General features: G+C 49.4%; 1 protein-coding gene across 2 annotated transcripts; it reads right to left on the bottom strand.

The window, feature by feature from the left end:
• Positions 1-67,877: 67,877 nt before the first annotated feature.
• Positions 67,878-281,483, bottom strand: KDM4C (lysine demethylase 4C). Of its 2 annotated transcripts, none has more exons than XM_075559906.1 (22): positions 281,294-281,483; positions 246,708-246,868; positions 245,941-246,116; positions 245,081-245,195; positions 236,173-236,366; positions 224,923-224,972; positions 217,742-217,845; positions 212,661-212,798; positions 173,770-173,963; positions 172,488-172,783; positions 170,831-171,150; positions 168,180-168,297; positions 157,400-157,581; positions 155,264-155,477; positions 152,993-153,069; positions 127,690-127,745; positions 125,471-125,579; positions 92,410-92,595; positions 82,989-83,159; positions 76,727-76,846; positions 72,890-72,982; positions 67,878-68,088 (listed from the first exon to the last, which is right to left on the bottom strand). In XM_075559906.1, exons 2-22 carry the CDS (start codon positions 246,849-246,851, stop codon positions 67,915-67,917), a joined length of 3,231 nt encoding a protein of 1,076 aa, XP_075416021.1. In that variant the 5' UTR covers positions 246,852-246,868; positions 281,294-281,483; the 3' UTR covers positions 67,878-67,914. The 2 variants fall into 2 exon arrangements, with proteins under 2 accessions (XP_075416021.1, XP_075416020.1); XM_075559905.1 differs by lacking the exon at positions 281,294-281,483 and adding an exon at positions 258,908-259,172.
• Between the last annotated feature and the right edge of the window lie 6,875 nt (positions 281,484-288,358).

The raw sequence follows: 288,358 nt of genomic DNA, 5'->3' as shown, positions 1-288,358 counted from the left end.
CAATGGGTGGGGACCCACCATAATCACTATAGTTAATGGTATCCTATTAATAACTAGTAATGACTAATTCCATTAATAATTCTATCCTCCGTAGTAATGGAGAAAAGGTGCTTTCATTTTTTCTCTTCAATGCTGTTTGGCTTTTGCCATATGGTTAGCATAAGCGTGTCTTTCACAAAAGACCCCAAGTTCACTTCAAGCTGACCTGTCCTCCTTTTCAGTCACTCAGACCAATAGATCCAAGAGGTATGAAATCTGGAGTGTTATTTGGTTTTAGGGTGTTTTGTTTTTCATGGAGAAAGTTTTTTTATTAACATTTTATTAGGGACTCATACAACTCTTATCACAATCCATACATATACATACATCAATTGTATAAAGCACATCTGTGCATTCTTTGCCCTAATCATTTTCAAAGCATTTGCTCTCCAATTAAGCCCTTTGCATCAAGTCCTCTTTTTCCCCTCCCTCCCCATTCCCCCTCCCTCATGAGCCCTTGATAATTTATAAATTATCATTTTGTCATATCTTGCCCCATCCGGCGTCTCCCTTCACCCACTTCTCTGTTGTCCGTCCCCCAGGGAGGTCACATGTAGGTCCCTGTAATCGGTTCCCCCTTTCCAACCCACTCACCCTCTACCCTCCCAGTATCGCCCCTCACACCCCTGGTCCTGAAGGTATCATCCACCCTGGATTCCCTGTGCCTCTAGCTCCCATATGCACCAGTGTATGCCCTATCCAGACTTGCAAGGTAGAATTCAGATCATGACAGTAGGGTGGGGGGGAGGATGTATTTAGGAACTGGAGGAAAGCTGTACTCTTCATCCGTGCTACGTTGCACCCTGACTGACGCATCTCCTCCTCTAGACCCCTCTGTGAGGGGATCCATGGAGAAATTTTTATTGTTTTATTTCATTTTTCTGGTTAAGCTCTGTATTTTGGGGGGCCCTGCATCCCTCATCTTTCCTTGTTCCCACTCTCATCCTTCATATCATCATCCTTAATATACTATAATCCAACTGATTTCTGTATGTTGATCTTACAGCCTGCTACACGGCCAAATATTTCAATTAGTTCAAGCAATTGTTGAATTGAATCTTTGGGGTTTTCTATATATAAGATTATGTCATCTGCAAATAAAGAGATTTTTATTTCTTCTGTGCCTATGTGGATACCTTTCATTTCGCTTTGTTGTCTTATGGCTCTAGCTAAAACTCCCAGAACGACATTAAATAAAGGTGGTGATAATGGGCAGCCTTGCCTAGCTCTCATTCTGTGGAAATGATTTCAAGTGCTCACCATGCAGTGAGATGCAGGCTATTGGCCTTACATATATGGCTTTTATTGTGTTGAGAAATTTCCTTTCTATACTTATTTTGTTGGGTGATGTTTTTATCAGGAATGGGTGCTAAATTTTCTCAAATGTCTTTTCTGCATCTGTCGTGGTGGCCCTCGCTGGTGCAATCAGACAAGAAAACAAAAGGCGTAAGCACGGAAAAGAAGATGTAAAACTGCCTCTGGCCACAGGTGGCATCAGTGTTTACTTATAAAATCCTAAGAAATCTACAAACTAAAAATTGGGACTGCTGAGGAAATTTGTCAAGGACAGCATAAATATATATATATATATATATATATATATATATATATATATATATATATATATATATATATAATTGACAGGTCTTCTATATAAGATTTTTACATCAATTGATGTATATTTATCAGTTGATATATAAGATCAACACTGATATATATATATATATGTCAATTACTATATATGGTGTGTATACATACACACACACACACAAAACCAAGCTCACTGCCATCAAGTAGATTCCAACTCATAGCAAGGCTATAGACAAATCTGCTGCATGGGACTTCTTTAAAGTACTGAAGAACAGGATGCCATTTTAAGGATTAAGTTGTGCCAGACCCAAGCCATGATCTTTTTAATCACCTCGCACACATGTGAAAGATGGACAACAAATCAAAAAGACCGAAGAAGAATTAATGCACTTGAATTATTGTGAGGGTGAATATTGAAAGTACTGTGGATTTCCTGAAGAATAAATAAATCCGTCTCAGGAGGAATGGAACTAGAATGGCCCTTAGAACAAGGATTGCTCATTGCATGTGCTTCAGAGACCAGTCGCTGAAAAAAGACAGCACGTTTGGTAAAGGGGAAGGTGGGCAAAAAAAGAGGAAGACCCGCCATGAAATGGATTGACGTGGTGGCTGCAGCAATGGGTGCAGACATCGGAGAGAAGAGTTAAACATAAGCACTAAAAGATTAAGAAACATACTAGGAGCCACCAAGCAAATAACTTGAGACAAGTATTAGAGTCAGTAGTCTGAATCCAGGGTTCAGATTCTTAACCATTATACACAGTAGTCTGAATCCAGGGTTCAGATTCTTAACCACTATACCTCATAGCTTGAGCGCCAAAGTGCTCAATGTGAGACTCCTTTTGAGTGACTCAGACTAGAGGGACAGCCCCACGAGGGATCCGTAGGCAAAAACTTAGGACTCGCTCGCTCACCGCCGATACACGATCCGGATCTGCTGGTGTCACACTCAGCCCATCCAGTGCTAGAGGGCATGGTTGTTGGTCCCAGCTGCACTGGGAGTGGGTGGGCAGTTATTTCAGACACTGGGGATAGAGACGGGCTGCTCCTCCTCGTGACCTTGGAAAGCCCTGGGGCTTTCACCCAAGAGTTCTAGGATCTCCAAACGAGGGGCCCCTGGTGGCCTGTGATGGTCAGCCTCTTTCCTGGTAGTCAGGGGGCTTACGAGACAAAAACAAGGCATGTGACACTAACACCATGAGACATGAACCTGTCCCCGTTTTATTCTCTAGAGACCTGTAGAGACAAACAGACAGCAGAAACAGCATTCCACTCTAAAATTCTCCAGAAGTCCCACTACACCTGCAGCAGACTTTTTGTGACCTTGTGTTCTTAAAAGAGGGGAGGTGAGAATTACAGGTAAGAGCAGGCAACAGTTTATTGTGTGTCCAGCTGCCAGCCAGGTTGCTTGTTTTCCATACAGCCCTCTGACGAACCAGAGCCTCCAAAAGCCCCTTCCACAGAGCAAAGTATATTTATGCCCAACGAACAGTTGAAATGAAACTCAAAACACCAGTGGAAGAAAGAGACTGACCTTCTTCTGGACATTTGTCTGACTCTATGACCCCTTGACCATTGACTCCTGTTCCCATCCAGGAGTTGCTGTCAATGACATATACTGTTGGTCACCCATTCAATAATATCAACCCCTTCCTATCGTGCCACCAGTTATGGATTGAATTGTGGTCTGAAAAAAATGTGTCATTGTTCTCAGTATTATGTAATTATTTTTCATTTTGTGATCCGATGTCATTACCTTATCACTATAACTCCTTACCTCTAGGATGGTAATGAGGCGGGAAACAATTTACAGAGATAGGTTGTATCTTGTGTCGTTCTCTTTTAAGATGTAAAAGATTTAAATGAGCGAGCAGAGATCAAGGAATCTGACAACCTCCAAGAAAGAAAAGATGGATCCTTTGGCTCCAGGCTCCCTGCACTACAAATCTCCTAGACTCAGGGAAAGACCGATGTCAAGACAAGTGTGCTAGTCCGGGTGGACTGGAGAAACAAATCCAGAGACACTCATCTGTGTATAAGAGAGAGAACTTTATATCAAAGAGCAATTGTATATTGAGAAAACATCCCAGCCCAGTCCAGATCAAGTCCATAGTCTGATATTAGTCCATATGTCCGATACTAGTCTATAAATTCTTTTTCAGACTCATGCAACACATGCAATGATGCTGAATGCAGGAAGATCACAGGCATGTGGGTGACAGGTCTTGAAGATCCAGTGGTGGTAGAAGTATCTCAGTGTTGGCAGGGACCTCCATGTGGCTCCTCTAGCTCTAGGTACCTTGTCAGCAGGAGGATGAAGCAGAGTGTGTGTCCCACCCCCAGGGAGGAAGACAGGAGTTCCCAGAATCCTCGGGAGAAGGCCATGCCTCATTGGCTATGTCCTGATTGACAGACTGGAGTCCACTCCTTCTCTCAAGTGGACAAGAGATTATGTAACTGCCACAACAAGGTACTGTGGGATGATCCACATTGAAAAGAGATAAGGACCTTCCTTTCAAATTGTGACCTGACGGCGAGGAAAGCCTTTAATGATAATAATATTGAATTTTTAATTGCTTTAAATTAAAATAATTTTTTATTTAATATTTTTTTAGTTTTAAAAAATATAACCAGATTTTTTAAAGAAAGAAAGAGAAAACCTTTCCCCAGAACTAGCACCTTGAATTTGGCCTTCTAGCCCCCCTGCTCTGTGAGTTGAAGCATTTGGATTACGGTGTTAGCAAGCAACATTGAAAGTGCCCTGGCTCGGCAGAAGAACAAACAAACCCATCTAAGAAGGAGGACAGTCAGAGTGCTCCTTAGAAGCGAGGGTGCGGGCACTGTCTCGTGCTCTTTGGACACTACCTGGAGAGACTAGTCCCTGGAAAAGTGCATCATGCTTGGAAAAGTGCAGGGTTGGTGACAGAGAGGAAGAGCCTGCGCAGTGGGGACTGGTACAGTGGCTGCAGCAATGGGATCAAAGATGGCAGCAGTGGTGAGGACGGCACAGGCCGGCAGTGCTGACTCTCTTGTTCCTACTAGAGTCACTATGTGCAGTAGTTACATAATCTGCTGTCAATTTGAGACTTACGAGTGAAGGGGTGGAGTTTAACCTGTCAATCAAATCGTAGCTTGATGACCTCATTTGGGGGGCACTAAGGAGATAAATAGCTCACTGGAGGCCAGATGCAGACTCCCTCCATGGGAGACATTGCAGCTGACAAGGAGACAGGCTGATGGCAGCCAGAGCCTCAGAGATGGAGAAGCCATGTAGAGACTCATGCCAGTGCTGAGATGCTTATACCACCACTGGATCCACAAGACTTCCCACCCACTGGCCTGTGATCTTCCTGCATTCAGCATCGTTGCATGTGCTTCGGGAGTCTGAAGAGGAATGTATAGATTGGTATCGGACATATGGGCTAATATCAGACTTATGGACTTGATCTGGACTGGGCTGGGATGTTTTCTCAATATTCAATTGCCTTTGTATATATATGTGTGTATAGTATGTCCTATACACATGAGTGTCTATGAATTTGTTTCTCTAGTCTGCCCAGAGTAACACACTATGAGTTAGAATCAAGTGGATTATTTGTGAGAAAATAAAGTTCTATTTCTTAAAGCCAACCACATATCGTATTTCTGTGATTGTAGCACTAGAGGCTATGGCAGCTCCCTCCTACCTAGCAGAACACCTGCATTATTGTGGGCGGTCATGTGGCCATTGTTACTTGGGGTCAAGCCAACTCCAACCCATAGCAACCTGACCAAGAACAGAACAAAATGCTGCGTGATCCTGATCCATCTTCGTGATTGCAGCATATGTGTGTATTCATTGCATGAACTCACCTCGTTGAAGGTTTCCTGCCTTCTCACTGGCTGTCTACCAACCATCGTGGCCTTTTCTAGAGCTTGGTCTTTCCTAATAGAATGGAAGCAAACCCGAGTCTCCTCCTTCTAAGGAACATTCCAGCGACCTTCCTCGCACAAGGATTTGCTCATCATTTGGAAAATTCAGGATACAGTTCACAATTGGAAAGCATCAATTCTTCTGTCTTCCTTGGCATTAAGCCATGTCTACTATCGTGGGAATAGTGAGAGATGCCTGGGAGGGGTCTGCAGCTCTGGGACCAAGTTGCTTCGTCCTGTGTTAGCTCAGTGCTGCTGGGCACATGGGGTGACCTCCCTGAACTGGAACCCCGGCCCGCACGGCTACAGAAAGTGTAAAGAATGAACACGTAGGAGGGAAACTCCTGAAGTCAGACCCCAGGGTTGAGAGTTTACTTGATTTTGTTCCTTGGACAAGCCCCTAAGTGCTTTATTTTTTAGTAAGTTTTCAGGATTCCCGAATTTAAATAACAGGAGAGCCAGAAATGTTACACTCAACCTGCAGGCTGGGGAAGAGATGAGTAGCTTCATATTTCACACTCAAAAAATAAATAAATACAAACAGATAGTTTACAGGTGGCTGGGTCCTAGATTCAGAAGGTGGGGAGTGGTCTCACACTAAGTCTTTGAACGAGCAATAACATCCACTGATCTTCCCGCTGAAGGCTGGAGAGATTGGGGTTTACTCACTGTTCATAAAAATGGAGAGAAGGCTGGCATCTTGTCCTTTCTCCACCATTCTACGAACTCTCCAGCAGGAGGGGAACACGGGTCCTCAAATTCTCCTTGCTGTGGGAGAAGAAACTATATCCATCTCCCAAGTTTGTTTGCTATACAAGTACCCATGGAAAGACAGCCCATGTCTTCGGCTGAATTTTCTACAGACATTTATATGTATACAGAGAGAGAGAAATATATCTTAAGGAAGCATCTGTGGAGGCTGGCAAGTCCCAAGTCTGTGAATCAGATGTCAGGCTATAGGCTTGGGCCCAAGATTGGCAGGTCAGACAGCAGACTATTGATTTATAGGCTGTGGCAACTAATAAAGCCAAGATCAGCAGGTAAGATGTCAAGCTACTGGCTCACAGATTACAGAGGCTAACAAATCCCAAAGTCATCAGGCACTACATCGGGCCATGGGCTCAGGCCCCAACAACTGCAGGTCAGATGGTGAGAGCCAGATGCAAGATGCAGAGTGAACAAAAAACTAGAGAGTTTTGTTTGGATATACATAAGTCTTTGGTGCAAGCCATGCCCCCAAGGAACCTCCCTTTATATCAGATCAGGACTGTGACCAGAGGATGGGTTTGGATCCCATCCTGACCCCCTTACATCCCATGATGGGGGATGATTACATCATGGTCAATCCAGAGAAAAGGCCAATCCAGTCCAAGGCCCAGCCAAGTTGACCTTAACCATCACAGTCTAGAACAAAAGCTTTATAAGATATGTAGAAACATGAAGGGTCCATGGGGAGCTCTCTTCCAGTGCTCCTTTGTCACCTTCTCTCCTGGAACCATATGACTTCCTGGTGCTCACTCCAGTTTAAGGTAAATATAGGGTGTTGCAGGCTGAACTAATCTGATTAATGTCCGTCTCACCAGAAAACTAAGTTCGTGAAAGCTGTAATGCTTCTCTGGGCATCCAGCTCCTAGTGAAGTCTCTGCTGCATTGGACAGGCTCCAAAAAATCCCGCATGTGCCCTGGACCCATAAAATAGGGATCTGGAAAAACACAAAGTGGTCACTTTGGCGTGTGCCCACAATGTAAAACTGGCGGGGTTTTGGAGTGGGAATATGAGATCTGCATCATTGCTTGGCAGAGCCTGCAGAGCCCTGCCTTCCTCCCTTGCTTTCCTGGTGTTCTTTCCATGAGTCTCAAAACATAAAATGCTCTTTTTGGGGTTTTTTGAGAGTTCCGCAGGAAAATGATTCATCTCTAATTTGAGCAAACTGTCCCCTAATTAAGCAATTTAGATTGAATATGCTAATACAGAAACCCTTTCTTTAAAAGAGAGAGAATAATTACAAAGGGACTTCAAGAGGATAATTACAAATGGGAAACACTGGGTCTGAATGAGATTCCGATTTTCGGTCAATACTGAAGGCCCTTCCGTACATGGGGCTGGGACCCTCTGTAGTTAAGTTCCATATAGCCCCAGGGTCTGTCTCTCTAGACACCTGGGAGCTTGGTTGCACTATCGGTCAGACACTGGGCCCTTCCTTCTCCAGGTGTGCCCAGCCAGGCCTTGCTGCCCCACAAGGAGCCACTCAAATGAGCCCCACCTGGGCCTGCAGACAACTTCAGCTAGCATGACCTTGCTTTTGTCAGCTGAGCAAATCCCCCTGGGCATTGGATGAATGAAAACTTCTCCAGTCTTGAGGGAACTCACTGAGGAGTCCTGGTGGTCTAGTGATTAAGAGTTGGGCTCCAATCCAAAAGGCCAGCAGTTGGAAGCCATCTGTCCCTCTGAGGGAAAAAGATGAGGCTCTCTACTCCCATAAAGAGTTACCGCCTGGGAAACCCACAGGAGCAATTTTACCCTGTCCTATAAGGTGGCTAGGAGATAGAATTGACTTGCTGGCAGTGAGGTTTTTTGGAAGGGAGCTCCCCAGAAGAGGTCCAGAGGCAATTACCTGTCCATCAACCCTGTAGTTCTGTCCTAGAAATCAGAGTTTCTCAAAGTGTCGTCTGGGCAGGTTAAGGCTTCTGGATGACTCAAACCCTAGTTTTCCTGCACTGATCATTGGGTCCACAGGCTTACCTGCATGGATCAGCAGGTTCGTGGACCTACCCACAGAGAGCAGTGGGTACACAGCTCAACCTGCACATATCCCTGAATACGCAGGCTTCCCTAGACCAATCAGCGGGGGCACAGGCGTACCTGCATAGATCACTGGGTGTGCTAGTTCACACATATCAATGGGTGCTCTCCCTTAGATTCCACTGAGCTGGAGTGGGAGATAAAATTATCTCAAATCCTGACCATCCTTAAACAGCGGGGCATCCTAGGGTATGTTTTTTAAATTTGTGTCTTTATGTGTAAAAAAAAAAAAACTGCCATGATCAATTCTGACTTATAACAACCCTAAAGGTCAGGGTGGGTTTCCAAAACTATTAACTGTAGTTTCAAAGCACTGACCTTGCAGCTAACGACCGTAGGCATCACCAGCGCTCACTGGGAGGTGAGTAAATGTTCATGAAACAATACAAATACAAAGATCCTTCAGTAATTGTGTTCCTCTTCCCTTCCATGTCCCTGTCCGTGCAGAGTGAGAGAGCACCTCGCTCGGGGCAGGTTCCACTGCTTCTCCGGTGCTCTCCCTACCAGGGAACCCGCTTCTTCCCGTGGTGCAGCATGGGGTCTCCCCTCCCCGGGAGATAGCCTGGGGCTCTGTCCCTCAGTGACTCTCCCAGCTAGGCAGAGAGAGAGCAGGGTTTGTCAGCTCGGTCAGGCAGCAGGATCGGGTCATTTTTGTGGTTGTTAGTTGTCATGGAGCTACTTCCGGCTCCCGGAGAGGAGGTCCCATGGATGCGAAGTAGAACTGCCCAACCAGGTGGTGGAGACTGAGCTGGGACCTTTGGGAAGCAGTTTTCCTGTCCTGGCCTCCAAAGTGGGTCTGGCTGGTTTTGAACCGCTGACCTTTCACCATTAGGGGAGCCCATAACCCTCTCCTGTACCCAGGGCCTGAGAACGGAGGTATGGCTGAATCGGGTCACTGCTCCCAACTGGCCACACCAGCTGCCCTTCTGATGCAAACAGTTCTAGTAGACTCTCAAAAGATGGGTTTGTTCCCAAAGTAGGGATTACTCACACATGTGACTCCCCCAAGACGGCCACCAACAAAGGTCCCATGGGTGATCGCTGCCCCAGCAGCCTTTTTCTCCGGACCGTAGATGTAGATTGACTCTCTTGCCCCTTCAGCCAGGTGCAAGGACGTCCTCTCCTTCACCAATGCGGCGGGGACCCTGGAGACACCCAGCTCCCAGAGAACACTGCACAGACGAAAGGCTGGATGCCACTGCCAACTGCCACCACCCTCTCTAGCCGGGTGACTTTGGCAGGTCCCAGAACTGCCGTGTGCCTCCATGGCCTCCTCTACAAAGCGGAAGTTATACGTAGACCAACCTGATGGGATTACTGTCAGAACGGGAGCCCTCTTAGAACCGTGCCTGCCATGGTGATGTGGCTGCTGTTAGGTGCAGAAGTGCCCCCAAACACCGGGCTGCGCATAGCACTGATGAGAAGATGCTGTCCGGCTGGGCAGCGTTCTGAGCCAGAGCCCCGCCCACAGCCCACGTAACCACATCCCTGCCTTTACAGCACGCGGTACCCACGCACCCGCGTGGCACACTCTTTGGCAGGTTCAAACCCGACCAGAGGCATCGCAGAAGCAGGCGCCGTGGTCTGCTGCTGAAAGGGGACAGCCCCCAAAACTCTGTGGAGCAGCTCCACTCGGCACCCTGGCACTTACCAGGACGCAGAACCAGCCAACTAGGAATGTGCCATCCAGGAGAAGGGCCAATGGAGACCAGACCAGGGACTGCATGGGCCTCCGTGGCCTGACCCTGTTCTTCATGTTGCTGCAGATGCTGGCTCAGGTTCATCTTGTTCCAGTGCAGGTGCTCCGGAGGTGCTGAGGAAATAACACCTTCTCCCCACCCACCTGCGCCACACTGGCCAAAACCAAAGGCAAGTGCCTGCAGCTTGAGCCCTGGTTCAGCCTTAGCATGAAAACAATCTTAACACCAGTCTTGAACACTGCCCCCTACCAGCCCCCTCCCCAACCCCTGCCAACACCACCTCCCCCCCTCCCCAACACACACACAAACTTCTGACCAGGGACCTGCCAAGGTGAAGTCCCAAGGACACTGGGAAAGCTGTAGCCCCAGCAGGCTCGCTGATAATCCAGGGAAACAGGAAGGGGGAATTGGCCAATGAGAAAGACCTGCCCACAGAGAATAAGAAAGATGGGCTTCAAATTCAAGCTCACTGCCTTCAAGTTTATTCCAACTCACAGGAACCCTACAGGACCAAGTAGGACTGCCCTGTGAGTTTCTGAGATTAAATCCTCCCCGGAGGAAAATGCCTCATCTTTCTCCCAAGAAGTGACTGGTGGTTTCAAACTATTGACCTTGTGGTTAGCCGCAGTCCAGCACAGATGCCACTACACCAGGAGAGTACAAACTGAGACCTGTAAATACCTATGAAAGCTGATTCTTTGTCCTCCCTCATTACAGCCTGTTGAATTAATGACAAGGACAAAACACTCCCTGTCTGCAACATCAGTTTATGACAAAGAGCTTCAGAAAAGTTATTGTGAATGCTTTTCTTGTTTATTCAAAGAATCACACCACCACTGACTGTGTATGTACATCGTTTATCTTGTATTGTATATACATTGTTTATCTTGTATATATATTGTTTATCTTGTGTTGTATATACATTGTTTTTCTTGTATTGCTCTTTGGACTTAGCAAGGCAGCACAGCTTTCATGGTGCATAATCCATCTCCTACTCCCATTTCTCACATGCAGAATAAAATTTTGTTTTCCTCATGATCATAATCATGTAAAGCGGTTCTCAACCTGTGGGTCACGACCCCTTTGGGGGTCAAATGATCCTTTCACAGGGGTTGCCCAATTCATAACAGTAGCAAAATGACAGTGATGAAGTAGCAAAAAAATAATTTTATGGTTGGGGAGTCACCACAGCATGAGAAACTGTATTAAAAGGTCACAGCATTAGGAAGGTTGAGAACCACTGCCCTAGGACATACCTGATCCAAGGATTCTGTTTTCAGGAAACGGAGTTTGGAGCAGGATCTTTTCTGCAGAGGCAACAAACCATTATCTCCATCATGCTTCCAAGTGAGTCCAAGATTCAAAGGGAGTCCCCATGGGGTCCCTATTGGCACAGTGGTTATGTGTTGTGCTGCTAACCACAAGGTCAGCATTTCGAAACCATCAGCCTGCTCCTCAGGAATTACAGTGTCAGAAACTCACAGGGGGCAGTTCAACCTTGTACTATATGGTTGCTATGAGTCAAGATTGACTCAATGGAAGTGAGGTTTTTTGGTGTTGTTTTGGTTTGTTTTTTTCTGTTTGTTTGGATTGTGGACCTTATGGTTTTCCTGGAGATGAGGACTCTAGAGAAGGATGTCACGCTTGGTAGAGTAGTGAGGCAGCAGAAAAAGAAGATGATTTTCAACAAGATGTATTGACACAGTGGCTGCATCGATGGGCTCAAAGGTATGAACCATCATTAGGAGGATACAGGTCCGGGCAGTGTTTCTTTCTGTTGTACACAGGGTCGCTGAGAGTCAGAACCGACTTGATAGTACCTGTGTTAATCCAGGTAGACTTGAGAAACAAATTCATAGACACTCATATGGGTATAAGAAAGAGCTTTATATAAAAGATTAATTGTACATTAAGAAAACATCCAAGCCCAGTTCAGATGAAGTCCATAAATCCAATTTAAGCCATATGTTGATACCAATCTATAAAGTCCTCTTCAGTCTCACAAAATACATACAATGATGCCAAATGCAGGAAGATCACAGACCAGTGGGTGGGAAGACTTGTGGATCCAGTGGTGGTGGAAGCATCTCAGCACTGGCAGGGGTTTCCATGTGGCTCCTCCAGCTCAGGGCACTAGCGTAGCTCCATGTGTCTTGTCAGCTGAAAAGTGTCCAGGGAGTGAGCCTGTGTCCCACCTCCTTAGTGCCTCCAAATGAGGTCATCAAGCTCCCACCTGATTGACAGGCTAAACTGCACCCCTTCGCTCCAAAGTCTCAAATTGACAACAGATTGTGGAACTAGCACAGCGCCTAACAACAACAACGGGCAATGGCGGACTCGTGCCCATTAGTGGCAACCCACTCTGTTTTATACCACCTTCTCTGGGTTTGCAGCATGCCTCCATAATGGACACATTGGTTGTTTGGTGATAGATTTCTACCCTTCGATGCAGGAGACTCAAACAGCTGCCCCCATGCAACTCACAGATGCGTGCATGTGCCTATCTTGTTCAACATCTTTTAGCAGAGCTTCCAGACCAAGACAGACTAAGAAGACAGACTTGATGAACTAAGCCAATGAAAACACTGTGGATCAAAAGGACCAGTCTGCGACTGACCGTGGGCACAAGGCAGGACCAGGTGACATGGCATTCCATTGGGCATGAGGTCGCTATGAGTCAGGAGCCAATGTGACAGCAGCCAACAAGCCAACCTAATGGTCAAGAGTGCAGATCTAGGGTCAGTTTTCCAGGACGAAGTGTTGATTGTGCTACCTCTCCATGTCTCAGCCCCCCTCTCTGTAAATGTGTGTAACCAACTGTGCCTACCCCATAGAAAGTGCCCACATCAGCAGAAGACTCAACAGGATGGACTAACCCAGTGGCTCCAAGGAGGGTCCCAAGCTTAGCAGGGAAGGTCAGGATGGCACAGGACATTTCATTCTGTTGAACGTAGAGTCACTGCGAATGCAGTGAACAGTCCTAAGACCCTCCTCATCATCCTAGGGTTGTTGGGAGCTCTGCATGAGCTATAATGCTCGCGCTTGGCACTCCCTCGAATGCTCCACACACGTGGAGTCCCTGCATCCTGTTCTTTCCCTGTCCTCACTCCCCACCTCAGCCCGCTGCCCCTCCTCCAGTACTGTAGCACCGGGCTCCTTGGCTTGGGTGCCAGCAGTAGGCCCACACTCCGCTCAGCACGTGCACAGGCACTTCCAGCCCAGGCGCCCACGTGGAGGTGAGATGGTAGATGTTGAGGAGCAGGGCCAGAACTCCTCATTCTTCCTTCTGAGAGAGTGTTTGGAGCTGCTGTTTCTGGGTATGGGGCGGCTGCTGCTTGCTTACTGCATGGGCTCTCCTGACAGTCTATAGCTCATGTCCCCTTCGCAGGAGTCCACAGTACGCTGTGCCTTTGATCAGCTGTTGTTTTCCAATTGCTTCTACGCCCACCTGCTGTCTACGCTAATGTAAAAGCCTCCACCATGCTGGGGAGCCGATGTTTGCAGGAGTGGAGGGGGGAGGCTGAACAGCTCAAGTGAGGAACGTTAGCATTAATACAGCCACACATCCAGGCGTTCAAGGAAATAAGCACATAGATGACAAGTCTTGGTGGCTCTTCCACTAACCACCAATTAGCAAACACATCCCTCTGGGGGAAATCGCCAGGCTCCACTGTCAAGTGGTCCAGGGCTTCAGGGAGGGCACACACAATCTGGGTTCCTGTGGCTGGGGCTCTGGCTGCCTGCTTAAGAAACGGGGGTGGGAGTGTGTGCGTGTGTATGCGCGCGCACGTGTGCGCGGGATTTGCACGTGCTCAGCAGGTTGGGGGAGGCTTCAGTCACGGAAAGAGGAGTGAGAACTCATCACACAAACTTGTGTAGCAAGGCTTTCTCCCTTTGAAGTCACCCTCTCTCCTCCACCAATAGGACCCCTTTCTATCGCCCCTTTCCCCGCCTCCACCCCCCGGAGCTGTTTATCCTGTGACCAATCAGGAACCGACCTTTTGGGACATCTCAGGGTCTACCTGAGAAGGGCTAGAAGACACTCATCCCCTTACATGTCTGGGTTGCTAACATGGGATTTTACAGACAGGCTCTTCACTTCAAGCTTAACCCTAAGAAAAATACCCGCCCACCCCCGTCCCCCACCCTGAGCTCACTGTCCTCAGCTAAGTCTACCAGTTCATCCGATGTGGTTGCTCTTTTTCACATTACTGCTGACAGCAACGTGATAAACGTGACTCTGACCGAGCCTCCAAGCCTCCACTGCGCACCTGCTCCAGTCTTTCCGTCCTCCCCCCGCCCCCAGCCCCAAACCCACGTCGCCCGAGTGCTGTGGGACAGGGGTTTGTTATACCGATTTGTCATTGTTGTTGGCTGTTGTCCTGACTTCCAGGAAACACCCCTATCCCATCCCCACCCCCGCACACTGGGGTGGAACCACTATGAACCGTGGAATTTGGTTTGTATTCCTACTGACTCATCTGTAGAAGCATGTTGCTAGGGCTCTTTTCCTCATCCGTCTGTTGGGAGGCTCCCCTGAAACCTGCTTGGCATCCCAGAAACACACAGGTTTCACAGTGAAGCACGAGGGGGCATTGACAGGCTCCCCCCCTCCACAGAAGTGGAGAAATCTTCCACTGAACCACCGCCCCCCTTCAGCAGGGTGAAGCCAGTGAAGTAAAAGTCTAAAAGGGGATGGATGGATGGATGGATGGATGGATGGATGGATGGATGGATGGATGGATGGATGGATGGATAGATGGATGGATGTTCCAAGAAAAGCTACCCATATAAGCCACAAAGGCCAGCAGGTGAGGAAGCCCACATACATCTGTGGGTGCTCAGTCTGGTCATACCAGAAGGCAGGCTAGTCGTACCTGAAGGTCAGCCAACTCGGGAGTTGGGGAAAAGGAGCTGGACCTGGAGTAGAGGGAAGAGAAGGACACACTGGCACCTACACCTCTCTCTCTTGACAAGACTGCTTCCTACAAAGCTGCCCATCGCCCGGAGAGTCCTCAGGTGGGGGAAGGCCTGCAGAATCAGCAGGGACCAACAGAGGGCGCAGCAGATGGATGAGGAGCGGCAGGAACCACAGCAGAGTCCAGCATCCAACCCTACCTTCCAGGCTGGGCGCCTGCCGCTTCCTGCCTCTTCCCTCCAGCCGTGTCCAGATCACAGGAGACTTCTCCTGAGGACGTCTCTAACCAGAGCCATCCGAGGAAGGGGACATGGTTCCAACTGAGCTGTCAGCACCCTATAAAACCATCACAAGGACCCTTAGCTCAGGGTTGCTGTCTTAAAGAAAACAGCGGATGTGTGTTCAATATTTATTTGTATTCCCACCACCTCGCTCAGGGCTTAACACAAAGCAGGTGCCCTAGCGATGTTTGTTCAACAGAAACTCGGTTTACATGCCAGATGGATTGCTGCTCCCCAAAACATTCCCCCACACAAAGTATGTCTTCTTTTTTATAAAAATAAAATAAATAAAAAGACCTTCTGTACCAATCCAATATTTGATTAATTGTAGGGCAATTTATGGCTTGGAACTCCCGCAGTCTAGAGACTGCTTCCCCGCAGAAAACAGCGGCATGTAAATCTAGTTCAGCTCAGTGAGATGGGATACTCTTACGGCATCACCTTCCCATGGAGCTGAGCGAGGAGCAGTCCCATGCCTGGACACTGGGTCCTCGTCCTCATCAGCACTTCCGTTCCAGCATCCAGCGCCTGGCCCCCACCTCGCTGACCCCACTCAGAAGAGGGGAGTAATTAAATCTGGGTCCAGCTGGTTCAAAGGAGGACCACATGGATGAGGCTGGACCTGGGTAGTTTCAGGTACCTCACTGAGAGGAGCCTGCAGCCAAGAACTTGAGGAAGAGTCTAGATAAAGGTGTGCTCACCTGAACTCTCTGGATCAACTCAGATTCTTCTTAGGACAAGGCTTTTAGAAGCCCCTTGGACTTGGAACTGCAAAGTCAGCTGTTCTAAACCACCAGCCACTCCATCGGAGGAAGATGAGGCTCTCTACTCCTGTAAAGATTCAGTCTCAGAAACCCAAAGGGTAGTTCGACCCCATCATCTAGGGTCGCTCTGAGTCGGCATGGATTTGGTGGCAGCGACCTTGGTTTGGGTTTGAGCATGACTCTCTGCTGCTCACCATTGACTACCTTGTTAAGAAGCACGAAAAGAGGAAGGAGGAAAGGGAATCTGAGAGGGTGGGTTCTTCCCCATCTCTAGAAGACTGAGACGTAGGGCAGATTTCTTAGGGCAGAGAAAATGCATGAGCAATGGCCAGAGTTTCAAAAAAGCAACAACAAATCAAACGGAAAAGCGAGCCTTGCGGTGTGGCCGCACTGTGAGAGAATATTGGGAAATAAGGGGGACAAGTAGAGCCAGTGTGTGGACAGCCCTGGAGGCCAGAGTCGCGGGTCTTGAACATTTCCCATGGACAACAGGAAGTCATTAAGGGGCGTTCTAAAGAGTTACAGTCTTGGAAACTCATAAGGGCCTTTCTACCCTGTCCTATGGGGTCACCATGAGTTGGCATCATAGTGGTGGCGGTGAGTTAGGTTTTTTTGAACAGGGTGATGGGGCCATCAGGGCAGTGGAAGAGCCAAGAGGACAATTGGTTGTCCACAAAGGGGTGACTTTCTCAACTCCAGAAACGATAGGATGAGGTGGTACATGGGGAAGATGTATAAAAGACAGTAAGGCCAAGAGTCGTCTGAGGAAACACAGATGACCACACAGGTGGCATGTCCCCAGTGACCTCACTACTAGGAAAGCTAGCGATGTGCAGTTCTAGCGCTTGGCACACTCTACCTTATAGATGCAGAAACTTGGATCTTTGGGTTGGTTGGGTTTTATTTTGTTTTTTTCTTTTCTTTTTATGTTGGCAAAGGTTTACAGAGCAGAATGCCAGTTTTATGGTCAACATTTCATACACATTTAGTTTCAGCTCACCCCTTTCAATCCTTTCCGTGACCCATCACGTGTCCCACTTCCTCTCAGTGTCTCCTTTCTTCGTTCCTCCTGATTTTCTAACCTTCGTCCTCGGGTAAACTCTGCCCTTTTGACCTGAAATGATTGCTCTAACATGAGTGTGAGTTCAGGTCTAGACCTAAGGGATGACGAAGAGCCATGCTCTGGAGGGTCCCACTAGTCTCTGTCCAACCGATATTCCTGCTCCCTTTTATGATTTTGAGTTTAGTTTCACATTTTCTCCCACATTACCCAGCATCTAACGTGATCCCATTGAAAGCAGTTGGTAATTGTTGCTGGGCACCATCTAGTTATTCTGGTTTCAGGATTATGTAGACTGTTGTCTGCTCGGTCCATTGGCCCAATGAACTCAGTGTTTCCATGTAGCTTTAGGTTGATGCTGTTGTTGTCATGTGCCTTTGAGCCAATTCCCGCTGACAGCAACCCTGTGCACCGCAGAACGACACACCACACAGTCGTTCTCATGACTGAGCCCGCTGTTGCAGCCACTGTGTCGGTCAATCCATCTCATTGAAGGTCTCCCTGTTTTTCGACTTTACCACACATGTTGTCCTTCTCCAGGGACTGGTCTCTCCTAACAATATGTCCAAAGTATGTAAGCCCAGGTCTTGCCATCCTTGCCCCCAAAGAGCCCTCTAGACAAAGTGCCTCCAAGACAGTTGGGTTTGCCCTGTTGGCAGTTCGTGGTCCTTTCAATCTCTAGTACCACAACTCAAATGCATTGATTCTCCTTGGGTCTTACTTATTCAGTGTCCAACTTACACATGGGAAAGCTAGATTTTCATTACTCTTCAGAAATTTGGATCTTATCAGTGGACCGGAATCAGGAAAGCCAGAGGCCATTGATTAATTTACAATAAAAAACAGAAATGTCTACACACATAGGTTAGACTTGGCTGAAAGCAGTAGAACTAGTCTCACAAGCTTAAGGGAAAAGAAAAGGAAATTATTAAAGACACTATGAAATTTGGTGAATTTCCAGAAACTGAAAGCCAGTGAATCAGTCTCAGAGACCCTACAATCAACAAGAAACCCCAAATTTTAATGGTGATGGAACAACTTCGAGTGGGTGACACTAATAGTTGTACATCATGAAGGTGAAGTATACGTGTAGAAATTGTTGAACTGAAAAATGTTTTGTTGTGTATATTTTTGCCAAAATCGAAACAAAATTACACAAATAACAGTGAGTTTGGGAAAAAGAAATATGTTCTCAAGTTGATAGTGGTAAAGATTGAGCCACTCTGCTTCCGATGGTCGAACTACTGAATTGTATGATATGTGGATGAAGTCTCAATACAACTGTTTATAAAACACCACCCCAATCCCCACTACAGGACCACTCACAGATCAGTCTACCAAGGGTTTGTACCCAGCACTGCAGCTCGCTTAATGGACACCGAGCATGAGGGACAGCCACTAGGAGCTCTGCGGCAGCAACCCCCAAACACCAATCACCTCTGCGCCCCTCTCTGGGAGTCAATTTTGAATGTCCCCTTATTCCTCACAGAGCCCGTCTCCACGGAAGAAACTGGCTCACAATGCTGGCCTCAGCATCAGGGGTGGCCAGGCCTCTGCTGTTGGGAGGTGCAAATCTCAATAGGAAAACTCACCCAAAGGAAAAGTGAGAGTTCAAACGGCATTGAGTCACCGTGGCAATGACAAATGTCCACGTGATCAAGATGGGCTCCTCTTGTCTGACCTTTAAAGGTTCTGGTTGAGCAGGAAGTTAGAAAAGGGGAAGCTACACGTTTGACCTAATGCATTAGGCTCTGATGCTGTTGAACTCAGTGCCGCAAGTCATTCATTTAAGTAAGTTTATGGAAAATTCATTAGACACAAAATGTTGTGTTTCATGATGGATCTGGCAACTAAAATGAGTAAATCCACATTAAAATGGGTCCTGCCCTCAGAAGTAAAAAGGAAATAGAGGAAAGAACCAGGAGGCAAAGGACATTTATAGAGGCCTAAATACAGGCATGTATATGTGTAAATAAAGTATATATAGATGCATATATATATATAATGAGAGGGGAATAGAATTATGTACTCATATCTATATGCTAAGAATTAAAATTGCAAATGGAGATTGGACCTCAATTCAAGTACTCCCTTAACACAAGAACACTTTGTTCTAACAATCCGGCATTCTGTGATACTCACGTTCCCGACATGATCGCTAAAGACAAAATGGGTGCATAAGCAAATGTGGTAAAGAAATCAGATGGTGCCTGGCTATCAAAAGATATAGCATCTGGGGTCTTAAAGGCTTGAAGATAAACAAGCGGACATCTAGCTCAAAAGCAACAAAGCCCACATGGAAGAAGCTCACCAGCCTGTGTGATCACGAGGTGTCAATGGGATTAGGTACCAGGCATCTAAAACCCAGAATAAAACCATACCCATGGTAAATGGGGGTGGGGTGGAGTGGAGTGGAGACCCAATGCCCATCTGTAGACAATTGGACATCCCCTCACAGAGAGGGTCATAGGGAAAAGATGAGCCAGTCAGGGTGCAGTATATTACCTATGAAACACACAACTTTCCTCTGGTTCTTTGGTGCTTCCTTCACCCCACTATCATGACCTCAATTCTACCTTACAAATCGGATTAGACCAGAGCATACACACTGCTACATATAAGAGCCTGCAACACAGGGAATCCAGGATAGATAAACCCCTCAGAGCCAACAAGGAGAGTAGAGATACCAGGAGGATTAGAAGAGGGTGGGGGCAGAAAGGGGAAATCAATCACAAGGATCAATCTAGAACCCCCTCCCAGGGGGACGAATAACGGGAAAGTAGGTGAGGGGTGACAGAGGATGATGTAAGATATGGAAAAAATAATCTATAACTTACCAAGGGTTTGTGAGGGAGGACAGGCCGAGGAGGGAGGGGGAAGAAATGGGGAGCTGATATCAGGGGCTCAAGTGTGAAGAAAATGCTTTGAAAATGATGATGACGACATATGTGCAAATGTGCTTGACACATCGGAGGAATGTAATGGCTTGTGATAAGAGATGTAAGAACCCCCAATAAAAGCATTTCTTTAAAAAAGGGGTCCTACCCTCAAGAATTTACAGCACAGTTGGACAACAGGGAATAAGGAAGTTTTCCGTGGTCCTAAGTCCGGGTTCCTCAATAGAGGACACAGTACAATGGCCACCACAATGGAATCTAATACGTCAGGGATCGTGAGGACAGTGAGCGATCAGGCAACGTTTCATTCTTTGGTCAATTGATTGCTATGCGGGGGAGCCAGCTAACAGGTTCTAGAATACCGCTATGTTGGGGTGACTAAAATGTCTTTGAGATTGAGAATGGGGGCAAAAACAGATGGTGATGGAAAAGGAACCAAGACCAAAAGGCAGAATGTGCTGAACAGGAAGGTGCTGGGCAGAGAGTGAGAGCCTAGGGTAGAGGCAGTGGGTGGCGTTGTTAAGAGAAGAGGAACTGTGGGGCACGGGAATGGAGAACAAGGAAAGCATGGACTCCTCTGGGGAGGACAGTGGCAGCAGGTTTGGAAAGAATGTCTGGTGATCGAGTGAGATGAAGAGACACAGGGACACACGTGGAAAAGAATTGATAAAGTTAATGGCCTCACCAGACGTGAGCTCTGCAGGGCCCTGGGAAGGGACTTCCCTTGGGTGTCACCGGCTTCCTGAACACCATTCTCTCTCCCTGGTTTCTTTCCCGCCCAAGTCTGCCTCCCAGGGCCATGTCTGTATTTTTATTTTCATTTTGCAATCCACAGAGCAAGTATAATCTTCTAGAGACGGCCCGAAGAGACGAAGAGCGTCTTTCCCATTAGCAAGTATGTCTCCTGGGCAAAGAACTTGAAGTCACCTTTGGCATGCTAGACACCTGCTCTCCCAAAGCACCAGTAATAATCCCAACTCCCTGTAAAAGCTATAACTTTAATAAAAAACACATCACACGTCAGACACCAGTACGGTCAGAACGTGCAAACGCACCTGGCTGGCTCTCATCAGTAACTCGTAAAAGAAAATGAAATGCTAACAATATTCTCTCACCAGCTTCTCTAACAAAGCCCTGGGGGACGAGGGAAGGCCGTGGCAAATGTCCCCAAGCCTCTAAAGGCAACGTGCAGTGCTTCTCAGTTGTCATGGTTATCATCCCCATCCGCTGAGAGTGATTGGAGGATGCAGGCCTACGTCACGACGGCAGTTCTGTAGAGGAACGTAACCTCTAACCGAGGTCAGGGTCTTAGAGACAGTACACATGCAGACCTGGGTTCCAGTCCTGGCTCTCTGTTTTGTTGTGTTTAAGCTCTGCAGCATTGGATGAGTTATCTATTGCAGCTCAACCTCTATAAAACAGGCGTGAGATGCCTACCTTACAAAGCTACTGTGAGCATTAGTAATGAAATGTATGTAAGGGAACCGCATTGACTTACTTAAGTCAGTGTCACAGGGTGAACGGACTCTATGGCACCTAATCATGACATGCCACAAGCCTAATACAGTAGCAGGTGGTAACCACTACCAACAGTGCTCTTTCTGTCACTTCTAACCCAATAAAAACAAATTCCCTGCCATCGAGCCAATTCTGGTTCATAGAAACCCTGTCGGAAAGGGTAGAAATGCCTTTGTGAGTTTCCAAGACTTTAACCCTATGGGAACAGAAAGCCTCATTTTTCTCCCATGAAATGGCTAGCGGTTTCAAACAGCTGACCTTGAAGTGAGCAGATCAATATTCAACCCACTACTCCACCAGGGCGCCTCATTGTTAGCTGCCATCATTCAGCCTCTACCTCACAGTAACTCCATGCACAGTGAACGAACACTACTGCTCCTGACGCACTGTGTGTCAGAGCCTTGTGGTCCACAAGGTCTTTAGTGGCTTTTTGGGAAAGGATTCCCACTTCTTTCTTCCTAGTCCATCTCATTCTGGAAACTCCACCAAAACCTGTCCAGCCTCATAGCGACACACAACCTCCTCTGAGAGACTGGCAGTAGTTCGGAGGCATCGCGACCATAAGTGGAACCCAGGACTCCAACGGGGAAGGTGAAAATTCTACCACTAAAGGGCCACCGTTCTCAAAGCATGGCTATTACTGGTGTTATTACCATGATCAACTTTATTAAGGAACCAGAGAGTCCACTTATCGCAGAGTTGAGGAACAGAAAGTCCCTCATGCCCATGCTGTGAGTCCATCTCTAATAGATAGAAAGGCCACCTCCTTGCTGCTTGGATAATGAAAGCATTGGGAATCTGTTAAACATAATGATTAGCCTGCACGTGGACAGCTGACACCTCTCGGAAAGAAAAGCTAGAGCTGTCTCTGTGTATGGCTTGACCCTTGCCAACCCCTTCCCTGCCTTCATCCTCTCTCTCCCTCTCTCCCTACTCAGACACTTGCTTCTCATCACAGGCAGTTTAGAGGGGGTCTCCCCGCCCTCCCTCACTCCCTCGCTCGCTGCAGAAAATGGTGACTGTACGATGCACTGCCCCTGTAGAAAGTGAAATTGCATGGCTGGGAGAATCCTATCATCATTCCACCCCCTAATGAGAGAGATTGTTTGCAGGCAGATGAAATTAAATTGTAAGCTCTATTGACTTCAGCAACAGGTGCCATGTGGGCAAACCCAAAAGGGTCTATTGAATTGTCTAAAAGATTTAACTCTTCCTGCCACTGAGGCATTGGATAGCGTGCTCTTCCGGTTCTACTATTCAGAAACATCACCACTGGAGAGCCATTCTCCTGGGTTCTTGTCTGGTGAGCCTTTAAAAACACCAATCCTCAGGAAGGAGAAACAGACCACTCAAGCATGCTAAAGTTCTGCTGTAGAACCTGGGTACCAATCCTGGCTGATTTCACTGACCAGGTGTCCAGGTGTGCAAACAGAGGAAGGCTGAGAATAATAGCTGCCTCCAAGAGCTATGAAGTCCCTGAGAGAGACAGAGTGAACTCATTTATTGGGCTGTTCACTGAGAAGTCAGAATCCACCCAAATGTACTTGGAGGAAAACCTCGGGCACAATTCTACTCTGACACACATGAGGTCTCCGTAGGTCTGAATCGATGCAACTTGTTTCTGTGGATTCAGGTGCCAATTCCTAGGTCTAGTGAGTAAGAGATCAGTTGGGAGGACCTGGGTGGTGGAAGAGAGGAACAAACAGGTCGACTAGAATAAAGGGATATTCTATGTGGTTGTTACATTATTTCATGTCAACTTGTTGCTTATAGGGGTGGAGTCTGACCTGACAATAAGATCACAACCAGTCATGCCTCTGAGGATTCTGGGAACTCCTATCTTTCATCCAGGACACACACTCTCCCTGAGAGATTTTCCTGTTGCCATGCCACATGGAGCTATACTGATGGAGCCAGAGTCCTGAAGCTGGAGGAGCCACGTGGAGACCCACACTAGCACTGAGATGCTGCCACCACCACTGGATCCACGAGAATTCCCACCCACTGGCCTGTAATCTTCCTGCATTCAGTGTCATTGCATGTGTTGCATGTGTCTGAAGAGGAATTTATAGACTGGTATCAGACAACAAATGGACTAATATTGTACTTATGGACTTGATCTGGACTAGGCTGGGATGTTTTTTTTTTTAAACAATTTATTAGGGGCTCATACAACTCCTATCACAGTCCATACATATACATATATCAATTGTATAAAGCACATTTGTACATTCTTTGCCCTAATCATTTTCTTTTTTTTTCTCCTCTTTTCTTTTTTTACATTTTATTAGGGACTCATACAACTCTTATCACAATCCATACATATACATAAATCAATTGTATAAAGCACATCCATACATTCCCTGCCCCAATCTTTCTCAAAGCATTTGCTCTCCACTTAAGCCCTTTGCATCAGGTCCTTTTTTTTCCACTCCCTCCCCGCTCCCCCCTCCCTCATGTACTCTTGGTAATTTATACATCATTATTTTGTCATATCTTGCCCCATCCGGAGTCTCCCTTCCCCTTCTCTGCCGTCCCTCTCCCAGGGAGGTCACATGTGGATCCTTGTAATCAGTTCCCCCTTTCCAACCCACTCACCCTCCACTCTCCCAGCATCACCCCTCACACTCTTGGTCCCGAAGGTATCATCCACCCTGGACTCCGTGTTAGGCTGGGATGTTTTATTTATTTTTTAACAATTTATTGGGGCTCATACAATTCTTATCACAGTTCATACATATACAGACATCAATTGTATAAAGCGCATCTGTACAGTCTTTGCCCTAATCATTTTTTTCTCCTCTTTTCTTTTTTTACATTTTATTAGGGGCTCACACAACTCCCATCACAATCCATACATATACACACATCAACTGTAGAAAGCACATCCATACATTCCCTGCCCCAATCATTCTCAAAGCACCTGCTCTCCACTTAAGCCCCTCGCATCAGGTCCTCTTTTTTTCCCCCTCCCTCCCCTCTCCCCCCTCCCTCATGTGCCCCCGGCAATCCATACATTGTTATTTTGTCCTATCTTGCCCTATCCGGAGTCTCCCTTCCCCCCCCCCTTCTCTGCTGTCCCTCTCCCAGGGAAGAGGTCACATGTGGATCCTTGTAATCAGTTCCCCCTTTCCAACCCACTCACCCTCCACTCTCCCAGCATCGCCCCTCACACTCTTGGTCCCGAAGGTATCATCCACCCTGGACTCCGTGTTAGGCTGGGATGTTGTATTGATGCATAATTACTTCTTGATATAAAGCTCTCTCTTACATATATATAAGTGTCCTGGATTTGTTTCTCTGTCAACCCAGACAAACACACTAGGAAAGGGCAGGAATGAGCTGATAAAGTTCTGAGAGCCACCCGTTGAAGGCTGTGCCGTTTGCCTCCTCTGAAAAGCGAGGGATGAAGAGAGCACCCGAGGTTAGCTGGTGAGAAACCCAAGCAACAAATAGCTACTCTCCTGGAGAAAGTGCTTTCAAAGAAATGCATTGTGCAAGTCCCAGATACCACCACGCCCTGAATCACAGTCGCAAGCCATTCGGTTCCTGTTCTATCCAGCAGGCCTATGAGCAGCAGGCATTTGCACTTCTGTGGCACCTTTCATGCCAGAGCCTCCAAGCCTTTTTCAAACACAAATCTGTGCGCTTCCCATCCTTTCAGAGACAGCTGAAAAATGGATAGGGAATCACTGGCTTCTCTCCCCAAAGGGCAGCTCTGGGGCAGTGAGAGGTAGGAGATAGGAGGCTCAGACCATTTGACTGTCATTTAACCAGGCATCGGGGTAGTCCAGAGGGTAAAGGGCCCACCTGAAAACCGATATTTCTGGGACACTTCAAGGAGGAGTCCTGGTGGTGTAGTGGTTATGTGTTGGTCTGCTAACTGCAACATCAGCAGTTTGAAACCATGGCCTCACTTTCTATTCTTTTTTGGGTTTTTTTTACATTTTATTAGGAACTCATCTTGTGAAGCATGACAGTCTCTGAAACACACAGGGGCAAATCTACCCCTGTCCTATGGGGTCAGCATGACTTGGAATTGACTCGATGGCAGTGAGTTTGGTTTGACGTTCATCAGAGAAATGAAATTACAGGAATACCTGGCTATCCCCCTAGGTCTATGGGCTCGAGCGTCTTTCTTGATAAGCCTGAGTAGTGTCTGCTGGTTTGGAAGACACTGAATTGCTCACCTAATCTTTTCCTTGCTTCTTTCTAGAAACAGAACCTTAACCTTTTCTGGGGCGAAAAAAAAATTTTTAAAGAGGAGAAAACCACGATTCCTTTAAATAATATAAACAACCCCCTTCCAAGCTTTCTTTGTCGCCATTGTTGTAAGCTGCCATCGAGTCAGCCCCAGGGCAGGCAGGCTTACATAGAACAGAGAAATGCCACCTGGCGCTCTGCCATCTTCAGGATCCTTGGGTATGTGTCTTAGACTGGGTTCACTAGAGAAATAACAACAGCAAACGGTGAGTGAAGTGTGGACAGTGATAGAGACAGCTTTATCTCAGAATGACTCACATGTTGTAGAGGCTGGAAAGTTCCAAAGTCCATGAATCGGCCATCAGGCTGGAGATGTCTCCCATCTTAGCTAGCTGAAGGGACTGATAAATCTTAGATTACCAACTTAGTTGACAGACTGCGGGTCTATGGGCTGCAGAGGCTGATAAATGCAAATTAGGGAGGAGCAAAGATAGGCTATTGGCTCACAGGCTGCAAAGGCTGGCAAAGTTCAAGAGCTACAAGTCCAATGATGAGCCAGGCACAGGATCAACTTTCACTGCACAAGCGGTGAATGGCGTGAGTTCAGGGCTTCAGGGTCGCAGCTGAAGCACGCCGTAAAAAACACCCTGAAAGTTGGAATCTGTGCCTTTAAAAAAGGGCTTTATTTATTATAGTAATAGTAGATACTGCCAAACACCGGACCCAGAATCTTATTTTAAGATGGTCTGAATCACAGTGTGAGTTGAATTCCCAACCTCAAGTGGTGTCTGACATTGATGTGAAGAAATAGGATCCCAAAGTTTAGACAAATACCCAGACAATCAGGGAGCAGAAGACACTGAGCCCCTAAATTTGGTTGAATTTCTCTTTCTAGCAGAATCAACCTTTGGCCACCATCACCACTATCGCCACCCAATCTGATGAAATTAACTCAGCTGTCCCTAAAAGGGCTTCCATCTGCGTCATCACCCAGGACAGTGGCTGGGCCGTTGCCTAGGGCATCACCTGAGCAGATGCTTGACAAGGAATTGCTGAAGACCCTCAGGTCCCAGGCCCACCACTCGGTTCTGCGTATAGACTTCAGTGTCAGCAACCTTCAAAAGGTGAAGTACAGAGGATGCCCCAGGAGAGGGGATGCTTCATTCAAAAAAAAACCCCAAAAACTGCTCGACTTCTAATGTGCACAAACAGAAACCTAGGAAATATGTGTGGGTATGATTGTTAAAGATGAGGGTTAAAGGTACAAGGAACACAAATTTGGGTCAGTGTGTGGCTCTTCCAAGCCACAATATGGCTCTTCCAAGCACAGATTCTTCTTTCAGTGTTTAAGTTTGAAGGGTTTAAAAAAAGGATTTGATATAGTTAAAGTTTATTATGCCAACCTGGCCAATAAACACATGTGGGGTTAATTGAAAAATGGAGAGATAAATGGTTCAGTGAGCCTTGCCTTTCTAGTTCTTGGGTCTCTTGCTTTGTGATGGTCGGACCAGGGTGCAGCTGCCTTGGCCAGTTCCCTGCTTCAACTTACAAGGCTCACTTCCTGCAAGACATCCCCAAGGAGAAGCCACATGGACCTACCCTGATGCAGCCCTGGGTGCTGGAGCAGACACATGGAGTCCCCTGCTAGCGCTGAGATGCCTACACACTCACTGATTCAGCTTTCCTCCTGCAGTTGACATCATAGTGTGTGTTTTGTGAGATGGAGGAAGACTTTATGGATTGATGTCGGGCATATGGGATAATGTTGGACTTGTAGGTTTAGGCAGCACTGGATTGGGATGTTTTTGTTTTTGTTTTGTTTGGTTTTGCTTTTTATGTGCACTTAACCTTTATATAAAACTCTCTCTTGTACATGAGTTTCTGTGGATTTGTTTCTCTAAAGTACCCAGACTAACACAGGATCTAATAATATGATTAGTTTCCTGAAGCCACAATTAAACAGTGGGCTCCCTTAAATCAAGTTGAGGTGCCAGACCTGCCTTGGTATATCCAAAAAGAAGATATCCAAAACTTGTGGAAGTTAGCATGTTAGAGAAGATTGATCAGGTTAGAGTCACAAATCCACATGTGGAGTGCCCAGAGGACACCCCTTTGACCACAATAGTATCATAAAACTTTGTAACGGGAACTTCAGGGTCCTTTAAGTCTGCTGTGATTGCTATTTTACATAAGTGAGATTTGACAGTGGGAAGTGCCCTAACTGAATTAAGGCCTCTAACTACAACAGAATTGATCGAACCAAATGGTTACGGGTGCCAAAAGGTAGCACTTAATCAGCAAAATCATAGTGGGCGTGGCTATCCTGATGGACAGCAGAGCCAAGAGTCATCAGAATTGTCTGCTTTGAACATATGGCATTGGCCACTCAGTCACGGGATCCCTAGGCGGGAAATGGATGGAAAATCTACTAAATATTTATCTGATCTGTAAAAGTGGAAGAATGATAGTTTAACTCAAATCGACCAAACAGAGTCAGGTTTATCAAATAATTCCCAGACTTGAGCCACAGTTGAGATCCACAGCCTATTGAATGAAGTGGAGACTAGGTTCCCTTGAGGAAGAGTCTTACCACACAGCCAAAAATGTATAATGTGAATCTTTCTCCCAACCTTCCCCAAAAGGATCATGGCATTTGAGGAGGGCGACCATTCATTGGGGAAAAGGAAATCATCAGACTTTGAGGGGATTACTGGATAGCGACTCTGAACTAGGACGCCCAAGAATTGCTATGGCCCACCAATAAGAATGGGGGCAGACAAAAGGTCAAGTGGGTCCTTAAATCCATCGTACAGTGATTTCCCCAATTCCAAAACGAATCAGCAACTGAGAGAGCCTCCTCTTCCCATTGGATCCCTGACATAGGAGTAAAGGCTATTATGACATAATTGAATAAGATGGAAGAGTGTGGGGAGAAGATACTACCTTGATGCACACCTTTCCTGACTTTAAAACCCTGGTTCTATTCAGACAGCTGCCTCTTAATCGGTGTATAAGCGTAACGGGAGCACCACGAGGTGTTCTGGAGTCCCTACTCTTCTCAAGGAACCCCATAGTTTGTTATGATGCACACAGTCACCTTAGGGATCACTGCCTTATATAGTAATGCTATCGGGTCATTATAAGTTGAAATTAATTTGACAGTAGTGGGATTTTGTTTTGGTTTGGTTTAGGTCCTACCTCAAAGTTACATCAACTGTCCAACCCTATGTCCTTGTTCAGGAATGCTCATATCACCAAGAAATCCTTAAGCTAGGAACAGAGTATGTCCTTTGTACCTGGGGTACCTCCTAGACCTGAGCGCCTCCTAGACCCAGGGAAAGATTGATACCAAGACACGTGGAGATATTCCAGGAACACTGGGTCCACAGGTGTTGAAAGAAGACCAAGACCTTTTCTGAGCACAACACAGAGAGAAACCCTTCATCGAGGACTGGCACCCAGAATTTTGACTTCTGTCCTCCTTCAACTGTGAAAAAATCAGTGTCTGTCTGTTAAAGCCGTCCATTTCCATTATTTTTATTATGGCAGCCCTAGATAACTCAGGGTATTTTTTTTTAAGATACTGTGTCAATCCATCCCTTTGAGAATTTCCCTCCTTTTTGTTGACCTTCTACTCTACCAACCTATGATGGGATTTGCCGCACAAAGCCAGGGAGGACACTGTGCAAAGAAAGGCCGGTGGTGTCTCAGGATGTGGCTTTCGCCATGAACGAGTTCTTGCTCCGGACTGAATCCATCCATTGCCACCACAAGTGAAGGATTTCGGCCTGGCGAGGGGCAGATTTGGTGGGGGGAGGAGGTTAGGGGGCTGGCGTGAGAGCCCCCTGCACGTGTTTGGTTTCTTGACCTACAGCGATGGCATGGCCTCCCCCAGTGCCTCCCCGGAAAGCCACCTTTGTCCCTTGCTACACCTGCGAGCTCTCTCATTTTCCCATCGATCCGCCGCATTCCATCTCCAACCTGGTGGTTCTGGAAGAATCATAAGAGCCTTAAACCCTCTTGCCCGGGTTTTCAATCCAGGCCCCAACCATGTGTCATGTTAGTACCTTCCAGAAAACAGCTGCCACCCCCAAAATGCCCAGTGTCAAGCCAGGGTGAGTGGGACTTTTTGGAGGATAAATGCACGTTCGTTCACAAAATGCCCTGTGGAAACTGAACTGGGTGGCTTCAAAATCACTGTTAGCACAGGGTCCCTGGAGAGAATTTAGTTTGGAAACACAGGTATCTCTGGGCAGTGGGTTTTCCCCACTCAGAGCACCTGAAGCTGTAAAGCTTGTCAGAAGCACATCATCTCATCTTTTCCTGGAGGGTTCGAACCACTGACCCAGTGCCTATCCTGCAGGGCCTCCAGGGGTCCTTCCTTCCCCTGAACCATAAGGAGCCACAAAGACAGAGATAAGAACACAGAGGGCCAAGGACCTGAGGGACACCAGGGCAAGGGCAACAGAGAGAGAGAGGACGCCTCCTGGAGTCAACAGAGAGAGACCTATCATTAGGGTCTAGGTTCTGAACACCCACCCCTACCCTTCTGCCGCTCTGGGCTGCTACCCACAAGGTCAGCACTTTGAACTCTGAGATCTGCTTAGCTGGAGTTGGACGAGGCTTTCTGCTTCCATGAAGATTTGTAGCCTCGGCAACCCAATGGAGCATCTCTACTCTGCCCTGCAGGGTCACTGTGAGTCAGAACCCACTCGATGGCAGTCAATGGTGGCACAGAGGTTAAGCACCCAGATGCTAACCGAGAGGAGGAAATTGTTCCCTGGGACAACATAAGGTGGGCAGCTCTGGACCCCTGTGGAGCAGTTCTGCTCTGTCCTACAGGGTCACGAAGACTTCATGGGAACTTGAAGACAGTGAGTCTGTTTTTCTGGTTGTATTTGTTTGTTTGCTTGCTTTGGTAAGCCATCAGAAACATATCTCTGTGTTCCTGACAGCTTCCCACTATGGTATTTGTGTTCTAGCAGCCATGAGCCTCATGGTGGGGTGAGGGGAAGGGAGAGGAGGAGTTGGAAGAAGAACTCAGGGATTGAACTATTCAATTGTATGATATGTGAATGATATGTCAATAAAACTGTTTTTGAAAAATAAAATTCGAGGGAAACACAGTAAAAATTCTCTTGTGACACCACCCAGTTGCTGGCCCGTGACCCTGCTGCCATCACGGATTCTCCTGCAGGGGTTTGGCTCTGCTGGGTGACAGGTGCCCGCGGAGAAGTCAAAGCACCTGCCTCACCAGCAGCTGTCAGGAGCCCCCAGAAGGACACAGATTGGCTGGAGCTCAGCCGACTTCCATCTCTCACCCACAGCCCAGATGCCCATACTATCCCACAGCGCTTCTTCAAGCTCATGGATCCTGCTCAGGACCCCGGGGCCACCGGTATTTCTAGAAATAATGAATCCCCAGCCATTGCAACAAACCAACTAACAAAGCCTGGAGCATGGGGGGTGACTGACTGTGGAGTCGAATAGAAGAAAGTGGACTGAGAAAGGCCTCAGCGAGAGCCTTGGCCACTCTCTCTGGTCAGGCCCCCTCCTTGCTGGCCCTGGATGTTTGCATTCTACCATGGACCACTGTCTGTGTGCTTAGACCGGAGACAGAGCAATGAGAAGGACAGACATGGCCCTGACTTCTTGGAACTGACATCTGGCACATGATCTAACCTTATGTAAGGCTTGTCGAAGCACAGCTTCTTAGGCCACAACCCCTGAGTGTCCTGGTGAGGGGGAACCCATGAAATTGGTATTCCAAATACAGTGCTCAAGGGCCAGATGGTGAGAATCAAGACCTTCTAGCATGGTTTAGCTCACCAAGATACTAGTAGAATGTGAAAATGGGTAGCCAGCCCAGAGTCAGATCAGGAGAGGCTTCCGAGACAAAGTGAGGCCTCTAAGCTGGAAGCTAACGCTAAGTGAGAGTCATCCACGGGCCACGGGAGGAGAGTAAAGCAGCCAAGAAGGAACGCTGCTGAGACCAGAGCCTCTGTTCTCAGAACTCACTGCCATTAAGTTGATTCTGACTCCTAGCAACCCAACCGGACAGGAAAGAGCTGCCCCTGTGAGCTTCCGAGACTGTAACTCTTTATGGGAGTAGAAAGCCTCATCTTTCTCCCACAGAGTGGCTGGTGCTTTCACACTGCTGACCTTGTGCTTAGCAGCTCAACCCATAGCCCACTATGCCACCAGGGCTCCTGGGTAACAGAAATAAGCTCAGCATAGCTGGAACTCAGCAACTGTCAAGGGCACGGGGAGGCTGCAGAGGTCACCGTGTATGGTTGCCCAGGTTGTGCCGTTCCAATAAAGTTTCACTGGAAGACAAGCACACTTATCAGAGTAGACGGCTGCTTCTGTACCACAGGGACGCAGTGCAACAGTTCCCACCGGGCCCTTGGTCTAAAGTTGTTAGGGGGTGTCAAGTTAGTGCCAACTCACAGCAAGCCTGGTACAACAGAACACAACTGCCCAGTCCTGCGCCATCCCCACAGTCCTGGCTCTGTTTGAGCCTACTGCTGCCACTGTTATCAGTCCGCCTCCACCCACCACCCTCTTTTCACTGACCTTCTACTTTGACAAGTATCACATTCATTTCCTGGGACCGGCCTCTTCTGCAAACATGTCCAGAGTAGGTGAGATGCAGTCCCACCATCCTTGCTTCTAAATAGCATTCTTGCTGTACGTCGTCCAGGACGAACATGTTCCTTCTTCTGGTAGTCAATATTTCCCAGCAAACCATAATCCCAAGCTATCAGCTCTTCTCCAATCTTCCTTATTCATCGGCAAGCTTGCGCACACCTATGAGAGGATTGAAAATACCATGGTTTGGGTGAGGCTCACCTGCGTCCTTAAGGAGACATCTTTCCCGTTGAACACTTTAAAGAGGTCTTGGCCACAAAGTAGCCCAATGCAACATGTCCTTGGGTTTCTTGACCGCTGCTTCTAGTTTAGCCTGCTGCCATCTAGAATTCTAAAGAAGAGCCGGAGAATTAAAAAGCGTGGAAAACATTGGTCCCCGAGGATAGTTACAGAAATACAGTCCCTTACCATCTAGCATAGACTGTAAAAGGACAAGGCAACCTGTCCTGGCAGACGTATGGACAGAGTGCTCTTTAGAGGCGAGGTTGGCAAGACTTCCTCTCACATACTTTGAACCTGCTGTCGGGAGAGCAGCCCCTGGCGAAGGACGTCATGCTCGGTAAAGTGGAGGGTCACTGAAAAGGAAGTCGCTCAACAAGATGATTGACCCAGTGGCTGCAACAATGGGCTTGGGCGTAGAACGATGGGAGGATGGTGCAGACCAGGCAGCATTTCCTTCTGTTGTGCATGGGGTCCCCGTGGTGGTTACATAATCTCATGTCACCCTGAAGATATATAAACTGTAGGGGTGGAGGTTAGCCTGGTGACTCCTTGTGGGCGTGGCCTTCCCGTGAGGAGGGCCCTGGGAACCTCCCGCCTCTCTCTGCTTTCACCGTCCTGCTGGCGAGCCTCTCTGGGACCCGCCAGAGCCACCGCCATTGGGTCCATATGACTTGGCCCCCACTGATCTTTGCACCCGCCCATTGTGCATCACTGCATGTGGCTGCGTGAGTCTGAAGATGGACTGATGGACTTGGGTTGGACTGGGCTGGGATGTTTTCTTGATATATAATTACCTCTGGATATAAAGGTCTTTCTTACACATATATGAGTGTCACTAGATTTGTTTCTCTAGTCCACCCTGATAACCACAGTCCCCGTGAGTTGGGACTGACTTGATGGCACCTAACAACAATAACAACAACAAGCAGTCATCAAGACTGAGTCTTGGTCCTCAGCTGTTGGTTAAGTCAATGGTTGCCCTTGCTTTGGGGCTGGATTTCCTTAGACGAAAGTATCTAAACTGGGTCTCTTGTCCCCTGCAGTCCCCTCCCCCACACAACCTATTTCTAATTAGCCACTACTGCTCATTTCCCCAGCACCTAAGGAATGAGTGGGCAATGAGAGACACTTACCGCGTTGAGAAGGCAATTTGTCAGCCTTCCTCTGTGTCCCGCTGGGAAATGCCAAAGGCCGAGATAAGGGCTGCTCACAGCCTAGTATCTGACTCTGGGAGGAACTTCACGGTCGACTGACTGCCAGGCGCATCCTTGATGGGTCTGCAGTTGCCTGATCCAGAATCACCTGGAGGGACCAGCTCCCCAGGTGGGCAGGATGCTGTGGTGAGCAACCCATTCCTCCCCTTGGGCCCACAGCCAGCTGTGCTCATGAAAGCCCACAGCTAAAGATGATCCTTTCTTTCAAGAGCAAAGCCAGCCATGCGCCTCAGCCAGCTCCCTGCCTCCAGTGTTCAGCATGGGCTCATGTCTTCAAGGATGAGTATTATACACAGGACCAAACATTCAGGAGCTATCTCAGTTCTTGAAAATAATATTCAATTGATTGACATTCATTGACTGCTGCTTCCTTGAGCTTTTAAATTCAGCTTTCAAACTCCATGACTTCGTGTGTATAATTCTAACAGATCAGACCATCATTTTTAGGATCTTATGGGTAAATAAAGGCTCACTGGTGTTACAGTGGGCAAGCATTCGACTGCTAAACAGAATGTGGTTGGTTCGAACCCACCAACTGCGGAAACCTTTCCAAGGTTACAGCCTCAGAAACACTGTTTCCCAACACAGGGAATGCTATTCGGTCCTCAGCTCACTGGGAGTCTGGCTTAACTTTGCCGCAATGGGTTATTTGGGACATGGGCTCAACTTGGTCCCATTTTACAAACTTTAAGCATTTTAAACTCTCTTTATAAATTTAATATATTCCATTTATTTTGTAGGCAAACCCTGGTGGCGTAGTGGTTGTGCGTTGGACTGCTAACCACAAAGTCAGCAGTTTGAAACCACCAGCCACTCCATACTCCATTGGAGAAAGATAGGGCTTTCTACTCCATAAAGAGTTACAGACTCAGAAACCCACAGCGACAGTTCTACCCCACCCTATAGGGTCACTGTGAGTCACAGGCAGTGAGTTTGGTTTGGGGTTATTTATTTTGTTAAAATAGAGATAAATATTTATTTATTTATTCTATGTAGCAACATGACGTGTGCACATAAAAGAAGTCAAAAGGGTACAATAATGCCCCTACCCCACTGTTCTCACAATCCCTTCTATGTTTCCAGAGCAATTACCACTTCAATTCTGGTACTGTTTGTTTATTTAAATTGGCCCTTCTGCATATTACGTGCAGGCTCCTTCCTGTGGTTGGCCAATCTGAACCACTGCTTCCTGATCTACAGCCACAGAGATGAGCATCTGAGGTTTCCATGCCACCTTCACCACCATAAGACAGGCCAAGATTCTTGATGACACCGTTCTCAAAGTCACACTATTGGTCTGTGCGGTGTTGGACTGCTTTTTGGTATTTTTGGCTTTTCTTGAGTTACAAATTGCTTTACATACATTTAAATCTATTCGGGGTGTTTGTCGAATGCAGTATTTCAAGTCAACAGTGGATCGTGTCGGTTGGGTTGACTGTTCTGTACTCTGCAGAAATGTCGCCGCTGTTGTTGTTGGGTGGAGTTGAGTCCACTCTGACTCAGAGTGACCCAGTGGACAGCAGGGTGAAACCAGGCCCGCTCCTCCACCAGGCTCACAGTTGTTCTCTTTGAGCCCAGTGTTGCCGCCACTGTGTTGACCCATCTGGTCAAGAATCTTCCTTTGTGCATTCCCCTTCTACTTCACCAGCATGATGTTCTTTTCCAGGGACTGGTCTCTCCTGACAACATGCTCAAAGTCCAGGAGACAAAGTTTCACCATCCTTGCTTCTAAGGAGCATTCTGGCTGTAAGTACCACTGCATGTTGGTGCACATAACACACCCGGTCTATGTTCCTATGCCAACCCTGCCCTCCTCCCCTCACCCGGTGTGGTATTATTATTATAAGTGCATGCGTTTTTTACATGTTAAAAATGGCATGTTGACATAAAAAATTGACATAATGTGCTTATGAAAATAGCTGGTTGGGGAAAGGGATTGGCAAATAGAGACAGAATATGCATTATATGTGTAAAAACTTGACAATACTTTCCAAGAGTCTCTCAGGAGACTACTCTGTAAATGCTCTCGTGCCAGGATCTAACAATGCCATTTTTCTCCAGGGAGAATTCCCTCCAGAAAAATTTCATTCTCCTCCTTCTGCGATGTACTGTTGCCCCTCCACTTGACTCTAGCAACCGCCTTTGTTTTCTCTGGAGTAGGACTGGCTATTTCTTGGGTCTAGGTTGTGTGTGTGTGTGTGTGTGTGTGTGTGTGTGTGAGATGGACCACATCCTCAGCCAGGTTATCCAGTTTAAAAGAGGATGCTCAATGGCCGATGACATGATAAGCATGATCCTCAGCCATTTACCCTCTGAGGACACAACCCATCCATCAGGACAGTGTCCCAGCTGCCTGGACTCAGCTATCTTCCTGGCATCTACCTTGGCCATCACCTGGAAATTCCCTCTTTCTCTCTCTTGAGCTAGATCTCCAATTGTCCTATCCCTCTATAGTTTATAGGAGCCCTGGTGGCACAGTGGATAAAGCACTTAACCGGAAGCCAAAAGACCTTGGCATCGCTCTGAGGCAATTCTAGCCTATCCTATAGGATCACCATAAGGGATCGACTTGAGGCAGTAGGTTTCTTTTGATTGCATCATTTAAATGATAGACCCTTTGGGAGTGGCCCCTGCCTTTGGAGATCCCAGTTATTCTCAAAAGTCCAACATTCTAACACAAAGTTGAGCAATCTAACCTAAACGCGAATTAAACTATAGGAGCGAGTGTAATCATTGTGTCCTGATAAGGGATTACTCTCATTTTGATGAAGTGCGTCCCTCTGTCACTTCCTGAGAACATGTCCACAGTAGTCCAACGCTTTGATATATCTGTGTTGCTAATATATTCTTTCTACCCTCACATTTAATGATGGATTAACTGGGTAGAAAATTCTAATTTGGGAATTCTTACCCTCCAGATTTTTAAATCATTGTTCAGCTCTCTCCTGGTTAATACCATAGCAGCTACAAGGTTTCATCCCATTTTGGTGATTAATTCTGGGACCCTTTTACATTTTCCCTCTCTTGCAGTTTATAGGACCCCACAATTCAGATATCTCATAATGTGATGCCTTAATTCAGATTATTTCCTTCCATGCGTTGAGTATTTCGTGTTGTTGTTGTTGTTGTTGTTGTTGTTGTTGTTAGGTGCCATCGAGTTGGTTCCAACTCATAGTGCCCCCGTGCACCGTGGAATGACACACCGCCCAATGCTGCTGGCTGCTCACAATGATTCTTGTGCGTGGACCCGTGGTTGCAGCCACTGTACAGATCCATCGTGTCGAGGGTCTTCCTCTTTCTGGCTGCCCTTCTACTTTACCAAGCCGAGTGGCCTTCTCTAGAAACTGCTCTCACCTGGCGGCGTGTCCAAGATACGTGAGACCAAGGTTCATCATCCTCACTTTAAAGAGCATTCTGGCTGCCCTTTATCCAAGACGGATTTGTTTGCTCTTTTGGCGGTCCCTGGTACTTTCCGGATTCTTTGCCAACAGCGTCATTCAAGTGCATCCACTCTTGTCCGATCTTCCTTATCCATGACCAGCCCTCACATGCCTATGAGGTCATGGAGAATACCATGGCATGGATCCGCAAAGCAGTATTCTTGCTCTTCTAGATTCTGAAGAGGTCTTTTGCAGCAGATTTACCCAATGCGATTTGGTTTTGATCTCCTGACTCCTGCTTCCATGAGCCTTGATTGTGAATCCAAGCAAGACAAAACCCTTTACAATGTCCATCTTCTCTCCATTTATCATAATGCTACCCTATTGGTCCAGTTGTGAGGATTTTGGTTTTTACATTGAATTGTAATCCTTACTGAAGGCTCCACCTTCATCAGCAAGTACTCCACGTCCTCCTTGCTTTCAGTGAGCAAAGTGATGTTATCTGCACATCACAGGTTGTTAATAAGCCTTCCTCCAAGTTTGGGGCTGCAGACGACAAGATCAGCAGTTCAAAACCACAAGCCCCTCCGTGGGAGAAAGATGAGGCTTTCTATTCCAGCAGCGGTTCTCAAACTGTGGTTCTCCACCCCTTTGGGGTTGAACGATCCTTTCACAGGGGTTGCCTGATTCATAACAGTAGCAAAATTAGAGTTAGGAAGTAGCAATGAAAATAATTTTATGGTTGGGGCAGGGCTGGGACTGGGGGTCACTACAACATGAGGAACTGTATTAAAGGGTTGTGGCATTAGGAAGGCGAAGAACCACATTGCTCCAAAGAGTTCCAGTCCCAGAAACCCACAGGGGCAGTTCTCTCCGGCCTAGAGGGTCATGATGAGTCAGAATGAATTTGATGGCAATGGGTATTTAATAGGCTCTTTTAAACCAGAAATTCCTGTGCTACAGATCTGGGAAAGATTCTGAATTTTTAATGAAAAATGCATTTTGTTTATTTTTCCATCTTTTGTTTTGTTTCTCTCTTCCTAGAACTTCCATTATTTGGATGTTGGCTGGTCAACTACTGTTTTTCTTTGACTTTCTATTTCCCATCTCTATTATGTTGCTTATTATCTGGAGGAAATTCTTCACCTTTATCTTCCAGCTCTTCTGTTTATTCCATTCATTTCTGTGCTATCTTATTTTTCATTTCCAAGAGCTCTCTTTTGTTCCCTGAATATTTTTTTTAATCTTACCATGTTTATGTTCTGTAAATGCACTATCTTCTCTGAGCGCTGATTCTTTTACGTAGTTATTTTCCTCCTACGTTTCCACCTACTATGTAGTCTCAGCAACCTCCAGTGTGCTTCTGTCGGTTTGTCTTGGTGTCTGTCTTCCACATTTGGCCTTTCTTCAGCTGCCTGGGAGCAAAAAACAGGAGTTTCAAAATGTTCGTGGAACAAATGGAATTAAAAGACGTGGAATTTGCCCATGAACTTTTTGAGATCCCCTCCTATTTAAAAGTAAGTAAAATGCTCATGGGAAGTCTGAAGTGTGTGTGGGGTTTACTGCCTTTCAATTGCCTGTGGGGTGGGCCACCTAATGGGGAGCCCCTGAAGCCCTGATTGCTATTCCTGAATGTGTGCACTTTCCTAAACCCCCTGCTGTGGGGTTAAGTCTTAACTGTTGGTGGAGCTTGGATCTGAATAGCAAAGGGACACTAGGAGCATCTTAGCAGGTCATTACCCTGAATACACTCACAGTGCTTACACAGTAACCTGTACCTTCCTGCCCTTCAGTCCAGAGAACTCTGTGGTACTCTGTACAGAGAAACCACACCCACATTTCCCCTTCAGCATTGGGGAGAGCGCTCTAAAGGGAGCCATGTCAAGGAGAGAGGTCCAATTGCTTTTATGCGCCCAACCACCTTTGGGACCACCCTGGTCAGCATTGAGAACCCACCGGCTGTTGATCTGTGAGCGCAAGATCAGGCAGTCCACTTGCATCCTTCCTATCTTGGAAACCTTCAAGGCAGGTCTACTCTGGCCTCCATGGTCACACTGAGTTGGAATCAACTCGGCAACAGTGAGTTTGGATTTCATTCCCCTCATCCTAAGGAGCCCTGGTGGCACAATGGCTAATCTCTCAGCTGCTAATCAACAGGTTGGCGGTTCAAACCCACCCAATGGCTCTGTGGAAGAGCGATTGCTGGGTGTATTTCCCTAAAGAGTAAAGTCACGAAATCCCTACAGGGCAGTTCTGCTCTGTCACACGGAGCTGCTGAGTCTGAGTTGACTCAAGGGCACTCAACAACAGCCCCCCAATTGCCATCAGGAGTCCTACTTTCTGGTCTCAGTCTTGCCAAGGCTCTGGAGTTTAGATCAGAATATTCTTGGCTTTCCCCAGTTCAGGCTTACAATTCAGGTTTCTTGTATCTGCTAAGTAATTTCACATTCATCCATCTGCTTTTCAGATTCCAAATTTATTGCCATTGTCTCCTGCCCATTCTCTCCATTCCTTTAAAAGGAAAGAAAGTTCCTTTGCTATAGAATTTGAGTTGGGTTTCAAGAGGGAGGGAAATTCTGTGTGTGTTAAAATCCACCATCGTTACAGTCTTATCGCCTTTTTAAGTAATTGTCTGATTTAGCATATAAGACTAAGCACTTAACCCTTATAAAGCTGTGGAATTAAACATATAAATCTTCATTTTTTTAAGTTGCAGTGCTATTTGAAAAAGTGATTTCAACTTAAAAATCACAATTCTCAATAAGTCACTGAATTACTCATTTGAAAATTGGAATTACAAAGCCAGCCTTTATTCCAATACCCCAAATGAGTTTATGTGTTGGAAGTGGTCACATATAGGAGGGTGGGGTAGAACTCAAATATCCTTTGATCTCACTTTTCCATGAACATTTTGAACTTCCCTGTGCTAAATATGCTTAGATTCTTAAGTACAAACATATCAGTGACTGGTGTTTGGTTTTCTCTGTTTTAGACACCTTCATTCTGAATCTAAGAGTAAGAGCTGCATACTACTAAGCAAACAATCATATGCTCTCCATTCATCTTGGGGTTGTCTTTCTAAACATGTCTGGCATGGTACCTAAAGGTTATGACCTACCATCTTTGTGGGGTGCTGTCTGAATTTTTGTCTCCATGCTGATGGGGGCTTGGACGTCCCTGTGTGTATGGCAGGAGTCAGGTCCATTTTTTGCCTCTTCAGGTCAATTAGGCACTGGTACCAACGAGCCGCCTTCTTTAAACCAAGCTCACTGCCATCAAGTCCATGCCAACTCAGAGCTGACCCCATGAGTGTCTGAGACCGTCACTGTTTGCAGGAGTAGAAAACCCCATCTTTCTCACTGAGAGTGGCTGGTGGTGGTTTTTAAAGCATTTAAGTTGTGTCTGTATCTGCTCCTAAAAGCCATGAAAATGGAGGGAGTCCTACAATCTTCCACCTCTTCGTGTGAAGCCTCTTGAAGTAATCAAATGGCCTCCAATTATCCTCTTGATCTCTCCCTTGGTTGCAACTTCCGGGGTGATTCTCTGGCCATGATTAGAGGCAAAAGCCTAGAGAAACTGGGGCAAGGAGCCAGGCATAGCATAAAGCCAGGCATCTGAGGGGCTTGACCTCTGTGGGAGCCTCTCACACACAAGCCCCTGGGCCTCTGGGAACACATGTAAAACAGGATTTGGGGGCGAGGGGATGTAAGTCAAGCAGGATGTTTCACCCTGGAGAAATGCAGGGCTCTGCAGGTTAAGGGATTTGCCTGTCTTTTTGTGGCTCCATTGAGACTACAGGGGCACATGGCACCAGAGAGAAAGGGGAGACGACTTCTGCGTCGTCTTCTAGGCGGCTCAAAGGAACTGAATGGAGATAGCTGAATGGATGGCCAAAGGTGTCAGAGATGAGGGGTAAAATGGGCAAGACTGACTTTGGAGGACCATAGATGTGCTAGTGATATTTGCTGGAAGATTGAGGCTGGGGTGGAGACGCGGGGGCCACTGACGTTCACTCTTCCTCCATGCGTCAGAACAAGGAGCTGGGAGATAGCTCCCACCTCTCTACTGTAAGTTGATTGACTGGGCTGCTCAGTGGTGTGCATCCAACACTTTTGCTGAGGACCTGCGGTCCCCAGTCACCACACTTGTTTCTCCCTGTGTACTCTCCTCTTCCAGAGACCTCCTCCCTGCTGCTTCCCCATCCTCAATACGTATGTCTTCTCCAAAACGTACTTTTGAGTTCTGCACTGGTTGAGTTGATCCAAACTTCAGCGAGGCAATGGCCCCTCTTGGATCTTGGGATTCCTCTTTTCAGCTTCAGGTAGACTCCACTTCAAATTCCCAAGAGTGCGTAACTTGCCCGACTCTTCTCTGGTGGAAGAAGGTTTCTGGGACCACATCACTTCATAGGCCACTGGTCAGTCAATACTTTCATTGCCCTTGAGGTCCACTCCAATCTGTTGTAGCTACATTGGGAGCCACTTACAGAGTGATCTGTAGCCGCGAATGTTTCTATCCATGTTTGCAACTTGGGGGTTCTTTTTGCAGTTATTTAGGACCTACAGGAGTAGAGTGGGTTCTAAACCTAATCACTTCTGAGAAGTACCTTAGAAGAGCAGACTGCACACAGAGCAGGGGAAAGAGGACAATGGCCATGAACGAATGTCAAAGAACCCCCAGTCTTCTTCCATAATGATTTCCAGCATTAGAGACCCCCACGGGGCATTCACACTCTGTTCTTTAGGGTCCCTAGGAGTCAGAACTGGCTGGACAGCAATGGGTTTATTTTGGGTTTTGCCAACAAGCAGACCGGTTCCCTAGAGCTGACATCGTGATTTAGACCCCCCAGCCTCCCAACCTGGGAGAAAATGAAGTATTTGTCTTGAGAACCTCCCACTGTGGTGCCCTGCCATGGCAGTCCTAGGGGGTGGAGACGGGGTGGGGTGGGTGGGAACAGTGCAGTTTCCTTTAGAAGAAGTTAAGGATGTGATCAGTATCTTAGTGGATATTTCTGGTATACCCCGCCTGGAGATGCAGAAAAGAGAGGTTCCCTCACTTGCCCTCCACTTTTTCCCCTGGAAGAGCCTTCAAAAGATGAAGCAGGGATCTTGGGAAGTAGCTCGGGGATCCCAAAATTCCACTGCTGGCCAAGTCATTCGGACATATAGCGGCCCAATGGCACTGTGACATAGGTCTCTGAGGTCGACATTTCACAGAAACAGATTGCGACCTCTTTCCCCTGAAGCGTAGCTGCTTGGTTCAAGGGGACCCTCAGGTGAGCGGCCAAGCACTTAGGCACTGGCCATCAGGGCTCTGACCTAGAGACAGGCTCCTTTATCTGCCGTCATTTATGCCCAGAAAGAGGCATTCCAGGCTCACGTTTGGGGAAGAAATACCTTTCACATTTGATGACAAGAACTCGTGGCCCCCAGTAGTCTTGGTCCTCCCCCATATTTGAGGGTCTGTAAAGTTTTCTGCTTGGGATATGCCGTCGCCTCTGGAAAGCCTATAGGAGAGAGGGTGAGCCCCAGAGCAGGGCAAAGAAGCTGCCAGCTCCAGGCAAGGGCGGCAGGGGTAGAGAGAGAGAAATAAAAGAAGGATGAGGAGGAAGAGGAGAGAGGGAGGGAGAAGGGGAGGGGAGGGAAGCAGAGGGGGAGGGGAAAGGAGGCAGAGAGGACCTGCAGATTTCACTCTAAATGAACATAACTAAATTCCCAGAGTGGGGAAGGGGAGCAGGATTTAAGTGATGAGCATCCGTCCACCATGACTGCCACAAAAGCATAGCAACGGATGTACGGATGGTGCAGGACCAGGCTGTGTTTCAGTCTGATGTACTTAGAGTCTCTGTGATTCAAGACGGACTCAATGGCACCTAGCAACCATTAACAGGGTTAAACACGGAGCCGGGTGGTTGAAACAGTCCCTGGTGGACTCTCTGGAAGCCAGTAAGCAATCTAAGAAGTGCAGGGGGCGTGATGGACTTGAGTTTACTGAGATCAAGCTAAATGTTGCCACGGAAGCACGGCTCACAAAGCTGCTCTGCCGGCAACCTGGAAGCACTGCACAGTGAGATCGGGGCCATGCTGTGTTCCGGGGCTCCCAAGTCTCTGGATAAGAGAAGAAAGCTCTCCTGCTCCAGAGCCAGGACATGGGTCTGCTACGCTCCCTAGCAGCCTTTCTTTGCTCCAGCAGATCCTGGGGACCCTGTTCTATTTATTCCCAGCGGCCTCGGTCCTTCCTGAAGTTGCCGCTATTCCCAGGCCCCACGAAGAGCAGAGCCAAGTGCCCTTCTCACCTCTGCTTACTCAGCCCCAAACCCACAAGTCAGCAGACAGGATGGAGAAGTCCTACCAGACTTGACATTCTGTTTGTTGTGGATCTTCACTGAGATGTGAGCAGCATTGGCCTGCTCTGCTTTGTGGTTGCTCCAGCCTAGCCCTTCTGTTCCACTATCTTGAAAAACATCAGCGACAAATCAGTACACCTCTCAAGGGCTGGGGGGCATGGTGAGTTTCTCAATAACCCCTCAAAATAACAAAAATTAAAAGGAAGTACAAAAAAACACAAACAAATCCTTTGCCGCCAAGTCGATCCTGGCGTCTAGTGCCCCTAGAGGACAGAGCGGAACTGTCTGTTGGGTTTCTAAGGCTGTAAATCTTCAGGGAAGAAGCCTCCCAACCTTTCCGTTAGCATTCTGAGTCCTTACTCCTTGCAAGAGCGAGTCCTACAGCCTGACTCACGGGTTTTGTACCAAGTTTGATATACGTATTTTATTTACTCTTCCCATAAGCCCAGTAATGTCGGCAGTATCTCCGTTTTAAAGAGCCGAAAAGATGATCATACGTCAGCCCAAGGTCATAGGACAACTGAACAGTCGAGCCAGACCGTCATCTCCGGTTTATCTGACTCCAAAACACATATTTGCAGATGTAATACATTCTTTTCATTAACATAGTCGCACCCTAAGGAAAGGATACAGAGAACAGTGAGACTCAGAGAATTCCTTTGCTCAGCTCTAACCACTATCCATCGTGGCTGTACTTCTGTGCAGACCTCTCCCGCTGCGCACCCACCGAGCCGCTCTCACACGTCAGCCATGCACTTGTTCATCCATCAACTCATTTGGGGAGGGCCTATGTCCCACGGATTGTTTCACAGACTGTAGTATCCAACATCCCCAGCCTTGAGAAATTTATAGTCCATCATTCGATGGAGAGGCAGGAAATAAACAAGTGAATAAATATATGGTTGTATAATGTTCGTATATGCTACATACGTATACAGCTACACAGGTTTGTGGTCTGCAGACCTCCTGGGGGAGGGATTGACTGCATGCAGTCAATGTGGATGGAATTCAGTGGAGTGGGGCAGTGCACAGCCCACACCGTTCATGACGGGGATTGACGAAGACTCAAAACAGAATTATAGCGCAGGGCATTGTTTGATGAAGGGAAATCAGATACTATCTCCCCTCCCCCACTGATTAGGAAATAATTGAGAGTGGTTGAAAGGAAAAGAGGGAGCATGGTATCCAGGGATCTGAGTGAAGAGGGAAACCAGCCAACACTGTCAACGACCAGAGCTCCTTAGCAAGAGGAAGAGCAAATGCAAACTATCCGGAGGCAGGAATGCTCTGGACCTGCTCATAGGAACAGCCAAGAAGGTGGTGTGTGTAGAGGGTCGTGAGTGAGAGGGAAATGGCGGGGTCAGAAAGGTAGGAGGGTCAGAGTACAGGTCTGTGCAGAAAGGCTTCAGTGATGAAGAATCATAACACAATCAAGCCCCAAACTCCAAACCCCCATGTGTGTCAGAGCCAGTCTGTGCGCCACAGGCTTTTAATGGGTGGTCTTTCAGAAGACGACCACCAGGCCATTTTTCCAGGGGAGTTCCACCTGGACTCCGACTCTGCACCTTCCCATGAGCAGCTGAGCACATTAGCCATTTGCACCACTTAGGACCCCTGGGGGTTGTGAGCAGGGGGGCATATCTTTCTTAAAAGGGTGAAGCAGGGTATTGTGTAGCAGAGGCAGTAGAAGAGACCAGGTAGGACCAGAAAGAGATATCGGGCACTTAGACTTTCCTGAGCGCTGTAGAGCATCATCACATCTGTGAGGACTCATCAGATCAGGAACATTCTAAGGTGTTGCCCACAGTTAGAGCAGATTACGGATCCCACCAGTGGGATTTGCCGATGCATTGGCCAGGGAATGAGAGGAAAAGGGAGGGGCCAAGATGCTGAGGAGGACAGAAGTGTCCTTCATGAGCTGTGGGACCTAGGGAAGCAGGGCAGGAGGAAAACCAAAAGTTCCATTTGGTGAAGATAAGTTTGAGGCACCTTTTAAGCATCTAAGTAGCAAGTGAAGTGGGGAGATTGGAGATGTCATTTGGACAATTTCAGTGTGTAGGTGGTGTTTCAAAGCATGGCCCTGGAGATCATCTATACAGAGTATAGATGCAAACCCAAACTGAACCCATTTCGGTTGAGTCTATTCTGATTCCTGGCGACCCCATGTGTTTTAAGTTGGCTTCTTAGCAGTAATATTTGCTGAAGCCAGTCAACAGGTCTTCGGGGGTTTGTTTGGTTTTGTGTGTGCCACTGAGTGGGCTCAAGCCATCACCCTGGTGGTTGGTAGTTCAGTTCAAACCATTTGCAGCAACCAGGGAGGAGGAGAGGTCCAGGGATGGAGTCCTGGAGTAGAACAACATTACAATACTAGAAAAATGAGATGGCTCCCACGGAATAAGCAGAGAGGCGAGAATAAGTAGAGAGGCTAACGTTTTGGAAGAGGTAAGAAGACAACCAGGAGAGGCTAACGTTTAGGAAGCCGAATCCAGCAGGGCAATGATCAGAGGTCAGGGCTGCTAAATGCTACTGAAAGGTCGGGTGAGGCGAAGACAAGACGTTGACCATTAGGTTGTCAGTGTTGGGCCAGATCTGGCATTGAAGACTTTTGCCGAGAACATCTTCAAGGCAGCACTGAGAACAGTCCTCTGACTGCAGTGAACTGAAGAGAGAGCAAGAGGAGAAGCAGCAGAGGGAATGTGAAGCCCGCATTCAAGAAGTCTCAGGGCAAAGGGAAGAGAGATAGATGAGACCGTAACTGGCAGCTGTGGAGGTGAGGAAGGTTTTACGTTGTATTTTAGATTTGTGGACGGTTCTTAATGTGATATGCGGTTTTTAGAAATCGGTGGCAGTAAGGCAGTGGGAAGGGACTGGTTGTACTGGGAAGAGGAGAGAACCCCTGTCCCCCCATCCTACAGGAGGCAGAGTGAATGGGATCATGAGAGATGAACCCGAGTAGAGTGGTGAGCCTTGGCCAGGATAATGGATTTCATGAGAGAGAAGGGAGCATAGGAATCCAGTGAGAACAGGGCCGAGGAGTGTGGGGAGGGATGGAGTTGCACCCTTGCTTATCTAGCGCTTACATGCTTCCTGCCTCTACTGGCGTGCAGCCTGGCCTCTTTCCTATTGTTTTAGTGGGAAGGCTCTGAATATTCCTTCTTTGAGGAAACATCTAGAGCCAGTCTTCAGCATGGGGCTGCCTCCCACCAGGGCTTTTAAGCCCTTTAGGACTGCATCCAACCTCAAGGCTTGTTAGAGTCAAGGCAAGGCCCTTTCAGATTTCCTTTCCCCCACCTCACCTTCCCAAGCTCTGTGAAGAACACAGGCTGCCTCCCAGACTTAAGAAGCCTGCCCTCTCCTGTCTTCTTTCCTTAATTAAAATGCTTACTAGGTCCAGGTGTCTGTCCTCTAGTTCCATGTGTTTGGGACCTCTTCTGCAAGATGCAGGTTGGATGCCACCTCCAAGAGGGCCCTTCTCAGCCTGTTATCTCTCCCTTTCTTAGGAGTCGTAATACCATCCAGTTTAAAGGACACTTTTACTTACTGTATATACCTGAATATAAGCTAACCCAAATATCAGCTGAGGCACCTAATTTTAACACAAAAACTGCATTAAAAATGTGCCAAAAAACACTCGGCTTATACACGAGTATATACGGTATCTCTTTCCTTCACCAGGCTATGTACTCCTTGAGGGAAGATGTCGGGTCTAAGGCACCAAAGTAGTCCCTCCAACACCATGGTATTATCGCTGGCACAATGCAGCGCTTGAAAAAAATGGATGAATGATGGATGGATGGATGGATGGATGGATGGATGGATGGATGGATGGATGGATGGATGGATGGGAAAATGAATGGATGACCTAACCCTGGCTTGAAAACTTATTAACTTTTCAATGAATCTATTTTGCTTTCCTTAAACTGTAAATTCCGTGCTTACTTGTCATGGTTAGCTAGATTTTCTCTTCATTCCCAACAGTCTCTAATCAGTGTCCCTCTTCCCCTCTGACTGCAGCAGGTGACACACCTCCTGTGTACCAGCCCCTCAAAGTCTTGCTCTAGGTTTCCCGCCATGATCACATTTGAATATCATTAGCTAAGAAGTTGGGGACAGGTACTTAAAAGTTTTCTTTACTGAGCATTTGCACTTTAACAAGGCATTCTGAAAGACACAAAGTATTTTCTGGCAATGAAATCTTAGACGTCGGAATAGGAGGGGGAGGAGAGAGTCGGCCTCATCACCTGCTCCCTCACTGGGAAGGTGGACCCTGTGGCCAGGCTTCCTACAGTGTGCAGACACACTCACGATGAGTCTGCATTACTACCTCCCACCCTACTCTGAAACAGGACTGAGAGCAACGAGTCAGCTGAGAGGTGTTACCAGCTTTGCCAGTGGCCTCAGCCTGCACCAACCAACCATTTAATCTCCTAGGAGAGCCAAGCAGTCATTCCCCAAAGCTAAAGGGCACTAGTGAGGTCCACCCTGCTCTACCTTGATGGCTGGAAACCGAGAACGAGGTTAGGAGCCGTCCCACACATCTACTGGGAGACGGGCAGCCACCCAACCAGCCCTTTGGGGTTCTCTCCTTCCCTTAGTTCTCCTAAGTCTGAGGAGAACTTCAAGGGGTCCCGGGGGGGTGGGGGAGTTCCTGAGCTAAAGGTGGTGGTGGGAGAGCAGGAAAAGCAGTTTGGGGGATATGAGTAGCTTCGATCTCTTAACAACTGAGCTCAGGCAGTGGACATTTTTTTTGGTCTGAGACAACCTGGTCTCCTAGCATCCTACTGCAGTGATGCTGTATTAAAAGGCAAACCATGGAGCCAAAATCTTTTGATCGCATCTCTGAACTAACCCCTGGGGTGAAGAAAACTATACAAGTAGGAATGTGTTCATGGATAAACGCATCGGGCTCCTGACCCAGGTCTGACCCTGCTACCACCACGACCATCTGTGTGCCCAGAGCAAAATGTCCAACTTTCATCCTCGAGATAAAATGTGCTAGGATATGATAGAAGGGCTCTGACTTCACCTCCCGGGGGATAAGACATGTAAGGAATGCAACACAGCACCGTGGTCCACTGTATGAATGCAAGGCGTGTTAACGGTTTCCAAGGGGATGACAGACTGGCTGGTGGACATTAGAAATGAGCGCGAGAGAGGAGTCGCATTCCTAACAGACACGACAACCACCAGCATCCTGCCTTGGTACCTGCCGTGCTTCTATTACGCACGAGAGCCAGCGCGGTCTCAAGACACTTCAGAGCACAATCTGCTCTTAGCCTTCACCTATCCTCCCTTCCTCTTAGCTACTGAACTCTGGCTACATCTGATTGCTCCCTCCTGTTAGCTTTCCTGTCCCTGGTTCCTTGCCTGACAGAGTGCCACCAGGGGCCCACCTGCCACTATCATTGAAGCTTAAATATAAAAGCCACCTGCTTCAGGAAGCCCCTCCAGGATCCAAACGGAGATAAGATTTACTTTCTTCTTCGCTTCCACGGCACGCTCAGCGTAAAGAAATCTGGAAGTCCCCCTACTATCTCATGCCCCCTTTGAAAGGCAAGCATACCACAAGCAAGCAAGGTTAGAATGTACTGAGTGTGAACAATGCATTAAGAGGGGGCACAGGGCACCATGAAGCCATTCCTGCTGTGGACACAGGACACCCAGGCCTCCTTGTCAAGTCAGCGGGCAAGAGACTTCAGTGGCTAATTCCAAGGCCCCTGTGGATTTCCTTGACCCTTCTCAGCTTCCTTCTGTGTGGATCTTTCTGGGAAGCCCCGAGACAGGCTAGTGATCCTGACACTCAGAACACCTCTCCCATCACTGCTTTGCTTTCCTGTCATTAAAACGGATTCCAGGGGCTCCTTCATTTTCCTGCTCACGCCAGTCTCCGTGCATCTCAGATTTTTTTATATATATTCTTCTTTCTTTAATGTTCAGTCAACCCCATAGCAGACATCCTTGGACACTTCTCTAATCAGGCCACACATCCAGGCCATGAGCTCTTAGGTCAGCCTGCAAGGCCCTCTGCCTTAGGCTTTGATCAAAGGACGCCACGGGAAACGCCGGCCCACACTTGCTGTACGGATACCATTGAGGCTTGTCACCTACATCACCCAAGTTCTCCTATGAAGAGCTGCACATGAGACGGTGCTTTGAGAATTTACTGCCAAGGAAAGCTCTTCTCCTTCCCTGAGGAACTTTCCATAATTCTCTTTGATCATGACAGTTATGTAAGCCTTCATGCTCCAGTCTGGTTTTGAGCTGCCAAGAACTTGGGAGCAGACTTGAGGTCCAGCTAAAGAAACTCGGCTTTCTGTTAATCCCAGTGCTCCTGCCTCCAGGGTACCTTTTGATGGCTGAGACGATTCATTGTGATTCAGCCTGTCCTGGTGGGTCCTTTGATTATTTCAGGTTTCATGCACCCATGGGGACAAATTCTATTGCTCATCTATGCCTCTGGTAGGTATGTTGTTGTTGTTGTTAGCTTCCTTCATGTCAACTTCATGGGGGCATCCATGCAATAGAACAAAGTGTAACAATCCAATACAATGCACTACATACAAACCAGTCTGACCCTCTATCTGTACCTCCTTGTTCCTGATTTCTTGTGTCTTGGGTTTTAGGGTAGCTTGGGGAGTGGAGGGAAGTTAGTAATATATAGTATTGGAGATGATAATAAGAAAGAATTAAAAAAGAATTGAAAAGCTTGTGACTTTTCTCCTTTTAAAAGAAAAGAAAGGGGGATTTATTTTTTATCAAATGCACACCCGTTAGTAGACTAAGTAAATAATAGCTCTACATGTCTTAAAAACAAAGCATCAACCAAAAATTCCCAGCAATTCTTCACCTGGTCATTCCCCTTTTCGCAAAGTTAATTGTGTTCGCACTACCATCCAGTTGTCTACGGTATTACTTTAAATCATTTGCTTCTAGTAGGATTTCTTTGGTTTCCCCTTGAGGAATTACCTACTGGCTTCCAACTGGGAAGGAGGAAGGTGAAATTCCCATCAACCACGACGAAAATCACCAGCTCCCAGCAACCAACTTCCTGTCTCCCTCTGTAAGTCATATGGTAATTTTGCATAGGCTAATATTCAATAATATTACGATGACTGTATAAATTGAGCCACGTAGCAGCCTATGGTAGGATTGTACTCTCTCTCAAGTACAATGGTGTTGCTTTACCAAAATTTAATATTTATATTGTTTGTTCTTTCATTTGCTTGCTTTTTATGCTCTCATTAGTTCAATGTTTCTTCTCTCCAGTTGTGTGTGTGTGTGTGTGTGTGTGTGTGTGTGTGTGTGTCTCTCTGTTCCATAATTTCAACTTCAGCAAGTGGCTTACCTGCTTGAAAAAACCTCTCATAGAGCCTTTTGTCCTGTGTGAGTTGATCTCCAGGTTTGCTAACTGAGGAAAGGCTAAGAGCTGTAACAAGGGAGTGGGGTCACCCAATGGGAGTCATGGTACCAGGAATCCTCACACTATGGCCTGTGGGCCACATGCGTCCCGCCAAGGACATTTATCCAGCCTGCCGGGTGTTTTTGCCCCGTTTGTTCTTTTACTTCAAAATAAGATATGTGCAGTGTGCATAGGAATTTGTTCATAGTTTTAAAAAAAAACTATAGTCTGGCCCTCCAACGGGTCTGAGGGACAGTGATCTGACCCCCTGTTTAAAAAGTTTGAGGACCCCTGATGTAGACTATATACCACAATCCCAGTTGCTTCCTGCTGGTTATTTGCCAGCATTGCCATTGGCCAAACCCAGGTGTAAATCAGTCAGCAAGAAAGCAAAGGTAATGTAGCCCATCAATATCAGTCTGCTGGGGCACTAAGAGGAATGTGGGATGGATCTGAAGGGGCAAACCAAGATAAATAGCAAACCATGATTTTCTGTTTTCCTGGTTTACTCTGTTGCTTTGGTAGAGTATATTCTCCATAAATTCCTGAGAAAGGGCACATGAGAAGGAAAATACTCAACTACAGATCTGAAGATATTATCTTCCCCTTTCAGGCAAAATGGATAATTTAGCTGGGTATTTCCATGCCATTCCAATACCTGATTCTTTTCAGAAAACCTGGGAGTTTGGGGGTGGTGGTTACAGAACATGACTTGTGTAACACTAAATTGTACATCAGAAATTGTTGAATTGACAGGTCTGGAATGTGGGCCAGGAATCTGTATTTTAAAATAACTCTCTGGCTGATACTGGCATGTAGCCTGATTTAAGAACTACCACACCAAAGGCCTGAAAATGGGCTGAGGGAGTCCACTCAGGTTGGCGGCTTGGATGACCAGATGGCAGTTCCCATAATGTAACCACTTGGCCATCCACATAGCCACCATCTCGGCAGCCAGTCCAAGCCAATAGCTTTACCCCTTCTGGTGCTTCTGGTGCTCCTCCTCGTACCTACCTTGTGTCCTTTTGACCTTGCTTTGCCCACTCACATGATGGAAACTCCCTTGCCATCTCCATCCACCGCTCCATTTCCGTTGATGCGACTTCAGAGATTCAACCTCCAGAAGAAATTAAATTGAAAAACTTCCTCGTTGATAACTTAGGACCTCTTGTGGAATTTAGCTCTCTGAGGAGCCAGAGGGAAAGAATAATAAAGAGCTCTGTTCTGCTTCCAATTAGAAGCTCCAGAAACTTCCTCTCCGCTGGCCTCCTAGCTAGCAAATATAAAATCCAAGGATCGTTATGGCGGGGGGGGGGGGGTGTAGGTGTTGGAGGCAGGTAGACTTGTATGAATGCACTGTTGCACACAATGGGGGAATTCCGTCCTGTCAGTCTAAAGGGGCCCCGGGTAAAGAAGGTCAGAGAGTGACAGGGAGAAACCACGAGAGCTGGATAGCAAGTTTCTGGGCTTTGTGTTGACCGCTGAGAGAGAAGACTGAGCCAATAGAGAAGACCAATGGGAGAGACCAGGAATATGGATAACTCACACACAAAATAATAAACCTGTCTTAGAAGATACACAACACGATGCCACTTGGAAGTGAGGATGGTGAGACATCTGCTTCTCTACTTTGGCCATATCATCAGGAAAGACTACTCACTAGCAAAGAACTTCCTGATGGGTAGAGAACCAGCAAAAATACTAGGGAAAGATGGACATGGGTTGACACAATAGCCACACCATTGAGCTCACGCATACTGACTGTCACAGTGAATCGCTTAATTTGCCTCTCTAGCCATAGTTCTTTGTGATTCTCACACCATGTTTGAGCGAGACGATGCAACCATGTCGCTCAACACCCACCAAGGAAATTGGATAGCTTTCTGATAACAAGAATAAGCTGTGTGGAACCTGTGATGGCTGTTTCTGTATCGACTTGGCTGGGCCATCATTTTCATCGGAGAGGAACAATTGTGAGTATGGCATGACGTCCTCACCTGTGGACCAGACAGGCCCCAGGGCAACTACCACTTCCAGAGCCCTCTTCTAAGGGGTTCCTTCTGCATCCATCCTTTTGCTAGCAGCAAAAGACTCCCAACTCTCTAGCCCAGCAGTGGCCTGCTGTGGGAGTCTGGCCTAAGGGTCGTCAAGGACCCCCAACATTCAACCCGACTGTGGCCTAATTCTTCACAAAAGAAGCAAAACACAAGAGGGTGGCAGGTATAAAAGAGTCTCCTTGGAGGGTAAGAGCATGACGTTATACTACCCTGGAGTAAGCAGTCAGGCACAAGAATAAGACACACAGGGGTGAGATGACAATTCTTGTCAGAGAAGCGGAGCTGTCACAAGGTAACTTCAGGCTGCATCAGCCTCAACCAGGACCACAATGGCGCCAACCACACTGGTTTATGGGCACAATGTGGGCTAGTGTCATCGTTATCAATTGCACAAAGAAGACAGGCTCTGTTTCTTAGCTAGAAGGTAGAGACAGCCAAAGAAGTTGAACATCCAGAAGTTACATTGGAGAAGAAACAAAGAGAAATGGCAGTAACTCTACGGAAACCCAAAGGACTTATTTATGAGCCTATCTGAGATGCCCCTTGGGAACGCTCAGAAGTAATTGGGAGCATTTAATAGGAAATTGGCCATATTACAGTGTCATCTTGTAGTCAGAATGAAAGCAATACTGCTTTTTTATCTGTAAGTGAAAACCCATTTGAACTTCGGACTGATGTAACCATGATTGTCCTTTGGCTCACTTCATTCAATGCTGTGCTGACTGAGGAAGGCTACATTGATTGAGTCTGTGCCCAATAATGTGTTCAGTCCTCATTTTCACCTCTGCTGTGGCTTAGGAAGCCACATTCCAGAGGACTGAGTCAACAAGACAACAGGGAGCACCCAGCAGGAAACTTCAGCAATTCTGCTGTAAGGCAGAGGCTGTCTTGGCAGGGTTAACTCCTTGGAACGTGGTCCATTAGGCACGGGAGTCAGACAGCAGTCATAGCATCCTAAGCACTTTAGGGCTGGAAAGTCCAGAGGGATAGCTTCTCCAATTGTCTCACGTCACAGATGAAGGAGCTGATGAGGATTTTATGTGGCCCTCTGCAGGAGTGTTACACAGCCAAGCCCTTCTCTCCTCCCCATCCCCCACACCCAACTGACTTTCCTACTCCATCCCTTCCTCCAGGTGAGTACTTAGGGCACCACTTGTGATGGTGTATGTTGACCAGAAACAACCCTTAAATTGCATGAGCTGTATGGCCTTCAACATGTCTAGAGCCCAAGAAGTCATAAGATTGATGATGATGATTGATGGTGATGATGATGATGATGATTAGTATTGTGGATCAAATTGTCTGCCCCCTCAAAAAGTGTTGGAATGGAGAGACAGGGTAAAACAAGACACTGAGGACAACAGATGTCTCTCTTGCTCCCTCCTTTTGCCTTCTTGCTTGCCAGGATTCTGCATCTGGCTTCAGTGCCCATGTGGCCTGCCATCCTGGGGAGCTGTTGGTGCCCTGCCATGTTCCTGCAGATCTCAGATCCACAAGTCTCTGCACTCACCATCCTGTGATCTCCCAGCTTCCAGCTTTGCCTTCCTGCTTAGCTTTGTCTTCCTGCTTTCCCTGCAAGAAGCTGCATGAATCTGGAGAGCCTCTGACTAGCATCTGACCCATGGACATGAGTTGGACTTGGCTGGGCCATTTTCTTAATATAAAACTCTTTCTTGATAGAAAGTTATTTCTTGTATGAGTGTCACAAGTTTTTTGTTTTGTTTTGAAAGTCAGCCTATCACAGAACCCTTATAAGGTAGTTATGAGTCTGAAACTCAATGACAGCGGATCTGGGTATCCCTGTGGATGTAATATCATTTAAAAAATAGGATTCTTTGTTGTGTTGATGAGCACACATCAATGTAGAGTGTGTCATAACAATCACGTTTGAGATCCAAAAGCCATGGGTCAGGAACACAGACCAGCAAGCAAAAGCAGGAGAAAGACAGAGACCAAGTGGAAATCTCCCAGGAGCCAAGGAACACTGGCCCCAGAGAAGCTAAGACAAGTACTTTCCCCCAGAATGAAAAGACAGCGAGTCCTTCACTAAGGCCAGTGACCTGATTTCAGACTCCAAGTCTCCTAGATTGTAAGAAAATAAATGTCTGTTCAATAAAGCCACCCACTTGTGGCATTTCTATTACAGCTTCACAGAGAAACGCAGACAAACAGCAACAACATGAATATGAACAGCATCTATGGCAGTTACATAATCTCCTGTCACCTTGCGAAGGGGTGGAGTATAGCCTGTCAATCAGGTCATAGCCAATGAGGCCTCTGTGTGGGCATGGTCTTCTTTTGAGGATTCTAGGAACTCCTGTCTTCTCCCCTGAAGACAGGAGACATTCTCTGCTTCATCTTCCTGCTGACAAGCCACATGGAGCTACACTGGAGCTAGAGGAGCCATGTGGAGACCCAAGCCAGCACTGAGATGCTTCCACTGCTACTGGATCCACAAGACTTTACACTCACTGTCCTGGAATAGTCCTGCATCATTGCATGGCTATGTGTATCTAAAGCAGAATTTATGGAGCAATAGCGACATATGAGCTAATCTTGGACTTATGGACTTGATTCGGACTGGGATGGCTTGTTTTATTAATGTACAATTGCTTATCATCTTAAGAAGTAGATGTTATTATTCCCATCATACTGATGAGGAAATTGAGGTTCCAATATCAAGAAAACTAAAACCACTGCCATCAAGTTGATTCTGACTCATGGTGACCAGATAGAACAGAGTGGAACTGTTCCATTGGGTTTCTAAGAAGCCCTGGTGGTGTAGTTGGTGGTGGTGTACAGGTGGGGCTGCAATCCACATGGTCAGTAGTTTGAAACCACCAGAAGATCTGAGGGAGAAAGACTGAGCTTTTTACTCCAGTAAACAATTATAGTCTCAGAAGCCCACAGGGGTTACTGTGAGTCAGCATTGACTCGATGGCAGTGAGAGGGAGAGACCTTTATGGAAGCAAACGGCCATATCTGTTGCCTATGGAGTGGTTGGTGGGTTTGAAGGTTAACCGTTGGGTTAGCAGCTGTGGCAGCTACAAAATTTCATGTCAACTTGAAGATATCTAAAGGTGTAGGGGCGGTACGGTGTTCAACCTGTCAGTTGGGTCACAGCAGGATGGTGCCTCCTTGTGGGCATGGCCTTCTCATAGGGAGGGCCCTGGGAACGTGCTCCTCTCTCTGTGCCTTCGCCTTCCTGCTGGCCAGCCCCTCTGAAACCTGCCCTGGAGATGTTGTCACCGCCATGGGATCCGCATGACTTTCACCCACTGACCTGTGATATTCCTTCTTTGGTCATCATTACCGATGACTGCATGAGTCTGAAGAGGGACTAGTGGACTACTATCAGACTTATGAACTTGAGTTGGACTTGGCTAGGTTGTCTTTGTGATATAGAATTACTTATTGATATAAAGCTCTCCCTTACACATATCTGAGTGTCCCTGGATTTGTTTTAGTCCACCTGCCCTAACACAGCAGCAGAATGCCGAGCCACTGTGGGAGCTACTGACTGCCCAGTTTCTCCTCTTAGAAGGGGCAGAGAGGCCAGCCTCTGTGAACTGAAGAGTATTTCGGCTAAATTCTCTGAGACGGGTTCCCACTGGCCAGTTCCCATCGCTCCCCACTGCCTTGGAGGTTTCAGGCATCAAGACGAGGCTAGGGGACAGCGGGGTGGGTGAGCAAGATAGGCTCCTCAATTCTGAGCAAAATATTAGTCTCTGAGAGAGCGAGGAGAGAAAATCTAGGTTCACAGTCTAGAGAGTGAGGCTTGAGAAAAACCAAGTCGGCCACATTTACCATCCTATTCATTTCCTAACCCATTTAAATGTGATTCTGATTGCATAAAACAACTAATTTTGTTCATTAGGGTTCAATTAAATTCACCTGGAACTCAGGATAATGGCCTTGTAGTTGAACAACCATATTAAGAGATGAAACATAATCTCTCTTGACTCCATTTCTTCTGACAAAATAAAGTCCCATTACTAATGAGCTCACAACACAAAGCTTCTTTTGTAAATGGCCTCAAAGGGTGCACGTTTATGAACAGCCGGAGTCTTTATCAACAGCCATTTCCTTTATGGCCCAAACACACAGAGGTTAGGAAGAGATCCTTTTTCCTCATTCCTGCCTTTGATTTTGGTGCCGTGGCGAGTTTGTCGTTGTTGTTGTAAGGTGCAATGGAGTCTATTGCAATTCAGAGACCCGACAGACAACAGCACAAAACACCACTGGGCCTGCGTCATCCTCACAATCAGAGCTAGGTTTGAGCCCACTGTTGCAGCCCTGTGTCCGGCCATCGCACTGAGGGTCTCTCTCTTTAGCACTGACGCCATTTACAAACACGGTGTCCGCCCCTCCTGACAACACACCCAAAGTACCCAAGACCAAGTCTCGCCATCCCGTTTCCAAGGCGCATTCTGGCTGGGCTTCTTCCAAGGCAGATTTGTTTGATCTTCTGGCTCGTTTTCATTAGATGTGCTCTGAGTCACAGGAAGCCTTGTCACGGCAGAATGAAGCATGGCGCCGTGCTGACAAGTGTACCACTGAGCCCATTGTCACGGCGACTCTCGGTTCACTTTGTGGAGAGACGGCTCCTCTTTTTGCTGACCCTCTACTTTACCAAACACGATGTCCTTTCCTAGGAAATGGTCTCTCCTGATGACATATCCAAAGCAGGTGAGACGGTCTCGTCATCCTTGCTTCTAAGGAGCATGCTGGTTGTACTTCTTCCAAGACAGATTTGGTTGTCCTCTAGAAGTTCCTGGTACTTTCAATCTTCTTCATCAACACCATCATTCAAAGGCATTGGTTTCCCTTATTCACTGTCTAGCTTTCACATGTACAGCAGGAGACTGGAGAGGCCGTGTCTTGAGTTGGTGCACCTTAGACCTTCTAGAGACTACGGGGATGGGGAGGGACGAAGCAAATAGCTCCGTAACCATATCAGTGTGATGGTTAGGTTGATTGTGCCAACCCGGCCAATAGGCACCTGTGGGATTACTCAGGTCACAGTTTGATGGGAGGGCAAAAAGATAAATGGCTTTGCAAGGCCTGCTCCCTCTCTCTTGTTCCCTGGTGATTGGACCAGTGTGCTGCTGCTTTAGCTAGTTATCTGCCTCAACCCGTGTGTTACATCACCTGTGGGCCGAGCCAACCCATGGATCATGTCACTAGAACTTGAGGGTCCTTTGAGACCTGCTTCGCCATGCTGCTGATGCATATATCGCTTGAACTTGAGGCTGGTGGATCCTGTCAACTTGCATTGCTTGAGTATGATACCCCATCTGGACCTGCTTTGCTAAGCTCCTGAGCTAATGATTCTTGCTGACCCAACCTGCAGTCTGCTGCCTGTGGGCAGAGTCTGCCCGCCTGGCCTGAGGGAAAGCTCAGCTGTCTGCTTCCTTGACCTTGGACCCGGCAGCCCACGTGAGTTGAAGGGACTTCTGGTATATTAACTGTTCCATGAAAATGAGTTGAACTGAGCCCTCTGTACTGCTGTGTAAACTAATTATGTTATATTCCTTCTTGCTGTATAAACCTATCCTCTTATGTATATATAATCACAAATGTCCTGGGTTTTTTTCTCTACAGAACCCTGCCTAGCACACACAGGCAATCACACATCAAAAGCCCATGGTGTATGACCTCACAATTTTCTGCAGGGCATCATCATTTTAAGTAGAAATTTCCATTTCCAGACTTATTAGGCAACAGATCCTGCCCTGGAGCCCAATGTCTCCGTTTCCTGCCCAGATGACTCACACCTGTGCCTTTCTGTAGCCTCAAGTAAGAAGCAGTTTACTCTCTAGAAGGTCAGGGAAGTCAAGAGCAGCTTGTCCAGGCAGCATGAGTCGGCCATGGAGAACATGGGAGTACTCCCATCCTTTGGCGACACCTGGCTCTGTCGGTGGGCAAGCACTGCAATGCCTCAATGTTCCATGCCCCCCATTTCCCTCTTCAGAGTCCTGCTTGCATTCACAATTAACTACAGCAGGTAGTGTCCCTGCCTCTGGTCAGTTGTACACCCCTCTTAAGTCTGGTGGTGCTAATTTTGTGCCCAGTTAAGTTGCCTCAGTCCCCAGCAAAGGCAGAGCCTAAGCCTATGTGAGCAGCATTTAACCGAGTGCTGGCCTTCAACCAGCACATGGAGGGTTTGCAATACGCAGGGGTTCTGAAGGCAGTTCAGAAGTGGCCAGAAACACCAAGGCCACTGCTACCAAGCTGGTTTTCTTGGCTGTAATCGTCCCCCTGTGGCACTGCTGTGTGAGTCCAAGCCACCAGCCTGTAGGTTAATAGTCAAGGCAAGCCAAGCGTACCGCCCCAGCCAAGGGTAGTGGGTGTAAAGTAAGCATACACAAGCCTGAGTTCAGGGTCAGAGGGAAGAACCACCTCAAAAGGAAGATGACAACAGCTGCATGATTTGATGACTAGCATTTATGCCACTGAGTGGTACGTGTAGAACTGGTCGGACTGCTGTGCACATTGTCAGCAACAGCCACAACACAAAGATCTAAAAACAGAACGCAGGTAGGTCCTCATCTGTTATCTGAAACCTTTGAGGCTGCAGCTGTATGTGAACCCACGAGATTTAGAATTACGTTGTAGTAATTTCATACAGACTGTCAAAAGAGTGGCAACTGAGTCTTAGAAGAAATGCCAGGAGACCTAGGAGTGAGGATGAACTCTGTCCTGTTTATCAGGACAGACCAAACACTACAAGAAGACATCACGTTTGGTCAATGAAAATTAAGAAAATCACGAGGGAGGGGGAAGCGAGGAGGGAGGGGGGAAAATGAGGAGCTTATGCCAAGGGCTTAAGAGGAGAGCAAATGTTTGGAGAATGATGAGGGCAACGAATGTACAAATGTGCTTGACACAATTGATGAATTTGTGGATTGCGATAAGAGTTGTATAAGCCCCCAATAATATGATTTTAAAAAATAAGAAAATTTTAAAAACCCTGCCTTGGGATGAATAAGACACCCGCACCACAACAGACTCCAAACATGGGATGGTCCAAGCCTGGATGCCCATAATTTCTTTCTGATACAGATACAACCATTCACCTGACCTGGCACCCTACATCCTCATTTGTTTGCTGTACTGTGGGGGCTCAGGTGTTGCTGGGATATTGTAAGCTATGCATTTCAAATACCAGCAGGGTCATCCGTGGTCAAAAGGTTCCAGCAGGTCTTCTGGACTAAGAACTGGAAACTTGATGAAGCGCAGAACTCTGTCTGATTCTGCTCGAAGATGAGTCCCTCAGATCAGAAGGCACTTAACCCGGCTGGGGAAGAGCTGCCTCTTCCAAGTAGACTCAGCCTTACTGGCGTGGATGGAACAAAGCCCCCGGAGCTTCATGTGCTGATGGGGCATAATTTGGAATGAGAAGAACCCGCTGAAAACATCCATTAATATTAGGCATGTGGAATGTCCCAATATGAACCTAGGAAAATTGAAAATCACCAAAAATGAAATGGAATCTGTATCCTAGGCATTTGCAAGAAGAAGTGAACTGGTATTGGCTATTTTCCATCAGACAGGCACATGGCTTACTTTGCCAAGAATGACAAACAGAAGAGGAATGATGCCAGAATCACCATCAAAAAGAGCATCTCAAGATGAATCTTGAAGTGCAATGCTATCTGTGATAACATCTATATGCCTGCAAGGAAGACCCATTAATACAACAACGATTCATATCATACACCAACCACTAAGGCCAACGATAATGAAAAGATCAAGGTGTATGTCAGCAGGGATTTTCAAACTCCCAAGCTGCTCTGAAAGAGGAAGATGAGCCAAGGTTGGCAAAGATTATATTTTACTTGGATCCGCAATCAACGCTTAAAGGACAGCAGTCAAGAAATCAAATGATGCATTGCATTGGCAAATATGCTACACAAGACCTTTCTTTTTTCAGGGATGTAGTTTTTGTGTATTCTTCTGAACTTCAGACTCATCTACCCAATGTCGTTGTTCTCAATGAAGATCCCCCATTTCTTGATGTCGTTGCTCTCAATGAAGATCCCCCATTTCTTGATGTCGTTGTTCTCACTGAAGATCCCCCATTTCTTGATGTGATGAGAAAGTCATGTCACCTGAAGCACGCTCCAGGAACGCTCTAAGCTTGCGCGGCTCTGTTCATTACCTAAACCAAACCAAACCAAACTAACTGACAAAAAAGCCAAAGCCCAGTGTCCTCAGCTCAAACTGACTGCCATCGAGCCGATGCTGACTCAGCAACTCTATGGGACAGGATGGAACTGCCCCGGTGAATTTCCAAGACTGTCCCTCTTTCCGGGAGTAGAAAGCCTGGTCTTTCTCTTGAGGAGGGACTGGTGGTTTCCAACGGCTAATCTTTCGGATCGTAGCACAATGCTTATGTAACAAAAGTCACACCAAGTCACACGCCTTTAATGAATAGAAATCTACTATCTCCACTTGGAGGCCAGATGTCCAAATGGCGGCATTCGCTCTCAGAGAGGGTCCCTCCTTCTTGGTAGCTCTGAGTGTTCCTGGACTTGTCCAGGGTTCCTCACATGCCACCTTGTCCCTGTGTTTCTGCCTATTCTGCTCTTACCTTGAGAAGGAATGAGGTTTAGGATGCACCCTATTCCAGAATGACCCATTGTGGTAGTTACATCATCTGCAGTCAACTTGCGAAGGGGTGGAATCTAGCCTGTCAATTAAATCTTCCTCCTGACAAAACACATGGAGCTACACTAGAGTCCTGGAGATGGAGGAGCCACGTGGAGACCCCTGCCAGCGTTGAGATGCTTCCACCACCACTGGATCCATAAGACTTTGCACCCACTGGCCTGTGATCTTCCTGCACTCAACATCATTGCATGTGTTACACGAGTCTGAAGAGGAATTTATAGATTGGTATCAGACATATGGACTAATATTGGACTTAGGGACTTGATCTGGAATGGGCTGGGATGTTTTCTCAATATACAATTGCCCTTGTATAGAAAACTCTTTCTTCTGAGTATCTATGAATTTGTTTCTCTAGTCAACCCTGACTAACACACCGTTAACCCAACAAAAGAAACCTATGTTCAAACAGAGTCATGTTTCCAAGTACAGTAGTGTCAATTTTGTGGGGGAGGGGACACAATTTAATCCATAACACAGTTGCCCTCCATAGGAAGGGAAAATAAGACTTACTTTGTCACCAAATTAAACTAAAAAAAAAAACCCTCACTGCCATCTAGTCAATGCTGATTCATGGAGACCCTATAGGACAGGGTCCAACTGTCCCTGTGAGTGTCCAAGACTCCATCCATGGTTACCACCACCCATACTAGACACCCTTGAGGAAGGTCCGTTTCCTCAAGGTGACAGAACGTTTGGAAGACAGAGTTTTGGGTTTCCAATTGCCTCCCACTTTCTGGAAAGTTCCAGCCTTCCCAGGTCTGAAAGGGTGGCCATCATGGGTCAGGGTTACGCAACTCCTTGGCAAGCTACATGAGAAAATGGGTAATGCTCCCAGTGACGGACAATGGGATTCTCAGAAGAGTTCGTGGCACCACTGAGCCTCACAACGAACCAATTACTCCTTGTAATGAGAATGCCGTTGGATTTCTGGTTAACTTCAAGTTTATGGGCCTGATTTATCTCCGAAACGAAGACTGCTCCATTTCAGATCTCCTTTACTTACAGGCAGAAATAAAGCACAATGTTATCTTGCAGCAGAGATTCTTCCCAATGACTATTCATAAGCCCTCAGGGCAGTTGCAAGAACATGTGCATCAGTGCCTTGTTCCACAGCTGATGGGGACAGGGACAGGCAGCAGAGCCATTCATTTCTATTAAAAAGTCAGTGGCATCAGACTGACACTGAGTCATGGCGGCCCTACGTGTGTCAGAGTTGAGCAGTGCTGTGTTGGGTTCTCACTGACTGATTTTTCAGGCCTATTTTCCAAAATGTCTCTGGGTTGACTTGAACTTCCAACCTTGAGAATGTCTCCCAACCACTTGCACCACAGAAGGACTCTGAAGAAATGGCATAGGCGCCAAGTCTGAGCCCCCGTGGGTAACACAGAGGAGGAGAATCCAACTCCACGTCTGCCCAAGGATTGACAGAGGTCAGACATGCCACGCCTCCACCCTCCACCCTATTCTAAAACCAACCATTCCTCCCATGACACGCTACTTCTCCGCCTATACTGTTTCCATGGCCACACAGAACTTAGTCAACATTCAAGATTGCGGGTGTTTATTAGGAAAGTTACACGTAACTACAGGTCAGGCTCCGAAACCATTAAGGATGCAGTTCTTTAGCCCCCAGCATCTTTCCAGCCATTCTAGCAGGCACATATCTCTGTGGTCCTCAGCCTCTCACCACATGGTCCACTGATCTCTAAGCTGCTCATGGGTTCTGAAACTCTTTTATGGTAGACCAATGCCTACAAAGTCACCTTCCTCTGCTAGCCAGCCTCCTGCCTGGCGGCTTTCACCTTGACTCTTTCCTTGGGCCAAGAAGCCCACGCTTTTATCTTATGGTTTTAGTGCAGCTGCTCTGCACTGTCTCCTGGTCTCAGTCGGAGCTTTAGCCTTGAGTCCTTTGCCACCACCACGACTTCATCCAGAGACCATGCATGTGCTCTGTTGGTGGCTTTTCACTGGTGGCAGGGGTACATTTCTGTGGTAGTCACCTAATCTGGTGTCAATTTAAGGATTAAGAGTATAGGCGTGGAGTCTGGGCTATCAATCTGGAGAAAGCCAATGAGACTTCTGTGTGGGCATGGCTTTCTCCTGAGAATTCTGGGAATCTGGTACTTCCTTCTTGGAGGCTGGTGACAGTCTCTCTCTCTGCCAATCCTAGAAGACATTGCAACTGATGAGGCTGACTTCATTCAAGACATCCCTGAAGAGATGCCACATGGACCTACCCTGATGCAGCCCTTGAACCTGGAGTGGCCACATGGAGACCCCTACCAGTGCTAAGATGCTTACAACGCCGCCACTGGACCCACGGACTTCCCACCCACTGACCTATGATCTTCTGCTTTCATCATCATTGCATGTGTTTCGTGAGCCTGAAGAGGACTTTATAGATTGGTGTCAAACATATGGGCTAATATCAGACTTATGGACTTGACCTGGACTGGGCTCGGATGTTTTCTCAGTGCTAAGTTATTCTTGTATCTAAATCTCTTTCTTATACACCTAAGCGTGTTTATGAATTTATTTCTCTAGTCTACCCAGACAAACACAATTTCCCTCCGTTTCTGCTTCTCAAATGGCTCCATCCATACCCGGCAGACTGGTGAAACCAACCAATCCGCACATTCGTCTCACACCTTTTTTTGCATGGCCCCAGCCAACCCTTTGAAGGGAGCTTCTGACACTAACATAGAAGAGTCATTACAAATTATTTCACTTCTCATAGACTCCATTTGTTCCTCCCCATTTCTAGATTTTCATAGTCCATAACCCGGGAGCAGTATTTAAAATGATTTGAAAGACTATGTGATATTTTGGTGAGTGCTGCTGCTTCCTAATTCCTACCAAGTTGAACAAAAACATGAAGAAGCCGCCCCCAACAAAACAAACTGGCCGGGACCACACACCCTCCTCGCACATCAAAGAATGAAAATGGGTGAAATGTGTGGGGCCGTTCTCCAGCCTTTGGAGACAGGGTTTGCCATTAGAATTACATTAGAATTGCCACAGCGAGGCAATTTTTCCCCCCTCCTTTGAAATACCAAGAGGGACTTGGGCTGATTTTGTGGGATGCATGCACACTAAAACGGCAGTTAGCATAATGCAGAGAAATTAAAAAGACAACTGAGGTGTCATGGAGTAAGTAAAAAGGCCTTCCTGGTGTGCATGGTGAAGCCAACAACCCTCTATGAGGAACACTGAGTGACAGCGACGTGCTTTGTCCACTGAGAGTGCAGCGGTGGCCAGCTCTTGTTGGCGAAGGCCACTGACGGCTGTCCTGGGTTATCGGCATGACAGTGAAGGGAGACCATAAAAAAAACACACCCACAGCTGTATTGAGAGGACAGAGGCGACTGCATATTTTCTTCCCCGGAAGCCAATCAGAAATCTCACTGACAAGTCAACTTGTACAGGACGAGTGGGCCTATTTCGATTGAGTCCTCTTAATGCCTTATGCAAGCCTACTTTGCTGGCATTTCACTGAGCCCACAGGTCATTTCCAGCCAAACTCGAGACGATTTAAGCTCAGCCCCTTACTAAGACAGATGACCGTACTAGGGGAGAATGTGCAATGCTTGTTCGTTCTCAGTCCACTCCTGCCCGGCTGCGTTCAGCCATGAGGCATTCTGGCCAAGGAGTCTTCAGTCAGCCGCCTAGGGCATGGAGTTCGACTGCGGCTCTCTCTGCCAGTCCCCTGTGAGTCTTTTCCTCCCTCCCTCGGCCTTGGCTCTAGAGTTTGCTATGGCACTTTCTTTGAACCATAAGATGTTGCCAAGGGTGGGCATGTGCCTGGAAGACTGGGCTTGCTCACTTTGGCCTCTGCCACAGCCAGGAACAGGCACCTGGGCTAGTGGCTTAGTGGTAATGAAGTGGGCTGTGATTGACAACGTCAGCAGTTCAGAACCACTAACCGCTCTGTAGGAGAAAGACAAGGATCTGCACTCCCATAGAGAGAACCATCTCAAACACTCTCAGGGGCAGTTCTACCCTGCCTTCTAGTATAGGCTCGCTTGGAGTCAACACCGACTCTCGATGGCAGTGAGTTTTTTGGTGAGTCACTGGGCTTACCCAAAAGGGTAGGAAGCACGTGGGACAGTTTTGAGAGCTAGTCCAAACAGTGGTCCACACAGCCACCCACCAATCATGAGCAAAACAAGGAGTCCTTGGGGTAAGCCACCCTGGGCTTGTTATGTTCTAGGACTTTCCATCCACTCACCAGACCAGTCACGCAGGAGTGTAGGACCTTGGGTGATCCCTAACTCCACCTGTCCTTCAGAGCAGAGGGGTTGGGGGGCTCTCAGTGATCTGTTTGAGTGAAACTGAGCCCCAGAAAAGCCATCATGGTTGGTAAAATGGTAGGCCAGCAAAAATGGGGCAAAGCCCCCTGGCGCTGGATTGAAGCAAAAGCTTACCAGGGGCTCCCACGCCCGAATGCGCAAGATGGGGCGGCATCTTGCGGTGCTGAACATTCAGGGCAGGAGTTGGCTTCACATATGTTGCACATGTTGTTGGGAGGGACTAGTCCCTGGAGAAGGGCATTGTGCTTAGTAAAAACAGGGTCAGCAGGAAAGAGGAAGTGTCTTAAAGAGATGGACTGACACAGTGGCTGCAACAACTGGCTCAAACCGACCAACGATCAGGAGGACAGAGTGGGACCGGGCAGCGTTCCATCCTGTTCGACGTGAGCTCACTGAGAACTGAGACCAATTCAATGGCACCTAACCACGACCACCATGGGTCCAAGCATACTAATCGTGACTGACCGCTACCAAGTGCTGAGGGGTGCTCAGAACCCAGATCCCCGGGTTTATTCCAGGAGGTGCTGATGGCCTGTGTCCGTGAGTGGCAGGAGCGGGGGAGCCTAGTCTGTCTTAAAGGTGACCTGGGGACACAATGAAGAGCCACTCGGCTGTGATCCGAAAGGCTGGCGTTCAGACACACTCAATGACGCCAAGGGGGAAAGGCTTGGCACTCGGCATCCACACAGGTTATAAACCAGACCAAGGAGAAAGCCCCCTGCCACGGAGCAGGCTCCCCAATGGGAGCCTTCGAGATGGTTTCTGAAGTGGCGAGCCCTCACCGGAGCAGCCAACCGATCTTTCTCCTGTGGAGCAACTGGTGGGTGTAAACCACCTACCCCATGGTAGCAGCCCCACGCTCCCCCGCTCCCCCACTCCCCCCAGCAGAGCCACCAGGAAGTCCCTCCTCTGCCTTGATAACAACTCCCCCACCCCCAAACTGGTTTGCTGGAAGACAAAGGACCAAATCTGCAGGCAGGTCTGGAGAAAATGCAGGTCTTTATTTTTAAACACTAGTACATCTCTAGGCTGGTTTTATAAGAGAAAAATAAATCCTATTACAGTAGCTCTAAAACTACCCATCAAAGCGTATTATTTATTTGTTTATTTTTGTGAATTCCAATTTTTCTTTCTTTTCAAGCACATCATGAAAGAAACATATCATTTTATAAATATCTACTCGGAATATGCGCTGTAGGAAAAAAAGCATTTAAAAATAAGCCGTGAGCCCCCACCCACCTATCTCCCTCTGTAAATATATAAAATCCCCATACAATTCATAAGAATTATTTGCCGGGAGCCATTCATTTCACAATGGCCCCACACTTGGTTCTCATCAGACACAATCAACAGGGCAGGGAGGTATACAAAAGTGTAAAAATCCTGTACAAGGAATGCCGGGGCACGCGGGGCCATGCCATGCCGGTCCTGACATTTGTGTGGCTTAAAAATGCTTGATAAAAAATGCCTTTTATTATTATTATTATTACTATTAATTATTATTATTATGAAAACAAGTACGTGAGAGTCCATCCCTGACTGTGGAAAATAAATGACCATCCTCCCACCTGGGTAAGTGGCTCCAGTTGGCTGGTGGTGGGGGAGTTGAATCGCCATGTAGCTTCTGCCTGGGTGTCCCCCTGAGCTACATGGGGGACCTGGCCCAAGCCTGGCTGTGGTTTTTGTTTTCCGGTGAGTGATTTCCTGTGACTTCCCCGCATTTAGGAAAACTCTTTGGGATCACAGAAGGCAGTTTCGCTGAGTGAGAGCTTACCTGAAGGGTGGCCTGGGATGGCAGAATCCAGTGGGTACTACCTGCGGTCGCTGACTTGGGTAACTAAAATCGCTCAGGTCTACACCCCACCCCACCCCCATGCCCACATACCATGCAGCCCCCTGGCTGTCTCCCCCCACCCCACCCCCACCCCCACCTCCTCTTCCAGGGGCTTCGTGGACGGCAGCAGGGGCTGGAAACTACTGTCTCTTCTGGGACTTCAGGAAAGAGCTCGTCAGGAACGTGCGGTACCCGGGGTCGTCCACGAACTCGTTCTTAAACCTGGAGTTCAGCACCCTTTGTCTCTTCTGCTGCCCTTGCATGGCGTCGGCTGTGCAAAAGGTGTCCTCGAATCGCATGTCAGAGGCTGTGGACTAAAAAGAGCTGGTGGTTACGTTTCCAAAGCAAGGTACAGACCAAGGTGGGCCTTGGATGGAGGTGTGGTCCAGACGACTGGGGCGGATGCAGAGGCCAGGGTCCTGGGCTCCCCCTGGAGGCTCTCCTGCCCTCCATTCCCATGGACTCGTGCCCCCCACTTCCCTCACCCTTTATCTGAGATCCTCACCCTCTGGAGTCACACAAACACGCACACACACCACACAACAAAACCAGATTGAAAGAGAAGCTGATACCAAGAGCTCAAGTACAAAGAAATTGTTTTTAGAAATGTTGATGACAACAGATGTACAAGTGTGCTCAATACCACTGAATGATGGATTGTTATAAGATTTATAAGAGCCCCCCAATAAAATGATTTTTTTTAAGTCTCCTGACCCTTCTCCCTGCAACCCTGCCCAGCCATGGTTCTGAGCCACCTGGCAGCAGCCATCTCGAAGGCAGCCCAAGCCCTCTCCACCTGGGCCTGGCTTCCACCACTTCCAGCAAAGTGGTCTCATCAGGGCCTCAGTGCCAAGTCCCATGATCCTTTATTCAGACCTCAGACCTGACTTCTGATCTACCCCCCACCTGCTGCAGACGCTCCCCAAAGATTTCTCTGTGCCCTCCCCACTGATGTGCTCACTTCTGCTCTGTCATGGGGTTACCTTCTAACCTACCACTCCCGCAGACATCGCCGGGGTTCTGCATTTGGCCCTTGCCTTTTCCTCTGGATGTTTATGCCAACACTCCTGGCCTCGACAGCTCCTACAGCCCGGTCCACGATCCCTTGGACCCATGATCCCTTGTGTCCACGATCCCTTGTGTCCACGATCCCTTGTGTCCATGATCCCTTGTACCTACACTGATGTCCAGCAAGCATCTTGGCCTGATTGTTCTCACAAATAAGAGGGGGTATACCCCCAAAATGGAAATTTTTTAACAAAACAACCCTATCACCTTCAAAGTACTCTCCATTACACTTAATACATTTGTCAAATCTGCAATCCCATTCTTGGAAACATTTTTCAAACTCATCTGTATGACAGATGCTGCTGACAGCACCTCCATTGTATTTTTCTTCACCTTTTCTACATCCTCAAATCGCTGTCCCTCTTCATTTGGGGAAACAAAAAGAAGTCGTTCGGAACAAGATCAGGTGAGCTAGGTACATGGGGCAAGAGAGACTTGCTGTTTTGTTTGCCAAAAACTGGCGCACTGAGATACCTGCATGAGCAGGTGCATTGTCAAGGTGGCAAAATCAGTCCCCCATCTGCCACAAAGCAGGCCTTTTGGGGTGCACACTGTTGTGCAATCTTTTCTGAACCTCTAAATAGAAAGCTTGATGAACCGTCTGACCTGGGGAATGAACTCCAAATGCACTATCCCCTTCACATATCACATCTGATCCAATTTTGGGGGCCTCCCCCGCACTTCACCGATACCAAGCTGCATAGGAGCCTGTCCTCCTTGTATCCTCTGCTGGCACCCCAATGACACCCGGTCCTATTAGTAGCACACGTCAGAAACCTAGGCAGCCCTGGGACCCCTCCTGCCTAGCTTCCCTCCCCTTTGTGCCTTGGAGCCCAGCCTTTCCTCCTCAGCCCTCCTGGCGCCAGGGTGCAGCCTGCTCCCTTCTTCTCTGAAAGCCCTACAACAGTTGCTGTGCCCCAACCTGTATTCCCCAGAGCCACCCTCACTAATGTTCTTTCAGTGCCCTAGTCTTAGAATATTGGAAATACCATGGACAATCAAAGGACAAACAAATCTGCCTTGGAAGAAGTACAGCCAGGATGTTCCTTGGAAGCAAGGGCGGTGAGACTCTGTCTCATGTACTTTGGACATGTTTTCAGGGGAGGGTTGCTCAGGGATCCAAGCTGCCCTCAAGCCTCCCGACACCATGTGGCCTGACCAGGGGAGAAAACAAGGTCAACATCTGTCTGGTCACTCTTCTACTCCACAGAGCGACCTTCTACTTGTTGGCATGCTCGAGCTCCTCAAGTGGCAGGGCACCAGCCCTGGAGCCACCACCAAAGTGCTGGAGGGTGCACCCCTGCCTCAGGAGCCTCAGAAAGAGTTACTATGGTGATCTTTCCAGACAGTGAAAGGGAATGGGGCCTTTTTGTTGTTGAAGTTAGTGGGAAAGGGCCTAGTACAAAGGCTGAGGTGGACTGCTGAGTCTTTGGAAATGGTCCCCTCCTCCGAAGCTTGTGTCTGGGTGAGCAGAAGTCATTAACACACGGAGGCCTCCCACAGAGGCCTGCCAATCCCCCTCAAAAGAAAAGAAATCTGCAGGAAAAACAGTCACAAACCACATCTCTTCCATCAGCGATTCTTCCCATTAGGTTTGTTTCAGAGAGGAGACGGGGTTAGGGGGAGCATCATAGGCTAAACCTGAGGGCCCCAACTGGGCTGATCACTGGAATCCCCTGGGGATCTGCGAGAAGCCCTGGGGGATGGGGGGGGGGGCAGAGACACGCACTGGGCTGCAAACTGCATGGTCAGCGACCTTGACCAGCAGCCACTCTCCACGCTTTCAACTCCAGTAAGGAGTGGTCCCGGACCCACAGGTCAGTCCTCCCTGCCCTGTAGGGTCACTGAAGTCACCATCAACTCCATAGCAGTGGTTTGGGTTTTATTTGGGGAGGGGTTTGGGAATCTGTGGAAAACACAGGGCACCCCCTAGAGATTCTGCTTCATTTAGTTGCAAACGTAGCCGAGGGACCAGTAGTGTCACCAGATGCCCCCGCCATTCCAATGATTGGCCAAGTTTAGGAACCTTGGAGCTAATAAAGGCCAGTGGGCTCTAGAGCAGGCTGAAGTCAACATGGGTTTACCATGCTGGGGAGGCTGGACCTCCGAGAGTGAGTAGGACCCCAAGGGGTCAGGTAGATTTGGGGACCGCTCCTGTTGAGACTTTCCATTAGGCACAGCGGTCCAGCATTACACACTGCATTCACAGTACCTGTGTGTGGCTTATATATTTTTAATTAAAAAACAAACAAACATTTTTTTAATTCTCCAGAGTTTAAAACATGGATTTTTTCCCCTTTGGGGGTTGGGGGTGGGGCAGGGGGAGCGTTGGTTTTCATTGTTCAGAGAAATGGACCCTTTGATGACTCAGGAGCTGTGTTCAGATCAAGTCACCTCTGAGGGTGATGATGCAGGAATTTCAGGCACGTGTATTGTGGGGACAGAGGGCTGGTGATCAGAGAGCAGTAATCACAGAGCGGGTGATCAGAGAGCAGTGATCACAGAGCGGGTGATCAGAGTACAGCAAAGAGCTGCCTGCTGATGCAACCACTGGCGGTTGAGGTCTACAATGCCCAGCTGGTAGGATGCCTACCCCCTTTACCTTCTCTCTGCCACCGAGTCGATGCTGACTCACAGTGAACGGGTAGAGCAGGGTAGAAATGCCCTGTGGGTTTTGGAGACTCATTACAGGAGCTCTTTACCAAGCTAGTCCCGTCTTTCTCCCCTGAGCCATATGGGGCCTAGAGAGGTCAAAGATCTGAGAGAGGTACCATCTACTCCATTCCCCATCCTCTAAACAAGGATGAAGAGAGAGAGAGCGTGTCCTTGGACAGCAAGGACATGGAATGGGAGTCAACCATCTTTAGCAGCTTGAAAGTTACATACAAGAGATTTCCAGTTCTTAGAAGACTGACCAGGGACCTGGGTTTTCTAGGTCATGGTCACATCTCGGTGATTAAATATTTGATTTCCTCATGCTCCTTGAGCTATATATTCTTATTAGCCCCTAGTCCGTTGCCGCTAGCTCTTACAGGATGCATTTCTGACTGGGTAGGTGGCAGCACTCTTGCAACCGTGGTTCCCTTGACTCTTGGACTTTGAATGACCATCCTCTTCAGGATGCGGGTGTGAAGGAGGAGCAGTTCACACCTGAAGTGGCTACCTGTTCTTAGGATCCCACCTGACAGGAAAGGAATTAATGATGGATACCCATGGTTGGTTGGTTTGTTCTCAACATCACCTGTAGTCAGTGTCTCAACACAAAACAACCTGAGCTCAACCAGCAATGCCTGCTCAGAAACACAATTTGTTCTGTTTTCTATTCCCCCACCCCCACCCCAAATGTCCCTGTTCGAACCACAGCGGCGGTAACTATGGGCTCAAACACAGAGGAGCGCACAGGACTGAGCTGTGTTCAGGACATGGGGTCGCTCTGAGCCAGAAGCTGCTTTACAGCACCTGACAGTAGCAGCAGCAGCAAAAGCTCCCCCACACAGAAGGTCAAGCCACCAGTCAAGGTCACTCATGCTAAATCTATAATGTCCTGTCGGAGCCCATTCAAGGGCACCAAACGACAGCCCTTCCCAGAGCCGTCAAGGTGAGAACCCTAATTGAGTAACACGGACTTCATTTCAGGGTCCACCAACTACGTCATGATACAATCACATAAACCCAATGCAGTTCCAAATTCCTTAACCCTCTCAGTTTTGAGTATCGGTGCGTGTTTATTTGTCTTTTCGTGGTCAGGAGTGGGAGAGGCCTGGATGGTCCAGTAAAACCATCGGAAGGCGGAAGCGTAGACCCTCAGAGGGGAAAGCAGCCCCAAGGAGGTCCCCCTCTCACCCTGCTCCGCAAGGCACACATGTCTGTCTGCCAAGAGAGGTCACACGGAGAAGTATCATTGGGCTACATTCAAAGAACAGGGCTGGTGGTTTCCTGCCTAATTTGAGGATTGTATTCTGCAGGTTTGAGTTTGTGGGGCTGGGGAAGCCCAGGGGAGGGGAGGGTAACCAGGAGGGCCACAGAGGGGGATGTGCCTGCACTTACTAGCCGAGCCTTGACTCTCTTGGGCAGCTCTTCGTCCAGGGAGTAGATTTCCTCTCTCTTCATCACTATCTGGGACCCATCTTCAAATTCAACCTGGAGGAAAGACAGGCAGCACATGGGTATTTCAGAGGAAAAACAAGCGCTGGCAACTTTCAAGGGTTCCAGTCGGTGGCCAGCGGTGCCCTGGTGGTCGAGGGTTTCAAGTCGGGCTGCTAGCTTTAAGGTCAGCAGCTCGAAACCACCAGCTGCTCCGTGGGAGAAAGACGAGGCTTTCTCCTCTCGAGAAGAGTGACCACCTTGAAACCCGTGGGGGCAGTTCTCCTCTGCCCCATGGGGTCACTCAGCACTGGAATCAGCTTGATGGCCGTGAGTTTAACTTTATGACATCAGCTGCCTGGGGAAAAAAGTAAAGGAACGCAGCCATGGACATAAAGATAAGCCCTTCCCCCATGAAACCAAGGCCCAGCAACCTTTTCCAGCCAGGGCCTCACTTCTAAGAATAAGTGCCTTGGAATCTGTGGGCTGAAAACGTGTCCCCCAGCCCAAGGACACAGAAAACAAGTGCTGTGCAAACAGTTTCTCGGAATTTAGAATAATGGGGGGCAGGACCTGTGCCCCATCCCTTTTGTGCTGGGAACAAGAAGATGCTCTAATTTATGAGGTAGGATAATTGGCCCAGATAGAGTGGAATCCAAGTCCCAACGTCAGCTTTGAATGCTCCCTTTTTCCCGTTCCTCAGTCTCCCCCGTGTGAGCCACATGGAGCTGAGAGGGCGGATGGCCGGCCATGAAAGGGAGAACCTGAACCCAAGGGCAGAAGATCGTTTTAAGACCAGAGGCAACTGGCTGAGAGCTTCGGGCAGAAATAAATGGGTGATTTGAAGCAAGGAGTTGATTCCGGTGATGGGGCGTTCTCACGGGTAACCTCTGAGATGGTACTGGGTGGGCGGGCAGGAGGGGCTGCCCAGTGGGCTTTGATGATGAACCATGGGGGACTTCTTGGAAGTGTCTACTCTGGATGCTCCACCGCTGAGAATGCACGCCAGCATGTCTCGTCTACAGAGTTCAACTGTGCAGCAGCTGTGTGGCATTAATAATTATTATTAAAATCTGCTGGGGGATGAGGAAGGTGCGAAAGCACAGGTGAGATCCATGACTAAAGGTTCATGCTAATACTGGGATAGGCCGACGTGGTGAGTGGTCCCGGCCACAGGGCTCTCTCCCACACCTGGGCCCTGGGACATGGTGGGGAAGGTTTTCTTCTTGGCCCTGTGCTAGCAGAATGGCTTCTTTGTCCCTGGCCTCCACCAAGGTGTCAGTTCCTTACACAACTGACATCACACTCAGAACTGCTACGTGTGCAGGCCTTTCTTCGGTTGGACGTCATCTGCAAGTTCGGAAAGCTAAAAAGGCAAGTCGGAGACAAAAGGGCCAGGTGGTCTGAGTGGTTCCCGGAGATGCTGGACACCTTCAGGGACACATGGGAGAGAGCCCGGGCTGAACACGCAACTGTGCCGAGAGTAATCGTGGGCTCTTCTGTGTGCTGGCTGCGTGTCTGCAGTGAAGGACCGAAACCTCTGGAACTTTGGTTCTCTCTCTCTCACTCACTCACTCACTCACTCACTCACTCATAAGATGGGAGTCAAACACCTGTCTCTGAAGGCCAAAGGACTCTGGTGGTGCAGCAGTTAAACACGTGGCTGCAAATCCAGAGGTCGGCGGTTTGAACCCATGAGGTGCCCCACAGGGGGAAAATGAGGTTGTCTGTTTACATGAAGATATCCGGCCTTGGAAACCCTGCCAGGTCATTCTACTCTGTCCCCCAGGGTTGGTCCCTAGGAGTCAACATCGACTTGCTGACCCCAGGGCTGGGCGGGTGTGAGGTCCCCAGCAACTATTTAGCATAGTTTGCCCGGCTACATGTGGGGGCTTCAGAAAGTCAGAGAGCAGCCATTAGGTTTTCTTTTTATTTTGCCACGAATTTTTGGAAGCCACCCCCCCTCCCTTGGGATTACATAAGTTACCTCTATTTTCATAAACATCTTTATATCTTCAATGGTGAGGCTGGATAATTAGGCAGAAAATGCAAAAATGAACTCAAAAGGCTGCCTGGCTTAATGTGAAATTTTAAATGACTTGTGCTTGAGAGAAGTTTTAAGTATTTGTCTTGATCGCCCCGCCCTCCCCCCCAGGGCGTCTATAAACATGCCCATAGTGCTATGTTGCTGGGCATCAAAATTTCAACAGAAGCTAACACACTGATTACTAATTAGTCTGAGCTGCAACATGTCCTCGTTGTACGTGCCTCACGTAGCAGAGCGCTTTGCTGTGAGAAGCTTCTCTTTGCACTTACTGCTTAATTAAGTGTGATTATTTTCCTTTGAATCATGTTGTAACGCGCCCTTTCCATGAGATGCCGGTATTATGGGCCTAGCTCGTGATTTTCTGCCTGATTCTGAGCATTTTGCTGCAAGAGTCCCAGCAACCGGCCTGTTAGAAAGAGCTTGACATGAGCACTGCCCTAGCAGTGCTTTAGGGACACGGACACACACACGCACGCACACACACACGCACACACATGCACACACACACCTGCACACGCACACACGCGTGCGCACACGCACAACCCCACACATGCACACCTGCACACACACGTCTGAACACACATCCTCTGGCCCCCAACCCCTTTGGGTTTTCCAGGCCGGGAGAAAAGCTCTCCCTTCAGTTTTCCAAACTTCTCTGAACGTCTTTGATGGCGCTGACAAGGTGCTCCGTGCAGCTCCTTGGGACGAGTCTTATAACGCGCTCTTCAATTTAAGGCCTCGCCCCATCGGTCTTCCAACAATCTCTGCTGCGGCTGGCGGCCTATCGCTCGGAAGCCATTCTGCAGCTTCCCGGCCTGGGCTTTCTTGTTCTCCCTCCTTGACTTCTATCTTCCTGCTTCACTTCAGCAGCTTAGCTCCCTCAGGCTTCCTGCAAATACTGCAGTGCGGTTGGTGCTAACGACGGGGTCCCTGTTTGAAAGCCGGCCTGAAGGAACGGACAGACAGACGCACGTGCGGTCCACGCTGCTGCCTACCTTAGAGCTGAACTCGTCTCTGAAAAAGGTTTCATCTTCCTGGACACACACCCCGATAACCTGGGAGATGCCCAGCGAAGGTCATGTCCAAGGGCGAGATCGCGTCCTGTTTCTCAAAGTCAGAGCTCCTCATGACACTGACGGGCTACTTGGTGCCAATGGACCCAGGGTTCGTGTTTGCCCAGAAGCACCAAGGGGCCTGCATCCCTCGGCTCGAGCGATTTGGGGTGGACCGCGGGCTGGTGCAGAGCTTCAGGTGAGCTGAATCAACCACGCAGTCTCTCCCCACGTCACTGAAAACAAGGCCCAGCCATGCAGCAGCTCGTTGTCTTGCAAAATCAATGCAACCAGCTGGCCGATGTCTTTAGTGTTCGCCAGGATCTAACTTGGTGATAAAACACCAGCTCTTCACGCTAGGTCTTCAGACATGGAGGCTGGAGCCAACAAATCAGCCACAGCCTGGTCCACACTGGTGTGTGCCGCCCTCTTATGTGTGGAGGGCCCTGCTTCGTGGGGCTTCCTCGGTTGTGACCTTTCAGAAGCAGGTCCCAGTCCTTCCTCCTGAGTGCCCCTGGGTGGGACTGTACTGCCTGCCCTCCCATAGGTAGCTGGGGCTTAAGCATTTGAACCACACGGGGACGCCTAGAAAAAAGAGACTCCAACCCATGCCACCCTGCGAGCAGCCACACGCGGATACACCATCTGCTCTGTGGTCTCTTGGTGGCACTCAGCAAGTGCCCCAGCAAGTCCAGCACCCACCTGGTACATGTGGGCGACGTTAAAGCCCAGATACTTGGCCCCGTAGAGTTTGCCATCGGGCCACTTGACTTGGATGACTTCTCCCTCGGCCGGGGGCCCCAGCTTCACGCAGTCTCGGCTCTGCGGGAGAGACGGGGACAGGTGTCAAGGTGAGCATCCACACATGGCAGCTGCATTCACAACTGAGCGGCGAGTGGAAGACTTGTGACAATTACAGAATGGGTTTTACAGATCTGGATCCTGCACGGGTCTCAGGCACAGAGTGGCTCAAACCAAAGGGGTCCTTTAAAAGCCAGGCTACATCAGCAAGTGCAAAGAAATCTCCAAACGCCGAACACAGAAACAAAACCCAGCATGTAAAGGCGGGCCCTGGGAGAAAGGCGGGCCTTCGACTCTCATACAGTCACCCTCGTCAGGGTAGGGAGTCACCAGACCACGCAAAGAAAGCCTTCGACCGAGCACTAGACCAGCCAATGAGTGCTGACAGGTGACATTTCCGCCGCCCGCCCCAGTTAGCCAATGACCTTAGGATTCCTCTAGGCAGCGGTTCTCCACCTTCCTCATGCCACAGTTCCTCATGTGGTGGTGAACCCCCACCATCAAATTATTTTTGTTTGCTACTTCATCATTGTCATTTTGCTACTGTGATGAATTGGGCAACCCCTGTGAAAGGGTCATCCGATCCCCCCAAAGGGGTCTTGACTCACAGGTTGAGAACAGCTGCTCTAGGGTGACCTCATGGTCACTCTGGGAAGTAGGTAGAGCTCATTAATGATACCCATTTTACTGACAAGGAAGCTGAGTCTCTAAGGAGCGAAGTAGAAAACCAGGGGAAGAGCCATGATTCCAGAACACCGACGAGGAGATGGGGGCCACAGCTGAGGCCACCCAGGTGGGACTGGGGAGTGTGGGAGGGGGATCAGGGCAGGATGCAGGCGCAGGTAAGGATGGACAGCTGTGAGGGGCCTGTTTCGCAGGCATGCTCCTTTCCACGGGCAGGAACTGGTGGGGCGCTCCTCCCAGCCTTCCCTGTGGTCCTGGAAGGCAGGGTTACATTGTTGCCAGGGGCTCTGGGTTTGAGCCCAACTCCAGGTGTCGTCAGAGCACCACTGTCCCACAGGGTCTTCTGGAGAGAAGCACATCACCAGGTCTCCCTCCTGCACAGCCATTAGGAGGGTTCGAAATGCCAGACAAGGGTGGCTGCTTTACCTTTGCACCACCAGGGCAAGATTACCAGCTAGTGACAAGTCGAATCCAACTCACAGCCCAGTGGAAGTCAGAGTGGCCTCCCTGGAGGTTAAGGACCAGGCCAGGCTCTCAGGTTTCAGGGTGCAACACAGACCCCAGAAAAGGAGCCCAGCCCTTCCTATTCAACCAGCTGTCTTTGAGTGCCTGCTCTAAAGGGCTGGAGGAACCGGGGGTGGAGGGGGGGCGCCGCAGGGAACAGCAAGGGGGCTCAGAGGTGAGGGTCAGTGGCAGGAAATGGAGGGCTCCGGGCTGGTGGGGCATGGGCGGGGGGGCTGCACGCCACCCTGAAATGTTCTCGTCTATGCAGCAAACAGCCCAGTCGCCTTGAAAATCAGGGGTCAGGGGGCTGGGACTATGATTTTAGGTTCCTTGAGCTCTTCCTCCCCCACAGAAGCTTCGGGAACACTATCAAAAGAAAATACACACAAGCGCACACGCGCTCACACGAGCATGCTCGGCGGTTCTTCCCTCTGCAGAACCACTTCGGTCATAGCAGAGACACGCTGTGGGCTATGAAAGCCAATCAGGGGCCAAGTACCCCTGGGCTTACCCTGCCCCTGCCATGCTGAGTCAACAGGGACTCACGCCGAGCCAGTTGTGGGAGACAGAGCACAGAGGGTGGCCAAGAGCCAGATTTCAGACAGAGCTTTTCTTCGGACGTGTCCTTTGGTCAGTAACTGTGACGCCATTCCACTTGATTGTGTCATTCCGTGCACAGTAAGCCATGAGCTCTGATTCAAATTGGCCAACAGCAGTCAATGTCAGCTCATTAATGCCTAGACTATTGAGCTTCAAGTGTTCCATTTCATTCCCACCCACCTGTTCCAAATTTAGCCCTCCTTTAAAAATATTGTATTAATCATTTTATGGGGGGGCTCTTACAAATATTATAACAATGCATCGTCCAGTAGTATTAAGCATACCCATACTTATGTTGCCATCAACATTTCCAAAACAATTTCTTTCTACTTGAGCCCTTGGTATCAGCTGCCATTTCCTTTGCAATGACTTCCAATTTTCCTAGATTCCTACTTCGTCCATTCGGAGTTCCCATTACTAACTGACGTTGCAGCTGTTTCTCTTCATTCCGAGTTGTGTCCTATCAGCAAATGAGAGTCCTGAAGACTTTCCTCCATTTGCATCACCAGTCGGCTCTACTTGGAGAAGGAGCCGGTCCTCGGTCCTATTCTGGGTGCCTTCCGACCTGCAGGCCTCACCTTCCGGCACGATGTCTGACAGTGCTCTGCTGCACTAGCTGCGCTCACTTGGGCTTTTCACTGACCCTAGGAGATGCTTCAAGGCCCGTCATCTACGGGAACACCAGCCACTGCAGAGATGTGAGGTTGGGGAGCGCTCGCACCAGAGCATCAAGCATGTCCCCGGAAGGCGGTGAGGTACAGCCGGTTAAGGGGGCAGGTTTTCTTATCTCCTGAGGGGACTTCCTGCTCGGGTCCTGGCCGGTGAAGGTAAAGGTCTAAGGGGCGAAAGGGAGGGTTGGCAGTTTAGCCACCTGGTTGCCACACGGTGCCTGTGGCATGGTGGGCGTGTTGCTGATGTGCGCAGTCAGCCTCTTTGGTAAAGCGGGGAATGGCCCCGAGGTTTCCCAAGGCTGTGGGCTTTGCAGACGCAGACCGCCAGGCCTTTCTCCCCAGGAGCTGCCTAGTGCGGTCAAACGGCTGAGTGCCTAACCATCTGCAACACCAGGCCTCATTACATTATATCATGCATGGCAACTATTGTTTTTAAGCCTATGCCTACATTAAACCTTAAAACGTGTCCTCAAAGCTCACACAGCTCAAAGGGGCCTCTACGAAGGCCTTTACTCCGAGAGATTTAACCAGTTCCGGTGAGCAACACAGACTGCAGTCCTGAAAATGCGTCCAATTGTAGAAGGTGGCCTTCTACAAACCCAGGGGCTCCTCTTCCAAGGCCCTTGAGTAGGGGCTGGGACAAGCGACGTTTGTTCCAGATTAGGGGGGGTGGGAATCGGCCAGGCTGCAACCCTCTCCCACAGCAAGGAGGGGAAGGCACAGGGTCCCCATCGGAGCACAGCTCTAGCCGGACTACCATGAAGGCAGCACAAGTTGAATCAGCGGGTTTGGTTTCCATTCTCTAGAACCTGCCAAGAAATGAAGCTGGGAGGCCATGCTCAGCACCCAGGTCACAGAGAAGAGGCCACAGCAGGTAGACAAGCAGGACCCCTTGGAAAATGTGTGAAATGTGAAAATGTGTGAAACATGAAAATACTCCTTAACGCAAATATCCATTCCTAATAATTTGGTACAAGAGGAACAGGCCATGGGAAAGGCCGGTGAGTGGGGAGTCTTGCGGGAAAGGATGAAAAAGACCTGCCTAAAGATTCTCACTCACACAAATGCAGGCAGGTGCCTTCTCTCCAGACTACACCAACTCATCCCATCACCTGTGCTACCGGGACCTCCAGTCAAGTCCTAAAGGATCTTGTAGGTGTTGCGGCTGTGTGGATTGGTCTACTCTTGTGAATACTTCCTCACACAGCTTCCAGGGAGGAAGTGGGAGGTGCCTAGGAAAGACCTGCGGAATCTTAAACAACCCCCGGGGGTGGGGGTGGGGGTGGGAGTGGGGGGTGGGGAGCACCGACATCTGACACTGCAGTGTCAGAGCTAAGGGTATTCCAAAACATCAAACCAGTGTACAGATAAGAGCTCACTACGCAGGGAATCCAGGTCAGATAAACCCCTCAGGAACAGAAATGGAAGTAGTGGTAACAGGAGGGAGGAAGGGGGAACTAATCACAATGATCTATGCAGAACCCACCCCCACCCCCACCCCAGGGGGAAAAACAACAGAAGCATGGGTGAAGCGAGACAGCGGCCGGTGTAAGATATGAAAATAATAATTTGTAATTTATTAAGGGGTCACAAGGATGGGAGGGGAGAGAGGGTGGGGGTGAAAGAGGAGCTGATACCAAGGGCTCACATAGAAAGTAAATGTTTAGAACATGATGATGGCAACCAACATAGGATGCACAAATGTGTTTGATACAATTGATGTATGGATTGTTATAAGCGCTGTAAGAGCCCCCAATAAAATCATCTTTAAAAATAAAATAAAATTCAAATAATTATTTCTCTCCAAGCCCCCCAAAAAGAAAACTTCAAACCAGGTGGAGGTGCACTAGGGGATTTTGAACATGTTATCCACTCACTGCAGGGCTTACAATCGGAGAAAGTATGGCACAAGCCTGTACCCTTTCACCACACTTAGCCCATCTGTATGCGGAGCAAGTCACCCCAAAAGGCTGGTCTGTTTGAAAGAGAACCTGGAACGGGGTGGCAGGGAGACTCATTAACCACCAGCGATTTGCAGCCGAGACAATTCTGCTTGCTGAGCACCAAGAGGCCTTGGAAGTATTTACTGATGGAGCTGGTAAAATACCGCCTTCAGTGAGGATTACAACTCAACATAAGAAAACAAAAACCTCACAACTGGGGGGGGGGGATGATCACGATAAACAGAGAAAAGACCCACAATTAATACTCAAGAAAGCAAGCGGGGTACTGTAATAGGTAAATCTTGTGCAGAATAAGACCTCTTAGTGTCAGGAAGCAAAGATGCCCCTCAGAGGCCTGGGGTGCCCCTGACCCATGCCACGGGTGCTTCCACCTCCTGAGCATGCGAGCCGGCAAATGGCTCGGGACGGCTGGAGAAGTGCTGCACCGAGCGACGGGAATGGGGAAGAACAGTCTCTCGTGGACTGCGAGGAGGATGCGCAAATCCTGTGCTGGGAGACGCCCAGCGAGCGTGGCCAGAATGCATCTCCCGCACTTCGATGTGTGCGCAGGAACGATGGAGATGGGATGCTGGGCCGAATAGAGGGTCGGTAAGAAAGAAGACCATCAATAAACAGGATTGTCACAGGACGGCGCAGAGCCGGGAAGTGTTCCGCGCTATGGGACATCAGTAGCTGTGAGTCTCACCGGTGGCCTGGCCTCCCTTCTGCAGTGACAGTGGACGCAACGTGGAAGGGGCTGATGCAGAAGGACCCCCGGGAAATAAGGAAGCACTTTGGAACCCAAGATGGTGACTGATGTTCAGGAGAAGAAGGGGAGGGGAGAGGATTTTTGTTTCGGGGTCACTGAGTTGAGAGCACAGAGGGGAAAACTTCTGAGGAAGTACAAGAGGGCGTGATGGGGCGTTGTGAGAAACATAACCGACACCAGAGACTTATCAACACCTAGCTGTGCTGGTGACCGTTCGGTGCACGTATATTCTCCACAAAAATAAAATTTCCTCAACAGAAGGGCGGTGCTGGCTTTTTCCAGAGGGCAAACTCGAGCAAAGCATGGCCTCGCACTCGGGACAGGCAGGCTGCGGGAGGCTGGGGGGGGGGTGAAGGGAAGGGGAATCATAGGATGGCCCCACTCACACCATCGTGCCATTTGCTCTCAAAGACCCTTCTGTGGAAAGTGCTCCTCCTGTGAAACGTCCTACGAGTCCCAAGACAGTCACCAACCTCAGGTGACTTCACAGCACCCCAAAAGGAACCCACGGTGCTCAGCACGCTTAGCAGCAGGGAGCACGTCTACCCGCCACAGCTACGACTCGGTCATGGTCTTTTCCAGATGGCCTTTTTTCACTCCCACGTGAAAATCCACAGAGTTAAACACCTGTCAGGTCGGATTAGCCAACGCTGTCTTCTCCAGGTGAGAGAGAGAGAGAGAGAGAGAGAGAGAGAGAGAGAGAGAGAGAGAGAGAGAGAGAGAACGAGAGAGCGAGCACGAGAGAGAGCGAGCGCGAGAGCGAGAGAGCGAGCGCGAGAGCGAGAGCGAGAGCGAGAGCGAGAGCGAGAGCGAGAGAGAGAGAGAGAGAGAGAGAGAGAGAGACCTAGTGGAATTGCAGTACCTGAACACGACCACAGGGAGAGGAGAGCGGTTTCCACTCTCCACTGCCTAAGCGTGGACCGTTGTCGCTGAATTCAAAGGACGTAGTTCTGTTGCAGCTGTCCCAGGGGGGAGCCGGGCGCAGGACTCACCACAATGTCTTCGGGAAAGGTGTCCCGGCTGTGGGAGCCATCGTCGAACAAGACCTCGTAGAAGGTCTGGGAGTTCACGGAGACCACCTTGCAGCTATAGTAGCGGGTGTTGCGGTGCTTCGCGATGACCATCTGGCCCACCTCGACCGCCTTCTCGCTGACCTTGGGCTTCTTCACGGGAGCGGAGAGGAGAGGAGGGGAGGAGACAGAACAGAGAGTACAAGTTAGGAAAGCGCCATTTGGCTTGGCTTGTAACTGGCAACCGATTTCAAACTGACGGAAACATTGTATCTATGTTCATACGCCCCCCCCACCCCACCCCCAAACCCCAGCCATTTCATGAGTCTGTTATGCATACCACAGGCCTTTACTCAGAAATACCTCACTGTGCATTTGGGAAGACGGGACATACTCTTTACATAAGGCACCACAAGAATACTCAGAACTGGAGGTGGCGGCCCAAGAGTGGAAAACAGTGGGCAGACTCAGTGAAGTAAAGGCTGACTCCAGACCACAGCAGGATCTTCTCACTGAAGACACAAGATTCATGCGACTTGGCGCATTGCAAAGATGGGCATAATATGCAACCTTCTCAGCAAGATCTTCTAAGGTACAACCTAAATTAAAATCCCCGTCAGCGTTGAGCATGGCCATTTCATGGGCGGGCTGAGGAATGGCGACTCTTCCCTGCACTAGTTTAATAGATAGACTTTGGGATTTATTTTTGCATGGGGAAAAAATAGATATCGACCAGCACCCCCTAACAGATTACACATCCTCAAGACCATTTCCTGTCAGGAAAGCCTAAGAATCTCTTGGTGCTCGGAATGTCATTTCTGATCCAAAGACGAGACAGTCTGCCAGAGCTTTAACCAGCTGTGCTGCGTACAGGCTCAGGTGGCGAATGATGAAATGAACAAATAGAAAATTAAGACGATTTTCTCTTCTCTAAAGAGAAAAAGCTAGAACCAGTTTGAGATGCTGGGGGTCAAAAAATAGTTTCACAATAGGTCCCAGGAAATAACCCGTCGAGTCTGTAACACACACCAGGATGCATGAGTCCTTAGATTCTCCCAATGACCCAGTGAGGTGGCCGTGATTTTCAGTACAGACATGCAGTGATGGGGACACAGGGCAAGTGACTCTTCCAAGATCTCAGAGCTGGTGAGAGGCTGCAGTGGAGCTCAGAAAGAGGTTCCTGGGGGCGGTGTTCTCCCCATCACACAGAGGGCCTTGGGGTCATTAGCCAGGGAGTAAATATGGAAAGAAATCAGGAGACACAACCGATAGAATTCAAGCAGCTGCCTACAGAAGTCATATTTTTTAAACCTATCTTTATAGAGTGACTCTTGTTCTAGATCACTTAAGGCATTTTTTTCATGTAAACATTCATTCGTTTCCCCCAGTATATCCACAGGGTTGAACTGGCTTGGATTTAGAGCATATTTGGTCACACAGAATGTAAGGTGCCAATGTCATATCCATTGCTGTTCAAGAGGTTTTCGATGGCTAACTGCTCAGAAGTCGCCTATTCCTGGTCCTCCATGGTCTGTTCCTCATCTGTACACTCTCCTGAACCCTGCTCACCTTGGGTGTCCCTGTTGGTCTTTGACACGCCAGTGACATATCTTCAGCATTGCGGCAACGCACAAGCCACTACAACATGATAAATATGACGTCACTATGCTACTGGAACCGACCTGCGGGCACCTAGCATCCATCAGTGATCACACACACAGGTGCTACGGTGGATTGCGAGTTCTCTCATTCTCCACAATGGCCCTGCCCTGTCAAGAAGTGAGTCCTGGTGACTTTTACAGAATCCGTGGTGCCTGGAGCAAGATGGTCTTTTAAAGACCTCTCTCTCTCTCTCTCTCTCTCTCTCTGGGGTCAAGTTGCAGGAGCAACTTGAGAGTGAAATAAGAAGCTCTGTTAGGTGAATGAAGGAAGTAGGAACCAGATGGAAGAGGGGTATGTGAATGAAATCAACGCCACTAAATTGCTAAACTGATAGCTGTTCTGTGCAGGTTTTCAAAAACAAAAGAAGAAAATGTGTTAAATGAGAAAGAAAGAAATGGAAATTACTTACCCCCTCCTTGAATGTGAGTGAGCCTTGTGGTTTGGTTTACTTTATACAGCAGAGAGAGCACATGACACTGCTAAGCCCTATTTTCAAGAAGTCTTACACCCTTCTGCTTTCTCTCTGGGGACCTGACTCTGCCATGTGAACAAACCCAAGCCATCCTGATGCTACGTGGGAGATCACATTGACCAGAACTGAGACCCTAGACCAAGGGTCCTCAAACTTTCTAAACAGGAGCCCGTTCACTCTCCCTCAGACCCATTGGAGGGCCGGAATATAGTTTTTAAAAAAATATGAACAAATTCCTATGCACACTGCACAGATCTTATTTTGAAGTGAAAAAAACAAAACAGGGCAAAAACACCCATTGGGCCGGATAAATGTCCTGGGCGGGCTGCATGTGGCCCTCGGGCCGTAGTTTGAGGACCCCTGCTCTAGACATCTGAAAGCAGTCAGCCAAAATCAACAAAGCTGATCCACACGGAGTTACTATTAACAAGGAAGCCCAACTAGGATAGAATAGCCAACCAGCTGAGCCCAGCCTAAACTGATGATCCAAATAATCATGAGCTAAAGAGTCATTCTTTTAAGTCCTTGTGTTTTGTCACACGCAAAGATACATTATGCCTAAGAAGGAATATTGGAAGAAAATACACTAAAATCTTAACACAATGTATGAAGGGATAATAGGATTATTTATTATACACATGCTAATTAAAATAACTATTATTTCCAAAGATACCGTGCTGCCCATACCATCCAGTGTGACCTTGGAAATTGAACAGGACAACGCTGCAATGCTTCTGAATTTCTGTAAGTCTCTGTTTTTGTAAGTTCCTTTGAGTTGATTCAAGCCCATAGTACAGAGTGGAAACACCACATAAGGTTTGCAGGGCTGTCACCTTTTTTTTTTCTTTTAAATCATTTTATTGTGGGCTCTTACAACTCTTATCACAATCCTTCCACACACCCATTAGGTCAAGCACATTGCACAGGTTGCCAGCATTTCAAAACACTTTCCTCGGAGCTGTGATCTTTAAGGGAGCAAATTACTAGGTCGTTTTACCATAGAGCCTCTGTCTGGCTTGTAAATTTGTTTTCATCCTTTAACAAACAAATGTTTTCTTGATACTAATATATATATACATATATATTCTAATACCTGGGGTATGTAAGCATATTATATAAAGTAAAAATTTTAATTAAAAATACTTAAAATAATTTTACAAAGTCAACATTTCAACAACAGTCTAATCAGAGCCACATAAGTCCTCCAAAACAAATAAACAAACAAACTCTTTGCCACACACTGGATTCTGACTTCTCTCGATCCTGTAAGGCAGTAGAACTGCACCTGGGTTGTCGCTAGGTGGCATAAATGATAAAGGCCACAACTACTAGCTACTGACTGAGAAGGTTGGCAGTTCAAATTCACTAGGAGGGACTTTGGAAGAAAGGCCTGCCTTTCTACCTCTGAAACGCAGCCACTGGAGATACACTAGAGCAGCTCGACGCTGAAATGCATGGTGGTCACCACTGAGTCTGGAGGCAACTGGAAGGCAGCTGGCCCGGTTTCCTGGTTTAAAAGGAGCCGTGATCGTGTTATTTATATCATGGCGTCTGTGCACACTTATCAGTATAAGCGAACAGTAATGAAACTCCACAGAGGCGCTTCTACAAAGGGTCAGGTTCTGGACCGGTAGCCTGGCACACAGAGAGAAATAGTGGAGACTGACCATGCACCACCTTCTCAAATCTCAGTTCTCCCGAATGGATATCTGACAAGAGGCCAGGGGTCAGCGACTACATACGTAACATCCACAGCAAGAGCTCAGAGGGCAGGGACTTGTGTGGAGGAAGGACAGGGTCTGTGCTCAGCAACACAGACGTTCTTTGCCCCAGTCCTGAGAAGGTGTGGCTAAGGGCGACACCCAGCATCTGGGCAGAGATGTCACGTGGGGAAGCCCTGGACTTGGTTCAGGTCCACATGCAGGTCGATGAAAGCCTCCCTTCATTGTGCTTTGCTTCGTTGCTTTGCAGATGCTGCGGACTTTACTTAAGTCTCTGGGAGAGCCTGCATCCAGCAAGTTCATTGGCGGCACCATCTTCTGAGGGTGGCTGGTGGTCTTCAACTACCGACTCTGCAGCCCTGTGCCGCCCCAGACGTGAGGAAATAAGAAAATCCACGACACCCGCTTCCTTGCGCTGTTTGCTTTAGGGCATTGGTCTGGAAGCGAACCTGCAGTATCTCGGAGGTCTGCCTGTCATGACGTCGATAAAAGCTGTGGACCCGTCTTGTGGTGGGCGTGGAGGCTCTCAGACCCAACAGGGCTGATGCCCTGCCCTGTGAATAGACCAGGCAGCACATTCTACCAATACCCAAGGACCCTCCCGCCTCCTGTCTTTCAGCTGCTCCGTAATATCTATGAATAATTAATCATGGTTGTTTTTGTCATCTCTCAATATGTTCCGGCTTCTCAAACTTCCCAGAGGGATTTGAGTCCAGGCTGGAGGCAAACTAGTTTGTGACCAAACTGACACAGAAGTCACCCCTCACTTGCGTTGGCCTTGTTAAGAAAGAAGGCTTTCTTGGCGAAACAGCACGGCCCAGGGAAAAATCCTCTCTCCAGAAACCCAGAATTCCCTGTGGCTTCGTGAGGGGCATATGCTCTTGTGACACAGTCACACATGCAGGCTCATAAAAGTATCACAAGTACTTCATTTTCTGTGTGTCTGTTTCCTCACGTGGGCTTGTCTTTCTTGTGAGTTTTCAATGCAAACATATCATACAGTGGGAAATGGCTGTGAGTCATTTCCCAGCAGATTCGAGTTTGCTTCTCTTCAACGTCTGTGGGAAGATGACGACTCGGCTGCAGGAGACATGGTGATGGCAGAGAGGGGTGGATCATCCTGTTCCATCGGGATTACGAATTCACCTCGGAGGTAATGAGCTTGCTGGATAAGTACAGAGGGGTGGGGGGAACCTTCGTCAAGGCAGGGAAAGGTCGGGTCCACTGTGTGATGTAGGAAGGGCTGACTCTGTAGGTCTGAGCCGTCTGATTTCTATTCAGCATGGTTACATGGCTTGGATGATCAATGAAGGGTGGGTGGTCCGCTGGAGCAGAGGGCGCGTGGGTCAGTGAGCCTGTGGATCTGAGGCTGGGGTGGCATCCATCTCACAGGTTGTAGAGGATGCCGAATCCCTACCTGCCTGGTCCCTGAAGGCGCTGCTCTGGGTGTTTTTATGTCAGGTGTTCTGCTTTCCTACGTAGCAACTGGACACTGGGGGAGAACAAGCCACACAATCCCATCATTCACAGCAGGTAGGAAGTATATGTGAGTGAGTGTGTATATGTGTGTGTGTGTGTGTGTGTACATACCTTAGCAAGTGGATTCTGAAAATGCAAAGGAACTTTGGGGGCGGAGAAGGCAGATGGGGAATAAAATGGGAAAGAAGAACTGGTTAATAAGATAACTTGGTGTTCATTTCTTTCATATGACATCTGACGAGCATTTTCAACAGGAAGAAGCTAGAGGCACAAAATCAATGTCATTAAGGCAGTCTGGCCTGCCAGGGTTTTTGGCTTTCGAGTATACTTGGCCAGGGGCTAAAGGAGCAGAAAGACATGTAATATCTTAACAAAATGAACCTTGGACCCTGGCCCCTTCTCTCTCCAGAAGAATCTTTCTCCTCTTTGTCATAAGACCCATGGCTTTATGTCCTTACAAATTTTAAAGTAGGTACGGGGCCCTGGAATTTGCCTGGGCCAAGGGTCTCAGCATCGGATTCATGGTGGCCCCACCCAACTTCCCAGGAGGGCAGAGGCAGCAGTGCCCTCCTGCCGAGCAGGAGCGGGTCGCAGGCACCCTGGACCGTAGAGCAGTCTGGGAAATGTAGTCCTGACTCCCCCAGCAGCTAGCACACAGTCATCAATACTCCAGTGGGAGCGGGTCTGGGTCTGGAAAGCAGATGCATTGACGGTGATTCTCTGTCACTCTGCTGTTCGTTATTTGTTCCAATAATTCCTCGAACCATCTCCACTCCCAACTGGGTCTGTCATATCCACATGATTTTATTTATAACTCAAGAAGTGTGTGTGTGTGTGTGTGTGTGTGTGTGTGTGTGTGTGTGTGTGTGTGTGTGTGTCTCGGTTGGGGCAGTGTGGGGGGGCAGCGTGTGGGGGACGACTGACCCTTAAAGGTTGGCCATTTCCTTTCATCATCTTGCTTCCTGCAGAAATATCATTCGAAAGATCATCCTCTGGAATTTACCAGAACATTTCTGGAGTGAATCCAGATATTTCTGCACATCTCGCTTATGGACATAGGCAGTCAATCTAGGGAGTGGTGTTTGGGATGGAAAGGCTGGGATGCGCTTCATTGCTTTTCCTAAGGCTCGCAGCTAATTATCTTACAAAGCTAGACCTTCAGTGCATTTTGTCGGTCTCTGTGGATTTCATTTGAGCCATGGCACCTAATTGTCCTTTCCCCATGAAGAAACTGAACACCCCACCTCTTACGCCTTGTAACATGCCGAGGTGACACCACCCTTGGCGGGTGTGCTCCTGTTGACATATTGTGTTTGCATTTCTCTGCTGGACTCACGGGGCTCCGCTCTAATGCCAATGCGGAACCTCGGGACAGTGCCACTGTTTTCTGAATAACACTGGGGTTTTTTTTTTAAGGCTATAAATTGGTGAAAAGCTGATCAGTTCCTGAGAACTGAGAAGGATGGAGTCTTTTGAAGCTGAGCTGCAAATTCTACCAACATCTGCTGGTTGGCTCCCAGTCTGGGGAGGGACCCAAGCTTGGGTCTCGTTGAAGAAGAATGGATGAGAAGCAGCTAGCTGGAACATAGCTGAGAATCCTGGTGCTTACCCACTAGAGAACCTTCGAAAGACCATCTGTGACCATGAGAAATGTCCCCTACAAAAAGAAATGTCATGTTGTACATGACGGGGACATGTGCCCCCACCCCTCCATCCTTTGCGAAGTAGGATGCCAAACTCAAGGGGGTCTGGCAGAGACAGTGGTCCCACCGTCACCTCAAAGCCAAATATGTGCTGTTTCACCATCAGTTTTGAAAAGCCTCAGTGTAAACTGAGCCGTGAGTGTCAGGCTGGCAAAACAGCTGAGCCCACAGCCTCAGACTAACCACCAGGCACCCCCGAGCTTTAGAACAGCTGGAGAGCCAGGCCTGCTCCCAGCAAAAGTTCAGCTCAGCCTCAAGCTCAGGGAGGGCTTTGGGTTTGGAGGCTGACAAATCGCACGAGCCCGTGCTTCAAGACTGCACCCGCTGCTGCTTCTAGGGGCCGTCTCCTCAGCTCCTCCGGGGAGGATCGGAGCCTCGCTGGGCACCGCTTCCTCGGAATGAAAGTGGGACTCCCCGGACTCACGTGGCCTGCATTGGTTGAACTTGCTCAGGGCCCAGCATGGACAGAAAGCAGCAGGTTGAACCATTCGTTCCATGTTTTCCTTAGCTCCTCGAGTTTTCACTTTGCGCCATCACACTTGTTTCCTTGGCTCCTCGAGTCTGCCGCTCACTGCTGGCAGAGCCTAAGTGTGGATTGGGCTCACACTGGCCCCACAGCCCAGGGTAGCTTGCTCCCGACCCACATGCAGTCACATGGCACCGGCCCAGGAGGCGGGGCTGTTGGTGATGCTCCTCAAGGGCCGTGCCCTCTGCGCGGCGTGATGTGCTCTTACTGGAACCTTCTTGAAGTGGCTGAGGTGTGTTTTCCTGTGTGCAAGCCTCGCACTGCTCCTAGCCAGAGCCCACCGACTCAGGGAAGGAAGGGGGGGAGGGATACGTGTGCAACAAGGCTTACGGCAATGGAGAAATGATCATAAAATAGACATGACAGTGGGTGACTTCACTTGGGCCCAGTCCACAGAAGGCAAGAGCCCCTTAGGGAAAAGTTCTGGATATGTAACAGAGAGCTGGGAGCAGTGTTGTGTGGGGCTTATGTTCTGGCAGGCCATAACCGACTGCTTGGCAGGCTGCTCGGGAAGGTCATTACCTACACTGAACAAGCATGAGCAGAAGCAAGCGGCCCCTGTTCAAGTCCTCCAGAGAGAACAGAGTGGCCAGGCCGCAGAGCTGCGGGTCTTTGAGGGCTGGGGCCTCCCTCTCTGGCGGCCAAACAACAATTCTGGCGACACAGAGAACCACGCAAGGTGTTTCACCTGTCTCAACGCTAGGCATTTCAAAGAGAGGAACAATTTCATTCACCAAGGACAAGTGCTGTGGAATGAATTGTGTGTGTCCCTCAGGAAACACTCCCCAATATAGGCTGAAGTCCTGGTCCTGAATGCGTGTGGCCTTGTTTTTAAAACTGAGTCTTAGAAGAGGTTATTGAAAAATAAATAAATTTTTTAAAGAGGTTATTGGTTAAGACAATGACACGGACGTCTGGTGGATCGTAAACCAAGGATCTGTATCCTGACACAAAAGGAGGAGAAAGACCCGTGGGAGTTGGGGCCAAAATGAGGCGCGCCGAGCACCCCCAGCATCACCAGCAGCCGGGAGGGGCACTGGGTCAGGGGCTCCTTCAGCGTCTGTCTGCAGGGGGATTCAAGAAGACTGAACCCCGCCTACCTCCGGACTAGAGGACAGTGTATTTCTGTTCAATACACCACCTACCCTTTGTCCCAGCAGCCCTGGGAAGCGAGCCCCACAGGCCACCTGAGTCCATGTAAATGCCCATGGCAGGTGGCTGCAGACACTCTTCTCAGAAATGCAGGCCACCCGACGGAACTGGAGAGTGTCAACAACAATAAAATCTGCTCCCTGTGCTTCCTGCTCCCAGCCCTGCTCTTCTGGGGGCTCTCCTCAGCCCTCCGAGGGCGCTGTGTTGTCCCTGATTTACACCATCGCAGGCACCAAGCCCCCTAAAGGTCCCCAAGCCCTCCCTTCTCTTTACTGTGGTCCTGCTCTTGGCTTCCTGGAAAGGAGTGTGAGGAGCACCCCAAGGCCACAGCCTGCATGCTGCATCGCTTCCGGGGTGCTTTTCGCATGCTTATCTCCCAGGAGTTGCCTCCCTGCCCCCGGGGATGTGGGCAGCCATCCCCAGCAGCCTGACCCACAGGTCCAGAGCCAGGCCCACCTGCGAAGCCCTATCCGTTCCTGTCTTCATTCACAGACTCAATGCCCTCAAGACTCGCCCACCACACACATGGCTGGGGGGCAAGTCGCTGAGAGCCACCTGGCACACCCCGTGACCTAGGCCCTGAGGTAACGCTCAGTGTTAACAATGCACTGCAGCAAAGCATGTTGGGCTGGGGCTGGGAGGTGAGAGGTGGGGGTGGCGTCATCGACGGGAGGGGAGCAGGACTTACCACATTGGCGTTGACCTTGTGGCGGAAGCAGGTGATGTTCACCACGTAGGGCCAGTCGTCGGGCTCCATCAGCACGCCGGCGGCGTGGGCGCACGTGACGTGGAAGGAGGCCGGGCAGCGGCCATAGGAACACTGGATGCAGGCTCCGGAGACCTTCTTCACACGGGTTCTGCAGAAGATGCACTTCTGCAGGGGGACACAGAGGTGCACGGTGAGACTGCTTGCTGGCCAATCCCCCGCGCTGCACCCCAAACTCACAGCCATCGAGCCCACGACGGGCCGCAGCGGCCCGATGGCACTGCCCAGAGCCGGCCCTGCGGGTTTCCAGGACTGTTAATCTGTGTGGGTGCAGTCAGCCTCGTCCTTCTCTCGGGTGCAGCAGCTGGTGGATTTGAATTGCTGACTTTGCAGTCCGTAGCCCAATGCATCACCCACCACGCCCCAACAGAGCGCCGCTCACAAACAGCCGCTAAAAAAATAAAACCAGCCAACCAGCCCGTAGAACTGTTCCCCAGGGCTGACTGCCGCTCCTCTTGTGGGAAGCATGTCCCCACGCCTTTCTCTCCAAGTGCCTCTGGGTCCCTTCAAACCCCAACCCTTCACTGCCTGGACCTGCACCACCCAGGAACCTGTCTTCACTTTTGTGGCCACCGTCACCCAGCTGGTTTTGAATGACAGGGATCTCATGTGACACAGACCGGCCCACTGGGTGGCACTGTGGGTCAGGCATCGGCGGCTGGCTCCAAGGTTGACGGTTCCAGCTGTCGCGTGGGGAACCTGGAAGGTCGCCCATGTAGAGGCTCCGAGAGCCTCGGTCGTGTTGCTGAGTGGGCACCCATGTCACATGACGGCAAGGAGGTGTCTCTACAGAAGCAATCAGCCAGGCCTCCCGACCGCTAAGTGCTTAAACGTCCTACCACCAGGACCCCTCAGCTATTAGAGACTGAAAACCAGATTCCAGCACAAGGCCTGGCCTTTCAGGTGCCAGGAAAGTCCTGCCTTGATCCCGGCATAGACTCCCAGGGGTCTGCTTATCATCGCTGCCCCTGGGCCTAAGCACAGTGCTTAAGGGAAGGCTCTGGGCAGCTCCAGGGGGCACCCTGACGACACAGCACTGCCGGCTTGCTCCTGTGTACCAGGCTTTTCTAGAAGCAGGTGATGGGCTTGGCAGACACCCACCCGCATGCTGATGTTAGATGAGATCTTCCCAAATAGCCAAATAGCATACAGATGGGCCGAGTTTTCCATTTACGAGAAATGTGGAGTGTTAAATGGCCCAGGGTGGAAACCAGGGGGCGGGGGCCTCCAGTGTTTAATAATCCAAATCCGAACTCTTAGTGACTGATGCGGAAATGTGCCTCCAAACATGAGAAAATTGAAAACCGCCCCAGAGGGCTTAATTCTGTGGAGTCGCTGGAGCCAGCCCGTGCCTGGGGGCAGAGACACGAATGTAACAAGGGCCTGCCCATGATCAGTACAACCTTAACATTAAATCGCAGAAAATTAACCCTGCACGTGACCATTGCATTGTGATGGGGGGGGGGGCGACTAATCGTTTGGCATACACTTGAGGCTTAAGGAGTGAAAATTGGGGGGCGGGGGGAATAATAGAACCATCAGGGTCCAGTTTGGAAAGCCGAAGATACAGAATGATTCAGATGCTTAGCTTTTCGTTTCTAAGGATATGAAGGAAAGAAAAAAACAGTCTGCAGTCTGATCAAACGCTGACCAAATTGTTGTTCTTTCATAGCTACCTGTTCCAATTTCCAGTTACAAAACAGGTCCTAGAAGCCCATGCCTTGGGGCGGCGGGCTGTCCTGCTTTATCATAGACCTGCAAAGACACACTGAGCTTCTGCTCGGCCCTCCCCTCTGGCCGGGTATGAGGTCTTGCACATTCACACCTTCATGGAACTCTAAGCTTTCCTGGTACATCTCAGCGGACTCTCATGCCCTGCTCTGCCCCTGGCTCCTGGCGCAGCAAATCACTGCCTCCTAGTGGGTCTCTCCGCCTTTCCTTTCATTCCACGGGGAGGCCTCTGGCTCGGGGTGACCAGAGAGATCTTTCAGCAGCCTGAGTCCGATGCCACCACCCTACTTAATGTCCTTCAAGGGGTTCGCCTCCGCTCCGATAACATTCAGGGAAAACAAAACAACAAACCCGGGTACCGGTGGAGAGGACAGGCACAGTCTGCGATCAGACAGCGAGGATTGTAAGACGCCTGGCCTGCCTCACTATAGTCCCTACTTGTTCCCTGTGTACTCTGCACCTGGCAGCTGATTCGAGTATCTTCTTGGCAATTCCTGGAATCAACAATAATGCATTCCTGGTACCTTGGTGTCTTGTGTGGTCGATTCCAATCCTGGACATGTGCACGGCCCCACCCCCCGGGAGAGCCACAGCGAGGGACTCCTGGGAGTAGCTGTAACCCTGTTTCCATTTGCTCCTTCGTTCTCAGGCTGACACAGCCTGCCGCAATTGGATGCACAGAGATGGTCTGGGCCACAGAGTCATCTGCAGGTATGCAGGCCTCACAAGAGGCTTCTGGGGAATGGGATTGAGGATGAATGCCATGCACGCAGTAAGGCCGAAGGCTGGTCTAGGATGAACCGAGGGGTGAGATACGTGGGGGCAACAGTGAGTAGACATGGCGTCAAAGATGAGGAGTCAATTGATTGGAACCAATGGCAAACTCACGCCCGACTACACACAACACTTCCTGTAGCTTTGAAAAGGAAAACACAAATCACCCAGGCCGACTTGGTGGGAAGTTCTAGCTCAGCCCAGGCATAGCGCAGATGATAGAGCAAGAGACATGGTGTAGCCCAAGCAAATGGAGCCAAGGACTGAGAAGGCACGCCAAGGGCCTTTAGCCATTTCTTGGGCCCCTTTCAGTGGGAGGCACAACATCCTCCCCTACCCCCACCCCTATCCCCTGCACAGCCCATTCCACCCCCTACCTGAGACCTGCAGAAAACCCACACAGAAAAGCAGCATTTTCAAATAAGTTTTGTTATTCCAGGCAACATTCCAATCTCTGATTGAAAGAAGCATTTCACAGCTACACTCTAGAGGCACTTAGTGAATCTCAAAGCAGGCAGGGTGTCTCGGCTACAAAACAGAAAGGAAAAGCAGCCAGGACATTCGCCATTCGCACACCTCTGGCAGCTGGTTTGGGGTCCGCCCTGCAGCATGGTGTCTTTCAAACTTATAGGGCAGAGGGAGCAGGCCAGTACCTCACATGCAAGGGGAGTTTGGGAGCCAACCTTATGCTAAGGGCTTGACAGGTGTCACGAAGCACCTTTTGGCTAGTGAGCACCTCCTCACCCACCCAACAGCTGGCCGGGAAGCACATCTGGAGTTGCAGTTTTATGTCTTCTTAATGTTCATATGAGAACGTGGTGGTTTCCTGGCGGAGATTTCATTCTGTAAAGCCGGTTTCCGCCAGAGAGTGGACAGAACACACCGCAAAGAAAGCATTTGCTAATTGAACCGGAATTACTGACTTACATACTTGACAACACCTTAAACTGCACTAGTCTGTCCCGAGAGAGAGCCGCATAGCTCTGCCGTCCTCCCTGTCCAAATCTCCTTCTGTTTAAGTTTCATACTACGCCACTCTCATCCTGGCCTGTGCTTACAGATCTCTCAGCACGGACTCTGGAAGCCATGAGGCCTTGGTCATTTCACACGCAGTCACGACATTTACAGAGAGGCACACTCTGAGCTCCAAGAGCACACAAAATTGAAAGACAAAAGGGGGGACGGGAGGCTTTGTTTATTCTTAAGAATATCAGCTATTACTTGCTATTGGCATTATCAAAGCAAAGGCCAGGACCGGTTTCCTCTGGACTCCTGGCCCCAACATGCCCAACAAAAACTGACTCCCCTAAAAGATCATGGCTCATTATCTCCAGCGATATTTGCTCCGAGACAGAGCCCCAGGCTGCAGGACTGGGGCCTGCCTGCTGTGAGAGGTGACAGGCCCAAGTGCGCCCTCAGATCCCAGGATGAGGTGCTTCCTGCCCTGGGTGTGGCCCACAGGGAAGAGGCGGTGCCCAGCTCCCCCGAGCATTTTTAAGAGTTAGCATGAGCCTTTGCAGGCACCGTAGGGGCACAGCTTCACTAGGTGACTAGTGGGCCTTCGCAAGGTTACAGCGGGGCCTGCTAAAGAGGCTGCCTACTTTTTCGTTGCTAGCTACACAGGTGCTATGCTGGGCCGGTTCTGCCTGCTCCCAACACCAGCAGCTGTCCCAGGGCCCCTGAGGATCTCCGTTGCCTCTTGTCTTGGGGTGGGCCAACAGCAGGCGGCACTCTGAAATTGCACAGTGGCTTAGCATGCCCTCGCCGCATGGTTCTGCATAAAACCACGGAGGCAGTGGTGGGATGAGCCGCTCTAAGTCCTCGTGGAGAAGTAAACAGAACAACAGCTACGGCCCCCCAGAAGCCCACCCCCAGGGTTAGATGGAAACAACATTCTCTAGTAGGCCAATATCTGGGTTCGAGTACGAACTAAGATGCCGATGTTCTTGTCCCGGAAAACCACTACCCATCCACAGGGGTTGCAAGCGAGCAGGATGGGGGAAGCCAGGCTCCCATTAGTGCAGATTCCAGCAGGGTCACCCGGGGTGGACACCTCTCAGTAGAGTTGCTGGACTAAGAAAGAGGAGGAAGGAAAACGCCCGGTGATCTACTTCTTAAAAGTAGCCACGGACAGCCTGACGTTGCTCCGAGCCGGCAGCCATCATCACACTGGATGGATGGAGAAAGGGTTTCCCCTTGAAATCGAGAACAAGACACGGGACCACGCGCTCACGGCTGCGATCTGACGTTCTATCAGACCGTCCAGCCAGACAGTCAGACAAGAAATAAAAAATATGTGGACTGGAAAAGAAGTAGTTTAGGAAAGTTACGGGAATTAGAAAGCCTCCTCTCTCTCCTGCGAGCAGCTGGTGGTTTTGAAAGGCTAATCTTGAGGTCCACAGCCCAGTGCCCAACCCATCACACCATTGGGCATCTTGACCAACTACCTACCCCTCAGTAAATCTGCTCCAAATCTCTTCAACCGGCCCCAAGCCTTACCTTCTAATGGAATGTCTTCCTTTACCAAGAAATATGAACCATCCCCCTAGAACTTTCTCTCTCTTTTCCCTTCTGCCTCCACCACCAACCCACAGGGCATTCAAAAAATATATGCTCATAATTACATGAATATAAGTAGTTATATATCCACCCACATTGTATTACCTAATGCGCTGGCAGAAAAGCTCATGGCTGTATCACATACTGATTTTTTAAAATATTTTGATAACTCTACTTCAATATTGTTTCCTTTGAACTAGAGTTGTTCGGGGGTTTTGTTTTCGTTTCAATTATTCTAAGAATCCACAGCCTTCGGCAAAAATTACCAAAGGTTCCATGGTTAAGCCCCCGTGACGCATACAAACAAGTCCAACAATAAAAATGCACAATCTAATGCAAAGTGGTAAGTCTGGGGTATAAGTGACGAGAAGACAGTTACAACAACCCCATCCGAACTGGACAGGGAATTAGAATGAAGAAGCAAATGGGAAAGGGAAATCAATCATGGGGAACTCAGAGAGAGAGAGAGAGAGAAAGAGAGAGAGAGAGAGAGTGAGTTTCTGATACGGTTAAATCATTGTAAAAAAGGGTGCACCATAAGCTGTTGTTTCCCCCTCAGCCTCTCTCCCATTCTTCAAAGCAGGAGAAACGCCTGGCAGAACGGCCCCCACAAGGAACTCCAGCTTTGAACAGACCAGCAAGACCCTCTGGCTTCAGCAGAACAGGGAGAGCTCATTCTAAACAAGTGGGTTTGCTTCGGGGAAACAACGCGCTAACAAATTGTCTGCACTGTGGAGCCTCCCCACCAAAACCATCTCATTAAAAAAAAAAGGTTGGCTAACTCCAAACAGGTATTAGCAAAATCGTTCAGTCCAAGGAAAGGATCGCAACTTCCTTAAAAAGTTTGTTAATTATTTTTCACAGGCCAGGATATATCTTACTCTTGGCAAGGTTCTCATAATGAGCTTTACACTCTCCCTCTACTTCTGGATGGGCTGTCTCCATATTCAAAGGTTCCCTTTCCGTGAGCTCTTTGTGAGCAAGGCAGGGAGGGACCCAGGCAGGCGGATGAGGGGTGTGCTTGTACTCCCAGAGAACTGTACTGCGCATGCCACATCCCTGGCCGGCAATCGCAAAGCCAACGTGTGGCCCTTGGCACCTAGATGAACTCTTTTAAAGAGAGGGATAATTCATTTCACCCCAAAATTGACACACATCTGTTTCTCTGGTGTATTGTATGACTGCTAACCTCAAGGTCAGAGATTCAAAAACACCAGCTGCTCCGAGAGAGAAAGATGAGGCTTACTGCTCCTGAAAGGACAGTCTCAACCCACACGGGCAGTTCCACCCTGTCCTGTGCAGTCACTATGTGTTGGAATCCACTCTGTGGCCGTGATTTTGGTTGCCTATTTTTAGCTGCTCCCTGAGAGGGGAGCTGGCCAGGTTTCAGGGTAGGACAGCATAAAGCATAGATACGTATTATGGATATGGGTAAGGGTGGGTGTGTGTTGGTGGTGCTCCTGGCGGTGCAGTCAGATCCACTCGGGTGTCAGAGGAGGACTGTCCACTGCTGGTGTTCAGGCTGTGACCACTGAGGAACAGGCCACCAGGCTTGTCTTCACAGGCACCTCCAGATGAATATGAACTTCCCACTTTTCAGCTCCTAGTCAAGCAGCACATAACTTCATGTGCTAGAGACAGACAGACAGACACACGCACGCACGCGCGCGCACACACACAGGCTTCAAAATGTTCATGGGAAAAATGGAGTTAAAAGATGATAAAATTGAAGCCTGTGTGTGTGTGTGTGTGTGTGTGTGTGTGTGTACACACTTAGTGCTACAGTTCTGAGGCCAAAGCAGTGTGTTATTCAATGTTAACTTACGAAGGAAGAATCGCGGAATCCTCTTCAAGTAGCCCTATCAGGTTAATGTAAGATGCAGACATAGAACCAAGACTTGAAGGCCCGCAGTTTGTCCTGTAATCAAGGGGCCGTTTGTGGCATCCAAGTAGACGGCCATGCTGACTCAGGCCCTGACACCCAGGCCAGAGCCCCCCTCTCCCATTAGGGAGCTGGGCCCCTGGGAGTCACAGGCTCCCTCAGAGCCTCAGCTTCTATCTCTGTTCTCCCACCATGAGGGTGGGGGTTCCATGGGACAACGGGGAAAGAAGTGTCCTCTGTACAGGAAAGCATTGAACATGTGGCCTTGTGCTCAACGAGGGGAGGGCCAGAGGATGAACTATTAAGCTGTATGATGTAAATTATGTGCCAACAGTACATATCAAAAAGTTTGGAATGTGTGAGAATTACCAAAATGTGACCCCGAGACAGGAAGCGAGTTCATGCCAACAGACGGGGTGTGCCTGCTTGAGGAACAGACAGAGCTTCAAGCAATATCCGAACGGTGCAGAGATCCTACTGCCCCACTTCCTGGGAGTAATGTACTCCCAATGGCAGTACGAGAAAAGCAGGGCGACATCCAGCACTGGGCCCGGGGGTGGGGCCCTGTGTCAGCACCTCGGTCGGTAATTGAACCCCAACATCCTAGGCCTCCCTGGGCACCAGCTGCCCGCCTGCCCGCCTGCCCGCCAGCTCCGCCTTCGTGCTGGCCTCCGGCATCGGCGCGGGTGGAGGGCCGCGGCACAGTTTCTCCCCAGTGGAGGGTCATCGGATTTACTTTGTCCAGAGAAGATGCGGGTTTTCATGTCAGACTTTACAGTATGCTGGTTTCTCTGCTAGCACCAGGTTTAGGGAGCTTTTCCCAAAGGGGTGTCACAGAAGTCACCCATCTGCCCAACGCTCATCACAGTACGAGGCGTGACGTGTTAAAGGTCACTGCGGGAACATGTAAAGACCATGGGAACAGCAGGTGTTTAGTTGCATGCATACACACATAGGCGCACAGGACGCATGCCTCCTTCAGCGTGGCTAGGAGTTGGATCTGACTTGCCAGCACCTAATTACAACAACATGATGGCCAGAACTCCTCTCCGTGGGGAGGGGTGCGATGCTAGCTGGTGGGGATGATTTCCAGGCCCTTCGACAACCCGAGGCCTGGGCACTACCCGCCCCGGGCCCAAGGCTAAGACCAGGAGCTGGGACCCATGAGGCCTCTAAAAGTGGAGAGGAAATGGTGCCCCTGGCTTGGCGTGGCCCACTGGCCTGAACCTCCAGGCGAAGGATGCCCCGCACATAAATGCAGCCTATTCTAGAACTTTCCTGCATGTGGCCCCACCAGACCTGGACACAAAAGGAGCTGAGCCCCACCCAGGACAGTCTCCACTCCGTGGCATTAAAAGTAGCACCAGAAGCGAATTACAGACCTAAAGCAGCTAGAGAGGGATTATTTTTCTTAGCGAGAACCTTTAAGCAATTTACTGGACTAGAAGGGAAAAATGCAAAGAAATCCTTTATCACAAAATAGCTTCTTGAATCTTTCCACCAATAAACCTTCCATCCACCCAAGAATGCCGCTCCCTTCCAGTTGATAACAAGCTTCGGAGATAAAAAAAAAATTTTTTTTTCCATTATAAAACCCCAAATGCTGTTTTCAAATAAAATGAAAGTCAGACGGCTACATGCCACTCTTCAGTGTGGTCCTCCAAGAGGCAAGTGTCATTTTAAAGGCTGCCTGCTAAAAGATTTAGAAGGAAGAATCGGCTTGTAAGGCTCCCACCGCTGGCTCTGATGAGGTTATAGTGCCCTGATCACATTTTCATCTCTCTTGGGGCTGGCCGGCTGGGGATGCTGCAGAAAGCCTGGCCCCAGGCTGCGAGGGGCACGGAAGAGCTGGAGGTTCGGGGCTCTGGACACCAAGTGGGCCAGAACCAAGCACAAAGGTGTGACCTGGGAGATTCTACAAGGAGCCCCCATTCAGGTTCAGGAATGGAACCCGTTCCTTAGGCCCTTGTCCCCTAGGGGTGCCCTCCTCTAGACAGGCCCAGCAGCACCCTCAGGACACAGCGAAATCAGAGCCAAGCCGGCAACTAAACAACAGGCAGGACACGTGCTGAAATCTAACTTAAAGAGCTTCCAGAGCGCCACCCTTCAGGAAAGAGACTCACTGGCTTTTTTCTCTTCTTCTTAAAACAAGGAAAATTTGGTTTTAAAGAGCTTATGGGAACATTCAACTTGGGCTGGAAAGATCGTTTGCTCGGCGTTAGGCGGGAAGCCAAGATCCACTTTTAACCCGAGAAGATTTTAATATTATACCTCACCAGAGTATTGGGCCGTGTAAGCAGGCGGCCCGATACGCATTGGGGGAAAGTTATGACTTCCCCAGAGGCTCATTAAAATGTATTATTAAGTGTAAAAAAAAGTTCGGGAAGAATCCGGATGGAGGCCGCCTGCACGACCTCATTGAGCGCAACGCCGTTCTCCGAGGGCCTTGGCTCGGCCTCCTTTACAAACACCGCTCGCGCAGCAAAGGGCTCCAGGCTGCGAAAACGGGTGGGGAGGCCCCCAAGGGGGGAACCTTTGCCTTCATGGCTGTGGGGACAGACAGGTGAGTCCGAGGAACCTCATTTTAAAAGAGTGAAGCCTGTGGAGGCCGCACCTGCCCATTCTGCTTTTAACCCTAACGCCGTTTGTTTGTTTGTTTAGCTCCCGTTTCTTTCCTGTTTCATTTCAGATCTCAAGTTAAGGAGCAGGACCTGGTCACGGCTGCATAGTCCACGCCCCTGGGGGCTGGACCGTGGGGGTGAAGAAGCTGGCACAGCAGACCTACTGCTATCCACATACTGACCGCCCTTGTGGTTTGGGTTTGTCTTAAGCAGGCAGAGAGAACGGGGGAGGCATCTAAAACCAGGCGACTAAAAACACTTGCTTATGGAGAAGAGAAACGGGTGCTTTTTCCGTTTCGTGCCACATTTTGGTGGCCCCGGGGTATCTTTTTACCCTTCCTATTTGGTTGTTAGAATGTGGGGTCAGAAGGCTTGCCATCACCTCCTCAATTCTTGAAAAGCTCCCCCACCCTTTTCCAATTAAAAATAGGGATAAGTGAATGATTGTCAGGGAAAGCCAGAAAAAACGTATCACGCGTCCTTATCCAATCCTGCAGGAATGTGGAGGCCGGCTTGCCAAAGAGTTCCCAGCTGCCATGGCAACCACGGCCTTTGTCAACCGCTCAGCTCTCCTGGCTGCGGCCTGCCAGCGCCCCAGCGCCCAGCCCAGGCCGGCTGACAGCTCACCGAATGGACAGATGAGGCGTGGAAAATGTTTTAAATTACTTCATTTATCTTGTGGAGACAGAGGAAACGGCAACAAATTCCTCACACAAAGGGAGGGGTAGGGAAAGACAATGGACCCCAGCAAAGGGCAGCCAGGCGGGTGGGGGGTGCTTCATTCAGACTGCCTCATCTCCTGCCCTGTGGGGATCCCCGCCCCCCCAGGCTGAGCTCCAGGGGGCCAGCCAGCAGCCCAGCAAGGACTGCCCCATCTGAAGGCCCAAATGCTGGGAGACAGAACACTGGCTCACAACCCCCAGATAGGACGGAGCAGAACTGCCTCGCAGTGTGTCTTGGGCCATTTGTGCCCCCTCTCTTCTTTAGACAAATCTTACTCAATGAGAAAACTACATTTAAAATGTGCTGTGAGTGTAGTGGGTGAGTGTTGGGCCACGATCCGCTGGTTCGGCTGTTCGAAACCACCAGCAGCTCCGCAGGAGGCCGACTGGGCTTTCCGTCCACAGGCTCAGAAACAAACACACCCAAAACCAGCCCAGGCTCACTCATAGCAGCCCTAGCGAGCAGAGTAGACCTGCCCCTGTGGGTTCCTGAGACTCCAGATCTTTACAGCAGTCAAAAGGCCCCTCGCTCTCCCACATGGCGGATGGTGGGTTTGAACTACCAGCCTTAAAGTCCGCAGGCCCAGGTGTAACCCCACTACCCAGCCCGGCCTCCATGTGCAGTGAGCACAAGGTGCTAACTCATAAAACGCCAAGTTAACAGAATTCTCCACCGAACGGTTCCCAAGACAATGTTAAGGGCAAGACTGTCTCCTGACAGCAAGCACGGCCACCCCAAATCGGATGCCCAAGATCCTGATGGACACATCTGGAAAGTGATGGGCCAGTGGGCATTCGTGATGGAGAAGGCATGAGGCCTCGTGGCCCCTGTTCATGTGTCAGGACCCCTAAACTTCCCCACAGCCAAGGCAGCTTGCCCATCTTCAACATCACTTTAAAAATTTCCCCACTTGCCCGGGAAACCCAGGGTTCTAGAAAATAACTTCTTAAAATGAAAAACGAAGATCATTGGGGTACAGGACTCAATACTTGCCAGAATTCTCCCCGCAGGCAGTCTGAGGAGTGGAACACACAGAAAGGAAGGAGAGGCTCACGTCCTACCTCGAGCAGGGCAGGAGGAGTGAAAACCCTCCCCCCACCAGCGCCCTTTCTCCAGCTGCCTGACAGCAAGTGCCCGGATGCTGTCCGCCCACGAGACTAAATGTCATCCCAGGGACCCGTGCTGCCCTGGGGTCGCCCTCACAACCCTGCTCTTTACAGCGTAAAAGTCAGGTCCACTGACAGGCCAGCGGAGGCCCATTCTCCCCCACATCCACTCCCTCCCGTTGTTTCTCTTCATCCAGACAAATAATTCGAGTATATTAGGAACAACCTTTAGCACACACTCACTGGCTTTTGGAAACAAGAAAATAAATACAAATAAAACCCTAGAATACAGAATCCTGGAACAAGGAGGAGCTGGGAGATACCCAGGTCAGAGACGCAGAAAGAACATACGCACTCACTGCCACTGAGCCCAGTCTGGCTCAGGGCGACACTGGGGGACAGGGTAGAACCACCCCTGTGGGTTCCGAGACTGCAATTCAACCTCATCTTTCCCCCCCTTCCCCGCCCAGTGGCTGAAGGTTTCAAACTGCTAGCCTTGCAGTGAGCAGCAGACAGGTGGGCTCACTCAGAGGGAGAAGGGGGCCTCCAACACAGACAATAAGCTAGCCTGTGAAGCAGTGTTGCCCACATGAGATGGACAGGCGCCCAAGGGCGTGCTACCTTATCAAAGACGCCCAGTGGGACCCAGGCTCCGTGTCCCATCTAGAGAACCTGTCGCTCTCCACCAGGACAAGCAGCAGCACCATGGGTGCCCATCAGTGCCCGCGCTAGCCCAACAGGGCCGGACACGGCATCATAAGCCAGGTGAGGGGTGTCAGGGGTGGGAGGGGGGCGCATCAGGCCTGAGTTTCAGACCCCACGAAACTGGGGTATTCATGGTGAGGCAGTTGCTACAGCTGCCTAAGGGAGCTCTAGGAGGCCAGGGGTCAAACCAGGAAGATGGCAAAGGGCAGAGACCTGAGTGTTAACAGTGGTACCTGGAAAGCTGCAAAACTGAAGATCATTGTTGTAGATAAAATATGTAATAACATACAAATAAACGACTATAGGGTTTATATAGGTGCATATGTAGTATACACATATATACAATGTATAAGTGTTTATCTGCATAATAGTTATACAGCTCATAATTACATACCATTTTATATAGTGTATGAATTATATACTATATCATTGCTTTTAGGTAAGTTATCTTGTTATACAGTACACACTTATCTGTATTTTATTCAAAATGTATGCATATTAAATAAGAAAGAAGAGGCTTTCTACACCTATAACGATTTGCAATCTGGGAAACCCCACAGAGGCAGTTTTGCCCTGTCCTACAAAGTCGGTATGAACGGGAGTCAAGGCCATGGCAGTGAGTTTGCTTTGCTGTCTGTGCAGCGATGGAAACTGCACCAAGAATGACTCCCACGCATCAGAATGCGGTGGCCAGAATACGCCGCACAGAATGGTCACTGGTGAACGTGGTCCCTGGGGCCCCGATGGGTACACAGCTCATCTGACAGGAGGGCCTCGGAGGGACTAATCATTGCAACGAAGCCAGTGTGGCAATAGGGCCAGTCGATGTGAATTTCTCTGTTCCCAGTAGATGTGAAAGTTCTGTTTACAGTGTGCTTTCATCTATTTCGTGTGCAACAGCATTATGAAGACATCTGAAAGTGGCGAGAAGATCAAAATGTGCAGACATGCAGTGAGCACACGCTCTTGGAAAAAAAGGTGTGGACACACCCGCTCACCCCAGCACTCCCACACACCTCCTTTTTTAAAAAATGCGGTATCTTCACAGCGTGATACGGTGCGGTACGGTGGTGTGTAAGAACAGTTTGGCCTTCATGGTTCACACCGAGAGAGGAAGTCCAACAGTGACATGTGCTTAGAGGACCCACCTTCCTCGGAAGGCAAGGCAATTTTAAAGTCTTCAGAGAATAAAACCCTGTTGGCAGCATCGTTTCAAAAAACTGTCAGCCTGGAAATGTTGTTTCTGGTTAACAGAGCCCGTGTGTGCCCGCCTCACTGTGCGTTCGTGCTGAGACCCCGGCACTAGTGGACTCTGTGTAGACGGTCGGTCGGTCGGTCGGTCGGTGCATCTCTGGGCCCCTCTCTCAGGGGTTTACTGTCTCTGACATCCCAGCTATCGGTCCAAGCCCCCACCTGTCTGACAGAGGGAGGGGGTAGGATCTGACGAGCCCTAGAGGCTCCTGGCACTGGAGGAGATGATGTCAAACCTCCCCGGATTCTCTCCCCATCGGGTTCTCTCTAAGGCTGAAATCATGTCATCGTCATCCAAGGTGTTTGACTGCACACACTTAAAAGAACAGTGAAGCCAAACCAGAGCCGAGTGCCCTGGGCTGAGATGCTCACGACGGGCATCGACCTACTCAACTCACTGGTGCTAATGTCTTACTGAGGATTTACGAGGAGAGGTGCTAGTATTTTCTCATTGTCGTAGTGTCATTGGCCAGTTTGGGTGTCAGGTATTGACTGCTGCTGCTGTCTTCTGGTGGCATCGAGTAGATTCCGACCCGGAGAGACACTGTGCTCAAAAGAGTGAAGCGCTGCCTGGCCCTCCGCCCTCCTCCCAGTTGGTCTTCCGCTTCAGCCCACGGTTGAAGTGACCGTGTCCGTCCACCTCCTTGAAGGCCTTCCCTGCTGTCTGGTCGTTTGCTAGTCGCATGCAAGAGACGGAGAAGTGCTCTCGCTACGTCGCTTTATTGCCATGACTTGGAAGGAAACGGCTGTATCTCTTTTCCTTTAATATTCAATGGAAGGAAGACATCTGAGCCGGAGTTTCATTTGTGGGAGGTGTGGATTACAAATGCACTTTCACTGTTAGATACAGACTTGTTCAGACCCTTTATTCCTGGTGGGGTTTGGTGTCCTATTTCATCTGTGTCGTCTTGTCAGAGATAAACATATAAAGGGAGCCTAGACTCACGCAACCACATGCACACCGCTGACTGGGCCTGCATCAACCCCACAATGGCCGCGTACTTAAGTCCACATCACCAAGGGTCCCCTCATCCTCAGCCACCCCCGACCTCACCAAAGATGCGGTCCTGGGGCTACAGCTGAAGGACTTAACAGAGAGGCCCAGCAAAATGAACTGAGCCCTGCCTTAAAGCTGCCTGCATCATTGGACTGAGGACTGGGCACTTGGATAGATGAGAAGACAGAGTGGCCGCCCTGGCCCTGTGGAAGTGGCCGTCATTGGACATGGGGGGAGGGGAGCCCCTGGTTTGGTGGGTGTCCAATGGAAAGGGACCCAAAATCACCACATAGTTAGCACCTCCATGCCCCGCTTGTAGTCACATAATGGGTTTTGAGCTGTTGGGTAGGGATTTGAACTTGGAAGAACTGACCAGGAAGGTTCCCCCTGGCACCCACCTCCATGCCTAGGGTAAACAGCCCAATGGAATGGGAGGTGGAATTGTGTGAAACAACAACTCATGGGCTGCAGCTCAGGTGGAACTGTATTTGCATAGACTCTTCCTACCTACAGTGTCCAGAATGATGCGTTATTGGGAAAGATGATGTGATGAGGGCAATTGCCTTACACACAGGGGGGTGATTGACAAGGTTTTACACTACTGTTCCTGTGGATTTTTGTTTTCCTGCTTTTAGTTTGCCTGGTCTTTGTTTGGTTGTCTTGTGTTGTCTGCTGGTTGGTTTGTAGTTGTTGTTGGGGTAGCTAGTCTTATGGGGTTTTGAATTTGTCATAATAGCACAACCAAAATAAACCTGAGTCACGCATATCCCAGGGACAAGCAGATGCATTCTGGGCCCCCACTGAACTCTAGCCCCAGTCCAAGAACCGTTAGTTCTGATTACATGGCCCTGCTTGATACTCACCTGCATGAAAGGATCACGGAAGATCAGGGTGCTACAGCAAAGAGTGGTGGAGAAAGCAGATGGTGCCCGGCTATCAATTGGATTAGTGTCTTGGGTCTTGAAGGCTTGTATTCAAACAAGCAGCCATCTAAGGGAGGAGTCAACTAAGTCCACATAGAAGAAGCACATCGGCTTGTGTGATCCAAAGATGATGATAATAAAATTCAAATATGATGCACGGGCAAAGTATCAGAGCTAAAATTGTGAGCACCCAATTTGTGGAAGGCTGTGGAGGACAGTGGGAGCCCAAAGCCCATCTGCATGCACCTAGTCAGAATAAGCTCCTGTCCAATCCCCTTTCACCAGGCAAGAACAGCCTTACTATCAATCATAGATCATTGTAATCTGGACTATGATGGATCAAAGTTGATACTTGGTTAGTTTACCTCCCTCTAGCCCCAACCTGAATTGGTTCTAGGTACAAGAATCTCTTGCTTGCTCCATGACAAAAAAACTTCTTTCCTGGCTCTGAAAATATTGATGGCGCTCCGTTTTCTTACTCACTGTTTAATCTTTATATTGCTATTGTTTTAACCTTACCATTTCATTTCACTTTCGTTGTTTATTGTTTCTGTTGGGTTTGCCACAGGGGTGGATGCATGGAGAGGGTCTATGTGAGATGGGGGATGGGGAGGGGGAGGGAATCTCAGGAGTACACAATGAAGGTGGGAGGGGAGGGAGCACTAGAACTGAAGGTGATTACACAACTCACTTAAAGGGGGGTGAGAAAATGTTATGAAATTGATTGTGGCCATGATTATACAGTTCTTCTTGATATGACTGAACTATTGAATTGTGCAATATGTGGATGAAGTGTCAATAAAGTTGTTTAAAAAACAACAACAACGTGGTCCTCCTCCAACAAATGATCTGAGGGGCCCTAATCAAGGGAGTCGGGCAAGGTTCTGCTGTAATCTATAAGACTGTCATCGCTAATTTTTGAAGTTAGACCACTAGCACTCCCTGGTTAAACTGTCTCAATCCAGAAGCCCCACTGAAATCCAGCAGCATAGCATCCAGCCTCACCACAAGCTAAGAAAGGAGAGCCTGGGGGTGGGGCCCAAGAAAAAGGGTGGAGCAGGATGAACAGGTGGGCGCAGGGCAGTTGCACTTCAATGCAACCATTCCGTCGGGTGCTGTCATGGTGGGGCGGTGACCCCATGCCATGCCTTTGCCAGCACCCCCAGGGCTGTAGGCACACGGAGTGAGCAGGGATGTAGGCTGTGGGCATTGGTGAGTAACAATGCATCGATATCAGCCCACCATTGGTAACAAATGGAGCCCATGACCACAAGCTGCTGAAAGGAACGGGGACTTTGTATGTGGGAGAACATATGGCAATTCAGTACTGCTGCTCAATTGTTGTGTCAAACTACAACTTTTCTAAAAAAAATAAAGTCTATCCATTAAAAATCAAATAAGCACACACAAAACTACGCCCTCCCTCCCCAAACGCTCTTCAGAGAAGGCAGGTGAGTGCGCCTGAGAACTGGATGGCCAGCAGGAGGTTTCTGCGCCAGCTCAATTATCACAGCACCGGGTAAGACACTGCATCCGCCACGCGGTTTCCTCTAAAGGACAAGGGCCAGGGGCTGGTACCCCAGCACGGTCGGTGCTGCAGCTGACTCCCGCCGAGGGGCACGGAGCTAGGCAGGGCTTTTGCGTCGTGTAAGAGTGGACTGTATCAAGTGCAGCACCGCCAGCGATACTTTGGGCTGTGAGACAACTGGTCTGTGGCGGGGGAGGGGATGGGGGGGGGAGGACAGTGTCCATTCAAAGTCGGCCCTCGCACAGACACGCCCGAGTTGGGTGGCATGATTCAGCCTCAGCCTCGTCCGCCTGCGCCTCGTGTCTCAGGCTGATAACCCGCCCTCGCTGCGCAGCCTGTCATTTTCCTGGCCCGTGATCCCGAGGTGACGCCAGCTTCGATTAGGGATGAACACATCTGCTTCCACCAGCGCAGGTGGCTGTCACCCTCCTCGGGCGCAGTCAGCGGGTCTTGAAAGGCTGCCGTGCCTTATCTGTGCAGAATGAGCCTTTTGCTCTGTGCTACAGTTTGGGGGGGGGGGGGACCCAATCAGGATGTTTCAGGAGCACAGATGCCGACTGGCTAGGGGGCTCTCCCTGAGACGAACCTAAAAACGCCCGTCCATTCACTGTGGGCCCTGTCAGGTAAGAGCGTGCGCTGGCTGCCCACTCCCGTCTGCCCTGGTTATGCCAAGGGACTCAGAGAGACGGTGCCCAGACAGGTCGCTACCTGTCCTTGAAGAGTGTGGAGCTATCAGCTCCCCCTCGCTTGTAGGCTGACCTGCCAGGTGAAGTATCCTGCAGTGTCTAGCTGGCTCCTTGCAAAATGTGAGGGACTGCTTTGAGAAAGACAGGAGGAAATGACTGTCTGGGGGAAGCTTCCTCCGGGGAAACTCTGCCCGTGATTGTCTGCGGCAGAGCCAGGTCTCATCCAAGAAGTCCCCAAAGCAGAGCCCCTGGACTGCTTCTAAAAATAACAACATTACGATTTGCTGGTGTTTGAAATGGTAAGTATCAAAAATAATGTTTCATGACTCGTTTCATGAGCACTGAATCATTTGAAAACTCTCAGGTAGCAGGAAACAATAACCAATCAAAACCAACCTGCGTCATGCAGCTGTTCACTGATCTCAAATTCACTCAAAACTACTTCATAAATACCCCCCCAAAAATTATAATAACACACGTTTGACATTTATGCAGTCCTCTTATTTGTTTGCAATTATTTACCTCTATAAATATCCAGGAAAGAGAAATGCTTATTACATCTCCCTGAGGAAAAAAATGAAATAGCTTAGAAAATTGCCTTCCTCCAGCCTTTCCGTCCTGCCAGCCAGATAAATGGAAGAACAGGGGAGAGTCTTGCTGGACTTTCTTCTCTAACCCCCTAGATGATGAAGCCGCATGAGTGAGGCTGGCTGCCTACCATGTGTTCACCTGCCAACGAGCACCAGACCCGGAGTCCACAGGGGCAACTGAAGGAATGCAGGAGATGTCCCCTATTCCTCAATGTCCCTCAAAACAGGTAGAAAGGGGACATGTGGGATTCCTCAAATGCTGCCATGAACTACGGTTTCTATTACATTTTAAACCCATTCTCTGTGGAAGAAGCCTTCTCAGTAGGCTCTCCCCAGGGTGTAAAGAGCTGCAACTGGTCCCCTGCCCCGACACAGCCAGGCCTCAAATGCCAGCCGGGGCCACGCCCCCCCCCACGCCCCGACTCAGGAAAGGCGGGAGGCTCCCTGTGAGTGGTGATGTTCCGTTTGGATCTGAAACAACACTGAATGACTGTGTGTCACGCCACTTAGGAGTTTTAGAATTAAATACGGGTGCACCGTCACCACACCCGTCAACACGAGGCGCCTGAGGAAATAAATCCGACCACATGGCCGCAGGTGATGAGCTGCTGTGACCCTGCCGTCGCTTCATAAATAAAAAATGGGGATTCAACGTCCATCGTGAAATGCCTTGGCACACTGGAAGGCAGATTTTGATGCAGTCAGTTCATCACATAAAAATCAGATGAGGCTGGTCCCATGCTGGGCAGGATGCTACTTAGTCTAGAAATGGATTCCTTTTGCCAGGATGGCATGCTTCTGTCACTGGAAATACCTACCATCTGGGCATTTGATGTACATGTATGTGCATGTACGTGTGTGTATACACAGTATGCCCACATATATAATATACATGTATATGCATGCACATATGAGATATATATGTATGTATACACATATATGCTTGTTCAAAACAGATGTTCAAAAAAGAATTGATGAAGCTTTTAATTATTACAAGCAATAGATGGCAGGGAGTGGGGGAAGCTTAAAGGTTTTCATTTTAATGGAAAGTGGTCAATCAATGATACACTTAAATGGACGGAGACTTTGAGCTAACCCATGTAAGTTCTTAGAGAAAGGAACAATAGAAATTCAACAAGTGATTTCAAAACCAAAACCAACTACTATTGAGTCCATGCCGACTCACAGCGACTCTATAGAACTGGGTAGCCCATGTGAGTTTCCAAGATGATAGCTCTTCCCGGGAGTAGAAAGCCCAGTCTCCCCACCCCCACCCCCGCCCCCACGCAAAGCAGCTGGTGGCTCCAAACTCCGAGCCTCAGGGTTCAGTGACCAGGGCCCTGAGAGCTAAGGCCATAGAGTGTCCCTCCACAGCACAGCATTGGGCAAGGGTTCCTGAGCGTGACTGTGGTGCTCCCCAAGTAGGACATTCGCATGCCACCAAGTATTTGAAGAGCCCAGACAGGCAGACTCGCCACACACAGAAACGACACTGTGGAGCCAATTCCAATCCATAGTGACGCCATAGGGCAAAGAGAACTCTCCAAGCAAGGGCTTCACAGGGCTCTCTTCCTGACGGAAGCAACCACTTCCTCAGCCTAGGAAGCAGCTGGCGAGTTCGAAGCAAGGGCCATTCAGTTGGCAGAGGCATTCCGTAACCAACCATTGTGCCAACTGGGCTCCCTTGAGAGTTTTTGCTGGAATATGTGATTTAAATAAAGCCTCTGTGTGTCGAAGGGCAGTTTACGACATTGAACGTTACTGATGTAAGAAAATTGGAAATATTAAGCAATTACAAAAAACACGAGTGAAGCCCAGTAGTTCTGCTCTAACGATCGTGCCTCAGTCTTCTTCGTCCATCGCTGACCAGAAGGCAGCACTGCTTCTGGCTGCGCCCAGCCCCCACCCAGGAGCTCACTACCTTCATCTCTCTCCGGCGCATGCGAGGAAGAGAAGCCTGGTGGGATGTGTCTGAAATCAGCCAGTGGAAATCTGATGGGCCACATGGCTCCAATCCACAGCCCATCCATCGCGGGGATGGCACTGGACTAGGCAGAGCTCCATTCTGGTGTACTTGGGTCCCCAGGAACCGGGGTGACTCGATGGTACCTAAAAGTCACCTCCAAACAAAACAGAGCCCCTAAATTGTGCCTTTGAGTTGATGTCCACTCACAGTGACCCTGTAGGACAGAGTACCGCTGCCCCTGTGAGTTTCCAAGGCTATCATGCTTACGAGAGTAGAAAGCCCTTTTTCCTGTGGAGCAGCTTATGGCTGCGAACTGCCGATCTTATGACAAGCAGCCCAGTGTGTAACCACTGTCGCCAATGCTCCCACAGCCAGCTGCTACTCCCTGAAATCCATTTTCTCCACTAGAGGCAGTGCCCTTTGGAAATACACTTCTCAAAAGGTTCCCCAATGAGGAATGAGCCCTGAGGAGATAAATGCTGGGTTACTAGCTGCGGAGTCAGCCGTGAAAGCCACCATCCACTCCATGGGCGAAGGATGGAGCTGTCTGCTCCATGAAGATTGACAGCCTTGGAGACCCTCGGGGGCAGTTCCACTTTTGCCCTACAGCGGTGGTTCTCAACCTGTGGGTCATGACCCCTTTGGGGATCAAACAACCCTTTCACAGGGGTTGCCCGATTCATAACAGTAGCAAAATTACAGTTATGGTATAGCAATGAAAATAATTTTATGTTTGGGGGTCACCACCACATGAACTATATGAAAGGGTCGCGGCACGAGGAAGGTTGAGAACCACTGCCCTGCAGGGTCACGATGACTTAGGGGGATCCAGTGGATCACAAAGGGTTGGTTGGTAAATTCTGGATTAAATCCAAACTCTCTAGATAGTAAGCACTGACTGACCCACAAAACGCAATGCTAACCACACAGATAATTTTTAACTATCTGAAAGTCACATTAAGAACCTTACATAGAGAATAAAATATACCATTTTGTGCTCACCTCCAGATATGATCACTGAAGACAAATGGGTGCATAAGCAAAAGTGATTAAGAAAGCTGATGGTGCCCGGCTATCAAAAGATATAGCGTCTGAGGTGTCAAAGGTTTGAAGGTAAATAAGTGGTCATCTAGCTCAGAAGCAACAAAGCCCACATGGAAGAAGCACACCATCCTGTCAAAGGGATCAGGGATCAGGCATCAAAGAACAAAAAATCAAATCATTGTGAATGAGGGGAAGTGCAGAGCGGGAACCCAAAGCCCATCTGTAGGCAACTGGACATCCCCTTACAGAAGGGTCGCAGGGAGGAGACGAGCCAGTCAGGGTGCAGTGTAGCAACGATGAAACATACAACTTTGCTCTAGTTCCTAAATGCTTCCTCCCCCTCATAGCCCCCCTCCCCCACTATCATGATCCCTGTTCTACCTTACAAATCTGGTACAGATAGGAACTGGAAACGCAGGGAATCCAGGACACATGATCCCTTCAGGACCAGTGCTGAGAGTGGTGATACCAGGAGGGTGGAGGGAGGATGGGGAGGAAAGGGGAAACCAATTACAAGGATCCACATATAACCTCCTCCCTAGGGGATGGACAACAGAAAAGTGGGTGAAGGGAGACGTTGGACAGGGTAAGATATGACAAAATAATAATAACTTATAAATTATCTAGGGTTCCTGAGGGAAGGGGGAATGGGGAGGGAGGGGAAAAACTGAGGAGCTGATACCAAGGGCTCAAGTAGAAAGAAAAGGTTTTGAGAATGATAACGGTAACAAATGTACAAATGTGCTTGACACGATGGGTGTATAAGAGTTATATAAGCCCCCAATAAAATGATTAAAAACAAAAAAAAGAAACTTACATAGAAACGGTGGCATTTATGTCAATGCTGCGTTTCATTTAACCCAACATTGTCAGACTGCTTCTACCACCTTGACATGTAACCGACCCGTCATCAATGAGCTATTTTACATTCTTATTTCCCCACTCAGTCCATGGGAATCTGGTAACACATCTCCATTCAGACCCTGACTTTTCAAGAGAATGGCTGAAATGTGGTCCCCACCAAAACAAAACTGTGATTAGGATATTTCTACTCAGACGGTCAGAAAAATTAGCTTAAAGTTCAGTCGAGTTTCGAATAGAGTCCCTGGGCCGTGCCACCCATCCCAGGTGCTTGCTACCCTGGCTGGTCAGTGGCTGCCACTGTGGACCACGCTGGTCTAGACCGGGGAGGGCCCTGTCACACCTGCAGACTCAGCCCTCTACCCCGCCCCACTCCCTACAGTGACACAGAAGGCAGGAGAGAGACTCGCTCACTTAATGACCACCCAGCTTCACTGAAGTCCCCCTCCCGAGACCTGCAAGGCTCTCATTTAGACCATCAGGTGCAACGCTACTTCTCCTGGACACCTTCCCCTGCCAGGTGATTGGCCACTGCTCCTTTCCAGGCTTTTCCTTCACCCACAAACAGCAGAGTCAGTGTCGGTCGGCCCTGCATTTGGGGTTCTTACCATAATACGCGCTGTGTCCTTGGCCACCTTTTCCAGCTGTTGCTATAGTTACGATCAAGCCCATCCCGACTCCTTCCAGGTGACCTGGGTGTGCAGATCAGCCACTCCATGGGGCTTTCAAGGCTGGGATCATACAGGGAGATCACCAGGCCTTGCTTCCAAGGTGCTTCAGCCTGGTGTTAAACCACCGGCATTTCAGCTCATGGTCAGGACTGAACCATCTGGGCCCGGCAGGGGTTCCTTCCGCTTCTCTACACATAGTAGGTGCCTAATGAACGTGTGGCTCGTTGAGCGCACAAAGAGACTTCCCGGGGATGTCGCCCTCACCCTCAGCCATACTTTCTCAAACTTATTTGGCCCCTGTGCCCTCTTCAGAAAAAGAACAACCCCTCAGTGCCCACCCCCCCTCACCACACAATCACAGCCCCCTGTGGATCTTTCCAGCACCCCCAGAGGGGCAGTCCTGACCAAACTGGGAATCACTGCAGTGAACAGTTGTACCTTGGACACAGGCACTGCTCTTGGCTACTTCCAAGTAATGATGGCAGTCAAAACAGTGTCCCCTGCCATCTGTCTGCTGTCACAACATGAAACAGCAACAATGTTGCTCATACTCCAGCTAGATCCCCAGTTGCCACTGATTTAATCTAAAATCTACCATTTTACTCAAAGCAAAGTGGCAACCAATTAATATTTACCTCCAACATCCGAATCCCAAAATCATCTTCTCTATCGACCCAGGTTTATGAAACCTTCAGGTACAGAGACGGGCCAACCTACAGCTTTGGTTAAGCCTGCTCCATTTCCAGAATGAGCGTCAGCCATGGCGGGCCATACAGTTTTGAGAGATTAAACTGGATTTCTATCAAGACACGATCCAGGATTTCTGTGATGTGTACCTCTAACTGCGCATCATTTCCAATAGTCCTACATGTTACACGTTACTCTGGGACAAGGTGCACAATTGCGGGATTGCTGACTAGCTCCAGGAAGGCTAGCCCTCCTCAGAGTGGAAACAGGACAAGGGGAGCGCTCCAAGGGACTGCAGGGTTAAAAAGGGCCCACAAATCCAATTTCTCCTCTGCTGCACACTGGAGTGAAGTCCTTCGGAAAGCACAAGCCCCAACAACAGGGACAACTCTGAAGAGGAGAAGCAAAGACGGGGTGGGAGCAAGGCCTGGCTTTAGCGAGGAGAGTCGTGAGGCCGACAAGTGCAAGCTCTGGCCACGGAGGAAACAAGGGCCACCGCCAACACCCAGCCGGACAGGACAACGGCGTGCCGTGCCTTCTCGGGAGAGAGACGAGGCTTGCAGTCTCAGGAACCCACCGGCACAGTGCTGTCCTGTCGTCCTCGGGACGCTGTGAGTCAGCTCCGATTCTAATGGTGGCAAGTTTAGTTCAGGGGCTTTGGGGGTCTTGCTACCCACAGCCTGCAGCTCAGGAGACCGCCCCCCGGCCATGGGCTTCTTCTTGGGCAGCGGCAGCCTGGGTCGGCCCGCAGAGGCGTGTCGGGGCTGCCTCCTTGTTGGGTCACACAGAAGGCTAAGCAGATGCCTCTTCCGGGTCCTGAGTGAGGGAAGTGGGCAGCTGCACCAGCTGCGAAGCAGAGCTGCACAGATGTTGCACCATGGTGACCAGTGACCCTCCCCCACTTTGGGGCAAGTGCCCAGCAGTCCTCGGGGTGCCCCCGAACAGGCGCCAATGTGCCCTGCGAGCTGCGCGATTTCCCAGCATCCTGAACTGCAGCTGAGGGCCCGGTGGCAGTTTCGAGCCTGGACACAGAGAAGGTGTTTCCATCCGTGAGGTCTGCAAAGTGGCCCATCAGGCCTGAGCATCTTCTGGGTGTATTTACCCCCTTCCTGAAAAGCTAGTGTTGGATTCTGCCACACACACCACTGGCGGGGCCTGTGTTGCCAGGAGTAACAGAAGAGTTGGTACCGAAGCCCCTGGTCAAGAGTAGGGGGAGCTCCTGAAAACGGGTGTGCCTGTCCCCCTCACTTTGAGACCCATGTGCCAGCCCAAACCCTGCTGTGGAAGCCAGGGGCGCCTGGAGGCACCGTGGGTAGCCCCCGGTGACACAGCCACACCCAGACACTTGTGGGTGAGTACTGGTCCCAAGCCCCCCCCCCTCAGAGGTTGAGGGACTGACTGCAGCTCCGAGGAGGTGGGGAAGTGCGCAGGTGGGCAGTCTGTGAACTTCAAGCCTCAGGGGCACGCTCTAGGTAGACTCAGCGCTGCCCCTGCCAGGCAATGAAGGCGGTGCTTACCAGAACCATCCTCAACCCCCTGTAAACAGTTACAGTCTCGGGAAAAACCACAGGGGCAGTGTTTTAGCCTGTCCAGCCCTGAGTCGAGCTGGGAGGAAAGAGGAGGTGATTTGCAAAGCCTCAGAAAGCCAGCCTAGGGCCCTACAAATCGGATCCATTTGAAGGGAGTGGATTGGGTTGGGTTTAGGAGTTGCCTTGGCTGGGTGTGTTCCGGAAAGTGATGAAGACGGAGATCGGCCCAAATCCATCATTGCTCACGCAGGACACAGAGCAGGTGAGGGGAAGCGGGGGCGCCGCAAGTCTGCCTGAAAGCTAAGATTACCCTCTCCCGGCGTTCCTTCATCAGCAATCATCTAAAGCTTTACTTATCTATCTAATAATGTTTTTAAAATTATTCCGGGGAGGCGGGGAGAGAAGGCAAGTTCAAAACGGAGCATTTTTAAGGCTCCAATCAATTTCCGTTTGCCTCGCGGTCTTCCCTCACAGCCGATAAAGAAAAACCACAGTAACACGATAGCAGCTGGTGCATTTACACATTTTCTCCTACAGACATCTACAGCCTTCAGAGAGTGTGTCATCCGTAGTCCTGCCCATCTGACATTTTCCATTTTACTCAAAAGATTATACGGTTTGGTATTACAGCAATCTCCACATTTGAGAGCTGCAGAGGACCTGGTCCCTGCGGTGACGCATGCTGACAGGTAAGTGCTACGCAGCTACTAATGGGCATTGTTGTACACTACAGTTACTCTTCACAAACCTTCCCCGGTTGGGGCACGTGTATGCTACAGGCCCGGAGAACATTAGTTTTCGAACTCTTGTCAAATTTCTTACTGGGCTTATTATTCAGCGGCCGGACAAAGTCTAAACAAGAGAGCAGATTCAGGGAGCAGTTTGGAGTCGGGACACCCCAGGGGTGACAGAGTGCCGGGGCTCCACTGGGTTTTTGTGGCTGAGACACACCCCACCCCACCCCACCCTTCCTCTCTGGGCCCACCACATGGGTTTGAACTGCCGGCCTTTCGGTCAGCAGCCCCTGGCATTCCACTTGCACCATCCTGGGGACTGGATAACAAGACACTCCACCTCCACCACCACCACCGCCAGCATCCGGCCATATAGGACCTCACGGACTCCTCTTGTGGTGATTTCACTATGTGAGACAAATTCTTCCTCAGCTGTGCTTGACCAGTCACCTGACTTGTTATTGTCCACGTTTATTATTTGCTTAGAACTCCTCTTTGTCTTTACGATACCCAAGCAAGTGCCTCCATCAGACCAGGAGTTAACCGTGTACATAACGACATTCTTGATTGCTTTTACCACACCTCCCTCCCCCCATTTTAAAGTGATGAGAGATAATCAATATGCCTTTACCTTTCCCAAAACGCCCTGCCAAAGACGAGCCCGAGCCCGACCCCTCCAGGGGAGAAAGCCAGGTGGCTGGGTGACCGCTGCAGCTGTCACATCAGCAGCCCAGGGCAGGGAGTGGCCCCAGCCCTACTGCTCAGGCCTTCTAGTTGGAGGACCTAATGCGTGAAATACTAATGAGCCGGCTGGCTAGGAGACAGTGTCTCCTTTAAGGAACAGGAAGCACTGGCTGTGTTTCTCCCCCTGGAATCAACTCTTCAGATGAAAGGCTACAGCAAAACCACTCTATTTTCAGAATTGATGTACCTTTCAAAGCTATAATCTCTGGCTTTCAAATTCACCATCATTGCCTTCAGGTACAAATCTTCAAGTACATGCAGGCTTCTGAGCAGCATGGCATGGTCTGAGCCAAACCAGGAGGCCATCAGCCGGGCCCGTCACTGTGGACTCCCTGCCTTTTCAAAACATCATTCTGCATTCAGAGAACACGTGGCCGGCATGGCGGATAAAAAGTGGAGGTCACTGGGTACCCAGAAGCAACACCAGCTATTCCAAATTTCAGTCCTCCCCCGCTTGGGTTGCAGAAATAGGATTTTGAGGATAAAAGTCACAGGAAGGTCTGGGGACACGGGAACTGAAGGCAGTGAGCAGCAGAACAGGTGTGTCTGGGGCCACGGAGCAAGGCTGAGCTCCCATGCATGGTGATACCGAGCTTACCGCCTATTGGAGACTCCACTCTCCAAAGAGGCAGGAGCCCTGGTGCCTTAGTGGTGACTCGCTGGGTTGCTAAGCACAAGGTCAGCGGCTTAAAACCACCTGCCACTCCGAGGAAGAAAGCTGAGATTTTTCTAGTCCAATCAGGAGTTACTCACAAACCCCCAGGGGTGGTTTGACCCGCCCCACAGTGTTGCTAGGAGTCAGGCAGCGAGTTCTCCAAAGAGGAGGTGGGTTGAAAAGCGACAGGGAGATGACAGGTCTGCTGGGTCTTTCCAAGGTGCATCGCAGACACCACAGGAGATTACATAATGTGAACTAGGTGACGATAAATAGCAGAAACGAATGAGGTGGTACACCTGGGGGTGTGATTTTGCTAAACTGCAGTCTCTTGGGGAAAGGGAAAGGGGGTTGTTATTTTCAACTGGGAAATCAGTCCTGAAAGTATTAGAGGTCCTGGTTCGTGGTTTGCATTCAAGAAGATTCCGTGTTCGTGAGCACACCACCTTTTCAGTGGCCCTAATGTATATGCACGTCTCAAGGGATTGATAAAGCAGTGCAGGGTCCAGAGGGACACAGGGGCCCCATCTAATCTTACCCCTGCCCCAAGTCCAGGCAGAAACATGCCTCCTGTGTAACGTATCAGGGAATTCGTAGTTCATAACAAATTGATCCTTCATTCAGCATGTCTTCCTTTAGTGAAAAACCATGGAATCAAGAAAAATTCCAAAGCAGAAAAAGCTAAGTGCTGAGGCCCATAAGGGAAAATAATTCTCCCTCCAGACCAAGCTCACCCCAACCCCTGACTCAACTGTCCCCACTCGCTACCCAACAAGTTGGAAGTTCAAACCCACCCCATGGGAGAAAGATGAGACAGGCTGCTTCCATAGACACTGACAGCCCAGGAAACCCATAGGGCATTTCGACGCCGTCCGGTGGTCAGGGGTGTCGGGATCGGGATGGGCTTGGCAGCAAGGAGCTCATGTTGTTTGTGAGCCCCCTCAAGGAACTTTGAACCCTTCCCCTCCCATAGCAAGATGACTTATTGTGCATAGCAATCCGGAATCCCCTTTTAGCGAGAGCTCCAATTACACTGCTAATTAACCCCGGGACAGATCCTCTACACTAAGGCTCAATATTGTTAAAGAAACCACTAATGACCATTTGATTTTTGCTGTTTATAAATGTTCGTGTATTATTAAAGCAGGGAAAAAATTACCAGGCACAGAGACCAAGGAAGATAGAGCGTCTGGGAAGCCGGTCTTGGGCGCGTGGTTCGGTGCTGTCAGTATCTGAAGAGGAGAGGCTACACCTGACACGCCGGGGAGCGGCCCGGCTCAGGGGCCACGAGCGGGCCACTGGGAGCACCCAGCTGCTTTCCACGTGCCGAGAATCCTTCTGCTCTAACTGACATGCTATCTGCGCCGACATTCCATGCACAACCCATTCTGTCTTCCACCCTTTCCCAAAGGAAACACGTAATTGACATTCTCGGCCAACAACAAAGTTTGTTCGGTTGCTTATAAAAGCTGCAGGTTGAACCAATGTGTAAATCAAAGGCTAAAAATAGCTTCACACACTGCTCAAAGACCACTAAATAAGCCCCCCAGTTTATGATGACAGAGGGGTGGCAACCATGAGCTACGTGGACACAGCTCTCTTAAGCTATAGATTACCTTTACATATATATTAACACCTCGAGGAGGTGTTTTTCACATTTACAGATATTTGATATACACATTTATAGTAACATATATAGCATATATATTTATATTTATTAACACCTCAATGATGAGTTTTCACATTTACATATATTTGATATACACATTTCATACTTATACACACACACACACAAAGTAAGGAGCTTTCACACGTTGGGCGAGACGGTCAAACGCATGTTTGCCACGAGTCGTTCCTTAAGCCTGCGGCAGTCACTAGCTTTTACTCGGGTGGCTTATGATTTACACAGGAAAGCAGTCAATTGCCTGGAGGGAGAACAGCTCTTTGGAGGGCTAAATGAATATGGACTCTGGAACTCAGTGCTTGGGATGCATTGCGGCAGCACTTTCGTGGCACGGCACCATCCCGTGACCTAGTAGGCACACACAGACACACACACACAGACAGACACACCACGGTGCCTTGCCGGTGTGGCCAGGCTCGGATGCCTCTCTTGCTGGGGTTGGTTTAAGGGCGCCATGTGCCAGCCCGGTGGTGGTGCAGCAGCACCACCTAGTGGACAGTGAGGAAAGGCCCAGCTTGCCCTTGCTGCTGCTTGGGGTCCAATAAACCAACTCTAACTCATTCTGAGTCAGAAGGACCCTGTCGGACAGAGAACTGCCCTGTGGTTTCTGACACTGTAGCTCTTCACAGCAGTAGAAAGCCAGGTCTTTCTCCTTCGAACGGCTGGTGGTTTCAAGCTTCTGACCTTGGGGCTAATAGGCCAATGTGTAAGCGGGGCTCCTTGGGAATAAACAACTTGTCCTAAATAGATCACTCCAGTCTAATCTGAGCCGAGGGCCCAAAACAAAACTCTAAGCCAACAGAAGAGGGGTTTAGTGAGCCTTACAAAGTCATACTAACGTATACAACCGGATCTCAGAGAAGGAAAAGCTGCCTGGTCTTAGACGAGACTGGCTGCAGGGGCACTTCGACCCTGTCCTATAGGGTCTCTATGAGTCAGAAATGACTCGAGGCTGTGAGCTTGCTTTTTTTTTTTTTAAGTAGCATTACATGCAGGATACATACGTGTGCGGTGTGTGTAAGTGCTAAGGCCACCACCATTCCTTTGATGGCCAGCAGCCCTGCAAGGTCCCCCATGCAAGCGGGGGTTGACACTTTGAAGGCAAAGGTTCACCTAGCCGGGACCCACTATTTGTCAAACCCCTCCTAGGAAATGAGCGCCAGACAATAAATAAGGAAGAGCTACAAAGGGACACACTCGAATTCGGACATTGGCAAAGGCTATTGGCTGGCAGGAGCATCAAAATATGGCCAGGGCGCTCTGCTCAGAAGGCACCACTCTGACTCACTTTGGCTGTGTCCTCAGGAGGGACCGCTCCGCAGGGAGAGCCACGCTGCGTGACACAGGATCCGTGGCTGTAGCCACGGGCTCGCGCGTAGCCGTGGGGGATGGAGCCGGACTGGACAGTGTTTGCTCTGCTGGCCATGGAGTCACCATGAGTCACACCAAGTCAACCACGCAAGGGCTCTGGAAGGTGAGCCCGTCCAGAGGCACAGCGCTCTCATGACTGGCTGCCCGACTGAATCCCTCCGGAATACAGAGGCACGGGACAAAGGCCCAGGCTTCCAGCGAGAAGCACCGCCACCGGGCCCTGGGTGACCAGCGTGAGTGCAGTGCCCTCTTCTCCCTCACACAACGCTGATCCTCAGGGGTCCTTGACCAGCACGGGTTGCCTGCTTGATTTTAACATCGGCAAGTAAAGGATGAGGACATGCTCGACCGGATTATTTGGTTCCTAGCGATACAGTGACTGATACGCACACATGCTGCCTGGCTTTATTGCTTTGTTGACAAGAGATTCAAAGACAAACAAAAAAATAAGAGCCATCGCTGACAGCTCTGAAAAGGGGTGACACGAGGGATATGGGGGCGGAGTGGGGTTCAGGGAGGAGGAGGGGGAGAGAACATGGAACAAAACTTGAGGCTTTTTTTAAAGGCCAGCCTGACTGGTGGTAGAGACGAGGGGGGCCCTGAACCATGGCCCTTGGTCACTCACTGTATAGTCTGCAAAGTGACTCAGCCCACAGTCCCCCTAAGGGGGATCAGACCAGGGAGGTCCACAGACCGGGGACTGCGCAGCCCCTGAAGACCCAAGGGCAGCACCCACCGAGCTTGGTCCAGAGTGCTGGGAGAGAAGGGAGAGCGGAACCAGGCACGGGGAGGAGGGGTGGGAGAAGTGATGTTACCAATGGCTCGAAACGAAGTATGTACGGATGGTTGCGTGGAAGCCTTCTTCTCTGTAAGCCGTCACCCAATCAAACGAACTGTTTGAAAATGACGACTGCCAGCCGGGCCAAACTGAGCCACGGTGGCCACGGGGAGATGGTGGGAAATGGCCCTGGCCATGAAGACCCGCGGGAAGAACTCCGCTGCAGTCAGCTCCCACCCCACCGCCCCCTGACCCCCAACTGTGCCCCCACTTGGAGCCAAGTGCAGGCCAGGCTGGGGAGGACACAAAGGCAGCTCCTCCCTGCCGGCAGATGTCCGCAGCCCCACTCTGTGCCCCTCTCTTCGGCACTGCCACGCCCATGCTTGCTGGCTCTGCGGCCCTGTGCCAGTCCCCTGGCTCCCTGTGAACCGGTTCCCCCTCTGTGAAGTGGAAGGATGGTGACGGAGGGAAGGATGGTGGGAAGTGCCGTGAAGAGAGAAGCAAACATCTCACGAATGCGAGCATCGCTCACAGAAAGCCTACCACTCTCTCGCTCGGTGGCCTGCCTTCTGGGAGTGATGCCGGCCTACAGTCCCGTGTTGACACCCCTGCTGCTGCTGCTGTCTTCTGCTCTTGTTTTAAAAACATGTCTCCGGTGGGTGGCGATGGGTTGATTTCAAGGTCTCCCCAGAAAGTCCAGGAACGGAACGACTGCGTCTTCTCACCCCGGAGAGTTGCTGTGACCCTTTCTGTGGTGACCCCCCATTCACTGTGTCTCAGTTCATAAAATGTGGGCTCTGCCCTCCCTGAGCTTCCTGCTCCCACTACCCTACACCAGCCACCACCAGAAGACCCCGTGCTCTGGCTGCCTAGAGTCACTGCTGCCTCAGAGACCGGGTTGGCGGGAGTAGAAAGCCTAGTCTCCAGTAGAGCTGGAGGCGGTTTTGAACTCCCGGCCAAGCGGACTGCAGCCCAATGCCACCAGCTACGTGAGACCCTTGATGGCAATAGGAGAGCTGACAGCATTCAAAGTCACCTGACCAGAAAGCCAGGCATTGGCTGGAACGTGAGGGTACTGGTTCACCAGTCATTCATGCGGCGTGGGCACAGGTGAATGACCAACCAACCCCAAGGAAGCCCACCGCGGCCCAACAGGACAGGGCAGAACTGTTCCGGAGAGCTTCCAGAACTTTAATCCTTTACCAACGCAGGCGGCCTCGTCTTTCTCCCTGGCAGTGACTGGTGAGTTTGGACTGCCAAACTTTGGTTGGTGGCCCAGTGGTTGGCAGGTTCCAGACAACCTAGGAGAAGTCCCCAAAGATCCTCGCTCTGAGGGCAAGACCAGTAACCAAAAGAGCAGCAGTCGGGGCCCCAAACTGAAGCTACCAAGGTCGGGTGGAGGGGATTGTTAAAGAAGATGGCAAGGACAGGTGGCACTCCAGCAGAATCACAGACAACTGCAAGCCACGCGCGGGAGTCTTAAGGTCACCAGGTTTGCCTTTAGGGGGAAAGTGCATTAAACATGAAGTACAAGGACCTAAACTTATGATCTGTTGGCTCATAATTTAACACAACGGCAAGGTTTCTTTGATGTGGAGGACATTAAAGACCCATCTTTACAATAAGACACATGTAAGGAAGCAGAAGGCAGATTTTCTAAAGGTTTCTGTGCAGGGCAGAGGTAATTGGCCTGGAGTCGGGCGAAGGAGAAAACCTGTCTCTAATCCCCATGTTGAAGTAGTAGTAACAACAGTATGAATAATAATCAAAAAGAATTTTGTATTTCTCTGCGAGCTTCTCAGTGGCGCAGAGGAGTCATACCATGGTTCGAGATGCTGTATGACATCAAGACCACACGAGGAGAGGCAAGAGCACAAAAGTGAACAATTCAAATGGGCATGGAGAGCCGGGCTCTTGTCAGCCCAGCCCAGCTGTGACATGAAAGCTCCCGTCCCCCAGGACATGGCCTCTCCCTCCACCTTGATTCACAGGCAACGTGAAGGAGCCGGGAGGATCCACTGGAAGTTCGCACCAGTGGAAAAAAAGGAGGCCACGATTGAGGGATCTGAAAGGAGGGATGCAATTACCTTGCAGACACCCATCAGAGAAAAAGCCACAGCCTGACAAAGACTCTGATGCATAAGGGGAAAGAGGGAGGGGAAAGGGGCAGCGTTGCTACTCACCAGTTTCAGTCTCTGCAGAGGAATCCGGCTGATATCGATCTGGGTCCTTTCCGGCACGTTAAGGAATCGAACCTCTGGGACGGCAACAGCACACATGATGTGGGCCCACCTACAGAAAAGGGGACACTGAACGTCAGCCAGCATCCCCTACAGTCCCTCATCCTCCATCCGGTGATGTCCACTCCTACAACCGGACAGCACGCAGGGGAGAAAGGATGCCCACGGTTCACCTGCGAGACACGCTGACTGGCTGGTCCTTCCACTTTCCTGGAGGACACTTGGGTAGACTCATCAGCACACCTGCCACAGCTGATGGGGAGGGTGCGGTAAAGGCTCAATGCTACTAATGTGGGCAAATTCTTTCTAGAACATACTGAAACAGGCCTTAGATACAGGACACTGTACAGCAGGAGCCTTGCCCCAGTAATAATAGGCAGAAGTGGGGCGTGACAGGCATCTTTCTTACCTAATACCAATGCCATAAAGCAACCTTGAGACAAGTGGCCTAAGTGTTTTGAAAGGGATTCACCTTGATCCCATCTTTAATGAAATTGTTTTCCACTGTCGTCTTAGGAAAATCCAAGTCCCCTGGAGACGAACGAAGACAAGTTAACCTGTTCCCTTGTGTTTCCTACTTATGAAACCCAACAACTCCTTGCAAATGCTGACGTGCTTCCCAAACTAGACAAGCTCCCCAGCAACGCTCTCAGGTTGCTGATAGATGTCATGCCCCAGATAACGACAGAGGGCCACGAGACTGGCCAGACCCACCGCCTGTGTGGAAGATGAAGACTGACGTTGCATGTGAAAATCCTAAAACTCCCTCTTGTTTTCTAAGACCTCTGGACAAGGGGACAACTCGACCACCAAAGCCACCAGGCCATGCTTCCATGTCTCGATAACCAGAGCCGCAAAGCTACTCACAGGAAACCCTCCTTGGGGTGGCCCCCGGGAGGACGAGAACCTGTGACCCCCTCTGTCCTTACAGGAACACACTGCCAGGATCTCAGCGTCTGCCTGCAGTGTGGAACCTGCTAGAACTAACTGATGGGCACTTTTTAGAGGGTGTCAAGCACATCAAGTAAGGAAGAGTGGAGATCCAAAGCCGGGCAAAAATACCCCGATCCTTGGACTGAGCCTATCCAGTCAGACGTGGTAAGTAGTTTTACACTTCCTGGTCAAGAATCAGAAGCGCGTGTGTGTAAACGTAATTAAGATCATGCACCTGGTACCTCCCACCAGGGATGGCAACTCTGGTGACCCCTGGGCCAGGCAGGGTATGAGCAAGTGTGGTCGAGGGGTAAGTGTGGTTACAGGGGGACCCTGCCCCCTCTATGCCAGGTCCCCATCCCAGTGGGTGGTGGCCAAGGGAGAGAAGCACGCCCATTTCTCAAGTCGAATGCAAATGTGGATGTGAGTAAGATCTTGACACCTGCCAACTTTGAAGCTGACTTATACGATGGCATGGGAGGAGGGGGAGGCGTCGCACAAAACATTCCTTTGGGCTGGGTCTGGTCCATGAGTACTCCCAGGGACTTCTGCCTGCACCAAGTTCAAGGTGGCTCTACCCTCAAAGGAACCTGTGCTGGGATCCTCTCTGCTTTGAAACGGGATCAGAACATGAATAAAATTCCCTCCAAGACAGAGCTTCACGAAAGCCACAAAACCCTGAGGACCCCTTACATCCGGCGACAGCACTCTTTCCAGACCCTCCTCGTGCCTTCTGCAAAAGCACAACAAGTCACGTTTGCTCCCGCCCAGTCCAGCCCAGGCTCACCCTCTCCTGTCTGTTCCCAGGTCTTAGAACAACGTAAGGAGAGTGGGGTTTCAAAGCCTCACTAGGATGGACTCAATCTCTCTCAGGACCCTAGATTCCAATGCTTTCAGTCAGACCCTCATTTGATCAGATGAACAGGATTCAAATAACACCGTAGGAAACCCGGAGGTTCTGATGGGGATTAGCTGATAATGAGACTGCCTGCATTCGTAAAAGTCAATGCATGATGAACAGAGGGGTTGGTCCTCAAGGCGTCAAGGACGCCCTTCCCTGGCAGAGGGCACACGCTGCTGTAAGCTCTGGAGGCATGCACAACTCTCAATCAACCTCAGGCCTGGACACCCAGGCTCTGGGACAGCGCGAGTGGCAGAGGGAAGTGAGCAAGTGTCCCCTGGCGGGGGGCTGGAGTGCTGGGACTGATGGAGGAGGCAGAGGTACTCACTTTTTGTTCTTCGTTTGCTTGAGGGCGCCCCCTCTCAGGTTACACAGGCAGCATTCCTGGGGAGAGAAGACACCGCACAGTCAGACTCAGCCCACAGACGGCTCCACCGCTTATCTAGAAATGCCCAGAAACTCTGATGTCTTATTGTAAAGCCAACACCATTCAAAATTAAATAAACTTTAAAAAACACCATCCAGAAGTAGGACTCAAGAAAGGTGGGGAGAAAGACGAGGGTACACCCCAAAATATTCTGAACATTCAGATGTGTTCCCCCCAACCCCCACCCCCCATGAAAATGCCAACAATGTCCTGGTGTCATTTCAATGGCCACCTCCAGAGCGGAGCAGCCTGAAGGGCCCTGCTCTGGGTCTGCTGCAGGAACACACAGCTTGGGGCAGCGGGTACAGGCCATCCCCAGGTAACCAGAGGTCAGGCTCACGGAGGCTTCCAAGTTCCAAAACAACCAGGTATTCTACAGCAAATCATGCATGGTTGTACTGAATTAAATGTTATCGTTTGCATCAAGTATACGGGACACTTGTACTATTATAGAATTTCAAAAGTACGCATTATATGTTAATGAACTATTACGTGCAATGAATGGCTCAGAGTAACAAACGGTTGCTACTTTGTGACAGGCATTTAAACCTTGCTGCTGTTGTTGTATAGTAGTATTGTGTTAAAGATCCTTGTGTACCGGAAATGTTGCTGAAATGGTCATGACGCAAAGGTACCATATATATTCGAGTATAAATCTCATGAATATGAGCCGAGGCACCTAATTTTACCACAAAAAATGCATTACAGTGTGCTGGAAAGGCCAGCTTCTACATGAGTACATAGGTACGCTATGTAATTGGACAAACATCTGACTGCCTGGCCTTAGATACGCATCTTACCTAACTCTTCCAACCTACACAGAGTCAATGTAAAGACAGACTGAGGGATGGTCCCTGGGGCCATCAGGCCTCCCTCTCCTGGAACTGGGCGACAGAGAGCACATCTCCTAAGGCTTCTCCTTTGCTCTGAAGTCCACTGCAGTAAGCAGGCAGGAGAACCGGGCTCCCGCGGGCTTCTTTGTGATATAAGAATAAGCCAGGAGCGACTTCAAAGCTTCCTGTTTTCATGAAAATACCATAACCAGCCAACTGGTTCTGTGGCCGAAAGGGCTGCACACATTACTTTGACGAGCCCAGGCCGTGCAGCCCAGGACACCGCCCCAGAGACGGCTCCTCCCTCCTCGCCGCGGGGTCTACCCTGCTCGGCACCTTTGCAGGTCGTGGGTTAGTCCCTACTGTCCTTCTGCAAGAAGGTGACTACTGCTGAGTCGGTCCTTTCTCACTATCCACACACACAGGTCCAGGAGAGAACAGGGCCAGGCAGCAGAGTCTTCTGTACTTTAATGACATGTCAAACGAACTTCTTTTCATTTGAACTCCCAGGACGGCATGACCACATTTTAAGAGCAGCCGCTGTCTCCCTGGGTTCTGGGGTGGTTTTCTCCGCCACGCCATCGAGGGAGCATTTTTCTACCCTCTTCTCCTTGAGTAATTTTGACAGCTTCACCTAGTTTTATAAGGATCCTCTCTAACTCAGATCTATGATTAATAATGGGGTGTCAAACTCCATAGCTTGTATTTCTCGGAGGAGGACATTGCCGAAAAGGAAGGCGAGCCCAGCTGTGCACAGAAGTCCGAGTGAGGGGCAGACAGAGCTGAAGCTGCCTTCATGTGCCTGCTCAGAGATGCCAAGAGTCCCAGGGCACTAGTGAAAGGCTCCCGGGCCCTGCGCTGACCAGCCAGGGTATATGCACCCAGATTGAGAGCAGAACGCGGCGGAGGGTTTTTCCAGCCACACTCTGAGGACCTGTCCCACAGTCCTGGCTGGGCAGACTCTGGGAGAACTGGTTTTGCTGAAGGACATCATAATTCACCATTCTCAAAGCAAATACTGGCGATGAGGAAGGTGGTCCTTCATCTCAAAGTCCTCGATGCTCTTTTATCATCTCGGGGGCTTAACGCACCTGCTGGAGAGGTGAGAGACAACTCGAAAGACAGGAGGGGCGAGATGGAAAGGTGGACCCGCGGCAGGTGAGACGCGGTTGGCATGGGCGTGGAGGCAGCAGTGGGCAGCACTGAGCTCCGCCACGGAGAACAGGGTGCCTGCGGAATGGATGCAGAGGCGAGGGAAAGCCTGGGGGGGACACTAGGAGAATTAAACACAGCAGAACAGTGTGGAAGCTGCTTAGGAGTACCTGACTGCCATCCTGAGTGGGACACCTGTGGTAGCTCACGGCTGCGACAGGAGGAAAGGGTTCTCTAAACCAGAAGGTGTCGACCCAAGAGTCTCCGTGGCGTTGGAAGGACTCCCGGGAAACCTGCTCTTTCTGGGATTGGCAGAGGCGCCGTGACCCAGGATCAGGTGGACCCAGGGTCAGGAAGGGACGAAAGTCTCTTCCTTAGTTTGCCCGAGGCCACATCCTCCGTGAGCTTCTCTCCAGCTCCCCTGCTCCTTCCTTCGGGCCCTGGTGCAGGCAGCCCTCCACCCTGTCAATGCTGTCATCGGCCTCTTCTCTTCCCGCCCGGCCTGCTCCAGGCTTGGTCACGAGCCTTAATTCAGTCACGCTCTGAAGCCAGCGACTCCGGCCTGTACCTCCCGGTGGCTCTGACTGGGAGCGCCACAGGCTCGCCTGACAAGCAACTAGCACCAGCCTGCCATCCGAGCCAAGCCCCTCTTCCCTGCCCATCCCGCTGCTGCCCTCGGACGCACAGCACCATTCCAGCTCCTGCTGGAAATATCAGCTCCTGGAGCCATGCAAGGAAGCACTACCCAGCCCCCCTCTTTCTTGTCCCCCCACACCCCTGCCCTCAGCACCCGCCACCTGAGCTTCATCACACCACTGACACTCAGGACCCTGCCAGAGGGGGCTTTCCATGCTGCTCAGCATGAGCCACAGCCTGCAAGGGCCAGCAGGGGACAGGCTTCACCCTGGGCCAGCCTCAAGGCACACCACACCCCACCTGGGACGCCCACAGCCCTCTCATGCCCCACACACTTCAGACCCATGCAGACTGCCTTTCATGAAACAGGACACCCTGTGATGGACTGACGTGTGCTCCTGCACGTGTGTGTGGTGCCCTGTGTGCAGAGGGTTTGTTAGATGATGGCGCCTGGTGTGTGCGTGAGGCCAGTGGCCTGAGACACAAGCTGAGCGGATCACACAGAGGAGCAGGCAGAGGCGGCGAAGGCAGGCGCCATGACCCAAGAAGATGGTCTGGAAATCAAGGGAGGGAGGCAGAAATGGAGCAAGGGCCTTACTGAGCCTGGAGGAGAATGGAGGGGAGGGGACGGAGACAGAGGAGAAGAGAGAATTGAAGAAGGGGGGGGGGGTGGTGAGGGGAAGAGAGAGAGAATGAGATGGAGGCAGAGGAGACAGGAGAGAGGGAAAGGAAAAGGGGGCCTTCCCCAAGCGCCAGGCCCTGGATTCAGACTGGCACTAGGAAACCAAAAGCAAGTGCAGCCGGTCTGCCACAGGCATCCCCACGAGGAACACGTGTGAGAGAGCGCACATGGTGACCACCGGAAAGTCTCAACGGAACCCCACAGACCCCCAAGAGCCTCACAAGCCCCCCACCCGGGACACGTCCTCTCATACCATCCCACGGCCTTGATCAACTCACCAGGATTCGGTGGGCATTCTCTCTGCTGTAACTGAACAGCACCCTGCCAACCTAAGGGCAGGTGCCATCTGAGGGGCTCCCGGGTGGGTTCCCCTTTCCCCGGCCTGATGCAGGGTCTGTGCTCAGGCTGCACCGCTCATAACTCAGAACGAACAAACTCTCGAGTCGAATCCATCCCTGGTGGCCCTACAAGGACAGGGAGAACTGCCTCTGTGAGTTCTGAGACTGTGATTCCTAAAAGACCTCATCATCTTTTCCCCCTCGGAGCTGCTGGTGGTTTCAAACCGCTGACCTTGAGGTTGGCAGCCCAACGCGAAACCACTACGTCACCACCACAGCTCCTCTGTAGTCATCACAGAAAAAAGAAATTGCTGCAACACTGGGCATAGAGAGATTCTCCGAGACTGAAACAGGATTGAAAACACTGCAAAAAGTCTTCTCCCTCAAGGAGGGCGTCTCTGAGGACAGGATTGGAGAAATCTTATTTCACATTAAAGACCAAAAACCTTCGTGGTTAGGTAGATCTAGAAGTTATTCGTATGATGCTACGCCTTTTTCCATCAAGTAGTAGGGGGAAAGATCATGTGGAATCATCACCTGTTGGACCACCCCTTATATGTCCCTTACGAAGGTCAAACGAAGCGACCTCGTTAAAAAGAGAAGCAGAAGGTGCCTTTCAGCTGTGAACTCATTTGTAGTTTCACTGAATGCTTCTAGTCAGCAGAGCAGAAGGCACTATTAGGTGACATCATTCTGAACCTTCCAAGTTTGTTTAAATAGTTACTTCATATCAGAGGAAACTATGGATAATTCTAACTAAGATCCTACCTCTTCCAATCAGTAACAGCTATTACGAGAAAGCAAGAGGGCGTGTGATGTGTTAGGTTCATTCAATTGTATACCATCAATAATCATTACTAAAAAAAAGACCACATATTAAAAGCAATAACTTGCCTAAGATCATCCAAACCAGGATCAATCAACAAGCTTCTCCCCTACACCAGTGGTTCTCAACCTTGCTAATGTCATGAGCCTTATGTTACATGGACCCCCAACCATAAAATTATTTTCACTGCTACTTCATAATTGTAATTTTGTTACTGCCATGAATCGGGCGACCCCTGTGGAAGGGTTGTTCAACTTCCAGAGGGATCACGACCCACAGGTTGAGAACCTCTGCCCTAAGCAGTTAGACGGTTACTGTTGCAGACTTTGCAAAACTACAGCAACTACACAGACCGTTCTATTACGTAATGGGGGGGGGTGGCAGTGTGCTAAAATGGGTGTGGTCGTAGCCCAAAAGAAATACTATTAACAGAAATGGGCACTTGCTGGTCTGTCTAAATAAGATAGGCTGACTGAACAATCAGGAGGAGAAAACAACAGGACTGACAGTTCTGGGGAACGTGGAAGAGGGGGAGGGGGAGAAAGGTAGTGGTGTTAACAAACCTAGGGACAAGGGAACAACAAGTGATCCAAATCAGTGGAGAGGAGGGTGTAGGAGGCCTGGTAGGGTGTGATCAAGGGTAATGTAACCAAGAGGAATTATTGAAACCCAAATGAAGACTGAGCATGATAGTGAGACAAGAGGAAAGTCAAAGGAAATAGAGGAAAGAGCTAGGAGGCAAAGGGCATTTACAGAGGTCTAAATAAAGGTATGTGCATATGCAAATATATTTATAGATGAGGATGAGAAAATAGATGTATGTGCACATATTTATACTTTTAGTATTAAGGTAGCAGAAGGACATTGGACCTCTACTCGAATACTCCCTCAATGCAAGAATACTTTGTTCTATTAAATTGGCATTCTAATGCTGACCTTCCCGACACAACTGATGAAGACAAAGTGGGTGAATAAGCAAATGTGGTGAAGAAAGCTGATGGTGCCCAGCTATCAAAAGATATAGCATCTGGGGTCTTAAAGGCTTGAAGGTAAACAAGCGGCCATCTAGCTCAGAAGCAACAAAGCCCACATGGAAGAAGCACACTAGCCTGTGCGATCACAAGGTGTTGAAGGGATCGGGTATCAGGCATCATCAGAACAAAAAAATATTATCATAGTGAATGAGGGGAGGAGTGTGGAGAGGAGACCCAAAGCCCTTTTGTAGGCCCCTGGACATCCCCTTACAGAAGGGTCTCTGGGAGGAGACAAGCCAGGCAGGGTGCAGTGTAGCAATGATGAAACATACAACTTTCCTCTACTTCCTAAATGCTTCCTCCTCCCCCAGTATCATGATCTCAATTCTACCTTACAAATCTGGCTAGACCAGAGGTTGGACACTGGTACAGATAGGAACTGGAAACACAGGGAATCCAGGGCAGATGATCCCTTCAGGACCAGTGGTGTGAGTAGCAATACTGGGAGGGTGGAGGGAAATTGGATTGGAAAGGGGGAACTGATTACAAGGATCTACATGTGACCTCCTCCCTGGGGGACGGACAACAGAAAAGTGGGTGAAGGGAGACATTTGGACAGGGCAAGATATGACAAAATAATAATTTATAAATTATCAACGGTTCATGAGGAAGGGGCAGTGGGGAGGGAGGGGGAAAAGGAGGAACTGATGCCAGGGGCTTAAGTGGAGAACAAATGTTTTGAGAATGATGAGGGCAATGAATGTACAAATGTGCTTCAGACAATTGATGTGTGTATGGATTGTGATAAGAGTTGTATGAGCCCCTATTAAATGATTTAAGAAGAAAGAGAGAGAAGAAGATGAAGAAGAAGAAGAAGAAGAAGAAGAAGAAGAAGAAGAAGAAGAAGAAGAAGAGAGAGGAGGAGGAGGAGGAGGAGGAGGAGGAGGAGGAGGAGGAGGAGGAGGAGGAGGAGGAGGAGGAGGAGGAGGAGGAAGAGAAGGAGGAGGAGGAGGAGGAGGAGGAGGAGGAGGAGGAGGAGGAGGAGAAGGAAGGAAGGAAGGAAGGAAGGAAGGAAGGAAGGAAGGAAGGAAGGAAGGAAGAGGCACTTGGCTGGATTTGGGCTGGCCTAAAGCCCATCCAGGTTCCTTTTCACTGCCTCTATGTCCCAGGCAGGGCAGCAGACACCAGAGCAAAGAAGAAGCCAATGCCTTAAGAGTCCGGGAGACAGGGAGGAAAAGGCACGAAACTTACAGCTTTCTGGTCGGAACAGGAGAGGTGGAGCCCTGAGACTCTGGCCTTTAGTCATCCTGCAGGCAGGTGTGGTACTGAGCTCACACCTGGGGTTAAAGGACACCGACTGGGGCAAGCAGGGGGAATGGCAGCAGGAGACAGCAGAAAAAGGATGGTGCGTGGTGGGGTTGCACTAAGGCGGGTGAAATAAGATGCGTACCAACTGTGGCATGTAAGACAGAGGGTGTGCTACGTGATCCTTCTCCTGATTCACAATAAAGTTTTTAAACAGCACGGGCATATGACAAAGAGCATATCCAAAGCCTCATTTCCCCAGTTTCATAAAAGCTATGGTTGTTCTTAAAACATAACCTCCTCAGAAGAAACTACATTGCAAGGTAGTCTGTTATCAAGCAACATATATTATCATTTGTGGTTCCATTGTTTTATTATCAACCTCGCTAACAGAACTTGCCGTCTGAAACGTGTCTTGGAAGTCACATGGCCACGATGCCCCTTAGAAGCTAGTATGGTGAGTCTTCTCTCAGTGACTTTGAACATGGGGTCAGGAAAGTCCAGTTCCTGAGAAAGGGCCTCATGCTTTACAAGCCAAGTCACTACCCAAACATTTCAAACCAGCTACAACACTGCTTCAGTAAGGCAACAGAACAAAGGCCCAGCCTAAATTCAAAGTAGACTGATTTGACCCCTAATCTAGCCGCATGCCAGGAGAAGGGGCCGGCCCCTTTCTGGAAGTACTGAAAGTTCACCTGTACAGGCCCCTGAACTTTTTTTTTTTTATTAAAAGGGGCACTAAAGACCAAGAATATACGATTTAAGAGAGAGGGGAAATAATAAAGTCAGACCCAAAGGTGACTCAGTGGAATTCTCAGGCATGGACTACAAAAGACGTGTGTTCAGAATGCGGCAGCATCCAACGAAGAAGACGGAGAAGGTGAGGGGCAGGCTGAGCAATTTTCAGCAGGGACACGGAACCTGTCAAAAGCTATAAATCCCAGAAATGAAAGAACTGGGGCTTAAGAAATGCTGATGTCCTTGGATATGTTTAAAGACAGACTAGAAGTGGTAGCCCCTAGTAGGGGGGGCGGGGGGGTCACCAATGTGTGCAACTCAAACAGTGAAATGGGACTTGAATTTTAAAACCAGAACGGATCAAGTTGTGGACGTGTGATTTGTTTGGGGGGTTCTGAAGAGAAACTGAACATCATCGAGTAATAAAATGTTGATGCACATACATGACGTCTCAGCAACTTGCCTGCTGGAGTCGTGCACGTCTTTGCGGGAGTTGGCGTGCACGCAGGCAAATCCTGGACAGGTGTTTCTCATAGAGCACCCTGTTACCTCTGAAGGGATTGGGGACTCTCCCAAGTTTGTGTGACTTGCCGTGTCTGAATTGGGGTCAGTATGCCTGAAACGTACTGAGGCAGTGATGTGAACCTGGAAGGACTAAAGTCCAAAGAGAGCACCCACTCACTGTCGTGGAGTCGTTTCTGGCTCGTGGGCACCCTGCAATATGGGGCAGACCTGCCCTGTGGGTTCCTGAGACGTGCTGCCTTTGGGGAACAGAAAGCCTTGCCTTTCTCCAATGGAGCAGTGGTGGTTTTGAACTGCTGACCTGGCTGTTATCTGGGCAACGGGTAACGCACCCCCTAAATGTGTAAGGACTCCTTAAAGGAGGACGCTAAGCTGCGTTAAATAAATAGTGGTGGGATTGGTGGCCCGAAGAGCAGCAGGACACAGCACTGGTTTGTGTGCAGACAAAGCCAGGGACCAAAAAAGAGCCAGCACTTCCGTGTACACATCCGGATGTGAGACTTCGACCGTGGTCCACACAGGAGTGTTCTTAGCAGCATTAAAACAACACCACCACACTTGCACCGCAAACACACACTCAACAAAATGCACAGATCTCCCCTTTAGTATTAAATGCCAGGGGGCTGGCAGGGTGTGCCTGGGGAAAAATGAAATTAGAATTTTCCCACTTTATGAACCCCCCTGTAGCTATAATCTGGAACAGTGGCAGGCGAGATGACTACTCAAAAAGCCAATTAAAGATGGTCGCCCCTGCTCTCTCCTGGAGTTCCTCCGTGGACTGCAACTTCCTGCCACGCTCATCTCTTAAGACACCCAAGCTGCTCAGCCTCCCAGAGAAATAAATAAATAAAATTAAACCGTTTGAGTTCACTGCCAACCTCGTTTCGGCTGATGTTTAATGAGCGTGTTTTTTCCCAGAAACAATAACACTCGGGATAAAATGACTCACTATTATAAAGATTTAGATATATTGCTAGTCGACCAACGTTCCCTAAAACCAAACAAAAAATAATAAACTAAAATGCCTGCAACAACATGATTACAAGGCAGCTGTTATTTCTGTCTCCCAAGAAGAGTCTTAAAAGAGTCATTGTGCCGTCCGTCCCCCACCCTCCGGGCAAGGAAAAACTGAATGGAATGACTTACACATTCAGGTCCTGTTCTAAACACAGGCCTGCCCTCTGTAGGGTCCTCTCTCACCTACCACCCTTGAAAGAACTCCCCTTTGAACCCTGCCTAAGTATTTCTGAAATTCTGTTCCATAAAAGTAAGGGGGGGAGGGGGAACCCACCATTGAGATGAACAGCTTGTATACCAATTTACAACATGGAATGATTTTTCCCCTCTTTTTATGGCTCGGTTATTAAACCAGGAAAAAGAGTGTTTGTAAGCGAAGTGCTGACGCCACACTCGGGGCCGTGGTGTAGAAGGGCGCCGCTGGAAGACAAGGAGTCGTTCATTACTTGGAGTGGAGGGAAATCATGTTCCAATGGTCGTCTATAAAACATCCCTTCCAGAAATGCCAATATGCACGCTCTCAGGCTGCCTCGTAAGCCACTCTCATTTTAGCTGACATAACCGTAAGTGCCACGAAAACCAATTTTCAGTGCCCTCGAAAAAATTATGAGATTCTAGTGCTCCCTTGTACGTACACACACACACACACACACACACACACACACACACCTTATCTAGCTGATGTGCTCATAACAGAAATGCAAAACCTAAAACAGGGCTGTCTGGGCTGGGAAAACACAGAGTGATTAATCACATGAAGGGACCACTCGCTCACAAACCGCTGATCTTTCCAGAAAACATAAAGAGTCATTTCAGAAGCCGTGGCTCATTTGTCAGGGATGGAGAGGGGACTAGATCCCATGGAGACCACGGCTGGTGGGAGTGCTGACCGGGTGAGGAATGGAAGGGCAGGCGCCCAAAGGAAGTGCTGAATAATAATTCTACAAGCAGGACCCTAATTGTAATGCCCCTTTCTGTAAGAAAAGTGCAAACATTTCTTTGTTCAACAATATTCGTTTGTTTGTTTGAAGATCATTTTATTGGGAGCTCTTATAACATTCCATACATCAATTGTATCAGCATATTTGTACCTATGTTGCCATCATCATTTTTTAACCATTTACTTTCTATTTGGGCCCTGGGTATCAGCTCCTCCTTTTATCCCTCCCTCCCCCACTCCTACCCGTGTGACTCCTTGATAAATTGTCAATTATTATCTTCCTATCTTCCACCAACCGCTGTCTCCCTTCACCCACATTTCTGTTGTCCATCCGTGCTCACCCCCAGGGGGTGTTATGTGTCCATCATTGCGATCAGTTCCCCCTTCCTCCCCTCCACCTCCCTACCGCGCTGGTATCGCTACTCCCATTTTTGTTCCTAAGAGATTTCTCTGACCGGGATTCCATGTTGAGCGCTCTTATCTGTGTCTATGTGCATGCACCAGTCTCGCCCTAAGGGAAAGGCAGGACTGGGGTCATAGTAGTGGGAGGTGAGGAAGCCTCAGTGGGGAGAGAGGCATACAGGTCAGTGGACAGACCTGGAATTATATATGCTTTGCTAGGGTATTTTTTCCTCTTTTTATTCCATCTTTTGTTTTCTTCTTGTTTGTCTCCATTATTGTTGCTTTGCCTGCCTTTATAAGATAGGCATGAGAAGCAAGCTCCAGGAGAAAACAACAGGGCCAATGATTGGCAGGACAGGGAGGAGGGAAGAAGTGAGCAATCAACACTATTTGTTGATGTAACAGGTTCTAGACCAACGTTTCCCAAAGTGGATGATGTCTTCCATGAGGGGTGCTGAAATAACTGTGGGGGGAGAGGGGAGATGCCCAAACAGACACTGATACTTTATCCTAGATTATAGATCATTGCATAAAAGATTTTTTATTGGGTTGTGGGGAGACACCCACGGGATGAATGTTATATGCATGCATTCTTTACTAAAAGGGGGGCAGCAGGCAAGATAAGTTTGGGGGCCTACATTCTAGACACCAGACAGTTGGGACACTGTAGGACAGGGCAGAACTGCCCCTGGGTTTCCCAGACTGAAGCCTTTCCCCATGAAGGGGCTGGTGGTTTTTCAAACTGCTGGTTTTGTGGATCTCAGCCCAGCACTTAACCGCTTGGGGTCCTGGAAATCAGGACATGTAGGTGCCACTGGCCCACAAGAAAGATGCTTGGAAGTCAATGCAGGGTCAAGGCCTGTGACCCGGGTAGGCTGAAGCCAGTGCGGAAAGGATGTCAAGTGGAAAGACTTTTAAAAGGCAGCCATTCCAAGGAGTTTTACTATGTTGGTACAGAGAAACTGGAGCTCTTTGCTGGCAGGGCGGCGAGGTCAAGTGTGAGTTTGTTTGAAGGTGGAAGAAACAGCAGCTCTGGTGAATGGTAAGGACAACCTGCTAGGCGGTGGGGCGCTGGCGATATGGGGCAGAGGGATGATGGCTGGGGTGAAGACCTTGCGTCCAAGGACAGGACCACCTTGGTCAGGAGTGGACATCCACCAGATCGGATGGGATGTGTGGGTTTGCAGGAGATCTGATCTCTTCTGGGGCCTCTGTGAACTCATCTGAGAGTGGGGGTTGAACCAGTGGACCAGGAGGGTGCAGGGAAGAACGAAGGCAGTGTGAGCCCGCTGGCAGGGACAAACTCAACGTGAGAACCACCTGCATGCCGCATGTCTCTCTCCAGCCCTTCTGTGCTCCGGCGCAGAAAAGACATCTCGCTGGACTGGCTGGGTATGAGTCATGTCCGGGGCGAACACTGACGGAGACTAGGGCAAGGGAGCGGGCATGGGGACTGTAAACAGCTAACAAGAGATGTAAAGACCCGAGGAGGGGCCGCGAGCAGGCTTTCTGAAGCTGATGCCCAAGAGGTGAAAGGATTGTTGAAAACAAGGAACCCCAAGAAATGTTGGCTGAGTCGGAAAGACAATGAAGGTAGGCTGAGGGGATGCCGGAAACAGAGAGATGGCGCGGAAATACATGCCCAAAGGAATGCTCCAGTTACCAGGGAAAAGTACTGTGAGGTAGCAAGAAACAGGGACAGAAGGTGGTCCCTCCCCATGCCTGAAAGGCCCCCTGGGGGTTGGAAGAGAATCAGGGGAACCTTGTCAGCCATAAAGATTAAGTGGGAGGCCAAACTAGGCCCAGGCGGGCTTAATTCCACCAATGGGGTTAACCAATACCTTCGACCATGCCTCCCAGCTAGAGGCCTCAAATACCTTGACTTTGAGAGCACCCCTTCTTTGCCCTTTGGCTCCACGTGGCTATGTTGAGGTTTCTCTGGCCTCAGGCCACTTGTAGGTGGGCAGTCCCACAAGGTTGCCATTTTGTGACTGTCAAACCTGACAGTTCTTCTGTCCTTTATACAAACCCACTTGGACCACAAACCAGGCTTCCCCGTGAATTCTTTCTCCTGCGAAACCAAGAACCGAGGTATTTCCCAACCGAGAAATCTAACAGCACCACGGCCGCCTTCAATGGCTGTGAGGTTCCTTCCCCACGGCTGCACTAACAAATCATCTCAGACAAATTAATGGCCTAAAACACCACAAATGTGCATGGCTCTATGGGTCCGCATTTCAAGTTGAGCCTGGGTGAGCCAATACTAAGAATGTGGCCAGGCTGTCTTGGCAGTTCTTGGTCCTTGGGCAGACTCTGCTTCCTGGGCCCGTCCCCTCTTTCTAGTCTGGTCCTTCACTCTTGGACCGTCTTCTCTATCTTCAACTTCTCAGACCTCTCCTGCCTCCAAGTTTAAAGTGCCTGTGATTATACTGGGTAGTCCCAGATTTCCCAGAATACCCTGCCAATCTGAAGGTCAGTTGGTGAGCAACTTTAGTCCCACCCACTATCTTAATTCCCCTTTACATGTAGGATAAAACATCTATAGGTTTCTGGGATTAACACACAGGTATCCATGGAAAGAGTGATCACATGGGCAACGTGAAAACATGATAGCCCAAAGCAGAGCACACACATGGACCCCCTGCCCACCCCCCTCACCTCATGAGAATCTCTCGAGCACCTATGTCTGTGCTAAGGATTTTAGACCACATGACCTGACATGCAGTGATTACAGCATGATAAATCAGGAAGGTCTTACTGCAGGAACCTGCTTCAGGTGCCTGGCTTCCTAAGCCTGGTGTAATAGGTGTAAGGTATTGAGGGAGTGTTTGGTTACAATGCTGAGTTATAATACTCGGCAGCGGCTAAGTGAAAGAAAGGTTGGAGGTTCAAGTTTGCCGGAAGCACCTTGGAAGAAAGACTTGGTAATCTGAGAAATCAGCCAGTGCCAGCCCTACAGATAAAGAACAGGAATCAGACAGACAGGAGCAATTTGCAAGATGAGCTTGGCACCTGAGGGAGCGACAGAGTTAAATTCATGGCACGGGAAGAGCTCAGAAAGGGAGGGGGTGGTTTTTTAGTGGCAATGTCACCAAAGGGTCTACGTGGACACTACTGTTGCTGCGTATGGGGTGGGGGTGCTTTGGAAAGCTTGTGGGGAAGTGGAGTTAAAAGATAACGGAGTAAATCTACAGAGACAGCTACTCAACCCACAGTTCCTTGGGGTCTGAAGGGGAGCTCACCAGAATGAAGACTGTTCTCGAATGGAGTGTGGTGAAGAACGCCCAAGGCCATTTTAGTAACCAGGGAATGGTCCAATATGGTCAAGAAAACGGCTAAATATAAGAAAAAAGACCCTGGCATTGTCCCCACACACCTTCTGAGGCTCCATCACAGACTCTCAACAACAAATACGACAAATAAGATGTTGAAGAGAAAGAAAACCCACACTCCTGCTCAGGCCCCCGGGGGCATTGCCCTGGGTTGGAGTGGACTTGTTGGCACTGGTCCATGGACTCTCAGCCTGTGACTCCACAAAGCCACACCTGACTCGCCTCGACAGCTGGAGGGAGGCTGTGCGACCTGGACAGTGCGTGCAAACACCGCTCCGGTCACGGGCGTTTTCCTGAGCCTATTTGTGACGCATTTCAAACACCCTAGTGTTTTAAAGACCGACGAGTGCCATTCCACAAAACAGAGGGGCGAGCTGGAATGGCCCCCATGTTCGGGCCGGGTGGCTGCAGAGGGTCTGCGTGGAGTCGTACTGTAGAAAGGGATGTCAGTGACCTGAAAGCTCTACTAGCAGCAAGGGAAGGTGATGGGGTCAGGAATTAGATGCGTGCAGGGGTTGGTTCGATCATGTCACAGGGAGGGCGAGTTCACGTCACATCACAGCAAGGCTCAGAGATGCCCGCGGCCTACTGAAAGATGGGGCCTCCCATAGTTCTTTGCAAGTGAGGGTATGGCTCTCCAGAGTCCCACGAAAGAGCTAAGTTCATTCATCAGGCTCCTGAAAGGCGTCCCTGCACTTCTTCTGCGTCCCCCATTCCAGAGCCTCAAGCCATGGCTTTTCCCAAGAAGTCTGGTCTGTTCCTCCTGAAAGCCCTGCATCCAAAGGCCAGTGGGAGTCGTCCCTAAGTCCATAAAGCCGTACAGAACCTGAGGATTGCTGGCATGGGCACCACAAATGGACAGTGACTTCCTTGTATTATCCCTAACCGTCTCGAAGGATTTTCAGAGAGAAAATATTGAAATGAGGGAGACCTCGCCTCCTCTGCTGAGTCATGAAGCTGTAGGCTCTCTTCCCTGAATGTGTAGCATGATCCAAGGAAACTACCTCTCAACTATGGAAAACAATCATCCCACAGCTGCTGGCCTGAAAGCGAGACAGCAGACTAGCTAAGCATACTTGGTATTTGTTTCCAAATATATTCTGTCCACACACTGAAAATGTCATTACGTACACCAGTATGAAAACTAATTGCAGTTTGAGGTTTGCCCAGCGCCTCAGCCATGTCTAGATGGCAAGCCAGGGACAAGAAGGAAGAACAAAAAAAATTTTTTTTCTCTAAGCAACCTTACCCTTGATCATTTCCCACCAGGCCTGCCACTCCCCCGAGGTATACTCTAGCCCAGGTGGCGATGAAGCATGGTAGTGGGGCAGGAAGAAAGTCAAGGGAGATGGAGGAAAGAGCTAGGAGTCAAAGGGCATTCATGGAGGTCTAGACAAAGACATGTACATGCAAATAAATATAAGAGGATAGGGAAACAGATCTATGTGTCTATATTTATAGGTCAAGTATTAAGGTGGCGGAAGGACCTTGGGCCTCTACTCAAACACTCCCTCAATGCATGAATACCTTCTTTTATTAAATTGGAACTCTATGATGCTCACTCTCCCGACACAACGGCTGGAGCCAAAGTGGGTGAACAAGTAAATGTGGTGAAGAAAGCTGATGGCGCCCGGCTATCAAAAGAGATAGTGACTGGGGTCTTAAAGGCTTGAAGATAAACAAGCGGCCATCTAGCTCAGAAGCAACAAAGTCCACATGGAAGAACACACCAGTCTGTGTGATCGAGTGGTCCCAAAGGGATCAGTTACCAGGCATCAAAGAACAAAAAATCATATCATTGACTGCACACCTCCATGATAGGATCGCTGAAGACAAATGGGTGCATAAGTAAATGTGGTTAAGAAAGCTGATGGTGCACGGCTATCAAAAGAGATAGTGTCTGGGGTCTTAAAAGGCTTGAAGGTGAACAAGCGGCCATCTAGCTCAGAAGCAAAAAAGCCCACATGGAAGAAGCACACCGGCCAGTGCGATCACGAGGTGCCAAGGGACCAGGTATAAGGCATCATGCAAAAAAAAAAAAAGATATGTGTGTATATGTATATATGTATATGTATACATATATACCATATTAAATGAAGGGGGAAGTGCAGAGTGGAGACCCAAGGACCAAGTGTCGGCCAATGGAGATTCCCTCATAGAGGGGTTTAGGAGAGGAGATGGGTTAATTAGGGTGCGAGGTAGTACCGATGAAGAACACAGCTTTCCCCCAGATCCTGGATGCTTCCTCCCCCCAACTACCATGATCCGAATTCTACCTTGCAGGGCTGGATAGGACAGAGGCTGTACACTGGTACATATGAGGGCTGGAGGTACAGGGAATCCAGGGTGGATGATACCTTCAGGACCAAGGGTGTGAGGGACGATGCTGGGAGAGTGGAGGGTGAGTGGGTTGGAAAGGGGGAACTGATTACAAGGATCCACATGTGACCTCTTCCCTGGGAGAGGGACAGCAGAGAAAGGGGGGGAAGGGAGACTCCGGATAGGGCAAGATATGACAAAATAACGATGTATAAATTACCAAGGGCACATGAGGGAGGGGGGAAAGGGGAGGGAGGAGGAAAAAAAAGAGAACCTGATGCAAGGGGCTTAAGTGGAGAGCAAATGCCTTGAGAATGATTGGGGCAGGGAATGTATGGATGTGCTTTATACAATTGATGTATGGATATGTATGGATTGTGATAAGAGTTGTATGAGTCCCTAATAAAATGTAAAAAAAGAAAAGAGGAGAAAAAAATGATTAGGGCAAAGACTGTACAGATGTGCTTTATACAATTGATGTATGTATATGTATGAACTGTGATAAGAATTGTATGAGCCCCAATAAATTGTTTAAAAAAATTTTTTTTTAACTAGCAGTTGCCCTCAAATCAATCCATGCTCGTGGCAAACTCAACCCACGGCAGCCTCCTCTGTGTCCCAGGAGAGCTCTCTGCTCCAGAGGGCTTGCAATGGCTGGCTTTTTGGAAGTGGACCACCAGGCCTTTTTTTCACTGTGCCTAACCTTTCCGTCAGTTGCTCAGCACTTGGTCATTTGCACCACCAAGAACCAAGGAATGCACAGCTGGTCAGAGGTCCTGACTGCTGTCACCTGACAGTGTTTTCAGGCTCCTGAGAAAAAGTGAGTCCAGTTGGATCACTTTATCTGTCTTTGTTAAAACTGCGAAAGTTCGCTTCCGACTGAAAACCCAGCAGGTGGATTTGCTTCTTCCCAGCATGCCCTTCGCTAACAACAGACAAAGGGCTGGGTCGCTTGATCCTACCACAGGGATCATTTGTGCCATCCTGCACCGCGCTCCCCCATCTCCCACCCTTGCTAGGCTCTCCCTCCCTCTTCGTTTCTGGGAGAGGTGCCTGCCTGCCGTGTGGACCAGAGCCCCCAGGCCCTCATACCCTGGTGTGCGGTACAGTGTGCTGTGCTCCCATAATGCCCGTCATTATTCTTCCTGACTCCCTGTGCGCCCCGGTGGAGGCGCTGAAGATTAATGAGGCATTTGTTCTCAATCAAGAAGCTATTTATGAATACAGTTCCACTTACAATAAGCTATGCAGACTTCTCTTTCTTTTCTCTCCGTGAAAAATGGGGAGGGGGTGTTTATTGAGCAAAAGGGAGAAGAAAGAGCCGAGAAAAATGATTTGTGACTTTTCCCCTGTAAGCAGTTTCCTGATGGAAAGCCCCCCACCCCCACCCCATCATAGCTAGGCTGTCAGGATAATTGATGCCTTCCACTGTGCTGTTCCGTTTGGTTAAAGTAAAGTAATTATTACCACCCTGGCCTTGGGAGCCCATGTTAAGTCCTTGGCTGCCCAGCATGAGCTACCTCCTTGGAAGCTAGGTGGTAATTTGGGGCCCACCTGAATAACCCACAAATGGGAGAGTGAGCCTGGTTAGAGGTTCCTAAAGGCCATCTCCATGGAGCGAGCCCTTGGCTACCAGTGGCCGCTACCTACTGATGAACACACCTCGCTCTCAACAGGGACACGGCCTGTCTTCTTCCACTCCCACCACTCCTAGGAGGACCAAGGTCAGCCTCGCATCACCTAGTCTTGACAGGATCATGAGGGGGACTGAAAACAAAACAACCAGCCAAGTCCAAATCCATGGGAGTAGCCATGGCACCTAGACCTCTCAAGGCCACAAGTCAATCAGATCTACAAATCAATGGCCACTGCAGGCTCTTCACAAAAGAAAAATGTCAATGGTGTTGTCAATTGGGAAATTGGATTCAGAAGATTACCCAGTCAAAACTAGAGTAAGCATGAGAGAAAAGACAACTGGTCAGTTCACTCACTCACCGCACAGAGACAGTAACCCACTGCTCTAGAATTTGGTACTCACGGCATTTTCAGTACAAACAAAACATTCAGCAAAACTGTTCAGAATTCGGATGAGACTCAAGGGCCACCAGGCAACACAGCTCTTTCAAGATACAGGTTAGTGATCCTGTGCAAATCACTTACTCTCATAAACTCGCTGGTTCATTGTCTGTTTGAGATTAATAAATCACAGCTAGCTGTCAAGGCCTCACCTGAATTAAATTCTGTGTAGGTTAAAAAAAAAGTGCACCTCCACAACTTATCTTATCTTATACTCTAAGTCACCAGTTATTCTGAACAGAGGAGACTTCCAAGAGCCTAATGATTAGTCTTGGCAGTAACATCCACTATCAAGCAGCACCAGTATTTTTGCCTGATGGCAGGAAAGAGGGATGAAATTTGTAAGACAGAATGAACCTTACAAAACGTCCACACACATTTTCTTGAATGATCTCCACTCAAAGCAAACACCTTGAGATTCAGCCTAAGGGAGATTTCAGATGGCTTGTTTTCTGAATGTTTCTCTAGGTCAGGCGTTGATGGTATGTCCACGTAGCTAGGCCATATTTTCAGTAGTACCTAAGTGTCTTCTGTTTTGCAATATGATGTAATTACCCTGCATGTTACATTGTAAATCCCGAACTCGGTGCCTTAGTGAGGCAAAATAAGCTGCTGTTTTGATTATGATGTAGGATACACTCTATGGGATTAGGTTGTACTTTGAGTCAATCTCTTTTGAAAAATAAGAATAAACAGATTATCAGGGACTTGGAGGAATCTATTACCACCAAGAAAGTTGAGCTAAAAGTGAAGTGGGAACTTTAGACAAGAATCCCGGTGCCGAGCACATGCTAGCTCCCGATGAAGCGTGATGCCTCGGCACAAAGGGCCCTAGGCCCACAGAGGTTAAAAGGACACAGGGTCATTCCCCTCCATGTTCGACAGCGGGAGAAAGCCTTCCCCTAAGACTGGCACTCTGAATTTGGACGTCTCGCCAGCACCACTGTGAAAGAATCAATTTCTGTTTGTTAAAGTCATTCACTTCTGATATTTCTATTGGTGCATTAAAAAAAAAGGGCGCTAAGGTTTAATCTATACAAACTACAAACCACCCTTAATCCAGTGGTGGGAGTAAAACACTCTATCTACCCTCTGCATCACCTTCTTCCACCACATTATTATTGTGCACACGTAAATGGAAGAACTACAGAATTTGTATTTCACAGTTCTCCAAGAGGCCAGGAGTTGCCAGCTTTCCATAAGGTGGATTGGTTATCAACTAATACGATTTTAGGGTTGGGTAGGAGATTAAGGGACACTCCAAAGATTAGGACTTTTCTACAAATGACTTATATTCAATGTCAGCTTGCAAACACTGTGGTGTGAGGTGGGCTTCATAAAAAATCGATACCTGCAGGACATCTGGAAATTAGTTTTGTGACTATGATTTATGCGGCAAAATGACTCCGCTTTCTTTTAAAATTCAAATACAATGCAGCCGGCGGGCATAAAGGGTAACCACCATCCAATCTGTCGACTTCACGCATTTACAATCAAGCAATCAATAAGCAAATCTACAAGGAACAAAGTAGTGGCTATCTGGAATCACCAGCGTGGCATACCCCCCTCTTGGTAAGAAGATCCAAAAGTGTGTATCCAAGAGATCAAGTAATAAGGTGGTAATATCAACCTATTGTTCCATTTTTTAAATGAGCAAATAAGGGGGAAAGGGCTGTATAAACCTTTTTTAAAAATACAAAAGTTAGGGTTTTGATTTCTTAAGAACCTTTTGGAGGAAAACCGTACTCTATTTTTATGACATGTATATTAAACAGCTGTATGATTCTGGTGTGAACAATGAGTGCCTTTCAGTAGATAATATGTGCAACTAGTTTAAGCAGCTCATGATGCAGAATGAAAATTCCAATCCATAAAAGCTCTTTTCATTATGATTGCTAGAGTCTACTTAATTGCTAGGAAATAGCCATCCCCCACCAAAAAATAATGTTGAGTGGCTTTTAAACACTGTATTACTAGCGAGTGCAAATATTCTGACAAACTTCCCCAAAAGTAAGGAGGCAGGGCTGCATGGGGAGACAGGGGGTCTAGGCTGTACGATGCACTCCCCAGCAAGGGCTCACAGTACTCACACGAAGGAAGCACTTCTTACACGCCAATGAAATGTTTCCTTAACTGGAAAAAACTGTCCTGAGCTAAAAAAGAATCACCAGGTTCCCTTGTGCCTCCTATACTTTCTCTTATTCATCACCACTACATCTTTAGGTTGATTTTTCTTTTCTATTTTTTTTTGGGGGGGGGTGTCAATGCCATGCTTTTGAAGAAAAAGAAAAAAATTAAAAACAAATAAAAATACAGAGGCAAAAGAGAATGAAGTTAAAAAGAGATCATAGATGTATGTCTCTAATCCAAAATTTTAACGATTTTGCTTTAAAATCTTAAGATTTTCTTTGGACCACAGTTGGCAGGCTACCAGATCCACAAGAATTATGATGAACCAGGTCTGTCTAAACAAAATAGGCTGGATGAACAATGTGGAGGAGAAAATAATGGGACCAACAGTTCTGGGGGACATGGGAGAGGGGGAGGTGGGGGAAAGGTAGAGGTGTTAACAAACCCACGGACAAGGGAACAACAAGTGATCCAAATCGGTGGTGAGGAGGGTGTAGGAGGCCTGGTAGGGCGTGATCAAGGGTATGGTAAAAAAGGGGAATTATTAAAACCCAAATGAAGACTGAGCATAACAGGGGGATATAGGGAATGGGGGTAGTGGACAGGAAAGGAAAGGGAATTTGGGGAGTAACTAATGAAGATGGGAAGGGGGGCGGGGAGCACTAGAATGGATTGTGACTACATAAATCACCTTAAAGGCAATTTAACCATGGGGGTGGTGGAGCTAACTGTACGATTCTCCGTGACATGATTAAGTGACTGAACTATTTAATTATATGATATGTAAATTACTTGCCAATAAAACTGTTGGCGGAAAAAATAAAGGAGGGATGTAAACAGGAAATACAGGGAGGAAATGAGATGAGTGATAGTACACTATGGAGATTGTTGACAATGGCGTGAAGTAAAAACATGAATGAACTGTTGCATGGAAAACTGACTGCTCTGTAAATCTCCACACAATTAATAAAAAGTTAAAATAATAATAACTCCCTAGGAAAGCACAGTGCCGCCGCCTTTCACTTGAAGTTCTTCACACCTGTGCTGAAACACTACAGCCTGGGTTTAATGCTGCCAGGCCCCTAAGGCAGGGGCGGTTGAAAGTCATGTGAGTTTCCACATTAGTAACCAATCCTCACGGGTGGTGTTCACCACCCCACACACCCTCTAACAAGAGCAAGGAAGGTGCCGCAGAGCCAGGCTAGGTGTTCCGTTAAACACTGAGTTTCTGGGAACCTGAACTCATTATCACTAACCGGGCCCTACACCCCACTCCCTGTCCCAAATGGCCCAGGACAACATCCAAGTGTCTGAACAGGTAACAACTACTGAGGAGCAATACATCCTTTACATTGGAAATAGGGGACCCCTATCCAAATTCCTTTACAATTGGGCTGATGGAATATGACAAGTGATTAGCTCACCAAGAATTTTTTATTAAAAAATTTTGATAAAATCTTTTTTTTAAAAAGATAAACTACACGGGGTATTTTTCTCCTAAGACCTCCTCATGCTGACATGCTCTTTAGATGACTGTGTTATAAAATGTCTGTTTATTACTCTATTAACCGCTAAAACTCTATAGGACATTAAGCATTTGGATGATTAATTTTTAGATTACCTAGTCAATTCCAGGGAAGAATAATGGGGCTTTCTACTCCATAAAGAATGACAGTCTCAGAAACCCACAGGGGCAGTTCTCCCCTGTCCTGCAGGGTCTCTATGAGCCAGAATCGACTCGATGACAGTAAGTCAGCCAATTCCAGATGAATAAAAATCTTCCTTTATAATTAAAGAGTGGAGCCCTAAAGTGATGTTCATGTGATAACGAAACTTAAAAGTTTAAAAGAATACCTTTGCACACATACATAGGTACACACATATATATATATACGGCAGAATCTGGGATAACAGTCAATGATAAGAAAGCCAAGGAGATTCTATTTTTAAAGTGAGAATACTAGCATTACCTTTTTAATATGTGATTTTTTTTTAAAGCTCCTGGCATTGAATCAAGCACCGTGATGCTATAGGACAGAGTCGAACTGCCCTGTGAGTATCTGAGACTGTCACTGTTAAGGGGAGTAGAAAACCCAATCTTTCCCCCTCCCCGACTGCCGACCTTGCAGATCGCAGTCCACCTTGTAACCACCCTGCCATCAGAGAGGCCCAGGTAATATGTGACTGCTTAGAGCTATTTTAGAGTGGCAACTGATTCAATTAGACACAGACTACAGAAATGTGGGCCAAAAAAAAAAAAACACAAGAATCAACCAGAAAGGAGGCACACAGCAGCTGCAGAACCCATGGTCACAGCACCCCACGGCTTCTCAGTGGATGTTACATCACAATGGAATACATGTCGCCTGGGCCCAACTGCTCCATTAGGTTCCAGGAACCCACTGGCTTGGTCATGGAAACAGGAGGTCCAGGGCCATGCCAGTGATGTCTGAAGAGGTCAGGTTTATGGACACTTTTTAAACACAATCACCCCATTCACAGAATCCAAGGACATCACAAGCACTGAGTGTTTAGCAAAAATTAACACTGCGACACTCGATGCCACGCTCAGGATGTGAAAGTCACATACTTTTCAGCAATGGTTAAAATGGTAGTTCAGTGATTTCTCAGGAGAATGGTGGTTAAAACAAAGTTCGTGGATGCCAGGTACTCTTTATACTGAAAGTACATGGAATGCTAGGGAAGAACAAACAAATCTGTCTTGGAGAAGGTAAGGCCAGCAGGGGGCTAAGAAGTGAGGCAGGTGAGTCATCTCATGCACTTCAGCGATCCTATCAGCAGGGACCACTCTGGGGAAGGACATCGTAACAGGGCAGTGAAAGGGACAGCGGACCACACTCAGGATGAACGGGTGTGGGAGAGAGGGCAGGAGATTTTGACAGGGGGGCATTGGTATATGTGTATTTACCTTTGCTGAAAGTATATGCCTGGATGTGGTAGAGCCTGCAGGGGGGCAAACTGATGAAAACTTCTCAGAAATAGGCATGAATGCATTGAGGGAATGAATTGCTGGGCTTGGAAACTCAAGATCATAATCTCAGGGAAAACCCTGGCCAAGGGGCACAACACAGTTCATAAAGACACTGTTCTACATCCTACTTTGCTGAGGAGTGACTGGGGTCTAAAGGCTCCTACAAGCAGTCATGTAAGGTGCAAATCTTGGTCTCTCACCATACAGAGGAAAGAAGAGCGACGAAAATGGAAAAACATGGGAAACAATTCATCCAAAGGGCTAAAGAATCATATGCGCATCAGTCACCCCTGAGGTGAGACCAGAGCACCAGGGCACCCCTACCAACTGCTCTGAAAGGCAGAGTATTCAGGCTCTAGTGGAAGAAAATGTGGTTCAGAACTCAAAGTTCTAAGACCAGAAGTATTGGTCAGATAGAGCCTGGGGGGAACTGCCAAGACTATGACCCTTAGTCATCCTTCAGGTCTCGACTGAAATCACTCCCCCCCCATATTAGAATGACCAAGCATGTAAAACCACCCAAGGACAGAGGACATGGAAAGGAAGCGGAAAGAGAGCAGGAAACACGGGGAGGAAGTGGGATAAGCCATGATGCATTGCAGGAACAGAAAGCATGAATTGAAACAATGTATATAAACTGCTGAATGTATACAAAAATGAGAGCAATGGGGTAAATCTGATGGTGCTGATGATTGTACAACTCTTCTTGATGTGACTGAACTACTGAATTGTATGATCCATAAATCATATCAATAAAACTGTTGGGGGGAGATTATTGGATATAAAATTGATGATCTGCTCTGTAAACCTTCATCTAGATCATAACACACAAAAAAAGGTGATACAACTTACAATGTACAACCAAAATAAACAGGCAACGAGGCAGTCCTTACCCACCACTGCCTCGGAGCCAGCCCCCCCCCCATGAGTGTCTCTGAGAGACGCCCGTATTTTACGACCTTCATACATGTATTTCCAAAGCAACTGAAACACACAGAACCGTGCCGAAAACGTTCATCAAGCCAGGCATTTTTCTTCCATGGTAGTTCAGGATTTTAACTTTGATGGATGCTGCTTTGAACTTTGATTACCAGGCAATTTAATTCTTTCTGTCGCTGTAACTCTTTGAGGGTTGCAGTCAATGCTACAATGACAATGGAGGCGCCGGGGTGCAGGGGGTGAACCTGCCCCTTCTGAGCACTATGTCCCCACGGCAGTGCTCCAGCCTGGTACACAGCACACAAGGGAAACAAGATGTAATGATTGGCTGGAAGCTGACTTTTCAAGAAGCTTTCAGAGCAACACCATAGAGCAAGAGGAAATCTGTGTCCCACACAGAGGATCGCGGGGTGTTGAAGGTCATGGCATGCCTGGGGGAGAGCAGATGCGCTCTCATGTGACAGACCTGGGAAGGCTTGGGTGACTAGGTAGGAGAAAGAAATCATGTGACTTGAAAAGCCAGGCATGAACATGCCTTCTTCCGGGAGTGAGGAGGACCCCTGCCTTGCCTATGACTTAGCCTGCTTATGTTTTAAGAAATGCAAAGTCAGGCTGGGCAAGAAAACCAAGGCAAGTGTTGAGGCCTTGAACGCACAAGGACCTGCTCTAATAAAACACCTGGCCGTGTCTGCCGCGGTTCCTGAGCGAGGCAAGCAGAGTCTGGAACAGCACAGGTCGTCCTTGACGTATGATGGGCTTCCAGTCCCACGAGCCCATCGTAAGCTGGCTCTGATGTTTAAGTCCAGTGCCTCATGTCTGGGTACAAAGAGCCTCATAAGATCCCACAGCAGCAGGCTTGGTCTCCAGAGAAGTCAGGACCCATGTGGTACCAGCAAAGTCAGGGTCTCATACTGGCCGTAAGACCGGAATACAGTGGAGTGTGGAACTCACACCCATACTCGTGTGTGCAATCTTACCTTTCCACTAGATTGAAATGTGTCCAGAGGGGTGGGGGTGGGCAAGACTAAAGGTACCGGCACAGACCACTTACAGCTGTCCACGCATGTCTTTTGCACCGGGCACACAGCCATCCAGCACAGACCTCCCGAGGAGGGATACCATAACAACCTAAAAAATAAGATGTGGACCCACGCATTAGGCCTGTTGCATCTTTAAAATGTTACACATCTCAACACTCAAATGAACAGAGCTGAGACAACTGCCTAGAGTTCTGCATTTCAAATCCTACTGCTCGGAGCCAAACATGGCAAGATTCTGTCAAGGATGCTTTGGGTTCTAAAGCGGTTTACCCGCCAGAATAGCCCAAGGATCAACAGACGCCTGCTTCATTCATAGCTGCTAATACACAAACTAGTTGTCAGATCGATGGGTGGCTAAGTCTTGGCCAGGAAATTACAAATTCATTAAGGTGTCGATCTAGTCCATTTTCCCATTCACAGCCAATGCTGGGATACGTGGCAACCCAGGAATCAGAGGTTTAGGAAATTTAGTGCTGATGCAATAATTAACCTTGGAAACCATATGGTTAATGCTGTTTGAAATGACACTTCAAAGGCTAAGCTTAATTAGCAATAACTTCACTGACAGGAACAAAAGATGTACAACCTCTGGGTAGCAATGGAATGATGTCTTCAACACAACTTTTGTCTTGCTTCCCAAAATGAATTAAAAAGGAGGCTGACAACACAAATAAATAGATATAGGAATATCAGACACTTGGACTTCTTGAAATAAGAAGCTTTTGAAAAAAAATGTCAGTGATGAATTTTTAAATCAAAATGCTCTAATATGTGAAATGGGGATAGCAAATAACAGACGTGTCATTACCCCAAGAAAAGCCTATCGTCGTAAACCAAGGCCACACAAACATGAGTTCAACGATATGTTTATGAGGCCAAAGTATGCTGGTAGCTAGTCGAGAGGTCAAGATTAAACATCAGTTGTCCTGTGTTTTTGTGCTTTACTCGTGGGTACATTTAATAAGGAAAAGTGAATGGATGAAGGGACTTCCAAAGGCTAACGATAAAATAACAGGAATTTAACCAAGAGCTTTTTTGAGTCCCCTCCAATATAGGCATGTGTGTTCTAAACAAGAGGGATGGCATAATCACATTTCCAACTCCTGGTGTTCAATTCACTGGAGGAAGCTGCTGAGTATCAAATTAACAAATAAATTATAGACAGGGAGGCTATTTCAAACATGATAGAAGACTTTAATCTTCTTGAATTAACACCCGAACTCACTGCCACCGAGTCCACATCAACTCAGAGACCCAAATGGACAGAGACGTGCCGCCCCGTGGGGTTGGCAAGACAAGCTCTTTGCGGAGGCCGACGGCTTCCTCTTTCTCCCAGGAAGCAGCTGGTGAGTTTGAACTGCCAACCTTGTGATTGGCAACCTTGCACTTAGCCCACTGTGCCACCAGGGCTCCTTAAGGTACTGAAACCCATAACAGGCATATAATAAATGAGGACTTCATGGACAGAAGAGAGAGCATACATTAATTGGTTAGCAGAACGTGATTTGGGAAGATCTGGAACGTTAAAACGAGTTGCAGCACATAATAAACAGGTTCCTGTAAGTCAACATCGAAGATTTATGGGGCAGGTGAATGAGGATTATGTTTATCCTTCATCCAATTACCTCTCTCTCTCTCATACACATGCGCGCGCGCACACACACAAACACACACAAACACACACACACACACAACAACAACAACAAGGACAGGAGACAGTGACAGAGCGAGCCCCTCTTGGTCCTTGGGAGAAAACTGTTGATGTCCCCTTGCAGATGATAGATTTCTTCACCCTTATAAAGAACACCATTGGACTCAGGAAAACAGTGATGCTGAGAATGACCAGAAGCAGCAGAGTAACAGCCATTTTTCTTTAAGAAAAGCAGGAGAATAAAGAGTCAGCAACGGAGCACAGAGATTGCAGTTAAGGAGAGACAGGCTGCACCGGCATTCATTCAAAGGCAAGCACGCAGCAGGAGCCCCGGGGCGGGGCGGCACCGCGCTGGGGGACTTGGCACTCCAGCTCCTCCCAGGGAAGGGGCTGCTTCACATGGGTGCCCAGCCACCCAAGAGTCCACGTCTTGGGCCCTGACATAACAAAATCAAACCATAACAGCCCCAGCCTCCATTAGGAAAAGGGATGCTGACAACCACTTATACTTTCATTACGAGAGACTGGCCTCTCAACATTCCAAGGGTCCGATGGAGTAAGCTCAAGACATTACAAGGGCCTGGGAGAGACAGACAGACTATGTGAGGGACTGAATGAAAAATGCATTTACTTGCATGAACCTGCACACGGCACTCGGCACAGGAGATGAGAAGACTGGTCCCGTCTTCTTCGAGAAAGGCTTTGGGCGGTGAGGAGTTGGCGCTCCTTTCACTGTAAATAAAGCACATCTCTGGAATGAGCGGCTTAGTCTTCTCTCCTGAAGTGGCCGCTTCCTCTTCTTTTGTCTCCAGTCCAGCGTCGTTTTCTTCACGGTTGCTGTCCGGCTGGAAAACAGGACATTGACAAGTGAGGAAGGGACCTGGGAGCGAGTGGCTCGTCTGTCCTGGTGGATCGGACCCACTATCAACTGCACCTTCTGAGTCCTGCTTTCCCTTGACCGCTCCTTCATCCACTTTGGTTACGCATCCGGCCGCCTTCTCAGACCCTCAGCTACACGCAAAGCTGTGGGCACTCCAGGAGGTGTATGTGCCTGCTCCGACAAGAAGGGGCTGAGCTACTGAAGCCACGATCTTGAGGAGTTTCTGCTGCGCGTTCTTGTGCGGCACCAAGCCAAGAGGCCGACCTTCCTTGACAGAAGAAGGCTAGCTGGTACCACTGGCAGGAGTGTTTTCAAGGACCCCTGTTTTCATCAGAGGGACAGAGTGGGGAGAAAGGCTCGTGCCTCGTTGCAGAGACTCGGAACCTTACAGAAAGAGCTGGGGCCAGTGGCTGAGTGTGCAAGGGTACTTTTGCCATCTATCTCCCAAGATATAGAAAACTTGTGTTTGAAACTGGAAGGCATCAACAGCTTTTACATATTTTCCACAGAGCTCAAATGAATGCATTGCTCAAACTCTTCATTTGAGGTGGACTTGTGTAATTACCAGGAAAATATTCAAGCAGCTTAGGGTACAGATGTTAAAGAGTCCAAAAGTTGAACACTGTCCCAACAAACACATAGAAATGTAAGGTCTGGAAGGAAAATGAAGTGCTGTCACTCACCAGGGCGACCTTCAAAGATCTCCAGTGAGGAAATTGTGTCTCTTATGACAAAGCTCGGAAAATACCACGTCTTGGCACATAACATGCCCATGCGCAAAACGAGCACCCGCATCCCACGCATACACAGGACACTGATGCCTGAGAGGGATGTGCCGCTTGCCAAAACCAAGTACCCCATGTGCTCTGTGCAGAAGAAGCTGGTCTCACACATCACATAGGCCATGCTCCAAAGCACTTGAAGAGGCGAATGCTGGTTTTACATAGAACTCTACAGAGAGATGTGAGCTTGAATAAGATATTTTGGCTCATTTATCAAAAATATGACCCAAACATAAAGTTCATATCAAGATATGATGTAACACTTTGCTGTGGTTGCCAGGTGCCACCAAGTCAATTCTGTGTGGACAGCAGAAGGTAGCACTGCCCGTCCTGCACCACCTCACAATGGGGGCTGTTTGAGCCCACCGTTGCAGCCACCGTGTCGATCCATCTCCTCAACCCATGATGTAACCTACTGGACCTCAAAACACGCCATGTAGGCGTGTACACTTAGTGCATTCCCAGGGAACATCTTGCCTGTGTTAGTGTAGCTCATGGAGAACACGAGCTACATGAACGGAGCGGCCATCGGTGCAAACGTGCATGGAACAAAGACACCAGCTGCGTTAACTCCAGCCAGCCAATGACGGCCAACTGGATCATCCACCTTGAAGGGGCCTGACCGGTTCTCTGTGCGCCCCACGCAGGAAAGGGCGAAAGATGGTGGAAATGTGGACCCAAGGTTGACGTCTGTGTTATTTGAGAGACTGAAGTTTTCCAACATAAAAATGAAAGCAGATCTAACCTCCCTTTGAACGTTTCTATTGTTTTGAAGCTTTTATGTTCTATTTCTTGGTGAAAGGGGAAGGAACAAGTTAGGAATTGACATGTCCCTAAAAAAGCTAAATGATTTACAAACAAAAAAGTCTGTCTGGGGGCTGGCACCCCTCAAGCACCACTCAGAGACTGTGGGCTACCGTATAAATGCTGCTGGTGACGGGAGAATTAAAGCCTTCCTAAGAAAGCTGTGACCTCCAGGAATCTGTGTCCTCTGGTATTCTGTGCCTGCTAATGCTATAGAGACTCCCAGGTGGCCCGTGGAGGGGGTGGGGCTGGAGGGGGCTAGAGGCACACAGTCAAGGCAGCCTTGTCCACTCCCTCTTACCTTGTAGTAGGGCATGACCAGAGTGCAGATAGCACAGTATGGTGCCTTTTTGGCCATGGCTGCATTGTATTCTTGCTCGGCGACAAAATTGGGGGATCTTGTCTGCCAAATGGGCACCAGAGGCTTTGCCCAAGATTCCGTTTCTTGCATTTCCTCCTCAACTGAAGGCACTTCGGGCAAATCTTTAAGGAGAGAGAGCATGGGAACCCAGTGAATAGGAAGAACAATACGCATAACAGAAGGACAACATCCTATAACAGAAAAACAACACCCTGTAGCAGAAGAACAACACCCGTAACAGAAGAGCCTATTTTATTATTACAGGTAGTATAAATCACAGTGATTAGCCACCCCACTTGGATCATCTGACATCGAGCCACTCTGTTCTTACATCTCCATCACTTCATCGGGTTGAGGAGGCGATGAGATCCTCCTTGTTGTGGGTGTCAGTGCAGCACCTGAGAGTTCGCACCACAAATGATCCTCACTGGAGGGGGCTCCAGGGGACACACTCAACCCACACGCCATGTGGTGAGGAGGAAAGGGTCTCAGGAAAGTTGGGAGCTCAAAGAATCCTGAACAGTTGGCAACTCTACAAAGAAAGTCAAATCCGTGGAAATTCAGCTGAGAATCTTCAGATGTTTAGTGAATCTCAAAGAGAACAAGGAAGAAGAAGACATTTAAGATTTATTGTAGTGACGATTGTGCGACTCTTCTGGATGCGTTTTGAACTACTGAATTACAAAACAAGTGCTCAATTTTTTTTTTATTTCAGATGTGGGGTACCCTCCATGATGTCAACAGCCAATGATTTCTACCAATCAATCATGTGTTCCAGAGTGCGGGTTGTGTGGGTACAATGCTAGTAGTTGTGTAGAGACACAGCTTTCTTTTATCTTCATAGTTCAATATTTAAAGTGAGCTGTTTCTGCACCAAGAAATGTACGTCTTTGAAAACAAAAAGACACGTGCAAAGTGTATATAAATAAAAACCAAACTGAAATAGATGCACATTTATATAAAGGTGATAACATCTTACAATTTATGCTGAGAAGTGTACAGGGAAACGATAGAATAAATGTGTCCCAAAACCATAAGTAGGGTTTTTCTCTGTGGTCTATAAAAATGGCTATTAAATCATTCTGAGGAAGCCACAGCCACACGGGGAGAGGGCTGACCTGCCCCGGTTACAGTAAACGCATTCACTGGTTGTCTACACCAGAAACCATTCAGTGGCTGAGGGTGAACAGTGTGAGCTTGGTCACTGAATTGGAGCTACAATGATGGTTCCTGCATGCAACTGATGTGATCTTCCAGCCTGTCTGTCATCCTAACCCTCCAATTGCACCAGGTGCAAAATGACTACAAGTTTCCCTAAACGACAGGGTTCTGAGCAGTTTGTATGAGATGCCAGCAATGTCCGACTTGCAGCAGTCCCACAACAGTTTCTGGAACTCCGCATTATGGGAGCAGACAGCCTCAGCCTGTCTCCTAGGAACGACTACGTGGTCTGAACTGCCCGAGCTGTGGTTAACAGCCCCGTGCCAGCCCCGGTGCCACCAGCCCTCGATGACCTTCACGCCTGCGGTCCCCTTTGCTGAGGTCACTCAGAAAGCAGTCTGCCATGTGAGCTCTAGATACTCAACTTTAAAAATAACAATACATATCTTTTAAAATCACCACCAACATGAGACCATACCACACTGTGAGCATTGCAGGGTAAGAGACAAGGTGTCGCCATCAGAACGACCAGGATGGAAGGAATGAGAACCCGTGGGCAGAGATTGTGCTATGGAAACAGGCGCAATGGAAACTTCACCAAAAAATATAGCACTAAAAACAGCAGTGGAAAGATCCCAATACAAACTGGAAGAGTAGGAGGCGTCTGTCTAGACAGACAGTGCAGCTACCATCCACGTCTACGAGTACTCAGACGCAGACGTCTCCATCCAAAGATGTGTCCTTCCAATAGCTCCTTCCTGCGCTTCTTCAGTAAAAGGCCTCCCAGAAGAATCACTTGTGGGGATTAGAAGAGCAGAGCTAAGTGTTAGCTAAGAAATAGAAAAATGAATCGTGGCCTGACCATGCTATGAAGGTATGAGGGCAGGTATCTTTGAAGAAGATGAATGAAACACAACATGCACATCTCATATAATATTAACAGATGATGACCATAACAAATAAAAAATCAGGATGTAACACTGTATGGAGAACAGTGTCAAATCTATCAAAAAGTATCAAAAATATAGGAATACGGGGTAAAATCTTTTTAGCAGAATAAGAGGAAAGCGTTAAAGGATTAAAGAAGGAATGCAAGGTTTAAACAGGGAAGAATTATAGGAGTTTCAGGTATGATTTTACTGTTGCACAGTGGCATTGTGAGCCAATGAAATTCTGAATGGCCAAAGTCAACTACCTTTGAGTCAATGCCATGACAGAGTCGGAATGTCCCATATGGTTCCCAAGGCTGCAAGTCTGGACAGAAGCAGACTGCCTCACCTTTGTCTGCTGGCCTTCAGTTGCCAGCCAAGCACTTCCAGCACTGCATCATAAGTTTAATAAATGATGGGGTAGGGGGAGGAGGGTCCCTGAGAAGTGCAAAAGGTTGGCTGTTCAAGTAAAAACCAAAAGGTTCACAGTTCAAATCCACCCAGCTGCTCAGTGGGAGCAAGGCCTGGTCATGTACTTCTGTGAAGATTACAGCTGAGGAAGGTCTATCAGCATTTCTCTGTCATTTGGGGTCATTGTGAGACAAAAGTGACTGGCAGCAGTGGAGAAGAAATAATGAACAGTCTCCATGGGAATCCTCACTTCAGTTCCCTAAGCTGTTTCATCAACAGCATCTACAATACAAAATCGAGAAATAGCCAAGTGAGATCTCCTCTCCAAATGATGAACCTAGAGCAGGCTGCAAAACAAGCTCACTACAGGTACAATTCTGGAAGCCTGTGTAAAGAGACACCACCAAGCAAGAACTGTGGGAAGATCACACACAAAACTGCTATTGGAAGACACAGAAAGAATCATGTGGGCCAGGCCACTGAATTCCAGGAAACAAGGGAAGGAGAATAAGAAAAGGAACAGGGAGGTGTTCGACATCAAAGCATGTCAGTAGGTCCTGTCTACTCGGCTGAGCCATTAGACTCACTGACCTCTCCCAGATCTTAGCCTACATCACTTGGGGGCATTTGTGGTGACGTGAAATCACCCTGTTCAGTTCTTCCATCCATACCATTGTAACGTCCCACAGGATGACTGGATAGGAACATGCAATCAATGTCTAGAAGGCTCTAACTCAAGGTTAGACTGGCTCAGTTGTGCTGGGTATAAAACAAGCCGTTTCAGCCGCAGACACAGAGAATCTCAAGACCAGAAAGAAGACCCAAGAGCAGGTGCATTGGACATCACTGTGCAGAGATCCAACAGCGGCACCCAGCACTCAGGCAGCCGAGGGCATGAGTATCATGGAGTGCCTTGGGAAAGGGGATGGCATGGTGAGTGGGGTGCCTTTGGGCTAGCAGAATGGGTTGTCCTATGACCATCAATCAAAGCTAAAGGAGCTTTGCAATACAGGTCTGACTGAGCGGGGCAGAGGCCAAGGGAAGTAAGGAGGGGGAGATGAGGTGGGGCGCGGCTGAGGGAAAAGGTAAGAGAGATGGACTTGCTGGCATTGCTGAGAAGAATAACTGCAGGCAAAAGCAAACAAAAATTATACTTACTATTCCTAAACCTGATTTGTAACCTCTTATCTTCCCTAATCAACCCCCCTAATTCTGAGTACTGTTTGTATAGCCATTGCAACAGAATGTCACACTCAGCATAGAAGCAGAGTGCTGAGGGGGGCTGGGGGTGGCGGTCCAGAATGTGGTAAAGGAGGCTGAAAGGAGGCATGCCCTGCCCAACCTCTTGGTACCTGTCCTTGGGAAGATGTGGAATTGGGTTTCCTCCCCTCTGGTGTAGCCAGGAGATCGGACTTGGCCCACATGCCATTTCCTCAAATTTCATTAAACACGTGTCCTTAGCAATGATGGAAATATCATCCAAATATCCTGGCAAACTTTTTCCTCCTCATATTTTAACAATAACCACCATCTCTGCAGATTTAGGAGTTAAAGGCCCTTCTCCAAAACAAACCAAAAAAAGAGAGCAGGAACATTAAGACCAGGGGTCCTCAAACTTTTTAAACAGGGGGCCAGTTCACTGTCCCTCAGACCCGTCAGAGGGCCAGACTATAGTTTTTAAAAAAAACTATGAACAAATTCCTATGCACACTGCACATATCTTGTTTTGAAGTAAAAAAACAAATGGGGTAAAAATATCCAGTGGGTTGGATAAATGTCCTCGGGGGGCCGTAGTTTGAGGAGGCCTGATTTAGACAATGGGACAGCAGTGTGGGACGCAGACAGGTGCTGGATGTGTATACACAGAATAGCCACTGCCTTCCCTTTGGAACCTGGAGCCCAGGAGCCAGAACGGGGGGAAGCCCCCTGAAACACATGGCAACCAGGTGAACGCATGGAGGGCACTGTCAGCTGGGCCCAAACTGTCTTAGTCAGTGGTGTGTGTGTGTGAGGGGGCGGGGGGAGGCGGCACAGACTACAAAGTTAGCTGGTCATAAAATTCCATTTAAAAAATGGAACCATAAAACGCACAATCTTTGCACATTGATTCTGCATCGTCAGGGCCAGTTTCACAACAAACAGGGAAAAAGGCACCGAAAGGTGAATGGTTCCATGCTGGTGGCACCACAGGGACGACCTCCAGCTGCAGGGAGACAGTTTTCCAGAGAAGGATTTTAAGGGAGTATACAGCAATATAGTTGAGTCATATGAAACTAAGGTGTGTGTGTGTGCGTGCGCCCGCGCGCATTTACATAATAAATCAAATATCATAATGCAATCTCACACATTTGAACTTTATGCAACCATCGGTTTTCCCAAAGAAACAGGAGGAAGACGTGCCCTGCGGTATCAGAAAGCTGTTCTTGGGGCTTGCTGCGAGGGGAGCAGGTCACGCCTGGAAAGCCACGAACCAGAGACCGGGCTCTCATTTTACAATTCCAACACTTTCAGCAGAGCCTGTGCAACGTGATCAGAAGCCCTCATACCAGCCAGTCGGGAAAAGGATGAGACGGACCGGGGAAGTTCAAGAGGCAACCCCATAACCTAAGTCACCGGGGGAGTGGTCTCTGTCCTGACTCAATCAGCACCTGACGGAGCCACTAGTGCCGTGAGAGCAAGGGTGCCTCTGATTTCCAGACACCGGCAATGCCACTGGGACGTCTGATGGACTTTACTGGCAGGGCCACCAAACACAACTGAGCATGCCTGTCGGTTAGGACTCACTGTTAGGTGCGAGATCAAGTGTCCGCTCAAGTCCAGGGTCAAGGACCTCTCACGTTTATGTCCCCATCACTGGGGAAAATGATGTTGGCTGTGGCCTATCAACAACCATGCCAGGCCAATCTGCTTCGGGATCTGCTGAACCAGACGGAAAGACGAGGGCGCTCATTATGGGCATGCAGCCTTCTGATCAGTCAGCTGATCAGAACGGACGGAACCAAGGCAGGCAATCATTCAGCAAAAACTAGTAACATTTGGAGAGTGAACCGCTGTGATCATACGATAGAATTGGCTTTCCACAGAGGAAAGGCTTTAGGAGAAAGGGAGGGGGGGCCTACATTATTCTCCCTTCTCCCCCTCCCTTCTTCTCCTTCTCCTAAACCCTCTTAGTAGAGGGCAGGCGGCAAAGGGCATGGGAGCCAGCTGTGTGCTGATGGGGCTCCCAGGGGTAGGGACACTCTGCCAGACTCCCCCAGTGCCAGAATGGCACCCAGAACACATGCAGGGACCACCACAGGAAGTGCCGGACTAGAACAGACATCCCAGTGAAGGGCAGCCCTGCTCCTGGGGAGGGTGCTGAGGGCGGGTTTGTAGATCACCTGCATGGCTACACAGGACCCTTTATAAGAGGGGTCCGAGAAAGCCAGCCAGGGAAGTAAGCTTGCTCAAATTGGAAATCCAGACATTTCCGTTCGTAAACGCGCTTCCCTGACAGAGTCCTGGTGTCAGAGTGATGGCTCAGTTGGCTGCTGACCGCAGGGTCCGAAGTTCGGCATCACTAGCTGCTCCAAGGACGAAGATGAGACTGCCTGCTCTGATAAAGAATTGCTGTCTCAGAAGCCCACCTCGGGCACTTCAACTCTGCTCTACGGGGCTGTTAGGCATTGGAATCAACTCTCTTGTAGTGGGTTTGGTTTTAATTTGGTTTTCAAATGTATGGATTTACTCTTGAGAACCACCAGCTCCCGAGGCTAAATAGACCAGGCTGCTGCAAGGCGTGCCGGAGCAGGTTCTGGTGCACAGAGACCCATGTTCCACAGAACACAGCACTGCCTGGCCCGGGGCCTCCTCACAATCATTCTTCAGTGGCAGCCACGGTGACCATTATCTTGCTGAGGGCCTTGCTCTTTTTTGCTGCCCCTCCACTTTCCCAAGCTTGAGCTCTTTCTCCAGGGACTAGGCTCTCCTGATAATGGGATCAAAGTGCGTGAGACAAAGTCTCGCCATCCTTGCCTCTAAGTACCATTCTAGCTGAGCTGCTTCCGAGGCAGATCTGCTTGTTCTTTGGTAGTCCATGGTTCTTTTGCGAGATGCTTCGCCAGCACCCTAATTCAAATCCATCAACGCTTCTTCAGTCTTCTTATTCAATGTCCAACTTTCTTTCTTTCTTTCTTTCTCTTTCTTTCTTTCTTTCTTTCTTTAATCATTTAAGTGGAGGCTCACACAACTCTTATCACAATCCATACATACATCCATTGTGCCAAGCACATTTGTACATTTGTTGCCATCATCATTCTCAAACATTTTCTTTCTACTTGAGCCCTTGCTATCAGCTCCTCGTTTTTCCCCTCACTCCCCGCATACCTCCTCCCTCATAAACCATTAATAATTTATTATTATTATTATTATTTTGTCATATATTATACTGTCTGATGTCTCCCTTCACCCACTTTTCTATTGTCCATCCCCCAGGGAGGAAGTTATATGCAGATCCTGGTCATCAGTTCCCCCTTTCTGCCCCACCTTCCCTCTTCTCTCCCAATAATGCCACTCTCACCACTGATCCTGAAGGGATCATCTGTCCTGGATTCCCTGTTTCCAGTTCCCATCTGTACCAGTGTACATGCTCTGGTCTAGCCGAATTTTTAAGGTAGAATTGGGATTATGATGGTGGGGGGCATTTAGGAACTAGAGGAAAGTTGTATGTTTCATCCTTGCTACGCTATACCCTGACTGGCTCATCTCCTCCCCACGACCCTTCTATAAGGGGATGTCCAGTTATCTACAGATGGGTCTTGGGTCCCCAATCTATACTCCTCTCATTCAATATGATATGATTTTTTTTGTTCTTTGATGCCTGATACCTAATCCCTTCGACACCTTGTGATCACACAGGCTGGTGTACTTCTTCCATGTGGAGTTTGTTGCTTCAATGTCCAACTTCACATGAATCACACACATGCAAAAGATGCAACTGAAATGGGCCATACCTTGGTCAAACACCAATAATAATCTCTAATGAAAGCAGCAACTTCCATCTCTTCCATCTGTATATTTAAATATTTAAGCCATTACTAAGTGAATTTGAATATTAATATAGAAAGTCTTTCTTAAAAAAAGAAATCTAATAATAATGAATTACAGGAACACTATCTAAAAGAGGCTCTCGGCCTAAGCCTGCAGGCACCCAGACGCTGCAAAGATCGGGATCAGAGCTGAGCTATCTCTAGTCTCAAAGAGGGGCTGCACAGCTCATTACAGCTCTGAGTGGCTGAACCGCTGGCTCGGTGACTTCTCTGGAGTTGCTCAGACATTTGGATCAGAGGAAACCAGAGCCACGACCAGAGCTGGCTTTCATATGCCATCTTCTCACTGTTCACACTTTTAGACAAGCCCAGGTGTGACAAGGGAGAGCGTGCTACAGACGCAGGGCATCGCAATCTGTCCGTCTTTGTGTGTGATTATTCTAGAAATCGCCGAATTACCGCTCAAGGGTTCCTCTTACAGTTGTGACCCAGTGATGATCAGCACTGTTGAAAATCCAAAAGAAGAGCCATCATCCTCTGTCTGGTGGTAACCTCCTATTTCAGGGATCTGAAGGGTCACAACCAAGCCATGAACCACAGAGGCGGGGGGAGCCCCACACTGGGTAAGTTAAAAGATGGTAGTCACCAAGAACGTTATGGCCAAGCCTATGAACAAAGCCAGGGTGCTGGTGAGAGCCTACTGACCCCTGTTCAGCCAACACTCCAAAAATGGGGGAATCCCCACAACTAAGCGCTCTGAAAGGGATCACAGAAAAAACATGGAACAAAATTCCTCCCAAGGAGCAATCTTTGTGGTTTGAAAAAGACCGTGCCCATGGTCAGGCCTGAAACAGAATTCACCCATGGTTCACTGTTCAGCCAAACGATAGATCTATAACGTAAGCATCAGCACTGGGAGGTGTGTGTTCTGTAGAACAGTCAACCACTCCCGATCAGAAACACAGCATTTCCTAGAGGGCAGCGTTCAGAAGGGAGAATGGAAAGGCACAGGGAGGATGGGGTGAGTGTTGTTACACCTGGAAGGGGTGGGGCTGCAATCAGGGACATGAAACTGTGGAACAGAAATAGATTTTCTTTATCAACCTTCATCTGATTCAAAATAAAAAGTGCTGGGTTTCCCCTAAGTTTGTACAATTGCTCCAGGCAGCTCCACTGCAGGTAGCAACCATCATGGTTTTCAAGAGATGGCCCTTAATCAGGCAAAAATCTCATGTTTTAAGAAGTCAGAACCGCTCCTGCCCAGGAACTCTGGTCAGTGGATGGTGGTCTGTATCAAACCAACTTGGAAAACAAATGATGCAGGAGAGAGCAGGCTTGTGCTATGTGTTCATGTACAGTCCACTCCCTTCAAGAAGCCACACCGAGCATAGGCCAAAACAGGTATGGGTAACCGAAAACCATGAGCAGTGTGTGCGTGTCTACTAAGGGCCTCCTATCGTCACTGCCTTGTAACAGGGGCTAGGGTCTGCGCGGGCCGTACGGAGTGAGGCAAGAGAAAGAAGAGCTCGGCGTGGCGACAGGTCTGCATGACTTCCTTGAGTTCTGTTCCTCAAGGAGAATTCCACGGTGGGTTGGTTTTATAGAAACTACAATCATCTCAAAAAAAACAACAACGATGAGACCATGAAGCACCTTATGACGTGCGTGGACCTAGAGACCATGACGCAAATCACAAAAGGACGAACATTACATCAGACCACTGACATCACGGGGAAGGGGTAGCTAACCTACCAGAGGGAACAGACTTGGTGGGTTCCAGTGTTGGGCATGGGTCACAGAGGAGGGGAGGGAGGGCAAGGGGCCAGGCTGTTGGTGGGTGATGCCTTGGACGAAATGGAGGAGGGACGGTCCCGGGGGACCCACCGTAATAGTACACACAACCCAAAGAAGCCTATAGTGTGCTCGTTCTCAGATCTTATACAGTTAGGAAAATATTCTCAACTTGTTCTGGATGAACCTCACCATGAAATGTCAGCAAATAATGACTACTTCTGCCCAATTAAATGAAATAGGAAGAATTTTCATGAGTCAAAACCACAGACACATTATTTGGACAAGGTCTTCACCTCACAATTTAGTCTTTTAAATTTAAAAGCCTCGCTTCCTTTTGTCTGTAAGTGGTTTGTTGTAGACAGCCAGAAGGGCGGGGGGGGGGGGGCGGCTTCTGACCTACTCCCAGAGCACAACTATACTCAATCCCCATCATCCCCCGGGACGACTCCTGCGAGCCAGAGGTCAGCCGAGCCTTTTGCCTCCAGCCCCTTCAACACTTCCCACAGGACGAGACGGCAATCTGCTTCTTGGCCTCAAAAAACCTGCTGAACATACCCGAGATTCTGCAGATGATTAAGAAAGATAGTAGCTTATAACTCAGAATCATCACACAGTTCTTGCATCAAGAGTGCCTCTTATCAGCCAAGCCCAGAGGCACGCCTCTCTCTGGTGCTCCCAGCCCACCAACCCTTCGGCCTCTTCCCTGCTGGACAATTTTGCAAATCTCTTTACCTCTGCTGATAAACGCCTACAAGGAACCTCACCTCACCAGTAAACCTCAGCCCAAAGGCACTCAGCCGGAGCTCCATGAGGTGGCACTTAGCTCCCCAGAGAAAGGGCGGGGAGGCAGCTTGCCACCCCCCCCACACACACACACAAACACACACCACGCGCACACACGCCTCTTCCTCTAGCTTCTGACAAGCCAAGTCTGAAATCCAGCAGTACGGCAACTGACCAATACCCACAACAGACTTCGATGCACCTGGTCAGCGCAGGACCGCCCAGAAGGTACCACGGGCCTTGGTCACTGTATTGGTAAGCTATCTGATGCTCCTATCTAAGTCCTCCTACCCAGTCGTTAGGGGAGCCCTGATAGAGTAGTGATTCCGAGTTAAGCTGCGGTCTGCACGGAGGGAGGGAGAAAGACTGGGCTTCCTGCTCCTGTGAACCCTCAAAGTCTCCAAAATGCACAAAGGGGCAGCGCTGTGCGTCGTCAGCACGGACAGAATGGCAGCCAGAGCGAGGCTCCGCCATCTGGTGGGAGTAAGAAGGACTGGCTGGATCTGCCACACCCAGGACCTCACTGCACCGCACCCAGCAAACAACCTTCTCAAACAGTTCGAGACCGTTGTCCACGCCGACAAGACAAGATGCTGTGAGAAAGCGCTCACTCACCCTCCGCACTCGCTGCCTGCTGCTTCACCGGTGTCACCGGTGTCACCGGGGATCGGGCGGGAGGCTTGCTGAGCGGATGGCGCCGGCTCTTCGAAGTTTTGGTCTTTCCCTCTACTTTCTGGAGAAACAAGTGGGGGGGGGGGAGATTGTCCCTGGTAAATACTTGTTTTGAAAACCATCTAGGGAAGGATGATTTAGGAAGACTTCATTTGCAGAACTCTGGGGACTGGTTTATCTATTGGAGAAATAAGATTGTTTTGTTCATTTCATTTTTTTTTTCACCTTGAAAATTTAAAAAATGGGAACCCATTTCAATCCGTAACGTTACCACCGGGCCAACTAGCATCCTCCCGCGTCCTGTCAGAGCCGCGCAGTACTTGTTCTCCTGGGAGAGCAGGGCTCTGTCCACACCAACGGTGCGAACGTTCTGTGGACGTAACAGAACGGGAAAGACCGCACATTTCAGCCTGTGGGCTGTGGCCTCTGGTCAGCACTGCGCTGCTCACACAGACATTTGGTGGCTATTTCCCTTTCTCCGCACACAGACATCAACAGTCCAGTCACAGATCCCGCAGCCCTTCTGAAAGGAACGGTTAAACGGGAAACAGGGAATCAATCCATGCACACACGGCCTCCCAATCACACGTGCAGCACACACACACACACACACACACACACACACACACACACAACCTCCTGGGTGTTGCTCAGGGCTTTCACAGGAATGAAGAACCGAAGCGGATCTGGAGGAATCCCATGGGGCTGTGGCCCGCTGGTGCTGGGGAGGGGCCGTGCCTCTCTTGGGTTTAAGGTCTTTCTTGGCTTCCTTAAATGAGCAAGAATAAAGGTACTGGCCGTATAAATGTCTCCCTGGGAAGCAAGGGAATTTACAAGATTTCCTTCCCTCCATTCTAGTTTAAAGAATGTGACCAATCAGAATCCAAGCGGGCTGCTGGCTGGTTTGCTATTCAATAAGAACCCCTCTATCTGCTGCGCTATGTTGAGTCCCAACATGAAATTAAGTTGTGAGCTTTGTCGACTGGTAGGTGAACGCTGTCATCAAACTCAGCTTAGTCACCTCTTCAAATACATTGGAGCGGGCGCCTCTGCTTGCCTCAACGTCTTCTGATTGAGCATCACAGAGATCAGTGTAATAGACATGGTGGAGCCGATTCAAGAACCACCTTGATGTTAGTGTCAAAGTAACACAGCTTAGAAACCCAGTATCCGAGGGTGCAGTCCTCATGTGAACCCCATGGCTACGTACGGCTGCGGGGTAAGGAAGGAGCACAAGTGGGGACGCCCACAGTACGAGCTCCCCGCACAGACGTGCCTCTCCCTGCAATTCCCTGTACGAATCTTCAAAGGTCAAAAGGGTCCCGGGGAGATCAGCACCACCACACACCATCCCTGAACGCGTGGCCCACTCACACGCCGATGTTTACATGGGCAGTTTATGTCCAAAACGTGTCACATGAACATCACGCAAGGACACAGAGAGGCCACTTACAAAGAGTCAGAAAGGGAAGTTGGCCACGGGTCGTGGGGAAGGGGTTGTTAAAGAATGTAAAGGTGTCCACTGACCAGTGGGGAACATTTCTGATCAAAGATTGCATGTTTTTTAGATCCTAGTTTAAAGGGTTGGTGGGAGGGGTTGCAGAACAGAATTTTATAGTCTCATGAACCCCCTAAATTGCTGGAGCCATGGAGGCTGGACGAATACCTCAAACCATTGCTTAAACTACTGCTTTAAACCTGAAAGGTGAGCTATAAGCCTTATATCGAAAATATTCACAGAAACATAGTTTAAAAATCAGGCAACAATTTAGTTTCTCAAATTAGGGAAGGCTGTTTCCGGCATCCGGTTTTCCCACAATCTGTCTGGATGGGAACAAAGGGACAAGAGTGACCCAAAAGTTTGGCTGGGAAACTTGGGGGGGCTATGAGTTTGGGATCATGGGGATAGCCATTCGGGAAACATGGGTGGGAAGGGCTGTACAATTGGAGGCCAGCAATCAATGTTCGAATAATATGACACTGAGCATGTGTGGGACTGGGGTGTATTTTGCTGTGTATAGACATAGACTCTTAATGGCAATCATCTCTTTCATTTCCCTGTTTTTGAGGAAAAGGCCAGATACCCAGGAAGGTAAGCCTGGAACTAGGACTCAGGTCTGTGATCAGATGGGACCTACTGGGTCCCTAGCCAAGACCCAAAAGTATCAGCTGTTGGGATCAGGGGTCAGAGACCTTCAGGTGAGTCCTTCCCCCTAGGTTCACCCTGTAGGAGATGAGGCCACGACAGCAGACTGTTGCCATCTGCCCCAGGCTAAGATCATGGCTGCCAGCGATGGGGAGCTGGACACAGGAGGTGTGGGCACTGTCTGCATTTGACTATACAACCATCTCAAAATAAAGCATCACAGCTTAAAAACTTTTTAAAGGCTAAAAAGGTTGGCCAGGAGTCTTGGCTCTTGGAATTCTGCCCCTGGCAGCAAGAATTCTCAGGGGGCTTGCCAGCCCCTGCCAGCAGAGACACTAGATGCTTTTTTCCTGCCCTAGAGCGCCTGTTCGGTGTACAGCCAGCCGCTCTCAGAAGTGCGCTCTCTCGACACACAGTGGATTCAGGAAGGACACACGCTGCCACATACTTGGGGGACTTTGAAGTCTTGCTTCTCTCTTTTGGGCATGGCTGGAACTTCGCCGGGCTCCGGGCTGCTTGGTTGGCTCTCCCGGTCGCTCTCCTCGCTCTCTGTCCACGGCCCATTTGTCTCGGAGCATGAGGACGAGGACGAGGACGACCATGGGCATGAAGCCTGGGCAGGGTCTGCCTCCTTGACCGTCACCAGGTCACTGGGTGCTGTAGGGGCCTTCTTGGTCTTCTTGAGCTTGGCAGGGTCGGTTCGGGCACAGGCCTTACCCTTGTCCCGTTTCACTGCCCTGCTGACCGATCTGCGGGAGCCGCTGTGCCCTAGGACCAAGAAGACACCATTACCGCATCGTCCATGGAATTCTTACCAAGGGAAATGTTCAAGCTACGCCTAACGGGCTGCCCATCTCCCATCCGCCCTCTATACATCCGTCCAGCAGCCAGAGGAAGAAAAATTCACAAACGCGCCAGACGGGCTAATTGGGTGGAAAGGGGAGACCTTAGGCTTGGGAGGCCGCTCCCTACAGGGTGCTACCAGGAGCCAGGGATCTTGCCGCCACTGTCCAAGGCCTTGGCCACGGGGACTCTTCTCAAACTAGGGATTGTATTGGCCATTCTTACTCATATTCTTTCTTTCTCTCAAGTAAGTCTAAGGTCATAATAAAGATTTCATTTTTTCGGGGGGGGGGATGGAATAAGAGTCAGAAGGCAGGGAGAAGAGCAAATTGAACTTTTTAAAGGGTCAGTATGACTCCTGCATGAGCTCTGGAGAAGCTGTGAGTGGGGGGTGGGCTGCTAATCACAAGGTTGGTGGTTCAAACCCACCAGTCACAACCTGAGTGCAAGATGAGAGAGACTGTCTGCTCCCATCGGGGTTTACGGTCTCAGAAACCCTGGACTGGGGCACTGGAGTAGATGCTGGATGACAGGACAGTGGGAATGTGAGCAATAATGCAGAGAGAGGAGGCAGGGATGAAAATCGTTAAACAGGGGTGGAAGCATTAGAGTAGCCCCATGACTGAAGAATTTGCTGATGCCCTGGATGAGAGGAGAACAAGAGTCCCTTAATCAGTTGGTTGCTTTTTTTGTTTTGTTTTGTTTTTCTAAAAATTAAGCTGGTGGCTAAGAATTTGCATTGGATTATCTCTGATTGGGTTTTTTGGTGCCAAGTGAATAAAAAAGACTCCCCAAAAATGTCCTGTCAGTTGTCAATTCAGGTGGGGGGCAAGGGGGGCTGGAGGCTGGTGGCATAGTGGTTAAGCTGGGCTGCGAACCCAAGTTCAAAACCACCGGCCACTCGGAGGGGGAAAGATGAGGCTTTCTACTCCCATAGAGAGTTACATACTCAGAAACCCACAGGGCCAGTTCTACTCTGTCCTGGGTGGGCGGTGCTGTAAGTCAGAATCGACTTGATGAATATTTGGTTTGGGGTTGATGTGAATTTGGCAGTACTTAAAAAAAAAATTTCCCCCCTTTCATTCCAGAATCCCACCCCCACTCAGGGCTGGCTGGCACTAATTCTGTTCCATGGTGTGGAACCTGCCATTGGCCTCCCACCCACGGCCTGGCTTTCAGTGCCGTTCTGGCTAAGCTACCGATAACTGAAGGCCCCCGGGTCATCAACCGCTTGTTTGAGACACATTGCCTGCCCTTCTCACCTGAGCCGCCTAAGTGAGGTGACAGCACAGGGGCCTGCTGGGCCCTGTCAGCAACCTTCTCGACTTGAGAAGTGACTCCTTCCTTGCTGCTACCGGACTTGGCGGCTGCCTTTGGCTTCTCGTTGACCTTGGGCTCGCTTTTGTCTGGGCAGGGCATGAGGACCTTGGATTTAGCGGCCTCTGCTGCTGCTGCCATCAACACCGCCGCCGCCGCCACCACCTCCTCCTCATCATCTTCTTCATCCTCCTCTTCCTCCGTCTTCTGTTTCTTAGGCTGAGCCCTGGCACACTGGAAGCTATGAAGGAGAGAGAGTGTCAGGGGTGGGGTCAGAGCTGACTCAGACGTGGGGGGCAACACACTCACGGATGCAAACGCCATTCTCACTGACCGAAGGGGGTGGAAGCAGCATGTTTTTTACCAGTGGGCAAAGATAATCATCCCAATTGATACAGTATCGAAAGTCAACAAAAACTGAAACAAATGACGGGGTAAAGCTCTGCAGGGCGTGGGGGGTCATTGTGAAAAGTTTACAGCAACGTTAAAAGAAGCCTATGTTGAAAAATAAGATATAGCGTGGTGTGGGCAGCATGGACAAGTAAAAGACATTGAACCTGACTGAAAGGCTTACGTGGCAAGATGAAGTATCAAGTTTGCTTCCTTGCCATCTGTAGAATTCCCCGGCACTACTGAAATCATAGAAGTTGGCACCAAACGGGCAGCTTCTCACTAGTTTGAAACTGCTGAGCATTTGCACTCTACCACAGAAATACTGCATCAGAGTCTAGCTTTTACAAAAAATCCCGGGTGTTTCTTACAGCTCCTGGGTGTGAATGTAGAGGAATCACCCCGTGGGGGAATGTTGGGGAATTCCAAGTCCCTCTGTGGTTGGAAAGCAAATCCTCTGCAGAGGCATGAACCCCAAAGAACCTACCCTTTGGACGCCCTGGCCAGGGGGATTAAGAGAAGAAGGAGGTTAATTTTATGTGCATGAAAAACCCACTGGTCGTCTCCACAGTGAGGGCCATTGTGATTATTTCCTCTTTAGTCATTTGCCGTGTATAACAACTTCAGAAATAGTCTACTCTCAAACACGATATCCAGTTCCATTCTAAGGCTTTTCATTTCACTACCCACCTCCACGGTTGAAAATTTTAAGTAAGCAGAGAACGGACAAGTGGAGAAAAGCCACAGAGTGGCCTTCAGGAACTTCCCCTCAATGCTGGCTCTCATCTGAGTGCGGGCAGTGTGAAGTTAGTGGGTGGGCTGGGGAGGGGTCCCTACCTCCTAGAAGCTTTCCTGACTTTCTTCCTCCTCTGGAACCACGCCGAGACTTCCGGTGTGGTTTCTGGAGTGGGCTTCGCGTGGTTGATGGTGTAGATGTCTTTGCCTTGCTTCCAAAGCTGATATCTGCCTGGCTGAAACTTCTTCACAAAGATATCCATGGAAATCTTCACCATGTCTTTCCTGCAGGTGCACTGAGACACAAGGGGGTTGGGCTGTGTTAGGCATTTGACTAGCAGGGAGGAAACCGCATCCTATCAACCCTTCAATGGAACAGACATGAGCCATGGATTCTACGAGCAGTCGAGAGCCTCATTCTTCATTTGGAGCACTCGCTGAGAGTTAAAGCCGATCGCTTCTGAACGGAGGTGGCAGGCTGAACATGCACACTCGATCAGTGGGAAAGAGCAAGGAAACCGTGCTTTGCAGCGCACAGGGAGCCACACCCAGAGGGAAAGGAGCACTTGTGAAGGGAAGAGGTCCTCCCTTCACGAAGAGGCATCCAAGTGCAGAAATCTGAAAGGCAGCACAGGCAAGCGACAAAAGCATCTAGGCAAGGAGGACGTGGCTGGAATACCAATGGAAGGAGATCAAGTCTCTCCAGGGAAGATTTCAGTCTCATTGACGTCTGTCAACCAGCACAAGTTCGCGAGGTAACAAAAAATAAACTTAGACCCAAACGAACAGTCCCTTCTCCATTACAACCACAAGATATAACACCCCCATCTCCAACAATTCCGCCATATCAATTGTGTTTTGAATTTCAAAGTAAAGATTCTTTTATATCAGCCACTAGGATCTTGGCTCTCGTGAGTGCATAGTTGTTGTTGTTTTTTAAGTCTTTGATGTAAAGAGTTTCCTGTAACTCCTGGAGACATGTTTACATGGGGTCCAGGGCAAGGTTCTGTGCACTGAGGTAGCCGGCATAGGAGTGGCAATGAGGAAGTCATCTCAAAGATGACAATTCCTGACTTGTGTGGACAAAGACCAGAGGCCTGATTAACCTTGACACAGTAACGCTCTCGGTATCTTGGAAATACAATGACTGTATCCAGGCAAATTAATTCCAAGGTCTTAGTCATCTCCAGCTAAGGGTCTAAGACTGACAAGTATTGATCACTGTATGGCTGATCTTGTAGACAAGGCCCCTTCCAATTCAACTACCACAGGCATTGAGTAACTATCAGTGAGTGGTGCGTCAATCCCCCCAGATTCCCACACCCCCATCCCCCCAGCCCTAGAAGCCCAGTCTGGCACCCTGCTTCATTGTTCCTCTCACATCTTGCTTGCATTTTTTTAAATCCCCTGCCAGCATCCTTCCGGCTCTGGCATCAAGCCTTGAGTTCTAGAATAACAAGGCTCACTAGTTCCCCTGCCTGCAGTCCCTCCTGACACCAATTCATCTTTATAGCTGCTGACTTCATACCCCTCAGATGTCCTGCAGTTGTTCATTTCTTCGTTCAATAAGGTTTAATGGCACTGCTCTGACTTTACAATGACACACGCATCCCCAAGCAGGGCACTCAGGGCTCCGATGCTTGGTTGCACCAGTGAGGTGAGATTTCCCTATCGCTGCACATTGACCACTGTCTGTATCACTCCCGAGAAGCCTGTCCCAGCAGCCAGAGAGCAGCATATCCGTGTTTGTGCTTTTAACCATTCCATTCTTCCCGATCGCTGGTCCCTAGCCAGGGCAAAACCATCCGTGTGTGCCTACATGGTCTCTGAGATCAATACTATTGAAATATGCTTCTTCCAATTATGAGTTGTTTATAGACTGGAAATATAAAGATATTTGGGGGTGAATTCCAATCTTTTGTCTAAAGGAAAGATTCATCTACAGAAGCAAGCCTGTTGGTTGGCTGGTTGGTTGGGTGGGTTTTGTTTGTTCTACACTTGATCTTAGCCAAAAGGCCGGGAAGCAATAGGGGTTTTGTTTGTTCTAAACACGGTTATTAATGTTGCTTCAAGAACAATAAAGGAGAAGGCCAATGGTGATGCTCCTCCCATCAACCAGCTAACTGGCATGGCAGCTCCTCAGAAGGATGAGCCGCCAATGGGTTGAGGGAGAAAAACAACTTTAACAGGTGTCCCTCTTGTGTGATCAGGTGGTGGCTTCAGTCTGGTCCCTGTACACTGGGCACCCACAGTAAGTGGGGTCGTTTGCATAAATCCACCACAGCCACACATAAGAAGGAGTTCCAGCCTGAAGAGGTTCCCATAGGGGGAACTGAGATGGCCATAGTCTCTCCTTCAGCCATTGCTAAGCACACACTGTGTTGAAATCCGACCATGTGAGATCAACTGACCATGTGAGATTAATCCGACTGTGTGGCTCTGCCTCACCCTATGCTCCGCTGGCAAGTCCGTGTCTCTAGTCAGGGGTCTCAATCATTTAGGAATAGGACGTTTCTTTACCACATAGGCTGTCCTTCTCCAGGGACTGGTCTTACCGGATAACATGTCCAAAGCAGATAAGAAAACGTCTCACCATCCCTGCCTCTAAGGAGCATCCTGGCTGTACTTCTTCCGAGATAAATCAATGTGTTTGTTCTTTTAGCAGCACCTATATGTCGCCAGCACCATCAATTAAATACACCGATTCTTCTTCAAGCTTCCTTAGTGGATTTCCACAATCACCTCATATGCATGTGAGAGTTAAACACAGAGTACACAGCACTTGTGAATCCTGACAAACAAAAATGATGCTACCTGACACCCTGGGTAAACAGTGCCTTCTTGATAAAGTAGAGGGTCATCGAATGAGAGGAAGATGCTCAATGCAACAGTGCAACAGACATGGCGGCTGCAACCATGGGTTCAAACACAGTGACAGGAGAGCAGGTGGCACAGGGCGGGCAGTATTTTATTCTGTGGTACACAGGGTTGCCCTGAGTCGGACCAACTTGACAGCAGGAACAGCAACCATAACAAGTCCCTGTGGCGCTCCAGGCTAAGCACTGGGCTGCTAATTACGAAGTCATTTCTCTTGAGAAGTGGAAACCCACCTTCCAGGCGTGTGACTCTAGGTAATGTGCTAAGATGTATCACTTCGAATGGTTCTGGCCATTCCACCTGAGTGGATCTTGAAGGAACAGGAATCCTTTGCTATCCTTTTCTTTAGACATCTATCAAGGGGTCCAGGTGACATAGTGGGTTAAGCCCTGGACTGCTGACGACAAACCAGCAGTTCAAACACATGAGTCAATCTGCAGGAGAAAAATGAGGCTCCTTCTGTAAACCAGTCTCAGAAACCCTAAGAAGCCATTCTACTGTGTCCTGGGAGTCAAAAATCAACTAGGAAGCAGTGAGTGAGTGAGTGAGTGAGTGAGTGAGTGAGTGAGTGAGTGAGTGAGTGAGTGAGTGGAGGAGTGAGTGAGTGAGTGTGTGAGAGTGTGTGTGAGTATGAGATAGTGAGTGTGAGATAGTGAGTGGGTGAGAGTGAGTGGGTGAGAGTGAGTGAGTGAGAGAGAGAGTGAGTGAATGAGTGAGTGAGAGAGTGTGTGAGTGAGTGAGAGAGTGAGTGAGAGAGTGAGTGAGTGAGAGTGAGTGAGAGAGTGAGTGATAGTGAGTAAGAGAGTGTGTGAGTGAGTGTGAGAGTGGGTGAGTGAGTGAGAGAGAGAGAGTGAGTGAGACAGTGAATGAGAGAGTGAGTGAGTGAGTGTGTGAGTGAGTGTGTGAGTGAGTGAGTGAGAGAGTGAGTGAGAGAGTGAGTGAGTGTGTGAGTGAGTGTGTGAGTGAGTGAGAGAGTGAGTGAGTGTGTGAGTGAGAGAGTGAGTGTGTGAGTGAGTGTGTGAGTGAGTGGATGAGTGAGTGAGTGAGTGAGTGAGTGAGTGAGTGAGTGAAAGTCCTTTTGATGATGAAATGAGACTGCTCAGTAGATGGCCCTAAAGAATGAGTAGCTACCGAAAATAAAAGTCCCATTTAAATATTCTGTTTGAAGTCCAGGACCATATACTGGCAGGAAGGGCAATAAGTGATCGCAGATAACACATTCTAAGCAGATTGCTGAGAAATCAGAACACTTAGAATAGCAACGTTAATAGCTCCTTTTAAGGCTGTATCAACTCATTACAAGGTTGACTGTGAAGCGTGCTCAAGAGTTACTGAATTCCCACCCACCTCACCGCTGTAATCTGTACTGCACAGCCAATGATTACTGGTTATCCAGGTGTGCTAGGGAGTCAAATCCCTGGTCTGTTATTTGCAGGAAACACTAGCAATCAGCAGGTTTCTAAGTCAAAAATAAAAAATGTTAGTCACTTGTATGGTGGAATTCGAAATTTCAAATAAGCATAACCTATAACTAGTCAACTGAGAAGTTAATACTTGATGAATAAGCTAAACTTAAGATTAAGATGGACACACTTCCTTCAGATGCACATAATTAGTGATTTAAGAAATGCTTTTTTCTGCACATGTGTGACAGGGCTGGCTACGAAATCATACTGAAATACATAAAGGTAACCCTTTAAAAAAAACAAAAAAGATAACCCTTTAGAATCAAATTAGAAAGAAAATATCCCCTCACAGAAGGGCCACAAGGAAGGGACAAGTCAGCCAGGGTACATGCAGTATAGCTCCAATGAAACACAGAACATTCCTCTAGTTCTTTAATGCTTCCTCCGTCCCCCAATACCATGACCCCAGTTCTTCCTTACAAACCCAGCTAGACTGGAACGTGTACGCTGGTACACATAACAGCTCTCAAAACACAGAATCCAGGACAGAGAACCCCTCAGGAACAACAATGGGAGTAGGGATACCATGAGGGTAGGGGGAAGGTGGGGGAGAAAGGAGGAATTGATTGCAATGTTTGACATATGACCAACACCCTCCACTCCCCCAGGGGACAGACAACAGAACGTGGGTAAAGGGAGACAGCACACAGTGTAAGATATGAAATTAATAATAATATATAATTTATCAAGGGTTCATGATGGTGGTAGAGGGAGAAGGAAAAAAAGAGGAGCTGATACCAAGGGCTCAGTAGAAAGAAAATGTTTAGAAAATGATGGCACCATATGTACAAATGTGCCTGATATAATGGATGTATGGATTGTTATAAAAGCTGTAAAAGCCCCCAATAAAATGATTAATTAATTTTTTTTAATTGACATCTTGGATCTAGACCTTAGACTACCTGCCTGGCCTCAGTAACCATGACCTTTGACCATGGCTTTTATTTAAAAATAGGTAAAATATTATTAAGGAAAAAAAACAAGAATAAAGAGAAATAATTTATTAAAATTAGATTAACTTGAACCCAGAGTTCAAGTTAGTTTGGGGTAGAATTCTGGCCTTGCATGTGGGAGAGCGGCCTACTCATGAAAAGCTACCACCCCTGTTAGAGGACACAGGGGTATGGCTGGAATGCTGAGCAAGATTCAGCAGAGTTTCCATAATCCTCTCCAGACAATCAGCCAGAGAAGGCCCACTCCGCATCCCATCCTGTGAGGGACTGGGGAGGACTAGGCAGGCAGCGCTGTAAGAGAACTCAAACAGTCAGTAAGTTATCCCCTTAAAATTCTTTTCCTTGGTATTCCTGTGCCTTGACAAACGGGGGGAAGCAGGCCTTCCTGGGGTGCTCACACAGAGGTGTTACACTTTACTGCTTTAATGACTTGTGTCACCCAGACCAGGCAGGTTCTTTCCTCTCAGAAAAGCAACAGGTGAAAAGGGTAGCTACGTCCGGGGCTGACCCAATGATTACACTTCTGGTATCTGTACAGCAGGTAATCATACCACTGCCGTCACATCAATTCCAACTCAGAGACCCTACACAGACAGGGTAGAACTGCTCCGAGTGGGATCCCAAGGCCGTAACTCTTTATGGACATAGAAAGCTTCATTGTAATCTCCAGCAGAGTGACTGGTGGTTTTGAACTGCTGACCTTGCTAAAGGTAACCACAGCCCAACTCATACCCACTGAGCCACTGGGGCTCCTTGTAAAGCAGTTAGTGCAGTATCTTACGGTGGGGTACTCCTGCAGGCCCCGTGTGACAGGGCAGCCAGAGCCCCTCCAGTTTCCTAAGCAGATCATCAGGTTTCTCCGGTGGAGAGACTGGGTAGATTCAAACCACCAGCCTTGCAGTGTTCAGCCAGGCGCTGAACTGGTGCAGCAGCAGGCTCCTACTCTTTCAGGACAACTTGGACACCATCACATCGGAGCTCATGCTTCACCTGGAGTGCCACTGAGGAAGGTACTTCGGGAGCCCTAAGCATCTGGGCCTCATTAGGACTGCTCTCTGTGTGAGCCCACGCCCTGTTGAGAGAGTCTAGCCAGGATGGCTAACACGTTCCCAAACAAAGTTCCCTCCACTCCTTCTCCTGATAGGTTCTGATGAATTCCTTCTGGATGCTTTCTTCCCCAGGCTCCTCCAGGCCAGGATATGTGTCCTGTAGGGAGTCAGGCAATTATACAGCAATTTAAGGCAAGGGACCAGGACTTGGTCTTTCTGACCCACGGGGGCACTGCTCAGACCATGAAGAACTGTGCGGGGGGGTGGATGCAAACAGCTTGCTCTAGGTCCCCAGGAGATGCTGTGGAAATTATTTTTAGAATTTCAGCTTCCGCGCACCTGGCTGAGTAGCCGGCGGACGGGCTGTGGACATACAGACAGAGATTTTTGAATCGCGGCGCTATTTCGTGGGCAAGGGCCCCACGACCCACTACTGGGCAGTGGATTCCGTCTCAGAGTGACCCCGGAGGGCAGGGCAGAGCTGCCCGGGGGGCTTGCGAGGCTGTGTGCCTGTCTGGCAGCAGAGTACTACACCAGGCTTCCTCAGAGAGGTGGGGGTTCAAACCAGCAACCTTTTGGGAAGCAGAGGAGGATGTGACCACTTTGTCACAAAGGCCCCTAAACCAGGGGCTTCCGAAAGTTTTCTGAAAAATGGGGTTAAGAGATAGTGAAATCCCCCTTGCAGAAAGGCCGACTGGTGTTGGGTCTGTCCTGATCTCACCCACTGAGTGTCAAACATCAGGTGGCAGAATTAACGGGGGGCAAAATCAGAGAAAAGCAAGGCTCTGTATTCACGCAGGGACCTAAATGTTTCCTGAGTGTCTAAGACCATGTATGGGAAACAACATACAGGGGTGGTACATATTTATTGTGGCTCTTTCTAGCCTGTGTCACTTACCTACCTTCCCCTGTATGGGTCTGGTAAGAAGGTGGGGAAAATACAGACAGGATTCACCTGTACTTGCAAACAAACTTCTCTAGCGTGGCAGCCTGCTGTGTGTAAGATGAACCCTCTGAGAAGCAGGAGGAGGGATTCATCACCAGCAAGAGTCAGTAGAGGAACACGTGCTCTGGACCCAAGATCCCTGTGCAGGGAACCTCGTGGACCCAGAGGACAGCCGGGCCATCAGAGGAGCAGCGGCAGAACTGGGAGCGAGGACACAGAACCGAGGGATGGACTTCCCAACTCGCAGAGCAAGTAAGCTGGGTGCTTTGGTGCAGGAGGCCGGCTTGCAGAGTGGGGTCTCTCTGGGCACTTAATTGGGGAAGCTGGACTTGCTGACCCACAGAAGTGGAACCGAATGCCTTCGGACTGAGGCTTACTGAAACATGGTGCCTCTGGGCACCTCATTCGGAAGCTGGGTCGGCTAGCACACTGCGCTGGCGCTGAATGCCTTTGGGATGGGGCTTCCAGCACAGTCGCCTGGCCTGTGGGCACAGCTGAAAGTGTGTTACTCGTCCTGAGAAACCACTCCCCCAGCTTGCTAGCTTCTGGAATGACCCCTTTAATCATGAATTCTGTCTGTGCGTTTCCACAGACCACTGCAATGGACCACAGAACCCAAAGAGAAGTACTCATTAAGGCATGGCACAGCATGCGACCTCGGGCCTCCACTTTCGAGTCCTTCAGGCATTTCTTCTTCACTGCCTGCCGAGGGGGTTGGGTGGTGCCACAGGTGAGGTGGGGGTAGGGGGTGGGGATGGCAGCAGACTGTCACCAGGCTCTGCCCTTTAACTGACTGCTTGGACCAATCTACATCAGAAGTGTTCCGGCACTAACTGCCGTCCTCCAGAAACACAGGGTGAAACATCTCCCTGGATGACACCTGCGCGGTGGCGGTGAGGGTGATTGGGGGTGCTCCTCTGGTGTGGGTTCCCATTCACTGGGCAGCCACGGCCCAGGGCTCTCGGAAACATACGGGGGCTGAACACCTTCCAGCTCTCCCTCTGCCAACATTCAGGCCACTTGAGCGATGGGCGCCAAGCCTCTTCACTTCTGCTACCTGGCAGAAGAAGGCTGTGTGCCCCTGCCCTCCCTGTCATCTCTGTACAGTGTGCACACTGCGTCTCAGCCACTGTGGGCATTAGCATCCTTTCGTGTCAGCTTGATAAGCAGAGCGGACGGATGGGGTCTAGCCAATCAGTCAGGTCACAGCCTGATGATGCCTCCTGGTGGGTGTGACCTTCTCAGGAGGATTCTGGGAACTTTCTCTCTCTCTCCTGAAAGGCAGCCCACTCTCTCTCTGCTTCACCTTCCTGTTGATGGCAGCCAGCCATGAGATGCTTCCACCACCACTGGATCCCCGAGGCTTTTCACCCGCCGGCCTGTGAACCTCCTGCATTTGGTCTCATTGCATGTGCCCGTGAGTCTGAAGAATAATTTATAGATTGGTATCAGACATACAGGCTAATATCTGACTTATGGACTTGATCTGGACTGGGTAGGGAAGTTTTCTTAATGTACAATTACTCTTTGATATAAAACTCTTACACATGAGTGTCTCTGGATTTGTTTCTCTAGTTTACCCAGAGTAACAGACACTGTGGCAGGAAGTCTGACAAGAGAAAGTGTTTTTGTTTTTTATTTTATTGGGAGGAGGGAACTTTGAGGAATAAACCCCCCCAAAAAAAATTTTTAATAAAATAGCTATACGTTTCTCAGAAGGGAAGATCTAGCTAGCATGTAATTAAGGATTCAACCCCATGAGGCACTCTGAGGAAAATAGGTATCGCTTTGATAGGACAGGCAGTTCCACCCAGTCCTACAGGGTCCCTATTGACTTAATGGTAGAGTTTGGTTTTGATTTTACACTTGAAAGAAACACAAATAATCCCTGGAGAGGTGACCTCAGGTCATGAAAATAAACATTCCAGGGAGTTTAAATGACTGATGCTGTTAGGTGTCAGAGTCGGTTCTGGCCCATAGCAATCCTACGTGAACCAGAACAGAACACCTCACGATCCTGGGCCATCCTCACAATTGTCCTTATCTTTGAACCCACTGTTGCAGCCACTGTGTCCATGGTCCAATAGAGGGCCGCCTTCTCTTTCACTGCCCTCCACTGTACCAATTATGACGTCCTTCTCCAGGGACTGGTCTTTCCTGACAACATGTCCAAATCACTCGGCAACTGGTGCATAAATTCTTCCTACGGGGCAGCTCTGCTCTGTCCTATTGGGTCGCTGTGAGTCTGATTCCACTGGGTGGCAGTTGAGTTTGGTGGGCTTTTTTTTTTTAAGCTTGAAAAAAAATAGATGATAAGTATCAGGTATGTGGGACTTTTTAATACTAACGGGATGGCCTGAAATTTAACAATGAATAACATACGGAAAACAAATATTTTTGTTGGGAATCTTTTTTTTTTTTTTTTAAGTGAAGTGAGAACACACACTTTCTCTGGCACACCTCTCAGTCAGCATCTCAGCACCTCGGGTCCGTTTTCCCGGCAGGCCCCGGGGGCAGGCCTGTGTCTGGCCGGTTATTCTGTTTCACACAGGCAGCATTTCCTTGGGAAGCTCTCAGGAAGAGCTCACGTCCCCCTTGACTGTTATCAGTTTCATGAAATGACGTCAAGTGGACACGAGGTGGGTAGACCCAACACCAATCAGAAGGAAACCACGCAGAAGACAGAAAAGAACACAGCAAGGATTGTAAGAGTGTCTTCATTTTCTCTCCAGGCAGCGTTTAAAAAAGACCCTCCTCCCTGGGCAAGTGTGGGGAGCAGCTCTGTGTGCACGACGACTCGGTGCCATGTGTTTAAGAAGCAAAGCAGGGAGGGGCTGGATGTCCATCAGCTAAGGCCCACAGTGGACCAACAGCAGAAGTCACTTCCAGAGCCCTTCCCATCAGACGCTTCACTGGAGGCCCACAAAGAGCGAGAGGCCTGTTCACGAAAATGTCACACCGACATTTGAACGGAGCACTCCGAAGAAAATACTTACGAACAAAGACTCTGTAAGCACGTCCACCTCACCTGTATTTATCAAAAGGCTAAAAATGGGCAACAGTGTTCCTGGAAAAGTAGACTAGTTGTTTAAGAATTACATTATCACTCATGAAAATGTATGGGGTGATACTGAGTGATCTGGACATGCATTGCCCACCACGCCAGCACATTGGTGATGTGGGCGTGAAGATTATTTGTGGGGAGCACTCCTGCCTGAGTGCTCGACAGCCCAAAAGGTTGGCAGTTTGGATCCATTCAGAAGTGCCTCGAATGAAAGGCCTGGCTGTCAGTGTCTGGAAGGTCATAGCCACTAGGAGAGCGGTTCTCCACCGACCTAATGCCGCGACCCTTTCATACAGGTCATGTGGTGACCCCTCCCAACCATAACATGATTTTCGTTGCTACTTCCTAACTGTCATTTTGCTACTGTTGTGAATCAGGCGACCCCTGTGAAAGGGTCGTTCGACCCCCAAAGGGGTTGCAACCCACAGGTTGAGAACCACTGCTCTAGGAGTTCAGGTCTCAACTGAAATGTAAGGGTCACTATACATCATGAGCAACTGGTCAGCAACTGTTATTTTGCTTTGGTTTTGTTTTTTTGGCCTGTACGCCATACAAGTACTTATAATGGACAAACGGATGTGAGAGACTGATGGCATGATCTGCTTGGACCTGATTTGGGGGAGGGGCGGGGTAGTGGAGACCACTAGACCGGGGCAGAGCAAGACCAGGCTGCTTGAGTTAAAGCCCTGTTCCCCAGGGGCACGTCTGGACGACAGTGGCCCCATTCGTGGAGGAATCTTTGTCTTAACAGATCTTCTTGCTCTCTGTGTATCCCCCGCTACACGTAAATCTCAGATGTGTTTCTACATGTAACGTGATTCTACATGAAACTCTCCAGCACATAGCATGCTCTTTTTCCCCCTTGAGATCGCAGTATGCTTCTGTACTTATTTATTAGCTAGTGTCTGTTTGGGGGTGTGTTAGGCAAGGTTCTCTAAAGAAACAAAACCAGGACACTTATGATTAGATAGATAAATAGGTCACTTGTGAATAGATTGGATATAGATAGATAGAGCACAAAGAAATAACAGCTAATTAGTCCACATAGCAATACAGCAGGCTCAGTTTAACTCACTCCCATAAAACAGTTAATATACTAGAAATCCTTCAACTCAAGAGGGCTGCTGGGTCCAAGGTCAAGGCCGCAGACAGCTGAGTCTTCCCTTGGGCAATGCAGGCAGAGTCTGCCCACAGACAGCAAAGGGCAGAGCAGGTTACCAACAGTCAGCAGCTCAGAAGCTTAGTGAAGCAGGCCCAGATGGGACATCAAACTCAAGAAATGCAAGGCGACAGGATCCGCCAGCCTCAAGTTCAAGCAAAGAATACACCAGCAGTGTGGTGAAGCAGGTCTTGAAGGAACTTCAAGTTCTAGCTACAGGATCCACGGGTTGGCTGCCCCACAGGTAATGTAGCTCACAAGGTGAGGCAGAGAATGAGCTAAAGCAGTTGAACAGCAGGTCCAATCATCAAAGAGCAAGAAAGAGGGGGGCAGGCCTTGTTGAGCCTTTTATCTCTTTGCCCTCCAATCAAACCGTGAACTTCTTAATCCTGCATGTTCCTATTAGCCAGGTTGGCACAATAAACCTACCTGTCATGGGGGCGTTAGAATCTGAGCTCCCAGAGGGCATGGACAGTGCTCCATTCCTATGATAGACTATCACACCTGTCCCATTCCTATGATAGACTATCACACCTGTCCCATCAACTTTGGCTGGACTATTGCTGGAAACACCATAGAGGGTTGCCAAAAATGTGGGAAACTGGACAAAAATGAGAGTTTGAAGTGAAGGGCTACCTCACTTTATCTGATGAATGGCTTAGCTCCATTTCAATGTCCTTATTGTTACATTATCAGATCAGTGTGTAGGACCTGTGATCAGAAGGTCTCGAAGTCTCTGTTAGTTAGTACGTGTGAGGGGTTTCAAAGAGAGGGTGGAAACATGGAATTCAAAAGAAAAAGAATCTTCCTGGGAGCTCCCTAAAACTCCCGGGAGGGCTTGGTCTCGCTAAAGGAATGGGAAGCAGACCATACATGCTAAGAAGCCCCACCCCCCTCCCCCCCCAAAGAGCATCCTATGTCCCGACCAGCAATTCCACCAACTCAAATACAAGGCAGAACGGCTGTGGTTCTAGCATGTTCTCAGCAAGCTTCACGCCCCGGGGACAGAGAGGGACCACGGATGAAATCTCCAAGGGGCGTGGCGGGCTCTAGTCTGTTTTCACCCAACAGAAACTCATGAACCAGTCCACAGTCAAAACCCAGCAGCATTATAAATGTCGTTTCAAGGATCGACATTTCCTCAGATTCACATGCTCTTTTCATATATTTAAAATCCAAGCGGGAATAAGTCCAGCGGGAAATCATAAAAACAGCCAACATCAGGCCAAACTCCATTTCTGGTGGGGAAAAAAAAAACAAACAAAAAATCCCCGCCCTGTGTCTGTGTAACACACAACCATCACAGCAAAGAGGATCCCTCTGTTCGTGTAAGAAGGCCTCGCGTGGCTGCAGTGTCCCTGGGTAGGATCCTCAGCTGTAGCTGCCTCGTACAATCAATCCCGTCCAGAAACAGGAGAGAACGCACCGTCTGTGGTGAGCAGTGACCAGCTGTGTAGAGTGGCACCATGGCCTCTCCCTCCTGGGGTCAGGAAGGGCAGACACCGGGAATGCCTGGGGCAGGGCTGGGGCCTGCCATTGTGCTTTGAGTGCCTTTTGCCCTGGAAGACCTATTGCTGAGAAGAGGGTAGAAGCGGGAGGAGGTAAAGTGATTTTTTTTCGTAGCAGTGAGTAATTTACCCCAGATCAGGTCTGTTTGTCTGTTGTCTTTTATCCTGTGACTAAGAAACTCGGGAAGTAACTTAAAAATGGCTTCCCATCATGCTAATTCTTTGGGAGATCAGGCCTGTGGGAAAATGACCCCGCTTTGTCGATCTCTTTGGAGAACCCAAACACTACGTGGCAAGATGTCTTTAACCAGTGCAAAATCCCGTCACCTGCTGCCCCTCGACCCCGCTGGCCACTGGCCGTCATTTCCCTTCTCTCTTCCATATCAGCTCGCAGGCGCCTTCGATTCTGGTGTGAGGCCTGTGCCAGGGCGTCCACATTGACAAGCTAGGATGATGTGTATTCTGCAGCTGGTTCTGTGTCTGCTGTGTGCAAATGCAGAGTGACCAAGCTTCAGGTACAGGTAGCCGGAGCGAGTCAGCCCAAAAGACTGAGCTGGCTCTGCTGGGCAGACGGAAATCTGACTTGAGGGTTTGCACCAGTGGGTGCAGGGGGAATGCGGTGACTCCTGCTAAGTTAAGAGCAGGCAACTTTTAATACCCAGAGTCTGTTCTGTTAGGTTATACCTGTCCGTTAGGTCATGCCTGGCTGTGTGGGGGCCAGCAATTTCAAGAGTCTCCTGAACTCCTGTCTTTCTGGCCCGCTGCGGGGGTCGGCGTGGAACCTGCTATCAAGCTATGGAGCAAATGCCCCACCAATGGTCCCAGCTCCACCGGACAGCATATAAGCAAAAAGTAAATATCTTACAAGCTATAGCATTTTGAAGTTTATCCAGTCAATATTTCCTTAACTAATATACTCTTTAATGAATATACTGGGTATGAAGTTAGCCAGGAATTAAAGTCTCTTATTTCCAGCCTTATGCCTCACATCACCTGGAATCACAGGCCCCTCTTACCCCCTCGTGAGCCAACAATCAAGGTAATTTCTTAGCAAAGCAGCCTTGGTATTGAACAGGCTCTGGGTATTAAAAGCCGACTGCTCTTACATTGCTAGGGTAGACTGCAAGTTCCACTGCCACACAGATATTCTACCCGATGCAAACGACCCATCCTTGCTGTTAGCATTCTGGGGTCTGAACACATCCTCCCACCTGGAAAAAAGCTTTTTCCAGTCCCAGGTGGAGATAAGACTGCTTTTTCCTGACAGCACAAATGGGACCTGTCACATGGAAACGGGCTCTTCTAGAAAAGGGCCCGGCCCAGAAGCACAGCCCCTTGGTGCGGGGAGCAGCTTGAGGGACGGTCCTCCGAGGCCAAGCATTCGTGCCTGTACCCCCACATCTCGAACAAGGTAGCAGGGCCCTGACTTCAGCCTGCTCACAGCTCTCCACTGCTGCTCTGGTCCCACAGATGCTGATGGGGTTTGGAAGCCCGTCCATGACTTGACTGCTGATGTACCTTGATCTCACCTTCCCAGGTCATGCAGACTTGAACTCCCGAGTCCACCACATGATGGTAACAGCGATTTTAACTTAATGAAGAGGCCCAGTACAGAATATAATTATTATCCAATAAAGGTACGTGGAGATAAACTTGCTTACATGAGTTTTCAAGCAACACCTTGCCTGTCTCCCAAGGTCAGACCATGTTGTCCCTGTGAGTGGAGACTAGTTGATCAAAACAGCACAGTCCCGGTGGTTTCATCCAGTCCAGCAACCGCTCCAGAGATGGAGAAAGACCCAAGCTAGGCCAAGGAGCTTCCAGGCCAGGCCCCGTTCACCCACAGCGTCTGCAGCCCCGTTTGCTAGCCCGTGGGCAGCAGGAGCTGGAGTGAGAGAAGCCCACAGACTCTGCGGCTAGGTGAGCAGGGGCCGCGTGCATCGGCCGGGTGGAGGAACAGAGCGTGTTTCAAACCATGTGTCCATTGAGACGGTGCTGGGTGGAAGCAACCACTTAGCGCAGAATGTGTGTTTCAGAGGAAAGGACACGACGCTTTATGAGCACGGAAGGGATTCTTTTTCTTAGTTAAGGCACTTCCCCAACCCATTGCTGAAGATACCGGGGAAGTCAGAGCGTAAATGGCTTAAGAAAAAAAAAGATATTCTAATCAGATTGTTTAACTCTATCAAGAAGGCAGTGGGATGCTGTGAGTCACACATAGATATAAAGGTGAAGTGAATAAAACAGCAAGTGATGGAACACTCTATAAGAGTGGGTGTGAGGGCGGTCTGGCTGCGCCATCTGTCACCCCATTGATCGCCACGGCTGATTCGGCTGATCTGGCTGGCTAGGCGGGTGCCCCCTTCCTCCCTCGCCATAAAAAAAATAAAAGCATCTGACTGATGAATCTGAATTTCCAAAAGGGCTCAGAACAATTAAGGCCACTCACATGATGAGAAGAGGTAGACAAACATATTAACACCATATTCTCAATCTACAGACTAGATTTTCAGATGGCTACTTAAGTCAGCCAAGATTATAAATGTCAATCACAACGCCCCTCTCCAACGCACGCACGCACACACACACACAGAACCTTCAACACACATGTAAAAATTATTTCCATCTATCTTATCAGGAAAGAAACATCAAAGTAGTAATTAACTATGGAGCAATTCCACACCAGTTATATATTCCCATGTCCCTAGACTGATATAAAAGTTGAAATACACAATCTAAAATAGCACATTACCTTAAAAAAAAAACATCAGTCCAAAATGCCACCTTCACTTTAATGCTCAGATCTAAATACTAATTTCAATAATGATAAAATGTCAGAGACACGGCAACCTGCAGCCGCAGAGATATAAAATTACAGAGGGGCCTGGAAATGAATAGCATGTATCAGAAGAGAATATGAAGTTACTGGCATTGAACTACAAAGGTTACTGAAAACCTAATTTCACAAAGAACCTTGCTTTACTCTGGGCCTTCTCCCAGCAAATCTAATGAAGTAAATGTAAAATTCGAAGGCTGGAGTCTTTCTTAAAAAAAAAAAGAAATGGGGGCAGTGAGGGGGAAAAAAGTGGAGCTGATACCAAGGGCTCAAGTAGAAAGAAAATGTTTTTAAAATGATGATGGCATCTTATGTGCAAATATGCTTGATACTATTGCTGTATGGATTGTTATAAGAACTAAAAGCCCTCAATAAAATGATTTATTAAATAAATAAATAGCATTCAATTCCTTTCTGCTTTCAGTCTTTCACTATGAATCCAAGAATTCGCGTGCAAATGGTCGAACCACTTATTAATTGGCGGCAGTCACATGTCTACCACAGACATCCTGCCTCCGAGACACCCAGCCTTGGCACAAGGTGAGCTTCCCCAGGGGAGCCAGTAGGAGGCCGTTTTACCGAGTGCGACCCTGAGGGACTGCAGCTGCAGCAGGGGTCTCGTTTGGCACGTGACTGGTTGCTTTTCTGTGTTTCTGTTAACGCTCTCAACTACAAACCAAAAAGGGGTGCTGGTGTGATTCCACCCACGGGTGCCACAGAGGAAAGGCCTGGGCGTGTATTTCAAAGACGCCAGCCACGGGAAAGCCTGTGGCACACCGCAGTTCTCTGACACACATCGGGGTCGCCTTGAGGTTGACTGACAGCAACTGGCAGGGTGGTGGACGGCAGTGAAGAAGAGAAGAACCTTTCAGGGGCATGCATCTCTAGCGCCATTCACACACAGGAGGCTAGCAGCAAACTGCACTGACTAGGATTCACAGAGCATCCTCTCTGTGTGTGCAGGCAAGCCACTGGACGGGGGCTGGGGGTGTTTCCAGCACTGGACTGGTTCCTGGGGTGTCATGCTGGGCTGATACTGGTGGATCATCACATTCCTTAAGAGTAAGATTGCACAACTCAGAAGCGATGCAGGGGCTGCCCATAAGCGGTATACCTGTACAGTGTTCAAAAGCAGACACAGTGAGATAGACTTACAAATTCTCATGAAGTCCACATTTGGGGGTGGCTATGGAGGCTGAAGAACCCCTGAAAAGTTTGCCCTGGCATGAGTTTTAAACCTTACATCAAAAAGATCCTCTGAAGTCTTCTTAACACCGCAAAGTTTAGCTCAACTAGGGAAGAATGTGAGAGCCGGTGGTGGTAGTGATCTGACATTGTGCTAACTTCAAAGTTGGCAGTTCAAAACCACCAGCCGCTCTGTAGCAGCCAGGGCTTTCAACTTACTCCCCAAAAGAGTGACAGTCTTGGAAACACACAGAAGTTCTACTGCGTCCTGTAGGGTAGCTATGGGTTGGCCTAGACTCAATGACAGTGAATTTTGTGTTCAAAATGCCTGAGCATTGTGGAATCAAATTGACAACAGTACCTCAAGAAGTCAGATAAGAAATTCAGGGGCAATGAGTTCATGCTATCTGGGGAGGAAGAGCTCAGAGAAAAGGGGGTATAAAGGTTGTACCTCAAAGAATGTTTTTCAACAGCACGTGTAGAAACTGTTGATAGTCTGCTGTGTATACGCCCAACAAAAGCCAAATGGAGACAGACAGCTGTGGTAGCAAGTTACCATGCGATAATGTATTTTTTCTTCTTTTTTAAAAATCATTTCATTAGGGGCTCATACAACTCTTATCACAATCCATACATACATCAATTGTGTCAAGCACATCTGTACATTCATTGTCCTCATCGTTCTCAAAACATTTGCTCTCCACTTAAGCCCCTGGCATCAGGTTCTCATTTTTTCCCCGCTCCGCCCTCCCTCATATGCCCTTGATAATTTATAAATTATTATTTTGTCATATCTTGCCCTGTCCAATGTCTCCCTTCACCCACTTTTCTGTTGTCCATACCCCAGGGAGGAGGTTACATGTAGATCCTTGTAATCGGTTCCCTCATTCTAACCCACTCACCCTCTACCCTCCCAGTATCGCCACTCACACCACTGGTCCTGAAGGTATCATCCGCCCTGGATTCCCTGTGTTTCCAGTTCCTATCTGTACCAGTGTACATCCTCTGGTCTAGCCAGACTTGCAAGGTAGAATTGGGATCATGATAGTGGGGGGTTTGTGGGGGGAAGCATTTAGGAACTAGAGGAAAGTTGTATTTTTCATCGTTGCTACATTGCACTCTGACTGGCTCGTCTCCTCCCCAAGACCCCTCTGCCAGGGGATCTCCAGCAGGTAACAAATGGGCTTTGGGTCTCCACTCCACACTGCCCCCCTCATTCACTATGGTTACCATGTATTAATGTATTAAGTGTTGCTAAATTGTACAAGAATAAATGATCTTCTGCTGGGCATAGTCAACAACAATAAGATAAACTATAAAACTCTCAGACCCTGAAAAATATGGACACTCAGAAACCTCAGGAAACTCACTACTATCGACAGCTTGTTTTAGAAGATATTTTAAACATTTCCTTGTCTGAATCAAACCAAAAGGCGCATTCACTCCCACTGAGTGGACACAGCTCATACTGACCCTAGAGGATAGAACTGCCCTGTGTGAGGTAGGAGATTGTAACAGTGTAACTGTTTACAGGAGTAGAAAGCCCATCTTTCTCCCGTGGAGGAGCTGCTGGCTTCGAACTGCTGGCCCTGCAATTAGCAGCCCAACACGTAACCCCTATGTCACAAGGCTCCTACTGACAAGCCAGTTTTAATATACAGATGTGGCACCCCACTGCCCAAGAAACACGCACTGCGGTGCAGCTAGCTGGCAGTCTGGGGAAGAGCTGGGCTGACAGCCTTAAGGACAGGGAGGTGCCCGGCAGGCACGGAGCACTTGCAAACTCCTGCCAGTGTTAATATTTTAAATCATCTTTCTCCACATGACGTGTGTGGTCCCCCCGCCCCCTGGCCCCTGATGGTGCTTCTGAGAGATTGTGGACTGACAGTGGGTGTGTCTGTGATAAACGTGGGACGTCTGTCCATCCCAGGACCACATGTCCTGCCTGATCTCTGGCTGGTGAGTCGGCTTCCGGTTTCCCGGTCAGGAGTGTCACAGCTTTTCACACCAGCCACGCGCAGTCACGGGACCTGACCCTCCCGTTCACAGCAGCTGTCACGTCTGTCAGCAGCCGTGACCGTCCTTAGCTGCGGCTTTCTTTCCTGCTCCACACGCCCCGCGCTGCATGGAGTGGACATGGGCATCTCCCTTCGCTACGATTCAAAGGAAGGCGAATCGAGATTGGGTTATTCAGAAAGGACTGACGTTTCTGTCGCCCACCTAGACGGCGATGTCACAGAATTAGCATCCCACTTACCACAGGTCACACTGAACCGTAACAGCCAAGCCGGTGGGTGCCCGTCAACAGCACGGGCACTGTGCAAGGCCCCGTTTTGCAGATGGAAAAGGCAAGCCTTTAATCAAAGCCAGCCGTCAGAATAAAATGTTCTAAAATGGACGATGGTGAGATTGGGCGGCTCTTCTCACGTGCACTCTGAGCCAAGAAAGCAGTTTGGGGAAAAACAAAGCAAAACCAGAACCAGCCATCCCACAAGCTCGTCTGAACAAGTGCAAGTTCACTGAGGTGTGAACCTCAGGGAGCAAGGCCGGCAGCCCCAGATCCTTGCAGAGCTGCCTCGGGTCGGAGGAGAGAGAGAGTGGGAGATGAATGTGGCCCACAAGCATGCCCATCCTTCCCCACCACTCCACAGACCCTCTGAGGATGCTAGGGTAGGCCACAGGACTGGGCACAGTGCCGCCGCACAGTGGGCAAGGCGTCCTGTACAACCAGGTGTGGTAAACTGAGGGACTAGAGGGGAATGTCATGCAGATAAGTCATCCATGCTCATAATGATGGGTCTGGGAAGCTGTCTCTGGTGGGGGGAGGGAAAGACCCTCACAGTTATGAGATTTAAATAAATCTTAATATACATTCTCATGACTGGACATTCCCTCCAATAAGTCCCTCCCCGCCCCAAGGAACTGTCATAAAGGAGCTACTATATAAGATGAATCATTCTTGCATCTGACTATTCTCTGTGCCTGGAGGTTTTCTGTAGATGAGCACAATCAGGCTCTACAGCCAACCCATCAATGTAGGTACCCCTGGCACTAAGTCAAGATGCTGACCTGCCTCACTGCTTGATTATTATGTTACCTGCTTGCGATGTTACCTATTAACTACATAATATGTTAGCTATATGATGCGCATACCTCATGAAAGATCTGAAAGCCCCGTGATATATACCCACTGGAAAACACATTCTCTCTCAGTGCTGACATTGGACGAGGAGCCCTTGTGCCCTGCTGTCTGTCTGTCTGTCTGTCTTTGATATTCTCCACAATCACAGAGTTGCTCCTGAGGACCCATTCGAATGTTGGGGACCCCCGTAACCCAACAGCTAGGAGTCCCCGAGCCAAATGAATGATGCTCAGCTGCTCATACTAAGGTTGGAGGTTCAGGCCCACCCGGGGATGCCTGGTCCTCTCCTTCAGGAAAACCAGTCACTGAAAGGCCATGGAGCCCCGTGTGAGAGGGCGGTCTGGAGAAGCCGCAGAGGAAAGAACAGCATGAGGCAAGGCTTGAAAAAGGAGACGTGGGGGAATCATTTCTCTGCTCCCAGCAGCCCCCGGATTCTTCACCCGGCCGGTGCTGACAGTGTGACACTGCCGTGCCCACCTTGTTGCCAGCAACCCTTCTTGGTAAAGTCCCAGAGAGAGAGGTCCTTGTTGGGCTTGTTGGAGCATACGGTCTCTGTCACAACCTCCCAAGCCTCCCCTTGTGGTGCGAGATAGGCAGAAGTAGATTATGTATGTATGAGCATAGCTGTGTTCCAATAAAACTTTATTTATAAAGATTGACAGCGGGCCAGATTGGCTTACAGGCCTAGAGCTTCAAAGACTAGCACCTGACTTAGATTCGGGAAAAACAGGGCTTGGGGGAAATGGGAAGTGGTCTTTGATTCTATCTATGGGCACGAAGGCCAGGTAAAGAAGCAGGACTCTTACACCCTTGGAGCCGCCGGTGAGGTTGACCTGCCAGCCTTTCAGGGAGCAGCTGAGCGCTTAATCATTCCACCATCAAGGGTGCCTTGACGATGCATCCGGGGCACCTGGTTGGGAACCTGCTCCCTAAGAACATGAGGAGCCGCCTGGGAGCTGGTGACATGAATGCCTATTCATGGTACACCGTGTAAAGAAACCCAGCAGCCTCCCCGGACCGTTTTAGGTGAGGTTCTGGTGAGGTTCTGATGTGTACGCCCCTCGGGGCATTCCTTCAGGCAGGGGCAGACAGGGCAAAGATTTAGAAAGAACTTTGGGGAAACACCACACTGATATTTTGACCATCTTTCATTCACCGGTTTCACACGAGAGGACTTCAGAAAGTTTGGAAGCAGAATTTTCCCGTGAACTTTATAAAGGCCCCCGTCACACAGCGAAACAGCAACATAGAAATGTTCAAGCTCATTTACAGGAAAGAAAAGGGGGGAAAAACCCTTCTTTGGTTTACTTCAACTTATTTACCTTGTAATGGACATTGGGCAGTAATGGACATTGGGCAGTGATGGACATTGGGCAGTGATGGACATTGGGCAGTAATGGACATTGGGCAGTAATGGACATTGGGCAGTAAGCAGTAATCATTATGAAAACAGTTTGAGGAAGAGATGAAAGGGCTCACGGTCTTTGGGGTCAGCCGAGCGTCTCCTTTGTTAGCCCTGGGCTAGTGTGAGTCGAGTAGCGTGCTTTCTAAGACATGAGGCTTTGCTGTTGTGTTTTGCCTGTTCCTTTAGGCTCGCCACATGAAGGACTAAAATGACCAGCATTGGCCGGGAGGGACCGCGCCGTGGCCTAAGTACCGCACTGCCTGCAAAGTTAAAATGGGTCCAATGTTCATGAGAGGGGATCTGAGAAAATGCCCACACGCCTCTAGGAATGAGTATACCCTCCCTCCGGCCTGGCATTTTACCTCCAGGAAGTCATTTTCAAGATGCATGCAGAGCGACGTGCTCTGTGGGGTACCCACCCAAGGATGCGACCTTTCACACGCAGGTGCCCGGGCCTGGCGTCCCTCAGAGGTGGCACCACCAGACTTTCAGGGCGCTATAGAGTAGTTCAATGTGTGCCCAGCCCCCAGTCTCCTTTCCGAAGTTTAAGGCCATGCAGACACCGCTATGGATGGTCATTCCTCAAAAATGCTCACATGGAAACACACCAGTGTCTGGCCATGGAGGAATAGTGGAATGAATCCGGGGACCGTCCGGCAAGGGCACAGAAGGATATTTAGTGACGTGGGACATAGCTCTTAGCATGTTTTAAGAGCAAGATTGTGCATGCATTTTCCCACTGGCCTAAGTACACTTAGAGGAATCTAAGAAGATGTCAAATATTAATATTCGTCCGCCCTGGGTAGCTGTGTAGTTTTTCTCTCTTTCTTTCTTTTTGTATCCTTTGCTGTTTCCCCACATCAGCGTAATGAGTGAGTACTAACGTTGCCACTGGGGGGGGGGGAACGCAATAAATACTTTTAAGGATTGTTTTCCCAGACGAGGAGTACTTAGATTTTTATGTGATATCATTTAAGAGGCAGCAGGATGAATGTGATAAGCTGTCACAGAGTGTGACACATTAGCTGCCGCCATGTTCCTGATTAATTGATTACGCTTCTATTTTAGATGTTGGAAAATTCCCTGCCAACTTTTCTGAGTGAAAATCGGCATTCAATCTTTTTATTGTTGCCGTGCGTTTCAGCACATTTTGTGAATTGGTATTTATGGTGAAAAGCATTCAGTGTCTCCCTCCCAATGAAAGACAAGTGCAAGGTCCTCACCCGCTTGGACGGATGGTGTACAGCAGTGTTTGTTCAATGGCTTCTGCGTCTTCGGCAGGAGGGCAGGAGGGCAGGAGGGCAGGAACCTCTCCCCACCTTGACTTCCCGGAGAAGAGATGCTGAGGGGGAAGCAGTTTGTTCCGCTCTGACCTGTGCTCGAAATCGACTTGGCCCCTCGCGTTCTTTTTCGAGAGAATCATGTAATACTGGCCCAGAAATAATCAAATCAATCCCTTTGTTTTCAAAGCTGCTCGCCAGACTGTCCCAAGCCGCCCAGATGAGAAAGCTCTGCTTTATTAGAGTATGAAATGTAAAATTGATTTTGATAGCTCATTTTTGTAAACAGTATGCATTTAAGAGCGTAACGTTTTGTTTCAAATGAAAGTCTCGGTGTCGCATGTTATACAAACATTTCACCAATTCAGGCTGACCTTTCCTCGCTCATCTCCAGACATGATTAACTCTCAGAGAGCTGACCCCTCCCTTTTCAAGTCCTGTGCGTGAATTACTCAGAGGTGTCCATGGGAATACACCGATTTTCCCAATACCACCGCCTCCACACGCCCCCCTGCCCCCAGCCACCTTCTTTCCAGACACTTGGCTTCCATGTCATCATTAAATACACTGTAAAAATGATCATTTGTTGTTGCTGTTGAAGAAAACATACACAGAGAAGACCGGCCCCCAGAGAAGGACACCGTGCATAAAAATCCGGCCAGGGTAGCATACACATTAAGAATCGCTTAGCCCAGCAACAAACACTCTGTGCCTCCTGGGACCACCTCTCTCCTGCACCATGCTCTGCTCCTGATCGCGCCGCGGGCAGATGATCAAACCACAGGCAGACGGATGGCCACTAGGTGGAGGCCTTCCTTTACAGAAACGAGATTCTCCGCAGCCACTGATAAAGTCCCCAGCCTGGAAAGGGGAGGCAAAGGGGGCCGTCTTTGAAGAAAAGGTGCATGGACCAGTGTATCTCATCTTGGACCCCAAAGCAACTTGGCAGGAAGCTTGGAGACACGTGCTTAGGGCCCCCCACCTCCAGCGGCATCTTCCCAGGGCCCTTGGTTCCCACACCTGCTGTTTGCAAAAGAGCCAGCTGGCCGTCCATCCAAGGAAAGCACGCCTTGGTGAAGGGAGCTGTCTGAAGGAGCCCTTGGGAGAGGCCTCTGCCCTCTCCCTGCTCCCCAGCTTCAGAAACTCTTATCACCAAGGTTATGTAAGCAAACGGAATCCTCCTAGGAAGCAGTAGGCTCATTAAGGAGCTCGGTTGTGTGTTGTTTATTTCTCAGACCTGTGTTTGTGCTGAAATTCAAATGGATTCGCATACTCGGTTCACACTGCGGCCCAGGGCAAAGACATGACAGTCACACAGCAGGACCAGGCGGGGTTTCCTTCTGTTGAACCCGGGGCTGCAGGGAGGGCCCAGTGACTCCGCAGCACCTAACAGTGAATCCACCGCGGAGGCGCAGAGCCCTGGTCGTGGGCAGCAAGTGCTGGCTCAGCCCCGTCATCCAGGGCATCAGAGAAAGGCTCGACCTTTTGAACCCTCCAGCCACTACGCAGGGCAAACTGTGGCAACTGCTTCCTTAAAAGAGTCGGCCCTGGAAACTCTATGGGGCAAATTCTACCCTGCTCTCTAGGGTGGCTCGCTATGAGGCGGAATCCAACTTTGGGGCAATGTGCTTGGTTTGATTCTATGTGGTGATTAGATGTTTAAGGAGCTCTGGCAGTGCAGTGGTCAAGGGTTCATCTGTTAGCCAAAAGGTTGGCAGTTCTAACCCACCAGATGCTCTCTGGGAGAAAAGTGAGGGCCCCACCTCTGCTTCTGTAAAACTGACAGTCTTGGAAGCCCTAAGGGGCGGGGCACTTCGATTCTGCCCTATACCTTCACTCTGAGTCGGAATCCACTTAACGTTGATGGGTTTGGGTTAGAATGCCATGTTCAACGTTTTGAAAAAGTTCAACTTCATTTTGATTCAAGCATCTTCAAACACCAGGCGAGAATACATTCAGTATCACGGAAGAATACAAGTAGAGATCAACATCTTGGTGTATGAGGGGATTTTTAGAAATCTGTGGCACTTTCATGAACTTTCCGAAGCTTCTCCATCCATTCAGTTGTGTGTGTGGTCCACCGTATAAGAAGAAGGCAAGACAGTGTGTGAGTACACACAAACACATGCCTGCAGGTCTTGGCCTTCAACCAGACACAGCCTGCACATCCTTGAGACTCCAAGGTGGCTTCGGTTTGAACAGGATCAAGGAAAGCCAAGGCCATCCGTCTTGGGCTACGCTGCCCAGCTGAGCCCAAGGATGGGTCTGATTAGACATCTGGTTCGGCAATTCCTTCCAAATGGGGCCCTCCTGGTGCCGTGGGGGAAGCACGGGAGTGAACTATTACATATTGTGCGTATAACAGACACAAATTGTGTATCTCAGAAAAAAGTCACCTCCTATAACCCATCCCCTAACACACACACATACGCACACACACACAGTTATATGTATGTGTGTGTGTATATATATATATAAAATAGTGTGTGTATACATACACATATGCATGTGTGTGTGTATTAAGCCAACAGTTCCATAGCACCAGTCTCTGCTGCTCAGGGAGAGGCTCACTAATGACCCCCCACATCACACCCAGCTCTGCCTTCCCGAGGCTGAGCTTCACGGTGAAGCTTCAGACTCTCTTCTTGGTTCCCAGTCTCCCAAGGGCGAGAGCTATAAAAATCCGAGAGAAGGGAGAGTGCGCGCCAGCTGAAACACCAACCAGATGGCTTGGGTGTATAAAAGGCCAGCTGAGTTTGGGGAGATTGTTCTCATTTAGAGAATCTTCCAAAAACAGCTTCAGATGGTTGGTTTCAATTTTCCCTTTCTCTGCCACTGTGGACTTCCCTTTGCAGGCTTTGGACCGGGAGGCAGAGAAAATATCAACTTCCTTTCAAAGAGAACAAAAGGCAGACTGTTACATTTCACACTCTTGGCACGGAGAGCGCTGCGTTTGCTCTGGGGTTTCCTCCAGTGCAATCAGTGGCATGCTCCCCCAGCTGGGACCAGCTCCCAGGAATAGCCCGGTGGAGACGGGGCTCCAGACAGGGGGATGAAGGTAAGGACCATAGATGCCTACAAACCACTGCCATCGAGTCAATGCTGTCCCTGGTGGTCCTATAGGGCAGGGTAGGACTGCCCCCATGGGTTTCCGAGACCAACTCTTTACAGGAATAGAAAGTCCTGTCTTCTCCCCATGGAGAGGCTGGTTTTGAACTGCTGACCTTGCAGTTAGCAGCCCAACTCATAACCACAATGCACCAAGGCTCCTAGGTGCCTGCATATTAAATATTTAATAAAAGTATCCATCAAATATTTTGTGTTCCATTCAAATATGCAAATCAATGGCTGAGGAGGGGTCGGCTAGTAAAAGAGAACACAGATGACCTATGACTCGATTTTCATGTCGCGGTTACTATTCAGCAGGAGAAAGCAGACGCTTTCTACTCCCTTAGAGTGACGATCTCGGAAGCTCACGGGGACGCCTCTACCCTGTCCTCGGGGGTCGCTACTGAGTTGGCATGGAGTTTGGCAGGGTTGCTATTCAAGCTCTCTTTGTAAGTCCCGGAAGGCTGCATGCAGCCCGGGGTGCTGCAAACCAGGACAGGCTCAGCTACTCAAGAAGAGGCGGTGCAGAGGAACGGCCTGGCAATTTCCAAAAATAAAACTGTCCTTGGCACCCCCACGGCGCACAGTCCACACTGCCACTTGCCGGGTCCCCAAGACTCAAACTCCGCAATGACTGTCGCGCCAATGGTAGATGGCTTCACTATGCCCGACTGATCACAACCCCAGCGTGTGTGGTGGTTGTGTTCGATGCCAACTCACTGGACCTCATAGGCCAGCATGGAACCGGCCCGTAGTGTTTCCCATAGTCTGTGGAGGCAGACTGCCCAGAGAGCAGCAGGTGGACTTGACTGCTGATAGAAGGAATTTACGGCGCCTCAGTGACTCCATGGCTAAACTTCCGGCTGGAACCTGAAGGCTGGCGGTTCAAACTGCTGACTGACAGGTTCAGCAGCCTGACCCGTAACCACAAGGCCCCCATGGGGTCATTACAAAGAGCCTGGGAGGTCCCACAGGTCTATCAGGGGAGCTGCTCCTCTGATGGTAACACTGTCTTTAGGAAATCCTGTTGGTAATGACGCACAGGTGAACCCAACAGCAGCTGGTGCCTCCTTCTTCCTCAGCCCATGCAGGAGAAGGTCATTCAGTGGGACTTCCACATGAAATAACCCACCGGCCCTGCAGCCTCCTCTCAGGAGCTCTTCCTAAGTACCTGCCACCAGATGCCACTGCTGCTCTGTATCCCAGCCATGCTTTATGTCAGAGACTGAATGGGCACAGACATGCATCTGCATGTATGTATATATGTGTACACACACATGCATACATGGTTCAGGTTTGTCAAGCATCTGGAGGAACTTCACAGAAACCAATCATGTTGGCAATACTGTTAAACCTGGGCAGAATGGGACTGAAGCTTCTCCATGTATGTAAAAAATATATCTATCAACACACACCCCCACCCCCGACCTGCTACACAGCTCTCCTGGAGACCATCTCACCAGCAACTGGATCGGCCCAGAGGTGTGGGGGTGGGGGGAGAGGGGGGGATCCTGAGAACAACAGTCCCTGTCTAGTTTTATAGCTCTCCTGGGGGCGGAGTTACCAACTCTCCACGGATAAACCTACTGCACCCAATGAAGGCAGAAGCATCGGCCAGATTAAAGCGGGACGAGCATTCCAAAGACCCTCCGGACTCATCAAGAGGGAGAAACGGCCTTCAGGGGTCAATAAAAGTAATGGCATTGTAGTAATGAGACTCTTATGAGCCATCAAGGAAGGTAGAGGCAGGGGGTGGTAGAAATCTACTCCCATTTGCATCCTCAACCGTTACCGTCATACCTCCTCCCCAAAAAAGGGCATCTGAAAGAAAACGTCTATTTCTTCCTTCAAAACCGTGACTGGCAAAGGGGAATGCTATAGACCTTTTCCTTCAGCACAGGCAAACTATCTTCTCTCCCTGCGCGTCCCAGGCAGCTTTCAGCCAAGGTTATAGACCTAACATCTAACGGAAGCAGCAAGATGACGGCCACCAGGCAAGCCCCAGGGCGTCGGCCTCCCCTTCTGTGAAAGGGGCCTAACACCTAGATTCTAGTGCACAGGAGGTACGAATGGGGCCAGGAACAGGGCGAGGGTGGTGATCAAGGGACCCCTGTGCCTCAGATCTCCACGCTACAAGCTCATTTGACTGATCTTCAAAGTCAGGGAGGGGGGTGGGGGGAGGAGGGCAGCTGCGCATGTGAGCTATCACCAGCTTGCAATGGAAGAACCCACACACTGAACGGAGCACTGTCACCCGGGTGCTCGGGTGCTTAAAATGAGTTCAGGTCTCCTTCCTTCTAGGCCAGTACTGACAGACGGTGCTAGAGAGGGCTCCGCAGTGTCTCCCGTGACCCACAGCACATACTGGGCAGAGCAAACAGAAAGGAAAGCCCTGAGCTCGGTGATTAGGGGCAGCGAGCTGCAGGTTGCGTGGCGTAAGCGATGGCTTCAGGGGAGTGACCAGGTAAGGCTTCGGGCACTTAGGTTTGCCTGAGAGCGTGTGGGGAATTTGGAATAAAGAGCTTATTTAAGAAGGGGAAGCAGAACCAGCCTGGGCAGAAGCGAGCAGATGAGGCAGCCCAGGCCCAGGTGTGTTCAGGCCAAGAGCACAGGTAGGCGGAGTGGAGTGGAGGAACATCTCTGAGCTTGCTGAGCTGATGCTGACTGGTGGCGACCTAGAGGAACACCCCTGTGGGTTCCCGAGACTATATCTCTTTGTGGGAGCAGAACACCCCATCTTTCTACTTGTAAAGAGCAGCTGATGGGTTTGAACTGCGGACCTCACAGGTAGCCCAATGCAAACCTACTGCAACACCAGGGTACCTGGTGACAGGCAGCGCTCCCCTATAGAGTGTTCTAGTACAATGTCACTTATCACTTCCTGAGCTGCTAAGCACACAGAGAGACCAGTGCCTGGAGAAGGCCCTCATGCTTGGGAAAAGGGTGGGGGGCGGGCAGTGAGCATGAAGGAGGCCTTCCACTCAGCCGCGGAGCAATGGTCAGGCAGGGTGCATGTGGAGTTGCTAGGCGTTGGGACCGACAGCACCTCACATCTTCCTTTCCTGTTGACAGCAAAGCAGAAGGCAGAGGCCAAAGGAAAGAAGATGTTTCTGTGTTCTTTGGTTTCAGGAAAGAATAACCTAAAATCGTTTCTGTGTTCTGCTTACTTGACTGGAAATACAGAGTTTCCCAGCTCCACAGGGTACCAGAGTCCCGGCAGGAACAGATGGTCCAGGGGACCCTAGGGGCAGCTTTTGGAGAGACCACACAGGGAAGCCGAAATGGAAGACATAAGGCAGAGCCCCGGGCCTGCAGTCAGTCAAAGAAAACCAGAACACAAAAGCCAGCCAAACCCATGGCCAGGGCGTCAACTCAGATGGCTTGCAGTGAGCCCTGCGGGGCAGAGGGGAGCTCCCTGGGGCTTGCTGGTGTCTCATCACGACAGTTTCTCAGACTTTTCTTGATGGCCTGCACTGTATCAGTGCCTTGTGCCACTCCAGATCCTGGTGGAAGCTCACTAACCTGGCCCCAACATCAAGACAGGCAACCCCCTCCCCTCAGGGACCTTGCACATCTAACTGCAGAGTCACCAGTTCAAGCCCACAAGACGCTCCAAAGGAGATAGATGAGACTTGTCTGCTCTGTTAGACACACAACCTCAAAACCCTCCCAAGAGGGTCCAGATGAGTCGGAATGGGCGCCTGGCCTTGTCCGGGGTGCAGACGGAGCTGCGTCCCTTTTAAGCCTCAGGTGCTGTGGGGAAGAGCACAGGGTGCAGGTGAATCCCACCTGGCCAGCACTCGGGGCCAACCCCCACCACAGCCTGGAGGGCTTACTCTCTGGCTGCCTCTAGACTGCCCCCCAGCAAATGAGCCAAGGGACACACTCCAACAGCGGCCGTCGGGGGCAGGCAGGATCCTGGCGAGGCGGGGTAGCATCTTCTCTGGGTGTTTATTCGAAAAACAGACCCGGCTGACCACTTACGCCATCTCTCTGCAGCTGGACACAGATGCTGTATGATAAGGAGGAGAAACGTGTTCCGGACCCAGTTACCCCAAGGTCCCCCTGGCCCCTCACGGGAAGCAGGTGTCTCTAAGACAAACCTGCGTGCTTTGGGAGGAGAGAGAACACACTTCCACAGAATCTAAAGGACAAGACAGGTGTGACATGCGTCTTCCATATTTTCCACCTCAGAGTAATTAAGGGGTGACCACAAAGGAGCCCTGGTGACACAGGTGGGTGAGCACCGGGCTGCTGGTGAGATGAGAGTCCGCTTGTACGTGACCGACAGGTGCGGGCAGCACTTCTGAGCCAAGAGTCCCAGAGCCCTGGAGAGCAGGGCGTGGGAAGGGTCACAAATTCACACGGCCACCTTAGAAGCTGTCGGGAACGTTTACAAGTTTCTTCCCTAAAAAAATACTTTTACAAAATTATTTCCATTGGTGCTTTTTCACCAGATACAGTCAGCAGGTTGGTTCTGATGACACAGTTAAATCAAGTGGGGGCCACTCCTACCGTAAGACGGAGGAGCATCCAAATCAAAGGAGCGAAGGAGAAAAGAGAGCGATTCTGGCATTTTAAAATATCAGGGAGCCCTCAGCTGTGAACCCCAGTTCACCCTCCCCTCACTGTCAACACCGACATGACTCAGAGTACGTGTGACGGCCCACAGGGTGTAACAGGGGCCAGGTAGGGATGTGCTCTTGTCCCCGTCTTAGCAAATCTTTAGTTTAAAAAAGCAAGATATGCCAGCAATACTGTGAAACAAGTGCAGACCGAGGTGGAGGCTGGGCCCAGGGGAGATGAAGGAGCACGTCCCAGAGGGAAACGGGCGGGCGGGTGGCTGTCCCCACGGGTGGCTTTGTGCCCTGTCACTCTTCCTCGGCCACCAGCCACAGAAGCGCCCCCATCAGAGGACACGAGCTGTAGAACGTCCCCCGCCAGCCTGGTCTGGGGGGTTCAAGACAACAGAGCAGCTTTCAGACAGTCTGCTCCGTGCTCATCCGGGATGCTCAATTCAGGGTTCAGATTGCTCTCTAAAAAAGACAACGAGGAGGGAGGGGATGAAGAAGGAGGTGGGAGAGGGAGGCCCTGCTGGTTTACCAAGTTTTTTATTGTTTTATTGATTTATGGAGTGCAACCAGCACAGGATCTGGGCCTGAGAAGGACGGGGCCTTTAACATTTGGGGCACCATTCCGTCTAAACACCCTAACATCACACTTAATCAAGGTACTTAATCAAAACACATCAAAATCAACAACCTGGCGTAACAATTATCCCATCACACCATCGTTATAAATACCACGTACGGTTATATGCACTTTGATGTTGACCTGCCTGGGATGAAATGGAAAAGATAAAAAAGGAATTTACCTCAAACCTCAACCTGTGCTATGTAAATGATACCGCCTTGCTTGCTGAAAGTGCGGAGGAACTGAAGCGCTTGCTGATGGGGATCTTTCAGTACGGATGACAGCCCAATGTCAGGAAACCCAAAATCCTCACAACTGGACCACTAGGTGGCTTCGAGATAAATGGAGAAAAGGTTGACGTTGTCAAGGATTTTGACTTGCTTGGATCCACAATCAATGTTCATGAGATCAAACATGAAGTAACTCTGCTGCACAAGACCTCTTTGACTCCTGAAGGGCAAGGATGTTACTTTGAGGACTAAGGCGCGCCTGACCCAAGCCGTGGCGTTCTCCCTGGCATCGTGTGCATGTGAAAGTTGGGCACTGAAGAAGGAAGACCACAGAAGAACAGATGTATCTGAACAGTGGTGCTGGAGAAGATTGAAAATACCACGGACGGGAAAAGGACAAACCGATCTGTGTCAGAAGTAGTAACGTCAGAGTGCTCCTTCGAGGCAAGGACGGCAAGACCTCAAGCTGCCGTCCAAAGATGGGTTGCATTAGGTAAACCTGCTGCACAAGACCTCTTGAGAGCGTTGAAAAGCAAGGATGGTACTCGGAGGACTCGGGTGATCTATCTTGGAAGAAGTAAGGCAGGAGGGCTCCTTAGAGACAAGGCTGTTAAGACCTCTTACATACTTTGGACTCGTCAGGAGAGACCGTGAGGTTTGGCCAAGTGGAGGACCAGTGACAAAGGGGAAGGCCCTTGACAAGATGGACTGACACCGTGGCTGCATCCGAGGGCTGAGCACAGGAAGAGTGGTGAGGATGGCGCAGGACTGGGCAGTGTCTCCTTCAGTTGGGCATAAAGTTGCTGTGCGTCAGGACAGACAGGTGGCACCTAACAACATCATCTCCATGGTCCAGGACTAATGCCCCAGAGGCAGAAAGGGGTGGGAATGCGGTCAGGTGGAATGGGGAGCCCGGGGAGAAAGTGGGAGACTGCTGCCCCATCCAGAGGGGAGCCAGAAATGCCAAGAAACAAAATGTGTGTGTATTGTTGGATGGTAGCCTAATTAGTGCTTGAAGTTGTCACTCAAATTGCTTTATAGAAATTGTTAAAGGCATTTCCGTCCCCAATACAGTGGAACCCTGGTGGCCCAGTGCTCAGGTGTGAAGCCACCTGTACTTCCACGCAAGACAGATGGGGCGGCGGGCTCACATCAGGACACCAGCCTCGAAGCCCTTGGGCCGTGCTGCTGGGCCTCAGAGGCAAATCAGCTGGGGCTCACTCAAAGGCAATGGACTGGGTTGGGTTGGGGTTCCTGGTTGGTGCTCATCAAAGCACTGGCTGGCTGGCTCAGAGGGGCAGGCAGAAGGAATGTGACCTGCTGGGGGAGTCTGTGTGGGCCATGGGAAGAGGGGTAAAAACTCATGGTGACAGTCTGTCACTGCTGCTGTCTGGGCCACAGGCTCTCTGTCCCAGCTTCCCTGAAAGCAAGTGGCTCATTCGTAGGGGCGGGCCCTGGGCTGGCTCCTCCTCCGGAAGCCCATTTCTCCATTGTTTCCAGTCCAGCTGTGGCCACTCTGGGCGCCCTGGCCATCAGGGAGGCAAAGCGGAGGGGTCCTGCACGCAGTTGTTCACCGGCTCTCCCCCCCACATGTGTCTGTGGGTGCACGCGGCCCCTCAGACAGCTGCACAGCCACACAGCATTCGGGGACCAAGCCCCCCACAGCTTGCAATGGACTGGGGAGCCAATTACAATCTCATTTCACAACAGAAAGCACTTCCATTCGATGATATTCGAGGTTAAATACACACGACTCCCACACATGCGGCGAGCCTTTCCGTTCAAGAAATAACTAATCTGGAAGGAACATGAAATCCGGCATAAAGATCCCTCGTGACATTAAATCACATCCATCTTTATCATCTTCCCTTCCACATCAAACATACCACTCGCAAATTCACAAGTCAATAAATATCTTCTAGGACTTTCTAGCTCAGATTTGGTCAAATGCTGTGGAGGAAACTGGCGAGGGAGGGGCGGGGAGGAAATTTGTGGAGAGCCACTGCCCTCTGCTGGTGAACAGTCGACACTGTCCACACGTCGTTCATAGGTGCGATGGTGAATATTTTCAGGCCATAGTCCGTGATCCAGTTTACAGAGTCTCGGTGGTGATTTCCAACCACATGGGAATGATCCTGCGTCTCTTAGCAAAAGCCAATGTGTTATTTCAGGCTTTTTTCTTTCTTTCTTTCTTTTTTTAACTACAGCACACGTTCTATATTCCAGGGGGGAAAGTGCTTGAGGCAGAATCCCATTTCAATCCCGTCAACATTTTTCTGAATTGTAAATTTGCCTCAGTGTGATCTGTTTCCATTTCAGAATCAAATCCTATATTAAAACTAAAAGTTTTAAATGATTAAGAAGTACTATGAACACCCAAAAGCTAAACCCACTGCCTTGGAAGAAATTCTGGGCCACTGCGACCCTATCTATGAGTTAAGAGACCGTAAGACTTTCTGGGAGAGCCAACGGACTCCTCTTTCATGGGTACAGCAGCCAGTAGCCAACCTGGGTGGATAGCAGCTCAATGCCTGGAGCACAGCAGCTGCAGGCCTCCCCTGTAGATGGGTGTATTTTCGCATCCTCTTCCCCCAGGGTAGAATCAGTTACCAACTACAATTCCACCAGCAGACAGATCTTCAAGGAGCACGGTGGGTAAGCCTCAAACGGCCGGCTGGTCCCCGTCCACAAAGGGAGCCCACTAAGATGCCAGCAAGCGGGTGTCTAGGTGTGCAGGCCTGCAATCTCTCTAGAAACAGATTGACAGGACTTTTCTCCTGAAGCAGCTGCTGGGTTTGAGCCCCCTAACTTACAGTAAGTGGACTGGCTCCTAGCCAGAGTCCCATCCCAGTCAACTGAAAAATCTAGGATTTTTAACCTGTGACACTGTGTCACTCTGCCTTAGAGGGTGTCGCTGTGGATGCAGCTGGATTGACAATGTACACCCAAAACAGGTTTCAGGCAGCCTCTCCCGGGCCTGCCTCTAAGACACAGCTGGACCGTGCAATGGTGGACGGAAACAAAATGGAAATGGGCTGCTGACCTTAAAGCTGGGGGCTGCTCTGTAAGCCTTTGCCGGGTTCACAACCAAAAGGTGGTTTTGGTTTTGGTTTGTAATGAGAGAATGGCTTCTAGAATGGTTGGTCCATATCCCAAGTCCGAGCCTACAAAGTCCATGAAATGAGATGCATCCATGGGTCACACGGATCAATACATTAACACCGTGCAGTGCCGTTGTGCAAAATAGGGGTGAACTCATTTAGAACGCCATCGGGGAGAGATGGGTGAATGTTGGTGCGCACACTCACTGGACGGCAGACCTGTGAAACCCCTCGAGCTGTGGATGGCTTTGGGGGACGTGATGCTGAGTGAGGTCAGTCACACACAAAAGGACAAAGATGGTTTGAGACCACTGGAAAGCAAGGGACAGGGAGGGTGGGAGGAAATACCAGGATACTGGTTTCCTAGCAAAAGTTGCAGGCTTTGATGGCTGCCAGGGTTTGGAGGGGGCAGGGAGGGCAGGTGAAGCAGGCGGCTAGAGGGTAGACAGGTGTTCTCGTGGGTGAAGGGGGAGGTAATGTTCTGCAAGAGGGGGAAGAGGGTGGGTCAGGGAGGGATGAGACAAGTTACTGGGGGTGCTGAAATGACACCCTAAAACACAATCTCCCTCCTAGTTCACAATAAGCTTTTTTTAAAAATAAAAACTAGAACATGACAGTGGGGCAAGAGGAAAGTAAAAGGAAACAGAGGAAAGAAATAAGAGGCAAAGGGCATTTATCGAGGTCTAAATATAGGCATGTACATGTAGCTATCTTTATATATAACGATAGGGAAATAGGTCTATGTGCATAGATTTACAGGTTAAGTATTAAGGCAGCAGAAGGACACTGGGCCTCCACTCAAGTCCTCCCTCCACACAAGAGCGCTTTGTTCTTCTTGTTCGTTTTCTGAATGCCAGGACTGCATTCTGCCTCTATTACCTTCAGCCCTTTCTACCTTCTGGCCCGCACAGGGCTCCCATGGCTACGGCTCTGTGAGGCCACCCACAGTGTCACTTCTGCCCAGCAGGGCCGGGCGTGGTGACTGGTTTCTATCACCCTGCTTAGGGCAGAGCTGGAGGGTCCAGGCTCTGGGGATGCCCTAAGAACTTTTGTGACTCAAAGAAAGCAGGGCCTTCGAGCTGGAGCTCTGCTCTGCTGCTCTCTCCTGGGGCCTCCATGCAATGACAGGCAGGTCCAGATCCTGACTCAGACACCTGGGGCAAGCCCCTAGCCTAGTTCATCAATCAGCCAAGACCTTTGGGGGGGCCCTGTGGAGTGCTGGGCTGAGAACACAGTAGTGAACACGTGCTCTTTGTTTGCACCCCTATTCGTAGAGTTTTCATTCCAGTTGGAGACAAATTTAAAAAACAGACATAGGGTAGGAAGACAATGAAAACAACGTACATGCCCACCGGCAGAAGGGCTAAAGAAACTGGTGCACATGCACACGGCGGAATACTACGCAGCACTGAACATGATAAAGAAAACACAACACCCCTCATGGCATGCATGGCCCTGAAGAAATATTTTATGAGGCCACTGGTATAAGGGGAGAAACAAGCAAAACAAAAAAACAACCAGATAAAGACTTTCATAACAAAGGAGATAGGCTTTCCAGACTGCCAAGGAGGTCAGGCAAGGGAGGCAAGATAAAGCAATGGGCTTTATCTTAAACAGGTGTTTAACTTGGGAGCAATGGTATAAGATAGTTCACCAGAGAGGTCAGAAATCAAGAGATGGGTGAGGGGTGAACAATTGGTTTGACTGGTTGTGTAGACTGTTGAAAAAAAGCTCATCTAAAATGTAAACCCCCACCTAATTTAGAATAAAAGATTGTTTTAAAAAGCAAGAAGGTGAGAAAGCTTAGGATCCAGGAAGAAGGTGAAAGACAGCCTATGCACATGCTATGGCTTAAAGCCAGGTTACTCTCATGGGACCTTAAGCCAGGTTACTCTCATGGGACCTTAAAGCCAGGTTACTCTCATGAGACCTTAAAGCCAGGTTACTCTCATGGGACCTTAAAGCCAGGTTACTCTCATGGTACCTTAAAGCCAGGTTACTCTCATGAGACCTTAAAGCCAGGTTACTCTCATGGGACCTTAAAGCCAGGTTACTCTCATGGGACCTTAAGCCAGGTTACTCTCACGAAACCTTAAAGCCAGGTTACTCTCATGGGACCTTAAAGCCAGGTTACTCTCATGGGACCTTAAGCCAGGTTACTCTCATGGGACCTTAAGCCAAGTTACTCTCATGGTACCTTAAGCCAGGTTACTCTCATGGTACCTTAAAGCCAGGTTACTCTCACGAGACCTTAAAGCCAGGTTACTCTCATGGGACCTTAAAGCCAGGTTACTCATGAGACCTTAAGCCAGGTTACTCTCATGGGACCTTAAAGCCAGGTTACTCTCATGGGACCTTAAAGCCAGGTTACTCTCATGGGACCTTAAGCCAGGTTACTCTCATGGGACCTTAAAGCCAGGTTACTCTCATGAGACCTTAAAGCCAGGTTACTCTCATGGGAGCATTCAGTTCTTCAAAAAGCTCGTGTGCTTTTTCTTAAGGTACTGGCTTCACCTGTCGTGATTTCTAATGAACGAAAATAAATTTCTATACCTGCTCTCATTAAACATCCATAACCCAGCAAATATAACCTACTCATAAAAGATATCAGGCACACCAGTGTCAAAAAACCACAAGCCCCTATTATCGCTCTCTCCTGCAGACATATGCTGAGGGGGCTTCCGAAATCTCCCGGGAGTTGCAATTAAAAGATAATGGCAATTGTTCACCAGCTCTTGGGAGTTCCCTTGTGCATCTCCCAGTTAGCTCTATAAACATTTGATGTAGGTCTCTGATTTCCTGAATCACACACCTTGTTCTTTTCTTCGAATCTCTGCAAGCCCTGCCAGATGAATCAATGTCAAACCCCCCCACCCCCACCCCCACCCGGGCAGAGAACAAACTCTCTGAGGGCAGGAAAGCATTTTCTCCGCCTGGTCAGGTCCCCACGCCATGTCCCACCTGCACTGACAGAAGCCCAGCCAAGTATTCCCGCAGAGGCCAGGACCATACCTCTGCCAGTAGCCTGCCACAGAGTCACTGGGTCCCTTCCTTTCCAAGCGGTAGGATCTGCATCACTCAGTCACTGCCATAGAGTCGATGCCCACACATACCGCCTCTTTATAACAGGAGCGAAGTGCCCTGTGCGTTTCCGAGAGGTGACTCTGGATGGCACAGGTAGCCCCTTCTCCCCAGGAGTGGCTGGGGGTTCAAAATGCTGACTTTTCGGGTCCTAGCCCAACAAGTAACCACTGTGCCACCCGGGCGCCAACCCCACCAAGAGACTCGCTGCGCAGACGAGTCCCCGTCGTGTTAATAAAGCCCGCCCACGCTGCAATGTCCTAAAAGAAAGGTGCTGCCTGATTTAAGACAAACCCAGCTGAATTTTAGACACGGTAGAAGCATAAATTGGGGAGGATGTGTATCCCAGCTCTTGGATGCCAGGCAACTGAACAGCTGAAGGTGCCTCTGGTTGAAGGGGAAATCAATTTCAAAACCCCACTGTCTTTCTGCTTGTCATCCGATGGAAGGGTCAAAGGTCAGCGTGCTCTAAAGCGGGAGAGTGGGTGAAACCGCAGAGACTGCACGCGCGGCCGGCCCGCCAGGGGGCGCACTCGCTCCACTTCCGGCGCGCCACGTGACTGCGCGGTCACGTGACTGGGGGCAGCTCCTGCTCGCCCTTCCCTGCCGCTAGTGCGGCTCGCCCGCTGTCCCCGCACACACTGCTAATAACTGTGTGTCTGCTGACGACACGGGGTGGATGTGACTGCCCCCAAGTCAGCGCTTCCTTTATCCTCAAGGAAACCGGGACAGTAAATAACGTCCCTTCCCCTCCAGACAGTCGCGATGCTCGAGGCGGCTGCAACGCACAAAGGAAACCACTTCACGAAAATCCGAGCCCCAGTTCCATGTCACTGCTCGTCAGCTTTGTGATGGGAAGCCAACGACTGCAGCGCGAGCACATCCATCAAACCCGGCGGCACAGGGCTGCAGCCTGCAGGCCAGCGCCGTGACCCAGCCGGCGGGACGCCTGATGCCACGTCCCGGAGCCACGGGGACCGCGGCCACAGCGCCAAACCGGGGCTCCGCTGCACCTCCGAAGGGGGCCCAGCGGCGCCGGATGCCGAGCAGAGCCGTCGCGGATGACATGATGGGGATTCCAATGGGGAAAGGCCCCCGTCTACACAACACGGAACCCACGGAACCACTGGGGAACCCTGCCCCAGAAATAGACCACTCACGGCCTGAAGAGACAGCAACCTCAGATAGTCCCTCAGGGCCCGCTGCTCCGCAGCAATCCCACACAGGTTTGGCGCCAATGGCAACGGAATCCGTGCACAACAAACCTAGGGGCCCCACATCAATGGCCGGGGTTGGGGACACTGGGAGCAATGAGAAGGAAAACCGAGTGCCGTGCGTGGACTTCCGTTTCTCACGACAATAACCAGGATGTGCACGGTGTCATGTGGTCTCTTTGCAAACATCACTCACCATCTTAGCAACTTTCCCATAGTCAATCCATCTGATGGTGGCGAAGTTCGTAGATTCCGCACAGTTGAAACCGTGATTAAAACCAGCATGATAACCGTATGGGAAAGTGATCATAAATTCTCCCGGCTCTTGAGTTATCTGCAGAACAAAAAACAGAACATTTTCCACTGATAAGATTTTCCAAATGGTGAACACAATTAAAAACATAACCTATAAAAATACAAAGAATTAAAGCTGTGGGATCAGAGGTATACTCTTTTTTTTGGGGGGGGGAGGGCATTCCTTGAATATTACTTCCCCTGCCCCAGGAAAACTTGACCAAAAACAAAAAAACTTTCATAAACCTGGTGTGATTTTCCAGGCAATATAGTTACTCGATCCATTATTAAAGTTAACATTCTGCTCTGGTTAGGCATTATCAAGTCAGTTCTGCCTCATACCAACCCCTTAAACAGCAGAAAGAAATGCCCTCATCCTTAGAGATTCCCTGAGTAGACACATGGAACTACTCTAGTGTCCTGTGCTGGAGCAGCCACGTGGAGACCACACCAGTGCTGAGATGCTTCCACTGCCATTGGAGCCACAAGACTTCCCGCCCACTGGCCTGTGACCTTCCTGCATTTAGCATCATTGCATGTGTTTCCTGAGTCTGAGGAGGACTTTATAGATGGGTGTGGGACATGAATTTGTTTCTCTGGTCTACCCAGACTAGCAAATTAGAAACGCCACTTGGTTCTGCCACCACCCTTAGACTCCTTCCTGTTTGAGCCCGTTGTTCCGGTCCCCTGTGTCAGCCCGTCTTCTTTTCTCAATCACTCTCAACTGCAGCATACTGGCTGCCACTCTTCTCTGAGAACTGGCCGCCCCTGGAAATGCAGCCAAAGGACATCCTTTCTAAGGAGCATTAGGGCTGTGCTTTTCCAAAATAGGTTTGTTTGTTCTCTGGAAGACCGTGGTGATTCAACACCATACATCAAAGCATCGAAACGCTTCACTGTTATCCCTAATTTGTTTGATCCACACAGTCGATGTCTTTGCGTTATCACTGAAATCACTGACATCTCTCATTTCAGCCACCTTCCAGTGGACATCAGAATTCAGCCACTTCTAAGTCCTGTTTGAATGTCTGACGGTTCTGTCGCGAACCTGCCCTAACCACTCCTTCTAACTCCTCGATAAAGGTCCATGCACGGGATGGGAATGATAGTGTTCGCTGACGTCTGTATTCTGCTGGATCACCTTTCCTGGGTCTGGGCACAAATATGGATCTCACCCAGTTGGCTGACCTGGATATGTCTTCCAACCTTCTTGGCATAGATAGACCAGTAAGCACCTCAGCTCTGCATCCATTTGTGGAAACATCGCAGTTCGTATTCCATCAGTTCCTGGGGGACTCTTTTCTACCACTATCTTCAGTGCAGCTTGGGCTTTGACCTTAACTGCAATCACTTCTTCACCATACGCTACTTCCTCCAAGGACTGACCATCAGCCAATTCTTTTTGGCACGGAGGCTCGGTGCATTCCTTCTGTCTGTCATGTTGATGCTTCCTGCATTGTGCAATCTGAAAACTCAGGCTTGACATTTTTCTTTAGTCCTGTAACCTTGGAAACTGCCAAACACCAAAATATAACCAGGTTCAAATGTTCCAAATACCAATTCTTTGTTTCCAACTTTTGCAGTCCAATCTTCACTGTTGCCCAATGCACCTTGATGACCAATTGGGGGGTGCAGGCATTGGCAAATTCCTGGGTTTTCTTCACCTTTCCCATCCAGGGTTGGTGCATCAATTTGAATCACATTAATGGATCTTCCCTTCTAGGATAACATGGACACTACTCTCTGACTAACTGTACAACACTTCAGGGCAGCTCCTGAAGCACTATTTTTGACAGTGAGTGTGACACCATTTCTCTTTGTCATTGCCAGCACAGTGGACCATAGGATGGTGCCGTTTAGAGTCACCAATACCAGTCCATTTCAGCTCACTGATGTTCTATTTCAATTTTGACAGCTTCCAATCATGCTAGTTCCATACTTTGTACATTCCACATTCTGGTTCTTAATGGACATTAGCAGCTGTTTAGTCTCCTTTTGAGTCTTGTCACATGCACAGGTGAAGGTCCGACAGCTTTACCCCAGCCTTGTCATTAAGGTCGGGTCCACTTTGAAGAGACAGCTCTTCTCCAGTCGTATCCTGAGCCCCTTCCGACCTGAGAGACTCATCCTCTGGCACGGTCTTGGGCAATGTGTCAATGCTATTCATGTGGTGTTCGTTGGCCAGAGTGCTTAGAAGTAGACTCTCCGGTCTGTCTTTCTTATCTGTCTCGGTCAGGAAGTTTCGCTGGAACCTGTCCACCATAGGCGGCCTTGGTATTGAAAACACTGGTGGAGAGCTTCTGGCACACAGCAATGCGTAAGCAATCTCAGTCGGACTGATTGCCAGACAGTGGTAGCACAGTTTATTATAAAAAATCTATGCTCCAAGTTCTTGAAGTAAATTTTTAATATCTCCACTTTTACTTGTTTATGAACATTAATGTTGCAGTTAACAGAGCTGATCTACCATAGAACTGAATGTATTTCCTTTGTCAAAATTTACACTTCTTACATCATCATTTGTATTCTTGGCTCCCCAAACTATATTTGTCATCAACTTTGCTACCATGGTATATGGGCCCCACACCCTCATTGGCCTGATTGTAAATTATTTCATAATGCATGAGTACTTACATCCTCCCTTCAGAATTAGACATAAAACATCCACAGACCAGCTGCCCCAGCCTTCCACAACCACCACAGGCCAAGAAATCCGTGAAGGAAGCACAAATACCCAGTTTGGAGAAGGGTGCTCGGAAGTGGACAAGATACCAGCTCTCCTCCAGTAAGGGACAGCAGAGAGAATCCATCATCATCCATTCTCTGGGGGAAATCTTCCTCCCTCCGAATCACAATCAACCTTAGGCATCGCCCCTCCCCTCGGGAAGAAATGGAATGGGAGCAAGGGCTCCCTCCCTGCTTCCTGACAGCCCTCAGAGGCTGGGAAATGGGGGGATGAGGTGTGTGTGTGTGTGTGTGTGTGTGTGTCACCCAGAAGACACCAGGCTGCCATCTTGTGCCATCACAGTGATGCTAAAGGTCCTGTGAAGAGCCAGGGCGGATGGAGGTTACATATTGGGCTGCTAGCCGCAAGTTCAGCAGTTTGAACTTAGGAGTCATCGCATGGATCCCATGCGATGAGTTAAGGGTGTGTGAGAACCGTCTCCTTACCAACAATTCTGAGCTCTAGCACGCGCGCGCGTGTGTGTACACACTGGCAGGTATTCTCTGGCAGTAAGCACAGCTCAGCCATCACCTGGCAGTGTGCGTGTGTGTACGTGTGTGTGTGTGCACACTGGCAGGTATTCTCTGGCAGTAAGCACAGCTCAGCCATCACCTGGCAGTGTGCGTGTGTGTACGTGTGTGTGTACACACTGGCAGGTATTCTCTGGCAGTAAGCACAGCTCAGCCATCACCTGGCAGGGTGCGTGTGTGTACATGTGTGTGTGTACACACTGGCAGGTATTCTCTGGCAGTAAGCACAGCTCAGCCATCACCTGGCAGTGTGTGTGTGCATGTGTGTATGTGTGTGTGTGTACACACTGGCAGGTATTCTCTGGCAGTAAGCACAGCTCAGCCATCACCTGGCAGTGTGCGTGTGTGTACGTACACTGGCAGGTATTCTCTGGCAGTAAGCACAGCTCAGCCATCACCTGGCAGTGTGTGTGTGCGTGTGTGTATGTGTGTGTGTGTACACACTGGCAGGTATTCTCTGGCAGTAAGCACAGCTCAGCCATCACCTGGCAGTGTGTGTGTACGTGTGTGTGTACACACTGGCAGGTATTCTCTGGCAGTAAGCACAGCTCAGCCATCACCTGGCAGTGTGCGTGTGTGTACATGTGTGTGTGTACACACTGGGAGGTATTCTCTGGCAGTAAGCACAGCTCAGCCATCACCTGGCAGTCAAGGGGCTCTGCAAGCCCAGCACAGTCCCAATTCCAACAAAGGGCATCTCCTGAGGACCCAGCCTGGTTCTCCCCTCTCCCTGGGCTCAGTGCACCTCATTAATTCTACCTGTGCTGAGAGACTAGGTTTCCTTTCTTCAGTGGGCAAATGAGCACAAACTCACCTGCCCGTTTCGAGCACCACAAAAGGGGGAGCGGGACAGGAATCCCCATTCCCTTCCACCCACCGACGCTCCCTGCAGCCCTCTGCGCAAGCCAACCCAGGAGCAGGGCCCACCTGAAGCCCAGGCCCAAGGAATGAAGAGAGCTTCCACTTCGAGCTCAGCCTGGAGGAAACAGGGAGGAAAGGCAAGAAGAAAACACAAGGCCACTTTTAAGGAGTCGAGATTAATAAGAGTGAGGAGCTAGTTGCCAATGAAAAGCTTCTCGGTGGAAAACGGCAGGATTATGGGAAGGAAATTCAAATAAAGGTTAGAAAGGAAAGGGCTGCGATTTGTCCCCAAGTTCCGAATCGCTAAGCACTTAATCCCCCTTGTGGGCCAGGAGAGGGCTTTATTTATCGCGTCAAAGCTTCTTTCACGTCAGCTTTCTCGCATACAAATGCGCCCATCCAGCGCCACGTCGTCAGACTGGGTCAACATCCACGGACACAAAGAGAGAAGCCCCCAGGGTGATTTGTGCTCAAGGGTCATGCGTGCACACACATGACCTAGACACGATGGCCCCGGCCCCCGATCCTAGCCAGCCGAGAGCTAATCATTACAGCTCTGAAGCCCTGACGCCCAGCCAGAGCTGTCCGACCACCGATCCCACCTGTCCTGTACCTTCCGGATGTGGTCATCTCGCAAAAAATGCACCCAAAGGCCAGGTTCGTTTCCACTTTACATTCTGATAAATAATCGAGACGGTAGAAAACATGAACATGAATTTTCCCTGCCCCTCCTCGCAAATTCCCAACGGAAGTCAGCTCGGTCTCCCAAGCTGAGTGCATATAAAATTAATTATTAAAGCAAATCACACACAGGCACACAGAGGAAAGGGTTCCTTGGTTGGTGGGGTGGGGGGAGTAGCAGGATACCTTATCAAAGGGGATGCCATACTTCTTCAGCACGGAGGGGGAGATGAGCGTCATCTTGTGGCGGAGGAAGGCCTCGCACCCCTGCGAGTTGTTCGGAAAGAAGCCTGCAAGGAAAGGAGAAAAGTGAGCAGCCTGCCTGCCGAACAAGCGCCCCAGGTGGCTTGCCGGCATCCCGGGGCTCGCTGAGCAGGAGAGTGGGGACCAGGCAGACTGCTCTGCTAAGAGTGAGAGTCTTCCAAATTAAAGGATGCAGATTTCCAGCCACAAAGTGGCAGGGGCGTGTCCCCCAAGATTCTCTCAAAGTGCGTACAATGATTAAACCTTAGGAATCGATTCACTATGATGCCAACACACACTCCGACAGCCTGCCTAATAGCAGCTGTAGCCAGACGGTGCAGTGGATACATTGCTCGGCTTAATAACCAAAAGGTTGGTGGTTCAACTAAGCCCCACTGGCAGCTTCTTTCTCAGGAAAGGCATGTGGCATGGCCATCTGCTTCCGAGAAGGAACAGCCAAGGAGGTGTATGTGTGTGTGTGTGGGGGGGGGAGCGGAGAACAGTTCTACTCAGTCCTGGAAGGTTCCTATGAGTCAGAACAGTGCAGCTCTGTGGAGAGTCCCTGGGTGGGGCACTGAGTGCTGACTGAAGCGCTGGAGGATCCACCTGCCCCGAAGTGCGCTGGATGAAAGATCAGGCCACCTGGCTCCGGGCGCACAGAAATATCAGCCTTGAAGGACCTTAAGGAGCGCGGCTCTACTGTGGGTCAACGTGAGCCGGGCTCTTTCCTTGGAGCTGCAGCGTGGACACAGCACATAGTGCGGAAGCTCAGAGATGGACTGATACCGTGGCTGCAACCAATGGGCTCCCCAGGGAAGACGTGGATGAGGATGGCCCGGGACAGGGTGGTGCTTCCCTCTGCTGCGCACGCATGGGCTCCTCTGAACAAGGGGATGCACAGAGGAAGCTCTTGCTGCAGACTCTGAAGAGACGGGGAGAAGCGCTTAGCTGGCAGCCTGCCCCAGCAGCCGGAGGGAAGAGGGCTCTGAGGATGGGAAGGCGGGTGCAGACCCAGCCTTTGCCTTCTCCTGGCAGAGCACCGCCCTCCTCACGCTGCAGTCAGTCCTGCTCTCTCTCTGTCTGGCAGCTTCTCAGGGACTCACCACCTGCCCTTCACCTTCCTCCTCAAGGGAGTGGGGAAGCAAGAGGAGGATGGATGGGGGGGCGGGGATGCACAGGTAGAGGAGTGCTCCCACAGGAAGAACTTCAAAGGTCAACAGGAGGCACCGGAAGGCCTACTTGGAGCCTGTGGGGAGCCGGCTCCAGTGACCTGTCACATGGACGTGACACGGCTGGACAGGTGGGAGGGGGGTACAGGCAAGTGCGTGGCAATACTGCCTGGTCCCATCATTGAATAGCAACCCAAGATGCATTTCTGCATGCGCTTCTCCCCCCATGGGGACCCTGCTGTGGTCACAGTCATGGCCCGCCTACACGGGCTCCTACTCCAACTGAACCAGCAATGCTTCCAGAGAAGAGACAGGAGTGGCCAGAGAGAAAGTGACGCATGCGTGTGTGCGGGGAAGAAGCCCCCTGCCGGACAGCCCAAGCTCACAAGCCAGGGAAACATTTTAATAACGCAACTGAAATGGATCTATCAAACTTTTCATGGCTGCAACGTGGTGCAGCACTAAATGAATTAAGTTTTGAATTAAAATCAATGAAGAAAGAAGAGTCTGGTTAATTTTCTTTTGATATGGATTTGTAATCAGGCCCTGAACTATGTGGTGACTGGTCGTAAGTTAATTTAAATTGGAAAACCACTGAAGGAAGGTAATTTGCAGTATATTAAGAACTTCATATTGGTTCTGAATTTATATTTACAGCAGGCTATCGGAATTACCAGCATATTCTACATCACGCTGGGGAACACATCATCAACATCAAAAGAAAAACCGTGTGTCAAGCATGCGTGTGAGGATGAACTGCCTCACAATCTCTGGCGCACACACACACATACATACACAATGCCATCACACCACAGTCCGGCAGAAGTATCCTCCACAACATGTAAGCAAGCACACAAAACCAAAATCCCGAGAGATGCAGACAGGGGTATTTTAAAAGGTAGTTGTAAAAAAAAAAGAAGAAAGAAAGAAACGTTAGTACCTTTCATAATAAAAGGTATTTCTAAAAAAGAAAAAAAAACATCATGTTCAAGTTGATTCCAAGGCCTAAGACACTCCCTCCCTCCCCCCGCCCCGGACACAGCACTGCCCATGGGGCTCCAAGGCTGGCATCTGGGTCCAAGAGCTCTATGAAGAAGTGCCTCTGGGGACTGAGGCAAGGTGTTTTCCGTTGCTTCATATGCATATGAAAGCTGGACACCAAGAGCTCAAATAGAAGGTAAACGTGTGGAAGATGATGACGGCAACATATGTACAAATATGCCTGACACACTGGTGGATGGATTGTTGTAAGAGCCCCCAATAAAATGATCTTTAAAAAATAAACAAGTAAGTATACCTACATGGTAACATTTTTTTTAAAAAAAGAAAAGAAAGTTGAACAATGACTAAAGGAGCCAGAGAAGAACCGATGTGTTTCAACGTGGTGCTGGTGGGGACACTGACAATACCATGGAGTGCCAGAAGAACACACCCATCTGCCTTGGAAGGAGTGCAACTGGACGGCTTCTGAGAAGCAAGGGGGCAAGACTCCGGGCATGTTAGCAAGAGATAAAGTCGAGGGGCCGTGCAAAGGAGTAAGACCCTCCCTGAGATTGACTGACCCAAGGGCTGCCACAATGGGCTCCAAGCTAAGAATTGTCCAGTGGCCCCTAGGTGAAGGGCGCCTGGAGAAGACCATCCAGGAGGAACCTGGCACTTCTTTCTGCAGCATCTGCTGATGGGGTGTTAACACAGTTGGCTCATTAAAAAACAAAAAAACACCAAACAGATGATTCAGAGAGCAAAACACAACATCTGCCAAGAGCAGGCTCTTTTCCAGCTATTGTGTCCTCTAGGGCGGGGACGCTCTAATGGAGAAGCGGCCCAGGAAGCCATGAGACTTTGGATAAATGGTCACAAACAAGCTTGGACTGGGGGCTCGTTGGCTGCCCTGCCTCCTTTGAGCTCACAGCAAACCACCTCTCTGGTAAGAAATAACACAGGCACGTCTCCTCCCCAACACCAAGCTGTCCGAGCTTGTGTTCCTGCAGCATCAGCGGGCCCACATGGTGTCCACCGTTGTGAAGAGCCCAGACTTGAGTCTCCCCAAGACATGGACTCCAATCACAGCTCCCATGGTCACCCAGCTTTGTCTCCCGAGCCTCATGACCTCTCAGAGGCGCTCTCTCTGCCTCTCGCTGGTCCTGTGTCAACCCTAATCCTCAGCTGCCATCAAGTCGCCTCCGGCTCGCAGCGACCCCACACAACAGGGCAGAGCTGCCCACAGGGCGGTTTCCCTTCGATAGAGGCAGGTGGAGAGCCTGCAGAGAGGCTGGTGGGTTCAAACTGCCCATCTTCCGCCAACCGCATGTCAGCGTAGCCCTGCATCACCGGGAGGTTTGGCGAGGATTTCCAGGCAGTAAACAAACACACAGACAGGTTTCAGACCCGATCCTTCTAGACAACCTCTGGTTCCATTTGTCGGAAACACTGCTTCTTACATTAAACTGCACATCGGTAAGCCATGCTGCAAGTCAAGATGCCGCAGGAATGAACTCACTCCTACAATGTTGTCACCATACATCACATCCCCAAACCAGACTGCAGGGGACCCTCGGGGACATGTCCCTCGCCCTAGAACCAAAGATCTTCGCCGAAGGAAATCGCCTTCCATTTTTCGTTAAACGTCAGCACTGGCCCCACACTAAGAGACAAGTGGAATCTAATCGTGCCCAAACTACTTTCAAAGGAGCCCTGGTGCTTACGAGTTGGCCGCTAACCTCAAGATCAGCAGTTCAAAACCCCCAGCCGCTCCTCTGGAGAAAGAAGGGGCTTTCTCCTCCCATGAAGAGTTCTAGTCTCAGAAGCCCACAGGGGGCAGTTCCACCCTGTCCTGTGGGGCTTGTACGAGTGGGCATCAACTCAAGGGCAGTGAATTTGGATTTAATTTTTGCTATTGTTTTTGTTTGTTGTACCAGCTTCGATCCACCCGCTGCTGAACGTAACAGGTAAAGATGCCAGCTTGATTCCGAAGCAGTTTAAAATCTGGGACATCTGGAAACCTTTCACCTGCCCCTCAGGCCTGGGCACCCCACCCCGCCCTCCTCTGCTCTGCTCTGCCCGCCCTTCGATGGTATCAGACAAGGCAAACAAACCGAGAAGCTGCAGCCGTGCCCCAGAGGTTGCTATGTTATTATGTTACATCTACGTTACTGGGGAGGGGGAAGGACTGTATCAGTGAGAATGCAGCGCTGAAGGGCAAACATCAAACCGCCCGCTTTATGAGATGCCGGCCCGATGTCTTCCTGATAAAATATCTGTAGGTGCCACAGTCAATCACGGTTCCAATAGAAACCCGCGATGAAAGCATCCAGGCATTAAGAGGCGAGTGTGATAATTGGGATGCGCAGACAAGATAATGGAAAATGCCCGAGCCTGCGTCTGGTTTTATGTATCAAGTGCCGCCCTCGCCTAGACATCTTATAAGGCTCCATCACAGTCAAGGCGCTGTTTTAGCATCTTAATTATTTGGCAGAATTCAATTAGAGTGGCAGACATCTGGCCAACCGAAGCCCGGCCGCCGCTGTCTGAGAAGGACCTCTTCCAGAGTGCAGAGTTCTAGTCCAGCCTGGGAGCTTTCTCGCCTCTTGCTGATTAAAGGGGTTTCACAGAGAGCAGGTCCCCAAAGTTCTAGTGTGTTCCTCAAGGCTGTCAATGTACAATGGCTTCCTTTCCCAGGTGCTCCTGGGTGGTTAGGAGGAAATGGTGACCTAATGATTGGTGGACAGAGGAAGATTTGGCAGGCAGCCCCAAGTTTACCACTGTAACCTGTTCCCTGTCCTCACCCTGTAACCTAGTACCGATTCCCATCCTCCAGGCTCTGCTGTGACCTACTACCTATCACCCAGACCCAGGGCACGTCCACCTTCCCGTTCCTGAAAAGGGTCCTGAGCAACATTCCAGAGTGCCATCACATCTGCTGTTATCACTACCCTGCACTGTTATAGGGCATGGAGCCCTGCCAAGGTGGCTCCATGCTTCCAGTGGATTGTGACCCGGGAACTGTTCCTTCAATCCACTCGAAGGACTCGGAGGAAAGTCCCAAGAGAGGTCTGTAAAGATTTTGTCTCAGGATTAGCCAGTCACAGAAGGGCATCTCTCTGCATGCTCCTCCTTTCATGAAATGAAAGCCTCTCAGAGGGGCCCTGTGTGGTGTGAAGGGTTAGCCCTTCTCTACTAACATAAATCGGCGGTGCCGTGGAAGAAAGGCCTGGTGATCTACTTCGGTAAAGACTACAGACAAGGGAGACGCCGGACAGGGCAAGATATGACAAAATAATAATTTATAAATTCTCGAGGGTGCATGAGGGAGCGGGGAGCGGGGAGGGATGGGGAAAAAAGAGGACTTGATGCAAAGGGCTTAAGTGGAGAGCAAATGCTTTGAAAATGATGAGGGCAAAGAATGTACAGATGTGCATTATACAATTGATGTATGTATGGATTGTGATAAGAGTTGTATGAGTCCCTAATAAAATGTTTTAAAAAAAGACTATAGAAGTGTATAAGGTCACTAGTGTATAAGTGTATAAGAATTAGAAGTGTATAAGGTCACTAGCGATCTAGACAGACTCCACCTCACCACTGAGTCATTTCGAACTCAAGAGATTGGCGTATGGTTTCTGGGGCTGTAAACCTTTACGGGAGCAGGCAGCCTCCTCTTTCTGCCTGGGAATAGCCAGTGGGTTTGAACCACCAACCTGCCCATTAGAAACTCAGAGCCTAGACCACAGCGCCACAGGACTTCCAGAGCTATGAATTGGTGGGCTGCCACACTTGCCCCTTGTGGAGTGGCTGATGAGTAAAAACACCCACTTTTAAAAATCATTTTATTAGGGGCTCATACAGCTCTTATCACAATCCATACAACTGGCACAATTGTACATTCATTGCCCTCATCATTCTCAAAACATTTGCTCTCCATGTAAGCCCCTGGCATCAGCTCGTTTTTCCCCTCTCTTCCCCCTCCCCCCCTCCCTCATGAATCCTTGATAATTTATAAATTATTATTTTGTCATATCTTACACTGTCCGAGCCTCCTTTCACCCACTTTTCTGTTTGTCTCCCAGGGAGGAGGTTATATGTAGATCCTTGTGATTGCTTCCTCTTTTCTACCCCACCCTTCCCTCCGCCCTCCTGGTATCTCCACTCTCAGCACTGGTCCTGAAGGGATCATCCATCCTGGATTCCCTGTGTTTCCAGTTCCTGTTTGTGCCAGTGTACTTCCTCTGGTCTAGCCAGGTTTGTAAGGCAGAATTGGGATCATGATAGTGGGAAAACACCCACTTTTTGGTGAGCTGCTGAGTGCTTCAACCTCTGTGTCATCAGGGCTCTCTCTCTAAAGGTGGACAAAGCCCTCCGCTCCACCCCCAGATTTTATGTTTCAATAATACATGTGCAATGTCATTCCTCCTGCACCCTCCAGCTTCCTTTCCTGCTTTCACGAAGTCTGCTAGGCCCAGCAGGCCCAGACCTGGGTCTCCATTGAAGGGGCAGAGGTTGGTGGTTTAAAAACCACTTTGAAAAAATGGCGTGCTGAGACTCCACCACCACACTCAAGGGGAGTTTGTCTCTAAAGCTAATAATACCAAGGGCTCAAGTAGAAAGAAAATGTTTTGAAAATGATGATGGCAACAACTTATGTGCAAATGTGCTTGATACAATGGACGTATGGATCATTAAAAGAGCTGTAAGAGCCCCCAATAAATGATTTATTTTTTTTAATGTGCAGTCATTGGATGAAGCACTACGCAACCACCTAAAACAACCATGAAGTTCCTGCGACGGGGGAAAGCATCCCTGAGTTAAGGTGGAAACACTAATGGTTCATTTAGGGCAACCCTGAAGAGTCAGTTGCTTGACAGGAGCAGAAAGGACAGGGTGATGGTTTCCACGGTGAGCCAACTCGCTCACTGAAACATCTCTCCCCAGGTAAGGAAACACTGGAATCCCATTTACCTTGAGCCAGTCGTTCCAGGCGCTTCCCGTGCTGTGGGGGGATCGCATACCTGAAAAGGTAAACACACGTAAGAAATTTAGGTGGAGAATTTTTCAATTCGTGTCCTAAGGATATACCGGTGCCTAAACACTGTCAACAGGAAAACTTCCAACAACAAACTCCTTCAAGAGGAACTGAGACAAACTTAGAAAAGCGAGCAGTCCTGTTCCGTGGACGTGGCATGAGGGAGGTGGAAACGCTTAGCAACACCACACCCCCCTGCAGTGTCCTACCTCACCCTCCCAAATCTATTTTCCAGATGAGAGAACAAAGACCCAAGGCCAGGAAGCCGTTCTCGCCACGGGAGTGAAGCCAACCACAACGGAAAGACCGGAACCTCTCTCCCATAGGCTGGCTCCCAAGTCTTGGGGTTATTTTGGGTGTGTGTTCTTTATTTTGTGGTTGGTAGTTGGGGCTATTATTTTTAAGAAGAGCAAGAGGGGTTTGCTGCTCTTCTTCACACTGAAGATGTGTTTATTGACAAGATTGAACACAAAATTTTGGGTGGTCCCCTGGAAATTTCAAACTTCCTTTAAATATAAAAAATGACCAGCCTCAAATAAGGAGTCTTTGTGTAATTTATGACTTGTGACTTTTATAACCTTGACTATAGGAATATCAATGTCTACCCTGGAAGAAAAGAAATATTCATTTCTAGTTCCTGGTGTTTATCAAGAGTGAAGTAATTGGCATTTTTTACTATACGCTTTCAAAAAATGTTTAAACGACTTATGCTATTCTATAAAAATGCTAAGTCTCATGGTCATTTTTAACGTGGAAATATAAGGATCTGGGGGGATTAAATTAATCATTTTCATACTTTCAGAAGAACAATGTTGTTTTTGAAGATCTGCAGTGACTATGTTTGCTAATTCAGTATATACTGAGCACAAGGTACTTTCTACTACAATGACTTATCTAATTTTACTTCATACCGCACTCGGTTGCAGTTAGTGACACGGTAACATATGCAAGACTTAATTGGATTTGATATAACTAGGCAATTCATGGACAGAAAGTCTAGCCGTATACCCTGTTCCTTAAACTACTGCTAATAAAATTATTCCAACTGAATTGAAGAGATAAAATTCTAGCATAACTAGATGACAACCAGCGGTATATATTTATGGCCACCTAGTACCATGTCTGAAGTCCTGCATTTTATCACCAAACCCACCCAGTAAAGGAAAAACAACATAGTTATGCCCACATAGGTGCAGCTGGTGCGCGCGCGCACACACACACACACACACACACACACACACACACCCCAAGCATATATGGCTGGCCACAGAGGATTGGGTGTGGGTGGAACTATTTAAATATACAGACTTGCTGCTTCTGAAAATGTAGCATTCAGGTTCACATGTATCATCTAGTCACAGACTGCTTATCTGCGCAGAGAGCAAAAGGTAAGGCAATCAATGTGGTGCTACCCCAACTCTGACCTCCAGTGACTTCTCTTTGGGTCTGAATCATGGGGTTCAATGCCCCGTCCTGGCTGCCCTCAAGAACTTGCATGCTTCCTGATCCTGTGTTATGTCAGGTAATCTTACAGTGAACGCTCTCCTCCCTCACAACACAGGCCAGCGCCGAGCAGTATGCAGGCAACGGAGGCCAAGTGGAATAAGAAGGTAATGTGGGGCGCTGGAGAAGAAGGAGCCAGGGTTGCTAATGATAGAAGGGGGGACCTCACTCCCAAACCACCGGGTCAGTCTAATCGACTGGCTCGGCTCCGCCAGCTTCAACTTGCCATCCCAATCAAATGTCTGCTTCTAGCAGAGACCTCCTGCCCGCGGGACTTTCCTAGGACCCCACTCTCCCGGTTTTGCCCTGCCCCGGGGTGGTTGGACAGGAAGATGGCCCACGGCCAGTGAAGGGCCTGTTGTGCTCAAGGTAGAGGGGTAGCCTTAGGACTCCTGATTTCCACTCAAACGGCAAGTGGGAAATGGGACGGGGTAACTCCCCAACGTAATTGTCTGAAATTCCTACCCCCACGAATGTGGGAACCAGTACATAAATCAAAGTCATCTACTTTGCGGGCCATGGGAAATCGGAGAAACCCTTTTACTGACAAGACCGATCTAAATAGTGTCGCCTGGTGGCTGCAGTGTAAGCACTCCCTAGAAATGAATCCCCCAGGCTGACACTGCATTCCCACACTGGACCAAACTGTCCCTGCTCACACTGTACCAGAGATGCATCTCTCTGCTTCAGCTTTTCTCTCCTGGAACTAGACCCTTTCAGACTTCTTTCAAAATAGATGATTCCTGAGCCTTTTTTCCTCTTGGCCAGCACTTCTCTGTCCTACGACCACTTCCTCAAGATGGCCCTGACTTCAGGGCCCGGTGATCACCAGGGAACCAGGAACGGGGTTCCAGGGCTCTGTGGAGCCAACCTTGGTGACAACGTTGGTGCTTGGCGCCCCCTGCTGGCCATGCCCCGTCACGCTGCACTGCCGAGAGAACCCTTACCATGGACACACTCCTCCACCAGCTAGCTGCTGGTCACTCCCTAGGACAGGGATGCCCTCTGCTCCTGGCCCCGGCCATGGACCTCCGCTTCTGTTTCGGTAGTTCAGTTTTGCTCCGTTTTCCCAGCTCAAGAGCTGAGGGCAAGTGAGCTCTGCTTCCCTCCCATTTGCTTGTAGGTCTGAGTCCACTTGAGCCAAGAGGGTGATGGCGACGGTGAACGACTCAGCCCCACATCCCACTACTGTGTCCTGGGCAGTCCACACAGCAATGCCGCGGGAATGGGGGGATGCAGATGCATTCTTCACCTGGGGTAAGCTGAGAGTGTGACCTTGTTTTTAATCAGGTCTCTGGAGATGGTTTCTGTTGACCGTCGTATGGAAGTGGAAGCGATTGTGCCACTGAGTCCGTTTCAACTCACTGCGTCTAACAGTCCTGCACCAGCTCAGTCGTAGGCCCACTGTGTGTGTGCACCCACTGTGTGGGTTCTAGGGAAGAAGGACCGATGTCCTCATAAAAAGAAGAGGCAGACACAGGGGAAGGTGGAGACAGAGACTCAGGAGTGATGCACTGATAAGGCAAAGGGCACCAAAGTCACGTGCTTGGTCTACAGAAGCCAGCAGGCGGGCGGAACCCACCTGGCCTGCACGAGTGTGGTGTTAAGAACCGCTTGGCCCACTCTGAATGGCTTCTCTGTGGACAGCAGCGGGGCTGATGATCCCACCCCACCCCCTTTCCGTACATTTGCGCATGACAATGACCACTGACCATTCTGGAAGTATTGGAGGGACAGTGAGAGGGGGGATGCCACCATTCAGAATTATCAACCACACCAAACCCACAGCCATGTAGTTGATTCCAACTTGTACTGAGCCGGTTAGAAGACAGAGTAGAACTGACCCCCAAGGGTTTCTTGGACTGCAATCACCTTTTCTGCCCCAGACACAGGTCTGCATAGGCCAGCCCACCCCGCCGAGGAGGTGTGCAGGGAAGTGCAGTTTGAACCACCAACCGTGGGCCCACCACCTGGCCCACAAAGTCCCATGAGCCACAAAATACTCTGTTCCACCATCCCTCCTAGCCTTTAACCACTGTGAAAATGGGGAGAGGAACAAAGTCACAGCCTGTCCCAAGTCAAAGATGACAGTCAGTTAAGTGGGTTACAGAGAGCGGGAAAGCCATTGACATGCTACCAACAGTGTGTCTTTCTTTGGTCTTTGGCCTTGACAGGGAAAAAAAAGTTATGCCTCTCAAAGGAAAGTAGCAATGTTTTCTTTCACAAAGTCTTATGTTCTGAAGTTGCTAATTGCCCATCTGGATATAAATTACTGATCAACTGAGTGGGCGGGGGACGGGGGGGGGGCACTGAGCGAGGCGTGTGGGTTCCACGTGCGGTCCTGCAACATTTCCACATTATTATGGATGCCGTCGACTAACAAGCTCTGACACAATAACGCTGGAGCATTAGGGTTTAAATTGGGACGTCTCACTAGCTAACGGCAGGAAGAGGCACAGCGCTTATTCCATGTTCCGTCCTTATAACACGCCGCCGTGAGAAGAAGGCATGGCGGGGAGAGAATGGGCTTCCGTGGCCCCCTCCGGACTCCCGGAGCTCCCTGCGGTTGGGGTCTCCTGGAAGGAGGAGGGGATGGACAAAGGCCTGTGTGTGCCTTGCTCTCCTGAGGGTTTCTCTTTTTCACAAGTTCACCCCAAAAGTCCACCCTCGTTACGCCCCAGCGCTCTCCCAGGAGAGTACAGGGGTGGGCTCCTCTGGAGATTTTCCTCCACCGAAGCTTAGGGGTGAGCACGGGCCGAGCCACGACTGGCCGGGAAGGGGCAGGGGGGCGTACAAAGCCGCAGGTCTCACAAAGCACGTTGTCTTGCCCACTGAGGGGCACCACTGGCCTCGGGCTCCCGGCCCGACACAGCTGGGTGCTCCGTGAACGTTGAAAGCATAAACAGGAAGCAATCAAGACGGCATAAATCAGTGTGCACGGGGGTATCACTGCCTAAGAGGGTCAACGCTCCTAAAGCAGGGAGGGAGGAAAGAAAAACCCACCATCCTTAGTAAATATAGGAACTTCCTATTTTGGTAAGAGCTGGGAAACGCGACCCCGGCCTCCATATTCCCACAGCTACCAGGGGCCTCCAATCGATGGAGATAAGAGAAAATGCGACTTTCCCACCGCCTTCCTGCGGCCCCCGGACCCTGGTGACACACACAGGCGAGTCTGCGGCCACAGAGCCCACACACTCTTTCTGTAGCGCCCTTGAACCCTGTGGGGTCGTTTTGCGTTGTTGTTTTCTCATATGCGGACTTCCCTTTTCCTGTCCTTCGGATTCCATGCTTACAGCTTCTGGCTGCCCCCTTCCCTGCTCTCTGCAAACCTCTTTCTCCAAGTCAAAGAGAAATCACTCTTTCTGCCCCAGACTCAGGCCTCGAGAAGGTGGTGAGGCCCAGCCTAGGGGCTGTGCAGGGCAGGGCACTCTGGGCCCCGAGGCAGGAAGACCCCTCAGGGTCAAGACCGCACCCCACACTTATCCCACCCCAGTTCTTTGGGTCCCTCACTGTGCGGATGCTTGGGAGGGAGGGGAAAAGGTCTGAAGGGGTCGAATGTACCTCGCTCAGGTGAGACAGCCCATCTGACTGTCCAGGTGTCCCCCTGCCTCCAATGTACATCCACACCCTCCTGCCCCTAGTTTTCTGGGAGACCAGCAATGAGGGACTAGGGAACTGACGAGCCTTGACTCACGCTTGCTGGGGGACCAGCCCCTGCCTAATGGCAGCCTGCCCTCCCTGAACCAGCAGAAATCGGCTACAGGGACCTCCCTGCTGCTCCCAGGCCCGGCCACCAGAGCTGGCAGGGGGTGCCAACCTGGATCCCTGACGTCTGACCAAGGCTTCTGACTTAAACACACAAAGGCGATCCAGTGACACTTCGCCTACTGAGTCCGGTGACCTGTGCAGGCTAGCCCTCCCCCAGGCCTAGCTCCGTAACCTTGTCATTGTCTTCTGTTTTCTTTTTCCTATTGGCGGAAATTGTTGTTTTATGTACCTATTTGAAAAAATGTAAACCCGCTTGCCTCTATCAAATATTATCTAAAGATTATTTTCCTCAACAAAACACAATCTTGCCTTCCATATAAATCTTCTAAGCAGGAGTACCCTTGACCGGGGACCCCTTCTTCAAAAGCACAACTACAAGGCCGGGTCAGGCAGCTGGAGGCGCAGCCTCCACTACAGCTGGCTGGAGGCACAGCTGGCAATTAACCCCCACAAAACATGGGAGCATTTTTTCAAGAGATTCTCTGTGACTGAAGGTCAATCTTTGGCGAAAATGACCTCAAAGCTTCCTGACATGCTTCCTGAGGAAACTTCTCCAAGAGTGGAGGGCCTTTCAAAAGCCAGCGTGAGCCATCCAAAGAGAAAGCAAGCAACTACTGAACAGGGGAGCACCACATCGCTCTGGGGTGTCCTGGAGATGCCATACATGGCCAAGCGTGTCTGCTGTCAATTGACATTTCCTAAGTTACGTGAGTCCCCTGCATTGCGCAGGCAGCTGACGGCCCAAGAGGGTGCACCCCTTCGAGGTGGGCATTGGGGGGTTGGGGAAGACTGTTAAGTGCGGTATCTGACCAGGAAATTAGTTCAGATATCCGATACAGCAGGCCTCCTCAAACTGCGGCCCGCAGGCCACATGCGGCCCGCCAAGGACATTTATCCAGCCCGCCGGGTGTTTTTGTCCCATTGGGTTTTTTACTTCAAAATAAGTTATGTGCAGTATGCATAGGAATTTGTTCATAGTTTGTTTTTTTTTTTAACTATAGTCCGGCCCTCCAATGGGTCTGAGGGACAGTGAACTGGCCCCCTGTTTAAAATGTTTGAGGACCCCTGAGTTACAGTCTCAGAAACCTACAGGGGTCTCTGTAAGTCAGCACTGACTTGTTGGCAGTGAGTTTGTTTGTTTTTATTTTTATCACTGACAGCTAAGTCCTCGAGGAAAGTCTTAGCTTTCCACTGTGAGTGAACCTCCAGGAGACTTTGGCCTGCATCCTCAACCAGCTCACGGGGCTCTGGACCAGCATCAACTGGCAACGAGGTCCTGGCTGGGAGGACAGGAGGGAGGGCGGATTGCTTCACACGGGCTGGCTGTGGGACCTTTGGGCTGGCTGCTTGGCCAATAGAAATGCGATATAGTGTCTGCAAGTGTCTAGCGTTTTCCCTAAGCTCTGTAAACCTCTAATGTGCACAGCAGGCTAGGCCTGTCCCAGGCGTCACGCGGGATGTATCTGTGCACCATGTATCTACAGGGAACCTTCAGGATAATTCTAGATCGGTGACGACTGAAGAACTCACATAGCTGTCCAGATACCCAGGACTCAACTGAGCAGAGCCCAGAGCCTGCTTCATTACGATGGAGGGGTAAAGTCTGTGGGAAATGGAATCAAGGATTGAGAGATAAGGCCAATTTCCCACCGACTCTTTGAAGTACCTTCAGTACTTACAAAGAGCTTTGGTGGCAGGGCACACTGAACACGAACATCAAGGTCAGCGGTTCCAGGCCTCTGGCCGTTTGCAACAGACAGAAAAGGCTATCTGGCCATGTTCACAGTGGCCATGCCCCGTCTGACAGAGGAACGGGGAGCAGGGAGAGTGGTGACATGCCCTCAGTCATCCGGCTGGAGGTGACAGATGCAGGGTTTGCAAATAGGCCTTCTGGCCCCCAAACCAACATGCATCCCAAGGAAAGAAGTACTTTACCACGGACGGCAAAAGCAGGTTTTATCTGCCTACCTGAAGGGTTCTTTTTCCCTTTAACCCTAGGCCAGAAATGTTAAATACATTTAAATTTAAATAAACCGCTGGCGCCCCAAAGGCTCTGCAATCCGGGGCTCCAGGTGTGAACACTCACTGGCCAGGCTGCCACAGACAGGTCTCAGGACCCGCAGCACTGTCCCCGGGACTGAACACACCGCAGCTGCCTGGAAATTAGCTGTTCTCAGTCACTCCATTCAGAGAGTCACTTCCAGACAAAGTTCTATCCATCTCCTTGTCTGCCCTTGAGCCAAACCCACTGCCATCCGGTCAACTCGACTCATAGAGACCCTGTAGGTCAGGCAGAACTGTCCCTGGGGGGTTCCCAGGCTGTAATTCTTTATGGGAGTAGAAAGTCCATCTTTCTCCCACAGAGTGGCTGGTGGTTTTGAACTGCTGACCTTGCAGTTACCAGGCCAATATAGAACCACTACGCCACCAGGGCTTGAACAGATTGAGCTAAAAGAATGTTAACTCTCCTGATTCAAAAATAGAGTTCTCTGGGGAGTGGTAACGCTGCAGCCAGACCTTCAAGATGCAGCCGAAGACGACATGGGCCCTGCGTTCAACAAGCCCCCAGGAAGCGAACGTGTGTGCTACAAATCAGGCTAAGGTTGGCCTGGGCACTGGGCATTGGGGGTTGGCAGTTTAACCCCATTAGATTCTTGCTCTGAAAGAGGAAAATGAGGCTGCCTTCTCCTGTGGAGATGCACAATCTCAGGCACCCTACAAAGGACTGCTATGAGCCAGTATCGCCTCGCTAGCAGGGCATCTTCAGGATGTCGGAGGCGACCACCTGTCTGCCAGGGTGTGGTACAGTGGTGGCCTGCACATTGCGGTGATGCTGGAACGTCTGCCACTGGTATTTCGAATACCAGCAGAGTCACCCATGAAGGACAGGTTGCTTCCAAACTAAGACAGACTAGGAAGGACCTGGAGTCGATAAAAACACATGACTCACGGGCTTTGGGCACAGGACATGGAGGCATCAGCCCCTGGGGGAGAAGATCAGGGAGCTGACCAGGAAGACAGACCCCACCACCACCGCCAACCCACCTCCAGGGGAGATGCACTGAGTGGTAAGACTACCACAGCCCTGAGTTAGAGTCTGCAGACCAAGCCCGCCACTACAAGGAAGGTGAAGAGCGTCAGGCGCTTCGCTCTGTCCACGGACGGTGGGCAAGACTCACAGCAGACCCTTCAGCATCCAGTTACCTGAGGCAGAGCAAGTGCATGGTCTACCGCAGCTACAGGCCACCCTGGGGGCAGCCAGGGAGAGGAGAGAGGCCCTGGGCATGGGGGCCTCAGCCGCTCTCTGAGAGTAGAAGTCAGGGTCAGAGGGTTGACCGAGGGCCAGGAAGGCTGAACAGTAGAGGCCACGGGGAAGAGGAAGAACCAGGGGCGCAGACGTGGGCAGGACAGGCCACCAACCCAGAGGGGTCAACTCAGGGAGGGGCTGAGACTCACAGAGACCCGGGTGCAGAACGTTGTGAGCACCCCCAGCAGTCGGAGGTGGAAGCAGAGTGGGGGGGGGGGCGTGCTGTCTACCACCACCCGCCACCAGCCCCTCCAAACACAAGCGACCTCACCAAGTCCTTCCAATATTCACTTGGACTTCACTGACTCACAACTCCATTCGGGCATATTATAATGGTGACTAAAATCAATTGTAGTGATAATTGGGTTTACCTCAAAATTATTTATGCTGAGGCAACGCCATCTTTCACGAGGCGGCTGGGAACCGTCCTGAGAGCCGCCCTTATCTCAGAAATAGAATCTAGATTAGCTGTCATCGCTCACAGTGGCATTTTACTATTTTATCCTTATAAATTATGGTCAAGGTTAAGGATAACGGCCGAGATATAAATCTGCCCCTAATGCAAATCATGGTAGCTCTCGGCTTAGCACTTCCTGGAGTAATTAACAGTGGAGACAGAAACACCCTGGAGAGGGGCATCATATCCGCCCCGAGGACCATGGAGGCCCACCCAGAGACCACCTCTAGGGCGCATCGTCCCCTAGTGAGGCCAGGGCACCCTCTCCTAAGGGTCCTAGGGGACAACATCCTGTTCCCAAGTGGGCAGGGGAACATCTGTCTTGTAGGAGACCTGCATTTGAACTCCCCAATCCTACAATCTCACTCCAGATTTATGAGCCTCCGCCTGCTTGGCTTAACAAAGCTCCAGGTGTCTCTGCTACTAACGTGGCAGACTTTGAAGCAGACTCGAGGCATTCCGAAACAAACCAAGGCCAGTGGTGAGCATGCCGTGTGCAGCCTGGCCCCTTTCCCACCCATGCGTCTTGGTGGAGATGTTGGCATTTTCCTCCCTCCTTATTCCAGGGTTCCAGCTTTCTGGGGTTTTCTGGTTTCACCCAGGTGTCGGCTGTGCCCACTTTGATTCGCTGGGCCCACGGTGGATGTGAGCGTCTGAGACGGTTTCTAGGTAACTGTGGTGCTGGGAGACTGCCCAGAGGCTGGGCTTTGTCTGAAATCTCTCTCATTGCCTTCCTTGGGAAGGAGGTGAAACCAAGGAGCAGATGGAAGGAAAGCTGTCGGGATGAGTTATCTTGGAGCTAAAGGTTAAGGTGTTTGTTTAGAAGTTTACACTGCTGAAGACGGAGCTAATAAAGATCTGAGAAGTCAGCGCCCAGCGAACTCACAATCAAAAAAATGAATGGGGGGTGGGGGATAAATATTTCTCATCGAGTCTCAAAGCTAAGTGGTGCTCATGCCTAAGTGTGTGCCCAGTGGTCTCACGAAACAGCTGTGTGAGGAGTCGCCCGTGTACCAGCCTGTCACCCGGGCTGTGCGTCCTGGACCAGGGCAGGGCGCACTTTCCTGACTCGCTCGCTGAGAGAGCAGGGCGCTAGGGATGTATCGAAGGAGGCCGGCCTCCGTGCACACTTGCTCAACAGCTGCCCGCGGGTTGAGTCCTGGGTGACAAGGCCCACAGGAAAGCACACTGGAAGGATGTAACTTTTACGTCCAAGCACTGCTCTGTCCCGAAACACTCCTCTTCATTAAAGGTTGGTTCTCATCAACACTTTTTACCGCGTTTGAGTTTTGGTTTTGGTTTGCCGCTTGGTTGGTTGGTTGGTTGGCTGGCTGGTTGGTTGGTTTGGGAGCGAGGCAAAAACTTCCTGAATGGTGAAGCCTTTCTAGCCAGGGGAGGAAATGCGACATTGTTTGTTTGTTTGTTTGGAGGCATACACTTTGTTTTGTTTGTTTGTTGGGGGGCAAACACTTCCTGAATGGTCAAGCCAGGGGAGGAAATGCTACACTGTCTCTGCGCGGACAGAAGTGGAGCGAAACCATCGTCTGGAGAGGGAGCTGCTAGGCTGGCTCCCAGCGTCTGTGGAGCTTCCTCCTCTGTTGACACCCAGCACGCACATCCTGCTTCTAGGGCTGTCACCCTAGCGCTCCGCTCTACGTGAAGGTGGCAGCTGAGTGACGGAGGGGCAGGAGCATGCCTTGTGGGAAGAGAGGCACCCCCAAGCCTTGGCTCTGGAGGATGGGCCAGGGGAGGGAATGGGGGAAGGGGTGCTCCCAACAGACAGCGCTGCACAACCAGGCAGCCTTGCTCCCGTCGCCACCTCCTGTCTCCTCAGACCCAGCGTGCAAAGCACAACCAGGCCTCCTGATTTGTCCCTCTCCTGCGGCCTCCCCTCACTGGACCGTGTAGATGTCAACTTTTCACTCCTAAAGGACGTCCCCACAGCCTGTGACCAAGGACCAAAGATGCTACCAATCCTCGCTCTCCACGCCGGGCCCATGGATGTGCCTGTGGGGCTTCTGGGTTGGTTGCTGTCCAAACCTTGCAGCTGACAGAAAACTCAACCCATGCGATAGGGGTCTTCCCTGGAAGGTTCGTGTTGCTTGACGTCAAGGGTCTCAAGCAAATGACAGGAAACCTGCTACTCACCAGGACTTGGGCTCCCCAAAGTGGAGGTAGTTGATGCTATAGAGGTCCATGTCCTCCGTGTGCCAGGCGAAGGTGGTCTTCCACATGCCAAAGTACAGGTAGGGTGTGTTCACCCCCTCGATGGAGATCCCACACTCTTCCTCAACCACATCCAGGACCGTGTTGAGGTGAGCGATGTTCCATTCGGTCACTCCCTGGGACCAGGAAAGACAGGGAAGAGGGAGGGGGAGACGAATGAATGAATGTCGTCGGCTAATCAAACCATCTGTGAAATTAATATACCATATATTTCAAGACACTGAGAAATTAAAAATAAAGCGAGCATATTTCAAGAGCCAAGTACATATAAATAAAGGGTCTTGGAAAAGTTCATGGGAAAATCCCATTATCCACCCATTTCATTTTCCCATGAACTTTTTGAAGCCCCTTGTATAACTGGGGCCATAAATCTCAGGTTGCCGCCATGTCGTCGGGAGATAAGATCCAAAACTCCAGGGGTTTTCTGAAGCCACAACTAGGACGGTGTTTTTCTCATACCCACATACATATACTGAAGATTAATGTATTGATTAGGCACACGAAGAGATTTACTGCAATAGCTAACAATAAAGCAGAGCCATGACTACACAGAATGGGGTTAACAAGTCATGGGATACAGGTCAGCTAGCCGAGCTGACCACTGGGTGAGTAACTAGTGGACAGGGGGACATGCTGGCACGGGTCCTGAGTACGATGGGAGAGCTTGGCCCACTGCTCAGGACTGTGCGTGATTTGAAGCGTGCATTGTCTGCATCATGCTTTGGGACCGACCGCAGTGGCCGCATGTAACTGAAACCACAAACACAGCTGAGGGGAAGCTACTGCGAGGGGTCCTGCATAAATGCTGGACCATCAAACACAATGACATGAGGTGCTGGCTGCGTCCACGCGGAAGAAGCCCCAGTGCGTGTGATCCAAGAACTGTAAATACTAAAATCCAAATCCGGGGAAGGGAAGGGTGGTAGAGCTTAAAGCGTGAGCCATTGTTTGCATTCGTCTGCGGATGAAAGTGAACGCCCAAACCCATTCTCAGAGCTCCCCATGCAGGTCAGCCTCTGGGGAGTCCCCTTTGCCTGCGGGTGGACCTGAGACGTTAGAGGGTGCATGACGATGGTGGCTGGCAACACTTTGTCACTGATCTCCCTCTGATCCTATACCCTGCGTTGTCATCAGTTGAGGTGTTTCTTTGTTTCGCTGCGTTACTGCTGGGCCATTTGTTTGTATGCTGTCTTGATGTATCATTTTCTGTATCAGAGCAGGTAAACAGATAGAGACAACAACTGGCTCAATGAAATTGAAGGCACCTGACAGGGGAAGCTGGCAGGAAATGGGGAGCTAACCACAGGAGAACTAGGGGGGCAATTATTGGAATTGGTTATAGTGATGGTTACAAACTGTTATGAATGTGAATAAATGAGTAAAATAGATATCTGTAGGTGACACTGTTAAAAATAAACAAACTCATTTAAAAATACATATCAAGCAACTTCCTGGACCCAAATGGAACCCTCTCCAATTTAATATTAGATAAGCAACAAAAAAAATCACTGAGGCAAAGTACTTTAATGAGAACACCCTTTTTCTCCCTTTAGCTATTATTTCGTTTTGCAGGGTGGGTTGATATGTGGGCTTGGTTTGGCGTTTTGTCTTCTCTTCTTCGCATGGTCACTTAAAAATCACACTGAGCACCAAGTGTCTCCTGATAGAAACCAACAACAAATGAGTATGCCTGTCTCTCTCTCTCTCTCTCTCTCTCTCTCTCTCTCTCTCTCTCTCTGCCTAGCCATTTGAATTTCATCACGATGCATCTGTTCCTATTGTGACTAGGACAGCCCTTAATTCCTGCTAGTTCAAATATCCATCGATATTCTACATCATAGATCATTGTGCTTACAACACACCTTCAATGGAACCTTGCAGAGTGGTTCCCCGTGGGGCTGCTGACTGAAAGCTGTGCGGCTGGAGGCCAGCAGCCGCTGGAGAAAGACCGGCCTTTCTCCTCTGGTGAAAAGTTCCACTCTGGGAAACTCACGGGAAGTGCCCCGTCCAGTGGCTCAGCTTCAGCCCTTTCTCCTCCAGTGAAAAGTCCCACTCTGGGAAACTCACGGGAAGTGCCCCGTCCAGTGGCTCAGCATCAGCCCAATGGCGACGTTGGGGTTTCCGCTGTTGTGTTGCCATCTAAGCTGGCCTATTGTGCTGACTGAGCGTTTTATATGCAGAATGCCTGCTAAAATCATTGCCCACATTCAACATGGCTGGTGAGGGGGCAGAAGGGGGGGGCGGGAGGTGCCAGAGCCCCTGACAAAAGCATTAAGGAGACAGCAGAAGATGGAGGGTGTGCTAGACCTTCTTGTTGGGTATCCCCAAGTCAGTGTCCACTCAGAGTGACCCTGTGACTGAGTAAAACTGTCCCACGGGCCTTTCTTCGCCATTCTCTTTACAGGAGCAGAGGCCTGGAGACGCTGACACAGCCCATGAGCAGGCTCCTCCACCCAGGCTCCCGGTTAGAACGTGCCCACCAGTGGCTAACTCCTGGCTTTGCAATGTTTGTAATATGTATCTTTGAGTAAGTATATTTAAATACAAATTTAAATATGTATGTCCAAATAGGCTCTTCCATAGTTGGCTGGCGCATGTCAGGGATCATGTCCATTTCTGTCCAGTCTTTAAATCCAGTTCAATGTCCCTTTGATTCTCGGAAGAGGGGCAGTCAGTCGGTCAGCTGTGTCTACCAACAGAAGGCCCTCCATCAGCACCCTGAAGCCTCTCATCCAACCAGGTCCCCGGTATCTCCCATTCACAATAAAAGCTCATTGGGGTGTTGTGCATTCCTCTGGGAAACTTTCAATGAGGCCCCCTTCCGTGCACTAACTCCACCCTCCGGCTGGGGAAACTACGGATGGGGCCCGTGATGAAGCTCTGCCCAGGTGACATCACTGAAAGGGCCCCAAGTCCCCTGTAACAGCAGCTCCATCTTCCACTTAGAACCCACTCCGGGGGTCTGCTCACTGGGCACTGGGCAGAGTGCCCTCAGACACAGGATCCTAGGCTCCTGGTAAAAGTTCCATCAAAATGTGTAAAGTCTCGCATCTCCCTCTATTTGTAGTGATGCAGTCTCTTGCCTCTCATCCAATCAGGCTGGACTGCATTCAGAATGGAGTCCTGTTTAAAAGCCATTCCTGAGGCCACAAATCTGAGGTCACAAAGGACCACGACATCGCAGAAGGATGAGCGGCCCCTCCAAAAGGTCTGCATTTGGAGAACCCTCTGACCTACGACAGTGGTCACGTGTCGCCCTGGGAGAACTCCCTGGGCACCAGCCCCGCCCACCACCACCACCCAGGCCTGTGAACACGTGTCTAGCAGGGACCTAGGAGGGAACAAAGGCCCACGGTCGTGGTCGTGTGTGCTCCGCAAACCTGAGAGGCTGAGCAGAGGGCTCGCTAAGGTCTGCCCTGAGGGTGGCTAGCCGGGCGCAGACCACCGGCTCTTCTTTCGCCTGGAGGCGGTGGGGGGACTGCACAAAGTGCAGGCCTAGTTTAGGGAAAGGGCCTGCCATTTTACTTTGGAAAACTCAGCCTCTGAGAACACTGCGGCGTGTGGTTCTGCTCTGACGCGTTGGTGGGGAGCAGGGGCAGACTCCAAGCCGTGGTAAGTGGTATGTGTCATGCCATAAATACGTAGTGCCTCTTCACACTACAGCGCACACATGGTCCAAATAAACAGGTTTTAAAAAAACCCTCATTGCTACAGAGTCCATTTCCATTCACAGAGACCCTAGAGAGCAGGGCGGGACTGCCCCGGGGCTTTCTGAGCCTCGTCTTTCTCCCTCCGAGGGACTGGTAGTTTCAAACTGCTGACCTGGTGGTTACCAGCCCAGCACATGATCACAGGCACAAATAAAACAAAAACTCTATTATTAGCTAGCCAAGGCAGACCCAAGCTTGATTCCTAGGCCCGGCGCTTAGAGCCGCCGGCCTCAAGTGCTGGTCATTTCAACACACAACACGGCAGCCATTTCTCAGCTTCGGCTGTTGGCAGAGGCCCGGGGGCTGGTGGTGCCCAGGAAAGGAAAGCCTATTATATTAAGCAGCTGCTCGCTCCCACCCAGGGCTACGGCGTCACACACACTGGTCACACGAGCAGCTGCCCTCAAGCACTGGCGGAGAGCTGGTTCCCTGGACACGTGTTCTCCGAGGATCCAGCTATCAACAAGCCATGGGGAGGGGAGGGGGGGCGGCTGGAATGGCCCGGGCCATGGAACGGCTGACTGCAGCCAGTCTGGGCAGCAGGTCAGCTCTCTGGTCCTGCCTGTCCACAAAGGAACCCTCTTCCCGGAGCCCCTCCCTGTCCCCTGGTGCCTGAGAGATAGCGGCACTCACCCTCCCTTCTTCTCCACCCATTCTTCATGGACACCCGCAGCCCGCCCTGCCTGTCTGAGCTAGGCCAGCGATCCGATCCATTCTCCTCATGTCTGGCTGGTTCCAGAAGGAACACCGTGCCGGGCCATGAGCTGCACCTCCGAGAACTTTGTTAGGGACCTTGACTTCCCATTGCTTTCCGGTCCTCCTCTCGGGAGCCAGGTGTGCACTCAGAAAGGAGCCTCTGCCTGCAAGGCCATGGCCCCTGGCAGGAGCCTGCGGAAGATGAACCTTGGGCTGCTACTGAGGGGGCATGTGGCCCCCTGGCACCCACTCCAGGGTGAAGGGCAGGTGCATTTTCAGACCTGTGCAAAGAGACTCTTGAGGTTTAGCTCGGAGCCCTTCTCTCCGCCCCTGGGTCCCTGAATGTAAGGCCACTGAGGACGCTTGTGGCAGGACCGGGGACAATCCGCACCCTTAGGCCACAGCTAGAAGACGTGTCCCAGCGCTGGTGGAAACACCGGGCTGCGGCCCCTGGTGGAGCTGACGCAGAACAGACGAAGGCAACGGGAAGCCCAGAGGCAACCGTGGCATGGCCGTTAACACTTGTTAGCTATTAACACCTGCTGCTGTTGGGCACCTTGGATTCCAACTCGGGGAGAACCCAGGTGCGATGAGTGATCTGAAAGGCCCCAGAGGGTGGCCATGAGTCAGAGTCCACGCCTTGGCAGTGAGTTTGGGGTGAATCTTGAGGAAACAGCAAGAAGAGACAGGCACTACTAGAGGTGGTGAATAGATGGGGGAGCTGGGGGGGGGGGGACAGGTCAGGTGAGGAGGGAGAGGAGGGTGGCAGAGCTCCAAAGACCATCACTGAGTTGTCCACCTGCTGGGTTTATCCTCAACAACAACCAGATAAAATGTCAAGGAGAGAAGACAATCAATTCAATTACTTTAATCATGTAGAGAGCTCCGACCCACACCAGGCCATCTGTCCCCGTCTCAACTACTTTGCTGGTAACCTAAAGCTGGGCTGATGAAAATTACTACAAGTAATTCGTATGTCTGCTTCGTGCCTTTGATGCTTCAAAGGTAATGCACGTGAAAAAGAAAACTTGATTAGCTCTTTCAAGATGCCAAAATCCCATCCATTGTCCACTGAAGTACACAGGCTTTTCTCCGGGATCATAAGATTGCACCTTTCAATTAAAAAAAAATTCAAGCCCTGGTCCACATTTCAAAATAGACTTGAATTTCCTTAAGATCTTTTTACACAATAAGAATGAAATTAGACCCGTGTGGAATTCATTTTTCTTTAAAGTTAACTGCAGTAGGTGGCTCTTTTTTCTTCTTCTTTTCCAAGGAAATGCTTTACATTCTCAGAACCCTGACTTTTAAGACATAAGACATACCTATTTTTCCTTTTTGCATGTTAATATACAAAACATCTGCAATTCCACAACAGTGCTTTCTTTTCTTTCTGGACCTCTTGGCAGCCACTGGCATAGAGTAAGTTCTGAACAAAAGAACAAAACTGCACAGGACCACGTGAAAAGCTGGGTCAGTTCCCTTAAAAGGGGGAGTGGGGAGAAGAGGAGCTGGTACCAGGGGCTCAAGTAGAAAGAAAATGTTTTGAAAATGATGATGGCAACATATGCACAAATGTGCTTGATACATTTGATGAATGGATTGTGATAAGAGCTGTAAGAGGCCCCAGTAAAATTATTTTTTTAAAGGTTAGGATAAAAGGGAGAACTGGGAAGAATTTGGGGGGTGCAGTCCGGTCAGATGAGCAACTGCAGCCTCTACCCTAACACTGTCCCTTGGGGGGGGGCTTGAGGGTCTTGGCACCCCTGTTTCTAGGGAGAAGCCACACAGATCAAGGAGCTGCGTCTCCTGCTCTCAGGAGGGAGACACCCAACCTCCACTGGGGCCAGCAAATTTTCCCAAGTTAAAATCAAGCCCAAGCAGCCAATCCGAGATCACCAGGAAAGCCATTGGTGAGAGAGCAAGCAGGAAGAATCCAGAGCACTGCTCCACCCCCTCCTCAGGGGTTGCCCTGATGTTGTTCTCATAGTTGCCCCATGTAAGCCAACTCAAAGCAAACTCCCGGCTGTCGAGTGCATGCTGACTCCCAGAGGCCCTAGAGGACAGGGTAGAACGGACACGGACTCTCTACGGGAGTAGAAATCTTTATCTTTCTGTGGAGTAGCTGGTGGTTTCGAACTACTGACCTGGTAGTTAGCAGCCCAATGTGTAACCACTGTGCCAACAGGGTTCCTGCGGGCAGGCGGGGGGGGGGGGGGGCGGTGACTGCTAACCACCAACCACAGCGTAGTCCATGGGTCTGGGGGCTGCTCTCACTTGGCCCTAGAGGCAGACCCTCCCCTCCTGACTACCCACCCCTTCCACAGAAGCAGCACGGAGCAGTCCTGCCACCTGTCCGGCTTCCACCGAGAAATTCCCAAGCGAGGATTCTAGCTGGGAAGCCCGCCCACGTCTCAGCCGTTTGAGGAGGCAGCTGGCCAGACAGTGAGTCACAGAGGGGACGCTCCGTGTGGGGACGCTCCGTGTGCCTTCATACGGCCCAGGAGGCAACGCCTCGGCCTCGCAGGAACACAGAGGGGATGGCGCAGGAGCTGAGGAGGGTGGCTTTTGCTTTTTCATTATTTTCAAGAGACGGCCTATCCAGGAGAGATTTAGGCAAACTGACTTGGGGTCAAGTGCAGGGACGTGAGCTCCTGGGATAAGCACGGGGCGATGGGAAGAAATTGTGAAGTCTGCTTCTCACCCACCTGGCCCCTCGATGAAACGGGAAACCGTGTGAAGCTCCTGGCCCACAGAGAGGAGGACTTATCTCAGCATTTAGTAAAGCCCAGGCTCAGCCACAGATGATTAAAAACACGCCATCTCTACCAAGGCATTCATATGCCCTGGACTCCTAAGCCCTTTCTCACCTTCAATTCTGGGGCCCGTATGACCCTGAGCTACAAACACAGTCCCTGTGTCTCGTCGGAAACTTTTGCAGCAGAGCCGGCCAGCTGCCTGCATACCTCGTGTCTATTTTCTCCTTCATTATTAAGAGTGCCCTGGTGGTGTAGTGGTTATAAATTGGGCTGCCATCCGCGTGGCCGGCAGTTCAAAAGCACCAGCAGCTCGCAGGGAGAAAGGCTGGGCTTTCTACTCCCGTTAACAGTTACAGCCTCAGAAGCCCAGGTAGTCAGGGGGATCCAATCAATAAAGAAGTAGCGTATCGAGGCCGCTGACCCGAATATGGTCCCATTAAAGATGGAGTTTTCCAACTCACTACAGAACATGTGGAGAATGGAAATCAAGCATGTATTTCTACGCGTGTGCCCAAGTCTTTCACGTGTACACCCCCAAGCCCGAGAACACTGTTGATATCGTTTTAATGATGTCGTCCTTGTGAACATCCCACTTCCACAGGATATAACCAGCAGTCCAACAAGCCCACCGACGTGCTCTGAGGCGGCGCTGCAGGGCCGGGACCCCCACAGCCCCCTGCCTTTCCCCAGGCTGTCCTCTAGCTGGGGTCAGGTGAGGAGTTCATAATCAACATCTGAAACTAATTTCGATGGCCAATCCCCACCCCCCAGCATCCCGGCTGAGCAACATGGTGACCAGTGTCCCAGATCTGGCGGGGCATTCTAATGCCATGTGACCTGCAGTGAGTACGGCCACCCCCACCAGGGCCGGCTCTCTGGAAAGCTGGGTCTGTGAGGATCTGCCCTGAGACTGCCCTTCCCTGCGGACAGGTAAGGATGAGCTCTCACTCGCCAGCAGCTCATCCTGCAGGACCAGAACTCACCCTGCACCCTAACAGGTCTAGGACGATGGCTTTTTGCCTTGGGTGTGGAGAGCGTTCCAATTATTTATTCCAGGTTAATAATGCCCTGGCATGGTCTGAAGATGGAAAGGCATTCTCCAGGTGATTCCGTTTAAACTGCTTCACCTGCATGCTGAAGCCTTCCATCTCAGATGCATTTGTTGCCCAAGCCCGCCCCCTGGTGGATGAAGGTATTTCAGCACCCCATGGGGAAACCAAAAAGCCAACCTCATTGAGTGCCTCCTACCTCCTTGGACAGTGGAGAACTGACTGCCCTGTGGGTTTCTGAGACTATAAATCTTTATGATGGCAGAAAGCCTCAACTTGCTCCCAGAGAGTGGCTAGTGGTTCTGAACTGGACTCAACCCGAAGGCTTGAATGATGGAGAGTAGTTTACAGGAGTAGACCACCTCCTCTTTCTCCCAAGGAGCTGTTGGTGGTTTTGAACTGCTGCCCTTGTGGGCACAAGGGTATCCAGAGCCCCTATGTACATAAACGAGTATGTTCTACAAAGCTGAAATCCTGCTGACAAGTCTGGATTTCCACTTCTCCCTGGGGGAGAGCAGACGCCCAAAGGACAAGTGGTCGCGGAGTTCTAATACTGTCTGCAGGTGGAGGAAGGGCAGCAATATCCAGCCATGTTACAGTATTGTTACGAGCTTACCTCGTCATACATGCTTCCGTTGATGTCGGCGCCATAGATGGGAGCCACAAAGGTTAGGTTCTTCCAGTACTTGCGCTCCAAATCTTCGTAATCCGCGAATCTCGGAGTACAGTACCTAGAGGAATGGAGATAAAAATAAAACACAAAGTCAAAGAGACCACGTGAAGACCTTCCCTGCCCAACTGGCTGAAAACGCTCCCTAACCCCAGTCCTATTTTTTTTAATGCAAATAGTCCTATAAACACTCCTGGTTTGCAGATCTAACAAGTAAATATACATAGTTGGCACCAAAACTCTCACAAAATGACTGTAGCTGAGAGCGTTGCAGTTTTTATTTGGGAGGAAGAGAGTTCCAAGCTGTGGGCATCAAGAAAAGCGGAAAGCTAGTTTCAAAGTTCATTATTTAAAAAGCAGTAACCGGTTAGACTATATAAAGATATTTATAGGTTTAAGGACAATTTTACTAACAATCCTAAGACAGTCAAAGCAAAATAAGATCCATTTGAATTACTATATTGATAAATGCCTGATTTATTGGAGGAGACCTCTTTCATATGGCTTCCCGAGTTTTGAAAATTAAAATCATCCTTTACCTACCTCTCTACATAACGTGGAATCAAAACTCCACAAGAATGAAAACACGGACAGGAATGTGTTTGCAGAGACTAGGAATGGGCCAATGGGAAACCTCCCCTGGTGGTGAAGGGAAGAGATGCAGGCCCATCACCTGAAGGATGGAAGCCAATGAAGGGGGGGGGGGGTCACCAGCCTTGATCACCAACTCTGGTGTCACCCTGACTTCTTATCATGTTCACACACAACTGTGACAGAAACAAAACCAACAAAGGGACGCCACCCACTTGCCACTGTTGGCCAGCTGCCGGAACTCCTTCACGGTCATAGGTTTCTTCTGGATATTATACTGGGTGAAGAGTCCCGACTGGCCTGTCACCATCTGCTGGATGGGAGCCGGGATCAGCAAGTCATCGATGTCATCATAGGACTTCCTGGGCTTCCAGCCCTGAGGAGGGATCACCTGGAAAGGAGAAATCGTGGGAAGGGTGATCCTGAACCAGCCCGGGGGTCGCTCTGCTCTCCAGGCCCAACAGGCCTGAAGGCAAGATTTGGCAGAAGCGGCGGGAGAGACTCTGAGTCTGAAGCCTCCACAGGGATCCGTCCCGCTTAGGGGGTATTGTCTTTAGATGGACGGAAAGGGCCGTGTGGTTAGATGGAGAACAACACTGAGTACCTGACCCAAGAAAGTGCTCTGAAATCCACTGTGGTGCTGAGTGCCCGGCAATGCTGAGGGTGCCTGAGCTACTGAATTGTGTGATGTGGGAGCGATTTGACAATAAAAACGATTCACAAAGAACGCAGAGCAGAGGAGCAGACCCCAAGGGTGAGAGGCTGGGCTGGCAGGCACAGGCAGAGTCATAGGCATAGGCCTGGGGCTGATGTCCCTTCCCTCCCATGAACTCAGAGGACATCAGACCTGGGCCCATTGCCATTGTTACAGTTGCTGCTCCCTTTCTTTGAACAAAATAATTCTCTGCACCCTACCACCAAAGAGAATGGTTTAAAGACCCGGCAGTCATTTGGCGGGGCTACAAGAGCTGAAGAAAATTACCTTGGCCAGGCCTGCTCGGTGGGCTCCTTTAGACTCCATGAAGGCGAGGTATTTGTTGAAGTCCCTGAACTGCTCCACGGTAGGTCTGAAGGTCATGATCTTACAGCTGGGGTTCAGAGTGCTCCCCACCTCGGTTTCCTCCATGCTGGCTCGTACAGTGCCTACAGAGACAACAAGGCTGTCAGCACCTGGTTCTTTGTGAGCAAGGTGTGGACAAGGGGGCATCATGGCTAGGCTGCATGCAGGAGAAGGGGCTTCAATTCTTGGCCAACGCAGCGCCCGCAGAGCCACCAGCTTGCCAGCTGCTGCTGTAGGGCTCGCCGTGTTTCGGCAGGGCTACCAGGCCAAGACGCATGGGAAGAAAGACCCATGGACCAACTTCTGAAACTCAACCCAGGAAGCCACTATGGGCATCACACTGCTGGGACCTGCGCAGAACTGGGCAGGGTGGCAATGGCGGGGATGGTGCCACCACTGTCGGGAGAGACTTCTCTTCTCTGGTCACTGCCTGTCCTCTCTCCGGACCTCCCGGAGAGATGCCTTCCCTTCTGCCTGGACTCCCCAGAAAACCACCTCCACTTCTGCTAAGCTCCTGCTCCAGCCACTGCGGCCCTAACCAACTGGACCACCTGCCTCTCAAACCCTCCGAGTGAAGCTGAGTCTCTCCCCAGGCGAGTTTACACCAGTTCTGCAGCAGAGCTTATACAGTTATGACTGGTCAGCCATAAGAGGCTAAGATTAATTAAAAGATGACACTCTTCCCACTCAAACTGCTGCCAGTATCACTGGCACGCAAAAAACAAGTCTCGTTATTTTTAAACTGGTGGGCATCGACCTCTTTCTTCTCTTTCACATTGCAGCCACGTGCCTTCGGTTTACATCATTCGCCCCGAAAACTCAGGACGTAGAATTGGTCTCAGTCCCTTGCGGTTCTCCAAAACCTGGCTGATTACATTGAACTAGAAATCAATCCCCAGGCCCCTTCTTTCTCTTTACCTTCCTCTCTCCCGGGGCCAAGAAGAAACAGAGGTTCCCCGGCTCTGGCAATGCTGGGACTTCAGCTCAGACAAAGGCTCCATTTGGCCAGAAAAACCACCACCAGGATTTTCGGTGGGAAGTGATGCAATCGTCTTTTCCTTGCTTCCTTTCTTTCTTTTTTTTTTCTCAAGCGCCGTGTCTTTAGAGACTGTGTCCCCTTGGTAGGTATAGGCAGGTGTCTCTGATGGCAAACTTGGCTGTTTCACTTCTGCAGTGGATCTCCGGTGTACAGGAGACCAACCACCTACCCCTAGAGGCCTCTTTTGAGTCAAGACCCTGGGCAATTCGTCTTTGGGAACTGAAAGATCTTTTCCATTTGGTGGCCCAGTGGGTTCAGTGCTGGCCTCTGCACTCGGGACGATTCACAGCTTCAGAAACCCCACACGGGTGGCACTGTGAGTCCACTTTCCGTGGAGCCCTGGTGGAGTAGTGATTTAGCACTGGGCTACTAACCGCAAGGTCAGCAGTTCAAAACCACCAGCCCCTCCTGGAGGGAAAATGGAGGCTTTCTACCACTGTAAGGAGTTACAGCCTGGAAAGGGACAGGAGCAGCTCCACCCTGTTGTACAGGGTCGCTATGAGTTGAAATGACTCAGTAGCAGTGAGGTGAGTCCCTGCAGCACTGGGAACTTCTATCTCTCCCAAGCACCATTCTGAAAATGCTTCCCTGATTCTGCAGCATCTTTACCCTCCCCAGGTCCAATGCAATGCAAACAGAACCTGGGGCTGATGCTCCTCTGGCAAAGGTAGAGCCTGCTCTGAGCTGCTTCCCAGTGCACACCTGCGACCTGTGCCTGAGGAGTGTGAGGCAGACTTCCTCCCACAACACCTGCCCCAGCCCTGATCTCTCTGCCTGGCCCTCTGGGGAGCCCAGGCCAGGATCCACAGTGAAGGGGCCTAGGGGAGCCTTGTCGCTACCAGGAAGGCAGACAAAGCCTTAGGGCTAATTAGCAGGGCTAGTGTAAAAGGCCAGGACCACAGCCTCTCCTGAGTCTCTCCAGGGCCTGCTCCTAAGCAGAGGCCATTCTCCCAGCACTCCTTTCACAACCCAGCCCCACCCTGGAATGCTCAACCCTCACCCCCCACCCCGCCCAGAGCCCCAGCCCCTAGAGGCAGAGGGGGCTGGGCTCAAGGAGGGTTTAATTGGGCCTGAATTGCACAGGGCCAGATTGGACCGGCAGGTGTGGAGGAAGCCTGGGTCGCAGTCCGGCCTCATGAACTGCAAAGCTACGGAGGCTTGGACCCACTCATCTTCCAAGGAGATGGAGAACTGCCTTGAAACCTCTCGCTGGACACCACCCCCAGGTCCTTCTTGCTGACCCAGGACCCCACAGGCCTGCGCTGCTGAAGGACGAAGCAACCCTGCAGAGCACAAGTCCTCCCAAAAAGACAGACTTGCTGGGCTGCCCAAGACGGGAGGAACCCCAAGACCACTCCCCTGACACTGGGACACCCTTTAACCTGGAACTGAAGCCACTCCCAGCCAGGTACCCTAGTGGCCTTGAACCAACACAACAAAGACAATCCACTCCCGGGCCTTGAGGGGGGACATGTGCCCCTGCAAAGAGAAAGCAAAAGGAGTGTGGGTAGTGAGTGGATGTTAGAGGGACAACGGACGTCATAGCAACCCAACCAATTTGTGCAGGAATTGTTGGATGGGCAATGGAAGTGCTACAAGGAAGTGGGCTGCTAATCACAAGGTCAGTGGTTCAAAGCCACCATGTGCTCCCCAGGAGAATACGGAGCTTGTCCTGGAAAGCGGTCATCTCTGAGACCCACAGGGGCCATTAGACCCTGTCCTGGAAGGCGAGGTCCCTCTACGTCAGAACTGAGTGATGGCAGAGCTTTGATTTCCTTAGACTGGGTGGCTGTGAGGCAAAACTGATTGGATGGCAGGGAGTTTAGTTTGTTGGTGTTTTTTATTGTTGTTGTTTTGATTTGTTTTGAAGACACGCGGTAACGGTTTTTAAAATAGAAACAGATTTGAAGGTAGTTTGTAAATCATACCATCCTTCCTCAGGTAACACTATTTTTTAAGCAGGCCTGCTTCTCTAAGGGGACCAGGTGGTGCTGTGGCTTGGGCATAAGGGATGTTAATCAAACCATGAGCGGCTTGGTAGGAGAAGGATGGGCCGTCTGCTTCCTAGCGACTCACGTTCTCAGACACCCCCTGCACAGGGGTTCTAGAAGTCTGAAGTGATGCAAGAAAGTGGGTTTGGTTTTGTTTGTGTGTTTGTTTGTTTTAGTGGGTTGGGTTTTAATTAACGGTCATCTAGGATTAAAACCAAAAAGCCCTACTATAGAGACAACCAGGTGGGGGGAAGGAGGGAGGGCTCACTGTGAAAACGAGGAGGAAGTAAAGACCTTGCTGAGGATCACTTTGACCTCTCCCAGAGGCCCAGCTGGTTTTCTTTTATCCTTTTGGTCCCAACCCTATCACCGCTCCATCTTGCCCCACCTGCCTCCAGAAACGCAGGCATGGGGGAGGGGGAGGGGAGTACAAAAGTGGAATCAGGAAAATAGTCCCAGAGCCAAGGACTAAAGCTGGCTGCTGAGGAACTGCTTCCTGGAATTCCCATCCTTCTCGAGGTTGGCCCTAATTTGCATGATCCAGACAGATAGCCAGCTGGCTTTGTTATGCTGATAAAATGCAGGTACTAAATAACTTCCTGAAGTTTTTTGCTTGGGGCCAAGATTCACTGGCCTCGCCCATGATGTCCTTCACTGTGCGTCCTCTGTGGAATCCAGAGGCCTCTGTGGAATCCGGAGTCCCTCTGGAAGCATGGGTCTGGTCAGGTGACTGACCACAGTAGGAAAGTCACTGCTGTGGAGTCGTGCTGACTCAGAGGAGCCTATAGGACAGAGGAGCACTGCCCCTGAGAGTTTCCTAGACCCTGGACGGGAGTGAGAAGACCCCATCTTCCTCCAGAGGGGTCCCTGGAAGCTTCAAACTGCTGACCTTGAAGATCACAGCCTACTGTGTAACCACCACACCCCAGAGCTCCTTGACCCACGTCTAACAGCGCTTATGATATCAACCCAGTGTCGTCCAGCTACCTGCTCCAGGTGGCTTCGGGTCTGTGGCCTCTCTGGCAGCAGCTGAGCACAGGCACCTATCTGGAAGTCCTGCCTGGTTTCCCCACCCCCTGCCTGGACAGATCTGCCAGAGCGGACAATCCTTCGCAGCCATGCTCCAGGGTGCCCAATGCAGGCCGCATTAACGTCCCTCTGCTGCACAGGCGGCCTCTCCAGGACACATGATTTTCTAGGGCCCGCATAGCCCCCCCCCCCCATGTAATCCATTCACTCAAATGGCAACTCTCTGCTGCTGGAGCTGAATCAAAGATTCCTAAGAGAATGCGCCAGATAAAAATTATCTAACACAGGGACCTCCAGGACCTGTTGGAAGGAAGGGGAAAGTTTTGCTGTTTTTTAAATCTTGGGTAAAACCAGCCCCTGAAGAATGCAAAGGCCATTGACGACCGCCTGTTGTACAGACATCAGCAGTAGGCGCTGGGTCTCCTAAGACCCCTGCCTCCATTCCCAAGAGGTGCCGGACGGAAATAGTGGGAGCCCTGTGCACGGTGTTCACTGGCCAGGCAGCTAACACGTGAGCATTTAACATGAACATGAGGAGCTAACTCTCAATATCACACTGCAGGCTGAAAAGATTTAACGGTGGGGAGGGCCGCTGTGCGCTGGGGAGCTGGAAGAACCAATGGTCGAAAGGCAAGGCTGGGTGCCGGAGAGGCTCCATTCTAGACTGCGAGCAGACACGTTCAAAGGGAACAGTGATTCCACCCTGGACAGCATCTACGCTCGCTTGTTCGAGGCTCTGACTCGGGACATAAGGAATACCAGAGGGGAAGGCCGCTGTAGGCCACCACCACCCCCACGTCCGGGCCCACAGCTGAGGTGACTGCCAATCCACATCATTCGGGGTGTTGGCCTCCTTTACTGGCTCTTCACTTTACCGAGTCTCATCGGCCCTTCTCTGGCAGTGAGTCTTCCAAAGAAGAGTCCAAACTAAGCAAAACGCCTTCCCTTCTAAGGAAGGCGTGGTTGGTTGTATGTGGATGGTTCCCCAGGTGCGCCCAACACCAGGGACATCAGAAGCTATGGCAAGGTGGGACAACTGGGCAAGAATTCAACTCTGCCAAAATGGGGACGGGGGGACGGGAGGGGACTGGCGGCCCCTGCTCACAGCACAGCAGAACACCACTCAGCTCTCAAGTGTCTGGCCCTCAGAGACGGCACGAGTTCCACGTGGTTTCCAGAATCAATGCGTCGTTTCCCACCAGGAATATAACGTACATGGTGAAGAGGCAAGAGGGTCTTCTCTGCCCAACCAGGCGAAGACACAGTGAGCGAGTGAGCCAGCAAGAGAGAACCATCGGCCACATTCCAAAAATCCTACACCATGCACTGTTAAACTGGATCCAGCCACCACTAAGGTCAAGTCACATCAGGACTGGTAAAATATTACAGGGGGGAAAAAAAGGCACACAAACCATGGATACCGCATTGAGAAGTTAGAAAGGGAACTTCATACAATCATCTGGATGAATGCCGATTTCTAATCTTTTTTTAAGCTTTCTGTAAGCTAGAAATAGAAAGGCACATCCTCCCACATAAATGGCACTATCATGTAATGCCCAGATTGTTCAAAGTGTAATGAATTCCCTACAAATAAGATTCCTCATTAAGGAAAGAATCTGCAGAAGGGGATGGTGGGGTACCCTGAGGAGATGGGAAATGGGGAACGGGAGGCATGGATACTGAAGCAAGAACACTGGCGTGTGTACGAAATTGCTGGATGCCCGATCCAGGGTGACCCCAGGTGACTCGATGGGGTGCGGCGCTCCCTGAGATCCTAAAGGTGATGACTTCAAAAACAGATTGCACCTCTGGGTGGTTCCCAACTGCCAGCACTTCTGTTACTAGCAAGGGACACCCAGGTATTCTTACTTCGATGTCCTAGTAAGAATGAAAAACAAGCGCCACTGCCCTTGAGTCAGTTCCGTCGCATCACAACGCGTGGAGCAGACCACACAGCACTGCCCACAGGCTTCCAGGGCTGTGATCATGACGGAGGCAGCTTCCCAGGTCTCTTCTCCCACTTTTGGGAAGCAGCTGGGTGCTTCACAACAAAGCTGCCGAGCTACAAATCACCATCCTTTACCAATTAACCTCTTTGCAGCGCTCCACTGTAAACCATCTGCATCCGACTCAATTACTAGTGAAACAAAACTCTCAAACCCAAACTCCCAGCCGCCGAGTGGCTTCCGACTCACAGTGACCCTGTAGGACAGGGTAGAACTAGCCCTGTGTTTCAGAGATGAGCTCCTCACCGGAGTCGAAAGCCTGGTCTTTCTCCACTGGAGCGGGCTGTTGTTTCGCCCACTCCACCACCAGGGCTCCAGAAATAATGCCACATTTCCTAAAGGGTCAGAGGCGACTCGGTGACGTTTGTTAAAAATTAGGTATCAGTGAAAAATACCCACTCATCTGCCTTATTCACAAGCATGAGACCACTTTCCCTTACCCAGTTGTCACACACAACCCCCCTAAAAAGTTATAATGATACCATGAAAAACTAAAATGAACACCACTGCTAATGGAACTTGTGAGATGCCATCATTTATCTACAGGGGCAGATTTACACCAAAGGCTCTAGCTACACCCACACCAAAGTCATAAATAAAAAGAATACAGAGGAAACAAAAAGGTCACTGATGTCATCGTTCAAAGGTCACGCACTGACCTACAAGCAAAGGAAAAGAGAAAAGGGGAGTAGTGAGAAATATTACCAAGACCCCCAAAACGATCCACAATGCACAATTAAAAAAAACAAAAACCTAAATCACTTTAAAGTCTCCACTTTCGAAGCAACAAGAATGCTAAGTTTCCAGAAATAAAGATGTATAGATCTTAAAGTACGATATGGTGCGGGGAGTTGGGGGGGGATGAGGGAAAGATAAAAATGTTCCAAGAAGCCAAAATAAATAAGATACACCATGGTTGTGGGAAGGCAGGACTGCGTGATAAAAACATCAAACCTCTACCCCAACCCCGAAATTCACCGACAGCTAAACCGATGGTTTCAAGAACCTTGAACCAGTGGTAAAAGTTGAATGGAATACCAAAGACACAGAACAGTCAACTCGCTTCTGGAGGGGTAAAAAGCAGGACCCCCTCCCCTCCTACACAGCAAGCCTGGTGGTACTAGTTCACGGACAGAAGTAGCAAGGACAGAGGCCGGCACACCTGCTGGGGGCGACAGACATCGTGAAGTGCCCACGAGGAACCAAGAGAGACCAGGGACTCTTGACAAGAGCAAAAAACCAAACTCGCTCACTACTGTTGGGTCAATGCCAACTCATAGCGACCCTATAGGACAAGGTAAAACTGGCCCTGTGAGTTTCCAAGCCTGTAACGCTTTATGGAGAACGGCCCGTCATTCTCCCAGAGGGCCTGGTGGTTTCAAACTGCTGAGCTTGAGGACCACGGCCCAATTCCTAACCACTACGCCGCCACGGATCCTTCTGGACTACTGACAAGGAAGAAAACTGACAGGGCCGAGATGATGATTTGGAATTTCAGCCTCCATAACTGAGAAAATGTCCACAACTGGACCGATGCATAGCATCATGATCAGCAGGGCAAAGAATGAAGGTGTCCAGGATGGCACCTTGCTGGAAGCAGCAGGCAAGAGATCAGAGAGCTTGTTGCATTGGGTAAATGTGCTCTACACGACCTCTTTAAAGTGATGGGGAGCAAAGAATTCCCTGTGAGGACCACGATGCACCTGACCGAAGAAGAATCCATGCATTTGAATGATGGTACTGGATGGAGAATATTCACAGTACCATGGACTGCCAAAGGCTGGGCTGCTACTGCACCGGTATCCTGGTTCTCAATGGACGACCACCCCCTTGGAGACACTGGAAATGCCAATGCTACTGGCACCTGGGAGACAGCCAGGGACGTTGCTCTGACAATGCCCAGGAGGGTTCCGCGCAGAGTTATCTGACCCTAAATGCCAACAGAGCCAAGGTCAGAAGCCCTGCTCTTTAGGGTGTAGAGAAACTCACACACCCATGGGTGGATTCAGGGGACAACAGGCTTCTTACCTGCCTTCTCACTTATTGTGGTATCTCAGGAGCTAACATTCTACATTTGTGATAACAGTTTAGAAACTGAGTTAAGTCACCTTCAAGCCAGATAAGAGCTGTGTCCAGTGGGAAACATAGTCCTTCCCTCAGTCCTTCCTCTTGCATAGAAATAAAGTTCAAGTGGGAGGGCATGGGGTTGACCCTCTGGCCAGATCAGCCTTCCATTCCAAGGTCCCTGAATGGCCCTGCAGGCAACTGCAATCTCAGATACCAAGTCTGAGAGGTGGCAGAAGGGCACAGACAAGACATGCAGACAGCAGTAGACCCCGAGGCCCTCCCAAGAGTCACCAGTGACTAGCTTGAGGACACTGGGGCCAGGAGGTGGTAGGGCCAGGACACAGCAATAACTAACTCTGGGTGGGTCTTGCTAGAGCAGGACCCTACTGGCAGTGAATCCTGCCCCCACTGGTTCTGCAGATCCTCCAAAATGACCCAAGTCTACTGGCAACAGACAGCCCCCAGGACGGCCCCCACAACTCAGGCAGAGCGTGCTCAGGAAGGGGCCTGAGAAGCACTCCCTTGTTCAAGTTCCTTATCGTATCTGTGGCAGCTTTAGAACCTGCGGGGACACTCCACAGCAGGCCTGCATTTTTGTAATTGCAACGTTTTTTGTAATAGCTCAAAACAAACACAGGGTAGATGTCCATCTCCAGGTGCACCATAAGTCACTCACTGAGCATCCACCAAATGGAACATTAACCAGCTGCAAATAAGAAACAGACACACACACACACACACACACACACACGAAACAGACTGAAACATCTCCCAAGAATATAATCTGGCCAAATTGCAGAATCACCTTGAAGCCCTTAAAACAGAAAGCCCAGGCTTGGGTCGGGCACAGGGCACAGCTTAGAGGTATGGACAGAGGGACCCTCACATCAGCTCTTCAGAGAAGGTCATTTTAACTTGAAGAGAGTCAAGCACTCCATCCACCTGGCACTGGAAGGGAATTAGCGGGATGGTGCTAGGATATAATTCTCTCCTGTAACCAGGCAGAAATGTTGACACACATGTCACTGATGGCAGGTGAGGAGGGCTGCGTCCCCCCACAAAAACAAACAAACAACAACAGGATGGAAATATACAACAGCACTCCTTTTCAGTAAGAAATCTGCTTGTTTAAGAAATGGACTGCGGCCATCCCTAGAAACAACATCCCACATTGCAACTGTAGGAAAACATCACAGCAGATCTTTTGTATTTAAATGTGTTAAACGTACACAGAAGAGTTTTAAAAGGACAGGAAGAAAAGAAAACGCAATAATCATAAATGCAGTCACCCTACTAAATCCTCTTCTAAGGTTTGTTTTAAAGTCTGACTCATAGCCCCCAGTCACCCTCTAGGACAGAGGAAAGCTGCTCCTTGGAGTTTCCAAGGCTATAAATCTTTGCTGGATCAGAAAGCCTTATCTTCCTCCAAGGATTGGGAGGCAGTGTATTCAAACTGCTGACCTTGAGGTTGACCCGCTAAGCCCCAGGGGCTCTTTTCCTCAGGAGAAAGATAAGGCGGCTGTGCTGTCTTCTCCCATTAAGATTCACAGCCCCTGAGTCCCTGAGGAGGACCACCATGGATTGGAATCAACTCTATGACAGTAGCTTTGGTTTAAGAAGTATGGCAGATGTTAATAATATAATTGAAAGCAACCAAGAAATGATTTTATTGTAGCATCTAAAATAAAAACCACCTGGTAGGCAATCATCACAAGTTAAAGAAGACATCTTAATGTAAGATTTATTTCAGGACGGAAAATAAATATCATGGAAAATGGACAATGTTGTCTGCTAGAGTTCCCTTCCAGTGGATTAGTTCACATTTGAAACCTAAAGTGCACTCTTCTCTAGAAAACAGTAAAACGTCTAAATGGGGAACAAAGATGCTTTAGAAATTACAAAAAGTGCACACTTCATCTTCCCGTGTGCACAGTCAACATTGTAGCCGGTGAGAAGAGTGTGAGTCTTACGGAGAAGGCTTGAGAGAGAAGTCTTAAAGAGCCCATGCACTCATCTGAAGACAAAGGGGAGTGAGACAACCTTGTTTCTTCACAAATCCTGATCCATAGGAAAAGTACACAAATTTTGGGAGGAAAGAACCAAAACCGCATGTGACCAATGCCATTTCATCGCTGCTAGAATTTTAAAAAGTGGATTTTATCTGCGAAATTTCGCCTTTTTAATGCAGCCCAAGGAAAGAACTTCACCATTTGACCAAAGGTGTGTTTCCTGCCATTGTGAACGCAAGCTCAAGGCACTGCTTGGGACAGCAGCAAGATGGAGACACTGAACGTGCCACCAAGAGCAAGTACTGTGGGAGACTGCTGCAATAAAAAGTCTTGTACCGGTTTCCATGTAAAGAGAAACCCCCTTTGATGGACACCAGAGTTCAGATGGAGGGAAGGGGAGTCCTGAACTACAATAGGCCCACATCGATTTGGGTGCCCGGACAGACGATATACTGTGAGGGGGGATCAGAGCGCCACCACAGACACAGAGAACCCTGAGAGTTAGTTCGAACACTCCCTGGGTGGAGAGCTAGGCAGAAATGCAACCTGAACAACAGGTATGGGTACGCCAGTAACCACCGCAGCCTTGAACACGTCGGCCTTGGACAGAGGCATTGCTACACGAGCACTTGTATTTAGAAAAAGTTGGAGAAAAAATGGAATTTTCCAACCAATTTAGAAGCTTTCTAGTATTGTATAGCCAATGTGGTGGCTGGATGGAGGGGAGGGGGGGAAGGTCGCGTGGGACAGGGCAGTTACAAAAACCTCTTGACCAAACCAGGTTTGGGGGGCTTAGACCCACAGTCTGAGGGGACAGCTAAGTTCATTGGCATAGCACAGCACACTAGGACAACTTAATGAGTATTTAATTACCGGGGCCTATAAAACTAGCCAAAAGGATGAACAAGTGGCCTCTAAGGTGCAACGATTGGTCTCTCCCCAATCAGAAGTTTAAAAAAAAACCTCCAACTCGCTGCTCTTGAGTGCATACTGACTCATTGTGACCCCTGTGGGTTTCCCAGACTAAGGACATAGAAAGCCCAGTCTGCCTCCCACTGAGAGGCTGACAGTTTCGAACTGTCGACCAGGCGGATTGCAGCCCACTGATCGAGCAACCACAGCACCGAGGACCACTGTACCCCCACCACTCCCTAAGTCCACAAGATTCACAAGGGGCTCCTACGACCCTCCCCACCATTCGGGCCACATAAGATCCGGGATGGTGATCAATCCTGCACAAACGTCGGGTCACAGAGTGCAGCCTCGCTGGTCCGTGAAGTAGCCTTCCACCCGGAACTGAACGCGCGCCCGGGGTCCACCTTTCGGGCGAACATAGGCGGGCCCCTAAAGCGAACACTAAATATCACTCGGGAGAGCAGCCCCTCGGCAGCACCCAAAACCCAGAGGAAACCAAAGCGCGGCTTTGCATAGACACCCAGCTCAGACGCGAGGCAGGGGCAGGAAAGTCGGCGCGTGCACCCAGGGACCCAAGAAGGAAGCGGGGAAACGTGCTACTGCACCGAGGGAATTGCAAGGAACGGTATCAAACAAAATACACGCGAGGGGTTGGCTGGGATGCTCTGTAATCTCTCACCCTGAGCGGTCACAATTAAAATAATAACAATCACACAATGCATTTGAGCCTGCCAGAGCTCCAGCCTAAGAGGTTCCGCAGGTTATGCATCCGGGCTGCTACCTGCAAGGTCAGTGGTTCAAACCCACCAGCCACTCGGTGCGAAAAAGATGAGGCCCAAGATGGTAAAAGGTTGACCATCTCGGAAACCCTCTGGGGCAGCTCGGCTCTGCCCCCACAGGGTCGCTATGAGTTGGAATGACTCAAAGTCAGTAGAGTGGGGTTTTGTGGTTTGGGGTTGGAAGGTCGCCCGGGCGGCGGCGGCAGGGGGGCAGGAAAGAAAAGCCGTCCCGGCACAGTCGGGGCTACCTGGGACTCCCCGATCCCGCCACCCGGGGCGCTCGGCACCTGTGGTCGCGTCCGAGCAGCCACCATGCGGGACGCGCAGCCTGGCTCCAGCAGGTCTGGGCGCCGCCGCAGCGCGTCCCCGCGCCTCCGGAGGTCCGGGATCCAGCGCGAGTTCGGGAGACCACGCGGCTTCGGGACAACCACGCGGCTTCGGGATACCACGCAGGTTCCGGATCGATCGGCCGCCGCTACCGCCAGCCAAGGATCCGCCGCTCGTCTGGGATCCGAGCCCGGCCTGGCCGGACTCTGGGCGACTTCCGGGCGCCCTGACCACGCCCGCGCGCTCTGGGGCCGCCTCCGCCCCCACCCCGGCCGCGTCCCTCCGACCCTCCGACCCACCGCGGACCGGGCGGACCGGGCGCCCGTGCGCACAGCGCGCCCCTGCCCGGGGAAAGCGCCCCGGGGGTCCCGAGGCCCCGCGCTCGGCCGCTGGCCGAAAGGTCCACGTTTCAATCCCGCTGGCCAGTCGGCGAGAGGGGGCGGCGGCGGTCGGCTTCCATTACGGTCCTTGGCAGCCCTGGGAGCTCTGTGGGGTCGGTCGTCGCCGTGCTGTGGGGTCGCCGGGAGTCGGAAACAACTCCTGGACGACCCTGGGTCTGGGCTTCGGATACTGAAGCGGATCCCAATAAGTTAAAGGGCGGCCATGTAAACTACGTCGGCTTCATTTCAAACCTGAAAAGGGTACTTCCAGTTTTAAATCGTACTTTTTTACGGCACCTCCAGAGCAATTTAAGGCACGCGTTTTGACTTCAGCCAGAGTTCAAAAACAAATAAACACGAGGCTTCCATCCCACCCCCACCCCCCGTATCAGCTTTATTGCACAAAAATACAAGAGGAGCTGGGGGGTGGGGGGGAGCAGGCAGAGTGAGACACATCTGGCGGTCCGTGCCTATTTTTTTAGTAATGTGAGGAATACCATTTAAATGTAGCGATGTGTATGTGGGTGTGCGTGTGTGTGTCAAAAGTACCAATCGCAGGCGAAAGGAGGTTTTGTTTCTCCATCTTCTCCGCGGTGTTTGACACTGTGCTTTGCCTAGGTAGCTGTTGATCGGATATTCTTCCTGAATCTTGACACCGACCTGCAGCTGTCTGGACAGACAAACACATCTAAACCTCTCTTCAATGTCTAACTTGGTACCTTTCATTTTCTCAAGGTCTCAAATATTGGAACAACTTATAGCAAACGCAAATGCAATCATCATACAGACATTAGCACAGTTAGCCAATGCTAAGGATAAGGACACAGTCAGAGTCTGAACATATACAAGACCAACCTTCATCAATGCCTATGAAAATCCCCCAAACTATTAACGGTAGGTTGGCTGCCTTCATAATGTTGCTTTCTGGCCAACTGTTTGTCTTCCAGGACACTCCCCCCCCCTACCCAAGGTCCGTCTGCACAAACTCCATCAACAATATAATACGGACGGCTAGACCCCTTGCGTACTCCCTAAATACTAACAATGTTATTTAAATGAGCCCCCTTTTTTATTAAGCCTTGCATTTGCTTGGTTCTTAACTCTGCTTTAACTGGTTTCATTCTCATTCGTAAAAGTTTCCTGTGAGGTGTGCTGGGCCCCTTTATGATGCCCATTTGAGAGATGATGAAACTGGGGCTCAGAAAGGTAAATCACTTTCCCCGGGTCAGATAGCAAATAGGGGCAATCAACTGATGTCCAGTTTCAAAGACCCCAGACCCAAGTCCCTAACATAACTGACACTTTGCTAAGCTGTGCAGCTTTGCACAAATAAACAAACCAAGGTCCAAGAGAGAAGAGAGACCACAGTGGATGGTTTCCAAGGGGAATTCTCCTCAGTGTGTAAGAAACAAGATCCAGTGTTAAAGGGAGCCCATAGGAGAGAATTAAAAAGGCAAGCTCCGAGAACGCCTTTCTTAAGGAGCGAGCCAGCTTAGATGGGTGATAAAACTTAACAAATGGCCAAAGGAAAGCACAGGCCGATTTGATGTATTTCTAAGGGTTGAAGAAAGTTATTTTGTTACATGAGTAGGCAAAATCCAGAAGTGTGTTCAAATATTAAGCTGTGAGCAGTTTATTCCAGGAAGCAAAGAGTTATTCACGGTGAGAGTGTTTGTTACATAATCCTGCTGGTGTGAGTGTAGGCATTCCTATAGAAGCGCAGGCCCGTGAGTGTAAGAGTCAGTGTGCACTTATTCTCCAACGCACTTTACATGGAGAGGGTCTGGGGCCAAAGATTCTCCAACATCAGTAAATGGCAACAGGGCAGAGAAAGTTCAAAGTGATTCCTAACAGCCCATTGTGCCAGAGAGGAAGGAAATGCTCAGAGAATAGGACATGTCCAAAGTACACAGAGCCCACTCTGAGGGGTTCCATAGGCTGAGCCGGTGACCATCTGAGCCATCAATGTAAATAACAAAGTTCAGAGCATTAGGAAAGAATTGGCAACTCCAGCGGGCGTGGGGATGGGGGGGAGGGGAGGGTTGAGCCAGACGTGCCATGGTACAGTGAAGGACTTGCATTGAATGAGATGAAACAAAGTATGCATGAACTCTTGTACATAAAACTGATTATCTGCTCTGTAAGCCTTCACTGAATCCACAAAAAAATACATTTTTAAAAGGTGGAGGGGAGGAGGGTGTAGGCCTGAGGAACTTTATGTTGTAAACTGAAAAAGAAAATGCAAAAGTGTCCCTGGGGACCAGATTCTTTTGCTACAAGAACCTTTCTTTACAGTTATCATTGTTGGCTGCCTTGTGGTGGGTTTTAAAGCCAAGTACAGAGCATAGGAGGGCTCCCTGGGCTTTTAAGGCTGGGCCTTTCTGAAGTAATTGCCAGGCCCCCAACCTTCCAGCTAGTAGTTAAAAGGTGAATTGTTATCGCCACTTAGGGGACTCCGCACAGCCAAACAGCAAAATGGGATGGTTCTAAGGCGGGGATGACAGCAACGGACAGGTAGTACTTTCCTGGCTTTGATGGATCTACAGCCTCAGGAAGCCCCAGCAAGGGCAAGTTGACGTTGATACACAGAGTCCCTACATGTCCACTCTGGGTCACAATCAACTGGAAGGTACTCAACAGCTGCAGTGACAGAGCCATAGGACCCAGGGCTTTGTTGGAAGCACATACTGAAGTGCTGAGGGTGGTGGAGTGGGAAGGCAAGTTAGCCCCACGTTTTCCCAGGAAAAGAAAAGTTCTTCATCACGGCAATCACAACTTGCCTCTAACTCTGATATTATCATGGAGAAGAAAAATAAAATCATTACAGTAAGATAAGATATACCAGCCATATTCTTGGGCAGGAAAACTCCATGTCTTAAAGAACTAAATTAATCTGAAAGTTAAACACTTCTCCGAAAAGGCAGCAGTGGGTTTTGAGCCCGGAAAGGCAGCAGTAGGTTTTGAGCATGCACTCCATTAACTCAGGATTTAAGTGTAATGGAGAAAAATAAACATGAACAGGCCAGAGGAGGAAAAAAACTCCAAAACTATATTATAAAGCTACAATTAAAACACCAAGGAAATGGTATATAAATATCATGGCACACAAACAGCCGGTTGACTATATTATGATGCGTGTATACAAAGGAATATTATGTAATCCCCTTTTTATAAGGGTGCTCTGCATTACTAACAGGAGTCCTGGCGGCACTGTCTGGTAGTTGCTGGGACACGAATAGCAAGGTCAGGGCTTTGTCCTGCCAGCCTCTCCAAGGGAGCAAGATGAAGCTGTCTACTCCCATCATGCTTTATGGTCTCAGAAACCATATACAGGGGAGCTGGGACTCGCAGTTAGCTCAATAGCTACGGGTTTCAGGTTTTTTAACGTACTAATGTTTTTAAAAACCGTCTCCAAGTGGCACTGTTCAATAAAACACTCAGAAAAAAATGTTTAATTAAAAAAAATAAAACACTCAAAAGAGTAAGTATAAATACTAGTATTTGTATAAAAATGTGTCCATGTACACATATATGGGGGATAGACTAGCTCTAAAAAACATTATCAAGAAAACTACTTAACAATTTGGTGAGAGAAGGGCCTGAAGGCCCAAGACTATACCCTGCACTTCCCATGCTTTGCTAGTTAGTGCCAACAGTTATTGTTACCCATAAGGATGGCGGTTCGAATCCCCCCACCCCCCTCAGAAATGCCTCTGTAGAAAGGCCTGTGGTCTACTTTTAACAAACCGGACACCAAACGCCCTGGAGCGCACTTTTCCACTCTGATGCACAGCAAGTCTCCCCGAGCAGGAATCGCATCCAGCAGCACGCACTTTTAACACCGTCCGGTTTTGTTTGTTTTCCAGTCTTGTACATGGCGGTGCAGGGTGTGAGTGCTAACAACCCTAAGGTCAGCCTTTGGAATCCGACAGCCGGCAATCCGCGGGAGGAAACGCGGTGGGCTGCTTCCTGGAGAGAGAAGCCGTGCCAGGCTGCGACCACACGGACTGATGGGAGCTGTCCGAGGGGTCCCGTCCTCGGGGGCCCTCCGCCCCCGGACAGACGGGCCCTGCGACGGTGGTTTGCAAGCTTATGAAAGGGCTGCAGAGAGTTTGTGGAATCGCCCCTAGAGAAGGCGATGGGTTTTTCCCCCGTACTTTTTTGAAGCCCCCTCGTATATACTGCCAATTCCAGAACTAAAAGTATTGTGGGGAACAAAGAAGAGGGAAAGAAGCAGAGATAGACTCACCAACTTCAGGACGATATGCTTACTGCGCGCAGTACCTGCTCGTCCCAAGCCTCGTACTGAGGGGCAGCGCAAATGGACCCAATTTCTCAAACAAATCATCAGCTGTCACTAGCCCCACGAGGGCGGACCCCCTCTCCCGGTGGGCGGGGCCACACGGGAAACCACTCAGGTGAGCAGATCTACCCAGGTGGGCTGAGCCACCCCCCCACCCCCCCGACCCCAACCCTGGTGCAGACCCGCCCCCCTCTCCCATTGGCCAAGGCTGAGACCCTCCTGCCCGCCAATTGGCAGAAGCCATGGTTTGCACACCCACCCAATCGTACCCCATCCCACCCCCAGCCCCCGCACCCTGGGTGACTGGGGGAACGAGGGTCATGTTAATATATTGGATGGGTGTCACCAACCCTCGTGATGCCCCTGCCTTAGAAGTCCCGCTCCTGCAGTGCCCGCCTGCTGCTGTCGCTACAGATCTGGTGACATGTGGGGGTCATCCCCTTCTGTGTTCGTGCCGCTCCCCCACCCCCACCCCATCTCCACTGTGGTCCTGCAGTCCCTGGGAGGGGTCCCACTCAAAGTTACAGAGGAGTACAAACTGGGGAGAGTGCGGCATGCCCTTCCCCCCCAAAAAAACCCCAATACAATACACACACACACTCAAGTCCCTAATGAGCTTGGAAAATAAAACAGAGTATCAATATGTCTTCAACCAAAGACAAAGATCGCGTCCGAGGACTAGAACCTACTCCAACCTCTGGAGGGGAGAGAGGTGAGTTACGATATGCAGATAAAGGGGAAATCCAATCCACGTGAAGGGCGGGGTCACTGGCAACTGGTTCTACCAGCAACCCCCGCCCACCCCAACCGCAGGCAAGGATGCTCTGAGAAGCTCAGGTGAGGCCTCTGGAGGTCCCGTGCAGGTGACTCAACAGCCCCCGTTTCCATCTGCTGAGCCATGCCTGTCACCAAACAAGTTTCCAGTCACTCCTGTGGATTCCCCGGGGCCAGGACATGCTAGACCAAAGAGCACACGCATGTGCTTGAGACCTGAACCCCCGCTCGGCTCTCAAAGGGAGTTGGACACATTCTGGACCCAACCAAAAAAGGGACGGCAGAGTCCCTCTAAAACTGCTGTATCCCCACCCAAAAATGTTGGCGAATCGATGCTGACTTCTAGACACCCTATGAAGAGGTTCAGAGACTTGATTTTTTTTTTTATTTAAGATCATTTTATTGGGAGCGCTTACAGCTCTTATAACAATCCACACATCGATTGTATCGAGCATATTTGCATATACGTTGCCATCATTATTTTCTAAATATCTACTTTCTATTTGAGCCCTTGGTATCAATGCCTCTTTTTTCCCTCTCTCCCATCTGAGACTTTAAATCAGTGGATCTCAACCTTCCTAATGCCGAGACCCTTTAATACGGTTCCTCATGTTGTGGTGAGCCCCCCCCATCAGAAAATTATTTTCATTGCTACTTCATCTCTGTCATTTTGCTACTGTTATGAATCAGGCAACCCCTGTGAAAAAAGTCGTGCGACCCCCAAAGGGGCTGCGACCCACAGGTTGAGAACCACTGTCTTTACAGCAGCCGACCACCCCCTCTTTCTCCTGTGGAGTGGCTCTTGGCTTTCAATAGCCAGCCTTTGAGTTAGTCAGCAGCCCAATGCCTACTCCAGCACACCCTGAAAGGCCCTTCCTGCAAAGCCCATGGGTGTCACCTGATGATTCTCCTGTTGATTTCCAATCTTCCTTATTTCCAATCTTCCTTATTAACTTTATACCACCCTAAAGATGTGTGAGTTTTTTTTTTTCGGGATTTGAAATCGTTATTTCAATAGACAGATACCAAGCCACACCTCAACCCGTTTGGATAAAGTTAGTCAACAAATATGTCTGCTTGTTCCCATTAACCTACCAAAAGCTCTCCTTAGTCATAAGAACGTCATGAGAGAAAATAGACTCATAGGCTAGAGGAGGGTAGGTACACAGAGCTGGGGGTGGGGGACAATCCAAGCGAGGAAATGCTTGAGAAACAGAAACAGGGCAAGCCAAAGGGGGAAGGGGTGTGTGTGTGATAAATTGCTAAATACAAAAATAATTATCTGCTCTGTGAGCCCTCAAATAATTCACAATTTTAGAGTTTATACAACTTATATTTTAAGAAAATTTAATAAAATAACATTAGGAACCATTCTCAAGTGCCTTGCTGAAATTCCAGTTTTCAGTGTCTGCTATGCCAGACATCTAGAACCCTTTCAAATAACCAAATCAAGACACTGACGCCCTTTTGAAATGAGCTGTGGTAGTGATTGTAGAGTATGGAATGATGTGATGTCTGTGTTGGCTCTCAATAAATGGCTTTCTAGGGGAAAAATAAGGGAATCTGATTTTCTGTTCTGGTACCAAAGCAAAACACTGCCATTGAGTCCATTCCATCTCATAATGACCTTAAATAACTGTAAATCTTGACAGAAGCAGATCATCTCACCTTCCCCACAGACTAGCTGGTGGGTTTGAACCACCACTCTTGCAATTAGTATAGTCTGGAGCTTACCGGACAGCAAGTCTCCAGGGCTCCTTTTCAGTCATCAAAGTGGTTCTCAGATCCAGGCCAGTCTCTCAGGCTGATCCCTTTTCTAAGTATATCCAGTCCCTACATGGCTACATTCCAAAGACCAGGCCATTATATGAAAGTCACTGTCATGTGGAATATGGAGGATGACTACATCACTGCATAACTGCCAAATCACATATTACATAACTGCCAAGACACTGTGTAATCATGACCCAGGCAAGGTGACACCTAACCTTAACCATCAGAGCCAGCAGTTCTGGCCTTCTCCCTCCAGCATTCTTTACTGCCAGAGGAACATCATTAATCTGAAAAAATGGCCTAATAGGTTTTTTTAAATTATTACCAAAAATATGAATGCTGGTTAATGAGATAACCATTAAGAGAGAAGTTCATATAGGCACAAACCAGCCCTATAATAACACCTCCTTCACGCTTACCTACACACTGTGTTGTGCTGGTCGCTTGCTAAATCTAGTTTTCAATTTAAAAAATGAAGACCATGAAGTAAAGCGTTTTCCCATTCCTTCTCTGGTAGATGGTATGTCAACAGAATGACAGTTGATTTATACAGTTTAAAACAAAAAAACAAAAACATTATGTTTCCAGATTTTTTATCTGAGCTCCTAAGGCTAGAGTGTGGAATGACGAAAGAATTTAAAACACAGATCTCAGCAAAACTCACTGCTGATTGCACAAGCAAACGATCCTTACATGTCTCCATCGATTTCCTCCCAAACTACCTAGACATTCTCCAAATATTTAACAGGGGGGGGGGGGGAAACCTACCATCTAAAGTCTTTAATTTGCCCCAGGCCCTCCTCCTTCCCTTCAATGCATGCCAAATGGCAGGACTTAATACAAGATGCTAGAACTTTCCAAATGTTCCATCTTGGAACAACTGTAAATTAACATCCATTAGCAGCATGCTTGAGCGGGAAAGGGAGAAAGGGAATACTGGTCTCCCTGTAAGGATGCAATGAAAAGGCTGACTGCATCAACAAGCTAAAAGAAGGAAGAAGCTGGCTCACTGGGCAGTCCAGCAGGGCATGTCCCAGTGGTGGCTGGACAGATGTCACACCTGACCAAGGCTCCACAGAGAACAGCCACTGGAGACCTAGATCTGTCACCAAGTAGTTACACATGTCTTATTTTTTCCTATTTGCAAATCAAAGTTTAATGATTAGGAAAGGCTTTTGTTCCTGGTTTTCAACTGAGTCTCTATAATCATTTCTTTGCAATGATTTTCACTTGCAAAGAAAAAAAACGTTTTTATTAAGAAAAAACATTATCTTCATCATAAGCTGCAGACTATGTCCATCCATTAAGCACTGTGATGCAGTGAATTGTTTGATGTGGAATCTCTAGCCATAGTCTCTGTACCTCCCAACAACTCCCACTTTCCTGGTGGGTCATGTCCGATGTCCGAAACCACCAGCTACTCCGAGGGAGAAAGACGGGTTTTCTCCTCCCGTAAATAGTTACGGTCTCGAACTCATGGTGGCAGTTCTACCCTGTCCTAAAGGGTGGCTATGAGTTGGAACCATCCTGATGGCAGTGAGCTTGGGCTTTCAGTTGACTGAGTCAGGGTATGAGAAGGTGGGGGGGGGTACGGACACTGATGGGACTCAGTTGTGAGTGGCTGCTCCCAGGATTCATTTTGATTGCCCATCTTCTGGGTAGAAAATGGCCTCTCTCTGTTGACAGGATCAGGTATCAGGCATCAGAAGACCCAGAACAAAAAAAATCATATTGATGTGAATGAAGGGGAGGGCGGAGTGCAGACCCAAAGCCCATCTGTAGACAATTGGACATCCCCTAACAGACGGGTCACAGGAAGGGACAAGCCAGCCAGGGTGCAGTATAGCACTGAAGAAACACACAACATTCCTTCCGTTCCTTGATGCTTCCCCCCCACCTCCATCATGATCCCAGTTCTACCTTACAAATATGGCTAGACCAGAGCATGGACACTGGTACAGATAAGAGCTCTCGGCACACAGAATCCAGGACAGATAAACTTCTCAGGAACAATAATGAGAGTAGCAATACCATGAGAGTAGGGGGAAGGTGTTGGGGCGAACTGATCACAATAATTGATGTATAATTCCCACCCACCCCCAGGAGGACGAACAACAGAAATGTGGGTGAAGGGAGACAGCGGATGATGTAAGATATGAAAATAATAATCATTTATAATTTACAAAGAGTTCACAAGGGTAGGAGGGGGAGGATGGAAAAAAGAGGAGCTGATACCAAGGGCTCAAGCAGAAAGAAGAGGTTTTGAAAATGATGATGGCAACATATGTACAAATGTACTTGATACAATTGATGTATGGATTGTTATAAGAGCTGTAAATGCCTCTGAAAAATGATTTTTTTTAAATGGGGGTGCCTCTCAGGAGCATGATGGGGGAATCTCACTCTCAGAAAGAGAAGAGTCAGGTGAGGGGTCTGCCCTTTGGCCCCTGATATCCCTGTGCGTTGAACCTCCTCCATCCAGAGGACAGCTGTTGACCCAGAGGAGTGGCAGTCAGACTTGCAAGCAAAGAAGGGCAAACATGGCCCCGTGCCATTGACTTCAGGCAGACACCAGAAGTTAAAAAAACAAACAGTTCCTGTGTATCCTCCACTGCAAATTCACAGTGAATGTCTTTTTTAAATGTATAAAAGAGAAAACAAGAAAACCACTCAGTACATTTTGCTACCTCACGAAACCTTTTTTTTTTTTAAGATAATTTTATTGGGGGCTCTTACAGCTCTTATCACAATCCATACATCGATTATATCAAGCACATTTGTACACATGTTGCCATCATTATTTTCTAACCATTTACTTTCTATTTGAGCCCTTGGTATCAGCTCCTCTTTGTACCCTCCCTCACCCTCACAAAACCTTAGTGGGGCAGAGAATATAATCGAATGCAAAACCATCAATATCATCATGGAGCACACTAGAAGTTATTGGGGGTCTGAAAAAGCAGAGACAACTCATCATGGTGAGTCCAGATGTGACTGGGGTGTGGAGGGGGTGCAGGGGCGGGGGGCGAGTGAGGCGGTAGCGTCTGCACCTGCATTCTGTTCTGTTCCCAAAGGTTTGGGGCCAGCAGTAGAATGGAGTGGAAAAGGTACAAATTAAGAATGTTTAAAACTGGAAAACAGAAATTTAACAGTATGCCCACTACAGAGACCAATGAGAGTTAACATGCTGGAGGATGGGGGGCTTTTTTGCCCCTAAGCAAATACACATGCGTAAACAGTCATGTATACAAGTCAATATACTGCTTTTATTCATTCAACATAGAAAGCGTGGACTTTTCCAGTGTTGTTGTTCTTTCAAATTGTAACTCTCACGGTTATGAGTTGTTTGGCTGGGCGGTGGTTATTGCCCCGAGCCCTGGTGGCACTGTGGGTTAGGCATTGGGGCCCTAGCCTCCAGGCCTCACCAGAAGCAGGATGAGGCTGTCTGCTCCTGAGAGATGGACAGCCGAAGCAGAAGCTGGACTCTTCCCGATAGGGCGTCAAAAAGAGTCAGCAGAGGCTCCAGGGCCCTGGGTCTTTTTTATGTGGGAGAGCTTGTTTTCAAGAGTAAGCCAACCAGATGAGACAATGTCTGTATCTCATGGTGGAGCTAACACATGGGGGCAGGCAGAGGAGAGGGGAATTCTTTCTAGTCAATGAAAAAATATGATAACTCCATGTCCAGTGCCCAGCTAGGCCCCAGAGTTCCCACCTTCACACCACCCACCGCCCTTCCTGGACCTCTGCTACTGCATTTTGGCCTTTTCTTTGGTTCCTCACACTGTCCACCTTGAAGACCCACTGCCAGCTGCACCTCAGGCCTGAACCAAGTTCAGCAAGCAGAGCGCTTAATCCCTGCACCACCAGGGATTCTTTCGGAAGCAGAGACCTGCCCAGTTCGAGGGGCTGGATGATTGCTGCTATTGTTTTTATGCTCCCTTGGACTGCAGGCTGCATGCCTGGTGTAAGAAGCAGCAGCGGACTGGAGTCCCCAGGTTCTGGATTCAGATCTGGCTGGACTTGCTTTGAAAATGCTCGGGGAATGGCGGCTCGGGCTCCCATACACTCGCTGGTTCCGTGTTACCTTTGATCTTTCAGAGGCATTCTTTGGTCTGGCAGACAGGGCTCTGTCCTTGTGGACGAGGGTGATTCCAGGCTGTGCCCTTACCTCCCACCCTCATGATTTGTGTAAGTGGTGTCCAGTGCCTTGAGTTGTTGATCTGCACAGGCCAACCATCCATGTGCCGGGGCCTAAAATACACCCATAGGTATACTTTCATTTTCTAGACAGCATTTGAAGTTCTAGAACATTGGCTAGAGGAAAGATAGGCTACATGTCAGAATTGCCATATGCCCCACGGGGATGACTTACAATGTTTCCCAATAAAAGGATAATGACACTTCTAAGGGAGACCTGGGATAAATGTAAACCATGCATGCCTAGGTGGATTTGGGGCTGTCACTTACTCTTCGCCCTAATCTAAGAACAATGAGTTGTCGGGGCATGGCCCACTTATACTTCCCTCAGGAAGAGACCACTGAAGACTATAGCAAAGCGTGGTGAAGAAGTCAGACGGTGGCCAACTACCAGAAAGGATAGTACCTTAAAGGATTTTAAAAGCTTGTCTTAAAATACAAACAAGCAGACCACCATGGGGGAAGGGAGCTAGTGGTCAGTGTAAGATATGAAAATAAAAATTTCTGAGAGGGTGGGTTGGAAAGGGGGAACCGATTATAAGGATCTCTCTGAGGGACAGACAACAGAAAAGTGGGTGAAGGGAGAGGTTGGACAGTGCAAGATATGACAAAATAGTAATTTATAAATTATCAAGGGTTTATGAGGGAGGGGGAGCGAGGAGGGGGGGGGAAATGAGGAGCTGATGCCAGGGGCTTAAGTGGAGAGCAAATGTTTTGAGAATGATGAGGGCAATGAATGTACAAAGGTGCTAAAAAAAAAAAAAAAAGCCACAGAGTGGCAGAATAGATTTTTTTTAAAAGAAGCATCGTCATGGAGGGAAAATGTTTTGAGAATTATGAGGGTAACGAATGTACAAATGTGCTTTATAAAATCGATGTATGTACGGATTGTGATGAGTTGTATGGGCCCCCCCCAAAAATGAATTTTTTTAAAAAGAAAAGAAAAATTTATAATTTATCAAGGAGTCATGAGGGTGGGAGGAGGGGAAGGAGAGGAAAAAAAGAGGAGCTGATACTAAAGGCTCAAATAGAAAGTAAATGTTTAGAAAATAATGATGGCAATATATGTACAAATATGCTTGATACAATTTGATGTATGGATTGTTATAAGATCTGTAAGAGCCCCCAGGAAAATGATCTTTAACAACAACACAACAAGCTTTTAAGTGACATGTCAATGAAACCCACGTCCACACAGAGGCAGCACAGCAGCCTGTGTGAGCTGAGGATTGTAAAGCGTAACAAGACTCGGTGAAAGGACAGGATTTGAAATTACACTGTGAGCACTGTTTGCAGGTGGCTACAGACGTGCAATGAAAGCCCACATCCATTTGTAGCATCCTCCGGTGCTTTAAGAGCCCAGTGAATCCCCTCTGCCCCAGACCTCGGCCATGGACAACTTTGCCTCACGCAGAGTGCGTTGGGAAGTAGACGTCCTTCGTTATAATTTAACACTTATCACTTGTTCACCCTTTCGGCCCATTTTAAATCTGTTCTAGTTTTTTTTATTATTTTCTGGTATCTTCTCAATTGAGGGTTTCCTCCGTTTTCTTTTGTTGTTTTTTTCTTGTGTTATTGTCTTTGCTTTGCTCCCTCCTCTCCCCCCTGCTTTGTTTTTGCATGTTTTTCTTTGTATGAAATGGAGGACAGAGAAATCTATAGAGATAGCAACTGCGTTAGTAATTTTGGGGGTTATGGCAGGGGAGGTTGGGGGAAATGAGGAACTAGCAATAACAAGTACAAGAAAGAAAAAGTTCTAAAATAGATTGTGGCAATGAATGCAAAATTGTAATATGTTTAAACTACTCAACTGTATGATATATGGCTTATATGTCAAAAAGCTACTTTTTAAAGGCCAACATGAACTCCAACCCATTAATGTGTGTGTGTGTGTGTGTGTGTGTGTGATGTAAAACAAAAGGGATGATATCAGAGGACGGCATAGATGGTACTCCTTTTCCAAAACAATTTTATTAAGAACTCTTACAGATACCACACCAGTCCATAGTTCAATCACAAGCAGTATTGGACAATTGCTACTACAATCAGTTTCAAAACATTTTTCTTCTTGAACTTCTTGGTAACAATTTCCCTTTATGCACCCCCCCACCTCCCCCATCATAGCCCCTCCCCAGGAACCTTTCTTATGGTTGTTGTCTCTATACGTTCGTTTAGAGAGTTGTTTCCATCAAGGTTGTTATGAAATGTGTGCTTCAGTTGTGTGGGGTGAGGGAGGAAGCGCTGTGCTAGTTAGAGGATTTTATTTCAACTTGAATTTGTAAGAAAGTATAGGGATGGAGCTCAGCCTGCTCATCAGATCACACCCTGATGTTTTCTTGGGAATGTGGCTTTCTTATAAGGGAGACACTGAGAACCCCTCCCTCTGCCCCTTTGCCTTCCTGCCTTTTGGGACTCTGCCTGCACCCAGGGGTGGCTGCACCAGGGCTGCCGGTCCTGATTGCTATTCAGTGCCCAGCCGTGTTCACTTGGATCCATACAGCTCTCCACTCGTGGGCCAGGGACCTTCCCCTCTCTGTGTCACGGCTGCAGCTGTGACTCTGGCTGGAGTCCTGGCTAGCACAGGGTTGATGGACTTGAGTTGGGCGTGGCTGCCATGCATTCTTGCTGATTTTGTTTCTAACACAAGTATTCAGGCAAAATGTCTTTCTAATTGTGTGTCCAGGATTAAGTTTTCTTACTTCCTCCTGCTCCCCCCACCCAAGGCTGCTAACTCCAAGGTCAAGAGTTTGAAACCACCTGTAGCTCCACTGGAGAAAGACAGGGCTTTCTCCTCCGATAAAGTTATGGTCTTGAGAACTCACAGGTCAGTACTATGCTGCCCTACAGGGCAGTGAGCGGTGGCTCGTAGAAGTAACCGTGGTTAACTGGTGAAACAAACATTTACTGAGCACCTGCCCCGTGGTGCGTTTGAAGGACCTCACAGGGAGACCTGGTGGTGCCATAGCTAAGTACCTAGCTGTGGACCTGAAAGCCAGCAGTCGGAGAAAAGGCCTGGTGAGCGGCTCCCACAGATTCAGGCAAGGAAACCCCCAGGGCAGTTCTACTCCAGCCGCAGGGTCTCCATGACTCCACAGGAAGGCGCACCAACAGAATCCTCACCTTTTAGAGGCAAATCATCACACACACCCCTCCCCCAAGCCTCTGTTGCATGTAACCTGTGTAAGATGCTGTGGCAGGAGAGTATGCAGAATGAGGGTGGTTGGCCATTAAGGCATGGGATTTTTGGGGGGAAGAAGCAAAGCTACAAGTCACGTTTCTCTGAGAAACAGTCGTGCAAGATGTATCTCCCCGCTATCTAGTAGATTCCAACTCATGACACCCTAAGGGGCAGCTTAGAACTGCCCCCTGAGGGTTTGGGAAACTACAACTCTTTACAGAGGTAGGAAGCTTTATCTTTCTCCGGAACAGTGGGGGGTGGTTTCAAACAGCTGACCTTTCGGCTAGCAGCCCAATGAACAACCCACTCTGCCATCAGAGATTCTCTGCAAGATGTACAGACAGGCGGAAATGGGAAAGCAAAGCTAGCCTGGCAGGAGGTCATGCACTCCAGAAGGTCAGCCAGGTGCAGGAAATGAAGGGGCAGCAGCAGGCAAAGCAGAAAAGTAGAGGCCTGGAGAGTGTTGGGAGAGCCAGCTCACAGGAATTTCAGTAACCTGAGGGCAGGGAGGGTGCTCCAGCTGACAGGAAGGAGGAGGGAGGGGACAAGGATCCCAGGTCAGCAGTGGCGTGATGGTGGCTTGGGCTGGGATGGTCTAAGGGGACAGAAGTGGGTGCCCAAAACTGATTGCGGAAGGAGGGCTGCCCTAATGAACTTGGACCCTCGGAATCCTTAGGGGGCGGAATGACTCCTGGCCGTCACAGCGAGCAACAAGGGGATGAGATGGGAAGAGACCCCAGAGGAACTAAGTAGTGAGGGAGTTTCCGGGTTTGAGATCTTAACAGTTAAAAAGCAGAAACATCACATTACTACCTGGAACTGGATGGAGGTGGTATTTTTTTTTAAGTTATCGGCAATCAGGCTCAGATGACAAATTATTCTGCTCAAATTAAATATGAAGGACCTTCCAAATGTTCCTGGAGAAATCCTATTTTTTATTCCATTTTTTCCATGAACTTCTTGAAGCAGCTGCATATCCACCCACAATAGTATGAGGTGGGGCTTCAAGCTGTTCATGGGGAAATGGAATCAAAAGACAATGGCATACTTCCATGACCTCCTTTGATACACTACTGGACAGCAAAAATACACATTTCAAAGCAGCGAGACCACGCATGTCAGGATTCCCCACACAATCGGCCTCAGAATCGGTTCTGCCCCACAGTGATCCTGTAGGACCAAGTAGAACTACCCGTGTGGGTCTCCGAGTGGGAAGGCTTTCACAGGAAGGTTTCGAGGCTGGAAGTCTTTACAGAAGCTGAAAGCTTCAGCATTTCCCCTCGGATCCGCTGGTGGTTTTGAACTACAGTTAAGCCACTGCACCACTGGGTGTCCACAGCAGGCGACAGCTAGGAAGTATCAGAGCAACTGAGGTGTTGTGTATCTGAAACCGTCAAGCAACAGTGTAGCTGAGCAGCGCCTGACAGTTAGCTTTCATAAATGGGCGCTGAATGATTCCGTACCAAAGGCCAGCTTGTCTTCTTTGCTCTCACTGCAGTCCAGTCAGCCTGCCCTCTAAACAGAGCATGGCCCGACGTGGTGTGTAAACATCTAATGAAGAAATGCATCCAGGTAAAGAGTAAGTCACACAACAAAACAGGCGGAGAACGTAAGCACTTTCGGCAGGGGAAAACTCTGGTATTGTACCAGGAAGCATACAAACCGCATATTCGAGATGCTTCTCAGGGGAGTCAAGGAGTATGTAGCCAATGAGGGGGCCTGGCAGGGAGAGAATGGTTGACTGTGGCTTTTCTCGCCGCTCTCCAACTCCCACCAACGGCCTCTCCCTGCATGAGGCGGGTAAGGTGGTGGGGGAAGATACTGATAAGATTCACCTGTCATTTCCAACAGGATTTATCTGCAAGGGCATCCTGCTGTGTATAAAATGAGTTCTCTTGAGAACCAGGAGGAGGGACCTCCTTACCAGCAAGAGCCAGTAATGAACACATCCTCTAGACCGAGATCCCTGCACAGCGAACCTCCTGGACCCAGAGGATGGCGATGCCATCAGAGGAGTAGCGGCCGAACCGGGAGCCAGAGCACAGAACCGAGGGATGGACTTCCGACCGTGGGGCAAGTAACGCTGGGTGCTGTTGTGCTGGAGCCGCCTTGCAGTCAGGTGCCTCCCTGCACTTAACTGGGGAAGTCGGGCCTGTCCACCCACAAAACGGAGCTGAGTGCCTTGGGGCTGAGGCTTACTGGAGTGGGTGTCTCCGGGCACTCCGGTCAGGGAGCCGGGTTTGCTGATCCAAGGAGTTTAAGCGGAAGACCTTGGGGTTGAGGTTTACAGCATAGCAGGATGCACCTTTGGGCATTTACTAGCAGACTTGAAACTTTGTTTTTTGTGGGGATTTTTTTAACAGTTTTATTGGCACTTCAACCACATAACATACAATTCAATAGTGCAATCATATCAAGAAAAGTTGTACAATCATTACCACAATCAATTTTAGAACAATTTCGTCTTCCTTGTACTCGCTGTTTGTACGTGTACTTGGTTTTTTAATTGTGGCACAAATATAGACAATATATTCTCCAATTCACAACTTCTACATGTATAATTTGGTGTCACTGATTACGTTTATGGTGTACACCCATTAATAAGATCCTTCTCCAAATTACTCCACACCATTAACATAAACTCAGTGCCCCTCACAGAAAAATCTCTTCCTCCTTCACCCATGGTAACTAGTGGTCAACGTTGGCTTCTTTTTTCAATCTCTTTCTTGTTTCAGTAGTTTTCTTGATATAAAATCCACAGTCTACACTTCCAGGGATGTCACTTTTTGAAAAGTTGTATATACAGCATCACAATCCGTTCTAGTGCTCCTCCCCCTTCCACGTGCATGCATTCATGGTTTGCTCCCCAGTGCCCCTCCGTCTCCCCACCCCCCGCCCCCACCCCACGCCCCACACCCCCAGCCCTGATAAACCGAGAAACCACTGCATCAGTCAGTGTCTCTGTGCATCCACTCCTTCTGTGCTTCACAAACTGGGAAACCTAACAAACAATAAAAAACAAAATGAAACCAAAATAATAATAATATCAAGATAAAAATAAAGAGCAAGAAAGAAAAGACCACCAGCAATATTTTTTAAAAACCAGAGAAGAAATTTCTGTCATAGAACAACATTTAAGCCTAGAAAAAAAACCCCAAGGTGGGTCAAATAGGAGGTCAATTGACCAAAATATCCTATTATACTGATCTACCACAATCAAGTTTACAATCACCTCTGTCTGATAGTACAGGTGTTTGAGTCCCTCTCCTGTGGCCAGAGGGGATCTGCCAGCAGCTTAATCCGACTAGATGCTCTGCAGATGGATTTTGAGCTCCCGCTGTCCTCCATACCCCTCTACAAGTTGGGTGTTCACAATTCAAGCTCTGGTACTTTTCCCTTCATATTTGGGTTTTGTTATGGTCATCCTTGGATCCCATAGGCTGGTGTGCTTCTTCAATCTGGACTTGGCTGACACCTCACTTAGCTGGCTGCTTGTCTGAATGTAAGCCTTTAAGGCCCCAGACACTAGTCCAGTTGATAGCCGGGCACCGTCCGCTTTGTTCACACTTTGCTGTGGCACCTTTATCTTCAGTCGTCTCTTCCTAAAGGGGGATATGAATCAGGGGCATGTGGTCAGAAGTAACTGTTCTTGGGGCTAAAAAATTAAATGAGGACCCAGAATCCATCTGCTTGTCCACGGGTTGTGAACATCTCTGGTTTACTTTGGTGGTCATATTATGACAAACACAGATACCAACAAGAACAAGAAGAAACAATCAAATAAAAATGAAAAACATTTACAATCCCCTGTCCCGCGCCCCCCTCCCCCCATGCCCCAGGGATCTAGGGGAGGTACTGTTGGGGTGAGTTGTTTATGCTAGTGCAGTCCATTTTACAGCCACAATCCGGGGATTGTTGCTTTGTAAAGATTGATTGAGTTGTTTACATTGAGCAGGGGGGGGGGTTGGTGTTAAGGGAAAGTTTCCTGTAACATTCCTTACAAGGGCAGACCCTTGCCTATCCGATTAAGATCTGTCATATTAATGCAAAGGGAGGCTGGAGATACTTAATATATGGTGGTTCTGGTTCCCCTTTCATTGGACACCCACTAAGTCAAGACCTGAAACTTTGTTTAACACATCCTACAGAACAACAACCCTTCCGGCATTACAACTTGTTAACTTCCTTAATAAACCCGTCATCATGAATTTTGTCTATGAGTTTCTGTTGTAGCTATTGTGATGGATATTAGAATCAAAAGAAATAAACTAGTGAACATTCATTAAGAGATTTGGGGCCTCAAGAAATTCGTGAAAAAAAAAAACCAGTCATCATTTAGTTCCATTTGCCCACAGACATTCTGAAGGACCCTAATCGTCCCACGTCCCAGGTGCTACATGCTGTTCCCTCGGTGTCTGCTTCCTTCTTCTTTTCCATGTTAGTTCCTTTCAGGTGTGCTTTTCTCCAGCTTCCAGTCTTTGCAGAGGCTTTGGAGGAGGTCGAGGGGCAGCACCTGCAGGTCTAAGCAAGGTGAGGGGGAGGGGTGTTAGGTGCGCCCCGCTCCACCCATGACCAGTTCCTGACCGCCTTGCTGGGAATGGCACAACCACACAATAAATAAAGTAGAGCTTGGGAAGCATGTCTGCGTCCAGGACACTTGCTTCGGGCATGTCTCTGAGGTCTGCGGCCGCCACTACTTTTCTTGTTACAAACTTCTTCGTGGCCTTTTCTTTGCGCAGCGCAGGAAGCAGGCGCAGTTCGGGTGGCGGATAGGCTGCACCTGGCAGCTGCACCTGTTAGGCCTTTTCTTTGTTATTTTAGAAGTGAGGACGCAAGAGAGAGCTGCTTCATTCTAATACCAGACAGTCCGTCTCTGGAAACACATCCTGACAGCAGACTGAGTGTAGACCGATTAGAAAGGGGATGGGGTGCAGGAGGCGCTTGCTACAGAGGCTGTAGTAAAATCTCCTCCAGGCTCTCAAAACAAGAAGGGCCTGAGGGAAGGTCACTGCAGGAGAGTACATTATTTAAAACGGCTCTCCTACCCATCTTCTGTAACTCCCACCAAAGGATCTTTTCCTGATGGTTCTGGGTAGGAGAAGGTGGGGGGAGAGGGTAAGACAAGCGAGAATTCAGTTATGGGTGCATGTGACCAGGATTCATTGTGACTGTCACCCGCTGGGTATAAAACGAGCCTTCTCAGAAAGGAGCGGGGAGTCTTACTACCTGGCCAGCTGGACTAACAGAGGGACGATCATACAGCTTCCAGAAACCACGTATGCTGACCCACAGCAGAGCCCCCAGAATTCTGCACCCTGGAGTCCTAGGGCCTGAGAAACACATCCCTCAAACTACCCTCTCTCCTAGTTCGTACATTCATCCATTGAAAAGGAGGAGGTTTTCCCCAATAATTCCACTCCTGGGGTGTGGGGGGGTGTGGAGAGAGAAAGCAAATATCCACCCAAAAACTTGTAGGTGAAACATTCATAGTAGTTATTACTCATCATAGGCTCAAGGAGGATACAACCCGAAGGTCAACTGATGAATGGATAGGTTAAGATGTAGTACATAAACACCGGAAAGGAGTCTAGGAGTGAAAAATGTGTGCATGCTACGACATGGATGTGCCTTGAAAACATGATGCAAATTAAACGCAGCCAGACATAGAAGGTCAGAGGGGACCCTACTTACATGAAAAGTGCACAATAGGCAAATCTGTCAGAACAGTGAGCTCTTCAGAAAGGAGGGTGGTAAGATCTTGGCTCACATACTTTGGACACATCATCAGCAACCACCAAAGGCTAGAAAAGGCCGTTCTGGTGGTGGGAGGGTCGGCGGAAAAGGAAGGCAGCCCTCCATGAGATGGACTGGCATGACTGTCACAGCCACAGACTCCGGTGTGAGGATGGCACAGGGCCAGGCAACACTAACAGCAACAGGAAGAGGACAGAAAGTCGACTGGCAATTCCCAGAGGGGGCGGGTCAGGGGGAGGGGGGTTTACCATGTTAGGTGGTGGAGCAGTAAGGAAAACTGCCAGTGGGCTCAAGGTTTCTTCCTGGGGTGATAGACATGATGGTGAGAACAGACAGACATACAATTCTGCGCATATCTTAGCGCCCACTATATTGTGTACTTCAAGTATATGCATTGTCTAGTATGTAAGTTACATCTCAGTGCAGGTGTTGTTAAAGAGAGACATCTTTTGAGCACCTTAGGGGTTGGGCAAGTTACTGAAAATGCAAAGAAGAAAGAAAGAGTTTTAAAAAGGATACTGAACTCACCCTCTGGGTTCAAATGTTCTGTTAGAAGATTCATTCAAGATTCAAAAACCAAACTCCAAACTTAGCTGCCATCAAATCTATGCAGACAGATAAGGCCCCACAGGACACAGTAGAACTGCCCTGATGGATTTCTGAGCCTGGAACTCTACCGGATTCACAAATAATATCCAGTCTGCCCATCGAAGATTAAAAGGTACCCAGAAGAACTCAATTTACCACTTACCCCAAGAAACTCCTTAAAAAAAAAATCAACTATTCAGCATCTACTTTCTTTTTCTTTGTCATTTTTGTAAAATGGTTAACGGTTGGCTGTTTAGAGCATTTGGACACATGCAATGTTTTTAACTGTTGAAAAGCCACCGATTCAAGTCTGTGGGTCAAAAGGACCAAGATTCCCATTTAAATGTTAGCACAGTTGTGTAAAGAGCACGTGTAAACTTTTCTTACCACCTTCAATTGGGAGGAAAGCTTGGCACGAAGACAAAGGTTTAGAATTGAGCACTGCATTGTAAAAGCGCACCTTTCAGCATTACAGTCACTGGTTTTTCAGCCACAACACTGGGAAATTGGATTACTGATGACGGTTGCCATAGAAACAGTGAAGCCAAACTCCTCCCGTTTAGATACAAATAATACTGTAAACGCAGTAGGTGAAAGAGGACCCCGTTTGGCGAGAACGTCGTAGGTGGACCGCACCTGCCAGAAGAAAGTTTCCCAGGAATAAGGATGCAACTTTTAACACACTTTTTCCGAAGCAATCATGGATAAATCGCCTCGCGGGAGTAGTTTACCAAGTGCTAACAACAGAGTTTGCTCCCTCTTCTCCCGAGAGGAGGTGGCTAGCTTGCCCAGGGCATCACGCATAACCAAAACCAGCTGCGTGCGGGCGCGCGCCAACCTACCCCCACCCCGCACCCAGTCCCCCTCGCTAGGCCCCACGGCGACCCCAGCTCCAGCCCAAACCCCCCATCCCCACCCCTGGGCGCTGCCTCTGCACCGTGGCCCGCGCCGCTCCAGCGCCGGGCATCCCACGCGCCCCGACGGCACTCGGATCTAGGAAGCACCCGGCATCTGCTCCACACACTGCAGGGACTCAGGAACCCCACGGCGTCGAAGCCCAGGTTGGCGGGGTGCTCGGCAGGGGCGTCGGGCCGCACCCGCAGGTGATGACAGTCCCAAGCCCGGGCCACCCACGTGCCTCCGCCCCCTGAAGCGCGAGCCTGAACTCGGCCGACCCCGAGCGCGCCGAGCACAGGACCGAACCCCTGCAGGCCCAGCGCGCCGTCACTGGCCCCGCCTCCCGCGCCGCGACCGCACCCCCGTCCCGGCGGGACAGCGCGGACGGGGCGCACCGGACTGCGCACCCCGGTGACGCACTCAGGGGGCGCTCCAGGACCACGGCCCCCCTACCCCGGCCCCTCTTCCCCCGCCTCCCCCCGCCGTCGAGAAAAGCAGTTACCTGGCGCGCGGGCCGGGCCCCGACCCTAGCCGGCGGACGAGGACCAGAAGGGAGACGGTGGCCTCTGGCCCGGGGAGATTTGGTAAATTTGGGAGACTTGTTCCGCACTGGGTGACAGCTGTTCTCTGCGCAGGCGCAGAAGGCCTCGGCGCTGCTCGCTGCGCGGCTCCGCGCCCGCCGGGCCAGGAGTAGGCGCGCGCACCGCACAGGACTGCTCTCTCCGCGCGGGGACGCGCGCGCCGTCACGTGACCGCGGGCCCGGCGCGTCACGTGACCCTCCCGAGCGCTTAAAGGTGCCGGGTGCCTGCTCTAGCTGAGCTCCGTCTTCCGCGCGGCGCGTGTGCTGGGCTCCTGGGCGCGCGTCGTCCTGCCTTCTGGGGACCTTGTTCTCGGTGGGGGGTGTGGGGGTGTGTGAAAGACACGTGAGCAGAGGACGGAAGGAACAGGTGCACAGAACCCACCCAGAAACCTGCAACTGGACGCGTGGGGCCCGGCCTGATAGCGCACAGACCTCGGTGTGGCGTTGCCCTGCCTGGGGCACGGGGATGCCAGGCCGAGCCTGGCGAGAAGGCCCCCACAGTCCCGCGCTCGCTGCCCATTCTCCTCTTGCCTGTGTCTGGGGCACACCATTGTCCTATCCGCCAGGTTGGGTGTCCACGTGCCTGAACCAAGAGGCGGTATGGCCAGGGGCGGGGAATATTCCGCGCGGCACGTGAGGCGCACATGCACAACGCGCCCCTCCGCGCGCAGCTGTCCCCAGTCGGAATCCTGGACTGGAGATGACTAGAGTTTGGCTTGATTAGGCGTAACTGGAAGAGCAGGTGCCTCACAACCCACCACCCCCCTCCAAGAGCAAAGACAAGTAAGTTTACCACAACTTGTTGCTTCTGCCATGCAACTCCGCCTCGCAGAGCGTCAGAAGGAACCGCAGACTTGAAGCCTTTGTACTGCAGCACAAGTTTAGCAGAGCTGAACTTAAAAAATCAAAAACACAGCTTCTTGTGGAATTCGCAGCTGGGTCTCTTAGAGCGTTTCCTCTCACGTCTCTGCTAAAGATTATTAGGTAGATTGCTCGTGAGCAAACAGCTTTCTCTTATGAAGATTTCCAGGTTCCTTTTGAACCCACCCGGGTCCACTTGCCCAGCTCCTGAAATTTTCCTCTCCTGGAGGACAGGTGACTGCAGTTCGTTGTAATAAAGCAAATGGGATTAATGGGTGGCCACTGTTTTTCATTTTCTTCTTTATCAGAAACAAAGACCAGGCTTCTAAATGTGTCCAACATATACAACCAATGGAGACTTTTGAAATGAGTCTGCTATGAGGCTCCTAGGCCACCCTTCAAACCTATGGGGCGTGCTAAAACAAAAATAGGATTGAACCGAATTTAGAGTTTGCTTTTGGACAATCCGATGGCGCAGATCTACTCTGCCCTGGAGGGTGGCTGGGCTTTGGAAACCACTTGTTGTCTATGGGTGGAGCGGTGGTGGGTGACCTAGACATTTTTGAGGGAAGTTTGCATATGTTGACTGATATTACAGCCATTCAGTTACATGAATATGCACTGTCATCTCCAATCATGAGCCCTGGTGCATAGTGGTTAGGGGATGAGCTGGGATCAGCAAAGTTGAAAAGTCTAGTTCAAGACCACCAGGAGAAATAGGGCTTTCCTACTGTGGTAAACCCCTGGAAATCCACAGGGACAGTTCCATTCCCCCTATAGGGTCCCTATGAGTCAGCATCAATGAGTCTTCAGGTCTTTGTTACTATCTCCAAGGAGTGGTAGAGACTCATTGATTACACACTGGATGACAGCCAGAAACCACCAGATTGTTCTAGAAAGATGTGGCGATCCACTTACAGTCTACCTCTGTAAAAATTCCAAAGCCAAACCCGTTGGCATACCAACCGAAAGGGCACAATAGAGCAGCCCTGTAGGGGTTCAAGTCTGCAAATCTCTAGGGTAGCAAATTGCCAAGTCTTTCTCCCATGAGAGAATGGTGGGTTCAAACCCCCAACCTGGGCCTTAATCACTCTGCACCAGGGTCCGTCCTTAAAGATCTCAGCCCTGGAAACTGTCTGTGGCAGTTCTCCACTGTCCCATAAGGTCAACGTGAGTCCCAGTGACGTGGGTATCTGGTATGAACTCTAAATCACCAAGAGGTAAGAACTAGGTCCACAGTTCGGCTACCAAAAGCCAGATTGTACAAGGGCTCTTCAAATTATTTGTGGAAAACTGGAACTAAGAGATCATGGAATTTTCCCACAAACTTTTTGAAGCCCTCTTCGATCATGAATTCCTGACCCTTCACAATTTAATGCTTAGGATATAACGCTTGCTGGACACAGACTACATAAGGGGTAGGTTTTTCAGCCTCACAAGGGTGAATGTTATCAGTGCCTTGCTGATATCAACCACTCCAGGAGATAGCATATAATCAAGACCCAGGGATATTGAAGCTCCACTGAAGGTGCTGGTGAAAAACAAGGCTCCGGCATTGGTGGAATGCCAATTTAGATGTTCCAAAAACTCTCACTTGTCTAAACCAAGAAATGTGGAAAACAGCTACCTGGGCAGTCTACTGAAAAGGGGATGCATTTGTGTCCGTTCCAAAGAAAGGAGTATCCGCGGCGAGGGAGGGGGGAAAAAGAGCCGATACCAAAGGCTCAAGCAGAAAGCAAATGTTTTGAGAATGATGATGCCAACAAATGTACAAATGTGCTTGACACAACTGATGAATATATGATTGTGGTAAGAGTGGTACGAGTCCCCAATAAAATGTTTTTTTTAAAGAGTATCCAACAGAATGTGGAAGTTAGCAAACAGTATTAGGGTGATGTAAATGGTGTCGAAGATGATTCAAAAGCAGTTGCAGCGGTACAGCCGCGGGGAACTGCTAACCCTTCGAGCTGAATTGAGAAGAGGATATGGAACAAGGGATATCGTTGTGGCCATCAGAAGATGTTTGCTGAAAGAAGAGAATACCAGAAAAAAAATGTTTTCCTGTTTCACTGACTAGGCAAAATCATTCAAGGGTGGGATCCGAGATGTAGTCAGTTACTTAGGGGTCTCTTCTAGCTGTCATCTCTCTTGCCATAATCCCTTTTGTGATGTTCTATAAATTCTAGCCTCAGTGCCTATACTTGTAATTCCGCTTTGGCAGGAATTATCTTTTACCAAGTTAAGATGGGATCTATCCTGGGCTTCACCCTCCTACAGGGTATGGTCCACTGAAAGATAAAAATCATACCTTCACAAAAGCTTTTCCTTTTGTGGCCTCCCTTTCGCCACTGAAAGGTGGTGAAGAAGAAAGAAGACCTGCTTTGGCTTCTGGACACATTTGGCTCTGGCTCCTGCATGTGATCTGTCTCTGCCTGGCCTTTGAATTTGGGATTTAACAGCACCCACAACCACGTGAGACATTTCCTTACAGTCTTGTGACTCTGTGAGAGATTGCAGCAGGAGAACACAGGGATGTGAAGGCTTGAAGGCATATACTATGGACAGGATTGGCATGGGAGCACAAAATGAAGCAGTATAGCATCTTGGAAAAGTTGGGCATTTGAGAACATCTTTAATCAATCTCCACCTCCTTGGGACTAGTTTGGCATTTATTATAAAAAATGATCACAAGATCATTATAAATGATGGACAATGTTGAGAAAGGACAATTCAAGATCACTTCGCTGTGTTTGTGCTGAAGAAGGGATGCTCCCTGGTTTAAAATCAGGAAAGGTGGCTCAGAGTTGCAGCCTTTCACCAGACTTGCTCCATCTCTCTACTGAGCAAGTCATCTGAGAACTAGCTCCTATGAACTATAGGAAATTGGACTATATGAATGTTGCAGGTTCAACTAGATGACAGCCACTATAATGTCTTGATAGTTTAGAAGAGATGCTATTTGGTTATAACCAGACTGCTAGAACCTAAAAGTGATTCTTTGCTTGCAGTCCCAAGTGGTCATTCCAGTCCATTTTTAAAGGCATTAAACTCATTTATCAAGGATTAAGCATGAACAGAAGCAGAACACAAAATCAATGTTACTATTCTTTAGAATTAGCATTACAGGGTACAGCATTGATGATAACATTCTGGTAACTTCAAGAAGAGCAAGCATGCATTATAAGGTATATTCCTTATAAGAGAAACAATACCAAAATTGATTATAGCATCCTGTTTACCATGACACGATTAACTACACCATTCAGATTACAATGTTAAACAATACATTGAAGAATACTCAAAACTAATTGGTGTGGCCTGGACCTAGGAACATGAGTGTACATTCTCAAATTAATCACCAGCAGAGACTTTCCCACAAGAGGAGGGAGAAAGAGCAGGTCGACCAGTAGTCAACTTTGCCGAGATGGGAGGGAGAAATGGGCAAGTCATTTAGCAGCTAATAAAAACTGCTAGTTTCTTTTGCTAGTCTGCCTCATAAAGAAGAAAGTTTCCTCTGGATGGAGGAAGACTCCTTAGTAATTTGCAGTATGCAGGTGACACAACGTGGCTTGCTGAAAATGAGGACTTATGCATTTCCAAATGAAGATCACAGACATGGGGATGAGGTGGAAAGGGGAACCCATCACAAGGTTGGGTATATAGCCCGCCTACCTCCCAGGGGGGCGAATAACAAATATGAGTGAAGGGAGTCCAAGGGCAGTGTACAACACAAAATAACAACGATAATATATAATTGATCAAAGAGTTACGAGGGTGGGGGAGGGAGGGAGAAAAAAAGGAGCTGATACCAAGGGCTCAAGTAGAAAGAAAATGTTCTGGAAATGTTGATGGGAGCATATGTACAAGTGTGCTTAATACAACTGAATGATGGATTGTTATAAGATTTGTAAGAGCCCCCAATAAAATGATTCAAAACAAAACACAGCCTCGGTGTGGAATATACCCCAACATAAAACCCAGATCCTCACAACCGGACAAATCAACCATATCGTGACCAAGGATAGAAATTGTTAAGGGCTTTTTAAAAATATATTTTTAATTCTGAGTTAGATAGGGGTATACCTTCAGATCATCAATTTTGTATTTGACAACTTAAGCTTTTTATTAAACCACCCCATGCCCAATAGATTGCCCTAACCCTGCCCTTTGACTCCTCTCCTCCCTCCTGTGGAATACTTTTTTCTCTTCAGCTAAGCCAACTCTGCTGGGCCCTCCAATCCTTCACCATCTCTCCCTCGTCCTACACCCACCCAACCCCACCCCCATTAAAGTCTATTTCCTTTTGGATGAAAACCTTTGTTTTGTTTTTTTCTTTCTAACAATGGTCTCCTTCACTCAGAATGATGTTCTCCAGATCTCAAAAGTTTCATTTTTACCTGGATCCACAACCAATGCCCATGAAATCCAAATGTCTCATTAGGCAGATCTGCTGCAAAAATTGTTAAAGAAAAATAAACAAATAAATTGTTAAAGAGCAAACAACTCCCTTTGAGGACTAAAAGTGTGCCTGACTAGTCACAGTATTCTTGCAGTCACGTCAGAGGCATGTGAACACTAGGCAGTGAATAAAGAAGCCAGAGAAATATTCATACCTCTGAATTTTAAAACTCAAAACAAACCAACATCACAGCCATCAAATCAATTCCAACTCATAAGGATCATATGGGATCAATCCAGGTGCCCTTTTGAATTTCTGTGACTTTAAATATTTACAGGAGTAGACAGCCTCACTCTTTCACCCAATGGAGCTATGGGTGCGTTGCACCCACTGCCCTTGTGGTTAGCACCTCAGTGTGTAGCCCCCTGCACCACGGGGCCTCCTGTGGTGTTGACACGGCATATGGAAATTACCATGAAGGGCCAGAAAGAATCTGTCTTGGAAGAAGTATAGCCAGACTCTCACTCAGAAGCAAGGATGAGATATTGGGCTGGGGAGTCTAGCGAGAAAACGCAGTGACACTCATCTGTGTGCAAGGAAGAACTTTGTACCAAGGAGAAACGTTTCATCCAGGAGACTTCCCAGCTCAGATCAAGTGTCTAGGTCCTAAGCTAGCTGACTGGTGGGAGGAGGGGGGCGGGGGGGGCTCTTCACATTCACATAGCTGCAGGTCCCTGCCTTGAAGGGGTGAGCCAGGAAGCAGGGAGATCACAGGCTGAGTGCAGTGTCCTGGACCCAAGTCAGTGGAAGCATGACAGGGTACTGATAGTTCTCAGGGTAAGGCAGCCCACATGAGGCCACCCCCGAGGACGACTCAGAGTCCCAGCAGAGAGAAATCGTCTCTTTTCACTCTTGTACAATAGGTGTCATCAAGCTAATACTTGATTGGCAGTTTAACTCCACCCTTAGCTAGGAGCATGGAGTTGGCATAATCTGGAATTACTACAGGTGGTGAGACAAGACTTCCATCACATGGACTTTGGACATGCTATTCAGAGAGACCAGTCCCTGGAGAAGTTCATCATGCTTGATGAAATTGAGAAATAAGAAAGATTGAAGGAAAATTGATGCGTGTAAATTATGGTGCTGGAGAGGAATATTGGAAGTACTGTGGACTGCTAGGAGAGCCAACAAATCTGTCTTGGAACAAGGTCAATAACAAATGCCCTTAGAAGCAAGGAGGTTAAAACTTCATCTCACGTACTTTGGGCGTTACCAGTTCTTGGAGAAGGATGGTTAAGCAGTGGTGTAGTAGTTATATAAATCTGTGTCAATTTGAGGATTGGGAGGGTAGGGGTGGAGTCTAGGCTGTCAATCAAGATATAGCCAACGAGGCCTCTGTGAGGGCATGGCCTTCCCCTAAGGATTCTGGGACTTCCTGGATTTCCTCCTTGGAGGTGGGAGACAGACTCTCTCTCTGGGCTCACTCCCTTGAAGACTCTCTACTGACCAAGCTCACTTCCTGAGACACTGTTGACAAGACACATGGCACTATGCTGATAGACCCCGTGCCCTGGGAACTGAAGAAGCCATGAGATGCTTACAGCGCCACTGGATCCAAAGACTTTCTACCCACTGGCCTGTGATCGTCCTGCACTCAGCATCATTGCCTGACTTTCATGAGTCTGAAGAGAACTTTATATATTGGTATTGAACACACGGGCTA

This window comes from Tenrec ecaudatus, chromosome 10, assembly GCF_050624435.1.
Source record: "Tenrec ecaudatus isolate mTenEca1 chromosome 10, mTenEca1.hap1, whole genome shotgun sequence".
Lineage (NCBI taxonomy): Eukaryota > Metazoa > Chordata > Mammalia > Afrosoricida > Tenrecidae > Tenrec > Tenrec ecaudatus.
This window is presented reverse-complemented; position numbering and strand designations above follow the sequence as displayed.

Excerpts from the sequence above, each read along its gene's own strand:
- KDM4C (XM_075559906.1), bottom strand. The coding sequence starts at position 246,851 with ATGGAGGAAACCGAGGTGGGGAGCACTCTGAACCCCAGCTGTAAGATC. Across the intron at positions 157,582-168,179 it reads GCAGGCAGCGAGTGCGGAGG|ATTTGCCCGAAGTGCCTTCA; the intron begins GTGAGTGAGCGC and ends CTCTCCTTAAAG. Across the intron at positions 76,847-82,988 it reads CCTTTCCCGAAGACATTGTG|AGCCGAGACTGCGTGAAGCT; the intron begins GTGAGTCCTGCG and ends TCTCTCCCGCAG.